The sequence below is a fragment of the Maylandia zebra genome, linkage group LG4 (genome assembly GCF_041146795.1).
Source record: "Maylandia zebra isolate NMK-2024a linkage group LG4, Mzebra_GT3a, whole genome shotgun sequence".
NCBI classification, from domain to species: domain Eukaryota; kingdom Metazoa; phylum Chordata; class Actinopteri; order Cichliformes; family Cichlidae; genus Maylandia; species Maylandia zebra.
The window spans coordinates 20,565,795-20,819,481 of NC_135170.1; the positions used below are offsets into that span (position 1 = coordinate 20,565,795).

The window sequence follows — 253,687 nt, forward strand, 5'->3', positions numbered from 1 at the left end:
GTGTTGTTCCTCCAGCAGCATTAAAAAAGTCTATCTGGCGCTAAATTCAAATTATGCTTTGCCTCTCTTTTTTTATGTAAGCTTCAATTAATCTGCAAATCATTGTTTTTCACAGCATCCTAACTTGTTAACCAAAATGTATATAGCTGTATATAACTCTGATGTAATAAAAAAAAAAATACTTCCGTTTATTTAAGTCAGACAAACCCTGAACATCACATAATTTGATGTCACGTGTAAATCTCGGCTCAGTCTTTCATTCCGTAGAGCCTGATTCTCGGCCTTTCACTTAAACCTTCAGTTAGAGAACGCTTTTAGTCCTTAAAGGCGAGAATATCGAGCTTTGCATTAGTCGTCCGAGCATACACACACATACATGCACATATCCCAGAGCGCTGATGGTGTTAAAAGGTACTAAATTAATGGTGCGCTTAATAATGGCGACCGAGGCGCTGTCCGTGGTGCTAAAATTACTGCCGGTGTAATCTCAGCAGTGCGGCGAACAGCACCGCGGACAGCGCCTGGTGTTTGTGGGGCAGCGGATGTGCAGCCACACTTTTAGGAGGTGTGACGACTGGAGCCTTCTAGTGGCTGTGAGCTTTATCTCTGGACTTTTCTTTTAGCTGTTGGTGTTTTTAAAAGTCGCAGTCAAAGGCAGATGATGGCTTCCGTGCCCGTTTTTTTCGATGGCTACTTTTGTGCGCCGCTTTCCTGCTTCTCATTAAATAAAAGTACACCGATTACTCCCCAGCAGATGGCGCCAGTGGGTAGTTTATCTAATCAGCTCTTCCCGGACACATTTCAATAGGTGGCGCTCGAACCTCGCGTTCACGTTTGAGTTGTTTACATCTGTGTCGTGGAGGTGACGTTATTTGTTGTCCTGGGTTGTGCACGCAGACGGTGATGCGTACACGCGTGCATGCGTGCTCGCTGCGCTTGATGAGCTTGGTTTGATTATAGCTTTCGTGACCTTCGCTGTCCCTCAAAGACACAGAGGCAACCAGCATGGGACAGCGTCAGTCGGTTTGAAGGTATAATGACACCCACACACACACACACGGTGTCGGCATGACGCCACTCGTTTGTTTGTGAAAAGGGTTAAAGGAACAGCTCCCCCCAAAATTAAATATATCCGTTTTCCCTCACTCTGTCCTGTAGTCCTGTTTAACCATCTAGACTGGATTGATGGCAGCAGCCCAGTTTCTCTGCCCTTTCTTGAACAAAATCACGTGATGCTACAAGTGTCAAAATTACATTTGAGGAGGGTCGGAAGCACATGCTTTAAAAAAAAAAAAAGCACTGCACGAGTGAACTATATAAATAATTAAATAATAAAATAAACATCAAAAGAAGACAGATGCAATTTGGGTGATGATGATGATGATGTGTGTGTGTGTGTGTGTTGGGGGGGGGGGGGGGGGGGGGGTGAAAAAGCTATTTTAGCCATGTTGTTGCAATTAATAGCACTGCCACTAGGCTGGGATTAGACTTTAGACTGACTCGTGTAACTGTAAATAGCTGTCTGTAAAAAAAAATTAAAAAAGAAAGAATATCGAGTCTGTGTTTGAAAAGGTCAAATTCTGGGATTTGTTTATTTATTCATGGATGTACGTATTTATTTAATGAAACATGGCACACACACACACTTCACCAGATTACCATTTGCAGTTTACTTGACCAGAGGGAAATGACCTAAACAGAAATATTTAATGTTCCCTCACTCTCGGCCCTGATGTTGTTTCCCCCTCCACAGCAGGTCACCCCGCTTTCAGAATGGCGGCCTCTCCTGCCTAGTAACAGTATCCAACACCACTGTCCTCCCGTCTCTATGGCAACAGAGAGCCACCCCTTTCCTGTCCTCCTTCCCATTGATCCAAGTTGAGCCAAGGTGTGTGCGTGTGTGTCTATGTGTGTGTGGTTGAGTCCTGGATGACCATGACCCTTGCATCACCCGTGCTTTTCCCCCATCAGTGAACTTGAAGTATGGCCGAGTTGGCATTTCTTGAAATCCAAACTTTTGAACTTCTGAAAGGAGACAAAAAACAATCACAAAACTAAACAAAACGATGATAAACACCATTTAAAAACGCCGATATCCACCCCTGAGATCCACGGCTCAGTGCCGCAGACTGACTTATTATTATAAGCAAAGAGAGCTGCTTCCTCCCAGATATATTTGACTGGTAAACAAACACACCGCTCTCCCTTCAAACTGTTCACACAACCCAGCTCGCAAGTGTGCGTCAGAGCGTATGGCGAGCTGAGATGAGAGGCGCTTTCAAACGCGGCTTCAGAGGCACTCGTTTCTAACCCCGGTCCATCTCCACTGATGTCAGCGCTGTAGGCAAAATCACGCTCCACTCAGATCCGCACTGATCAAAAAAAGAAAGAAAAAAGAAAAGAAAACAAATGCGTCCCCAGGAGGATAAGCTGCACCGAAATGATTCAGGGCCCTGCGTGGTTTGGTTTGGCTCTGCGCGTTCAGTGGCATCGCCTTAAAGGTGGACGAGGCCGAAATGTCACCTGCCTGTCAGATTGACATCTTTGTGTCCCATTTCACCTTATGGGAGGGAAGGAAGGGGGCATTGTTGCTCTGTGAGCAGCGGGGCCTGTCCACGTTGTTTTTCACTCGGCTGAACAACAGCCTGGCGGTAGCTTACGCGCTTGTGCCAGCAGCAGGAGGACGCTCTGTGTCTGAGCTCATGAATGATTAAAAGACGGCTATTTCGCGGCTGCAGCTAAAATTGGGAGTTAGCCCTGCCTTAGCTATAATTAGAAAGCAGATGGAAAGCGTTCATTTATAAAAGCGCATAGGACGGTTTAGACGTTTTCAGGTGACCATGCCCCGTGTGTGTGTGTGTGAGTGAGTGAGTGAGAGAGAGAGAGAGAGAGAGAGAGAGAGAGAGAGAGAGAGAGTAGAGGGGGTCTGCGTTGGGGAGGTAATGTAAGCGCGTGTCCCGAAACTTCCCCCACCCCCGCACCCCGTCTGCCGTCAAGGTCAGACGGAGGCGCATCCTTTTGCGTCAAGAACCCGGTGGGGAGAAATTAAACTCCAAATCAATCGCCCTTGAGCCGAAGGCGAGCACGCGGATACGCCCGCGTGCCACTGAGTCTCGTTTGTTTTGTGAACGTGTGAAAAAAAGAAAGAAAAAGCAGCCGAGCGTGGCTCTTCTCTGCTCTTCTGCTCATCTGTCCATCCTGGCGCGTGCGTGCCAGGAGCAGATCACGGGCCATTGCCGTAATTGCACAGCGAGCGATATACGGAAGAGAAGGGTGGGAGGAGCAGGAGGAGGGGGCATTCTGAACCCGATGAAGCGCCCTTGGCTGCACGGGAGAAATTCAAGAATGACCGAAATAGGCGAAGCTCGAGCAAAGCGGAAAGAAGAGGAGAAGACGCTGATTACTGACGCGCGCCCGGGCACGCTGCCGGCAGCGCCTCGTCTGTCACTCAAGAGGGAGAGGAAAGGAAAGAGAGGAGGAGATGGCTGAATGGGAGGAGAGTCACAGTCCCACTCCCTCCTCCCCCTCCCCTCCCTTCCTCCTTATTTTCATTCATGGCACAATCAGTGACACATGCCTACACATATCTCCCCCATGCAGTGCCTGGCTCGCTCTCTCTCCGTCAAAAGACCGCTCTGTCTCTCCCCTTTACACACAAGCACACACACGCACACCGCACACACCTTAGCATAGGAGAAAACACCCCTCCCCTTTTTTTTTCATTCGTTATCTAATTTTCTCATAAACACCAAAACACACTGCAGCCCCCCCCCTCATCTCTTCCTATCACAGTCTTTCACACTGGGATTTTGGTCATCTCTTTTCATACGTGAGTAAACACAGAGAGTATGTCTCTGTCCCCCATTCTCTCTCGCTCTCTCTTACACACACACGCACACACACACACATATTCCAGATAATAACAAACGACAACAAACACATCCAACCCAAACAGGATAAACAAAAAAAGAAGGACACAACAAAACAAACACAGACACGGGCAACTGCACACTGAAAATTGCATATTAAATTCTCTCCTTCCCTTCTGCACACACACACGCACACATACACCCATACACGCACGGTTGTCTTTCCAGACACACATGCAGCTTCCTCGCCACCCACTCAGAGAGAGAGAAAAGTGAGGAAGGGTGGGAGCGAAGGGAGGGAGGGAGGAGAGGAGAGGAGGAGGGTGAGCGAACCTGAGAGAGAAGGCTTTGAAGCTGCCGCTCACCCTTTCTCTCTCCTGCCGAGTACCTCAGAGTGCAAGAGAGAGAGAGAAGCAGGTGGTCCCACAGCTCAACCACTCCTCTCCTTCCTCCCATCAGCACATCAGCAATCTCTCTCTCCCTCTCTCTTTCGCTAGTCCTAACACACAAACACACACACAGGGCGATAGCAATCACCCCACACTCACACACACACACACGCACACACACACACACACACACACACACACACACACACACACACACACACACACACACACACACACACACCCATCTGCTCTCCCTTGCGCACACATTTCTGAGTGGTGACTGTCAGACAAGCTCCTGGACTCCCCAGCAGAGGCTGCAGGACCACGCACCCCAGTGTCCCTCCAACCTCCCTCCAATGCTCACCATTGACCCCCCCCCCCCAAAAAAAAGCTAATTCCATTATACATTCCCGACTGGTAGGAAGAGGGCCGTCTTCTAATTGCTTTCTTATCCCCCTGAGTCCCCTTCACTCTATCCTCCACCACCACCACCCCCCCCCTCTTCTCGGCCCGCCCCTCGCCCTACGTGCACTCGACATGGCAGCAGACAAGCAGAGGAGGGAGGCGAGCTAGAGAGCAGGAGAGAGGGAGAGCAGGAGAGAGAGAGAGAGAGAGGCAGGCAGGCTGCTGCTATCAGGGAATACTGGTGCCATTTTCAGCATCGCAGGCTAAAAGGATTGAGCCTCGCCGCTGTACGCTTGGCTCGGCTCAGCTCAGCTCACCTCAGCTCAGACCAGCTGAACAAGAGGGGGACTGGAAGGGCCAACAAAAGAAGGAAAGAACGGCTGACCCCTAACACAGGTACCACGCTTCTCCCTGACATTTGCATCTCTTCTAAGGCAGGACACAAGTTGGAGCGCAGCACAGTGCAGATGGAAGTGTGAGCAAGGTGTATTGGCCAAGGGGGTGTGTTTGTGTCTCTTTGCGTCTGTTTTGTCGATGTGTACATCTGTGTGTGCGTGTGTGTGCCTGTGCATGCTGAATAGAGGACAGCAGGGTCTCTCGTGGGACTGCGTTCTATTTTCATTTGCTGGGTGTTTTTTTTGGGGGGGGGGAAGAACATTTGCCTCCCACATAAACACACACTCCCAACACCTGCTTCAACCCTGTTTTCCACCAGCATCTGTCCAAACAACAGGCACCAAAAAAAAGATTAAAATTAAAGCCATATCTGCCTGCAAAACACATGGATAACAAGCAGCGGAGGCATGAGCTGCAACCTCTCTTTCTGTTTGTCTGGGGTTTGTTTGTTTTTTTTCCTCCCTTCCAAGCTCCGCTCAGCATCCTGCGCCTTAGGATGTGTTACGTAGTCTTCTAACAGGACGCTATGTCAGAGCAGCGATGTGTCATAGCACGCTGTTTACTCTGCCTATTGCATAAGGACAAATCTGAAATACACACATCGATATTAATCTTATGAAACCAGTGATGAGGTCAGATTGTAAAATGTGTTTAGTTTGGGATACAGATAAATTTTTCTAGATCTTTGTATTTTGTTTGTGTGTCTACATGGAGTTTAGGCACAGCGTGTTAAAGCTCATATGCTATTTTTAGTATGGCATTGCCTATTTCCTGGCTCTGGATGCATGCTGTACGGTACATATGCACACTGATCTATATGTGAGTGCCGCACGTCCAACATGCTGCATAGCTCATTTCTGAGGTGCCTTTACTACAGCGTGTCATTAAAAGATGCACCGAGACTGCAGTGTCACTGCCGACTGAAAGTGATGCTACCGACAGCTTCGTTCACCCCGAGGAGAGGGAGAGATGGGATGAGGTGGACAGAGAGTGTGCGAGGGAGGGAGGGAGGGAAGAGGGCTGAGGGAGAAGGTGTGACAGAGAGAGAGAGAGAGAGGGAGAGTAAATAAAGCGAGGGGGGAGGTGGAGAAAGATACGGCAATGTGTGTGTGTGTGTGTGTGTGTGTGTGTGTGTGTGTGTGTGTGTGTGTGTGTGTGTGTGTGTGTGTGTGTAGGTCCGTTTGTGTTTATGTGCTGGGATAGGACGAGAGGGAGGGAGAGAGTGCGCACAGCGGGGGAGGAGGGGTAACGACGCGATAACGCAGAGAGGGTGTAGAGAGGTGTCAGGGAGAGAAAACAGAGGTGAGATGGAAAACAGCAGTGGCGTGTGTGTTTGTGTGTGTCAGGAAATATAGTGACAATATGCACACAAGAGGAAGAATAAGAGAATGATAGAGCGGGAGAGGGGAAGTGATAAGAGAAGAAGTAAAATATATGAATGGAAGATGAGGCCGATCCCCTATAGCGATGCAGCGGCTTGATTGTCGTCAAGCGCGTAAACAGTGTGCGTGTGCAGAAATGAATTTTTTCCATGTAAAAAGAGTACAACAGCAATGAATGCACCACATATCTACAGTTACAAATCTGTTTTCCAGCAATACGTCCATAGGATTCTGAATGTGTGTGTAAAAGAAAAACTTGAGTCAAGAACTGCCCCACTGCTTTGCCAAAACATGGCAAGGCACTTTCCCTCAAACACACAATCGCTGCTAAAGAGACGGCAGGCTGTTGCACGCAATATGCAGAAACACACGCGAAAGCACACAAATCGTCTGCTCTCCTTCTCCTGTGACTCTTTCTCCTTCACACACAGACTATACACTGGCTTTCCTGCATGATGCAACACAATGAAAGGAAGCTGATTATCATGGAGATTGGGAGTCATGTGGAGAGCAGGTTTCTGTGTGTGTTTGTGTGTTTGCGCGTGTGCGTAGGTGTGTGCATGATGGCCTGTAAAGGGCATACTGAAATTGGCAACTCATTGTTGTGGTGAAATGAAAGGTGAAAGCTTCCCTCTGTTCTGTGTCCCTCTTGCTTTCTCCTCCTCAGCCCTCCACCCCCCTGCCTGTCTCTCAGTCTCAGACCAACACAAATATGTGAGGTCAAAGAGAGGAGAAGAGACAGAATGGGTAACAGAAGCACAGATTAAAGGTACATACCAAGGACGACAAGACACCATCCTTGTTAAAGACTTAAAATACCCAGCGGTTGTCTTTCTCTTCTCAAAGTTTCTTCTCCTTAACTTTTAATCTTTCTATCTCGGCATTGATCCGTCGCTTTGTTTACATCGGATGTCTCAATTACTCCATAACACCATTTTTAACTAGGCTGTTTCGGTGTGCACGTGTGTCTCTGTGAGTTTCCAAGCAACACACTATAAGCCCCAAGTGCCCGTCTAATTGCCCCGGAGGCTCATGGTTATTTACTGTGAGGGGTTATTAGGCAGACACAGAGAAAGAGAGAGTCGGGGAGAGAGAGAGTGTTTGTCCCTCATTAAAGAGAAGAGGCACAAACACAAGCAGGGCTGTAGCAAGCAGCCAGACCACAGCACCATCATCAGCTAACGAATGTGGACACTCCACCTATGATTCATAGCATGTCATTTGTATTCATACTGAGTGACAATTTCTGTTTTCTTGTCTGAAACAGCCGTAAATCTTCCCTTAACCTTCCCATTGCTGTCATGATTTCTGTCAATTATCGTCAATGATTTCTCAAACACGATGTCCTCTGTCAAGGTCTGCAGTAACTGTGTGCAGCACCTTGGCAGCTTGGCGTGAGCACACTGCACACAGATGTTATGCGCAGGGATGAAATTACTAAAGGGCACAAAAAATGAGCTGCAGGTCCCTACCCACTCTATCTCTCATATGCATGTTCCCCTACTTTGCCACTGTGTCACAAGCTATTCACCACACTGCAAGAACCGCAGGGTTCACTGTTCAACATTCAGGTTTCAGACCAGGTTTACTTATAATGTAGTCGCACATTAAATAACCGCACCACAAATCGCATGTTTATGAAAATTAATACACTACCTGGTGGCGAGTTGTTTGCTATTTTTTAATCTGAAACTTCATAGCAGGAAATCATGCTTGTCCTTTTGTACACCTGATTTGTACGGGCTCTCTAACACGTGAAGCACACACGCAGAAACACACATGTGCTCATGAAAGTGTAGACACACAGCGTGCAACACGACGCCGCTCTGAAATCCTAATACAAGTTCAAACCCAGGCGTACGCTTCCTCTCATCACGTCTGCTTCTGCACTTACACACAAGCCTGAAAAACTCTGCCTGCGTGGACATCATTAGACCTTACACAAACACACAAACACACACTGTGTATTTCCAGGAGCTCAGTGTGATGGGGTGGGTACATGCTGTTCCAGTGAACATTATACGACGGCTGCTAACCTAGATCTGATTACACACAGAAGCTTGCTATATTCACAAATGTGTGTGTGTGTGTCTGTATGTATGTATGTGTTACTTACACTTGGGCCTAATGGAGTTTGCAGGTAATATGTTTTTATTGGAGCAGCAGCTAGGACAGTGTCGGTGTAGTGTGTTTGTCGAGCGAGCGATGGCTGATGTATTTCTCTCCACGAGAGTGAGGAGCATCAAGAGATGAAGATGGAGAGGGAGGAAGTTGGGGGTGGGGGTGGTGGTGGAGGTGTGTGTGTGGGGGGGGGGGGGGTAGCAAGAGGTTACTGCAGGAAGAGAAGACAGGGGTTGTGATGAGAGAGAGGGAGAGAGATGGCAAGGAGGAGGGGGAAAGGAAAGGCTCATCTGTATGCTGCTTACTGTGAGCTGCTTGTTTGATCTGGAGGGAGTACTTAGTGCTGGATGGTGGGATGCTGCAGAGTAGGGAAGGCAAAAATAAGGTTCCTGCAAATGCGTGTGTGTGTGTGTGCATGAGAGAGCAATTGAGAGAGAGAGAGAGGAAGAGAGAGAGCGAGAGAGAGAGAGAGAGAGAGAGAGAGAGAGCGAGAGAGCGTGTAATTACGTGTGAGGTGTTGGGTGCAGCACTTTGCTCATTAAAAGGATCTGGCTGCTGTCCAGCTCCACGCAGTTTATCAACTGTCCTTCATGTCTCTCATCCTCCTCCTCCCCTTTCTCTCCTTTCCTCTCCTTCCTTCTCTATCCATTTCTTTCCTGCTCTTCTCTTGCCCCTTTAGCTTTCTTCCTCTCCCTTCTCTGCACTTCATCCTTCTCTTCCAGGATTACTGCAACAAAACGCTGCTTTGCAATGGTGCTGATAGCCTGGTTGGGGGGGGGGGGGGGGGGGGGGGGGTTGTCTTTCATCACTGATGGATGTTTGTGCCTCATTAGAGATGAATAAAAGTGTCGGTGGAGCATCAGAAATGAAGATATTTACACATATAGCGTGAGAAACATATATAAATGTAGGAAAAAGCGTTTCGTAACAAAGGTGAGACCGACAGCTTGTTAGCACAATACACCCGTGGGGCGACTGCTAAACATTCAAATTCACATTCAAGATAGAATCAGCCGTCTGCTGCAGTGAGAAATAAAACACTCTTGTGCATTGGTGAACACCACAGACCGGCGCCGCCTTCTGTATGTGCCCCACTAATGGTAAAGAAATGCATAATCAGGGCTTTCTCTCAGCATCAGTGAGGGTAGGGGTGATTCTGCTCGCGAATACAATGACTTCACTCACGCCTTCCTTTCTGCAAGCATATGGAGAATGATATATATGCTTGTTATTATTAAAGTTTTTGGGTGAGTTTGCAATTGTGGGACTAAGTTTTCTTTGCCTGCACAGCTGTTCAGCCCTGTGTGTCCAGCACGCAAGGCCTCCGTTTTGGCTGGAATGCATATTGTGTGTGTCTGTGTGTGCGTGCAGGTAAACGAGTGCTGCTGCTGTTCAGTTAGGACGCGAAATGAAAAATAGAGGAACCAAATCAGGCAAATAAAAGATGACAATAATGCTGGAAAGAGTTTAAAAAAAAGTGAAAGAGGCAGATTGAGAAAACAAGAAAAGAGGGAAACAATTGAAGAGTGATGCTAAAGCAGAGATCAGGGAGACGTAGGAACAGAGAAAGACAGATTAGGGAACGGTAAAATGAAATGATAACCAGAACGCAATATGGAACACTTGAGCAAAATGGAGAAACGGCTACAAGTCAGGCGGGGAGATCGGTCGCGTGTGTTATGCGAGAAGGAGGAAGAAAGCGCATGAGATGGGACCCGGCGATTGTCAAGCATTGTAGCGGAACCAGAAACTGTCACCCGTTTCTCTCCTGTGTTCTGATCAAGGAGCAAGAGACACACTTTGAAAAGTTTTCTACCCACCTACCCCCTTCCTGCGTCTTCAAACAGCTGCTGGAGTTACATAACAGTGAGGTGAGAAAGAACGAGAAGCGTGAGAGAGAGAAAAGGGAAGAAATGACTTACAACGCAAAACTCACACATAGCCTGAATTAGGATTTATTTGTCACATGAACACAATTCTTTTCCCTTTACTGTTTTGACAGTGATGTTTCTGAAGTATCTTTGCTAAATTTGTGACAATGACAATTAAGAAAGACAAGGATAGAGAAAGAAAAGGTATAGGAGAGAGGTGGATGTGTCTGTGAGCATGCTGCAACTTGACTATATGAACAGAGTGTATTTAGGTTAAGTTGAATGTATCAGTGATGCCTGTTGTTGTTGGTAAATGTGGGTTAGAACATAGAAGATTCTCTGGGGTGAGAACTTAAGATACAGCGCATCAGTCTGACGGAACTTCATTTCCCAACATTCAGTATTACAGACAGCAGGAATATGAACACATGCAGACACAGAACCTAAAACATTACTTTGGAGACATATTCCTGGATAGCTGTGAGATGGGTAACATGAGTAAAATTCTTCGTTATCTTAAAGAACAGAAATAAAAGCAGCACATTTAAAGTGTCTCAAAGTGAAAATAAACCAAACAGATAATTTTTTCTTGCAATTCCTGCCTCTATATGATGATAATGATAATGCATTATATGGTCATCTCACCTGTGTGTGCACAGTGGCCCAACCCACCTGCTGCTCCAATCCTTTTGTTTATGTGAGGCAGCCAATCAGAGGAAAGCTAGCTTAAATATGGGTTGGTCCTAAAGAGAGATGAGTGAAAATGGCTTAAATTGCACCGATTCGCCCATTAAAAGGTGAATAAGAATTATTTTGAGTTGTGAATCCTGCCGAGCTACTTTTGTAGAGTACTCATAGTCATAGCAATTCACACTTGTATTTTATTGCTAAACCTCTTCAGTTCACCACATGCCATCAAACAAATAACCATGTGTGGCTGAGGAATGCAAGCTGAAGTGCCTGCATTCATCTACTCAACAGGGTTAGGTTCAGCGGGCTACATCACTTAGGTGCAAAAGCATGCTTCCCACACATATAGTACATATACGTATGTTTCAGCGATGTTGGGCCTGTCTGACGGATTACAGCACAGCAAATTGCAAACGCAGGTAAAAAATAATGCTGCGGCTCCTCTCCAGCGCCCGTTGAGTACATCAGCCATGCCCCGCATTCAGTGCTGTTGCCAGGTTGCATGCTTGTTTGCTTACACGCAAGTGTGCGTGGCTGCATGTGCCTGTATGTTTTGCTTGACTGCCTCTGTACTATGAACACAAAGTGAGTTCTCTGCCTGTGAATTAGCCTCCATAGCAACCAGTGCCACACAGTCAGCCAGCCATCCAGCCAGCCAGGCGGTGCAGTGAATGAACGCCATTCTGCGATCAGAAAATGGGTACAGGCCTGTTGCCAGATCTGGGTAAAGCGGGCACGTCGGTATGCCGATGTGCAGAGACAATGGGCCGTTGCTGTGGTGATGGGAAGGGCTGGTCGGGTAACAATGAGCATTGGTATGTGGATGACAAACAATGTCAACAGCAACTTTCAGCCACTTTGTTTGTTTACCTGCTGTTTCTCTTTTTGTCCACCGCTATTTTTTGTTTGTTGCTCAGCATCTACCTACCTTTCATCCCCTGATCTCTCCCTGTTTGCTTTCCTCCTCTCTTCTTTCTCTTCTGTCTGTGTCTCTATGAGAAAGAGGTTGCGGCATTGCGGAGGTGGGTGTTGAGCGGGGGCACAGGAGAGTTTTTTGTTTGGTTTTGTTTTTTTATCAGTATGTTATTGTCAGAGCCGTCCCATCACCTTGGATACACACACACACATATATGCGCCCACAAATACAGACACGTGAACACACACACACACACACACATCTTAGACGTCAAACATACGTCAGATGCTAATAACTGACAGTCAAGCTCAGAAGCGAGCCCAACAGTACACAACTCACATGGCAAGCTGTGCTAAATTTACCAAACTGTTCTAGACAAAGATCTAAGTATAAACAAAACAATCATGGCACACACGTCACACATACGCTTTATGCTCGCTTCTGATCTAAATGGTAACCACGTCCCAAGGTGCGCTGTTCAACCACCAGGACAGGATGAGGGTGAGCAGGGGCATAGTTGGGACCTGGCTAATTGCTGATGTTCTCATGCAGAGAAAACATGAGGAAGATGCTAATGACCTCTCACTCAGATGTGTATCGACTGGCCCAGGCGTAGCCATGGTAGCCAGCCAGAACACATACACATATACACACACAAAACGCAAAATTACCTGAGGCTCAGATGAGGGATAAGTGTAAGCCAAATTTTTGAAATTAAATTATAATTTGATATCATCAATTATCTGACTTGTTAGGATGTCTTACTGCTACGTCGAGCTAAACATAATGAGTGCTGAGAATGGAGCGACTTCGCTGTACTGCACATTGATATTGCTTTTTATTATTCCTACCATTCTGGAGATTAAAAAAAAAACCTGTTTATTGAGCCCAAAAAAGGATATAAAGAGAGGGAAGAAGGGAAGGAGAGTGTGAGAGTGAAGGCTGCTGAAAAGCCGACGCACCTGGTACAGGATAAGAATAGTAATCAATCACGCACATGCACACGCAGAGGCAAACATGTACAGAGCACAGCTGGGCTGCAAAAAAGCCATCTGTATTACCACAATGTAACACTCAGTGTGTACGTACTGTGTGTGTCTCTGTGTGCATGTATACGTGTGCATGCGGGAAAAATCTAGATCAGCTTCCTATTCGCTCAACCATGTCTGTCTTTACGATGGAGAAACAGACTTGCACAAGCCGGGATTAACATGCATGCTCACTAATATATGCAGACACCCCACACACACACACCTTCACACAGAGACTCATGCGGAAGCACTGACTTTCACCTGCAGCCATAGGCTACATAGCAATGCATACTAAAAAGACCAGGATAGAAGAGGGGCAAAGTGCAAATAGAGAGATGGATGAGACAAGTAGGGGTGGGGAGGCTGAAGGATGGATGGGTAAAAGAGGGGAGGCTGGTGACGGGGGTTTGTAGAGCCGGGGAGATCTGTAATGAGATCTCGGTGAGTCAGACAGGATGCTAAACTCTTATTCTGACTGGATAACCAACAAAGCCAAAGCGGGAATGCATTAGAAAGCATTAGCCTAGCTGGCTAATAGCAAAATCTGTGTCAATGGCATTAGAATGAAGTAACATCCACGGAATCACTCTCAAAAGCATTGATCTTCTTCTTTTTTCTTAAAAAAAAACAAAAAAAACAACGAGCACAGGCATCCGGGCGGTGGATTCAGCTAAGGCTGGCAACAATTCACAGCTACCTAAGCAGTTTTCCCCTCAGCATTAAATTAGAATAGCTTAGCGTTGACCCACTGTTGCTTTTAGCGCGTTAGCTTGTATCAGAGTGTGAGTCATAAGCTTTGCTGGGAGAAGCCACAGCACAAATTTAAACATCAGAGCAGTCAACAAACCCTGGGCTATCTCCGTGGCCATATTTATTCATGCGGTGTGACACCCATGAACATGCACATGCACGCACGCACACATAAAAACGCACACATAATGAAGGCACATGCTGAGCTTGGGTACAAACTAGAGCAAAAATAAGCAAATGCATCAGATTTATGTAGGAGAAAGACGGCAGTATTAGACATTTTTCTCACTGTCAACAAATCCTGCATAAAAGGCCGACACAGAGCATAACTTGGTCCAAAAGGCGAGCGTTTTCTGTGCACCCAACACCAGAGAGCTACGGTGGTAAGAAACTATTAAAAGCGCATAAATGAGCCACTGTGTTGCATCGGGTGACACTTTACTTCATTATGACAAACTCCAGGCTAGTTTATTTTGAGCGAGTCTTTCATATACTGTCCTGCTGCAATGAATATTAATGCGTATTAATCCGCAGCGGAAAATAGACCCGTCATGAATGCAATCTTTACTTCCAACTGGGAGATATTGTCGAAAAGCTACACTGCCCGGCAGTTTCAGGAAATTATCTTTGCTTTTCTTAAAGAATAAAACATTATAATTGTGAGCAGCTTCAAAAATTTACATTAGCTGAAAAAAAAGTGCTGCCCTTTCTTATCCTTTAGGACAAGTTAGTAATTCAGAAGTGGCAGTAAGTTATTCTCTCTTTTTCCATGTTTTTCCTCTCTCTCTTCCTCCTTTGAAATTTCTCTCCATCCCTCTTTGTACCTCCATCTCTTCTCCGTAACTGCTCCATCTTTCAATAAAGCATTCTGCTTTGCAGCTTCCTCCCTTCTTTGAGTTATCCCCATCTCACTCTCTTTATCTTCTCTCAGAGCCTCCATCTTTCACTGTTTCCCCCTGCCTCTTCCGCTAGCCATCTTTCTCTCCCCGGCTCCCCTTTCTTTAACCTTTTATGCTCTCCTCTTACTCCTCTCCACCTCTTTTCACTCTCTTTCTCTCGCAGCGTGTGTGTCAGCTCCCTGTTTCAGTCTTTCCATCACCACCCCTCCAACCCCCCCGCGCCATCAACATCCTATACACCACACCTCCTCCCCTCTCACTCCTGCCTCTTTCTCTTTCCTCCTTCCGCCTTTTTCCATCTTCAGCACACATCTGCTAGTCTAACACCAATCGTCTCCCTTTTCAGCATGCTATCCTCACACCCATTACACTCTTCCCTTCTCCACCCCTCTATCTCACTTTCGGGTTATGACGTGTGATTGCATATTCCTGCCTCATTCAAGCAGCCACATGCTCACACATAGATGCACGCACCTTCATCCTCGTTAATATATTCAGTGTGTATAATGTCATCGTCAAGGTTAACAGCTGAGGTGCAGTGGTAAGAGGAGCCAAGGGTTACTGGCAATGTAAGAGCCACATTGTTGTTATGGGGTACTCTTACTGATTAATGAGTTTCACAGCTCAATAATCAGCAACATCTAAGTATTTTAGGGTAGAAATTATGTAATCCAACGACCTTTCATATACATCATCAAGGAATGCATTGAAGGATAATTGAAGATCCTCTAATCAAATGGTAATTATTGTCATAAATGTTTGGAACTGAAGGCAATCAGAGAATTTCATGCTGTTTTAGCCTCAGCCTCCATCCTCCATCCCCTCATTTATGTTCATTAATATGAAGGACTGCCATTGTTCCATGGATAATTCATTGACATGCATGGCGGCAGCGTCCCCGTGTTTGTTTGTGTGTGCGTGTGTGTGTACATTCACCGGGCGGGCGACCAGATGCAAAAGGCATGACAAGAAAATAACCTTCCCTCCTTCGTCTCTCGTATTGACGAGACGCCTCTATTGCGCTCTCACCACGCCACCCCACACCCCACGCCCCTCTATTTTTATCATCTTTGCACGGTCTCTCCGTCTCTCGCGCTCGCTCTTTTGCTGTCTGACTCTCACTCTTTCAGCCTCTCTGTCCTTGGGTGTCTGCAGCCAGCTGTGTTTTCAGGCCATTAGTGCCCCCCCCCCCCCATCCATTTTCCCCATCACCGATTCCTCCAGCAGACCTCACCCTCCTCCTGCCCCCCCTCCATCTCATTCTCTCTCTTCCTTTCTCCTCCTCCTCCTCTTCCTTTCGCACTCCTCTGTCCCCATGACCACTGGGGCTCCATTGTCAAAGCAACTGCTGATAACAGCCTCGTGTTTGGCCCAGCGTTCTGTTATGCCACTGCACCAAAATATCAGATGTCTGCACTCATCCTCATCTGTAAACATCCACAAGATACATATGAATGTGTGCTTGTAACAGGAAAAACATACAATAAACGTCTGCACCAGCAAACGCACGCATTATTTTTATACATGCATGGCTGTTGCAACATTCACACACCCGCATACAACAACAAATCTACCCAGTCAGCACCTTCCCCTTTATGTAAACATCTTGTTGTGCTGCTAGCCTCTTGCGGTTGTTTCCCGTTATGAAAAGTTATTACACTGCATAGTGCCATTTACTTTTCTACACCCACCCTAACTCACTCATCATAATAAAAACGTGATTAATCTACTTTCCTGGTGGCTTGCTGATGCTTAGAGAGTCTGGCCTTCGAACGCACAGCGGAACAGAGGGAGCGAGAGAGAGCAGGTTGTCTTTGAGAAAGTGGGCCACGGATATCGCGTCCCCGGTGGATCTGTGCGGTCAGCAGAAGAGGGCTGGCCCAAGTCACTCGTGATGCGGATGATGATTACTATTTCATCTTCTTTTCCAAGTGGCTAGAAATTAGTGCAGAATCCCAGTAGCTTCGATTCCTGGATCACCAAAGTAGGGCTGGGGTTAAAGAAGAAGTGCGTTTGTCTAGAATAGACATTACATGACACTATAACACATAATGCAGCTGACTCATGAGGCTTATATCACTACTTCCTATCTTTCTAACTTGAAGTCAGTTACAGATAAAGCTAGATCTATTTGCTCAGGTTGCTAATAATAGTCAATGCAATGAAAGTTCCAACCAAGTAAATATAGCCAGGTAGAGCACACATATAAAAAGATTTACAGCATCACATCAAAAATATCATGCATCAGTAAAAAAAAGAATAATCTCAAACCAGATTGGATCGTCCTTTTCTGACTGAAGACAATCAAGGCACTTCTTTTTTGGCCTATGATCATTATAAATGAATTTGTACTACCATGTTTCTGCTATGCCACTGTGTGTGTGTGTGTGTGTGTGAATGCTCGAAAATGGATTCCGTATGTGAGACACACACACACACGGAATCCATTTTCGAGCATTCACACACACACACACACACACACACACACACACACACACACACACACACACACACACACACACACGGAATCCATTTTCGGTTCCCTTTAACCACTAGAGGACAATAAAAATGGGTCGTCCTAAAAGAGGGGGACATGCACACACTCACACATATACACAAGATGATGGCCCGTTGCATCATCTGCATCTCGTCTTCCTGTCGGCTAACACTCCCTCCTCCTCCTCCACGTCCTGCTCCTTCTCCTCAGTCTGTCCTTCCTCCCATCCATTATGCGCACCCCCCCCCCCCCCCCCCCCCCCCCCCCCCACCACCACCACCACCACTCCTACTCTATTGATTGAGCCATTCAATTTCCGGCCGTAATTCAACTACACTGTTGCACTTGAATATGTAAATGAGCCCATGGGGGTTGCTGGTGCTGTTGTTGTCATGGAAACCTCTCATCAAACGCACATGAAAGACACGTGCGCACTCCCGCACGCACAACGGCATCCTTCGGGGGTTAGGAAGGAGAGACAAGGTGAAATGAGCGTGTGCGCACGCTGTGCTCCTGTGAAACCGAAACTTTGACAGAGGCTGAAATGACCTCACCGCACCCTTGCTTGTGTGTGTGTGTGTGTGTGTGTGTGTGTGTGTGTGTGTGTGTTGGTAGGAATCATGGATGTATCTGTAGCCTTGCGCTTTTTAAGACCACCCCCACACACACACACACACACATACACACACCCACCATCATCTCCTTCACCTCCCTTTAAATTCCCTGCCCTATCTCCCTCTCTCTCGCTCGCTCCCCCCCCTCCCACCATGTTAGTGCAGCCCTCTAATCGCACTGACAGGAGAACAGCGCTCTGTGTGGCTTCTGCCACCATGCATGCACTGAAACACACACAGGGAGCATAAACACATGCAGAATTAATACATCCTCCGTGTTTTCTCTTTCTAGCTCATGCACGCCACCGAAAACTTCCAGACACGAACAGCCGCGGTGCGCATCACTCACAGCCTCTCGTTTAGTCTCGTGTGTCATTAACGTGCTCCTCTCCCTCTGTGCTGCTTCCTGCTCCCGTGTGGTAGCTTTTGGGACGTTTTTGGGTCACGGGGATGCCACGCCAATCTCTCAGTGGGGGTTTTTTTTTATGTGTCTGTGTGTGAGGGGGGTCAGGGAGATTCAGGGGCAGTCTGTGATCATTGCAATATATCTTTGCATTGGTTATTCTGTGTTTGAGGCATATGTCTGTGATTTTGTGCATGCAAGACATGGGAGGAATTAATTTTAAAGCCCCTGAAAAACACCCACAAGTTTTTGTTTGACACAGAATGAAATATTCAGATTTAACCAGCAGTGCAGCCAAAGCTGAGCAAACAATACACTTCAAACACTTCTGTGGCTGCTGCACTAAAGTATGTGACATCACCTTTTTCTAGATTAGTTAAGCCCACTTTAAGCTGGCAAAAAAAGGAAAAACAAAACTTGTGTTTTGTTTTTTTGGTTGTTTTTTTCTGTAGGTTTGAAGTGTGTTTTTTTCTTCCTTCCAAATTAGTATAACAGAATGAAGGCAGCTGTTCAATTCATCACTGCAACGCTTCCTACAGATAAATTATTAATGCAAGTCACCCAAGCAAGGGCATTTATCCGAGCAATAATAAGGCATTTGATGATGTGGTCGGGGTTAAAGTGTTCAGCTGGCAGTTGAGCCGCATCCTTGTCATGAACAATGACACTTCAATTTGGCAATGAATCAAGAGGGAAGCATTTTCTTACTCCCGAAAAAAAAAATACAAATCCAACAAATGTCTCCCACAGTGGTTTTGTTTGAACTCAATTTTGGTGGAAAGTGGAAGACCTAGTGGGCATAAATGAGTGAGGGCTTGCTCGTGTGTTCTCAGGCATGTACATGTGTGCGTATGCATGTGTGTGCACACTGCTAGGCAAATGAGCTTGTCAGTATGCGGCGCAGGCCTCTCTCTGGTGGCAGGCAGATGACAGTGCAGTGATTGGGCTGATTTCACTGAGGACGTGAGGGGAAATCTGAAGGCTGCCTTAGGGCTCAGGTGCTTATCACCTCCCCGCACACTGACGCGCACATGCGCACACGCTCGTGCACGGATTCGGACGCGTGCGCATACACACAGAGATGTGCGTACAGCTACCTTTTACAGCCGTCTCTATAGACACACGCGCACATACAGATGCATGGACAGACGCATGAAACCAGAGACATGGACAAGTGCTCACCTGGGTGATACACACATGTATGTACTTACATGCACTCTGTCTCTTCTACTTTATTACAAAGTTAATTATCAAAATCTCTTGCGAGAGTGCTGCACCATACCGTCTGTGTGTCTGACCACCCAGTGCTAGCAACACATCACACACACACACACACACACACACACACACACACACACACACACACACATCTGCAGGATTCTGTGCAAGAGAGAGCAATAATTATAGCCCAGGGCAGGTGGGAAAGGGGAAATTAGAGTTTGTGTGAAGGTCTGCATGCACTTCCTAAGACAATAATTGACAATTTATTACTGCACACGTGGCGGTTGGCATTTTACAATAGATTTTTTCTTTTTTTTTTCTTTTTCAAAGGAATGGCTTTTTAGATTTCTTTGCATGTCTGTTGATAGCATTATCTGATAATTACCTTTCAAATGTTTTTTGTCATAGAAACAGATTGTGTTTTGACTGTGTTTTGAACACAGCATAATCCAGCTTGGTTAGCACTTTTGTCTCACAGCAAGAAGGTGCTGGGTTCAAATCCAGGCTCTCTGTGCAGAGTTTGTTCCCTCCTGCTAATATGGCTTCCTCCTACAGTCCAGAAACATGCATGTCGGTTAATATGTGGTTTTAAAATGGTCATAGGTTTGAACAGTTGTCCGTCACTGTGTGCTAGACCTCTGATAGATTGGTGGCCTGTCCAGGCTATAGCCTTCCTCTCACCCTATGACAGTTAGGATAGGCTCCTAACTGTTGTGGGATCTCAATGAATTGAGTAAGTGGAAGAAAATGGATGGTTGAACACAGCAATAAGATGAGGGTCTTGATCTTGTTACATATGAAATCTGCACCGGTTCATTTTATGATGTAATCTGCATGCTTGGAGCTCTTCTAGTCAAGCGTATTTTGCACACCGAGAAATAGATTAGCAAAATTAACAGCTGCCAGCAGCAAGCTGGAGAATGAATTGAGGTCTGACCTGGACAAGCAATGAAGTACGCTGCTTCCTCCATATGTTAGACCTTATTTGTGTGTTTATTCCTCTTCCCTCCCCCCCAGTCCCTAAGAGTGAACACCGCTGCGTGGCTTTAGGTGATGCATTATGGTGCGTTTGAAGTCATTTCTGGTGCAATGCAAAAACTACTGCTGAGAGTGCACTAGCAGCTGAAGTTATTATCTCTCAGATTAAATGTCGTGCCGCTCTAAACTGGGTATGCGCTATAATTCATGTAGCATTGCCGAGATAACGCGAGGACTTGCAAAGCTAGTAGCATTAAACATTACACAGTGTCCTCCTTCTCTGTCACCTGAGTGATTTTAGTGCTTTGGCGGATTATGTGCAACTATATCTGTTGACTGGGGGTTGTTTTTCATTCAGCTCCAAAAGCTATTCAGTAATGGTAACTTGTACAAACCAATGCCATTTTGCTTCAGTTCACAGAGGTGCAGCAATTTACAATGAATTACCTTTGATAGTTCACAAAAGATTGAAATGGGAAGTGTGAAAGAGGGTTAAGGGGAAAAAAGTACTCACAAATGACAAAAGATAAATTGAGGGTAAGGGACTCTGAGAGGTTCAAGTCTTTGGTCTCACTCCACTTGGTAAAAAAAAAAAAAGTGGCTCAATAGCTGCTGTCAAAGAGAAAGAGATGTTAGACAGCCTTTCTATTTTCAGTTTGTCTGTCTGTGTGTTCGGCTGTCCATGTGCATGTTTGTCTCTACGTCCGTCCTTCTGTGTGCTTCTCTCCGTATACTTGTCTTTCTCCAAACTCACAAATCTGTCTGCAGCAGGAAAGACTGTAAATTAAACATCTAAGATTTTCTCTCTCTCTGTCCTTGGCTGTTATCCCTTTGCTCTGTTCCTCTCACCCTCCTCCCCTGTCTTGTGCGCTCAATCGGCCCTCCCTGGCTCGCCCCCGACTGTATTTCTTCTCCTTCCTTTCATCTCTGTCCTTCCCTGCTCTTCTCTCTGGGCAAGATAGAGAGAGAGAGAGCGAAACAGAGAGCAAGTAAGGGATGGAGCATGGAGGCGGAGGACTGGGGTGGGTGGAGATCATAGAGGCGATGAGGCCGTGTGGAGCGGATGGATAGACAGATGCATTGATAAGGGCTGCCGACTCCACAGCGCACTTGCTGCATATCCAATCTCTCTCGCCCTGTCTCTCTCTCTCTCATCTCTCTTTTTCATTTCAGGACTAATGCTCCCCTAGCCTTCAAATGTCAGTTCAGTATGGCAACCTATTAGATGGTTAGCCAGAGTGGCTGACAGCTCTCTCCCTCCCTCCCATTCTCTCTTGGCTTCTCGCACACATTCAGGACAGAATTATTGTCTGAGGTTTTTGCAGTCTTTCAGAGCTGGCAAGAAAGACATGAGACAGACAGATACTGAGGGAGTATTTGCATCTCAGTCGCTACTCCACCTCCACGCTGCTGGAGTACTTTTCCTCATATAGGTCATTGTATTTAAAGCTATCATAATGAACATTAAATACCAGCCAGTGACGACATGACTACTTCCTTGTGAAAGAAAACGGTTGTCAACCCACAAGTTTCCTTCAGCTTTATGTTTGAAAGCTTATCACCGTAGTTTTAGAGCCTTGACTTTACTGTTTATGTCACTGCCATCGTTCTAGCTGCCAAAAATTTATTAGGAACGGTTCTGTTTGGCCAGAAGTGGGAAGAGCCATAGCAAGAATCCCCAAACACAGCGGGCATCAATGACCACAGACATGGCACTGATTAAGTCAGACACAGTATGACTTAGTCAGCCAGCCTACAGACCAACTCTAGGCTGGCTAAAGCAACGTAACGTAAACGTTACATGTGGAGAAGGGTGTCTGCTGTGCCATCAGCTGATGTGTGACGGCATTAAGATCAGTTTCCTGTCTCGAAATTGTGTTTCTTTTCTTTGTCCTTATAATTTGCTACATTTTAAAGAAAAAAAAGACATGTAATGGTAAACTTTTGCTTTGGATCATTTAAGTACACCCAGTTCATAAAATTACAAATGAATAAATGATAAGAGTAACTGATATTTTCACTTATGTAAAAATGTAGCATCTGAATACTCTTCTGAGCCATCGCAGCCTCACTGTGAAATCAAGTTTCAGCAAAAGAAAGGTAGAGTGAGCAAGAGAGAGAGAAAGAGAGCGTGCGCAAGAGAGAGAGAGAAATATATAAATAAACCAAAAAAGAGAGACAGAGGAGAGGCATGAAACAGAGGATTAGGGGCTTAGTTAGCCTGCATGAAATCCCCTTTTCCTCTCGCGCCCTACAAAGGGAAGAAGGCAATTGGCCACATTATACAAAAAGAGAAGGCGAGGGAGGCGTGTGTGGGGATTGAGGAGGGAGATGAAAGGGGGGGGGGGGGGGGGGGGGGCAAAAAAAAGCTTTCTGAATACTTTGCTGTTTTTCACATCTCCAGTCTTTCCACAGTGCCACTCAGCATGGCTGCCACCCCCACCTGTGACATCACATATAGCAATACAGGAGGTTTTTTTAGGTTTGCCGTTTTTTTGGCAAGGTGAGGAGGTGGGGGGTGTGACATTGGCCTTGAAACCTGCTATGGTCTTGCCTCCAGGACAGACAACCAGGCAACTCAGTAAGAGAAAGAGAGTGATCACAGTGAGAATGAGGGAGAGTTGGGAGAGCAGGGGGGGACACGGTTGCCATGGTGACTTGCTGAAAGATGTGAGCACGCTTGTTTATCTGTGGGCCGGGCGAGCGTGCACGGCGGGCCCTCTAACCGAGCAGATGTGTGTGCGCGCGCGTTTGTGTGTGCATGTGTTTATCAGCATGTGGGTGAGGACGCTCACGTGCAGACAGACTCCAAGACCCATAAACTGACCCTTCCACAGCTTTCTTTGTAAACAAACCTGCACGGACAAACACACAAACACAGCCTCACTTAATAGAAGCCCACCTTACCAGCTCGGTATTATTGAGCCAACAGGAGTGGGCTGATAGAAGCTAATTGGCCTGGTGTGAGTCGAGACTGCAGATAAGAGGAGGGACAGAAACAGACTGAGGGTATAATACACAGGGTGATAGACAGAGAAGGAAAGAAAATGAGAGACAAAACAAAAAAAAGGATGAGAGGATGTAATGGAGTGGGCAAAAAAAGAAGAGGAAAACAGCAGATGCGTAAGACACATTAGAGCAAAACTGAAGGAGTATAAAAAAGAGGTTTGGGAGTTTTCAGATAAATGGAAACAATGAAGATAATGAGGGAAAACAAATGAGAAGTGATTATGAGAATGAGAGAGAGTAAATGTGACGTGATGAGACGTCTTATGATGTGATGAGATTCAATGCGACGTGTGCAAGCGGGGGCATGCTTCCATGCTAGCAGAGAGCAGCCCCAGTCCCATGGGGCAGACACTGCAGGCGTCGTAGTACGTCAAATGTCACAGACCAGACATTAAGCTGCAAGGCTGCATGACCACTGGTTTTACACGCATACACACACACACACAAATGCACAAACATCGTCGTATGCAGATTCCCCCACAGAGATATGGAGACTGCTTAAATATTTCTGAAATCTAAGGTCATCACACAGAGGTAAAAGCTGCAGACTGTGAATAGGCATAGCTGCACACAGGGTCACATGCATTTGCACATAATGTTCTCATGGGCTCTGTGACACTATTTGTGTCATCTGGAGGTTGATGTGATGTCGTGAACAGTGTGTTGAGCTTGCCCCCATTACCTGCGACAGATAGACTTATAAGGCACTGTGTTAGCTGGTATGCCATGTGCTGGCAGCTTAATTTGCACAGAGGTATAAAAAATACTTGTGTAGGTGTGACTGTGTCCCTATTTATTCTTTGTGAGGTGAGTGCCAGAGTCACCCTCCTTAAAATAACAAGCTACCCCTTTCCCTTAGGACAGCAGACAGCCATCCATGCAAGCTGCCTGATCCCGAGCCGCCCTAGTTCACTGCTCGATCCATCTCCGGCTTTCTCTTCCTGCCTCTCTCCCCCTTCTCCCTTTGTCTCACTGTCCATGAATCACCCACACATAGTCAGTGATGGCCTCATAAGCTGAGTTTCTCTTGGTGACTTTTCTGTCTTTCTCTCGCCTTGTGCAACGTTGTGAGTGGAACAAACACATAAAAGTACGGCCGGTGTAACCCACAACTCTGGCTGAAATTATCAAACATGCAGAATAGGGGTGCAACGATACTCGTATCGATATTGAACCGTTCGATACAGTGCTTTCAGTTCGGTACGCATATGTATCAAACAATACAAAATTTTTTATTTATTTTATCAACTTTCCTTCTGACGATGCTGTCTGTGTTGAGCGCTCAGTGGATCTGCGCTCGACTACTCCGCCTAGTCTGCACTGTCGAGCGCAGAAGCTAAGCTCGTTGCAACACGGCAAATTGAACCTCCCACACCCTCATTCAGATCTGGCCTTTGGAACTATTTTGGTCTTCATGTGACGTATGACCCTGAAGGTAAGCGCGTCATGGACTAAAGTAAAACAGTATGTTGGATGTGCCACGCAATGCTCAATTACATGGGTGGGAGCTAGTGTGTTAGCACAGTTAGCTCGTTAACGTGTTGACACCGTCCAGCCCCATGCACGGGGCGATCCGCGGTAGCTCGTTAACGGAGATTTGCCGTGTTGTGGCGTTAACGTCATTTCAGACTAACGCTGACAGCACTAGTGGGAACACAACGAATATGACTGCACATTTACTCCGACATCATCCTAGTGCAAAGACAAGTGGAAGCAGACAAAAACAACAAGCATGCATGCTACAAACTTTACCCGAGTCATTTAGACAGCCGTTAGCACATAATTCTCCTTATGGGGACCTGATATGTTTAATATGCTGCTGAGAATATAGCCCAGAAGAAGCGTATAGTATAGCTTTTATTTTGGAAAGAGCCATTTCTCTGTAATAAACTCTCTTTTCCAAAGATGAGGGATTCCTCCATCAGATAGATTTATTATTTTATCCCTTTGTTGTTTCAGCAACATTAAATTTAAAAACTGTATTTTTGAGTTAAAATATATATTTATAATTTTAATAAATGACAAATTAAAAAGGCATGAACATTTTTTTATCGAAAAAATATCGAACCGTGACACCAAAGTATCGAACCGAACCATGAATTTTGTGTATCGTTGCACCCCTAATGCAGAAGGTGCACTGTTTTTAAGATAAGAGATACACACACACACACACACACACACATATCCTAACAAGGCAGACCACCTTCACCTCCAGCTACGCTTAATGAGCTCTCCCCCGGCTAACTGGCCAAGAAGAAGCAGCGGTCAGCTGCCCAAATCTATCCAGCTTGCTCTAATTTTTTATCAGACTCTGCACTTGAGTGGCTGAGCCCTCGGCTCTGTCTCACTAGCTGTGCGGGATAGGCTGGGACAGAATAGGCCTCGTTCACTCAATTAATAGCGCTCTGTGTGTATGAAATGAAGCTGAAATGCATGCAGTGCCAAAACTGGAAAGAGTAGATAAATAAAGCGGCAAATGGTTTTAAGGACTTAGCAGTGTCTAATTTGCCACTAAAATGTGTTTTTATTGCATTTAAATAATGATTATAAACACATTTGTGGAGATATTCCACAGAAGATGGCGGGGGAAAAAATACAGCAGGGGCAAAATCTCATTATACCCCAGATGAATGTGTGTCTGTTGCAGCGTGAGTATGCGAGAAAGCAAGCGTATAAATTCTTCATGCGCCTGTCTTCCTTGACCTGTATGTTACTAGATTGGGGAATGTATGTGAATGCCTGTGTTTGAAGGTGTGTATGCTTCCTAACCTGTGTTTGTGTGTGTAGATGCAGATATGAGGCAGTCTGCAGGCTGCAGGGCTGTATGGAAATTAGGAGATACACTGCTGCGAAGCAGGTGACGGAGGAGGGAGGGGGAGGACAGGGATGAGGGAGTGAAAGGAAGGAAGAAGAGGAGAGTGGTGCAAGGGGGTCGGATAATGAGGACTCTGATGAGAGGGAAGGAGAGCCCTGAATAGAGATGTCTCAGTGATGGAGAGAAGTTTTTTTAAAAAATGGGAGCGCGAGAGAGGGAGCGAAAGGATGCAGGGGTTATGAATGGACAGGAAAATGTGAAACAGCTGCCACTAGTGGTGGATTGTGGAAGTATATAATTGATGTAGGAGGGGGGGAGTAAAAAGGAGGGAGGAGATGAAAGGAGGATATGAAAGTGAACAACAGACAGAAAAGCGGTTTGGTCTGAGGTGGAAGGGAAAAAAGGAGCAGGTAGGTAAAATAATAAAAGAGACAGACTGTGATAAAATGTGGTCTCAATAAGACAAATGGACCACATGAGACAAAAGGGATATGAGAAATTAGAGGAGGAAGGCAGGTAGAGGCTCAGCTATTAAAAAGATGTGAGGATGAGAGGGCTGGGCAGAGTGGTCACAGGCATTAAATGAGAGGGAAAAAGAAAAAAAAGGGCTGCACGCTGGGGAGACAGAGCTAAAGACGAAGCAATTTATCCAAAACAGAGAAAACGAGAGATGGGGGAAAGAGCGTGAGCGGAGAGATAAAAAACTGAGAAAGGATGAAAGAGGAGGAGGAGGAGGAGGAAGGGGAGGCCAAGAGACTGATACAGAGAGAGGAGGGACGGAGACGCTGGCAGTAGGAGGACACGGGTGCAGGCGTGGAGACTGTGGCATGCAGCTCAAGTTGGCATGGACTCTATCACTCAGTCTCAGGCCTGGGCACGGGGCCCTCAGTGGCACAAACACACACACACAAACACACACAGACACGCACGCATAGATGTACACGCACAAGCAGATCAAACACAAGGACGTTCGCGTTTTCCTGAGTCTCTTCATTATACACACACACACGCGCGCTCACAGCAGACAGAGACACAGAGAAAAACACTGAGCTCAGACACAGCCTGATGCACACATGCACTCAATTAGTCTCAGCCACACACACACACACACACACACACACACACACACACATTTACACATGGAGGAAAAAGATGGATGGATGAGCGTGTGCATGAAGGTGTGTGTATGTGTGTGTGTGTCTAATTGTGCCACCGCTTGCAGAGCAGAATGAGGGATGGTGTCTCAGAGCTGCTGCTGCCGCTAATAGCCACTGACTAAAGGTGACAGGCTCTCTCTCGCCTTCTGCCTCACTTTTCCTCCGGTCTCTCTCTCACCCTCTCTCTCTCTCGCTTTCCTCCTGTTCTCCATCCAATCAGCAGTCAGCACATCTGTCCTTCCCGCTTTTCCTCAACCCAATTCGGCACATCCTCTCCCCTTTGTTTCTCCCTCATCCTCTATCTCATATGCCTTCTTTGCCCTTTTGCCTCAAGCCCACCCCCTCCTCACACACACACACCCTGCTTTCATCTCCACTCTTTACCCCCTGCCACCTTTCATCACTTTCTCTCGCCCCCTCCCCACCTCTGTCCTAACCACCCGGTCCTGATAATACACAGGAGATGGCTCACGCATGAATGATCGCATTGGGGTGCGTGCACCGCACAAACACAAACATTTAAAGACCGTTATCAGCGAGGCAAGGTTTGTGTATGCAGCGGGATGGGTGCTGTATTTTGTATGTGCGCATGTATTCGGTCTGATAATGTGCACTTGTGTCGTAGGAAAGTTATTATTCCTGGTGTGCTGCAGCATTTCAGGCCTGGGTGGAAAGATCAAACAAAGAGCAGAGGACGAACGCACACTAACATAGACACACACAAATACACACAAACATACATACACATCTACGCCTGTACCCCTCCTATCTCCTGCTGCCTTTTCATATCCCCGGCTTCTGCAGTTGCCTCACGTCTGGACTCTGTCTACAGAGAGACGAGAGACAAGAGAGAGCACTGTTCTGCTTTCTATCTCCACCAGGTTATTAGACGCATGCAATTAGCGAGCTCGATCAGGATAAATACGCCTGTTTGTGTGTGTGGGTGTGTTCGGAAGTGTGTGTGTGTGTGTGTGTGTGCGCACGTTTAGAGGGCAGCTGGAGTGTTTGTGTGCAATCAGGGACAGATTGTATGGGATGCATCTGGGTTGGCCTGATGTGGAGACAAGGAGGGGGAGGGATGGAGGTTGTTAATATGATAGTGGCTGCTGGGTGTCTGTGTGTGTGCACGTTTTGCGCCTGTTTGAACAGTTTTCTGTCGTCCCGAGTCGTACTTGTTTATCTGTTTTTAACGTCTGATTATAAAGAATTCTGTACACTTTTCTCTCAGTTTATCTCTCAGTTTATCTTTATTAAAGACACGAGGACGTCCTGCTGTATTTTTAGTGTCCCTGTACATATTTAACGTGTATGTGTGTGCACATTTGAAGGGGAGTGGCCTGTCATGGTATGTCCTTCCTAGAGGGAAAGAGCTGGCCCCGCAGGGCGTACAAAAAGGGGGGCTTTACTTCACAGCCAATCAGTTTATCTCTGCTGAGGGAACCAGCCATTGCCACCACAGCAACAACAACACCAAGCCAGGCTGCTGCAGGGGATGGATGGGCGATGTGTACAAGCTCCTCTGCTATATTTATCTATCAGTTATCGCTTGGTTGCTTTGTTTTTTTTTCTCCTTCTTTTTCGTCTTGCTTAGCCCACGTTTCATCCAATCTTTTACCAGTTATCTGCTCTGTTTTACCATCTTGAGTCTTTCTGTCTCTCGGCCTGATATTTCACATTAATGGGGTCTTTGCGGGAGCTCTCTAAGGTGTGACCTAAAGGGCGAGAACAGAATTGAAAGAAAGAGGGTAAAAAAAAATGAGGTAACGAGAGAGAGAGAGAGAGAGAGAGAGAGGGAGAGGTTGCGCTTGCAGTTTCCCACTGAAAGGGCTCTTTTTCATTTCTTTTAATCAGCGGCGGCCTGCCTGCATATCTCACCTCTCCTCCTCTTTTTTCTCTCGCGCACAAATCCCCTTTCTCTTTAGCTCATATGTATGCAAATAAGGCATCCTATGCAAATGAGACAGGTAGGGATGGGCAGCAAAGAGGGGAAAGAAATGGGCAGGGGATGAAAAGAGGAAGCAGTGAAGGATAGAGAAGGGGCGAAAAGAGGAAGCGATCGCTGCTGGCATGCTCCAATCAGGCACTGATAAATCTGGCTTTAACACACGAGGACAAACATTTCCGCACTTTACAAGTTCGTAGATTGAATGCAGAGGATCTCTAACAGCTTAAAGTTCTTACATTGTTTACAGCATAACTTTGAGGCTTAAAATGTAATTGATGCATTTATGATCAAGTCTTTAAAACATCACAAAACCTCAAGCAGCCTTGTTGTTAGATGCACTGCTTTTAAAAAAGATATGTCCCCACGTTTTCCACAAGCCCCGCTTATTCTGCTGACAAATAAGATGTGGCTGCTTATACCTCCTCCTCCTTTCCACCTCCTCCTCCTCCCTCCATATGCATTTGTTTTCTCTTTCGTTTTACTGAAAAGAATAAACATCTTGGAAGGGATTTTTCCATCAGCTCGTCTCTCTTTCCACCATCTGCCATTGCGAGAAACTCAGAATGCTTCAGTTCTCCGCTTCTTTTTTTTTTTTTTTGCTGGAAGAGGAGCAACTCTTTCTTGGAGTAAAGTGGGCCAGCACATTTTCTGTGAAATTCAACCCCGTTGCACACATTGGAAAATGCAGCCAATCTTCTCAGCAGTTTGTTTATCAGCGGTACACTAATGTCCCAGAATTAACATTTGTTAACGGTTTATTGATGTTGAAATGCTGCACAGAGTGAGACGCCTGACTGTCAAAACACACTGATACTAGATGGCAGAAGCAGTTTTGTCTTGGGTGTTTTCATGGGTCTACGTTAAGGCAACCAGATCTGTGTTGCAAGGAAGGAAAACTTGGCACTTACTGGCTGTAGATTAGTTGCTGGGTGGAGCAGATGATATGGATTTATTGATGTTGACATTTGGACCAGAATCTGGAGCCGGTAGGTTGAGGAGAAAGCTTTGAATGTGCATAAAGGTGTGAACAGAAGGTGTTGAAGGGAAATGTCTGGAAAGCCCAATAAAAGTCCAACAAAAAGGAAAACTGAAAGTCAAGGAAATAACAGTGAGCGAATGAAATCAACTGGGCAATGAGTGAGGACATGGCTGGAGAAGCGAACAGGTGGAGACACAAGACAAATAGACAAATGGGTGGCTAAATACTCGTGAGGACCTAAAAGGTAAACAAGGAGCAGGGCCCTATTCCAAGAAGCGTGTTCAACAAACTCATAGTTGTTAGCTCAACCTGCTTCCTGGAATAGGGCCCAGGTGAAACCAATGTGAGCGGGGAAGACAATCCCAAAGGAGGGGAAAAAGACAAAGACAGGAAGTGGCAGGGTGGAATTAACAAAAATAAAATAGGAAATTGCTAAAACAACAATCGTAAACACAAACAAAGAGGCACAGACAAGAAAACACAGGAGATGCAAATGGAAACTTTGACCAAATCCACGTAAACAGATTCACTTTGTCTCAATGTCAAACCACCACCTATCAAATTGCCTACATTCAGAGGTGATAAAGCAACCAGACACCACCCTCTGTGCAGATGTGCATGGGGGGGCCTTCTGCTGAGGGACTTGGGAAGATGCAATGGCCTCATTTGCTTTTCACGCTTTACTGGCGTGGTGAGTCTGCGTAGGTTCACTCGAATTTGCAAGTTTGCACATTCGCTGTCTGTGAATCCTCACGAGCCAAATGCAGGTTCCTAAAGGTTTCAAAATGTGCGTGTTTATAACTGACAGAGAGCGAGAGGCTGATGCTCAGCGTGTGTGTGTTCAAGTGTTTCCAAAGCAGTGCGCATAGCTGCCGCTGTATCCACTCACCAAACTGCTTTGTGGCAGAGTGTCAGCTCAGCTCCCAAACACACACACATACCACTAACACACTCATACTACTGTCTTGTGAGCTTAATGCAAAAAGATTTAAGCTACTTAACATATGCATTTTGATGGATCATTACTAAAGTTCATATTTGGAGTCCATGAGTCAAACAGAGGCTCTGGGAAAGGATGTAGTGCAAAGCAAGCAGGCAAAATGAGCATAGAGTGTGGATACATGCAGGTCGAGGAAACTAAGATGAGCAACACTGAAGTCTGCAGAGATTAATTTCTGTCATTCACTTGCTTTCAATGTTTTCCACCTCAGGCTTCATTCATTCTGTGTCTGCGGCTCTCTTTTTTTCCACGCTCTTCCTCCTTTCCACAGAGCAGCATCCCTTCACACCCTCTAAGTCAGTCAGCTACACTTAGTCCCAAATCCCCCTTCTTTCTGCAGGAGGGATGAAGTCATGCACCGCAGGCATAGTGCAGATCCCTCCTCGCTCGCTGTGCCCTCCCCATGCCTGCCACTCAGTCAAAAAGCATATGGGCACATTGTTGTGCCAATGCCCCTCCCAGAACACCTGACTCTGTCTAGTCACGCATGGTGGGCACTGCACACACACACACTTGCAAAGAGGACAGACACACCTGCTTGCGCACAAAAAACACACACACCACCATCCTTGCATGACGGGCATATCCTTGATTGTCCCCCGATGTTCCCCACTGCGAACCTCGCCACCAGCTGTGGGTAATACGCACAGTGAAGACACCCTTCAGCGTAGTGCTCCGAGACCTGACATAAACTGTGACATGTGTAGTTACTCTCTCTTTTGTTCCAGGCCCGGACTTAACTGCACAGATGACACCAACAAGCTCCGAGTTTAAGGGTTTTAATTCCCGCTGGCGAGAGCTAGGCTGAGGAATATATGCACTCTCTGGCATCGTTAGGTAGTTAAGATAAAAGCGTTCACCGCGTAGCGTATGCTCAGTTTCCTGGTCCTGCATTAGCGCTGCAGTATTTACTTAATAATTTCATCCTGGGATATTGCAGCAGCAGTAGCAGCAGTTAATCTACAAAATGGGGCCTCTATGATGGCTAATTTGGTTGAAGTCAGCCCCACTCACCACCTGCGTGTGGATTAAAGGAAAAGATCGGCCTTAAAACACCGTAACAGCACTAAGAATGATCAATGGCGCTGTCACAGTTTGATGTTTCATGCATGGCCGCGCTCTTTACTGTTTTCAATGAAAATGAAGCTCTTTCTGCATGTTCTGTCTTATCTAGGGTTGCCAACCGTCCCTTAAAATACGGAATCGTCCCGTATTTCGAAACAAAAGTACACGTCCCGTATTGAGCTAATAAGGGACGCACTTTGTCCCGTAATATAGTGAGAATCAAAAGTAGTCTATAAATGTTAATGGAATTAACGCTTTGTTTGAAAACATAATTCCCAGCCCCTCTCCTGCTTTGTGACCAATGAGCTGACAGCACACTTATGACAATTCGAGTATGACAATTCAGATTATCTCATTGGTCGAGGAAAGGTCGCTTACAGAGAAAATACCGGAAGACAACAGATGACCACAACAACAAGCATGGCCAACAGGGAAACAAACGCCGACACTGCGGTGCAAGTCTCGGATGACAGTACACCTAAAGCTGGGCAGACACTGTGCGATTTTCAAACTGCACGATTGACTCGCAGGGGTTAGAAGTTGGTAGGTCACGATGCAGGTCTCACACTATACCGCCCGATGCTCTGATGCGACCTGAGAGCTCACACTGTGCCTCCATAAAATGAAGGTTATAACAGACAATCTGTCGCTCGCTCTCTCTGTCTTTCACTCACACAGACACACACACCACCACCATCAACTTTGCTAAATTGCTAATGAAAAACACTCATCAGGCAGCTGTGATTGAGCAGCAGTGTAAATCCAACTGTTTTCACGGTTGTTGTGGTCGTGATAATTTTGTGATGCCACATCGAAAAGGCTCGGATGAGCTTTCTAAAGTTCTACAAGTTGTGCCTCCATGGCTTGTGTCCAGATCACACGCTGCACAGCTGTGCTGCTCCGTCTTTTTCACCGACGTTTACGTGTTTGCGCGTGCGCAGTGTGAGCGGCTGCGGTGACACCCTCACGAGCGATTGATGATCGGGAGCTGGTCGTGAGGTGTTAATCGCTTCTCGTTACCCCACGTATACTACACGACGCACGATGAAGGCCAAAATCGGTCTGATCACCAAATCGGTCGCACGACTCAGAAATCGTCTCAAAATGGGCCAAAAATCGCACAGTGTGAGCCCAGCATTAGAGCAGCAATGTTTGTTCGCTCAGAGAAAGAAAAATAGGCTGCAAAAGCACAGGGAGGAATGGGAAAAGGAAAACACCTGGCTGGAAAAAGTTAATATGGGCATGTGCAGTGAATATCAGCGCTATGTGGCCAGAAGTGTGATAATATAACTTATTTTGTGTAATAAACATCTGTAAGGATAGATGATTACAACAAATAGATGACTAATACATAAAAGTAATACATAGATGAATAATGATGATGAGTTATGATGCGTAATCATGGGAACAAGCGGGTTTACAAACAGGAGCAGCTGATTAGCATTAGAAAAGCTGAAATAATACCTCAACTGAAGCCAATTGTACTAAATGCACTATATGTGCACAGTTACAAGAATATTTTTCTTTCTATTGTTTTCTATTAATTTATATAATTTTAAGTTAAGCAGGACAGAGTTCTTTTAAAGAAAGATTTACTTATATTCTCAAAAGTTAAGCATGACAGGCTTCTGTTTAAGAAGGAGACCTGTTTTACTGTGTTAATGTTGTCATTTTGAGCTAAAAATAAATGGCTAAATGATCATTTGTTTCCCATGTGTTCATATCACAAAGAATATGCATCTGCTTAAATCAACTTCAAGTCAAATGGTTAAAAAAATAATTTCACACACAAAAAAAGAGCTACCACACTGGGAAGCATAGCTGGACTGGCCATCGGGCATACCGGGCATTTGCCCGGTGGGCCGCTGGCGATTTTTTGTTTTTATGGGCCGATGGATTTTTTTATTTTTTTTTTTATTTTTTTTTTAGGAAGGGTATATATAATGGAAGGTGTTGGATTGGCCAATTGGTCATGATCGACTCTGGGCTGGACCAATTACAGCCGAGGAGGCTGGATGCACCCGCCCCCTTGTTTAGCAATCACGTGATTTTCGCGCATTGCATGCCGGGAACTCGTGGCAAAACAATCCAAGTACCGCATCAAATGCAAACGTTTGCAGCACCGCAAAACGTTCATTCTCCGGTTCCAATACCTTCTTTTTTTTCTTTGCCGCACAAAAAAGGAATGTACAAAACAAAATGAGAACAATGCCGGTCCGTACAAAGACAGACTCGACGAAAAGACAAAGAAAAGATACGAGGAAAAAATCAAAGGAGTGAAAGAGTGGACAAAAGACGTCAACTTTCACCACGCTCAGATTTATAATTATACGCTTCTTGGAGTGAGTGCATACACTCATGAAGTTTAGTAACTTCAGGTCACTGCAACAAGCCCAGGTACAGTTTACCGACGGACAGGACCTTGAAACGCACCGTGTAGAACGAAAGACTATTGTACATATCATAAGTTTACCAGTCTCACAAATCGTCTTCATAAATACACATTCATTAACAGTTTATTAATAGGACCTTTGAGCTCAACGGTAATTAATTAGTAGTGGAAATAATTTCTGGTAGTGTAACAGTGTTTACGTGGTATTATTCCACTTGCCACAAATATCAGTGTAATGGGGAAACAGCGCCCCCCCTCTCGGTGTGGCTGGCTGCAGTAATCGCTGCCAGTCTGCCGTAGCCATACGAGAGGTGAGTTGTATTGTTCCGCACACAATATAGCTAAGTAGTACAGACACATAAAACATGTTTGATTAGCTGACGAGCACCGAGTGTAATAAGTGCTTAGTGGACACATGTCCAACACCAGTTTTATGTACTTTTCATTTGTTTATTAATGTGTGAAACTGCATGCTAAAGCGGAATGCTAATGAGATGTTCTGCCGTAGTGTGCTGTGCGGAGTGGTGTGTGGCGAGCCTGTGCACTGATAATACACCGTGGCAACGATCGATCAGAGACTCCTTGTCTTTTTAAAAACACTACACAACGCAGAGTCGAGGAGTCTGGGCCGAACTGTTGCAGCGGGATGAAGCAGAAACCGGTTACAGTAGCATTACAGAAATGTAGCAGTGACAATAATATTGTATGTTGTAATCGCAATGGACAATTAGTGATACAAAACAACTGTTTTATCTTGTGAATAAAAGTATATGGTTTTGTCAGTGTACCATGGTTATAACAGAAGCGAAACGCAATATTGTGTCAGGACAATTCACTATTTATGCACAATAAACAAAGGAGCATAGCGCGACAATTTCTGTTCAGCGCCAGACTTGCTTGTAACCTATATCACCAATTATGTTAAGAAAAATGACGCATTAACTACTACAAAACTCTGACCTTTGTGGGAATGCTTGGAGCAGACTAACATGTGAGCTGGAGTGTTCTGAGATGTTATATTTGGTATATCCAGACCATCCGTCGGCTCTTACTTCGGAAACATGGCTTAAAAATTTTCACTTCAACGACGTAATCCGATAAAAAAAAAAGATCTCTTTACCCATCGGCTTCCCGTGGCTGTCATGCGACCGGCTATTGCAGTTAATAATACAACAGCTTCTTGCCATTTTTTGGGTTTCTTTTTATCGCTGTGTAACTGAGTTCAATTGAAAGCCTGCGTGCGCTAGTACCTCTTGCCACAAGTTCCCAGAATCCTTTGCGGTTTTATCCCTGAATGACGTCACATTTCAATCTTTATCCTGGTGGGCCGGTCTCTAGTCAAAATGCCCGGGCCGATTTTTTGTCCCAGTCCAGCCTTGCTGGGAAGGGTGAAGACAACTGGGTTGCCCGGCCCTGGCCACGAGGTGTCCCTTATTTATTTTTCAGGGAGTTGGCAACCCTAGTCTTATCGCTTTAGCATTCTAAATTGGTTAGCGTTGCATATTTTTTAGCACATGTTCTACCTGACCGTCATGGTTCTTAGCTTATGAGGCATTCTTGGAAATGCATCTACAGAGCAAATTAGAAAGCACGCGAGACGTCAACCTCGCCAGTCATTAGTGAGTCATGTCTTCATTTCTCTGTCCTCTGTGACCTCAACTGTTGCTGCCGCTGTCCAGGCAGGCTGTATAGCTGCTGCTGCTGATAAGCGTATGTGAACTGTAAATGTGGCACGTTGGAGCTGTTTTAGGATTTCATGTCAGTATTTTTTGCTTGCCAGCGGATCAGTGATGCCATCCACAGAAAGACGGGCGCGCACATATATATATGCACACACAGACTCTTGTGCATGCATACAAACACAAGCTGAGAGTCAGGCTTGGAAAAGAGGCAGGTAGGAAAATGGTGGTAATTATCGTTAGTTCTTTGTGATTAACCAAGTGACACACACATACACACGCACGCACTGCTGTGCTGCCCTCTGCTGTGTGGCACAAAATGGCGGTGTGTGTGTGTGTCCTAGCAGAGGCTGCGTCTGTAAGAGAGAGATGGGAATGAGGCCAGGCAGAGGAGAATGCGAAGACTTGGCTCGCAACAACTTTGTGTGGCTGTGTGAGTGTGTGTGTGTGTGAGATAACATTCAGGTGTGAGAGGGAACATTAACTAGCTCAGAGAGAGAGGTCCCAGCTGACTGCTCCATTTACAGCCCTGGTGTCACGCACACACACACACATACACACATAAACAGCACAGGCATAGATGTGTGCTCATATAAATACACAAAATCTGATGACAGAGGCGATACAGGAGACAGAATCAGGGGGAGTGTAGGAGTTTTTTTCTCCTACAGGTAGTGTGACCTTCACTCCAACTCTCCTTGCCTTCATCTGTCCATCCCTCCCTCTCTCCACGTAGCCCCGTAATTCAGCGCTCAGTTGCGTGGCAGGTAATTTGTGCGCTATTGGAGATTAAAGTTTAATTAGTGAGCGAGGAGTCATTTGGGTCTAACTTGAGTGGAATAAGACAGCAGTGTGTGCGCGCGCATGTGTGTGTGTGTCTGTGTGTCCCTCCTCATTCGCTCACCCTAACACTTCAAGGCTCATCACCAAGAGAGAAAGCGTGAGTGGGAGTAGAGGATCCAATTCCTCCTTTCATCAACGAAGAACAAAGGAAGGAGTCTTCCCCTCTTCTCTTCATCTCCTCTTCCTCCTCCTCGTCTTCCTTTCTCTCTCTTTCTCTCTCTCTTTTCCTCCCTCCCCACTCCCATGCTCAGTTGGCAGAGTTCCACAGCCATATTCACACTTCCCTGGTCCCTGGCGAGACACTCTCGCACACACATCACCTCTACTGCCACCATCACACTGCGCCAAGGAAGGGAACGAGAAAGACGAGGGCCCAACTTTGTCTCTCTCCATCTATCTCCGAGAAATGACCGATAGATCTGTCACCTGGAGTGAGAGGCGTATCACCTGAGACGTCGTGGCCAGATCACTTCTTTTCTTTTCTTTTCCAGCCTCTCTCTCTTTTCCCATCATTCAGTCTGCCATAGTCTGCTGCTGGTCTCTCCCTCAATATGTTTTCCCATCCTGCAATCTGTTTTTGTCTGTCTCTCTCCCCCACAAAGTGCTTAAACTTTGTCATCTGTCTCTCTGTTTTGCTCTTTACTATTCCTGGCCCTAATCATATGGGCAGCGAAGATGCCATATGGTCACAGACTAACATGGATGCACGTGCGCGCCGCACACTCGGGTGTCTTAAGAGCTCTCTTTGCTAATGACGCAGGAGTCTGCCTCCTTGTACCGCTGTTATTCCACTATCCTAACGCAAATCAATAGGCAGCACGGCCCCGCGATAACAATCTCTCCTCCCTGCGTCTCTCCATCCCCCTCGTCACTCCACCCGTGCCCTCCTCCCTCACATCCTCCCTCACATCTGCCTTGATCTTGCAGCTTCAATCTATCTCTCCCTCCCACTCTTCCTCTCCCTTGTCTCTATGCCCTCAGTCTCACATCCTCTTCCCTCACCACTCCACTTCCTTCTTTACATCGCTCCTTCTGATTCTTCGCCATGCGCACCTTTTCCTCTCTCCCACTTTCACACTGTGTCGCTTCTCCTCAACTCTGCGCCTCCATTCACATCACCCCACTTTACCCCCTTCACGCCACACAGCTGTCTTTTTACTTCCCCCTCTTATACTCTCGTATCATATTCCCCCTTCTTTCACTGCCTTGCTCTCATTTTCCTCACCTTTCCCCCTGCTGCTCTTCCATTTCTTCCAATATCTCCTCATTTGTGCTTTGCTCTCCCATATATTTGGGCTGCAGTGCTTCCCTCATCTCACTCTCTCTCTCTCTCTCTCTCTAACGATCCCTTCTCCTCTACCTCAATGCTTCTTCTTTTCTCTGCCCTATTGGATCAAACTCTTCTCCTTGCTCTCTGCTTTGTATCCTCCTCTCATTTCACGTATCTGCAATCGCTTTATCGGTGGCTATCCTGCTTTTAGTGTCGGGCTGTCTGTGTCTGCAGATGGAGGGAAGTATTCCCCAGTCTGGCTCTCAGGTAACAGCTGAGAGAAGGGGAAAGCAGAAGGAAAAGGAGAGCCGGGAAACTTGAAGATGAGAGTAGATATAGATAGATATAGACAAACACACAGTCACATGCATGCACGCACATCTAGAACCCCTAGAAAGCCTGTGTCAGCCTTTAATTTCCTATTGAGCAGGCAGAGGGAGAGATGTGAGACAAAGATACTCTCTGAAAGCAACAAAACCTGGTTCATATGAGGTGGTTTGTCCCCTGTCACCAGCACTGTATTAGGTGAAGATGGAGCAGTAGATGTGACAAACCTCACCGATAAATTAAGCTTGCAAAGCAATAACGCAGCTTATTGATCATATTAAGGCAGTTCAAAGCCCTCAGTGTCACATAAATTCACTGACATTTTTTAATTGGAGCAAAATGAGAACCTCTTCTTTTTCAACCTTTCTTCAGTAACAAACTAATCTGGTAGTATTTGTCAGTACAAGCACAGAAACAGATATTACAAATGAAAATTGCACGTACCTAATTAGGCTCATTTTAAGCACAATTTGCCAAAATGAGATACAAACAGATGCATAACCTGAAGCTAAACAGGAAGGTAGACTGGCTTGCACAGCATAATATTGGTGGTTCACATCCCCCAAGTCATTATGAGGATTAAATCCTGATTTTAAGCCTGCTTGTATGGCATTTCTTCTGAAATTATGAATGCAGGAACGAGTCAAAGAATTGGCTCACCACTGAAAGCTCTCAAATATCATCCCCACATCACTCAAAAATAAAAACGAGTTACTGCTTAATACTTTGTATAAAATCGAGGCGACTGCACACAAAAAGACACTCACTCCTCTGCACTCAGTAACCCAAAGAGCAGTCTGCCCAAGTCTAACCTCAGACAAGGTCACGCACACACACTCACACACACACACACACAACACAGGCAGGCAAATGCACACAGACACGAAAAGCACCACCAGCAGCTGCACTGTAGCTAAAGGGCGAGAGCAGGGACAGATAGAGGACAATGGAGGACAGGGTACAACTTGGAGGTTACAGAGACAAGGAGAACAGAGAGGAAGCGTGTGCGTGTGTGTGTGTTTGCATGTGTGTGTGTGCTAGAGAGACAGCAGGAGTGACACAGCATCATCAATTAGATGAACCGAAGTGGCACAAAGAGGGAGCAGGTGCAAATCAGTGTGTGTGTCTGCATGTGTGAGACCAAGTGAATTTGCGTACATTTACACATGTGTGAGTGAGCGCATGTGTAAATGAGCGGAGGGACCAAAGACATGGGAGTGGAACGCATCACGAGCCCCAACCGGGATGTCACACCAGACCTGCTCCAACTCAGTTCCCTCTGCTTCAGTGGAGCACTCCACCCCATTACCTGGAAAGGACGGATGTGTGTGTGTGCGTACGTGTGTGTGTAAGTGTATGTGTGTCTGTGGCAGAAAGATGTGCTTTGATGGGCCAAACCAAAATGGGTCACTGCAAAATATGAGCCGTTTCACATCTGTTTTTCAACCTCAGAAAGCAGCACATTCGCTTGAAGCGAAGGTACGTTACCTCCCTGCGCCTGCTTTTTGGGCGAGCCGAAGTGGATTTCAGCTCTCGCATATGAGAACTTACCCAACGCGCTCGTTCTTGATTGCTTTGCTTTTGTCCTCTTCTCCCGTGTATCATCTTTCTCCTGCATCGTTTCTTTCCCCTGCTCCACAATCCTCCCTTGCTGGAGGATTCTGATGGAATACCAAGTAGCTCTGCGGCCCACTTTACAGGACCCTAACTCCCTTGTGTGTGTTGTGAGTGCGTGAGAGGGAAAGGGAGATGGAGAAAGAGAAACCTGGAGACAGAAAAGCAGAGAAGTGTGTGGGCATGGGTGAGGTTACCTGCACTGTGGGAGCATGAATCCACATAGTGCTTCTTTCTCTTTATTCCTTTTATTCTGTGGCTATATCTCTCACTCAATCTGCACCCAGCAAGGTCATTTAGAGTCCACCAGACACAGACGCATATGTGCACATACACACACACACACACACACACACACTGCAGGAATATTGCAGTCAATCAAGCCTGATCATTAAGCTCTATCCCTCTTTTACACACGAATATATTCATGCTAAGCGCTTGCACATATTAGTAAAGAGTTCCGCAAGCCAACATTGACTTTCGTTTGTTGTCGCCCACCTACACACTGACAATGACTCGCTCACACAAGAGCATAAAAACACCAGGACACGGGTAACGAGCAATCAGGTTTATTTGTCCTGATTCTTGTCACAGGGCCTCGTATCCAAGACAACCTTTGCACCAAAAACGCACAGCCTACAAATGCGTGCTTGATTGCATGTGTGTGAATGTCGCCCTCTTTCGCTCATCCCTCTCTCCTTCTCCACTCGGACTCGTCTCATCACTCCGTTACCATGTCAACAAAGCCAGGTTTAGTCCTTCAAAGGGCAACGCACGGCAGCTGCCCAACGGAGGTGACCGCGCTGAAAGACAGAGCGAAAGAAAAGATAGATGATAGGAAAAAGAGATAAAGGAGAGTTGTGCAGAGGAGCAGGAAAAGGGAGGGTTCGATGATTTTTGGGTCAAGGCTATAAAAAAAAGAAGAAGATATTAAAAGAAATAGGTGTCCAGGACTTATCCTTTCACAGCCTGCATGCTCATTTTCAGCCTATTGTTCAGCAGGGAAGTGAAGCAGTTTATTAATAATGAACAAAGTGATATAAGAAGAAGTAGCAAAGTCAAATCGGAGTTGATTTGCGAAAGAGCTCACAGAGCTGACTAAATGCTGCTGATTTGAGTCTGAATCGTGTCGAATTGTTTTTCCTCTCTGTGAGGGATAAAACAATCAATATGTAGTTATCAAAGATTCAGTGCAGAACAAGGAAATCTCTGCACAACTTGTCAAAGTATCACGTACAAACTGGGAGCCCTCTACTTTTCCAGGATGCGATTAAAAGCGAAAGGCCGTCAGGTTATGGCTGCAAATAGAAAATAAATGAAAACCCTGTAAAGATATCAGTGCACATGTGCCTATGGCGCGTGAATAAGGAGAAATGTCGGCGTCATAGTCTTTAATATCTGATCACATAATATTGTATTGTTTTTATTGAAAAAAATGCACAAAACTAACATGTGACTAATCTGTGTCTGAGTGTCCTGATTTTCACTGCTGTGTACGCACTCACAAGGATTGCCTGTGTGATTGCCTCATGCCACTCAAGGTTTTCACTTCTCTGATTGGCTCTGTGGTTACTATGGTGACTGCAATCCCTATTGTTGTTGTTTATGGCCTAACACGTCCCACTGTTTAGTTGTTCCTGTCGAAAAGGTCATTGGCAATCACCAGCTTTTCGGCCAAATAAGGGAAATAGATTGACACAGATGCACATTTGGGCACCGTCCAACTGCTAATGAGTAGAACGTCTTTGTTTTCATGCCACAGACAGAGAGACAGAGGAAGAGAGAAAGAATGATATTTTATAGGCTGGTGGGATAACCTCTGCACTCTGCCTTAAGAGCCAGATAGGGATTCTGAGCCTAAACCTCCCAGTAGATTGCTGTGGTGGCTGATGCATTTCTCTCTCGCTTGCAGACAGACACATCTGCCTCGCTTTGTCTCTCTGACCTTTATTTATTCTTTCCCGCTGAACCTGAAGCGGTGTGCGTGTGTGTGTCTGCGTTTCTGCAGTCAAGAGTTTCTGCTTCGATTCTTCCAGTTCCAGGCATTTAAGTAACTTCTGTGAAGAGTGCGTGCGCTTGCTGTTCACGAGTTCACGTGTGCATGCAGACATTTGTGTCTAGAGTCATGTCTGCGAATGCCGATGAGTCATCCCCAAACCCCAGAGACAAGACGACATCTCGCACACGCATGAACTCCAATTACATCAAATGTAGACCTCAGATTAGCTGGATTCCTACGTGGAATCAAAGTCATCTCCAAGATCAACCTAAACAAGACTCACATTTAGATGATATGGAGGCATTTCAGCCTTAAAATGTTGCTGGATATGAAATTGGTTAAACAGGGAATTTGGTGACAGACTAGTTAGGCAGAGCAGTCCAAGATGGGAAGAGCAGTTCCTGATCAGTCTGATACGTTTTCACAAGAACACTTAGATGACATCTAACAGTTTTTCTTTATTTAAATGATCTGTATTTCCATTTTTTTGACATAAAATGCCACAAAATTTCTGGATCTACATCTGGATCTGAACCAACCGTCAAATTTAATCACGTAAGTTTTGGTCAAACCAGATCCCTGGTAAAATTTCCATGCAAATTGTACTGTAATTTTTAAGTGATTCAATTTTAGGTTGTTTTTGTAAAAATACACAAGAAAAATTAACTATTCATTCATTTTCTTCTAATTATCATTGAACTTCATTGAACTTCTTCAATAGTAGCAGAGGCAAGCGTAACCTCGTATGTCTACATTTGGCTGCTTTCGAACACTTACATGTAGCACACGGTGAACGCTGCATTCATACATGTGTAAAACATGAATTTCAATAGGGTGGCGTTACACTTGCGGGAAATGATGACTCCAACATGTGCAACGACTTCTCAGTAGGTGCCACTGTGCCACAATTCGTCCTACAGCACATGTAATACTAGATTTTTCTACAGTGAATACTCCAGTTTCAATAAAGACCAAAAAAATGCCATAACACATGAAAGAACCACATCTGTAAAAAAAAACCCACAAATCTGCCTCTGTTGGCTGTGTTATCTCTGGCTCCCCCTCCTGGCTGAAACTTAAATTTGGGTTTGACGTGAACATAAACTCTACACTGTCAATTAGGAGCTTTCGCCTTGTTTCCTCTAAATCGGCCCTTCAAGTTAGTCTCAAACAGGCCTCAACCACTATCTATCCATCAGTCTGCCCGTCTGTCTATAAGTGTCAGTTGCAGGTCTCCGCCCCCTTCTATGTCTCCTCCAATAATCTATGTGACTGGCTGCGGGTGAACCCCTGTGACCTCCAGCTGTGTGTCATGACAGTGGGCCACAGACAAATGTCAGAGCAGATATTGGCTTCTTCCATCTTCTAAGCGTCTCCTTTGGGAAGGAACCCACCCACACTGTCTGGGCAGACACTGCGCAGGAGAGGAGGAGAGAGGCAGAGAAGCTGTCACTCAGACTGACCACCTGTCCAGTGTGTTGAACCTGAGGTGATCGAGTTAAAGGGCAGAGCATCCACAGAGAGAGGGGGAGGGCACGCACAGGAAATCTGAAGAGGCCAAGTGATAGTTTGAGGCATCCGAACGCTCTGCGTCGTACTGAAGTGTGTGTAATTAGGGAGGGGATTGCGGCGTACTGATTGGGAGCAGCAGCCGAGTGGTTTTGCTGTGTTATTTTGGAGCATGCTGTGTTAAGCAGGGTGTTAAAGGCAGATGTGTTAGACATGAGTGTGTGTGTGTGTGTGTGTGTGTGTGTGTGTGTGTGTGTGTGTGTGTGTGTGTGTGTGTGTGTGTGTAGTGCAGTGAAGAGAGGAAGGGGGTGCAGGGAGCATGGCATGTTTGGGTTATTTTCAAATGCGTTGTCAGGTTGTCGAGGAGCATGTGAGCCGAGCTTTGGCGTGCGTGGTGCTAGGTTGCGTTGTGATGATTCCGGTGGTGGTGGTGAAGTGTGACTTTTTGTGAATATCTGTGATGAGATGCGTGTATATGTTTGTCTGCGTGTGTGTGTGTGTGTGTGTGTGTGTGTGTGCGTTTCCTCCCAGGCCGCTCCACCTCCCGAGCAAACTGCCTCTGCATGCATAATTAACTGAGATGACTGGGGAGGTAAACACACAGGGAGACGTCCCATCCCTCCACTCTTTATGCCGCCATTTTTTTTGTATGCGTGTGTGTGTGTGCCTGTGTGTGTTTGTTTGTGTCAGACAGACAGAGTGCAAGGAAAAGATTTGAAGCAGAAGTGCTTCAGAGTCACAGTTGATGGAACGAGAGAGAGAGAGCTGTCTGTATCTCCCTTTGTGTGTTTGTGTGTGTGTGTAAGTGTGTATGTGTGTGCGTGCGTGCAATAGAGAAAGGAGATAAATCCCATCTCAAGCTGCCTCTGAAGATGATGCGATGAAAGCGAGGGAGAGAGAGGATAAAAAACGAATGAAGGCTGTAACCAGTCACAGCTCTGCACATTATGAACCATCCAGCGGAAAAATCCGATTCAGCCATCTCTCCCTCCCTCTCGCTCTTTCCCTTCTGTCTTTCCATCCTGAATGTGTTTTATTTGGAGACCGACGCATTCTAATACTCGCGATGGGACACTCCTGCTGTGTACGTCCTTTTAATGCATATGGAAAGTCATACACAAGGTGACTTCATGGTTTACAAATCTACAGTAACACACCAAAAAAAAAGAGAAGGCCTTGAGGGAAGCTTTCTCGATAAGAAGTGGAGAAGTGCTCCGCGGTAATCAATCACTTGTAGCAGCTCATGTTTGTGTGTGAAGCTGAAGCATTTGGCTAATTATGGACCTGCATAGTAAGTTTCCACACATCTACAATTTTGCATGCATTGGACCCCGGTGTGTATGTGCATCTATGTGTGTGTGTGTGTGTGTGTGTGTGTGTGTGTGTGTGTGTGTGTGTGTGTGTGTGTGTGATGTTTGCTGGAGCTCATATTTCCCAGGAGCCCAGGTTGTAAAGCCCACTCAGTCAATCATCGCTCCTCCTCTGTCCTCTGCATCCTCATCTTCCTCATCCTCAAACTTATCATTCTATCACTCTTTTCCTGCTTTTGCATCCCCCACACTCAATTCCCCCTCCCACACCCCGATTTTGCTCGGTCTCGTTGTCTTTCCCCTCTTGCTGCCATTCTCCTCTCTATTCAATGCGCGTGAGAGAAAAACAAAGAGAGAGAAAGAGAGAAAAGGAGAAGAAAGAAGGGAGAGATGATGGAATAATGGAGGAGATGAGCACCTTCCCAGCACAGATAACATTGTGTTGAGAAACGCAAGAAGACAGTCTATTTAATAAGAAGGAAGGACAGCGGGCAGTACGTGTGTTTGCTTCACCTTCATCCTCCTTTCTCTGCGCTCAAGCACCAGCAAAATCAATGTTAGCACTACCTCACTAAACAGACGCAGGTGGACTGATAGACAGCTAAACCAGGAAGATTTGGTGATCTCAGCATGCATCCTTCATTCGCTCTCCTCTCTGACCCCTACCGAGGCTGTGGCATAGCGCAACCATAAATGCAGCAGTCGGCCAACTCCACAGTGCCAGGGTTCTCTGTGGAAGATGGCTATGAAAGGAGGAGGCGCAGCACAGAGGTGGAGGAGAGACGTGCCTGGAATGTAGACACTGGCATATGCACGAGTGCATTTGGGTACAAGAGAAAAGACTGATGGAGGTGAAGTAAATTGATTGGGGAAGGCATTCCTTTGGTTTATTTGCTTCTTAGTGTGAGAGAGAGACATACACATACACACATTTGGTTAAAAGTCCAATTAATCCTTATTGAGAGTGGACTGTTGAGGAGACGAATAGAGACAGACAGACTCAAATGCAGTGTGTTTGAGGCCATCTTATTCACTGTGCTTGGTAGGCTTGGTCCTTGTCCTCTACAAGCATGTTATATAGGTCATTGTGTAAACAAGTGTCCTACTCACACACAAACACACATACACACCACCTCAACGGGAATCTGTATCTGTGTGCATTTGTGTTTGTGTATAATTAAGCAGTACCAACATCTGTACACCTACACTGTACAGCACAAACCTACGCCAATAAAATCACTCACAAACGTGCAAGAATGTACGCAACATTCGCACACAGCTTTCTCCTATCACACACGCACACACTCCGTGTTTCTGTGATGAATAATGCTACTGTGCATCTGGTGGGATGCACCACTGTCCCCGGGGTGGGTAGAATGCAGGGATATTGTGCTGAAGCTCCCCAACAAACACACATATACACTCAAACACATACACACACATTCACAGAGGCTCAGTGTTCTGTCTCCAGGTGACACTTTTCCTTTTTTAGATCAAGAGCAAGAACACTTTCCACCCCTCCTTCCTCTTTTATATGAATGTAGGAAAGCACCTCCCCTCCTCAAAAAAAACAAAACCACAAAACAATCACCCTCCTGCACCTCTCCATCACATGCACACATACACACATTACAGGCAAACATCCCCTCATTCGCTCAGATATACCATACATAAACACTATAAAACCCCTTCTGGTGTACTGAGAGCATGCACACCAACACAGAGTGTAGCACTTCCTGCTTCCCCTTGGAGAAAATTGGAGTTTGCATCTGTGCGAGAGAAAGCAGGGAGAGGAGAGGCAGGGAGAAAAAGAGGGCTTGGATGTACCTTTCATGAAATGCTGCATCAAAAACAAGCCAGAAAATATTGCTTCACAATGCTTGTTTATGTAAGAAACTGTAGTTTCTGGAAGAGCTTGAGGAAAATAAGGAGAACAAGAAGTTTGTGGGTCGTGTTTTGAGACCTGAAACGGTTACAAATAATCTCCTAAAAACGTTAAACACACATCATTGTTATTATCCCGCCTACCTGCAGTCTGTGAACATGTGCCTGGCTTCGCTTATGCACGCCTGCATCTTCACCCACACCCGTACAAACATTATTTATTTATATGATAAATAAATAGCTGATTTCAAAAGTTCAGTGCGACACCTTTCATCGTGAAAAGACTGAAAAAAAGATCCAGGAGACACACAGATATATGCACATTTCTTCACGTATGAACAACAGTTAGCAGCTGGTAGTATTCTAAGAAATCTACAACACAGTTATTGTTGTGTAATCATCAGTGATGGGAATAACGGCATTACAAATAACGGCGTTTCTTTTTTCAGTAATGAGTAATCTAACTAATTACTATTCCTATCGTTACAACGCCGTTACCGTTACTAACAAGAAAATGCGGTCCATTACTATTTTTCAACAAACAGACAGCTGAAGCTGTGTTCAGCTTACCGCACCTTATATATATATATATATATATATATATATATATATATATATATATATGCACGGAAGTAGCTGTACAGCTTTAAGCAGCTGCGCGCGCTCCCGCGGACCAATCACTTTCTGGTAGACAAATCACTTTTGGCCCCACTTTTGGCTAGGGGGGAAACAATCGCATGAGTGCTGCTGTTTGACTGAGGACGAATATAGTAGTCGTGGTAAGCCAATAACATGACCACTTCAAGATGACAAAGCAACAAGGTGATATATATCAGTTTTTAAATTGTGTTGATAGGCCACGTAAAACCAGAGTCATGATAAACAATATACGCGCGTTTTTTCCTCAATATTGTCATCATGTTTGCTGTCTAAGGACAGCGCTAGCAAGCACTCTCTGCTTATGACCAAAAAATAAAACAAAACAAAACAAAAAAACGCCCGTTCTGTTAAGTGACGGCTGTGTGCAGACAGGAATAGGACCCAAGGTGCAGACTCCAGAGACAAACTTAAACCGAAACAGCTTTAATGCTGAACTCAAATATAACATAACTGGAAAAAATCTAAATAAACTAACACCGGTGGACTGACAAAACACACAGCAACATAAACAGTAGATCACGATACGGACATAGAGAAACACAGGGCTTAAATACACAGAGGGAGCAATCAGGGAATGGGTAACAGGAGGGAAACACAGCTGGGGCAAATCAGGCCTAACGAGACAAAGGAAGCAAAACCAGACACATTAACATGAGACATGGACTTTCAAAGTAAAACAGGAAACATAACAGAGACTGAAAAAAAGACACAGACTCACATGCAGTCACTACAACAGAGGGAACAGAGACGTGGGACCAGGGCAGACAGGGGAGACAGCAACTAAGGATTACACAGACAGAAAACCAGAACACTAAAACTCTAACCAAACCCCACCCAGAGAACCTTAACTAAGAATAATCCTAAAACCCGTAAAGCAAAGCTAGAATATAATGAAATAACAAAATCAAAGAACCAAAAACACAAAACACTGGGTCAACGACCAAGGGACCCTAACACGTTCGTGTTGGTGGAAAAATGCACCATGTCGACCAATCAAAAAATGATATGGCGACATGACATTTGGTTGTTTAGGGAAGAGGGGGAAGTTTTAGGAGTGACGGCGAGAGAGAGAGAGAGAGAGAGAGAGAGAGCGAGAAAGAACAGAAAAAGAGAGAGAGCAAGTTTTGAGATGTGAGAGATTTGTGACGTTTAGCATGTTTGGAGTGTGTAGTTCATGTGTTGTCTTGTGTAGTTAGTGTGTAGTGTTGTGGATAATTTTGTGTTGTGTGTCAGAACAATGAGGTGACTGTTGTCTCCAGGTAGAAAACAGGAGTGATGCACCTGCTGCTGTCAGACCTGCAGGTATCAGGCTGTGATGTTCTCCTTTATAGTGGACAGAATTTTTTTTTTTTTTTGGAGTGGCACAAATAATTTGTGTGGCATCTTATAAAATGCAGAACAGCTGATTGTTCTGTAAATAGTTTGAAATGGTTATAAAAAAAAAGAGTAAAAGGTAAATGGCTGCAAATAACTTGCTATGTGCAAAACTTGTGCATATGATTTTAAAATTCACAATTTATATTTGCATTTAAGGTTATGAAATATGATTCAATGAACATGTTTGTGGTTGTTTCAGTGAAAATATCACTTTTTTTTATCGGATTTGATGTTTTTGTCTGATTTTAGATCAGTTGTGTTAATACAGTATATCAAAATGAAAACATAACTGTAAATTCAGACACGTGAGGTTGTGCTGAAAAGAATGATACCAAACAAGGCAAAGTAAATAGTTGTTAAAGGTTAAATGTCGAGGTAAAATCAAAAGTGGTTAAAATGGCCAATTATACCCTGGACCCCAGAGGCAAGTAACGCAATAGTTACTTTTCAACTAATTAATTACTTTTAGAATCTGGTAACTCAGTTACTAACTCAGTTACTTTTTTGAAGAAGTAACTAGTAACTATAATTATTTACTTTTTCAAAGTAACTTGCCCAACACTGGTAATCATGTTATGATGATGAAGTGAATATATTAAAGGAGTGAACGGTGCATGTACCTGTGTCTGTGTGTCTGAATGTTTGTGAGCCGGAGTACAAAAACTGTCATCATTAGTTTCTCATAGAAAGGGAGAACTTTCCTTTGACTCCAGGTGAAAGTAAAAATAGATTTAGACACTGAATATCAAAGGAGAAGATGCAGAATAGCTGAATTCCAAGCTCAGCAGCACTAACCCTCATCATTTCTTCTTTTTCTCACTTTTCCCTCTCTCCCTGCCTCCAGAACCCCCAACCCCCCCTTTCCCCTTTCCCGTCTCACCTCACCTCCCCCTCCCTGCTCTGGCTACAGACGGAGAACGTTATGCAGTCCTTCCGTGAGCGCAGCGGTGGTTACCACAGCAACCAACCCTGCTACCAGCAGGAGCCCCATGAATTATCCCGCCTTGAGACCTACCGGCAACACCCACATCATCCCCATCCACAACACCCGCACCCAGGACCCGGTCCACATCCAGGCCCAGGCCCGGGGCACACCAGGTCAGGCTACGAGGCACATTCCTTGGCAAACCCGACAAGCATGCCGACAACTGGAGGACCAGGAATTGGAGGCGGACCTAAGGACTGTTACAGCCAGCAAGCCTACGCTGGTTACCCAGGAAATGGCGGAGGAAATGGGAGTGGAAATGGGGGCTCAGCACCCTCACAAGCAAAGAAATCATTCAGAGGAAGCAAAGTGCCCCCACCGAATCCCAGTCAGCACCTGCAGGGTCCCGGGGGCTACAGTAATCACATGGGCCCAGGAACTTATTCAGCCCAATATATGAGCGAGGGCCACCTCCAGCAGAAGTGGGAGGACCCAGCGCAGTTAGCACAGTATGAGCAGGAAATGGTTGGACGTTTGGAGTCTAGTGGTACTCCTGCACCTAGTTCCTCCCAGTACATGGAGCAGAATATGCTGGGCCACTCCCAGACCCAGTGCCACCAGCCCTCTACCCCTGTCTATACTAGCCCCCACCACCAGCCCCATCCTCCCAACCCTTCCCCTTCACCTCTCATGTATCCCCAGAGTCACCTACACTACCCGCAGCACTCACCCTCTCCATCTACATACATGGAAAAGTGCAGCCCTATGCCCCACTGTTACAAAGGGTACAACTTGCCTCCAGGTTCTCAGTATGGCAGACAAATGAGCAGCCATGGCAATCTGAAGCAGGGGGCCTACAGGTCGAGCCAAAACAGTTACGGATATCAGCAGCCTCCCTCAAGAGGTTACGAGCAGCAGCCCATGACCAACCCCCAGGAACCCCATCCAAAATACCAACACTATAGCCAAGCCCAACAAAACTACTGTCTCTCAGAGTTGCCTGTCAGGTCCCCAGAACAGTATTATCAGACTTGTAGCCCCTCCTCGAGCCACTCCCCAGCCCGATCTGTGGGGCGTTCCCCTTCATACAGTTCCACCCCTTCACCGTTAATGACCAATCCAGAGTCATTCCAGTATAGCCAGCCACCTATGACCCCTGGAGCAGCCTCCTCCTCTTCATCATCTTCAGCTGGCATGCAGGAACAAGCCAGTGCCAACACTATGTTGATGCCCCCACGCTCACACCCCTCACCCAGCATACCGCACAGCTATTCCACAACACCGCAGGTCCCCACAATGAAAGAACGCTTCTCAGAGAAGCTATTGTCAAACCCCAGCTTGTGGAGTCTGAATGCTCTCACCTCTCAGGTGGAGAGCATCTCTAATAATGTACAGCAGCTCCTGCTTTCAGAGGCCCTGGTTGCAAACAAAAAAGGCAGTAAGCGCAGCAGTGGCGGGAGCAACAGCAGTGCTGGAAGTGCAGTATCATCCAAAAAGGGTGAGGAATACAAAAGTCCTCCATATCCAGACAGTGGTGGCAGTGTGGGTGGGGGACCTATACAGGATGCTTACTGTACCCCACAGCATCAACCGCTGCCCATGGAAATCCATGAGGGTGGCTACTCCAGCAGCAGCGATGAACCGCTGGACAGGGGCTACTACTACTTTGGCCAGGGCAGAAGTCCAGCCCAGGCCCATAACAACACACAGCTCAGCGTCGACACAGCCTCTTCATGCTCCATGGCATCTCCCGATGACATGTCTACCAGGTCTGGCGACTCAGGTCTGCACAACCTCACCCCTGACCCTGCTAGATGTCAATCAGGGCAGGGAGGAGATGGCATGAGCACTCCAGTGAAGAGCATTAGTGACGAGAGATCTCCAACAAGCATTACAATCCCCAGTCCCATGAAGCAAGAACAAGATTCTCCCTCTGATATGCAGCACATCAATGAGCCTGTCAAAGAGAATTTCGAAGAATCGGCCTGGACAGAGAAATCTTCTGATAAAGAAGAATTGACAACAGAGAAGACGCCTGACCACAAGAGTGAGAGAGATGTGGACACGACAAAATGTGGAAAGAAGCTAGAAAAATGGTCAGATGAAGAGAAATGTCCAGATGTTTACAGCAAAATAAACAAAGAGGGGACAGGAAAAGCCTACTGCTATGAGGAGACAGTGTACCAGACTAAATATGAACCTAATGCAGGAGACTCGGTTGAACAGTCACCGGCAGCTCTGTCTGATTCCAGCCACAAAGATCATTTTGGCCAGGAGATGAAATCAGAGACATACAAATCTGAGTCTCCAACTGCATCTGAGAGCTCAGTGAAAACATTGCCATTCATTTCCAGGGGTGACCTTGAGCAGGATCAATACTCCACAGGGAAGGAGGACAGCTCAGAAAACACGTCTCCAACTCCTCAAGTTGAGGCCTTGGAAGACCGTGTCTCAGACAAGAGAGACACAAGAGACCTGGACAATGAAGGAGAGGGTGAAGAGGAAGAGAGAGAAAAGGAGAAAACCAATGCAGAGGAACAAAAAGAAACAGAGAAACAAGAGAAATGTTCCCTTTCACCACCTCTGTCTGTAGAGGTGAGGGAGGAACTGGGGAAGGGTGGGGAATTGACCGAGTCATTGAAAGAGGAGCACATGAATAAAAGAGATGAATTAGAAAAGATGTCTGGGGATATTGGCAGCAAGACAGAAAGCCAGACTGCTGAGCTCCATTCTGACAAGGAGTTTGCAGGGGGACCTGCCCATCCAAACTCAGCAGCAGTAACGGCCGCAGCAGATGCCTCTGAAATGGAGTCAGCAATTGGTGACACTGCCCCTCAGCCTCAGTCTGCTATGCCAGTCTTCTCTGCTCTCAATGACAAGTCAACACCTCCATCTCAGGCCAGGGATCATATTGATCACAGTGATGCTAAAGTGCTGGAGCCAGACTCTCCTCAGCTACCAGGGAAGTCAATACTTCCCTCAGCCCCCTCCTGGGCAGACACTCCACCTTCCCCGAAAAAAGGTGACGAGGACATGGAACCAGGCATCAGCTGTTCCAGCGCTGTAACCCCTTTGGCCAAACCAGAACCTGTGGCTCCATCTGCTCAGCCGAGGGCATTTGGACGTAAGCATGCCAGGGGCAGAAGAAGAATCATGCATTCAGGTGTGGGAATCAGGCAACAGCTAAGCTTGGAGAGGGAGGGGGAAAAGGAAGAGGAAGGAGGCCACTCACACACACAGAAAACAAGCATGCCTCCAAGCAAAACCGAGCTATTCTCAGATCAAATGGATCTAGCCCATCAGGAATCTATTGTGAGTCAGACTCCCAAAATGCTAAGTGATGGTTTTCGTTCACGAATGTGCACACGCTCATTCAACGCACAAGATTTGCCACCTAAAGCCGAACCTCATGTAAAAAGAAAACCAGGCCCAAAGCCAGGTTCAAAGCCTGGGCCAAAACCAGGGCCAAAACCTGGTGTAAAGCCAGGGTCAAAACCAGGTGCAAAACAAGGGCCTAAACTAGCCCAAAAACCTGGCCCAAAACCAGGGCTAAAACCAGGACCAAAACAGGGACCAAAACCTCTGCCAAATGAACCAGAACTGCCACCGAAAATTGAGACTCCTATAAAACGAAAACCAGGACCCAAACCAGGTTCAAAGCCTGGACCAAAACCTGGGTCAAAACCTGGATTAAAACCAGGACCAAAACCTGGTCCAAAACCAGCTCTCAAGCCAGGTGCAAAACCAGGACCTAAGCCTGGACCCAAGTCTCCAGGCATTTTGTCCCACACTGACACTGCACCCATCAAGGCCCCAGTGGGCCGGCCCAAAGGTTCACTTGCTAAACCTAAATTGTTGCAGCAGGAAGAAACCACTCAGCCTTTCGTGGGGCCGCAAAGCAGGAGTAGGAAGAGCCTGAAATCTACAATATCACAAGTAAACCAGGGAGCAACACAAGAGGAGCAACAAGCACACCATGAGCTAAAGACGCCAGAGAACGAGAGCAAAAATATGGTTTTGAGATCCAGGAAGCCCTCCCAGGAAAAACTGTCAAAAGAAAAAGAAAAAAATATGGGTGAAGATATTCTCACAGAGACAGTCACAGAATTTAAAGCCAGCAATGTTTCTCTTAAAGAAGAAGAGCTCATAACTGTGGAGCAAATGCTCTCCCCCATTCAGACTGCAGTCACAAATAATGAAGTTACAGGAGACCCACCCACACCACACATGCCACCTGAGCAATCTGAGGAAAAGATCCCTCTTCCACTAAAACGGAAACCTACTTCAGAACTTTCTACACCATTAAAAAGAAAGAGGGGTCCAAAACCCAAACCAAAAACGTTACCGCCTCAGCCCGCCCTGGTGGAACAGGCCGTCCAAACACCTAAAGAGAAGGTCACACGTGGCCCACGAAGAAAGCGAGGGCCGCCTAAGAAAGAACCTGTGGTCACTCCCATAACCAAAGACATTCTGGCCAACACCAGTGGACCTGACATCACTAGTGACCCGCCTGTGGTGCCTCCTCAGTGCCCCACTAAAACAAAAGTTCTCCCACCACGCAAAGGCAGAGGACAGAAATATGAGGCCATGGTGCAGAAGATTACATCTCCTAGCTCAAAGAAACACCTCCCAATCCCCCAGCTAGACAGCAGTCTGACTGATGACATGACAACCAAGGCTTTGCCTGAGCGTATCTTAAAGGAAGGTGAGACGTCTATTGTGACGAACAGCACTGAGGTGATAGAGTCTCAACAAGATGGAGAGAAGCAACTTGAGGTGGGAGAGAGGAAAGTGGAGGTGACACAAGACAGAGAAAAGCAAGACATGAGTCCAGAGGCACCAACACTAGAGGGGGTGAGACAAGGGCTGGAAGAAGAGGTTGTAAATAAAAATGAAGCAACACAGGAAGATATTAAACCAGGGACAGAGCAGGATGTTCTAGCTGATAATGTCTGGAGTTCAGAGGCCGCAGTAGAAGACAGCGCTCCAGGTGAGTGGATACCGGAGGCCTCAGAAGGCGTATCTACAGCTGCCGCCAAGTCTGTGAGGACTAAAAGGAAGCGATGGGCCATGGTGGAGAGTACAGATGCCTCAGTGGTAGCCTTGGAAGCAGGGAGTCTAATAGTTACAACACCAAGACTAGCAAAGCAAAGGGCCATCAAAAACAACCATGAGATGCACCTGAAACAAAGGAGGAAGAAAAGAAAAGGCCAGTCCTCTTCAGAGGAAACAGATTTAGTTGAGGAGGCTAACACTGAAACAGACGAGCAACAGGAGAGTGTGGAGGACAAGGTCAACCCCACAGAGCCCACAGTACCTCTGCCAATCAGCACAGATGACATCATAGAAACTCCCCAGGTTACCAGTACAGACCTCATCCATAAACCTCGAAGAGGCAGAAAACCATCAGCAAGCCCAGCTAAAAGGAAAAGAAGCAAAGCCTCAACAGAGCCGATTCCTGGCAAGCCAATTAAGATCCACAAAAAGCCCGGGCCAAAACCCGGGATGAAAGATGCCATCGAGGTAATTGAGGCAGTAGTGAGGGCAGCAGGATGTGAACAGGAGGAAAAAGAGGAGAAAGAAAGACAAGAAAGGGAAAGAAGGGAAAAAGGAATCACAGAAAACAAGGAGACGTGTGTTATCGGTCCTGTAGTGACAGTATCAGAAAAACAGACCGAGACCATTTCTGTGAAGAGGATCAGGCGTAGATGGATCCATCAAAGGTCTAAACTGTCTTTCTATCCTTATGTACGGATTAACAACTCAAGAGACTTTTCTTCCTGGTGTGCCATAGTCAACAAGGCGGAGGATGCGGTCGTATTTCAGAGACGCAGAAAAAAGGGCATCCTCAGAATGAGGAATCCTTTCACAGTTGCAAAGGTAGTGCCACACACTGCTGCCATGCTGCAGGGACCCACAATAAATAAAGATCTCGTTGGGAGGTGTCTGACATGTTGCCTGTGTGGGAAACCGGCAAACTACAAAGACTTAGGTGATTTATGTGGACCTTACTACACAGAGGACGGGGTTCCACGGAAAATCTTGACGATTACACACACAGAAGCCTTCAGGGAAGAGTTGGACAAGACCAACGACGACAACAGCGGCAGCAGCGAAGAACCGGGCAACTCCTCAAAGAGTGAGACTGAGGGCACCCCAGAAACGGAAGGAAATACAGAAGCAACCGCTCAAGAGGGAAGTGTTAGCAGTAACAGCAGCAGGCATCACTGGCGTTTTCGACGGGCAGAAAGAATGGAAAGACCGGGTCGGGAAGGTGGCCTACGAAGGTTAACTCTCCGAGAGAGGTTCAAGAGGATGAAGCAGCTACAGGCCGTCAACACAGGAGCCCCCACGGGCCAAGAGGGCAATGAAAGCTTGTTCCAAAGGCTACAAATGGAGGCAGAGGCTAAGGAGCACTGGGCCCATGAAAACTGTGCCATCTGGACCAAGGGGATAATTATGGTAGCTGGAAGGCTATACGGACTGAAGGAGGCAGCCAACACCTCAGCCCAAACGGTACGACAGCAGTTATCATCAGTGAATCTTAGACCAATCTGACATGTGTTTGGATGCTAAGAAATATCTTTCAGAATTACTGAAAACTTTTAACATTTTCCCCTCTTTTCTCTCCCTTTCTGAATGTGCCTCTGTTGGTCAAACTGTTTGTTTCTTTACTGGTCTTGATCCATATGTCCATCTGTCTTACTAACCCCAGAGCTGCTACAAGTGCCAGATTGTGGGGGCGTCCCTCAGCTGCTGTTGGAGAGGCTGCTCTCATAAATACCACTATGTCTGCGCCAAAGAGATAGGTAAGAGACCACAGCGAGAGAGGGAGGGAGCAACAGGGGGATAAAAAGACAAGAAAAAGCTAAGAAGAGAAGGGAGAAATGAGGAGGGAAATTGGGAATGTGAATGATGAGAGGCCAATTGGGAGGGAACAATTGCAGAAAAATAGGTGGGAAAAATGAAAAGAGAGTGCAGGGGAAGTGGTTGTGGTTAAATGAGAGTGAGAGGGGGGGAAATGCATCAAGGAGTAGCATTATTGAGTGCGAGAAGAGATGTCTGAGAGTGTTAGGGCAGAGCAGAAGAGGAAAAGAGAGAGGGAATGAAGAAGGGAGCTTTGAATACAGGGAATGATGAGAGGAAAGTGGAACCCTGGAGTGTGCAAAAAGGAGAAAGCGAAGAGATAGAGGGAGGAGGCTGAGCTTGCATGTATGTGTGTGTGTATTATTGACCACAGCCCCTGTGGCTCCATCCATCCACGCTGCTGCTGTCTGGAGGCTGAGCGTGCATGTGTGTGTCTGCATGTTCGTGCCTTCCTTTCCAAATGCTTGCCAGAACACTGCCATGCACACCTTATAACAACTTGGCCAACGTGCATTTCCATCAGCGCTCGTGTGTGGTTGCTGTTAATACAAGAGAGTGTCCGTGTGCCAGCATATGTGTAACATGGTTTCCCCCTTATATTATCTCATGCCAAGGAAGTACAGTGCGAGGATTAAACGGTCTGCCACGTCTGCCGAGCCAGCACAGGGAGCAGAGCGAGGCCCTTTTTTAATCCCGCTGAGTGCACCAGCCATATCTGACTGCCTGCCTGCCTGTCTGCATTGCAACGTATCCACTCAGTCTTCCTCTTTCCTCTGATGCTCTCCCTCGCTTGCATCGCTCTTTTATTTAGCTCAGTTTTTTTTCCATTCATTTGTGCTTTTTGAGGAGAGCTGTGGGTTTGTTTTGTTGTTGTTGTTGTTGTTGTCAGGATTAGCCTCCTGGTATGTTTTTTATTCAAAGTAAAATGTGAATCTGAGATTTCACACCTCATTCTGTTGTTCTTTGCTTTTTCTCTTTCTGCACAGGCTGCACATTCCACGAGGATGACTTCTCCATCAAATGTCCTAAACACGAGGTAAGGAAAAAAAACCCACTAAACTAGTGAAAGCATGCTTTATTACTTCGTCCTGCTTTAACAGTTAGTTTAACAGTTCCCCAGCATTTCACAGGCAACATCAGATATCAGTGTTTACACATATGCCTAAGCACACAAGTTCAGTTTTTCTTTCTCCTCACCTGGCCTCCCTTTCCATTCCGATCCTAACACCAACGCCGCCAGCAACACCCCCCCACCATCCCCTGCCCCTCTCTTTATCCACCTCCTCAGCACAGGGATAAAAAAAATTGAATTCACACATTTCTATAACAAACAGCAGCACCTTGGCTGAACAGATGATATGGTGCTGAACAGGAAACACAACCGTCAGTTCCTGTAAAGCAGAGAAAAACAAAGAAAAAACACAGCTGATGTTCATTGTAGACTGGCATAAAGTACCTTTTTCTCTTTGCCACATGAAGACTCTTCCTACCGATTCAACGTGTACCCAGTGTACCTCGGCGAGTTAAAATCACCATATCAACGAGCGCCCTTCATTTTATTACCATCGCCTGCTACTGTGACTTCAAACTGCTGCATTTGCAGGGTCACTGTTCTCCGAGTTCATTCGAATGGTCTCCTCCACGTCCAGTTCTTCCTTGTAGGGCAGACGCCATCTGGTGGCGATGCGTTTGCATGGCAAAAGGAGGAAGGTCAAATGAGGGAGGGAGTGTGGAGGGGGAGGGGGTGCTAGAGATGCTGACATTCAGCAGGGAGCAGCGGTGCATTGAGGCAGCAGTGGCAGTAGCCTCCCATCCTCCCTCCCCGCTCTGCATCTCTCCCTCCCTCCCTCCTTTCCTCTTTTCCTCTTCCTTTCCTGTTCTCCTCTGTGCAGACTGACAGGGATGAAAAGCTGGCTGCTGATCAAAACACCCCACCCACCATCACTGCCTGCTATCTTCCCCACATGCTCTCTCCACCGTTTCCCTCTCTCTTGCTCTCCTTTCTCTCATTATTTCTCTCCCTTCCTCCTTTTTTCCCCCCTCCGCTCCCCTTATTTTGCTTCGCTGCTACCCTGCTGTTCCAGCTCTCTCCCCCCCCCTCCAGTCTCTCACTCTGTTCACCTCTCATCTCCTGCGAGCTCCCTTTTCCGTTTTCAGCCGTCCTCCCTTCATCTTTCCTCATCCCATTCTCCCTCGTTCTTTGTCATCTTCTCCACTCCTCTCTTCACCTCAACTCCCACGTCTAAGCAGCAGAAATAGCGTGTGAGAAACGGAGAGAAAAGGAGAGCGAGTCAGAGAGGGATAGATTGTTGTTAGCAGGCTGAGGCAGAGCTGTCATCAGCTGAGGGATCTGAAGGTCTGCATGTGTGTGTGGGGGGGGGGGGTCTGTGCCGTGCCAATTTACGCCGAGCGGCTTAATCAAAGGGAAGAGCAGAGACACACGTACGCACACATACAGACACAAGCACACAACCACCCCACCCATGGGTCCCCCTAAGAAATTCTCCCTTTCGCCTGCGTTCACTTGCTTTCAGGGCTGAGGGGGAAAAAATGCACACAAACACACTGCCTGCAGCTGTGGATTGTCCAGTGCTAACGGACACACACTGTGAGAGTCCACGCAGGTTCATTAACAGGTTGCCTGGAAGCTCGCACACATATACACATAGCGAACGCAAGACAGACAGACAGGCAGAGAGAAAAACAGAGCGTTTTGTGCTGCAACTGAGTGGGAACAAAAGACGAATGGGGGCAGTTACATCAGAGAGTGGCAGGCTGAAAGAGACGGAGATAGAAGGAGAAAAAGAGGGCAACAAGAGAGACGAGCAGCAAAGGGAGCGACACTCTGTGATAGAGAGGTGGGGAGAAAACAAGCGGGACTGAAGGTGTGAAGGAAAATGAGTTGTACCAGAGAGGAAAAAGCAAAAAAAGGAGTGAGAGGTAGGCTTTAAGGAGGGAGGAGAAGGGGGGAAGTAGAAGGATTGAAAGTAGAAAGATAAAACAGAGAGAGCAATGCTGCTGGTCTGAATCCAGGGCATAAGGATGGGCAGCTGGCAGTTCAGAGAGAGAGAAAGAGAGAGAGAGACAGTGGAAGAGATATCAGGGGATGCAGAAGAGTAGAAGGGGGAAAGAAAGTGCTCAACCACCACACCAGCACAATTTAGAGGTGTTCCTGCTGCGTCTTTCATAGGCGAGCTGGTTCACTGGTCAGCTGCATCCATCTCCCCACTCCAGCACACCAGAGCCAGCTTGCTTTAATGCCTTCACTCTGCAAATCTGCACAGAATCCCTTTCAGCATTGTATTATACCAACATCTGCACAGAAGACGCCTACGCTTGCAGTTTACCTGTCTGCACATTTACTGCAGCTTTTAAGAATTTAGGTGCTTAAATTCGAGCACAAAAAAGCCTCACAAGTCACAGGAAATGATGAGAAAAGAGCTCAAGAGTTCTGGGCGAGGAAGGAAAACTTCTGGCACACCTCACACATTTGTATCCCAATTGTGTTTTTGACTTTGTGTTTACATCTGTGCACTTCCTTCACAGGACCTGTAAGATATTCCTGTGTATCACTTTCATCGCCAACACCATCACCTCTCCGCCAGACAACACCAATCCAGCGAGGCAAAATCCACTCCCTATTCCTAAAGACACGGTGACGACTGATGACGAACAGGCACGCCAGCCAGCGCGGCTGGGCGAGGGTTAAAAGGCAGCGCTGAAGTGGAGCTAGGAGCAATACAAACAGTGGAAAAACAGCTCTGCAGAGAACAGCTGCTCCTTGAAGCCGCCCTAGAAATGTGCTTTCTCAACTGAGCCCCTGACTGCAAGGCAGAAGGCAGTGACACTGTTTAACAGGAGGGTAGGCTGCGCTTTAGAGACTGCGCGCCTAAGGCCAGTGCACATGGGGACCCGTTTGAAATGCAGAGCGAGGAACGCATGTGTGTGTTCTGCCTTCGGATGGGTTGCTATCATATTCAGACACTCGACGGACACTGATTGGACAGGTACATCCCTCTGGCCACCTTGTCTGTGGGCCAAGAGGTGCATATGTGCGTGTGTATGTGTGTGTGTGAGAGTGCGCGCATGTGTTTGTATGTGATAACCATAGAATTGTCATTCTCCAAGCACACCATCAGTGTGTTTGTGCATATGTGTCTGTGGGAGTATGAAGAATTGCTTCTCTAACTCAAGATGTCACGCGTCAAAAAAAAAAAAAAAAGAAAAAAACAGCAGCCAACCACTGGATGTATCTCAATGTGCGCGTTTGTGTTTAAAACAAGAGACAAAATAAAACAGGTGAGGATGAGGAAACCGTACAAGATGATGGTGATGATGATGATGATGATGATGATGTGCTTCACAGGCTCGAAATATTCTGATACTGAAGAGTTGAGGAAAAAAAATGGACGCAGTATTTTAATATACGGCTCTTATCTCGGGAGCTGTATTTTGATGTGCATTATGGCTAAACATCATTGCGTCACCCTTGGTATATGTCCGGCTTCGTGCTATTCAGAAATTAAAATATATATATATAAATATATGAAAATGAGAAAAAAAATATGAACTCTGTTTAAGAGTTTACTTCAACTGTGCGCACAGTCAGTATGTACAGCAGACACCACCATCATCACTCGACAAGCTGCAGACGAGGGCTCAGAGGACCCACCGGGAGTCAGTCCATCCACTTCATATCTATGTACAGTTCAAGAAGTATTACCTGTTAACAACATTTCGAGATTATTTCGCACACCACAGCCGCGAGGAAAGACGTGCATTCAATCCTGATGTCATGAAACACACACACACCCATCTGTTTGTGTATCGAAAAATGTAGCCTCTTTTCACTCCGCCATGCTATATAACAATGCCCCGTGCGGGGCGTCAGTTAAAGTACCGGTCATTTTCAAAAGGAGACATATTTAAGTATTAGGGCATAAAAGAAAGTGCAAAAATGCCACACCAAACTTTCTCTTTTATGAAGCTCATTATTTAATGGTGTATATAGGTATTTGATGCTGTTTAAATGTAAAATGTGATGTACTAATATAATTGTGTATAGTATTTCCTAGAGATGTTTATTTTCTATAAAATGGAATATGTTATTGCTTATAAAATGTTATTAAAAGAATCCATTGATGAAAAAAAAACAAAACCTTTTTTGGGAATGTCACTGGTCTTAAGTGGGAGCATGCCGTTTATTGATTTTCATGTCTATTTGTTTGGACTTGATGACACAGCATCACTCTGTTTGAAATGTTTTTTGTAACGCCAATGTTAAATATACCAGCACCTTTCAATGCTGCTATGACCAATGCCTGCTCTTTTTGTCTTCACTCAACACGCACTGACAGTAAGACATGTAAATTGTGGTTCTGTGCAGAGTGGCCACTCAAGGGCACAAATTAGAAAGAGGAATAATGACAATGCTTAAAAAGCCATATTTTAATACAGTTAATCCTTAACATGATAAGAAATCATACAGAAACATTCTGCTATTTATTATAATTAACAGGACCCATAATGCTCATCTTCAGCTCCATACGTTTGTTCTTGGACTCTGCTAGAGTAGCTTTGCATCAGTCACATTTCAAAACATCATCTCAACCTCTCACTGAAACAATAATTAAGTCAACTTTGTTCTGATTGGCTGCCTCTCACAAACAGAAGGTTTAAACACCAGAAAAGGTCTTCTTGACGCTGCGGGTCAGAGGAGTTATAGGATGGCAACACTAACTCAAATCACTCCTTCTTACAACTAAGTTATGCAGAAGAGCGTCTCTGACTGCACAACACGTCAAAACTTGAAGGAGATGGGCTACAGCAGCAGAAGACCACACTGGCTGCCACTCCTGTCAGCTAAGAACAGGAAACTGAGGCTACAGTTCTCACGGGTCACCTAAATTGGACGACAGATGCCTGGTCTGATGGATCTCAATTTCTGTCATGACATTTGGTTGGTAGGCAAAAACAGCATGAATTCACTCTACCTTATAATTATGATTAGGTGATGGTGTAATTGTGTGGGGGAGATTTTTGTGGCACACTTTGGGCTCCTTACCAGCAACCAAGCATTGTTTAAACACCAAAGCCTACCTGAGTGTTGTCGCTGACCATATCCAGCCCTTTATGACCACAGTGTACCAACTCTGATGGGTCCTTCCAGCAAGATAACATACTGTGTCACAAAGCTCAAATCATATGAACCTGGCTGCTTGAACATGACGAGTTCACTGTATCCGAATGTTTCGACAAATCTACAGCAGCTGCGTGATGCTATCGCACCAATATGTACCAAAATCTCAGAGGAACTTTGTTGAATTCGCCACAAAGTAATAAACGGGGTTCTAACCCAGTATTAGGAAGGTGCACCTAATGACGTGTTCCAACACATTTATTGGCAAGCTTAAGGTCACTGGTTCGATTCCAGCTGGAGACACAAGTCCCCTTTGGGGTTATGTCAGGAAGGGAATCCTGCGTGAAACTCAACCCGAAAAATGGAGCCTTTGCTGACATTAGTCCATATCTGAGTTAGAATTTCAGCCAGACACAATGCAGACATCATCTCAGGTTAGTGTAAGACTTTTAATTATTGATCATTTTTCAACCCGTATTACCCAGTTGTTTCAAATACCACAGGAAACGCTCATTTCTTCTTTACAAAATATTTTAATATTTACATGACGAAAAGGAATAGATGAAGAACATAGAAGAGATGAAAGCATGTCATTGAAAGGTCTACATCAACATTACCTTCAGACATGGTTGCATCACTGTCATCTTAATCCCATGTTTTTCAGTCTTTCACATTAGTCACATGCTATAAAAAAAATATACTGGTCCTGGGACATGTCAAAAAATTTGTTAAAAACCCCCCCCAAAACAATCCTCTTAAAAATTAAAACATGGTGCTTTCTCTAGGAAAGAAACCAATAATTGAAAGAAAAAGTAACATTACAGCTACAAATAAAGAAAAGATTTGTCACAGGTTTTCTTTGGAACAAAAGGAAAAAAAGTTAATTATTTCAAAACCTTCTGCATGACATACGCAACTTTTTGTAGTTGTACAAACTACAAAAAGTTGTACCAACAGCTCATGTTTAGCTTGAGCTGTTGATTTACAACTAGCCAGTGCCTACGACAGTCGCATGGGTATGCAACGCTAACCTGATACCGCACAAGATATGCGGCGCCTAGTTTAAAACTGCAAAATAAAGCAAGATTAAAAAAGGAAAAACAGGCATTAAATCACTCTTCTTATGCAAAATACTGCTTGATCAAAGATCATAAGATTATAAATACATATTAAAATATGTACACAGCAAAACAAGAAGGAAAAAACAAACAAAACGCGACCTCTATGAAAATAACCTCATAAAGCCATAATATTACTTATCTCACTGAAATCAGCCTCACAGGCTTAGTGCAGATAGAGAAACGGGGCTCAGCTTGTGAGGCATGATTTTTTTTGTTGTTGTTGTGTTTTTTTTTTTTTTTTTTTATTTACCTCGACAGTTACGGTTTAGTGCTTTCCCACCACACAAGCCCACGCGCTCAGACCAATACAAGTTCTCGTTTTTCTCCCACAAAAACACAGATGCCTCATTCTGCAACCAATCAGAGCAGCCCGCCACTCCAGCCCACTAAGCTCTCCGCTAATCGGGGAAAAAAAGAACGAAAGAAAAGTGGGGCGAGTGGGGATACGCCAGTAAACGCAGGGCAAAAACCTCTTTCATACTTCTCACCCTCTCCAGTTTCCATTAGGACACGACAGCTCCTCTTTGTGGGCAAACTGTGGCACTGCAACACATTCTCACCAAGGGATCCTTTTTATTTTTTTATTTTGACAAGAGGAAAATCTTTTTTTTAAATAATCCGCAGCAACAAGAGTGCGAACTCGACAAGTGTTTTGTTGTTTGACTGGGGTGATGGGAGGGACAACGCATGAAGAAAATCCAGTTTGATATGAATCTGTACAAATCTGTTTGATAGCTGCTCACCAAAGAGAGACTGTATGGTTTTGTCTTCTGTCTGTGTGACTTTATATGTTACAGATGTTTATATATATATATATATATGTACACAACGTCCATGCGTGTCTCTCAGCACCCACCCCCCCCTCTAGCTGTTGGTGACAGTGGTGCCGCTGCCCAGTTTTATGATCATTTGCTGGCAGTCGTGGAGGGTCCTCTTGTCTCCCAGCTTCTCCAGGGTGCGGGCAGCGTCGGCCAGCATGCCCACCCTTTGGCCCGGAGCCGAAAGAAAGGACGGAGGAAGGTAGCGGCACGCCAGCATCACAGCCTCCGCCTGCTCCCGCTGGCCAGGCCGCATCTCACACTCCTCTGCACACACACAACACACAAAAACAAAAACAGTTAGTTACTGTGGAATTTCGGGTGATCTTTTTGATGTCGTTAACCAGCAACAGCCAAACAGAGTTTAATCACTGATCTGATTTATAACGAAAACTGAAATGGCCTGCCCTTCTCCAAAAAGCCTCCCACCATCACTTATAAACACAATGACAAATCAACAGCATGTCCCAGCTTCTCTGTCTGCCACAAAACAAGCTAAATGAATGGTAAATAAAGCAAATACTAAAAAAAAAAAAAAACTAAAGTAATTGAGTCTAACAATCCATAGATTGCTTTTAGTGTAAAATATATTAAAATATATTGGATTTCACCTGTTTATCCATTTATCAAGTATTCTAAAGAACCTTAGAAAGTAATGTAAAGAAATTGTTTTCTAGCAATTCAGGAGGATCTCCGAATGTCTCAAACAGATATATACTTAGTTTAATAAAAAATAAGTCAAGAAAAAGCATCACATCCACAGAATGTAGAAGCTGCACTTATTAAATGCTGGCCCTTTTTTGACTAGACTTAATAAAGAAATACATTTTCAAAGCAGACGGATTAGATAAGGACTGAGTGACATAAATATTCAGAGCTTTCTCTGTTACTTCACCAAATTAAAAATATCAACAGGAGTTATTAAAACAGAATCACCAGTGCAGACTGAATGAAATATCAAATCCACAGTAATATTGTACACACACACACACACACACACACACACACACACCTGTCTTGGCTCCGGGTGTTGCTCTGCGCCGCAGTGAGCGATCCAGAAGCTGATGTGTGCGGGTGGGACTGGCCCCCGCCATCAGCCTGGCCGTAGCTTCATGGAGAAACAACTGGAAAGGGATGGAGTGCAAAGAGAGAGAGGTGAGAGAAGAGGAGGAGGAGGAGGGACGATAGCGAGTGATGATGACTCACACATAATGCTCGGCTCAACCTCTGAGAGACTTTGAAGTCTTGTGAACAATGCTGCTAAACGCTTGCCTCAGGGTATGTGTGTGTGTGTGTGTGCATGTGTGCTGTAACACCTCCCAACCTCACAGAGAACTATATATACCCTGCACTGCCTGCAAATACGTGCACTGGATTATATTTGTATCCATTTCCAATGTGCTGCTCTGTGCCTTTATTAAGTGAAGAAATTCTATTCTTTTTAATTCACTCATTCACGATACATATGCAGCAGATTTGTGTTTTACACTTTCATTAAAGAGCATCTTAAGATTCATCTTAGCATGTTTTGGTTTGGATAGCATGCTGCACTCAGATCCAGTGTCTTTGTATGCAACTACTGAAATAGTTTTCAGTTGAGACAAACTTCAGATTTAGCACAAACTCTTCCCTCATATTAGGCCCAGCACAGAGCTTTGATAAACCAAAAGAGAAAACTTAAAAGACAGAATGTGGTGACAAGGTTTTACATACTCTTCGCATCGCAGGTCTGAAACTCTGTGCCAATTTGCGTAGCGAGCTGAGGTCTTGCTGAAAGCCCACGAGCTCTGGTGGAGAGGCCTGCTGAATGCCCGCAGGGCCGCTGGTCCCCGCTGAGCCTTGTCCCGTGGGAGTGGCCCCTTGTTGCTGCAGACGCCAGACATTTGTCCTCATAACCAGCAGCAGATCGCACAACAGCAACTGGACAACCTAGCGAGAAATAATTAGCTTTAGTGCTCAAATATTCTCAACTTAAAAACAAAAATGAAAAGAAAAGGGAGAAAAAAAGCCCCAGTCTCCACTGACCTCAGAACTGGATACTGAAGTATGATGAATATGTCATGTTTTGAAAAACACCAAGAATTAGACTAAAAAAAATGTTTGCATGTTTGTCATACAACACCGCTTCCAGTTTATAAAAATAAGTAATATCCATCACATTTTGCTCAGGATGTTAATCTACAAATAGTTTCAGCTGCTATTATTAAAACAGTCACTTTTCGTTATGTTATGCATCTCTAATCGACGCTAAAGGACATTTTCCACCTCTCCTACGCGAGTGTGTGTTCTGCTGTGAGTGGCCCAGCTCTGTGTTGCACTGCAGGTACATTGCACTCAGCTGAGACACACATGCAATGCAACTACAATGCACTGCAGCTCTGGCCATGCACATACACCGCTGTGAGCTACCTATCCACCAGCATCACCATCTGCTGAGTGCCAGAGGGTAGGACACTGCAGCATCGCAGAGTGGAGATGCTGCGAGGGATTCGCTGTCTGGTGAAGTGTGTCGCTTTGTACTGTGACAAAGGTGCACGTGTCTGTGTGCGTGCATCGTTTAATCACTTTATAACTATGTAACTATTCCCGACACTTTAAGTATTCTTGTGCATTTTTTTTCCCCTCGTGCAGATGTTGCCACCTTAATGAAATGTCCCTCCTAGGTGTAATAAACATCACTTACGTGCACAAATCTGGAAGAGATTGTGCCTTTCTTTGTGCGTACCTTGTCTAAACTGGAGCTATGACAGTGTGGTCCCAGGTTGAGGCTGTCTCGGAGCAGGGCGCTGGCCTTGTCACTGTAGCTCAGACTCAATTGGCAGTTTTCTGGCTTGGACAGCAGAGCTCGCACTGCCCTGAATGTGTTCAGACAGGCTTTGGGCAGAAGACTCCTGATAGAAAGAGAGTGGTGGGCGGGCAACAGACAAAGGACACAGGTTAAAGTGGTGTAAGTGTTAGAGGGTGGGTGGGTGTGTGTCCTTAGCCTGGCATTTGCAGGGCAAAGTTCCAAATTCACATCTTTATACGTCTAACTTACTCTGCGTTCTGCAGACTGCGGGGCAGGTGCTCAACCGTCGGATACAGTCTCTCTGCTGCGGCATCATCTCCTTGGAGCCAGTTGATGATCACCACAGTGATTGAGGACCACCACTTAGAATGAGGGTCACAGCCTGGATATTAGAGGAAAAACAGTCAAAGCTGAGACACCCTCAGACAGAAACAAACATGCAGATATTTAAATCCCAGAGTGTCCACTTTCACATTTAGCATGCATGGCGGTGCACCCGTGCAGACAGCTGCTGTCTGCATTTTGACCTCTGAATCAATCTGTTTCTACCCTGGAGGATTTTGACGACTCCCTCACAAGGAAAAAGTACTCCATTTAACACAGGGCAACACACACAGACTTCTAAAACATGTAGCGAGTAACCTGAGGCTCTGCCAAGAAAAGTCTCCTATTAAAATCCCTGCACAGTCTCTCATCCCTCCCGCTCCCTCCTTCCTCTCAAGGTGATCACCAATTTGACAGTGCTGAAGATAGATGAAGCAATCTAGCGAATGCCTCCCTTTCACCTAGCCCTCTATCGCTCAGATCAGTGATCAGTAAGGACAAAGGAAAGCGGTGGGAGGATGGAAGTCAAAGGGAAATCAAGCTACTTGATCTCTGTAGTGTAAAAATGAACTTTGTCACACAGCTTCTTATTCTGCACACGCAGTAAAGAAAGAGCAGTGTGCAGAGAAGGCTAATGCAATTATTGCAAAAAAGATAAGTAGCAGTGAAGTAAGGAGTACGCATCTAGACAGTGTAACTGCTTGATGTACTTAAGCAACAGAAACATTTAGAGGCAAGTTCTGATTTTTCTAAAAGCAAATTTTAACCAGATTAAAAAGTCGGTACCATTAGTGATCGCTAATGTTTTTAGCGCTGAAGATACACTGTCAAAGATTACTTTTCAATACAAATGAGACCGCAAACAGAAACGACAGTTTCCATAGCCATACCTGTGACAGTTGCCATGTTGGACCCAATAGCAAAGGACTGTGAGGTGGCACCAGCCGCATCTGAAGCATTAATCAACAGCTGGAGATATTCCAGGGCATCGGCATACTCGCTGAGGACACACACACACGCACACACACTGAATGGTTATTTTGCCCCACAAATCGTTAAAATAAAACATACCTACAAAAGGGTTTTCTTTTTAAATGCCAAATTTAATTCTGAGTTTATTATCCTCATTCCTTTCTTTGTATGTTGGCGACTCTATGAGAAGTAAACCGTAACTTGTTGCCAAGAAAAGCAAACGAACCAAAAGTTACAAGAATCGATTATATGAAAGCCCGTCTTGATTTCTCACCCGTCTCCCGGACTTGTATTTTTCTCTCCGCGAGGCTGGGCCACACAGTACAGAGCCTTTTCCAGGAGGTGTTCTCTAAATGCCTGAGTCACCTGAGCCAGAGGATCCACTGCAAGGGAAACCAATAACAAATATAAACATCAGAATGTGCCTGCATATTGTAGGCAAGAGGATTCCAAATTAGGTATTGTAAAAACACAGTTATAGACTGAGTGCAAACTTTTGCTTTCACTGACCAGTGTTGCCAGCTTGGCTGTAGATGCTTTCTTTAGGGGTGCTGCGAATAGCCCAGTCCCCATCCACGAAGAAGCGGTGACCTAGTGGGTGACAAAGCCACTGCATGGCTGGGGGGACACTGCCGCTGGAAGATAGGCAAGCTTGACGAGCACTGCTCAGGAACACACGCTGTCAAAAGAAGGAAAAAAAAAAAAAAAGGTTTTGGTTTGGTGTAGTTTAAAATATTACACGTTAGGACAGATCGCAGGATCTTTAATCACCTCAGTGAATGTTTATTAACCATGAAAGATAAATTAAACAAAATGTCAACTCAAAACTGGTTGTTGTTACATCACGTGAGCACAAAAGAAACAGAGTCGGGGTAAAAACACTGCTTATAAATGACTGAGCAAGACGCGCATGCTTGTGCAAACAACAGGGACTCACAGAGGTGAAATGCAGAACCCTCGGCAAACTGGCTTTGACTCGTAGAGCCGCAGAAACATAGATCTCAGCCAGCGAGGCCACAGGCAGGCATGAGCCAGAACACTCTGCAAGGTTCACTGCACTTAAAGACATGTGCACTGCTGAGAGGTGGCTGCCATTCAGTTTACCTGCAGGCACAGATCGAAGACAAGAAAACAATTTTTTTTTTTTTTAAATATTCACAAAAATTATTTAAACTGGAATTTATCTTTAGACAGAATCTTTTTGCACAGCAAAGACTGCAATGCTTTTTAAACCTTACTTCAAATGTTGCTGAGTCGCTTTGAAATGAATGACAATTCACCTCCTAATGTCCAGCGTGTCACACTGATCTGATCTAAAAGCAGGACTCTTATGGTGACCAACCTGTCATGTGAAGCTGGTGCAAGCGGTGGTAAACCAGGGCGGCATCACGGCTGCTTTTGCAGGCATCCTCCTGCAGGGGGCGATCAGATCGCAGCCCTCCTGCCCTGGCAGCTAGCCAGCGGCCAACCCATAGACGCTGGAGGCAGAATCTTAGCAAAGACCAGAGCGCTGCGCAGGCCAAGTCCAACTGGGAGGTGGGTAAGGGGCGACCGAGAGCCTTCAGACAAGTCCACAGGTTGTGACTGGCTTGAGCAAAATCTCCCTGTGAAGTGTAAAAGATAAATAGTGAGAGAAAACAGACGAAGAGCCACTTTATAGATTCTGTGAGAGTTCAGAAGGATTTCTGATTTAAATATGGTCAAATTCCTCCTTGTGGATCAGTACACTTTGTCAATTGGGCACACGTTGAAAAGAAAAAAAGAAGCATACTCTTGCCAGGTCCAGGTCAGCCTGTTTGCGATGCCTCCAGAACAAGACGGATGATCCAGAATGTGGTCTGGTTACAGGTTCTCCATACACCAACAGCCGTATTAGAACTCCTGATACCAGAATACCGTTCAGTAACCACACCAGTATAGTCGGGAGCATCCAATCCATCCAGCCCCATGAGTCAGCTATAAACAACACAGAGTCATTTAACTGCAAAGAAAATCTATTTATTGAGAGCTAATTATGTGAAATTTGAATCACTGCCATCTGTCTCCCTCCCAGCATTTTCCCCACTCTGTACCTGCGACATCCACACCCAGGACGGTCCTGCCCGCGTGATGGGTGCTTACAGCTTCAGTATTTCCAGATGAGCTGCTACCCGATGAACAGAACAGAGCAGCCAAAGGGTTGAGGGAGAGGAAGAGAAAGGTAAAGGCGCACAACGCCATACGGGAACGGTCCAACATGCCAACGGCACTGCCACCTGCTGTCGACTGGTCCGGCGTGCCTATATTTGGCTGACACACGAGAGAATCCAGAAGGACACATTTGTGATTATTCAGTTTATTAATTCAGGCAGCAACATCAATCTGACAAAAAGTATGAGTAATTACATTTTTGAGGTGTTATAGTGGTTGATTAATAGTTGAGCGCTGTACACAAGCTGTCAAGCATCATGGGTGTTCATGGAGAATTTTTTCGCAGCCAAAAGAATCACGTTTGTATTTTTTTTTTGTGTCTATTAAGACTGACAGTTGCAGTGTGGTCAAGGTTTCTGTTGGCAACAGTTTCCTAGATTGTTCATGGGAGCGCCTGTGAAGGAAGTTTAGCAAGGTGAGGTGCTTTAAGCCGTCACCATGGCACCGACCAAACTCCAATTCACAAAAATCAGCTGATGCCAAATTTTATCACCAGAGCACATTTGGGTTAAAGGAAGAAATAGGCCGAGTTCGTGTGACGTCACTCCTGCCGTGACGTCACTCCGGCAAGCACACACGCAAGGCAATGGCGGTGTGACGAGCCAAAAACAGACTCAGGCGAGCTCACACTTTCAGAGCTCGGCACAGACAATGTTCTCTCCCACGTTTGTAGTGCAAAATGCAAAGCTGGAAACGGCAATGCATCTAATCTGAGGAAACACCTGGTCAAACACAAAACACAGCTCGAAGAATGCACCAGATCTGATAGCCCGAAAGCCAAATTCACAATCACTGCAGCTTAATTTAGCACATCTGTCACCAGTGTACAAGAGTGTGAACCAATGGATGATGACGATGATGAAAAATCTTCGTCAGGTAATTAATTAGTAAGTCGGACACGCTGCACGCAAAAAAAACAGGACTTTTTTCACTGTGTTGTTTGAAATTTTAACTCGCGTGCTGTTTACGGCAAACATACACGTCATGTGAGATTGTATATCCAAAGCATTGGTAGATAATCGCAACTAATTATAGCTTAGAATTAATATTAAATGTGTTATAATAATAATAATGATAATAATGGATTGCATTTATATAGCGCTTTTCGGGGCCCTTAAAGTGCTTTACAATACCACTATTCATTCACTCTCACATTCACACACTGGTGGAGGCAGCTACAGTTGTAGCCACAGCTGCCCTGGGGCAGACTGACAGAAGCGAGGCTGCCATGTCGCGCCATCGGCCCCTCTGGCCAACACCAGTAGGCGGTAGGTGAAGTGTCTTGCCCAAGGACACAACGACCGAGACTGTCCGAACCCGGTGTTCACTGCCAGACAGCGACCAAAGCATTAAATAACAAAATGTTTCAAGTGAGAAGTTTGGACTTATTTTTGTAAGAGAAATCTTGGATTTATTATGTCACAATGAGTAAAATACCAAAAAACAGTACCAAAGCCCAGGTACAGGTATCTGTATCTATTCAAATGTGAAAGGTAACCAAGGCTTGTTGTTCCAGTAAACAAAAGAAATCCCATACAGATGGCACCATATGCATAAAGGAATAAACAAAGCACAGCAAAAACAGGTTTTATCTAGTTTCAGTTAGCCATATCTCATTTTCTATTTTGAGAATATGCAAATCATTAAAGCAGTCTATGGAAAAAAAAACTGTTGGGGATTCATCACAGTGTGAAGAACTGTGTGGACAAATACTTCCAACAATTTAATGTATCTTAATTTTCATTCCCAACCCATCAATTCACCGCATGGGCTCAAATGAGTCCACTAACCAGTGCTGTGCTGGTGTCCCTGCATCCATAAAAAAACCTATTCTAAACATTTATTCACAGCTGCTGCCCATCTTATAAAAGGCACCATTAACACTAACATATGCTACTATCAAGACAATGTCTTTTTTTTTTTTAATGAAGGGCTTGGCCACTTTGCCAGCACACTACCAAATTGCATGCATCCATCTGCAGAGAGTCTGGCAGCTAAACTGACCTGCCTGCATTCTGACAGGGCTGTCACCCACAGAGCGTCCGTTGTTGTGTTTTTCCTTTCACAATGTGCCAAATGTTCAGACTGCTGAGCAGCTGAAATCCTATATCAAGCAAGCACAGAAAAAGATTGTGCTTTCAGAACTACAGCAACTGTTCTCCACGGTTCCCTCGCGCCTGCTTAAAGGTGACGCAAACCAGCGGGAAACATGCCGGTGTATCTACATTTGTCTTTAAACGCTTTGCTTTTGCTGGCCTCGAATTCAAAATAAGAAAGAAAACTTTCAAAATTTGAAATGTTTTCTTCGCATCATTTTCATGTCAATGCAGGATTTGAATGATTTGCAAATTCAGATTTTTTCAAATATATATTTTACAGAGTCCTAACTTTCATTCAAACGCAAACCTAATGGGAACAAACCATCTGTCCTTGCATCTCTATCCCCAACCCTCATCTCAAATGTTTAGTTTAAATGAGCTCTGCATACCTTTGTGTCCTCTCCCATTGGACTGTCAGGTTCTGAGTCACTGCCACAGTGAGAGAAGGAAGTTGGGGAACCCACGTCAGAGGCTGGCGGGGTGGGCAGCTCGCTCTTCACATCAGCCTGTCCATCCACCTCCATGGCAACCAGGTCCTTAAGAGACTCTGTAGAAAAGGGGTTTAAAAAAAAAAAAAAGATGATGAAGGGAGTAGTTAGAGGGTCAATCAAGGGTACAAAAGAAAAGAAAACCCTACAATACACTTCATTTCATTTTATATTTGTCTTTTCAGGATTAAAAAAAAAAAAAAAAAAAAAAAATCAGCAGTCATTGTTGTTAAAGGTTACCGGAATGATTGACTTTCGAGAAATTGAAATAAAATCCCAAGAGGCTGTTGACGAATAAAGAAAAGAGCATTTTAAGCACATACTGTTTTTCTGGGCTGCCATTTTAAGAGTCATGTTCTCTTGTTTGAGCTTCTGGTTAGTCTGCTGCAGGTAACGGATGTAGTCGATGGCTTTCCTCAGTACTGCAGATTTATTGAGCTAGAAATGAAAGAAAAAGACCAACCGAATTATTAGACCTCTGCTGTTCATGAAAAAGACAACTGGACAAAAAAAGAAAAAAAGAATATGGCATAAAAAGCGTGGGATGCTTGTAAATACGTGCTTCTTACTTTAGCATCAGTGCCAGCCACCAAGTCTTTCAGCTCCATGATTTTGTCATTGATGGAGGAGCGGTACCGCTTCTCAATAGCGTTGTGGGCCGTGCGCTTCTCCCCTTTGTGTGGCTGGCCAGCCGGCTTACCACTGATAGCGATGCGGTTGATGGGAAGCTTTTCAGCATCCACCATGACAGGCACTGTAGTCAGGAAAGTACCCCCACCCATGAATGCCTGAGAAAACAGGATGATGTAAGTGCCAGGGTTAACAGCGTGGGTGTAAACTCGACAGCGGTGCACTGTGTGACTTCAGTATTAGGTTTGAGTTCATATTGTGCATCTACCTGCAGCGAAGTGCTCTGTGCTGGGGTGGTGGTGGCCAGGGACGTGGGAGAAGCTACAGTAGTGACCATGCAGGGGTCAGGCTTCAAAGTGGTCAGCAGTAGACTCTCGGCCTTGATGAACTGGGGCTGAAGCAACACCTGAGGACACCAGGGCAGATAGATGCACCGAAAATTCATTTACGTAAACGAGGACTGCAGTGCATTCGTTTTTAAGTCCATCCAGGCTCGCTCAGAGAACACCTTCACACACTTACAGGTACTTGCTGTACGTGGGCTGCGACAGTTTGAACCGGAGGGCTTGTTGACGTGGTCAGGAGAGGAGATGCAGTTGTCAGCCCTTGGAGCTGAGCCTGAATGGCCACTGGCTGAATGCTCGGCGGTGAGGATGACAAACTGGTGGCAGGAGTGCTCACACTGCTGGGACTGCCAGCTAGAAAAAAAAAACAACATATTGATGCCAAAAAGACTTAAATCACACAGGTAAAATTTGAAGTAAAATCCGAGCAATTCCAACTTGAAAGTAACATTTTTATATGTTAAGTATTTGATGGTTTGTGTTAAAATTTCCGTGATCATTTAACGGTGTAGTAGCACACTACCCATTTCAACATTTAAGCTTCCAAAAGAACCGCCAGCTTTAAAAGTAAAAAACACCTGAACTCTTAATTTCATCAAAACTGCATTAGTTTTAAGACTTTGTAGGCAAAAGGTGAACTATGGACTCATTATAAATGCGATACTCTCCAAATGATATGGCCGCTACTTTCGCTTATCTCCACCAAGCTTTAAGAGATATGGATAAAGATATGCACATGCAGTGGACTGTCTACTGTGTACCCACCAATGTTCCACGTCTTGTCCACACACATAAATTTCATTTCACTTGCAAACTCTTACGCAGCTGACCAAAGTCTATGAGATTACGACATTAATTAGAAATCATGCGAGGTTAAATGACCTAGTGTCCTGATAAATGCGATGCACGTGAACAGCAAACTTGCAGGGCACTGGGCATCAGCTGCTAGATTCCATGGTTAACACAAATGTGCTTTATGTGAGCCACTAAAAACATCCTCAGCATTTAACAGAAATATAAATAAACACTTGGAGTTTTTTTCCTTCACAGATGACAATTTGTCATTCTCCCCTTTTTTTCCTTTAGAGAAAAATAACGCTGGTAAATGAGGTTATGTATCTCTATGAGATTCCATTTGTTTGTATTTGAAAAGTCGGTAAAACAGCAGTGCATGTATTGTTGAAAAGAAGTCTAACGACTGAAAGGTTAGCATCACATATTTTAATCAAATCACAATTGACAAAAATGAGACATTAACATTTTCCTTAATAACCCATTTTTTCCCCCTCACTGAATACCTGACACAAGAGGTTTGTCATTTTCACTGCGCAAAAAAAGGTTCAAAAACCTTGAACTTTAACTGTAAATTACAGAACAAAATAAACTGGTTAAGCCAGGTTAATGAAAGTTGTAAAAAGCTAAAGACAGCAGGAAGCTTGCTGGTCAACGATGCAGACAGAACTGGATTAGAAAGATCCAACATCAGACATGCAAAGTCAAGGAACTTGTCTCTATGTGAAGAAACACACTACAATAACATCACAGTTTTATTTTCATCCTTTCCCTTAAAGGTTTTATTTTTAAAGCACAGTTTGATACCCCCTACCATCTAACTCGCACATAATCTATGACTCAATCATCACCATCAGAGAGGGCTTACCTGTGTAGCTGTTTGGGCTGCTGTAGTTGGTCCGGGCCTGAGGCTGTGTCTGTGTCTGTGGTGGAGTCTGGGGTGCAGGAGAGGTGAAGAGTGCCTGAGGCGTTGAGCTGAATGCTGGGTTTGGTCCTGGGGAGCCATTAGGTGAAGCTGCCTGGGAAGGAGCAGACGGGCTGAGAACTGGTTGGGGTTGCTCCACTTGGGTCTGTCTGATGCTTTGAGCTTGTTGTGGGGAGGATGGCTGCTGCCTCTGGGTGGAGCTGGGTACCTGGGCCAGGGGAGACTGCTGGAAGGTGGGAGGCTGGAAGGCTTTGTCTGGGCTGGACGAGCTACGAGTAATAGGAGGGCCCAGCAGTGCATCCAGATGGGGGTTACTGCTTAGGATGGAAGATGAAGATGGAGGTGTGGTAGTGGTGGTTGGGGGGGAAGCTGAGGTGATGGTCTGAGTCAAACCATGAATCTCTTGTATGGGAGGAGCCGTGGTGTATGGAGGGACATCAAAGAGTCCTCCAAACTCCATGTCCTGGTTGCTGATGAGCTGGAGCATGTCTAAACAGGAAGACAAATCACAGCCACTGTGAATGTTATTGTTCAAGTAGAAAATTTATAGCAATTTGCCAGCTTTAAACAATTAAATATGGACCAAGATCAAATCTATAGGAACTGTAAATTTCTCGAGAAAACTTGTTTAGAGATTGAATTACCGTACTATCCATTTCAGTAGCAAACTGCACTTTAATTACCAATTAATCAACCCACATGTGCTGTGACTGTTTATGATCAAACATCACTGGCAACAATTTCAGTCATGCTAAAGAAAATAAAAACGCAAGTTATCATATATCTAAGTATTATTATTAATATATAATTGCAGTGTAGAGTGGGAATGCATAAAAATGGATAAGGCCAATGTGATGCTCAAATAGAAAGGAGCATCACCTTGAAGCGTGTTTTGGTATTGGGTTTAAAAAAAAAAAATTAAAAAAAAAAGCTAAATGGCAACAAACAAAGTTGCATTAAAAAGAAGGTTTTAAAGGGGCTTTATGCAGTCCTGTAAAAAAAGTTTCGTTCAGACCTTTGCAGGCATTCGTTCATGCACAGCTCGTTTAAAGTCTCCCCGCGGCATTTTCTTACCGCGTTGATGTCTGGACCTCAACTGGGTCACTGCAAGACCTTGACTGTTTCCTTTTTCAGCCACTATCTTGTACATTTGCTGCTGTGCTTGGGAGCATTGTCCTGTTGCATGACACAATTTCGGCCAAGCATCGGACAGATGGCCTCACACTTAACTCTAGAATACTTTGAAATACAGAGGAGTTTATGTCAACTCAATCAATGCAGGTTGTTCCAAACACAACCCCCAAGTCATCACCATTCCATCGCTATGCTTAACAGTTGATATTAGGTGTTTATACAGATATGCTGTGTGATGTTGTGCATTATGAATTATTGCTCTAAAACTGTTCTGGTTTGTTTAGCTGCAACTTTGCTCCTGCATGTGCTTTTTAAACTTCAACCCATATTTGTGTTCAGTCTCTTTCCAACTTTACTGTCATTAATGTTAAAATTTAATATGCTGTAGATTATGTAGCTCATGTGTTTTTTTGAGGTTTCTCTGACCGTGAGGTGAATTTGGGACTTCCACAAACCCATGTACTGCGAACCAGAAAAACTTCTGCTTTTATAGAGTCCATTCTTTTCACATAACTGTAAATGTAGTACATCACATGTACTTATGACTACAGCAGTTTAAAATTGCTAAAAACTAAATTTTGTTTTGTTTCATCACATTTTCCATTAACACTCAAAGAATTACTAGAAAACTACTTTAAAATATCCAAGCAGGAGATGGGGTGTCTTACGCAGTTTAAAAAAAACACACTTTACAAGAAAGACTGCCTCTTGTTGCGTTAGAAAACACAGCAAGAAATACCAGGTACAGGTATACAGTACATTTCACACTTTAAGTTTATCAAGCCATTCATCATGTGCGTGCAGCTGTAGGTCCAAGAATCCAAGTGGTATATTATTAATGAGTTATTAATCTTAATTTGTGCTCGTGCACATATGGACTTGTAGGTTTTCATTAGCATGATCTAAAAGATATAAAACATTTTAATATGTATCTTTTCCAGAAGATTTGCTAATTACAAAGATTTAAAACTGACAAAAAAAAAAACTTTACATGGAAAAAAGTGAGATGGCACGTGTTCACTAATCATTTTTTATTCTAGGAAGCAGTGTGCTCTTGAAAGACATAAGACACTGAAATAATTTTCACAGCATTTTTTACAAGGACAGTTGACCGCGTTTAATTTCTCTGTTAAGTGATTCTGAGTTCATGTTGTGACTGCAGTATAAAAAAAGAAAAAAAACGAGCAGCCTGGATTTGTGAAGCAGTGTTGTGTATGAGGTGATCGCTCTTGGCCAATCAGAGCGCATCTCGGAGACTTGCTATGCCGATCAGCCCAAGACAGGAAAAGAGAGGGAGAGCTGCCTGTGGCAATGAGTGTGAGGTTACCATCGAGCAGTGTCACAGAGGGTTACTGTCGGTCAAAGTCAGAGAGATGGAGAGCACGGCCGCAGGATATGAACACTGTTTACGCAGTGCGTGTTATCTTATTTACACTTCGCCCCCTATTACAAAACACATACTGGCCAATTTAAGAAGACTGACAGAAAACTCCAAATCTTAACAATGCTCGAAATACTCTTGTGATTTCGATTGAAGGCTTAAATTGTTGCACGAATTTTATATATGAATCATACTATATATGCTGTTTGTTTTTTGCAAAAACGGGCACGTGGATAGCACTATATTCGCAAGAAAACAAATAAAGTCGTCCACAGAGCATATGGCTAGATTAGTTTTCAACCGATTAATTTGGCATACATAAATACATAAATATTTGTCAAATCGGTCAAGTGAGGCTCTGTGAACCCAAAAAGAGAGGAATGAACGACAGTAACCCCGGTCTATGGAGCACGCTGGGGGCGGGGCGCACACGAAGCTAGCTGTACGTTAGTGTCACATATTCGCCTCATGAAATGCGCTTCTATTTTTCTATTGAACAGTAAGACACACAGACGACTTCTGATATTGCAAGAATCATCGTTATAAATTACTAACAAAACATCCCAAATATCACTTCCGGCTAGCCTCCATATACTTGCTCACTGATAGTTAGCATGTAGCTAACAGTGGATGATGAAAGCTAGCTCTCAGCTTTTAAAAGCTTTTATTTAAAAGATGTCTTTGTATCGAATGTCGTTGTAAGTGATGTTGTTAGTGTGATTATTACATGCAGAACACTTAAAGATACGAAAAGGAATGATAACACGTACGGTGTTACCGGTTTTAGCAACTGTTTTAAGCCAGCAGCAACCATTATATTTTCTTACCATCAATGTCGCTTAGGAGGGCCGTGTCAATATCACTGGGGTCGTTAAGCGACAGTGTTGGATCCAGATTATCCAACGAATGATCGTCAAAAGACAGGCTGTTCATCTTTACTGTCGTGTCTGGGCTTTCCAGTGTAGACTTGACTGACTGTCGGCGAAATCGGAAACTTCTGAGTCCTTACATTTGACAAAAGGACCAAGATCCCTGTCCTTTCGTCACATGCGCAACGCGAGCTGCAACTTTTCTTATTTTTGTAACTTTTGTGTCAACTAACTGCTCACAACTAGCCCCATCATCATCCTGGGAAACTTGTCAAACCAAGCCAAACACCGACGCTCATTCACTACTAACGTGCTTATAGCGGTAGCCAGAGAAACCCATCCAACCGATGATGATTGACAGTTGCCCCAGCCAATCACCCTCCTTTGAACTAGATTCCCACGTCCCTGTTTCTCAGGCTTGTTTTGATTGTTTGAGTAAATGAGTGAGGGCATGTGCAGTATACGGCCACGATCTAACACAATTTATACACAAAAATCAGATAATGTACAAAAAACAACAAATAATTACAGTAATCGAAGAAGTGATGCCGTGGCTAGAAAATATTTATATGGTTACATTTGATGGGTATGTAAAAAAAGCTAACTACAGCATAAACGAGTTAAGTTATGATTCCAGAGCAGCTTAATACAGTTCTGAATATCTTTTATAATATTGATTATAAATAAATATATTTTTTTCTCTTTGTATACAGCATGGACATGTTTATTGTGGGCTTGCCACCAATAGCCAATTATAATCGTGTGGGGCGTGCGCTTAGCGACAGCCAAGCTTGTTTGACTCGAATTAGCGACTCCTCCTGTAGAACCAGTAAAACCGTCCAATGAGAAGCTCAGAATCAGAGTGGGGTGATCTGACGTTGCATCTTTGGGTCTAGCGATTACATCATGTGTTTCGCTCCTGGAATGATGGAAGCAGGAACAGCAGGAGGAAAATAAACTGCACAACTACATGTAGCCAGAAGGGAAAAAAATGAGCACGTGTATTTTAACAAAAACAGTTCCTGCAACTCTTCGTAATGGTGGTTTACATTACATTTTTTCTCCCTCTCCTATAATAATTAGTAACGTACAAACAGGCAATGCGGGTGTTTTTGTTTGTTTGTTGTATCCCTAAGACTTCATTTGAAACACAATCTTTCACAATGTCTATGTTTAACGCACTGTTATAGTAACACAAAAGCAGAACCCCACAACGGTATTGTAGGAAAATAGGTCAGTGACCTAGAGTAGCACTGCTAAGTTGTCAGTAAAGTTTGGTAAGCTTATATAAAGTCCAGCATGGTTGGTGGTCAAGTGTGTAACAATAAGTCTCGTCCGTTTGTTTGCCGGAGTTTGTAAAGATGGCTAGTCTTGGTCCTCAGGTAAAGGAAGGAAAAAATGATTCTTTTAAGGATCTATGTTGTGCAAATGCCCATAAACAACCACATGTGAGAGGGTGAAAGGCTCATTTCACAATGAATGACCAGTACAGTACAAGATTGAGTCTGGGTTGCATCAGCATGTACATGAGAAAAGAGAGACTAGTCACAGATCCCCTAAGTGTAAAATAACCACAAACAGTTATGAGGTAGAGGTCACACACTGCTAGTGTTTTATTGGGCAGTTACATACGTGCATTAGGTCAAATACAAATCTGACCATTAGTAATGGCAGCAGACAGCACAGCCAGAGAGACATGGAGCACCCACCGATAGAAAACAAGCCTCAATTCCATGTCCACGAAACACAAGCTTAAATATCCCGCTTCGCGGGTATTAAAGACATTCAGTTACCACTTTAAAGATAGCCAGAATTTAGAGGAATACATGTTGCAACCAGGACTTAAGCTTCATAAGAGCAAGTTAACACAATACACTCTGTTACAGATGCAAAGTTACAGAACACACAAACACAGAAAACTGTCAAAGTTCCCTTTAAAGAATCTCCTGTTACAGTTTTAGTAACCGTCCTTGTTCAACTTGCATGGTAGATGTTTTTATATTTGTTATCTGGCAATGATAATAAACCCTCAAAACCAAGTGTAACCATACAGCATGAAAGAAAATTAAAGCTCATTATCATTATTATTTTTTTTAATCTAAAATACATTGATTACACAAATACATTTTTAATGTCACCTTTGCATCTATGTTAGCAAGAAGCTTTACAACTGAGGTGCAAATGGGCTGCCTCTGATTAACAAGGCTTTTGGTCTTAAATGGACTGAAAGGAGAAAAAGAAAATCTGTTTGAAGTGCAGTGTTAAAATGAACTGGAAAAAGAGCTGCAAATAAGACGGGTTTTCTATTTTGCCTCGGATCAAAGACAAAACCTTTCTCGACAGAGCAACTCTGCTGAAATCAGTCGGTCATAGAAATGCTTGGCAGCAGCTCCAATGAGAGCAGATGAATCATAGCAGGTTGAAAATGCACAGGAAATAAACTGTAATGTGTTTGACTGCACGAAATCAAAGAACGCAAAATCGTGCTTGCTTTCCGCACGGTTCAACCTCGGCCTCAAAAACATCAGTTGTTCGTTTCCCCTTTGTTGTTTTTTTAACCATGAATTATAAAAATACAGAAGGGGAAAACAAAATAATACTTTCAGTGATCCTGATATTATTATGACCCAATAGATTTTTTACAGAAACCACCATTTCTGTATTTTGAGGTATATTGATTAAATACTATGGAGTGTGTGAAGATTTGCCTGTGTGAATGCATCTGTTACCACAGCACACTTGTCTTGTAGATGATTATGATGCCAGTGCTAAGCTGACATTATCATTTAAATCTTTATTTCTGTGTTGCATCTTTATGGAATTTCCAACAGTCCAATGGTCCATCTATCCACTTGTTAGGCAAACAAGCGCACTAATTACATAGTTAGAAAAGTTATGTGCAAAATGAACTCATTCTTAAGATCATTTCCCATCCCCTAGAAAAATAGTAAGCATCTTGTAAACACAAAAGGACAAAATACAGATTTTTCTTTTTTTGCTTCAAAGTGCACAGACATTAACGCGGCGGGGGGAGGAAAATTTTGACAATCCAGCAACTTATTTTGAGCGTGTGAATGTCACTATTTTTCGATTGGTAAAATGAAGAACTAGTTTGTCATTAAAGCATCAATATTCTTTGGAATGGCTTAAAGTGTTTGCAGTTTGCGGCACTTTTCTACATTAACTTCTTGTAGCTTTTCAATGAGCATCTTCCTTCCCCTTAGCTATCTGAAATAGATACGAGATAAGAGTGAATCCTAACTAGTACATTTTTTGATTTTTATTATTCTTAATTCCCTTTGGTTAGAGGAATGCTGGCATACACATTTTAAAGAGATTAGCTAATATTATAATCTTAGTTTGCAAAATTAGCCTGCTAACATGAAACTGTTCATTACAGTGCCTTAAGCAAACTGGGTAATAAGAGGCGCTGCCCTGCCACGAATATCTCAGTATTAAGCATAACTAGAAATCCACAACTCTTAACAAATGCACTGATCGATCAGTATATAACACAAAAAAATAAAACAATTAATGCATAAATAAGCATTTAGCCGAAATGTAGTAAAATAACACAATATACTCCTAATAAAATGCTTCCATACTGACTCTGTGAGTAGACCTTCAGAGAGATTTCCCAGTAATCTCACAGTCAGGTGTCACATTTTTAAACCACATGTCAGTTAAGTGAAGTTGTTCTCCTTTGGTGGCGAGTTATGGAATGAGATGCGGGGCTGCGAGCAGTACATCCCACACTGACAGATTAATACATCCATATACAGTAAAACATAACGCAGTAATGTGCATTAAACTTGTTGGACCTCTGATGGTTAGAGCAACACTCTGGCAAGATAACAACAAGGAGGTGGAGATCAGTTGCTACACCAATGCCAGTCAGCAATGAAATGGGACTAGGAGGATTGTTTTGGAGGGTGGCGGGTGGGGTCATTTTGGGCCAAGACCTTTAGATGCCCTGGAGAGAAACCGAGGTCCTCTGAGAACAGTCTACAAGGCAAAGAGGGCATCTTCCGTCCGTTCAGTCTTCTTATGGGAGCCACTCGGGGCACGGGCGGGGTGGGAGAGGTTAGCAGGGTTAGATCCTGGGGGAGATGGCAGAGTGTCTGCAGCCTTAGCTCGCTCCTCCAGGAACTTATCAAATTCTGAAAGAAACAAATTGATTTGTCAGAAACATGGAAGCTGAGGGTCACAGTGTTAAGACTCTCAATCATTCCCACACACATTTGAGCGAACAGAACACACCCATAGGTGTGAATCAACTGACTATACCTTCACTAGTTACCCCTTCTTCAGCAGCATCACCTTTCTATTAAGAAGAAGAAGAAAAAACATGACATAAGACACAAATTTCTATAGAAAACTATCAAGAACGGAGTTAATTAATGTGAGTGTAAAATCGACAGCACAAGCGGCACAAGTCAGCTGCCTGTAAAGTTCCCACAAACTCCAAACCCAGTGGCTCATGAAGGATCCGTCTGTCATGCATCCTCCCCACATTTTCCATAATGAGAAACCTTCTAGAGCACCACCACAACCACCACATGCACAAGTTAAAGAAGACCATTGCAGCTGCTTTAGGTTAATTATCATTAGCACTGTTTCCACATATGTCTCACCTCATGGCAAACAGTTATGTAAGTGATTGCTGGAAATGATTAAGGTGAATGATTACGGTAAAGATTTTAAGGAAAAAGAAAACCAAGGTCAAATGTATGCAGTTATAAGAAATGGTTGGATGAAAAGTGCTTTAAGGGTGGAAAAGAGGGAGAAAGAGAGGGTAGAAAAACAAAAATGTTAATCAAGGTTAAAAAAAAAAAGAAAAATTAAAATCTCACCACGTCAGTACAGAGCCACTCCTCTATGTCATCCATGACAGAGGACTGCGATACTGGGATCTATGGAGCAAAGCCATGGACAACAACGAGGGGTAGCAACAAAGCCACACGACAACAAAAACAACGTAACACACGCACACACACAAAAACAAGAATCACCAGAGGCTCAGGAGAAAAGATAAAAAGAAAAACAATAATAATAATAAAAAAAATGCTTGAAAGACACTCAACCTCTCTTGATTCTGTGCCATTATTGTTTTATCATGTGCAACGACCTGCTGCCGAGCACTCCTCTGTATAAGAAGAGGACTTGCCGGCCTGTGTATTGTTCTCATTAACTCTGTACTGCTGACATGGCTTAACAGCTGCCGACTAATGTCACACACAGCCGTGCTAATTATTCCGCATCATTAGTTAATTAGCAAATCACTTGAACGTGATTAAGAGATTGATTGGTTGGAAAAGGCTGAAAGCACAGGGACTGTCGAGAGGCACGGGAACCCTGCACACCCACCCACACACACACACTCAAAAACACAGGGCGCACAGAGCATGAGCATCGCTGCATGGCATGTAGTGACACTGGTGATGGAAGCCATGTCAGACTGGATGGTGTCCATTTGTGTTCAAGATTGTGTGAGCACCAAATAATCAGAGTGATTAAGGAGTTTGAGGCATTACAGGAGAAGGCGAAGGTGAACTTTAACCGTGACTCAAGAAACCTCCTCTGAGGAGTAACTGGTAAATTTTTTAAAAGTTACTTGAACCCTTTAAAAATTAAAGTCTGCAACATTAATTTCATCTATTTTGACAAAGTTAAAGACCATCGCCCAGTCTCAAAGTTAACTAGAGAGAACAAAACCCATTTCCTAAGGCCTTTACAGACACTAGAAAAACACTGGTGGGGTTTCCTTGTGAGATCACAGGTTATGCATATCAAAAGATTGGCCAAGGCAGAGTGGCAGTGAAAAAATGCATGCAGCTGTGTGAAAAAAGGGAGGATAAAATAGAAAAGAGCACAAAAAGAAGTCTGTCCTCATTATGACTCACAACAATAACACTGATATAACTTCACAGTGTATAACATTGTGCTGAACATTTATAAAATCAACATATCATCTTCTTCTACATCTACTGCTTCATCTGTTAGTTGGTTTATGTGTTAGAATGTGAGGTAATAGTGAACTGTATAATATCTAAGATCCACAGACCATTAGAGGACAACTGACTAAATACTCACCACTACACAGCAAACCACAATCACTTTTAATAATTCTCTTATGCTTGGCTGATATTTCATGAGTACTTGGATTCGCTGATTGGATTTTGCTGTGTAGCAGGAGCATCTCTACTCCTCCGCTTTTTTAGTGAGTGACCGTTAAATGATGATGGAGCTTGGTCAAAGTTCCTAGCGACCCATCAGCCTCATTTTAACATCCATGGAGGGGTTAATGTGAGCACCAGTAATGAGTATAGTCTTTAACGCTTGGGTCAACAGAGTACAATAGAGGTGGGCAGTATGGATAAAAGAAATTCTGTATTAATATGCCAACCAATTTGGGAGCTACAGTCAGGGTAAAAAGAAAGTACCCCTTTGTCAATTTTACAGTTTTACATACAAAGTTATAATAAAAAACAAACAAAAAAAACCATCTGATTCTTAGCATCTTCTAAAATGATTAAATTTGATTTAAATTTAAATTTAACAACCGCCAGTGCTACTCCTCCCTCAGCCTCCTGGTGGAGATGCTATCAATTTCAAAATCCTACATTGCCTTCAGAAAGCTTACTCTGACTTTGAGGTCAAAGTCGCTGAAAATCAGTTTGAAAATTCTACGTCACCTTGTTCTTGAGTTACCGAATTCACAAACTTGGGTGCCCACGCCATTCTTTTTCAGTCATTTTTTGTAGATCTGCTGCTGTGTTTAGGATCACTGTGCAGTTGCATGACACAATTTGGGCCAAGCTTTTAGTTGTTGTCCTCATATTTGACTCTAGAAAAGTGACTGCAAGGTGTTTATATCCTGTGGCTGCAAAACAAGCCCAAATCCTCACCACTCCACCACTGTGCTTGACACTTTATTTGAGGCGTTTTTGTTGATATGCTGTTCGGCACTTTGAATTATAGCCAAATATCTCCACCTTGGTGTCATCAGTCCAAAGGACACTGTTGCAGAAGTCCTGTGGTTTATTCAAATGCAGTTTTACAAACACGCTGCTGCATGTTCTTTTTAGAAAGAAGACACTTTATACTATAAACCACACTTGTTCAGTCTTTTTCTAATGGATTTAACATGCTAACTGAGGCCTGTAGCTCGTGAGTTTTTTGCAATTTCCCTGAGCATTGCACAGTCTGACCAAGAGGTGAATTTCCTGGAAAGTGACACAGTGTAATATGCCATGTTTTGTACTTGAGGCTGTATTTACCTCATTTTAAGACTTGCTAGTTGTTTTTTTTTATGGCCTGTTATGTAAAAACTTCCAGCTGAAAGAGGGTGTGTTTTCTTTTTATCATGACTGTAAGTGTAACTCAGAAGAAGCAGATTCCAAAATAAGCCCTAGTTTAAATATCTGTAATGACATATTGCCCAAGACTACAGTACAATATCTAAACTAGGCATGGACATGGATGTTCTTAGAAGGAAAAGCCACTTGGAAGTAGGACTGTTGGGAAGATTTGGGAAAAAGGTGAGATGAGGCTGAAAATGAAGCGCAGCTCATGAGGATGATGGACAATGCTGGAGGAGGCTGACATGAGGTGGACATGAGGGAGGGGTAGGAGGACACACTGTGGATAGAGTCCTCACCATTCCTTGGGTAATAAGCCAGCTGTCTATGGGCAGCTCCTGATCTGCTGGGTTATCATCCCCTTTAACCCTCAGCTGAATCAACAACAGAATAACACCTTACACAAAAGAAGAAAGGCCCCACCACCACAGCATAGCACAAAGTGCAGAGAGAGAAAGACAGAGAAGAAGTCAAATGTGCAAAAGACGACTGAGAGAGGAGGGAATAAATGAGGCCAACATAAGAAAATGGCAAAGGATCACTGCATAAAGATGAAAATGAGGAAAATAAAGAAGGAAAAAAGAAGAGATTTAAAACTCAGTGAAGTATACGTTCTAAACAAGGAATAAATCACCTAAGGCAACTAAAGAATGGTGCCACCTTTTTGTGTATGTGTACCTAGAGATAGCCAAGCAAATATACTGCAATGTGTGCTCAGAGAGAATGACTAAAAATCTTGAAGCTAGTCAGTGATTTAGAGTTTCTGTGAGCACTGACTTTAGAGATGAGCAGATTAAAGGAAGAAGAAAGACATCTGCTTTGAAGAACGAGAAACCTAAATGCATGTTTTTTTAATAACTGGGAGAAGTGCTGACACTAATGGCTAAAAAGTACCAGTGGTTCAGATACAGTATAAAAACTCCCAGTTAGACTTTGCTCCCATCTTCTGTACATAAAACTCATTTATATGCTTATGACTGGCATAGACACTATAGACAACAGCACTATATTTGAGGTATTCAAAAATGAGAAAACCTCAAGCCTCTGTTTGGTCAAAGTTCAAGAAGCACTTCATCAGGACAAATGTCACTGTAAAGTATTCAGTGTTACAAGCCATCACATGCAGAGAGCTAAAAAAGCTCGTCAGCCATGCTTATTTGTACTCACCCCTCCTGTATTCTGTTGTCTAACACCCAAAGCAGAGGCCAGGCCACCCAGAGCCTGAGGGTCTTCATATTTTACACTGTGTACAAAACCAGAAACAGATTAAGAAGAATTAAGCTGTATATAAAAAGAATTAGGAGCAAAGATGATGTCTGACAGCTTTTTTTAATATCATCTCTGTCCAAAGAGAAGACAAGCAAGACATTTCTTCCTAAGAAAGAGAAGAATAAAGTGCAACAAAAGTCTTCAGTTCTGTCCAAACTAGGGATTTTGTTGATTCATGGCATAGACCCTTGAGCTAAAACACACCCCAGTGGACCCCTTTGTTCACAACTTGCATAAACAAAAAACACAGTAACATTCAGGTAGTGGAAAAAAAATGGGCAAACATACTTATTTATTCACAGTGAGTAGCCAAAAGTAACACAATAAACTAGCCGCAGGGAGAAAATACCAGATTAACATCCAGCCTGTCCCGATAGGAATTCAAAAGGCACTCCAGGAAATATAACCGGATATCAAGCATTTCAGAAATGTAGTGAGCACATTACAAAGAGCTATTTGTCAAAATAAATTACATTAAGGGAGCTAAATTAAATGTAGACCTACTTTTTGCGCTGTTCAGCCAGAGAGCTCCCCCTGGTCTGTGCGAACATGTCAAAGTCGTCCGGGTTCTGGGCCGATTGAGACGACGGGGTGCCGCTCGGGCTTTCTGAGCCTACATCTGGATCAAGAGGGTGGCAGGAGACAGCAGAACATGGAGAAGAGCAAAGATTAAAGTAAAATGAAAGAGGATGAAAGAAGTGGCACAGAGAAATTAATTTAAAATTAATGCAGCAAAGTTTAAGACGTCCTAATTATAGACCAGACTTACAACACTCCAGTTTGGCAATGTGTAATTACCATATATTACTGCACAAAATATAAGAGGTAATCCCTCTAAGGTTGAACCACAACACTTCAGTGAATTTTACTGCAATTAGTTAAAAACAATTAGCTACAAATTTAACTTTTGTCATGTAAGAACCAGCAAAGGTCTGCAGGGATTTGAGAGGACAGGAAGCTCCAACAATTTCTAAAAACATGCTTTTACTTTGTCTGTATGGATCTCGAATGGATTATTAGGAAAATTTTAATTTTACAACAATAAAAAGGTGCTTCTTGTGCACCTTTTATTATCCTAAAAAATAGATTTCATTATGTTTTATCCTTACCAAGTCCAGCTAGAGCACTGGATAGGGATGCTGCAGTGGGGTTGCGGGCAGGAGAAGCCATGGCTCCAACAGTGGAGCTAGGTGGAGGGCTGGATGTGATCCTGGGTGTTACCACAGCTGGGGATCCTGGGCCCAGGTCTATCAGGTTGTCCTCTGTGGCTTCAGTTAACATCTGAAAAGAGGAGAGCAAGTGAAATATACTCGTTAACTACAAATATAAAACAATGCAACTATGCAGCATTTGTGACACCAAGTAAAAGATTAAATTATTGCTTTTTCTCCTTTTTTTTAAATGAGAAGAAATGCTTCTAGCTGCAGAAATGCTACACAATTTCAGACAACACTCTAAACCAGCAGTCATGGATTGGCAGCTATGCAAAGGAGCAATAATGGAGCCGAATAAACAGCTGCAAGAGATTACAGATGTGTGAGAAGGAACACCATGATAGGTGGAGGGAAGGAAATAAAACATCTAGTTTCAAACAGTAGAACCAGTGTTCACACATCACAAGGCTCTAAACACGAGATTCATATAACAGACGTTTTGACAGTCATCACTCAGTTCATCCCAGCACACTGGCTTGGACTGAATGTGGTCGTGGTGTTATACTTGCCTCCATCAGCTAGCCACAACACAAACAGACAGAGCACACGGAAAGATCAACAAGCTGCAAACACAAACAGCTATGTGGGATGTAGTGAGAGATGGCCCAGTCCATTGGCAAATGTCTCAAACTGGCAAATGTGCACTTTTTAATGGAAGTTTGGCAGCGCTCAGCTCGTTCAGTTTTACAAAGCACTAAAATGCATTCCACTTGCATTACAAATGAATGCTGCTATGGTAAACAGTTGAGGGGGATTATTAGTTCAGATAATGTTTGAATCATCTCTCACAGCATCCATAATGTTAGGCAAAGGTATATGTAGTGAAATGTGAAAAAAAGAATAGAATAATGATACGTGCAAAAAGAAAACATGCAATTTCAGCCAGTAGGCCTCTGTTCTTTGTTTCTACTCTTTGTTGATGGTACTCACCCCATTGTTCTGTGCAGCTCTACCTGACCTGTACCTCTCATACCTGTGAGCAACATGAAAAAAAACAAAAAACAAAACAATTAACACTTTGCCACATGCTCTCTGAGCTTAAACGCTCTTTTAACACAAACACGATGAAAGAAAAGTTTTAGCATTAAGAGCCCACAGAGCACATAAACAATGCACAGTGCTTTACCGTGCAATATTTGGACAATCGCAAATCTCGATTCATAATGATTCAGTTATCTTAACTGATCTGACCCACTTATGTAACCTTATGAAGTACAGTGAGTCCGTTTGACCTGTTATATCGCGATCTGTGTCATGCAGGTTTTTCTTTTTCAAGAAAACCTGATAAGCTTAGGTCTAATGATATCTAGAGAGTCATCTTTTAAATTGTGCTCGAGATCTTGCCAAACCAGAAAAGCAAAAACTAACAAGCACTAGTGATCGAGGTAGTAACCAAAATACACAAACAAGTATTTCTTTTTGTGACACTAATGCAGTTTGATTGAATTCACCTCTCGTATCGGAGGAAAATGTTGTTGAGGTCATCATTTGCGTGTAGGAGCTCCTCGGTCACTTCCTCATTAGAGACGCGCGAAATCAGCTCGACCACTCTCTGCTGCATAGCTCGGCATGTTCTGTTCAGCTCCTTGACAGAGTGTCACATGAACAGATTGATCAATATATTAAGTTATAAATCAATTTGAGAAAAAGTGAGCTGTAAAGAAACGGACAAGCTGACACATACTCAGACAGTCAAGCGTGTGTTTGTCTGTCTACTGATGACTCAAAAAACCCTCTATAAACCACTCCATTTGCCAGTACATAAACTGTTATGCTGCTTATTTATGACTCACGAATGGGTGGAGAGCTTTCTATAAATATAATACAAAAGGCTTTTAGTTTTAAGCAAGTCAAAAATATTTGTTAAACTAAATTCTGTTACAGTTTTCTCTACATTACCTGAAATAAATAGCAAAGTGAGTCAGGTACTACATAACAATTACACTGGCACAGGCTCTTTAGCCCGGGGCCAGATACTTGGAGCTGATACAAATACCTGAGGGGTTTCTGGCCTTCAAAGATTAAAATCTGCATGAGCTTGCATGAGAAAATGTTGCGATTTGACCTGCTTAATTGCCAGTTTAAGGAATTTTACCACAGAAAAATGGCCCTTGGCAGGTTAGCATGAAACTTAGCCCATAACACCCCCTGGTGGCTGCACAAAATTACAACACTTGGCAGTTAAAAGCAGTGTTGGAAAGAATTTGGCTTTCTGAATGCACATCATGCATGGGGGTGTATATAAAGAAAAGAATTCACAGGAGCCTAAAATAAATCTTCTGATAAGAAAGAATGTGACAGAAAAATCTGTGATCTTTAAAGACTTGTTCTTCAGAATGGCAAATGTCTTCTGATATGCATTAAGAATTGAATTAAATTTATGCCAAGTTGGGTTTTATTTTGTTTGGATTTTTATTCTTTTTAACTACAATGAAGTTGTACACAACACAGGCAACTACTGAATGCATTATAGTGAAATTCATAGTGTATTAATCTAACCTGAAGCAGTTCTAGATCAGAAGCCTCTTCCTGACCTGGGACCATCTCAGTTAACATCTCCGACATGACTTTGACGTTTCCTCGCACTACGTCCAGCTCACTACGCAGCCGGGCAATCTGAAAGCACACAAGATCAAAGGTCAATGAAAAACATTTGGACTAATTTGGTATCAGCGGCACAGCAGCGTAAGTTGAAACTGTACTTAAGTTTTAAACTCACTAAACACTGAAAAAAGCTTTTTTTATTCAAAAATTATTTAAAAAAAAATGCTGTGTGAATTAATTTAGCTGAACAAAGGTTGGTGTCCCTCACCTGTTCAGGAGTTGCTGTGATGGGGTTGGGAATTTCAGGGGCCTGTGTGGCAGGGGGAACGGGTGAGGCAGGTTTAGGAGTCGTGGGATCAGGTGAGGTTGGGGCAAGGTACTTGACCATGGCTGGATCTACCTCTGGTGTCCCCTATGATAAAAATAAATACATAAATAAATAAAACAAAAACCCCAAAAAGCAAAACTCTAGGCCAGTTTATTAGGTGCACCTGTTCAATGGCTTATTAACACAAATAACAGATCGGTCAGGGGCAGGAACTCAACTCAGACATTAAATCCAAGAAGGGATGGTCGACCTGCTAAAGTTCAAACCGAGCATCAGAATGGGGAAGAAAAGTGATTTAATTGACCTTGAATTTGACACTTGTTGTTGGTACCAGACAAGATGGTCTGAGTATTTCAGAAACAGCTTATCTACTAAGTCCGGCATTTACAGAGAATGGTCTGAAAGAGAAAATATCCAGCAAGCGTCAGTTCTCTGGATAAAAATAGACGCCTCGCAGATGTTAGGGGTCAGAGGACAAGGACCACACTGCTTTGATCTGACAGGAAGGCAACACTAACTCAGATAACCATAAGCATCTCTGAACACAGACTACATTTAAACATGAAATTGATGGTCTAAAATAACAGAAGAGCAGTGATGCTACAGTTTGAATGGGCTCACCAAAATTAGACAACATAAGATTGGAAAAATGTTGCCCCTTCTGTTGGAACATTCAGATGGTAGGGTCAGCATTTGGGATAAACAACATGAAACAGGAGAGTCCCATCGTGGATGTGCAGCTGACAAATTTGCAGCAACTGTGTGATGCTGTTATGTTCACATGAACAAAGAGGAACGTTTCCAGCACCTTGTTGGATTTATGCTATGAAGAATTAAAGCAGCTCTGAAGGCAAACATTGGTACAACCCAGCACTAAAAAAAGTGTACCCAAAAAAGTGAATGAATGTATTTGTGTATTTCTTCCCTACCCTCTGTGGTGTGTGAATCGGAGACAGTGCATCCAGGTCTGCCATTGGGAACTCAACACCTTTCCTTTTCAGTTCCTCATAAATATGCACCACCCCAGTTAGATCAGGACTACTCCTGAAGGCATCTGCCCAGGCCTGTCAAAACACAGACAAATTATTTAGTATGCTCTCAATTCTTGGTATTAATAAAACCAACTAAAAAAAAACAACAACAACAACAACAACTGAATGAAAGCACGTAACATTACTAGTACGGACATTATTTTGCTCCAATGCTTAGGGAATTTCTTTTTTTTTTTTAAATTAGTCAAATATCTCTACAAGAAGGCTATCCACAGGATCTCCTTCAAAACGTTCCTATTAATATTTAAGGGAGCGCAAAAAAGAGAAATGGAGAACACCATCTGTTGGCTGAGGTGACCTCAGGTAACCAGATAAAATCACAAAAGGCTGAAGCTGTTGTGCAACACGTGTGAAGTGGCGCATGTTGTGCCCACCTGATTTAAAATTCTGCAATGGAGTGTGTTGGTAAAAGCAAAAAGAAAAAGAAAATATGTTGCAAAAGAATTTTATCATTTAAAAACAGCAAATACAGAGAGCGCTCCAATACCTGTATAAGAGACAGCACTTTGTCTTGTACGATCGTTGGGGGGTTGGCTTTGGGGGAGATGATCTTTACCAAAACACCATCAATAAAATCTCTGTTGGCCACCTGGACATGAAACCTGTGACCACAGTTCTTCACACATGTCTCCAATACCTACAGGAAGAGAGAGGATTAAACAAAGATGCTTTAAAAAAGTTTGTGTGTGTGGGGGGGAGCAGCAGAGAAAAGGCAGACTTAGTCAGTATTTTGCTGCACACAGGGCCTTCCAACTAGCAGAGCTATCAAAGATGTGGGAGGACATAAAGACAGCTCAAAGGGCATAGCCACTGTAAACAAATGGAAAGAAGAGGCAGAAAAACACAGGCCATGCAGTGGAAGGCAGAGGATGACAGAGCAAAATAAAATGACCAGGAGCACAAGATCAGTAGTGTTTTCCCTTTAATGTGACATTAAAAACCTACACACTGAAAAGCATCAACACCATGGGCATGGCCCAGTGAGTCATTTTTGTCTACCAGTGCCTTGCTCATATATTCAGCGACTTTATTCCTAGTTTTGCAATATAGTTCCAAGAAGAAGTATGAACTTACGGTTAGTGCGAGCATAACTTCTCTGTAGTTCTTGTTGCCGCTCAGTCTCTTCTTCAGTGCCCGCATGGCATCTTTTGGCCTAGACAGGAACAGCAGAAAGTTACAGCTGCACAAAGTACCCTCTGCTTATAGTGAGCGTAACGTCACCGACTTTGATGGAATAAACTCTCCTGTGTGCCACAATAACAGATGCGATTCAAGTCCGTCAGCATATCTATTTGACTAAAACAGAGAAGTACTGTCACACCATCTGTCTCACTCTTTTCTCTCTGTGTGACTATACTGTAAGTCTGTCCCACAGCAAGATCAAAAGCAGCCCATGCATGAAGAGTTCAGATTGGCTGTCGGCCTAACATTGTCCATCTTCATTGCAGATGAGACGGTACGCTTTTATGGACTACCTACTGAGCTACAGTACATTTAAAGAGTGAAGGAGCTGAAACAGAGAGAAATGGAGGGAAGCATATTGTCTTATATATATATGGTCCCAGACAGCCCTCTGCACATGACTGAGTTTATTGAATATAATCTACCCTGCATTTCTGATTCTCTCCACAGTTCCCTGTTGTTTCCTGTACATGTATTTTCGCTATATCTTGATTTAGTCCTTACCATCTGCTGTCAAACTTTCATAATTAAATGCACACATTAGCATGTGTTAAAATGTCGCACAAATGTTTGTGCTGCATTTCAAAGTCTGGAATTAAGGAGACTCGATCTATCTAGCTAAACATCTTGAAGACAATAAGTTCTGTGAAGCTGAACTCCCTCTCTCATGCCTTCTGTTTTGCAAGCGTGACCCAGAGAGCGCCTGTGTCGCATGTCAAGACAATGAGTGTGTGTAGGCATGAAGAATGTAAAAAATAAAGTAAAAGGGGAAGCAAAAAATACATTTAGCTATTTAACAGAAAATGGAAGTGTCTGATTATCATGCATCAATGTCTGTAACAGGTTAAGACTTTTTCCTGAGATAAGACGTGATCAAACTGTTCTGTTAAAAAAAAAAGTACAAAAAAGGTTTTCTATTTATATTAGACCAATAAACCCTTCAAAATGGTCTTTTCAACTGTTTCATAAAAGTACTGTCATCACCATTTTCTATGCCCTCCTTGAATTATTTTTTTTAACCACTAAATGGGGAAGAAAGGTGATTTACGCGACACTGAACGTGGCAATGTTGTTGGTGACAGACAGGCTGATCTGAGTATTACTACTGCGATTTTCCCACATAGCCATCTTTAGTGAATACAGAGAATGGTCTGAAACAGAGAAAATATCCAGTCAGTTTCAGTCTTCTGGGTAAAAATGCCTCGTTACAACTAAGGTACGTAAAACAGCATTTCTGAACACACGTGTCAAACCTCAAAGCAGATCAGCTTCTGCAGCAGAAGAGTACACCAGGTGCCACTCCTGTTGGCTAAGAACGGGCTCAGCAAAATTGGGACAGCAAAGGACTGGAAAAAACACCGCCTGGTCTGATGAGCCTCAATTTCTGCTATGACATTCAGATGGTAGGGTCAGAATTTGGCATAAACAACATGAAAGAGTGGATCCATCCTCCCTTGCATCAACCGTAATGTGTGTAATGGTGTGGGGGATATGTTTTCTTAGTCCCTTCCTTAGTACCATTTGAACTTCATTTAAATGCTACCCGACAATTGTACGCTACCGAGTTAACCATGTGTCCCTTTATGAACACAGCAAATAAAAGTGTAAAGCAGAAGTAGTAAACCTCAAATTATAACAAACCAGTTTCTTGAAAAGGAAAATGAGTTCTCTTTAGCTGAATGAGAGACAACCATGAGGGGAAGCTTGTCAAAAAAATGTCAATGCGGTTAGTAAGTACGGTTTCAGCTTTTTTGAGGAATCCTGGAACTTTCTGATCACACCTTGTACACTAACTACGAGCCAGTGTTTTGTGGTAATTAATTCTGATATTATGGGCTTTTCTGCATGGCAGTTATAATCACTATATTATGCAAAGTAGAACCCAATTAATAACAATATTATTAGTGCATTCTGATTAAAACAGTCATTCAGATTTACTTATTTGTGGCCAAAGGTCTAACTCAGGGGTCAGCAAAGTTTTTAACTTCTTTTTAAAAGAATCCACAGAGCAACTAAAGTGTGTTGCTTATGAAATCCATGAAGTGCTACAGAGAAAATTTTATTTTATTTATGTAATTAACACATTTTGAACTCTTAAAAAAATATAATAAAAAAAAAAGGAAAGACACTCAGCTTAACTAAAATCATCCATGTAGCAACAAAAACTGTTGTGAGCCGCCACCCTTATATCGCCTTTGGGCTTTTGGAGCGTTGACCTGACTTTTAAAAAGTAATTGGAAAAAAAGCACTATGCTGCTAAAAAATGAAAAATAGATATTTGCAAAATTCTGCCTAAATATGTATTTTACCTGGTTAATGTGTGTGGCGGGGCGTGGTCTGCAGCGCCGCTGCATGGGAGTCGGACGCACCTGAGCGGCACCCGCAATCACGCCTCGCCGCCTTAAAGTCTGTGCTCTTTCTGCTGTTGTGTTGTCGGGCTGTGAGCTGAACAGCTACAGCCAGCTGTATGTACAGCAACTGTGTGTGAAAAGTGGTCAATAAAGAGATGCTGAAAAGCAGCGGGTCTGCCGTGGTATGTTTTCAATGGAACTTCTGCTCCTGAACCTCTGCGCACAGCGTCTGCAAATCGGGGCTGTACGAAGTCACTTTCATCTTTACGCAGGACTGTAAGCTGTCATCTGTGAGGCGTGAGCAGTGTTTGTTTTTAACATACGGTAGTTCATGGTGGAGAACAGCTGCCAACATAATGTGGATCCGAAGATCAATAATTGGCCTACCTGGGTTTGAAAGTCTCGATAAATGCACGGCGTTTCGGCGGGTACACCGGCTTCCGCGAGTATGACGCTTATTTTGAGCGATGAAAAATAATAAAATTATTTTATTTTATATTTCAATATCACAATAATCTTCCAATTTAGAACTACAAGTTAAAAAAATAACTAAACACAAATAAAATACACTTCACCTAAATATTTCTAATTTATTTTCCCAAACCACCCGGAGCCGCAGAATTTCTCCATGCCCAGATAAAGCTTTCCATGTTAGTAATAATAAACAAAGATTTGTATAAGCTCAATAAAATAAATGCCAATCGTCTGGTTTTATGGCTGCAAATCTATATAATTTGGGAGACATGTTCACCAAGTGCAGGCTTGGTATTTTTCAGTGTGGGAGGCTGACATGAGAATCTATTCATTCATTCACTCATTCATTTATTCAGACAATAAGACAGTTGGTCAGTCATACCTAAAGAAACAAAAGGCCATGTGTAGTAGAGTGTCTGTCAGCAAAGAACAGTGGGCAGTGTATTATTTGCTCGAGCCTCTCAGTTAGCCACTGTGTGATAAAACAATGAATGTTTCATTACAAACCACAGCAGGAACTTGAGTCATTTTGGGTTAAATACCCTTGCTAATCCCACTTGATAAAGCAAATTATAACCTAATAATAATAATAATGAAGGCGCTTACCCTTCATCGGTTTCATTTATGATATCGCAGATCTCCATGTTGAGGGTCCAGTCCTCATTCTGTAGGCCTCCATCTGTTGCTCTCTCTGGAGGAAAACACAAAGAGTTCAACTGTTATGTTAATAAGCTAACTGCAGTGTACGGTCTATGCAAAAGGCAAAGTTTGAGTGACACAAATTATGATTGTTAGGATGTCAGTTAAAATCAGTTACCACTTATAACAAGAGACACATCAGTATATACAATAAGTTCAGACTCAGTTGTGCAACGACACAAAATGTGACTATTGCAGAATAATAAGTTGTGGACATTAACCAGCGCTGGGGCTGCACCCAACGAAATGTTACTTTTGATAGAAAAATTCATGGTTTGCACAATGCCAGCTGTCTCATGTGTTACCATGGTGCTGCATTTTAGCCAGGCTCAGTTGTTCTCAAGCTAAAGCACACTGATTAAAGCAACCCTCATTTACATAACATCACAAGCACACTTGTGTAAATAAGCCAGCATGTGGTCGCAGACTTGTCCATCCATCAATCTTCGATTGCTTATCTGGATCTGTCACAAGGCAGCAGTCTAGACATTCCTCCCCCAGGGAAACCTCCTCCAGTTCGTCTGAGGGTTTCCAAGCCAGCCGAGAGATATAATTTCTCCAACATGTCCTGGTTCTGCATTGGAGCCTCCTCTCATGCTTGAAAGACCTCACCCTCCACAAGGCATCCCAGTCAGATTGCCAAAGCACCTCAACTGGTTTCTTGCAATGAGGGGAAGTAGGCCATATCCTGAGCCCCTCCCGAATGACCATGCTGCTTAACCTAACCCCAGCCACCTCGCTTGTTTGCATTCAATTCAATTTCATTCATGTAGTGCTAAATTAGGGCTGTGCGATATGACCAAAATCTCATATCCCGATATAAGAATTCTATCGTCCCAATAACGATATAAATCACAAAAATGTAACATTTTCTGTAAATTCTGTGAATCTCGGGCAGCTCGACTTGCGGGAAGTGTTTCCAGCTGCGCGTCATGTACCTGGAGTCGAGTGTTTTAACCGATGCATGAAACAATACATTTTTAGACATAAGTTGTAACAGCCGCCGTTTTCTTTGTATTTATTACACAGGGTGCTGCGGGGAAAAGCCTGTTCTAACGTTTGAGTCTAAGGTCTATTTTTTTTAGCACCTGGCGGCTCTTTTTTACTTCTCATCCGTAAATAATCTGCTCTTTCGCGTGATTCAGTTTATTTTGAAAAGTCTCAACAGGATCTTGAGCTTTATTGTGAAAGGTTTATGTGGAACATAAACAAGCGGACACGCGATGGTGTTACCGTCGTTGTTGCTAACGACAACGCATAAAAACAGGCGCTTGTTTATCAGTAGTGTGGTTATATTCAATATAAGAGAAATAGAGAACTTTAAGAAATTAATATAGCCACTACAGTGACCATCAAAACGATGAAAAAATATTGCCGTAAACAGTTTATTTTGCAACACCACAAAACAAACACAGCTTAAAATGATATCGTTATATCGAACAGCCCTATGCTAAATCATTACTACAGTCACCTCAAGGCTGCAATCTCATTCTTTCATTCAGAGCTCATGGCTCATATCAGTAGAAATATAGATTACTGAAATAATAAATAGACCAATGGAAAATGTGACAAGATTTAACTCAGTACTACTTTTAACTGTTTGTTTTTGCAATTATAAATACAGATGAAAAAGCTATTAAGTTCCCTTTTTGAGATGTGAGCACTGTGTGCAAGCAAGCGCCATAAATATAGCCAAACGTAAGAGTAATCTTTGTAAGAAGAGGTTTGGATGAAGTCTTGGATCCGTAATCACCAGACTACCATTCTATTTCATTTTCACAACGCTGCAGTTTCCAGCTGTCACGGTAAACCCAAACATGCAATAAAATTTTGCCAAAAACATGCTCCTCCAAAGCCTCCAACGCCAGTAAATTAACTGAAAAGAGCCAAGAAGTCAGTTGGGAAGTGGAAAGCCGAGATCTCAGAGGGAAAGCCACACTGACTGACAGTGAGTGATCCAGCTGTGTACTCAGTTTTAACTATTACAACATGCAGAAAAACAGAAGTTCCAATGACCGGCTCTCGCCTTCACACTCCACCCTTTCATTTAATAGCATTTTGGCTACAAGGAGGAAATAAGGAAGCCAGACTGTGAAAGCTGACAAAGATGAACTGGCTCTGCATTCATCACTGTTCCCGCTCCATCTCCTTCTTCCTCAGCAGCCCTCCAAATCCATCCATCCTGTCTGTGGAAGCTGCCGTTTTATAGAAACACAGAGACTTAGAGCAAAATTTTTAAAAAGAAAAAAGATTTTCTACTGAAGCAAAATACGATACAGGTTCTGACTGCATAGATCGTCATTAGATGAGTCCTGAGTGTAGACAGGAGATGTTCCTCTGCGGGAAGCTCAGAGGCCCTTAGCAGGATGTCATGCCAGAGCCAGGGGTCTCACGGGGCCATGCAACCACTGGACATGCCTCAAAACCATGAATTATTCATGCTTTAACTCCCCTCTCAAATCAACTTTTCACAGGCTGGGCAGCTTCAACAAACCCACTTATCTACAAAAATAAAAAGGCATGCAGTGAATTCAAACATGAATAACACTTAAAAACACCTCTGAGTCCACCTTCTGAGTCTACAGCATCCAGAGCATGAGTTTGAAAGATTTAACCAGCTACTTCTTCTGGGATAACCCATGTAATCTCCTCAAGTGGATTGTCATGTTGTGGTAGGGCAAAGCACGGGCAGCAGAGGACAGAAGGAAGGGACGCCCCCCTAAAACTCCGATCTATTCGTGTGAGACACACTGTAAGGACACTGAACATGAGCCTACTAATGGAGTTAAATGCCTGCTAAGTGCATTAATTCACGGTGTTGTGTCAAAGCACCCACCCCAGCCCTGAGAACTGACACCACACAAGTGAAACCAGTCGATCACATGGCTTTAACAGAGGCAAGCTGTGCCATGCACTTGGCAACAAAGCCACAAAGTCCTTCTCTGGCTACAAAGTGAACTTTTAAGACTCTTCTTTAATTCCTGCCTTTCGTTGTCTCCACTCTCACATATATCCTATTTGTCCCATGCGTTTGTCTTGATATTATTCGATTCATTTCCTCTCATACATGTGCCATGGTCATAGTAAGAGCTGCCAAAGGTTGGTTGTCTTTATTAAATATGGACACAAATTGTGGTAATGCATCGGGCTCTTACAGCAATTAGATTTACCACACATCTCCACTGTCAGGCTTGAACTCTCACATTCCCTTTGTGTCTGGTAAGATGATACTTTGCCCCTCCACTGAGGTGTACAGATCACTACCGCTGCAAATGACAGCTGGGTGTCAAGCCCCAAACAGTGCAGCAGCTCAACCGGAGAGATCTGGCAGGAGACAAGGCCAATTCTGTGATGGAAGGGGGGATGGTGGTCCAAGACATGCTGCATGCAAAAACAAAAATGCATCTGGTTCTGCCCAGTCGAGAGCTTGATTAAAGCACTACATGGCTCTGCAGAAAGTAAAAACATGAGTAATTCTGACACTTAACCAAAAAAACAGCAGCTGTTGCACTTGGTCAAAGGCAAGCACAAACAAACAGTGGGAGAAATTAAAAGTCTCGCACACATCTGTTTTGCAGGAGTAGTTTGCCAAAACATTAACTCTTTTTCACAAAAACGGCGAAAAAAAGTAAAGTTCAATGTACCTACGGCACCTACAGTACACTCCTACTTTCACATTCTTCAAGTAAACATAAATTCTTATCTTTATACTTCATAAAACAGCTGTTGTCAGTAGCCGGCTCATTGTCAGTTATAAAGGCATGGTCAGGCCTTGGTACCAACTATTATGAATCTCAGCTTGCTTTGAAAAACAAAAAGGGAAATGCAAATATTGATGCAACTACACCAAAGGGATGCTGCAGCTCACGTATATGCCCCCCCTGGGGAGAAAAAGCACCACACCGTATCGAGACTGGAGGGAAAAAACCTCCAGGCTGACCGCACAGTTTGGTCAACTATTGTTCAGAAACTAAGGAAGTATGGAAGTTATCTGGGTCTCTCTTGAAGACACTTTAAGTCATGTCAATACAATAGCGTCAATTTCAGTTAACCTGATTTGATCTTCTTAAGCTGCAATCAGTGTCTACACATATGCATTGTTATTCAACTTAATGCATTTCTTGTGATTACACCGGACTAAGTTATGGGTTAGCTGGCTAACATTAGCTGAGAGCCCATTCCAGGCAGATGACGTTTGCTACGATGACACCCGTTAGCTCGCTATTTCCACCTTTGAGCCCAGTAGTAAACAATATATGATGGCCCACATTCAAAGTACGTTGGGGGAAGGAAGCAGCAAGCCTTTAAAAATAATTTCAGGTCTAACGTACCTATACACTGGCCCACGGGAGTACTGTACGGATTTCCAAGTAAGAACTCCATCTTGACAACAAACGATCCGCCCGGGAATGACAGGCTTCGGCCCAGAGGCAGTACTATCAAGTCCCGCCTACCAAGGAATTCTATTGGTTCAAAAAGTTGGACACGTACAGAGGTTTTTGGACACGTGTGGCTACAATCGATGTCAGTCACAGTCAGTAACTAAAGCTATGTTCAACAAACCTTTTCTACGTGCATGCATTTAATTATTACAGAGGGGAATAATAACTCTAAACAGCTAATAAAAACAATGCAGACAAGGATTAAATCCTTGGAATATAAAAAATTAACGTTCATTGTTGTTGACTATAAATAGCTCATATCTTGAAAAAGCTACCTACCCCCCAAAAAAATTCACAAAATGTGTGATCCCAACTAAACACAATTTCGACTTGTGGTGCTTTTATGAATATAAGACATACATGTACATTACAAGATAACCTCAGACTTAAAAGACAGAATTTATGGTTAAAGCAAAACTCTTACAGAGTCTTGTCTCAGGTTGATGCCTTTTTCAACGGGATCAAGTACTTGAATGCAGCTTAAAATGAACCTGTTGCTATGTAACTGAGCGTAAACAACAGGGGTAAGTAGCGGCATACTGAATTTATCGATAACACCAGCTGGTTTTCTGTATTTTTAAGCGTTTTACGGTGACAAAAACAGCAGTAGTTAGGTTTGGCTTTGGCTAAATTCATTTATTTATTTCTTAGAGAGCCAATGACGGTGTTTGGCAGTATATTCAGAGCAATATCCTCAAATTTGCATACAATGATGTGAAAAAGCATTTACCCCCTCCCTGGTTTCTTAAGTTTTGTTTGTTTTTAATGACATATTTTTCTTTTTTCTTTTTTTATCAGAGTGTAAAGTGATGCCAAGTCTGTCTCCGGTCACAAAACAGCAGCATGAGCTCGGAATATATTATCTCTGAGCCCACGTCGATGGACAAAGAGATCCTGCAGCATGCTGTGCATGAACAGTTTAAACCAGATCACATCCTGCGTTTTCCAGATGCGAGCCAAATCCACTTTAATGAAGTCCAGAAATTAAGACTGGAGTACAAAAGTAAGGGGAAATCATGAAGGTGATGAGGAATGTAGCAATGTTTAGCATGCTGATTTTGTTTGAGTGAGAGGATGCTTTTTTATACATTTTCAGACATCCTGAGGATTGATCACTTATGGGACTTCTCATCTTTGTCCAAACTTGAGTTAAATAACAATGCTATAGAAAAGATCCAGGGACTGGACCATCTGATTAATCTGACGTGGCTTAGTAAGATACAAAGTTTGTTCTTGTTGACCAAATGATGTGTAGGCACTGCCATCTTATATCAGCTCAGAATCTACTGGTAATGATGAGAGTCATTTCGAATGTGTCCCTCAGATCTGTCATTCAACCAGATTGAGAAAATAGAGGGTCTGGAGTGTGTGCAGAAGCTTGAAGTGCTGAATCTATCCAACAACAAAATCTCTGTCATTGAAAATATGGACACACTTGAGAACCTAACTCACTTCTTCATTTCAAACAACCTAATTGGGCAGTTGGATAATGTAAGAAACGTTTCTGCATTTGCCATGCAAGTATGGGGAAACATTCATGTGATACTGTTTAATTAACCTAATGCATTTCAAAGGTGCTCTACCTCAGGAAGTTCAAGAACCTGGCAGCGTTCAACCTGTTTGGAAATCCTTTCCTAAACGAGGGTGATTACAGATTTTTCATCGCTGCCTACTTTCCAAAGCTGATGTTCCTAGACTCCAGAATACTTGACCAGAAGACAGTAAGTGCAAACCCAATCTACATTTTGTTCTGCGCTTACCTTTAAAGTAGCATTTACATACACATTTACAGAGTATGAGTATACCCAAGCCTAGGACATGTATGAGGACAGTGAGACAGTGGTGAGGTGTGCAGAAGGAGTGACACATTAGTTCAAGATGGGGATAGGATTACACCTGAGCCCCTTTTTGTTTGCAGTGGTGATGGACAGGTTGACTACGATGTTTGCAGATGAAAATGGGATCCGTAGTGAGAGTAGCGAGCAGGTGGAAGAGAGTCTGGAGAAATGGAGGTGTGCTAGAGCGAAGAAGGAAGGTCAGCAGAAGCAAAACAGAGTATGTGTGTGAATGAGAGGGAGACAGATGTAACAGTAAAGCTGACTGTACCCAAGCTTGTTTGAAAGTCATCCTCATGTGCATTTATGAATTGCTGGTTGATGCAGAGTAACAAAATTTTATTTCTGTGTACATACAGAGAAAGGAAGCATCTATCAAATATCACTATGTCCTTGAGAAAATGAGACTTGAAGAGCTGGAGCTACACCAGGCTGATGAGGCTCGACAAAGACACGAAGCTGAGCTAAAATTACACCGAGTACTATCTTTTTTTGTGACTCATCTGTTGATTTGTATACATACAGTCTGACACTTATGTTTTCTTTTTTGTTGTTTTTTGTGAAGGATGCCTTTGTGGAGTTCCTTAATGGCTCTTCTCTGTTTAAGACCATGTTTAAAGATGATCCAAAAGCACAAACACTGCACTGTGCACCAGGAGTGGATTCTCTGATTCAAAGATATCTTTTATCATCCTGGTTTCCTGATCCATGCGTGCATTGTTATTATTGTCATAGTACAGGCTAAACCAATCATTCCTTTTGGTTCCTTGACCTTGCACTTACATTTGAGCACCAAATGGGGGAGCTGTGTACACAGTTATTTGAAAGGGGCTTGGCTGAGCACAAACGAAGGGAGACAGAGGTGAAGTCTTTCTTCAGTTGCCAAGAAAAGGCTGTGACAGACTGCCAGGAGAAGGCGTCGCAGATGTTAGCAAAGTTTAATCATGAACACAAAGAGGCAAGCAGGGAGCAATCGCCTTTTCCGTGTGCACAGTGATTTACATGAATGCAGTGACTCAGCATGAGATGATATTTTGTGTTTTCTCCTTTAAAGCGGACAGAAGAGTTGCAGCAGTTATCAGACCCAGAGGTACGCAAAGTCAAGATTGACCACTGCAATGGTGAAATTAACCGGCTCTGTAAAAACCTCATGACACTGGAGTTTCAGCTGGTCAGCGAGATGGAGGTTAGTGTATGCTAGAGTTTGTACACTTGTATAATTTGTAAAATATCTCAATGAAATCTCATGAAATTTCTTATTTTATAAATTATGTTAAAATACTTGATATGTCATGAGACTGTATGTCTGTGTTTCACATTTAATCAAAGTGATGCTGCTTGGTCATTTTAGGAGAAGATCAAAACTTTTGAGAGCAGAATCTCAGACATGGTTAGACACTTCAGTGAAATCGCACAGGGGATATATCCTTTTTTTTTTTTTACAGGAAAATAACAGAACTGCCTCAAAAACATTCTAAAAACACTCATTACTGTATGCTAGTAATTATATAGTCATGAGCACTCCAACTCACTGGTGACCTGTCCCTGCAACCTTAAACTGGATAAGCAGAAGAAAGTGGTTCATCAACTCACCAGAGTGTCGTAGCACAAATGAGGGTTTAATGGGGTTTAATCAAACAGATGTTTTCCTGTGTGAGTGATTTCTTTAACAAAACAATACGTTCTCCCACTGTCGAGATCTTGAAGATGACTATTATCAGAAGATGCAAATAGTTGCTGCTAAAATCTTGCAGACAGTGGCCAGAGACGCCCGGAAGGAGGACTTGCCAGATGATGTTATAATGGTCAGTGTCGTCCTTTATAAGCCAAACTGGTATTACAAAATATATGGTTACAAATATATGGCTGAAAAAAAAACCCCTGCAAGTTTCTGTCTCTGTTCTGGTCTTTGTTAATCTAACAGATAACTGTGCATGAATAGAGGGTGCAGATCATTGCGTGTAGTTTTCAAAGAGTGAAAAAAGAAAAAGAATCAAAGAAAATACAAAAACTGCATTATATTTTTTTCAATTCCAGATCAAGTATAATATATTTCTTCAGGTGAGTTTAAAACATGGTGCGCTAACAGTATCAAGGCCTCATTCTGTCACTCCTATGTTTTATATTTTAGCTGTTTGAAGACAGAGATGCAGTGATAGATGCACTGGCCACAGCCCACAATAACCACCTCCTGAAGATCAATGACCGAGAGACTCAGCTGACTACAGGCATCAGTGCCTGGAAGGAGGCCCTCATTAAGGGGGTAGAGAACTGAAATTACACTAAACAAACGGTCTAATGTAAAGTCGACATATAAATCTTGTACTTACCGTCATTTCTTTATATGTTGCTTCCAAGTAACCAAATCTTTTTGTATTTTTTAAGTGATCTTGAGCAGTAGTTCTGTAGGATTTCCAATAGTGTTTCTTGAGAGAACAGAATCCAAAGAAGAGATTTGAATGTCCTTCAACTATTCCTGAAAACTACGACTAAGAGAGTTCAAACTGTTGAAGAATAAAGGTGGACATAATAAATACTGATTTTCAGGCTCTGCTTTGTTTTCCAGTTGTTTTTTACGCCTTTCAATAAATCACTGCATGCATTTCCCATTTTCTTAGCAAAATATAAAGAAATGAGAGGGGGACTCAAGACCTTTGCACTCTATTTTAATATTTCTTTGATCAAAGACTATTTATTTGTTTGATGGCTTTGTTGCTTTTTACAGATACGAGATGAGGAACTGAAGCGGAACCGCATGAACATCTCAGACATCCACAGATATGTGGATAATTTGAGGGAGCAGCTGGAGGAGTTGATATAGTGGAAACCACTTGGTGGCCTCAAGAACACTTCAAAAACCACTGTCAGTGAATACAGTTGTATTCACAAATGAGGGTTCAAACACTACCGCTAAAAGAGAAAAAAAGATACAGAGCAAGAACCTATACTTGGGGCATGAGCTACTGTGCTGTGAAAAAGTATTTAACCCCTTTCTGATTTCTCTGTTTTGTGTGTGTGTATTTATCACAGTGGCTCTGTGATGTACTTGCACACTCGTTCTGCAAATGAAAGGTTGCTGGTTCAGTTCCAGGCAGAGACACAAATCCCCTTTGGGGGAAGGAAAGGCATCTATACAACCACCTCTGCTCACAACAAAGAAAACTGCAGTTCACTACAAACAAATTCAGATAAGACAACATCAATTGCCCTGAATTTCTCTGTAAAAGATTCATTTATTGGTGAAAAGGCCAAAACGACCAAGGAAAGATAAGCAAAACGGTGGAGAGTAAACAAGGAATCTTAAAATCCAAAAGCCCTTGAAGAAGTGAAAAGTGGAGGTCGTAGGTCAAAGAAATTTAATAGAAAATAAAGAGAAGAAAGTTATAAGTGCAAAGCGGGAAGTGCTGAATGTCAAGAAAGCACAGAAAGGGAAGAAAAGGAGAAAGCAGCAAGCAAAAATACAAAACAACTGTTGGAAGTGCAGAAAGTATTTGAAGAGGAGAAAAAAAAGAAATGATGGCAAAAAAGAAACTTCAAAACACAAAACGGGAAGCGGAAAATCCCAAGAAAGAATTACAGGAAGTCCTTAAAGCGCTTGAAGAGGAGAAAAGTAAAAGGCAGGAGGCAACAAACGAACTGGAGAATGCAAAGAAGGAAGCTGAACAGCTAAAGAAGGAGTTATTGAATGTCCAGAAAACACTTGAGGAAGAAAAGGGGGTAAACAGGAGGCAAGAAATGAGACTGAAAATGTAAAGAAGGCATTGTTAGAAGCTCAAAAAGCACTTAAGAAGGAGAAAAAAATGCAAGAGACAGCAAAGGCAATGCAAAATACAAAGAATGTTGAAAATATAGAGATCAAATTACAGGAAGCCTGGAAAGCATTGGAAGAGGAAAAATGTAAGATAAGATAAACCTTTATTAGTCCCACACGTAGAAAATTTTGGTCAGTGTGCAATGCAGTAATGTATTCACAAGTTTGTTTGTTGATGTTATTTTTTTGTCAGAGACTGTTTGCAAACATCTCTTGCTTTCATCCCCCTGACCCCCACCCCTACCCCTGCCCCATTTCTTTCCACCACCCTACATCATCCACTGATATTCCTGACTTAGGAAACACCCAAGTGGACATTTTTTTTACATAGAACCAAATGTACTGATGAAGACATCACGGCCACAAGCTGCCCCAGACCATCCACACTACCACCACCATGTTTGACTGTTGGCATGAATAAACTAATATATTGGTATAAATCAGAAAGGAGGAAAATAGTTTTTCACAGCACTGTAAATGAGCATTAGTCTAGAAAAGACGGTGGTGTATGTGAATAACGTGTCTTCTTTTTTCCATCATGGATGTTTAACCTGTATTTGTGGACGGTACAGCAAATTATGTTTTTTTGGGAAGCGTTCCTGAGTCCATGCACTGGAATAGCACCTGTGTGTAATGCAGTGATTTTGAGCCTTGTCTCTTAGGCAGAGATTTTCTCTGAATCTTTTGATGATTTTATGTGCTGTAGATGAAGAGATATTTAGTCTTTACAATTGCATGTTATGGAACTGAAATTGTTACACAATTTGTATACACTGTTTTTTTCCAGATTGGTGAGCCGTTGACCATTCTGCTCTTTTGTTTACCTAATTATGTAATTGAACTGCTGTGAATTAACCTTAATTGATCTCAACACTTTCTAAAATATTGTATGATTCTATGTGTGATTTCAGCACTTCAGCACTAAATCATGCAAACGTGAGTTGGTCGCTGTCTGTGTTAAAGTGTATAAATAAAGCTACTGTTAAAAGAAAAAAATCTTGAACTGCGTGAGATTTGAATACAATACCCAGAACAACTTTCGGTGCCTTTTCCAATAAGAATCCAGCTGAAGCAGCCGCGCGCCAGTTCCCAGCCAATCAAATTCAGGGAAGAGGCGTTTGGCAGAAGCGAGTTCTCGGACTAGGTTTTCATTTGAGCGAAGTTTTGGAGCTCTGAGAATTTACGTAGCTGACAGGCCCTCCTGTCTCAGCACCCACTTTTTCTCTCTGCAACTGCGGTGTTCCCGGTGACAAAGCTCATGACGGTTGCTGACGGTGGCACCTTATCGCTCGTCATGCCTGTCCGAGCAGAGTACCGCGGCACCATCCGATCGGCCTGCCCATCCTCGGCCTCTCTCGTCCCCCCTGCCCCGATCAACACCCACCAGCCGGGGGTGGCCACCTCGCTTCTGTACAGCGGCGCACAGTTTCGTGGATACCAGAAGAGTAAAGGCAACTCGTACGACGTTGAGGTGGTCTTGCAGGTAATTTTGTGGTCCTGTATAGTTATATACAAAGTCTGCATATGAGTAGACTCTGTGCATCCATAGTTGCTAACTTGCTATCTTTCCAGATGTTAGCTTCATTAGCTCATTTTTTGTTTTTTGTTGCTTTTCCTACATGTTGAGCAAATTTTGAGCTAGCTTAATGACCTTATGTCTTCTTTTGGAGTTTGAATTTGGGACAACTTGGCTTTAAAAACCGATGTTTCACAGACAAGTTGGCGTTTAACCCCCCCCCCCCCCCCCCCCCCCTCAAAGCTACCTAAATTGCAGTATTAATATAGCAGCTGGTGTTGACACAGCTAATATAATATTTCCCATCTCAGTGAGCTTTCCCACCAACTTACAGACAGTTTTCTTGTTACCATGAAGGATTTTGTGCTCGTCATGTGGAACCATCAGTAAAATATGTGTTCTGTCTTTCTCAGCATGTGACTGTAGAGGACTCGTATTTGTGTGGCTACCTGAAAATCAATGGCCTGACTGAGGTAAGTCTCCCAGCTACATCATGAGTAGTAAGACTGACCTTTATTCTTTTGAAGTCGTTCCACTGACTGGTTTCCACTCGCTTTAAGCAGACTGCAATGTGACAGAGTACATTAGACCAGTGGTTCACAACGTTTCCACTTCAAAAGCAAAAAATCTTAAAAATGTAATCAATCAACTTATGAGTAAAAGAAGAGCCAAGTTTAACTTTAGTTAAATAATGGCCAGCTTGGTTGCATCAACCAACTCCTTTTTTTTTTTTTAAACTTTCCCTAGAACAATCCCATTCATTCAACTTAAGCAAAGTAGATTTGGCTAGATGTGAGGCCTTTAGGGCTAACCACACATGCTTAAGCTCAAGTGTCAGCTGTATACCCATTACATTATGTAACATATGGAAGCAAAAAGGTCAGGGGGATCTTGGGTTAAAGTTCAGCTTTGGCAGAGCGAGTGAAAGATGAGAAGTCAGGTTGTGAGTGAAGGAGTTGTATTAAAGCTCACCTGGTATCCATGAGAAAATTAAAGCAAGGGAGCATTCCTCTTAATGCTGCTTTATTATTTTTATATGTTATACAGTACCATATTTTAAGAAATTGTGAAAGCAGCCAGATGAAAAGGAATAATGCACTACATCTATTCTGCTGATCCTGAAGCTTAAGCCCTGCCCATCAACATGTAAATCACAGGAAATCTGGACATTTGAATAGGCTATTTGCACAGTGCAGGATAAATGCAGTTTTAAAACGAGTACCAAATCACGTTGCGAACAGTCCCGTTTTATCTTTCCCTCCTAATTCATTCTGTGTCTGGCAGGAGTATCCGACTCTAACAACGTTCTTCGCTGGAGAAATGATCAGCCGGAAGAGGCCATTTTTAACTAGAAAGTGGGATGCGGATGAGGATGTGGATAAAAAACACTGGGTAAGTCGTGCTTTTAGTTTTCTTCATCATTGATTTTTAAGTTTTTGGACATGTGTCAGTTTTCTCTAGCTTGGAAAACTGGATACCATGACACAGCTTTTTCTCAAAAGGGCACAGTTAAAGTCGCCACAGCTCCTTATCTAACCAGTTTGAGGGCAGTTTGTGTCCTCATGTCTTTCAGGAAAGCCTTTCCTAATGTTGTGTGTGGAGGTCATTGCTTCGCCATTCCTGATTTTTCAGCTAACAATGGGTGTTAAATAACACCTATTGTGTTATTTAACACTTATACTACTTTATCCCCTACTTTATCTTCTACATGGCAGAAGATAAAGTAGGGGAATCAAACAAAGCCTATTTCACAACAGTTTTGTTTTTTTGTTTTTTGACCTGATATTAAGGAGTATGAGTAGCACAGGTGTTACTAATGATGCAGTGCTTTAATTAATGTGATTGCTGACACCTGTTTACCAACTCTTTTATATCCAAATGGTTACTGTCAGAAGATCTGTTGCAGATGTTGGTATTTATTTCCTGCTCTTCTGTTTTGTCACCAGAGCAAGTTTAAGGCTTTTTGCAAATATGCCAGGAACTTCAACTCTGATGACTTTGACTATGATGCACTGGAAAACAGTGACTATATCTTCATGAGGTGGAAGGTTGGCACTCTGTCATTCATTTTAGCTGTGAAATTAATTTGTGCATGTTCTCAGCTTGGGGTCAGACTTTAACCTCCGCTCTTGTTGTGCATTCAGGAGCAGTTTCTAGTTCCAGACCACACGATCAAAGATATCAGTGGTGCCTCCTTTGCAGGTTTCTACTACATCTGCTTCCAGAAGTCCACAGCCACTATTGAGGGTTACTATTATCATCGGAGCTCAGAGTGGTAATTACTAATCATTAAAACAGTTTTCACACATGCACCTCAGCCGCGTGACTTTGCATCCATGTGTTTGTTGGAATGTTGTGTAAAATTTTGCAAATCGTAAACTTTTATTCACAGTAGTACAAATAAAACGATCAAATGTACAATTTTAAGAAAAATATTAACTCATTTGTAATTTGACGCCAGAAACGCGTCTCAAAAGTTGAGAAAGGGCTGTGTTTACCAATGTGTAGCCTCCTATTTTCTTAATCTTCTATAAACTACCTGGAACAGACAAGTTCAGCTGCTGGGCTTTCGTCTTCATAGAATTGTAGCTGCCCGAGTTGGCTTTGTTGTACGTTTTGTTTCACTATGTGCCAAATGTTTTTAGTTGGTGAAAGGTCTGGACTGCAGGCAGGCAGTTCAGCACCTGGACTCTTCAACTATGAAGCCATGCTGCTGTAATTGATGCAGTATATGGTTTAGCATTGTCTTGCTGAAATATTGAAGGCCTCCTGTGGGGAGAAAAGACTTATGGATGAGAGGATATGTTCTAAAACCCGCATATACCTTTTAGCACTGATCGTTAGGGATGGGTATCGTTTAGGTTTTAGCCGATACCGGTGCCAAATCGGTACTTTTGAAACGGTGCCGGTGCTCAAACCGGTGCTTAAAGAATGGAGAACACAAAATTGGTCCAAAAACCTCTCATGTTCAGCTGTTTTTTGTAAAAAGATAACAATGTTAGCCTTTTCTGCAGCTATGGGGCATATATGGTATCACTCTTGGCTGGAAGCAGTGCTTAAACAATGGAAAAAACACAAACTTTGTCCTAAACCTCTCATGTTTAACTGTTTTCCACTTTTTCTTTGGTCATTTTAGCCTTTTTAGCCAGGGTGAAGGGAGTATCTGCCATCAAACAAGAGGACAGCCGCATGTAGCTATGATGATGTTTGCTAGTTCACCTTACATGCATTAATGTAATAACGTGGTTAGCCTACTCAACGTAAATTAGCTACTCACGCAGAGAAGAACGGCTGCTGCCACCATCATCCGTCATCATTTCTGCTACACTGGCAGGGCTAGGGGCCAGGACTCTCCTCTTCGTGTTTTTGGGGGATGTTGCATAACAGGCAACCCGCCTGCAGTAGATGTGCTCGGTGTGAGGTCTCGCAGCAAGCTATCAAATACGGCGCATTTCTGGGCTTTTAAAAAAAACGCTATGCGTCGCCAGGTGTTTCATCAGATTTGAGGTGTTACCTCCTTTGACAGTATCACAGTATCAGCTTAAAGCACTTGTTGCAGGCTGCTGAGTTTGCATATTTTGCTATGAAGTACAGCCAGACTTTTGACCGCTTCGCCTTGGACATTTTTAATCTGTAGCTCTGCTCTAACAGAACGTACGTACCTGGCCCCGCCTACTATCCTCGGAAACGTAAAATGATTGGCTAGAATCTAAAGTGTATCACAGCTCAGGAAAAAAAAGCACCGAAATAAAGCACCGAAATGTGCGCTGCTTTTCGGTCTGGTTACTACCGTTTATGTCAGAAATGGCACCGGACACCGGTACCCATCCCTACTGATCGTGCTTGTTCCAGATGTACAAGCTGCCAATTATAGGCACTAATGCACTCATATACCAGAGAGATGCTGGCTTGTTAGAGTATTGCCAACAACAAGGTGGTCAATCTCCTTTTTTGTCATAAGGACCAGCTTTCTTATTTTTCAAAAGGTATTTCAATTTCCTTGACCTTCAACACAATCTGAATCTGAATTAGAGAAGCAGAAACAAATGAATTGATGATTTTTAGTCTTGTGTGCTGATTTCTTCAGATTCTCAGTCTTTGATATGATACTGTAAATCAGATATTCAGTCTTCACAATTCTGTGTTATGAAACGTTTTTCTGAATTTGTTCAATAGTTTCTAGATGCGGTTTCCTGTCGATTGCTAAGCTCCAACCATCCTTGCTTCTGGGAAACTTTGCCTCTCTTAGATGAACTTTTCAGACATGTTGTTACATCAACTTCAAAATGAGTTAAAGTATTTAAGTGTTACACTTGTGCAGTTCAAACATTTTGTTCTGAAATTTACAAATCACTGTTTTTATTCATTTGTACAAGTTTTTTGGTATTGGGATTGTAAAGGGGAAGAGTAGCAGTGGTAATAAATGCTTTGCTACTGAAAATAAGCCAGGACTATATGGTGGCTATAATAGCAGAAAAATATAAATTGGGAGGTGGTGCAAAGTGGGAATAAATTGGAACAGTATCAGGGTTATTATGTATCACTAGAGGGAGTCATCCCAATTTGAATAGGTGTACTCACACAACATTGATATAATTCCTGAAGGTAATAATATTTCCTCATGTTTCCTTAAGTTTTAAATTGCTTTCAACAGTCCTTTGTATTCTTTTCTATAACTTGTTATGGCCTCATATTGCTGTCATTTCACTCATGTTACTGCCTGAAAGCATTGTAAAACCTGCACAAGTTGTAATGTTTCTAATCTCTCTGTGTGAAGCACATTTACTGTACTTAGAATTAAATGTGCTATATAAATAAAAATTGCCATTTGTACTATTAACTCAGTCAGCCGAAGGACTGATGGGCTTATTCCATCCCAAGGCATCAGTCACCCACAATTGACAAAAATGACTCCTCCTCCTACAGGTTTAGAAAGAATTTAGTCAAACATGCAGACAATGATCACTGCATGATTCTTTACCCAAACCATGCTTGATGTTTAGGGCATAGCTGCCATTTTACAGGCGAAATTCTTAAACGCTGATACATTGTGGTATAATGTGCACAATGTTTGGCTTAATTATTGCAGCAGATGAGATCCTATCAGGAATGTTTCCAGAAGTGTCTCTCTCTTTGCCAGTTTACTTTTTCAAATTAAAACTGAATCTGCGCCATTTGCAAAAACTTTGTTTTCTGAGTCTTAAAGTACCCAAGTAGCGCCGGTTACTTTAAGTTTGCAGTTTTTCACATGAACACATGTCTCATGATTGGTTTTGTTTTTCCAACTTATTTCCTGCAGGTACCAGTCTTTAAGCCTGAACCATATTCGAGAGCACAGTATGCCTATTTATGAATTTCGGTGACGTGGCTGCGCAGGGATGTGGAGTGACAAAAGAAGGTTCATGCTGCCCTGTGCTTAAACGGGATGGAGAATCCTTTAATGCCAAGAATGGAGGTGACCCATTTTCCTCACTGGCAAGGAAAAACACAGCTGGTCAGACACTCTTCTGCTGGACTGCTAGAAAGAAGGCACAGATGAAGAACCATAAGGAAGATCTGTGAGACGTGGAATTTTCTCACAGTTGCTGCGGCAGATTGAAATTTGTTTTCTGGTTTTGTTTGTTTTTCCTGCACTTGTAAAAAAAAAAAAAAAAAAAAATTCCTCAGTAGTTCAAAACAGATTTCCTCCATTTGTTTCTGTTAAGACAAAGTGTTGCTTTTAAGAGTTGGGGAAAAAAAGAGTAAAGCTTAATATATTTATCTTATTTGAAAGATACAAAATCTTTGAGGACCTGTGATGATTAACGAGTTAGACGCGCAACAAGCAGAGATGCATGAGAGCTTTTATGCAGGTTCTATATGATCAGGGATGGTATGCTGCTGTAATGTTCAGGCAATATGTATTTTAGTAATCCTGATATGGATGAGCTGGAAATGAGTGAAAACCTTGTTTGTAAAAAGCTGCAGCTTTTTGAAAAATCATCTCAACTTTGTAAAGTGTTTATCTATGCAAGCCAAAGATTAATAATGGGTCGAATTTCTTACACCACTTAATTTTAGTTTTTATTTTAATTTTCAGATCACTTCTGTTTAAGGGAGATTTATTTATTTTAAATCAGGAGTAAAATGTAGGGGGGGGGGGTTAATTATACTAACCATCAACCTGAAGCACAGCAACTGTAACCAGTGACTCATAATCTAGTTGAGATTGAAAGTTTTTTGGGGGGTTTGTGCCAAGTAAAATATTTCTGGGAAGAGTTTGGAAAACTTCAGATTGAACACAAGAAAATGAACGCAGAGCTCTGACTGCAGTGTAACAAATTGGAGAATCAAATAATGTGTTGCTGTAATGTTTAAAAGCACCTGTGTGTGGTTGTGAAAGCTTGATGGAAAAAGAATAAAACCACCTTTGATGCTTTAGGAAAAACCTGCTGCCTTACAATTTTAACTGTAAAGCTCCTGTTGTTTTTAAGATGGGTGACTAGTTTAATGTTGCTTTATTTGAAATCATGAACATTTAATAATATGAGAGAAACTGTGTGTTATCTGGCTAAGCTAAAGGTCAGACCTCGGGTATAAGTTGATGTGCGAATGCTATTCACACTACAGTCTTTTAACTCAAGCGAGGAGATCGCAGATATTACTATCCTAATGACTCTTGTTACATGATTAACAAAAAACTGTAAAATGTGCAATGTAGAAGAAATGTTTATTTTGGAGTCTGTAATTAAGTTTTATGAAAGATGGTGTATTCTAACTCTGCTGTGAGGAGAAATAAATAACTTTGATACATGTTTGTATGGTTGGCTGCTCTTTAAAGAGTGTTTTATAATAACAGCAATTACTTGGTACATTCTGAATCACATGTAACAGCAGCTAGCAGTAGCTGACCACACAAACCAAACTGCTTTTCTCTTGTGACCATCTCAGCCGATATCAATACTGTTGTTTAGCTGTTTGGGCAATAGTCCCACTTTGTAGTCCCTCTAACATGCTGGAAGTGCTGAAAAGTCAAAGTTAGCCATTGTTTGAGTCTCACCTCTGTTTCAGCCTGAACTGAATGAGGAAGTAGTCACTAATGCTAACTCTGTATCACAGTGACCATGAGAAAGCTATTTATCAAGACTTGGTCAAATAAAAGAGTTTTGCATTGTTAAACATTTCACTGGTTTGATCTTCCTTTAGTGTTAAATGCTAAGAGAAAATAAAATATATCTATGTTGAGCTGCTTCAGCTTTTATTTTATTTAATTTTTTTTAAACAACATTTAACCGAATGAAATGGGCAGAGACTAAATGAATATTTTTGCTTTGGGGGTTATCCGCAGGCTGCTGATGACAGTCAAAGAACATAAAAGTCTAGAAAGAAAACAAAAATTGTCACCACGTTGGCCTACGTGCCACAGATCAAAATTCCTCAGAAGACAGGAAGAAATATTTACGGCCCACAGAAGGAAAGAGATGCCATTTCCCCCCCCACTAACTTCCTCATCTGGCTTTAACAATGGTGGTTTCTTTCTTAAGAAATTAGTTATGAGTAGTTGTTTGCAGCAATACTTTATGGTCTTTGGTTTTAGACCAACAGCAGGAAATCCAATAATTACTCACACAAAAAAAAACACTTTCATAGGCGTGCATAATAAATCCATATTTATATATCAGAATCAAAGCTGTATGGATTTAAAAGAAGTGGTGCTCTATATTGTCAGGTATTTTTGTAAATTAATAAAATAAACTAGCAACGCTACCATTACAAACACTAGTTGTTCTTTTCATTACACCACATGTGTCATTTGTGCTACTTCATTATCTTCATGATCATGCAAATTGATCCTCTAATATATAAAAAATATTTTTGATCATTTCTGTGTTTAATTTATTCTACTTTTTTTCTTCTTGTAAAAGAAAAGTGCTACACAGAACGAAACATCACACAACATATTATCAAACAAAATTAACATTAAGCTTTACATTTGGATTAGACAAAGTCTCCAGGAAATGAATGTAAATCACTGTCATGGAAATACAACTGTGTGTGTGTGTGTGTGTGTGTGTGTGTGTGTGTGTGTGTGTGTGTGTGTGTGTGTGTGTGTGTGTGTGTGTGTGTGTGCTCTTGCTGATCTCACACACAGCAGCACTGGATGTTTATGGAAACTCGTTGAGGACTTGGGAAACTGGACCCTCAGTGCATTATACATCAACCTTCTTCTATTACACACACACACACGTATACTGACATAACCACACACTTGCAGTCCCATCTGTTTGTTACACACACACACATGCACACACACCTTTTATACACTTAAATGGTTTTGGGATGACTGCTCTGGTTGTTTGCACGTGCCAGCGGTTCCTGTGAGGGAATGGTGGCAATATTAATCGAATGAAATCAATCAACATGTGAGATTTTTAGCGTTTACTTCAACTTCCATGTGCCCGCAATACTATGCAGTAAAACCTGCCTTTGACATAGTTTTCTGCTGCTATTATCGATGGATGGTTCTGGTTGAGTCAGCAACATAGAGGAAGGTTTAAAATGCACTTCCAGCATAAAGTTCAGATTTTTGGTTTGGCAAATAAGGAAGTGAGAAGTAGTAGGATTTCAGGAATATACGTTGCACGAGTGTGCAATTTAGCATCGAGGGAATTTCTAGTAGTAGCCTAGTATAGATCAAAAGTCACGCTGCTAAGTGCTGTCATTTGCCAGATTTACATTGCATCAGAAAATGGTGACATAAAGTTTCATAAAGCCACTTCTATTTGTGTCAACATGTGGCTTCAAGAGCTGACCATTTCTCATCCTGCTTCCGATAACTGCTGCAGTGTGTTATTTTAGTTTAGTTTTTGCAGATTATAAGAAGCTGCTTACTTAAGAAGAGCCAGGCTTAAACCCCATGGGTCTGATCGTGCATTTGTTTGCTTTGGATGAAACTGGAACTGTTTTCCTTGGCAAAGCGCTCCAAAGACATGCTGCAGGCTTGGATCAGGAATTCTATGGAGCAAGTATTCACGCGCACATCCTCAAATACCATCACACTAAGCGCACAATGGTTTGACAGGTGTTCAGAGTGTGTGCGCGATCATATTTGACTCCACATTATAAACACAGGTGGATTCTTCTATTACATAAGCTTGAAAAAGCACTGTAATAACATGGATGAATGCCGTCTCAGGCTTAAAGAGAAAGACTCGAAAATCGGAGTCAAAAGGCAGCCTTCTTTCAGATTTGATTTGATTTGATCTCTGAATGTCGTTGAACCTCTGTTAACTGTGCTTATTCTTTCCTTCATCTGAAAGGTCCTAATTTGCATTGGAGTCTTTTTTTTGTGCCTGCAGCTCAACAGATACCTTGCGGTAATGACATTTTTATCTTCTGAAATTAGCTGGTGCCTCTAAAAGGTGTAGTGTGATTTAGACACACACGCATGCAGCAGAGAGAAAAGAGAAGGAGTTCTAACTATATTTGGATGTGTGACAAGACACAAAGTGGTTGTGTGCTCTCTTGATTGTTGACTTTATAGTGAGTGGTTCTCACTTGTGGCACTATTCTGGCTGTCAGCTCTCAGTGAGTGAGAATAACTCGCCTTATCTACACGGTGTTAAAGAGAGGGGACCTCTTCACCTTTCTTGTCTGCTTGTACTTTTTTCGTTTTGTTTTGGGGTTGTTTTTTTTTCTTTCCAGTGTTCCTCAGTTTTATTGCAGCGGCTTTTTCTCTCTCGCCCCATTTTCCACTCCACAAGATGGTTTTGAGGAAGAAAGGGAGAGAGGAAAATACCAAGCGAGGGAGAGAACGAGAGAGAGGCCTTTGCATATCCTTGTCTTACCTGTAAAACCAGTCCAGACTGAGCTGTACACCAGTACAGAATAAAAGAATAGAAGAAGGGAGGACTCAGATGTAAGGGATTACCCAAAATCACTTGCTGTGGGAAGGACTCCTTGTCTCTCTCTATCAGTCACACACATCTGGACGCACCCATTTGAATTTCATGTTGTCTTCATTGAGGACATGCACCTAATCTACATAATCTGCCTGATAATTCAGCACATTCCCAACGGTTTCTGCAACTAGGCGAGCAGTATCGTACTGCACCCTTGGTAATTTTCATAATGACACACTGACACTCCCACACGTTCTCACTCGCACAAACACACTCACTGAATGTAAACCTCTCAGTTGAATTTGTCTGTCTTTGTTTCACAAAGAGCTTAGCTGTGTGTCACCGTTAAATCCAAATTTCAAAATAAAACGTAACCTATTACAGTGTTAGGTATGTTGAAGTTTTAATCTTGGCAACAAGAAGTCTTGGAGTTCTGTGCACATTTAAACACACAGAGTAGTTACTTTGTTACCCTTGACTGGAAGATGTGGGCACCGTTTTGTTTTAGTATAAAAGTCTGCCGATGCTGAATGCACGACCACGTTGTTTTCTGAATGTTGGTCTCAGATTTAGTGTAAGGCTAAAAAAAACACATTAACAAGAAGCACAGCTCACTCTCTGGGCAGTATTTACTGTTAAGGAAACAGTACTATCGTTTATATATATATATGTGTGTGTGTGTGTGTGTGTGTGTGTGTGTGTGTGTGTGTGTGTGTGTGTGTGTGTGTGTGTGTGTGTGTGTGTGTGTGTGTGTAACAAAGAAAGAAAGAGAGAGAAAATCAGGAGTAAATTCTGTTCTTTTTTCAAAAATGAACACTAAAAAAAACAAAAACTGCAGTTTTATATAAATATCAATATAAATTCAACTTTTTTGTGAAAATATATTTTGTGTGATATGCACCAAAGCTAATTTGCAAGAATTTCCAGCATGTACACAACTGCAGATTTTCCCCCTCTGGTTGCCTACGTAAACCAGAGCCACACCTGCTCCGGTGGAGGAAGCATAAATTCACCTGCAGAGCCTCACTGCTTCAGTCACATACCTGGGAAAGGCTGAGCTAGTTTGACTGCAGCTCCCAAGCACCCATCTGTGCTGTCATTATGGAGGCTAAGCAGTATCCCATAAGCATCCATCTAGTTGGAGTACTGCAGAAGGAAAAGACCAAAGTAAGCAGCAAAGGATTTTTCACTTTCCTGGTTCTATGTGTGGGTATTTTTATTAAATAAAATGCGTGCCTCTCCTGAGAAAAGCTGCCTTTTCTTTTCCAGTTTTACAAGACTTCTGTGCTTTGGTCCGACGAGAGCAGTGTTGTGATTTACAGACGTTTTCGAGAATTCATGAAAATGCACGTGAGTATAAAACACCTTCTTTCTTTTGTTTTTTCCAAGTTGCACATATCCAGGTAACTTTTGTTTTGTTACTCAAATTATTTCTCACAGAAACAACTGAAGAAAGCATTCCCACCTGCAAACAAGCTGAGAAAATCTGACAGAATTGTCCCCAGATTTCGAGGTATGTTCGGGTCATGTAGACCACACTTGCTGCTTTACAAGAATCGCATGGTTCACTTACAGACCGATGGGATTGTAACTAAAATCGTTCTCTGGGATTTCAGAGGGGAGGGTGAAGCAAAAAAGTCGAGGGAAAGCCCCAACCAAGTCACTGGTGCGCTTGAAATATTTGCAGAAATATTGCAATGCAGTCCTGTCCTGTGACCAGCGAGTGACTCAGTCTGCAGAGCTCATCCAGTTCTTGAACCCTAAAGACCAGGACCTGCAGCCGGACTTTGCCAAAAACGGGTACGGCTAAACATTTATTACACAATAAATGTTTTATAATAGCTTTTAGTTAAAGTTACCCACACAGATCTAATTTAGGGACCGTAACATTTGCAAAATCTTGTATCTGCAGGTTCAATCTTCTGAGTGCACGAGTACATAAATAAATATGTATAATGCAAGATGAATGCATGACTCTGACATTGTGCACGTCTGTGTTGCTCTTCCTCCTCAGCATCATCATCATGCCCCCGGAGGATGAACTCAGAAGCGAAGGACTTCACGCAAACGCCGGTGAAGTGACCCAGCCGTTTATCACAGAAGCATACACGTGTGTCGCCCCGTATGACACCAAAGACTCCAAGAACAAACCTTTGAAAGTAGCCAAGGGTGACAAACTCGATGTGGTCATCAAAGACAAAGGAGGTGAGCCGACAGCTTTCAGTTAACACGGATAACTCAATGTGAGCAGTAAAATGCATGTTTCTGGTGATTCAGGATGGTGGCTGGTGGAGACTGAAGACAGGCGGATGGCCTGGTTTCCTGCACCCTATCTGGAGAGGACAAATGATGATAATGAAGATCATGAGGAGATTCCTGAAAAAGGTACACATAGCTACAGTTTTTCTTGTACCCTTTCTCACGACATTGCACTCTCATTATGTATTTCCTTATTCAGTGAATATCATTCATATTGCAAAGCATTATGTCTAATCCTTCATTCTCTCTCCAGGAGCACTCTACACTGCAGTCAAGAGCTACAAGGCCACCAAAACTGACGAGGTGACCGTAACCATAGGTGCTGTGGTGGAAGTCCTGCAGAAGTCTGAAAATGGCTGGTGGCTCGTCAGGTATTCTAGCCTGGGCTGAAACTTTTATTTCAAGTTATTTTGTTACAGATTCTTGCAAGCCATGAGAGTTGCAGCCACCCAGATCTTTCTCTGTGACTGCCAAAAAGCCAGAAACACAGGTTGGGTCGCATGAACATTAGTACGCAACGATGAACAGCTGATAAAAGAAAAGACAGGCTCAGTGAGTGTCACTGCCCTGTCAACCAATCAGCAGAGGCAACTCAAATGAGATGAATAATCTATTTTAAGCACAGACAGTTAATGACCGATTATGTTTTCATGGTAATTTCCTTTGAAAAAGAAATTTAAATCTCTTCCGAATTTAAAAAAGAATAAATAGAAGAATTTTGTACCATAGCGCAGCCTGATTTAACTGGATTTCTTTCATAACATCGGTTGTCATGGCTTAAAGTTTCACAAAAGGCCTGACACTTGTTATGTAGCCATGTATGTGGAAATAAAAGAACGATGCATGATTTCCAATTTTAAATTACTTTGATTTCTTCATTCTTGTCATCTAACAGATCCAGTGGGAAAATGGGTTACATTCCCACCATGATACTGCAGCCCCACCGCTACCCTCATATTCATAACACTTCCCATCACCTGGATCAGCGCCGCCACACTTCCCTTCTCGTTCCATCCTCGAATCTGGAACAGCACTCCCAACTGAGCCTCTCCCAAGGAAGCCTGCTGCAACATCCCCCCGTAAGGTCTTCGTCACCTCTCCTGATCCTGCCGGAGAGTAGGCAGAGGTCTGCGTCTCTTGAGGTTTTGTCTGAACAACCTCATGCACAGCCTGCTGCAAACAGTACCAGTGCTGCTACCGATATCTCCACTTCACCCACCTCTCCCTCTCACCCTCCTCCGCCCGTGATCACGGTGAAGATGGATGGAGAGGACGAAGAACGCGTCCTCTCCAGGAGTCAGACGGAGGATAGTGAGGATAGCTTTATGAGCGACAGCACCGACTTCAGCTTCAGTGACGACTCCAGCTTTAACTCGTCCCTGAACCTGAGCCCCACTGCCAATGATGAATGGCTGCGTCTCAGCCGCACGCCTCCACCGGGGACGAGCAACACCCTCAGCCCAACGAGCGGCCCAGGGGGGAGGCTGATCTCGAGTGTCTCTGATCCCACGCTCTACAAATCACCCAAAATACCCAAGGTGCCACCCAGACCGAGCGCCCAGGAGATCCTCTCCCGGTGTACTTCTGTCACCCGCAAGAATGCAGCAAAAGGTGCTCTGTCACCCAAGCTGAGATCATCAGCCGATAAAGTTCCTGTTTGAAAAGTAAAGCTTTATTTTTGTCACTGTTGAAGTGATAAAAGTACAGAAGAACAACTGTTCTTTTGTTTTAGATGATTAGATGAATATGTGATGGCTCCTGTATCATCACCACTTTGACCAATCGATCATTTAACATGCCTCGTTTTATTTTCCATACTGGAAGCCTTGTGTTGTGCCTTATATGCATATAGTCTGTGTAGATTCCACAAACGATGGCTCTTCTGCTCATTTTGACTGCAGGAAAAGTAAATGTTTGTCTGCATACCAGTGTGTGGAAGTTGTTTAAATTCCTGTTGAAAAACCTTCGCAGCCTATCCCGCCGCCTGCGCGTGCGGATAGTCAACAAACACACACTTCATTATCTGATCTGGGTGCACTCGTGTTACTGAGTAGCTGAGAGCAAATAAAAGCATTTTGGGGAACTCAACCTGTTTGTTTTGGCATGTTTCACATCTAAACCTTGTTTCAAACACATGAAGTTAGAAGGAAAATGTTGCAGTTCGGTTTTGAATGTCATAAAATCAGAGGCTTAGAGGACAATCTCGCCCTTGCTTGGGTTTCCTCCAAGAGCGCCGGCTTCACCTGTCATTTAAAAGCATGATAGGTTTACTTCTTGATTCCAAGAGTCAACTAGGGTTAAAACTCTAGTTGAGCTGGTTTATTCAATACTGACATTTCCCATAATGGAACTAATAATACACCTTTAGACATCCTGCTTTTGCTTTCATACCTTCAGCTTGTTTTACACTTTCAGGGGCCTGTGCTGCAAAAACCTGGATGAACCAGGAAGATAAAGCTGTATCTAAACTAAAGGACATTTTTCAGCCGTTTTCCATGCTGAGCATGAATCCTCAAGAACTGCAGTCCTTATCTAAAGCCTGCCAGGAAACCACAACTCGTGCTGGCGCTCACTCACATAGCAGATGGTCTGGTTCTTGTGCATTTTAGGCACTTTATAAAACATGCCTCATTCACCTATTGACACACATTTGTATGAATGTGTGTCAATGGGTGAATTGACACTTTTTTCTACGCCTGTGCATCAAGTGAATGCCATGGGTTCAAATTTAATTTACTCCCTTTGTAGCTATTTTATTTTAATAAAAATGTGACTCCTTTTAAATCAAACATTGTTTATTTTATTAACATTTGCAGAGAAGACAAAATACTCCACGGTTATATGAGGAAACTGCTGTCTGGGTTACATAAAAGTGTGTTCATTTAGTTGAGCTGGTAGATCAGGACATTGCACTACTGCAGAACAACACAATGGCATGTGGTGAGTGTGAAGATGGTCCAGGTTTCCTCCTCCTGCGCGTCCCCTTTTCCTCTTTTTTGTCTGAAGAAGTCAGGGTCATTAAAATCTGCATGGAGGAGCTGATGCTTTGGCACATGACTTAAAGTCTGTAGAGAAGCCGTCCTAACAAATGTTATCATTTCACATCTGAACTGTCTCCAGCTGCCAATAATCTGAGATAAGAAAACCTATTGTTTCCAAACTGATTCCTGTCAGCTGGCAAAAGTCTGGCACTGTTGAGCCGAAGAAACCGGGAGACCTTTTGTCTTTTTAACTGTCGTTTCCTCCTCCTGGTCTTCCTCTTCAGAGCTCTCCTCGCTCTCAGAGTGGTGCTTGCCGTTAGTTTTGTGGCTTGCTCCGTTTTCCACTCGCCCGTTGTCGGTGGAGGCTTTGTTGGTGGCACTGACATCCTCGAGCTCCTCTTCATCTTCAACACAGGAATCTGGATCTTCGTCTTGTTCACCGTCGCTGTCGTTGCCTTCGTCTCGTCTCTCGTCGCTGCCGCTCTTTTTCTCCTTGTCAATCACAAAGAAAGGCTGAGCCTGTGCCAGAGGTGTCGTATCCATGTCTTCATCTTGGCCCGTACTGGAGAAGATATAACAGCATAAATTAGGCTGACAAACTAAAAATATTTTCATTTAATAACCTCACATAGCTAATTACACATAGCATGTTTCCAGCTTTGGTTTAAGGCTGCTCCTGCACTACATTTGGAGAGCCAAACGGTCAAATATGCTGTTAAAAGTTGACACCTCATTCATGTCAGCGGGTCTTCATTCTAATTAGATTGGAAAACAAAACAAACACAAACTTAAATCTGATTTTGTGGTGAAATTTTCCTTTAATATAACAATTTGCTTTGAAACCACAAACAAGCAGCACGAGAGTCAATATTAGAAAGGTGCCAGTGTTGTTTCGGAAACACCGGGATTCAGTCAACATTCAGCGTGGTGATTTGTCAAAGCGTTCAGAGCAGAGTCTCACCTGGACGGCGCTCCGGCCACTCTCATTTTCTGCCACATGTAGTTCAAGAACATGGAGGCCTGCAGCAGACGCCCAATCCTCTGCATGTGTCTCTCTGTGGGGAAAATGACCATAAATAAATAAAAAAGAAAGTAAAAAGTCTGTTAATTTACAACAGTTATTTTTTCCATGTAGGAAAATTGATTGTACTCATGTATATCATGTTTAATAAACATGGCATAAAGACCAAAACATCCTTTTTTCTATTGTCTATCCAGTTTCTCTAATTAACCACATACTACAATCAAACCCCTGCAGTCTGAACTCTTTACATAACATTGCACACACCTAATTTTCACAGAACGCTACAAGGAAAGGGTCACACTTTCAGTTTTCATTCCTTTAACTCTAGTGTTCTATTCCGTATATGAGACACTTATTTGTACGTTTCTGAGTGTTTCTAAAGTTTAGATCAATCTGTGGCCACTTTGAGTAAATAATCAGAGTAAAAGCTTTTTCTTCTTTTTTGTCTGATGCAGTTTTGGTCTCTGTTCGTCAAAGCACTCGTTCCCCCTCCTAACCTGTGTATGGAATGAGGCCCTCAAGGTGTGATCGGGCTCCCTGGTACTGCAGCAGCTCTTCGGGGGGCAGGTGTGTGAGGAGCACCTGTAGGACAGCCTGGGCATTCAGGCAGTTCCTGGCGTTGGTGTTCCACACCACACAATAGCGCAGAACTGACTCTGAGTGGATCCAAGAAAACAGAGGAAAGAAATAAGGAAACTTCTGTATCACTGTCTGAAATGACAGGTATTAGTATTGTGTAAAAACACAGTCATTCTCTTTTTAACAGGCTACCTTTTTGATCCTGTCGAAGCTTCAGCAGCGTCTTTTCCAACAGCTCGGAGCTATTCTCTCCTTCACGGATCGCTGGAAGCAACATGGGACAACTAGTCAGAGTCAGCAGACAGTCTGTTCATATAGGGTCTGACACATGGACTCAGCAAACTCTCTCCAGAGTCCATCCATTCAGCTGTGTCGATAGCTCAATGTTTGTCTCACTTACGGCTGTTCTTGGCAATGGCACAGTTTTGTCTGGTGCCATCTGAATGTCATGATTTCTCAAAAAAACAAACTTGCAGCCAGTGACATGAAGACACCTCCAAAGCAAACTGTGAAACACCAACTATGAACCATTTTATTTTTGTCCAACTATCCTGGTGTGTTCAAATTATACTATAAACAGTGGAAGGATTAAACTACCAAACAAACCAAAAAACTCCTTCTGTGGAAGCCAATCAAACATGGTGTGAAAAATGAGCATTGCTGTTACAAAACAGGACATTTTCTTCCATTTCGATGAAATTGCTTTGTACTAACACAAATAAGTAGTGCAGCAAATCCAAAATACTGAGACGTTACAGCTTCAGATTAACAATATGTCACTGCAGTTTTAACTACATGTCACTGAACAAAAGAGAGTGAGCGCAGAAACGAGGTGTGTGTTATTATATGTTCACAGACCCACTGTTTGCCAGAGCTGCATGTGTCAGTGCTCGAGTGACTCAACGTTTAAAACAAAGCAGCCGTACAGAAGAAAAATAACAACATTCCAGGTAACCACAGGTGAAAAGCTAAAGGACAGGCGTAGATGAGCATCTAATTTGGACTTTACATGCACACAGCTAATCAAAGTCAGACACTAAAGACCAAAGTGTGATAGATCCGTGTGACAGAGTCGGTACCTTTGATAACAGTGAGCACGGTGTGAGGCTGGTCCAGTGAGATGGCGAGACCCAAGGCCTTCAGATATTTCTTCCCGTGGAGCAGATTGGACAGCTCTTGCTGCCTTCAGACACAACAAACATACAGGTGTGGGTTCGTAGGCAGAGACACAAACACACACGCACACACCTGTACATACTGCAGGGAATTTGTATCATGATCACTTACTGACAGCCTGTAGGCCTCTTTTTCCCCATCATAACAGAAAAAGTTATTATAGCTCATTGCACAGACTATCCATTTACCGTGGACTCACTAATGGTGGAAACATAGAAACTTTCCTGTCATTTATTTATTTTTCTGTCAATTACTTTGGAGTAATATGAATGGAAATGAGGGTGGGCAGTCTGTATCAATAGGGAACGCTGTAAAACGTAATAAAGAAAGAAAATATAGTTAAAAATGATTGTTTCAGATAGTTGATGAACTGTGGGCCGGAATTTGTGGGAATCATGCAAAGCTACTTTAGCAAGAATAAAAACATGGAGCTGAAATGTACTCTTTAAAAGTGCAAATTAACATTTAATACAGAAATAAATTCTTTATTGTTTCACATACTGCAAACCTAAAGTTTTTTGTGCTTATCAGAACAGCAAAGCACGCACTCCCACACTCATACTTTACTGACAGCTTTGACCTGCGAACCTCCACAGCCAAGCAAATCACAAAAACCATCTGAGGGACTTGCTGACAGGCAGGATGTCAAAACAGATGGAAAAACAAAAGCAGATCATGTCTGAGTGATGTTGAGTGATCCTTTCCACACGCCTAAAAGCAAAACAAAGAGTGTGTCCACCCCTGCAGACGGAGTGGAGAGGAGGATGGATGGTGCAGGTGTGCCTGTTCTACGATAGTAAATCCCTCTTCTTGCTGTCAGAGATGTCGTGTGCAACTTACTTGAGTATCTGATCTTCCTGTTTCGCCTGCTCCTCTGCCAGCTCTATTTCAGTCACATCCTAGATGTGCACAACAGAGAAAACTGTAGATCTACTGAACACACATTTTTTTTTAAAACACAGAAAGGGAAAATAAATTTTAAAAAAGCAAACATTACCACCTAGATAAGATGTGCACTGAATCCCTCTTAAGGGATACTTCAGAAGGTAAACTCCCTACTGTCACAACAACACAGCTACCTGACTGTAGGGCTGCACGATTAATCGTTAGAAAATCGCGATCTCGATTCATACTTATGTGCGATCTCATTTCCAAATGACAACGATTTAATAAAAAAGAAAAAAAAGAAAAAAAGACGACGACGATTGTACCGCATTTTGATCCGGGACGTAATCTGCATGAAAACAAGCGCTCACTCTTCCTGCTCAACAAATGACAAGGGCGGAGCCTTATACCACGTGATACAGAAGCTGTGCCGTGTGACGCTAAAATTAGCAGGGAAAAAACAACGGAGAGCACGTCAGGGATGACGAGAAAGTGACAGGAGAAAATCCGTCCCGGTCAACCACCCAAACATCAATAATGGGAACCTTATACAGCGCTTCCCTATACACGTCGGACTTCCGCAGGCACAAAGAAATTACGGAGGCTATCACTTATCACCTGACCAAAGATATGGCTCCCATCAACACTGTGCAAAACGAGGGATTTAGGAAAATGATCAACACCCTAGACAAACGCTACACAGTGCCGTCCCGCAACTATTTTTCTATTGTTGCACTACCTGCTCTATACACGCAGCGTCGAGCAACGGTGGAGACGGAATTTCAAGCAGTACAACATTTTGCAGCAACAACAAAACGTGAGACATTTATTGTTTTTATGTTTATTTATTGTTTTTATGTTCAGTCTCAACTGTTACGAAGTTGATGTGCAGTTAATAAGTGCAATAAATGTTTATATTGGAAAAGAAAATCGTGAGAGAATCGTGATCTCAATTCTAAGCCAAAAAATCGTCGTGATTCTCATTTTATGCAAAATCGTGCAGCCCTACCTGACTGATCACTTTGTGCAAATGGTGATTAAAAAAAAACAACCAAGGAGTGAAGTTAAGTGCCTGCTGAACATGGAAAGTATTTATTAACTGTTAAAAAACCCCAAAACAATTCTTCAAGTTACGGTAAAACTTCCTCTCATTGTCCATTTCAATCTTTATTTAACTTTGTGGATTACACCATGAAATCCATTGTATAATTGTGACGCAGTTTTTAGGTTAAGTCATAGAGAAAATAGCAACACTAATGGAAAAACAAGTGAAACTCTTCGTTTTGGTGGTCAGTATTTGTTTAGAAGACTGACTGCTAAGTGTTTAAGGCCAAAGTTACCTTCCCTTCTTATTCCCTATCCAGCTGGAGGCTAGCAGCCGAATGCTACTTACCGACCACACGGTGATGTTAGAGTCTGCTGAGCCAGTAACCATCTTGTCATCCTTGCGACTGGCGTGGAGACCCCACACTTTGTCCTGGTGGGCATCCAGTGTCTTCACACACTCATTGGTCTTGATGGTCCACAGCTTCACTAAACCATCGGAGCCACTATGGAAAACAATTATTAATTACTGTGTGGAAACCAGACACAGCATGAAAAACTGGCATAGCTACCATTATGTCATTTGTTGGGTTTCCACAGTCATGCTTTGAAGCCTTGAAATGAGCATATCCGCTGTTGCCACAATCAGACCACGGATCAGGATACGTCTGACTGTGAAACCACTGTCTAATGATTTGTTGATTACAAGTCATTCACCAATGTATTTATAATATGTGATCCTCCTTTATGAAACAATGTGATCCTCCTTTATGAAACATAGTATGACCAAGATTTAAGAGACAAGCTAGATTTTTTTTTTTGTCATTTTCTCCCCGTTTCCCTTCCTTAAAAACAGCTTCTTGACACTCTACCCTTCCACTGACCATTTCTGATGAGACTTCAGTGAACAGTAGTTGGATCAACAGAAAGGCCAGTGCATCTCACAGATCCCGTCTCCCATATTTGCTGAATTTTTCCCTCCCCTCATCGACCTGACTTTCAGATACTGCAAACCTGCTGTAGATAGATTCTTCTGTCCTCCACTTATTTCCTCACTTTTTTAAGGACTCACTGCAAATCACAGCAACTTTTTTAGCTCATAGCACTTTGGAAATAAACTTGTTGGTGCAAAAGCACTTTTCTTTTTTTTTTTTTTTTTTAAACGTGGTATTATATTGGTTCTCTATTATCTATTGGATATAATTATGAGTTAGGTGTCATTTTATGCTTGAATTATTCATTAGGTCAGTGTACCTGTACTCTATTCTGATTTCTTGTACTCTTGCAAACAACAGGGAACAATAAAGATGGAAACAAAGATACAATTAATGGTTCCCATAATTTTCTCAATCTCTGCCATCTATAAACACCAAACCTCTGAAAGATATTTCTCACTGAGACACAGACAAGCCTCTTGACCTTTCAGCTTTGGTTTTAAATTACAGGGTTTGTTTCATTGTCTTACTATAAATGAGGAAGCTTTGCAAACTACGACAGATTCATATCTGAAATAAGATGAGAAACAAAGCCATGATTTTTAAAGTCTGGATTGGGCATTCACATCGATCCGCAGCGTGGGCGTGTATTTGGTTTCGTGTTCGGTGCGTTTACCTGGTGAGCAGCTGAGTGCCTCGGCTCACAAAGATGACCTTAAGAACCGATGCATCGTGGCCCTCAAATGTCTTTAAAAAAGTAGTAAGAACAGGGGGAGAAACAATGAAGCAATATAGCTACAAATTAGACCTCACTAATGTCTGAACATGATTACTTTTATGCAACACCATAAGACTGCTGTGATTCTGACACGTGGACAGTAAATGTCCCACCTTGAGGCAGCTGAAGTCTTGCAGGCTCCACAGCTTGGCTGTGCCGTCTGCAGAGGTGGTGGCCAGCACTTGGTCCACAGGAGAGAAGCAAACGGCCCAGACGCCACGGCGGTGGCCCCGAAACACCCCCAGCAGGCTCACTGTTCCCTCCCCCGTCAAGGACCACAGCTTGGCTGTGCGATCCTGGGAACCTGAAGCCAGCAGCTTGTCATTGGGTGATACGGCAACACTGTTTACATCCTGGAGACATGACGTGGAAGGTAGAGGAGAAAAGGACCAGACGTTTTAACAAAACTGATGCGCTTCCTATAAATGAAGGTTTGAATGAGTACATGTATTTTTTTTTTAAAAGACTGAAGTAATAACTGAATTGGGATCAACTAATGTGATAAAGTTTCCAAAGAAATTCATGATCTCCACTCCTGTTGCCACACTGCCTGCAGTTCCACCTTACTCTTGAGTAACCAATATCCTACTTCGGTTTAACCGACTATTAACTGACTTTTAATTGCTCTATTATGCTGCCAAGTAAGATGAGGGCAGGTGTAGCAGGAAAGATTACTTTCCAGCATCGTCCTGGAAATCAGATCCACGATCAGATTTTTCTGCATTTCCTTATCAGAAGAGGCCAACTAGCTTAAAGCTGTTTACATAACTGGTGGCTGACTCACACATCTGTGTGTCTTATTATACACAACATCTGTGGAGTTATTTAAAAAAGAAGCATCATAATCTAAATTCTTCTTGTTTTAAATTATATTTAAATAACAGTTACTGACTCGCAGTCATATGGCTCCTCTAACCTTCCTGAGTCAGGTGTTTTGCAGAATATGAAGATGCCACAGTGAAGCCTTTAAACAAAAAGAATTCAAGGGATGAGTGGGTAAGTGGGTAAATAAGACATATTTACCCATTAGTCTAATACAGAGAGATGGCCAGTCTTTACTCATGTTTTCTTGGCTTCCTGCAACTATGAATGCTTGTTATAAGTCACAGTAATTGACCAAGTCAAAATGTTGAGTGACTAAAGTTAAAATTGTACTTCTCAGGGAACCAGACAAATGAAATTTTATTTTGGGCAGTCAGCAAACCCTTCAAGCATTTTTTTATAAATCAGATTTGACTGGTGATTCTTTACATGTGGTTTTTATATCCTAGAGACCACTGATTATGACTCTCTCCTTAATTTATTTAGACCTAAGCTGTTCCCAAGATGGCAGCTACACGGTGACCGTGAACCTGTCCTGCAACTTTAATGTGCTGGACAAAATGGACAAGATCTTCTTGGACTGTGACCAGAACGTTCTGCCTTGTACCTTATCATGTGCTTTCTCTGTGGCGCGGGCAGTTAGCTGATGGATGCCTCCTTCTGCAGAGCAGTCTGCAGGTAGATCCCACACCTTCACGGTACAGTCCTGACTACCAGTCGCAACGAATGATGCCTTCATCCTAGGCACAAGCACAAAGACAAGGGCAGATGCACATACAGTCATTTCCCCCTTCAATTTGTATCTGTGTTGTCACGTGTGTAAAGAAAACCAGCTTATTAGACGGCTTGCAGGCAGAGTGTTACCTGGAGCAGGAGATGGAGCCCACAGCGTTGGTGTGGCCGGAGCCCTGGGCCACACATCGCACCTGACCACTGTCACTGTCCATATGCCACACACGCACTGACCTGTCCTACAGATGCAATATACAAATGTTACTGCTGACCTAATAAAGGGGGGATAGCAGCTTTTGGTCACATATAATATATAATTCTTCGTTCTTTCTTTTAACCGTACCTTTGCACAACTTGCAAAGAGAGATCCTTTTTTGAACACATCCAGTGTGAGGACCGTATCTGAAAAAGATAAGCAGATAAAAAAAATAAGCAGAGATAAAAATCTACCAACCTGCTCAGCAAGTCCCAAAGCTGAGACAACCACATTGTGTCACCTCTGAATTCTTGCGCAAAAACTTGGCAGGAACTTCATTTCTGTTCTTCCAACCTTACTTTAAAAACAGCTGTCCTTAGACTTTTACTTTCTTTTTATTATTAGATTTTGTGCTATACTACATTACGTACATTGTAAGTCTGTTGCAGTTACATCCCCTACAAATAACTATGATGACTTGTTGGCATATGGCAGAGATGTTAAACATAACTGAGTCCTACAGTTGAAATTACAATTATTTATCCTATAATAAGATACCTCAGGAATTAAATGTTTAGTTAAACTTAATTTACATTGAGAGAAAGAGCCGTTTCACTACTCAGGCCCACTCATTGTGGGCTATATGTGGCCCATCATGTAAAATGAGTTTGACATCCCTGCTTTAGTGCTTCTCTAATTCCATGTGGTTGCTGCAGCCTATCACAGGCTGCATCCTAAGCAGGTCATCAGCCAATCAAAGGCTCAACACAGAGACCGACAGCTGCACACTCACAATCAAACCTACAGCCAATTTAGAAACCCCATTTAAACTGACATGCATGTCTCTGGACTGTAGTTTGCTGTACATGAACACACATACTGTAGGTGTTTCCACATGTAAGCATACACACACACTGCCCTCTGCTGGCGACTCACCTGTGTGTCCATAGAGGATCTGGCAGCTGTTGGTGAGCAGCTCAAAAACCTTCAGCTGGCAGCTGTTGGTGGCCACCACGATGTGACTGTCACCTTTTCCCAGAAACTTCACGTCCAGCACCTCGTCACTGTAGCCCACAAACTGAAGCGGGAGGGTGAATAGAGCAACCGAGGAGAGAGTGACCGTTAATTCTAATACGCAGATACACAGAACAGCAAAAAATAGAAACATAGTGAACCTTCTGAGATGATACCAATGTTTAAAATAACAATTACATAGCTGGTGATGATATATTTTATTATTTTTGTAAGATTTTTTTTTACTTCTCTCTTTCTGTGTACCAGGGAAACAAACAATTCCATAAAAAATGATTTATTTTTAATGTGTATGTAAAAGTAAGAAAAAGAAACAACTAACAGATGTTTGAAGCTGTAGTGTGATGTCATGTAAGTATTGGACCTAAGCAGTCCACTAAGACGTGACCCCAGTACCCACTTGCTGCTGTGTGGTGAGAGCAGGCAGCTGATACAGCAGTATGTTGTGCTCTGCAGTGACTGTGGCCAGTCTAGCTGAGGCGGGCAGGTGAAACAGGTATGTCAGACTGCGGGGGTTGTCGTTCTCATCCTCCTCAGAGGCAGAGGGGAGGGTGGAGGGAAGGGTCTGCGTGTAGACACAACGTGCCGTGCTGGCCTCCCACACCCTTAATACACCTAGGAGAAAGAAAGGAGAGAAGATGAGTGACACAGAGGAGATAAAGGACATTTATATAAATATTTGAGGTACCGTATTTTCACGACCATAAGGCGCACTTAAAAGTCTTAGATTTTCTTCAAAAAGTGCGGCGCGCCCTATAGCGCGGTGCGCCCTATGTGTTGTAAGGAGGACGTAGTAGAGAACACCATGAGAACGTTAAAGGGTGAAGTGTGGGCGTTGATCGTATATACCGGGACAATCACACATACCTGTATAAAAGGACAGGTATGTGCATTATGTGGAACATCGTTGTTTTAACAACCCTGAAAATGGCAAAGAGACACGCTTACGAAGCACAGTTTAAACTGAAGGCCATCAGCTACGCGGAGGAACATGGAAATCGAGCAGCGGCGAGAGAATTTAAGATAAACGAATCGATGGTTCGCAAATGGAGGAAGCTGGAAAACAAGCTCCGGCAGGTCAAGAAAACGCAGCTGAGTTTCCGCGGACATAAGGCGAGGTGGCTCGAGTTGGAGGAAAGACTCGAGCGGTGGATCATCGAGCAAAGAGCGAGCGGGAGAAGCGTTTCGACGGTCACCATTCGGCTAAAAGCAGTTTCACTAGCTGAAGAGATGAACATTGAACATTTCCAAGGAGGTCCGTCTTGGTGCTTTCGTTTTATGAAACGGTGCCATTTTTCCATCCGGACCAGGACTACGGTAGCGCAGCAACTTCCAGCGGATTATAAGGAAAAGCTGGCCATCTTCCGCTCCTACTGCAGCAAACACATCGGCGACAAAAACATCCAGCCCAGCCACATCACTAACATGGACGAGGTGCCGCTCACTTTCGACATCCCGGTGAGTCACACTGTGGAGAAGAAGGGGACCAGCACGGTAGCGATACGCACAACGGGGTATGAAAAGTCTTCTTTTACTGTTGTGCTTGGCTGCCATGCTAATGGACAGAAACTGCCACCTATGGTGATTTTTAAGCGAAAGACTTTGCCTAAAGAGAAGTTTCCAGCAGGAATCATCATTAAGGCAAATGAAAAGGGCTGGATGGATGAGGAAATGATGAAAGAGTGGCTGAGGGAGGTGTATGTAAGGAGACCAGGTGGTTTTTTCCACGCATCACCATCGCTCTTAATCTGTGACTCTATGCGTGCCCATCTCACAGCCGATGTGAAAAAACTTGTGAAGCAAATGAACTGTGAGCTTGCTGTCATTCCGGGAGGCCTGACAAAGGAACTCCAACCGCTGGACATCGGTGTGAACCGCCCGTTCAAAGTAAGGCTGCGAGCGGCCTGGGAGCGATGGATGACCGGTGGAGACCACAGTTTCACTAAGAGTGGAAGGCAGCGCCGGGCGAGTTACGCCACAATTTGCCAATGGATTGTAGATGCTTGGGCTAACATGTCTGCTGGCACTGTTGTTCGAGCTTTCGCAAAAGCCGGCATCATTTCCGAGGAGCCGCACGGCACGGAAAGTGACTCTGACGGTGAAGAAAGTGAACCTGGCATGTTTGATGGAGATTTAGCGCAGCTGTTCAATTCAGACACAGAGGATGAGGACTTCCATGGGTTTGATTGATGATAAAAATGTGAGTACCAAACTTTGTTTTGCTCCTGCTTTATTTTTAAATACGCACACTTGTATGCTTGTGTGTTGTTGATGATGACGATTACCGGCAATAGAAATGTGAGTAAGGTACCGAATTCAGGTTTGCTCCCGCTTTATTTTTAAATACGCATACGGTACTTGTATGCGCCCTATGGTCCAGTGCGCCTTATGTGTGTGTTAAATACAGTAAGGGCACACATAACTGAGACTGCGCCTTTTAGCACAGTGCGCCTTATGGTCGTGAAAATACGGTATTTAGCAGCCAGACCTTTGCTTCCAGCTGTGATGAAATGCAAGTCCTTGCTCTTTACTCTGATCTCAGCCAAGTCTGTACTTCCAGGAAGAATTACAACACCCTCCACAGCCTGTAAGATCACATACACACAAATAAAGCTCCAGTTTTCTCCCCAAATGAAGAGCACAAAATGTATTTAAGTTAAAATGAATCTAAATTGACGAGCTTACCTCATAGACTGGAACAGTTCTCTTGGCTTTGCGAGTTTTCAGGTCCCAAACTGTGCAGATCTTGTCTCTGCCAGAACTGAAAGAGCACAGGACTTTAACACACAGCGCTACACAAACAAAAAGGAGTCTGAGGTTGATTTAAAATATCACAGTACCTGACCATGGCGTTACCATCGGGACTGAAGCTGAGAGATGTCACAGCACTGTAGTGGCTCTGCAGGACACACACACACTGGCTGGAGCGCAGGTCCCATATCCGGATGCCACAGTCCAAAGAGGAGGAGAAAAGCTGCAGCAGGTCGGTATTTGGGTGGAACTGGACCAAACTGCACAAAGACACAAAATATTTCCTTTGTTTCTAGTTTCTTCATATTATTGTTAAATCCTGCTACATATGAGCATTTGTAAAAAATACTGGCAGCCACCAGTGCTACCTCTCAACCTCCTGGTAGATAAACCCATTGGTATCAATTTGAAACTTCCACATTGCCTCTTTTAAGTTATCACATTAAAATAATTGTGAGTCCAGTTCATGAGAGAAGGAAGAGCTGAGTGGAAGACTGACAGATGGACTGGTGCGGCAATAGTGTCCATCACAGACACTGTACCAATCTGCTGTGTAAAAGAGTGCACTGAGTATAAAAGCCAGTTGAGGTGGTTTGGGCAACTGATCAGGATGGCATTTCCAATCCAGATGAGAAATGTCATCTCTCCAGCATGTCCTGGGCATGTCCTACTGGGAAGAAGGAGGCCCTGAGACAGGCCCAGGACATGCTGGCTTGGAAGCGCCTTTGTACCTGTTTAGTTTCCTGCCCCTGCAGCCCAGACCCAGATAAGCAGCAGAAAAATGGTATGATATACGAATATACATCATTTTAAGATGAGAGCCTGAGACTTACTGTACAACACCAGATGACCCTTTCAGGTTATGAGTGCAATACTGCTTCACCACATCCCAAAGTTTTATTGTGCCATCACAGCCACCTGCAGGTAAATAAATAGAAACATAATATATATATATATATATATATATATATACACACACACGTAGCAGATATCAGGGAGAAGCTTTTCTTTTTAATAAATCATGTGGTAGCTGACCTGTGGCTAGGAGAGTAGAGGTGGAGTCAAAGGTCATACTAGCTACGGGAACAGTGTGAATAGCCCTCCAGGACCGAGTGCAGTTAGCCTGCCTCCAATCCCACTGCTTAAGCAGCAGCGCCCGGCTGGCTGTTACCAGCATCTGTGGAGAGACACGAAGCAAAGACCAACTGAGTCCTGTTGTACAGGGTGACAGCTGAAAATACTGAAAACACAAATGTGACTGATCTAATGAGAAGTGACTCAGGCATTTCTGTACCTCATCATCACAGCTGAGAGCAAATGACGTGATGTCCTCTTGATCATCCTACCGGAGAAAAAACAACAACAAAATATTCAGACAGGAAACATGGAAGTACATTTTATTCACAAAAAGAAAGAAGACTGATAAATCACCAATGGCAATAGTTAGAATGAGGTTGTTGATATAAAGACAGTAAAGATGCAGTAGCCAAGGTTTCTGTGAGACAAAGGCTCATCACAGCAGGCAGTGCTGTTTAATTTGGCAGATCATTTGGGCTAGATGCCCTTCATGATGTAACCCCAAAGCAATTTGGATCTCTTTCCAAGATGAAACTAGAGATTTTTCAATTGTTAGATGTGCATGAGAATGCAGATTCACTGTAAACATACTAGAGCAGATGTTTATGAAGGTTTATGAGATGTTTTACACGTCCAGCAGGGATGGAGCAATGAGGATCCGCTTTGTGGTTTCTCACAAAATCGCAAAAAAAACAAAACAAAAAAACCCCCAAAACACAGTATCTCATTCTCTGACTGGGAGTTTATGAAAGAGTGTTTGGTGCACTGCTGTGCTAATATGCGCTGAGATAAAAAGAAGCATTTGAGATCCCTCTTGTTACAGTTTACCTGGAGAGGTAAACTGTAACAAGAGGGATTGAGGACACTGAGGAAAATCTTAATTTTTCGGTTAAAAAGGTAAGCGGACAATTTGGACTTTATCTCTTTGGCTCTGATCGAGAGCTGGGATGTCTGCGACACAACCTGGTTAGTCTTCTTTGTATATTACAGAGCAGCAAGGCACTAAGACAGGGAGTGATTTCTTCATGGAGGTAACTGCACACATAGGGTGTTTCTGCCATGGGACAAACTGGCAGGCATTACAACCGATGGCTATCTAAATGTGACAGGAACAATGACAGGTGAAGGAAAAGAGTGACTGAAATTGGTATTTTCCCACTGAATCAGACACCAGGAGGTGTTGTATAAGTCACAGCTACAAATTAACCATGTTGTAGATATAACTAAAATAGTTAACTTCCCCAAAGCAAAAGAGCTGAATCACACTGTGAACAAAAACTCTGAATGATGGAAGTTTAACAAATCCAGATGATGTTCTGTCTGCTGAGATCACCTGTCTGCTGCTCTTCACATTTCAACCTTGGACACAGAACTTGACTGTAATGCACTTGTTCAAGTCCAAAACAGAACTAGATTTCCATCACTCAACAAGAAATCAACAAATGCAGATGAAGTTATTAAACTACAGCTGCAAGTTTAAAGTCTTTTAAATGTTGAACAAACATGCACATTTTGTTCACAGCCATCTCTGGGGATGTTGAATAAACAGTGAAAAAATGTCTGTGCTTTTAGTTAACCTAATTCTCATCATTATTGCCCCGTTGTAACATCTACTTTTACTGGGAGCAGTTTATACAAAATGAAAGAAATGCCAAGCTGAAGTCAGTTCAACTTTTTTGGCGCAGCCCTCCACAAGAGACACAGGTTCTCATGTGGCCCTCTGGTAAAAATAAACTGCCCACCCCTGATGTTAGATGCTGAACTCACATGCTCAACACAGTGAATGATCTTCCCAGTGCTGATCTCCAAAACATTGACTCGAGAGCCACAGGTGCAAAAGATGTATTTCTCATCTTTGCTGATCTGGAAAAAAAGGGGAGAGGTCAGATTTAAGGTAATCTTGGTTATTGTCATACAGACTTAAAACAGATGTGTGAGACTCTGAAAACATCTGTTTGTCATGATTATCAAGAAACAAAGTCAGGACTTTCTTGATTTTGCTGCACTTCCTGTATACCTTGTGCAATTCGCTCAACTTTATACCAGCGCATTGTTACAAAAGTGTCTAAAGTGTCACAAAAGACATTAATAGAAGCTTCACACACAGAGACACACACACACACACACACATCAAAGCCGAGCACCCACCTGCACTTTCCCCCCTTTGTAAAATGGCTCGATCTTGCTGGAAACAGCATAACTGTAAAGGAACAAGAAAACGGCAACAGTGGATTCAACAACTTCATATAACACCTTAGCCTAGCTCGTGTTAGCTTGCTACATGATCTCCAGCTCACACGTGCAGAAAGTAAAACTCACTTGGTTTTGAACTGAAGGTTGGTATTTGCCATCTTGCCCGTGAGAAATGGCCCAAAAAAGAAGTGATGTAGAGAGTACAGGCGGCGTATACTACTTATTTCTCATGTCACACGTTGGCTACAGTCAACACCGCCATCCATCCCGCATGTTGACGGCAGGGTCGCACACGTTGCACGTCATCTGAGCGCACGTCGCGGTGATTGGTCAGACTTCTGTTGTCAACAAATGAACGCACAAACACCAAACTGGTGGTTTTTAAACTTTTAATTTTGACAGTAAACTTTATATAAAGCAAGGGAAAATAATCAGATCTATATGCTTATAGTTTATTTATTTATTTATTTATTTATTTATTTATAAATAATGTAGTTCCTGAGTATCACAACAATAGCAGCCGTGTGAACCATGAGTTTGGTGCTAGAACAGCAGGGAAACGACGCTCTCCCATTATGGCTTCGATTCTACAGTTTAGCCCACTGTTTTCATCTGTCGAGCGCGCGCGCACACACGCGGTCCCTCCGTTGTTTAGTCAGGAATGTTCACGCGTGTTGTATTGATAACGCGGGTGTGTGTTACTTATGTGACATATGAGAGGATCGATATGCAGTAAAACCAGCCCCCCGGGTTATGGAAACACGCTGAGAAAAATAAAACAGGAGCTTGCCATGGTGAGTAGAGGGCAGCTTTTTGTTTTGGCGTGTGTTTTATATTTATTTATTTGTATGATTTTTTGTATTTTAATCTAGATTTAGAATCTCAGATTTATGGACTGATGCTCAGTAGGTCAAAAACAGATTGTGTATATAGCCAGAATCAACTCTATTATTTGCTTGGTATTTGAATTGTATACTAATACATGAGTATTGTGGCATTTTTATTATATGTTGTACTTTAACAAAGTAAAAATACCATTGAGGACAATTTCAGATCTTTTTTTGTCATTGTTTAATGTTTTGTGTGTTAGAAAAAAAGATTTTTGGAAAGGGAGCAGACTTGTGATCATGTGATCAGTCATATGGCTTTCCAGAACAGCTCTGTTTTGTTGTCTCTCTTTTTTTTTATTTTGAGAACACTGTGGAGAGGTTATAGACAGTCACAGAGGCATGGTTTTCAGTCTCAGGTATATCTGAAATATAAGATACTGTTTTTTCTACACACTGTGGCCACATCTAGGCAGACCCAGAGGTGTCAACACAGAGCGGGGGTTATGATGTGGAGCTGTTTGTGGACACTCCAGACTATGATCTGATCTGCACCATATGCCAAGGGGTCCTCAGATGTCCAGTAAGAGCTGCGTGCCACCACATTTTCTGCAAGAAATGCATCTTGCAGTGGCTAAAAAGGTACTGAATGTATCTTATCAGTATCCTTGGACAAAAGTTTTACCTGGCTTTTTTATTTGGTCAGAGACTCATTCCTAGTTGTCCTCTGCAGACAGGAGACCTGCCCCTGCTGCAGGAAGCCGGTGAACCCAAGCTTGATCTTTGTCATGTTCAAGCTAAGCAAATCTATTGGACGCCTCAAGATCAAGGTGGGAAAGGGAATTTGAACACATTTTTACATGATTTTCTATGAGCCCAAACAGAGTGGATACATTTGTATTTGCCTGATGCTGCCTGGCATTTTCATGTGTGAACCACTTCATGGGACATATTTATTTGTGACTGTTTTTATTAAGTTATTAATAATAAGGACATCATCAAGACAAATTCTCTGAGCCCAAGATGACTTATTTGAGATGGAGGAAAGCAAAAAATATAATTCCAAGCTGACATTTTTGCTTGATAAATGACTGAAATGATTAGGTTGTGCATCAGAATTGTTTTGTTTTCAGTCGTCTATGGCTTGGATTAGCTTCTATCTCAATTCCTGCAGACCGATTTATAGCACATTTATAACACAAGTCATTTTATTAACTATATGATTTTTTCTGTGTGTCTCACAGTGCAAGAATGAGATCCGCGGCTGTGCAGAGACCTTTCCCCTCTCAGAGCAGTACTGCCACAGCATGAGCTGTTTGTATGAGCTAATCCCCTGCCCCTACCAGGGCTGCAGGGTACAGCTCCTCCGCAGGGACCTCGAGACCCATGCGCACCACTGTGAGCACTGGCGCCAGCCTTGCCACATGGGTTGTGGGACGATACTCTCCCACCGAACCCAGGCTCAACACAACTGCTACAAGCAGTTGAGGCAGGAGTACGAAGCTAGGCAGAGGAATCACAGGGCCATTGCCACCGCCCTACAGCGGAAGATGAGGAGGATGCAGAGCACCATGGCCCACATGAAAAGGCAGATAGGGCTTATCTGTGAGAGTCTGGAGGTGATGGATGATCTGCATGAGGTGGAAGAGGAGGACCTTGGGGAGAGTAGTGGCAGCTCCAGTGGGACTCCAAGTAGCAGCAGCAGCTGCTGAGGAAGGGAGTTAGTTGCTGGTGCTGGTTGAGCTACTGCTGTGTATAAATTCAGTATGTGTTTAATTCTTTGAAGGTGTGTGTTTTTGAGTATATGCAGTACTGTGAAAAAGTATTTGCCCTCTTCCTGATTTTAATAGTTTTTGCATATTTTGTTTCCAATAAAAAACACGTTTTTAATATTAGAAAAAGATAACCTGAGTGAATACAAAATGCAGTTTTTAAATGATGATTTCATTTTCTGAGGTAAAAAAAAAAAGCCAAACCTACCTGACCTGTATGAAAAAGTCATTCTTCTCTTGTTAATTTATGAATTCACTGTGATTAACCACATTTTTGTGAAGCTGAGGTCAATTTCAGCATTCACACAAATAAAGGCTCTAATCTAAAAAAAACAAACAAAACTGCAAGAACAGAAACAAAGTCACTAACATCCATCAGTCTGGAAAGGGTTACAAAGCCATGTCTGAGGCTTTGGGACTCCAGTGAACCACGGTGAGAAGCATTTTAGACAAACAGAGAAAACTCAAAACAGTGGTGAATTCCAAGAGATGATTGACGACTCATTCAAGAGGTTATAAAAAGGACCGAGAACAACATCTAAAGAACTGCAGGCCCCACTTGCTTCAGCTAAGGTCAATGAAAAAAGTTTTTTGGAAGGTTTGTGTCCTGATACATCTGGCGTGAGCCTACCACAGCATTTCATAAAAAGATCATACTGACCGTCAAATACGGTGGTGTTAGTATGATGGTCTGTGACCCTTTTGCTGCTTCAGGACCTGGACGACTTGCTATAACTGATGTAACCAAGAAGTCTGCTCTCTGCCGGAAAATCCTGAATGTCTTGCCATTATTTCATGAAATGAAGCCTAAGCGTACTTGGGTTATGGTTATTGTTATATCGTTTATATAACCTATTGTCATATAAACGATAACCTGGGTCAGGTTATTGTTTATATAGAAATTAATGTTAAAATTTGTTTGATGAGCCGGAACATGTAAGCGTGACAAATATCAAAAAAGAAAAAAAAGAGTGAGAGAAATATAGGAATGAAGGAAAATACTTTTCATGGTACTGTAGGCATCTGATTAGTGTTTTTGTTTTGTTTTTTGCCAGGTTGCAATGTAACCTGTTTAACCTATTTTGTAAATAAAGCTTTTACATTGTTATTATTACCTGTGCTGGTCTTATTTAAATAGATCAACTGATAAAGGTATTTCATTGAAATCTCACAGATGAACTAAGGCCAGGCTTGTATTTCTAAATTTGACTACATAAGTCCCGGTGCAGGTCTACCTCCTGCACCGAGCTCTGGCTCACCTGGAGAAGCCTGGAAGCACTGTGAGGATCATGTTCTTTGATTTCTCCAGTGCTTTCAACACCATCCAGCCACGACTTCTGAGGAACAAGCTGGAGCTATCGGGAGTGGACCAACACATGTCCCAGTGGAGACTGGACTACCTCACAGAACGCCCACAGTATGTAAGGACACAGGGCTGTGTCTCTGATATGCTGGTCTGCAGTACGGGGGCCCCACAGGGAACTTTGCTGGCACCGTTCCTCTTCACCTTCTACACTGCAGACTTCTCCATCAACTCCCCACGCTGCCACCTACAGAAGTTCTCTGACGACTCTGCCATAGTTGGCTTCATCACAGGTGAGGATGACTCAGAGTACAGACAGTGGACTCTGGACTTTGAGGACTGGTGTCAGCAGAACCACCTGCTGATCAACGCTGGGAAAACCAAGGAGTTGGTGGTAGACTTCCAGAGACGCAGACCCACCACACTGACACCTTTGAACATCCAGGGAGTGGACATTGAGATAGTGGGCTCGTGTAGGTACCTGGTTGTTCACCTGAATAATAAACTGGACTGGAGCCACAACACTGATGCTCTGTACAGAAAGGGTCAGACCAGCCTCTACCTGCTGAGGCGGCTGAGGTCATTTGGAGTTCAGGTAGCGCTTTTAAAGACTTTCTATGACTCTGTGGTGGCATCCGTCAATTTTTACAGTGTGGTATGTTGGAGCAGCAGTTTATCGACAGCTGAGAGGAAGAGGTTGGATAAACTCTTTAGGAAGGCCAGCTCTGTTCTGGGGTGCACTCTGGACCCAGTGCAGGTGGTAGGAGACAGAAGGACTCTGGCCAAAATAACATCTCTGACGGACAGAGTCTCCCACCCCATGCATGTAAATGTTGCTGAACTGCAGAGCTCCTTCAGTGACAGACTGCTGCATCCTAGATGCATGAAGGAGCGTTTCTGTAGGTTCTTCCTCCCTGCAGCTGTCAGACTGTACAATCAAAACTGTTCGCAACAAACATAGATGTTTACATCAGTGCTGTAACAACTTCAACTGTTATAATCGCACATTACTTTTCTCAGCTTATACATACACTAACTTATTGGAAGTTACATGTCTACTTTTTAATGCACAGGTACAATACACAATCTGCACTTTTCTAACTTTTCTAATTATTCTAAATATTCTTAACTATTTAAACATCTTTCAGTATCCTGCTCTGTTTGCACACTATCTGTACTCTAATTTTAACAACTGTACTGTACTCTGCTCTGGTAACTTTTGTCTATGATGTAAATATGTAAAAATTGTTTTCTGTTCTGTGTCCTGTTCTTTTTTGTATATGTGTGTTTTTTGCTGCTGATACAACCAAATTTCCCCTTGTGGGACAATTAAAGGATTATTCTATTCTATTCTATTCTATTCTATTCTATTCTAATGTGTTATTATTACATTTCACTAGATAATTAAAAACCAATTAAAGTATGTTTACAGAATAAACAGATTAATTAAATGAACACTTAAAATGGATTTTAAAAGAGTGCGTTTTGATTTTATTATAATTGATTTTTTAAGAACTGTGTTTTTAGTAAGCAAATATAAAATCTGTCTCAGTTATTCGGTAGAGGCGGTAGAGAGTAGGTTTTCTCGTGGAGTAAATCTCGCGATAAAACTTTAGCATATAACCCGGCGGAACCTTTCACAGGCCTTCTTCCTGTTTTGTCGATCACGTAAGTGTGCTGTTGAGTTTCTCTTCCTAGTTTATATCCTTAAAAATCTCACGCATCGTTCAGTCAGACACTTCAGAGCTGATTATAAGATCATATATGAACATATTAAATTAAAATCCCAGACCTATTTAACAGCGAATTTGAATACAGATGGAAATATTTGTAGTTTGCTTGTATGAATATGGCGGCGATACTCGTGTCCCGTAAGACTGAATTTCGGTAAGCATGTCCGTATTTTGGGGGATAAATAACTAAACGTCTTTGTTGTTTTCTTGTCGTGTAGCAAATGGCGGACGACGCCGGTGGTAGAGGAGGTTTTCGCGGAGGTTTTGGCGCCGGTGGCCGCGGTCGGGGCCGTGGACGCGGCAGAGGCCGTGGCAGGGGCCGCGGTGCACGGGGCGGCAAGTCCGAGGACAAGGAGGTAGGTTTTTGGATTAATAAGTGTTTTGAACATAAGCACTTAGTATTTTGGCTTTTTGTAGTTTACTTGAGTTTCTTTCCTGTCATAGTGGGTGCCGGTCACCAAGCTGGGCCGCCTGGTTAAGGACATGAAGATCAAGTCCCTGGAGGAGATCTATCTGTACTCTCTGCCCATCAAGGTAACTACAGTTCACATACATAAACAATCATATTTTATTTTATTTTACTTGTCTTGTGGAAATGTCTGAATGAACTGCAGTTTCTGTTGTGATGTAAACCCCTCAATGCTTACTCCTTTTCCTGTAGGAGTCTGAGATCATCGACTTCTTCCTGGGTTCTGGTCTTAAAGACGAGGTGCTGAAGATCATGCCCGTCCAGAAGCAGACCAGGGCTGGTCAGCGCACCAGGTTCAAGGTGAGTGTGGATTCCTTTGCAAAGGAGAAAGGTGTTTTGTTTTTTTTTCTCCTGTTAATCAGCGTTGTCTAAGCCTAACACTGTGTGCCTTTTGCTTTTTGTCTACAGGCCTTTGTTGCCATTGGTGACTACAACGGCCACGTGGGCCTGGGGGTGAAGTGCTCCAAGGAGGTGGCCACAGCCATCCGTGGGGCCATCATCCTGGCCAAGCTGTCTATCGTCCCTGTCAGAAGGGGTTACTGGGGTAACAAAATCGGCAAACCCCACACTGTGCCCTGCAAGGTGACTGGCCGCTGCGGCTCTGTCCTGGTGCGTCTCATTCCAGCCCCCCGTGGTACCGGCATCGTGTCTGCCCCAGTGCCCAAGAAGCTGCTCATGATGGCTGGAATCGATGATTGCTACACCTCTGCCAGGGGCTGCACCGCCACCCTCGGCAACTTTGGTAAGCTTCTCCCAGGGTCATGATCTGCATACTGTATTTGGGTGGGGGGGGGGTTGTTTCTCCTCGCTCTGCCCAGCTTCACCTCGGCAGTGGTGTAGTTGTCGTTAAAAGGAGAGAAAGAATTGAGTATTGCACGGCAGGGAGACGTTTTAGTGGTCTTCCCTGTTACCCTTTTACAATGCTCAACATTTTTTTACCCCCAACAAGACTGTTGTACTTTGTTACTGGAGCGCCATGCTACACACACTTACTCTTTATAATTCCTTCCTCAGCCAAGGCCACCTTTGACGCCATCTCCAAGACTTACAGCTACCTGACCCCTGATCTGTGGAAGGAGACAGTCTTCACAAAGTCTCCCTACCAGGTCTGTACAGAGCCAACATGAGCTGTTATGGTTATGTCAGGATTTTGTGTAACCAGGCTTTCTGCTTTTTGTTCCAGGAGTTCACTGACCATCTGGCCAAGACTCACACCAGGGTGTCTGTGCAGAGGGGCCAGGCTGTGCAGGCCGCTGCCTCCTAAACATTTTGTATAGGGAATCGTTGAATAAACGTTCTGGAACACCACTTCTGTGTCTCGTGTGCTTAACTCACAAAACTATGTATGCTGCAAAAATGTGCAGACTTCGGTAACTGAACAAGACACAAGTGATATGTTGGGCAATAGGAGAAACTGCATCAGTTAATGCAGTCACCTCTACAGTAATACAGAGTAAAATTAACTTTATCTAGCCAATCAAAATACTTTAAAGATACTGAAACCTTTAAAATGATTATTTGGAGCAGCAGATCCCGTATTGTGTGCTATCATGAAATAAAACTAGTTTTCAGCTTCTGGTCAAAATGGTTTTGGAGCATTGTCCATCACTTGGATACTTTCACAGTATTGGGGTGACTTGTAGGAAGCAGGTGAAAGGGGGGAGGTATAATCAAGAAAAGGGAATGAAAATTAGAAATGGGATGATACGTGAGTCACTGAGGAGGATGAGATTTGGAAATTTAAATACTTTCAAATCAGACTGAGACAAATGTTGGGTGGATTACCATAGGATATCAGCGTGAGAGAAAGGGAATATAGGTGATATGCCTAACTCACCTCCACATAATCCTATTCTATGGTAGTTGTTTTGTTATGCTTTTAGTTTGAAATTACTCTGATACACATCTGAAAATGTAAGTGTGATAGTACTGAAGGTTTGTGAGACAGTTATTATTGGGTAATCGTGACAAAATGCTGTCTATTATTTAGGGAGTTAAGTTAGAGCATATCACTTTTATTTATTTGTACATCTTTATGGCTTGCATGGTACTTGTGTCGTAACATATGTAAAATTACATACTTCACAAAAATGTTTCTCTCAGATACTGTTTTTCCTAATTTGTCTATTAATTACATATCTGTTGGCCACCCCGTCCTGAGGCTGTTTCTATTTCTTCCTGTTAAAAGCAATTTTTACCTTACCAGTGTTGCCAAGTGCTTGCTAATGGGGGGTCACCCAGGGGCAGATCTAGAGAAATTTTGTGAGGGTGGCAAAATCAAAGCCTTTTTTTCCAAACACATATGCAGGTGGTTACAAATGGTTAAAATGAATCAAATGCAGTAAGTATACACATTTTTCATATAAATAGTCTATAACTTAATTGTTTTCTGTAGCCCACATAATTAAAAACTTCAGTTACAGAAAACATGTGATGTTATGTACTGTATAGCCTGTATAATAAGTAAATATAGGCCAGTAAGTATAAAATCCAGAAAGCTACACAACATGGGGCAGCTCATTGACAAATAAAATTCTAACTTAAGTTTCACACTGTTTTTTTTGTTAGAAAAAAATTAAAATTGTTACATGCTTAACAAAATGTCAGAAATCTGCACTTGCATGAACACAAATTTAAACCTAATTTTTCATGATTTGTTGGATTAACCCTCTGAGGTCCAAAATATAACGAGCCATTTTTGACTCCTTTTGATTTTACATTTGTATTTCACCTTCAAATTGTTTCTTTTTATTTTTCCCCCTTGCCTTGCTTGGTATCGGCCCGGCTATACGCTTAAATCAACCTTTTAGAAGTTGAGAAAGAAAATAATAGATTACCCACAAACTGAATATGGACAAGATTTACTACAGCCGCTAAAAAAATCCACTGGAAAGGCAGAAAGGTTTCGCATCTTGTTCGCTCTTTCCCTGCAGCCTCACACAGCACTCGGCAGAGAATCCCCACTCATCCTCGTCCCAGCTAAACATCCAATCACTGTTAATTCAATTCAATTCAATTTTTTCAAGTCAATTTTATTTATATAGCACCAAATCACAACAGTCGCCTCAAGGCGCTTTAGATTTAAGGTAGAATACAATAATAGATAAAGAGAAAAACCCAACAATCATATGACCCCCTATGAGCAAGCACTTTGGCGACAGTGGGAAGGAAAAACTCCCTTTTAACAGGAAGAAACCTCCGGCAGAACCAGGCTCAGGGAGGGGCGGCCATCTGCTTCGACCGGTTGGGGTGAGAGAAGGAAGACAGGATAAAAGACATGCTGTGGAAGAGAGACAGAGGTTAATAACAAATATGATTCAATGCAGAGAGGTCTGTTAATACATAGAGAGTGAGAAAGGTGACTGGAAAGGAAAAACTCAATGCATCATGGGAATCCCCCGGCAGCCTACGTCTATTGCAGCATAACTAAGGGAGGATTCAGGGTCACCTGGTCCAGCCCTAACTATATGCTTTGGCAAAAAGGAAAGTTTTAAGCCTAATCTTAAAAGTAGAGATAGTGTCTGCCTCCCGAATCCAAACTGGAAGCTGATTTCACAGAAAAGGGGCTTACAAATCATACAAGCTTCCAGGCCAAAAGCTCTTTCAGGAACAAGCCCAGAATAAACGGGACAAGGGGTCAATATCAGCCAGGATATATCCAATTTTGTTATTTTAAAAGAAAAGAATAAAAGGTTTGTAATAAAACTGTGTAGTAAAATATCACAATAAAAGCCCACTAACGAACAACAATGTACCTTTAATGGTGCAACCTGCCAGCAATGTAACAATTACCTGATAACTTGCTCACACCTGAAGAAAACAGGTGCCCGTTGTTTTAAAATACAAAATCCACCCCAGCTAAATACAACCCATAGAAACACTTATCACATGCACTAAGTGTTTCAATAAGAAAGTGATTGGTACCACTGCAATAAAGTAATCTTAAATATATCACTTCACCATCAGCACCTATGTAAGGTCTAGTTTCTAAGAGCTCCACCTCAGGGACTACACTCAAATACAAAAATAAAAGTTTTAAAATGCGCAGGGGAAGGGGCGGGGAGTGAGAAGAGAAACGCAGGAAAGGGGCGGGGAGTGGGAAGAGAAACGCTGGGGGCCTCTGGATGTCTGGAGTTTTGATCTCCTCCATACCCGCTTCACACCCTGGAGGACGGGGCTGTGGCCCCCCCACACTCCCTAGCAGATCATTACATGGAGAAACTTTGGAATGCAAGCATGCTGATCCACACAGGTATGCACACATGGGTATTCACAGACGCGGACTAAAGCTTTCTTGGCTGCTACCTCAAAGCACACTGTGTGCTGTCTATCTTGCGTGCTGCACAATATCGTTTATTATTTAGTAAATATTGATATCTATGACTAGCTAGTTTATTGTGATGGTGCTTTGTTTTCTCTATTATTATGTTGCTCTTTGTTGTTTGCTGTCTCCTCTGTTTGTTTTTTTTTGTTTGTTTTTTTTTTTTTTTTTCTCCATACAGGTGACCCAGGAGTTCTTTTTTTTTTTTTTCTCTCTCTCTCTTCCCCCCCCTTCTCACCGTCTCTTCTCCCCTTTGGTTTTCTTTCTTTCTCTCCCCCTCTTTCTCTCATTCATTCCCCCTGTCCTATTTATTAAAAAAAAAAAAAAAATGACAAAGGATGAACTGAAGCTCTGCCATCACGTAATGTCGCATACTGCTGTTTCTGATGTCATTTAGAAAAAAAAAAAAAAAAAAAAAAAAAGCAAAGACATTATTAAAAAAAAAAAAAAAAAAAAAAAAAGAGAAACGCAGGAAAGGGGCGGGGAGTGGGAAGAGAAACACAGGGAAGGGGCAGGAAGTGGGAAGAGAAACGCAGGAAAGGGGCGGGGAGTGGGAAGAGAAAAGCAGGGGAAGGGGCAGGGAGTGGGAAGAGAAACGCAGGAAAGGGGCGGGGAGTGGGAAGAGAAACGCAGGAAAGGGGCGGGGAGTGGGAAGAGAAACGCAGGGAAGGGGCAGGAAGTGGGAAGAGAAACGCAGGAAAGGGGCGGGGAGTGGGAAGAGAAAAGCAGGGGATGGGAAATAGAGGGGCAGGGAAGGGGCGGAGAGTGGGAAGAGAGACGCAATTCATCTCATGTAAACAATAACGTGGCGCACAGCGTGACGTGAAAAAAGTCACATACCTTTGACGTTGCCTGACGAACTCTGTATTCCTCGTCCACACGTAAACGCAAAAAAGGAGTTTTAAAAAAATCTCAGTTTTCAGTGATTCCAAACGCCGTTTACGTGTGGACGAAACAGCTGCGATTTCAAAAGTAGGTGCGAACGTAGCGTAAAAGAGTTAGTAGTTTATTTTCTTACTACCTGTAATTTATTGCAGATTACTTGTATTTGCTTAATTGTTTACTAAATGTTTGAGGTGTGAAATAAACCGCAATGGAGCAAAATATGGGTGTGTGTGGTTGCAGGATGTGTTTGAGTGTGCGCTTGCAAAAAAAGTTTGGGAACCACTGAGTTAGGGCAACAAAAGATGCCTGGGACAGTTCAGCCATAACTTAAATCTTTTCCTGCTCATACATGCTTGGAACGATCTTGCCACTAAAGTGGGCGCGAATGGCAGGGCCCTAGAGTGCGACCAATTTGCTCGCAAATGCGACCAAATTTTTCAGTGGTGCGACTAAAAAAAAAAAATTTGGTTCAGGTAACAAAACAAATAAAAAATCTCTGCAACTCTCCGTGTGGTGAACAACAGACACACATTTTGCCCCTATCGTGGACTAAACCAATCAGAGATAGTCAGGGGCGGGACCTCTCTGATTGGCCGTGGTCCAGTTGAAAGTGCAGGTGGAAGAGAGAGGTGAGTAGTTTGAATAAAGCGATATCGATTCATTAACGGATTCCACACAAAGACGTAAACACAGAGCGGACCCGACGCATCAGAATCAGCTTTGTCTTTCTCGGCTTTCTCACCCAACGGCCCATAGACGGATACACTGTCGGAGCTTAGCGATTCTGATGACACCACGATAAAAATTACACTTCATACACTCTCTGTGTGTACTTCAAGAACAGTTTCCCATCTCAAAGCTGTTTTCTCCTTCATGTTTTTCTGTGTTTTATTCTCAGTTACTTTCACTCAAAGGCATCTGCTGTGATGTTCACAATTCTGATGAAGTCTCATGTGTATCAGTACTGATAAATGATCAGAGTTATAATATTTCTGACTGTCTGAGGCTAAAGTGAATCAAATCAGGACTTTGAGAACCGGAATCGAATGGATTATAGAAATCAGTGATGATACCCAGCCCCAGTGAGCAGCCTACGCCCGACAGAAGTGGATGTAGCTGTGGGTAATAAGAAAAGATGAAAAGAACGATTGATAACTTTTTTGTTAAGGCCTGAACCGTCTGAAATGCACTGCCCAAGTGTCCCCTCTCCCCAATGCCTTTCAGCAACAGACAGCAGCAAACAGGTTGTCAGAGGAGGCCAAGATGATGATTAAGTTTAACATTTTCTACAATATTGACAAAGCACTTTAAGCACAAGTTTGTTAGTTAATAATTTAGAAATGAATATTGTCTGTATGGACTTACCCCCCAAAGAAAGTGCACATGTAAAACTGCAGTGATAAGCGATGTGGTTGAAAAATTTGAGTGCGCCTAACTTTTGTGCCGGTACGCCTAAATTTTTTAAGTTAGGTGTACCGGTGCGCCCATGTCAAAAAGTTAGTCTAGAGCCCTGAATGGGATATCATAGCGTGGCTCAAGCACGTTCATCATAGTTTAAACCCCTTGTTTTGCACAACGGAATACGGCCTCCCGTCTGCAGCTAAACACACCAATAGCTTTTGTAATAGCTTTAGCCCGGTCGGATTGGGCAGCAAAGGGCTGCTTAAATTCCGCAAACTCCTCTGCTCCTCCACTTGGACCGCTAGCGCTGGCCATAACTATCGCTGGCCATAACTATCGCTTGACAGACCCACCACGTGCACCATACACATACTTTTTTTTCTTCTTTTTCGAATCTTCGGATCACGTGTGCGCTGAACCGTGGAGTGGGATCAGTTCGGATTACGAATAAACCGTGATCCAGTGCACCACTACTCTCTTGCTCTCTGTCCTGCCAGGCCCTCTTATTGGCCTCTGTGACCTCCTTAGTGATCAGGAGGGGGTGTAGTCTCCCCAGGACACAATAAAACATGCAATAAAATATAAGAACAAAACACTGTACATTATTAAAATATTGAAACTAAAAAAACACATGCACATGCAACACATGCAAAATAAAAACACTTAGGTGAACTTGTCCATTTCACCCCGTGACATAAACAAAGAAATTGTCTGTGTGGTGGCTGACGGGAGTAAAAGTGACTCGTGAGATAATTAACCAAGAGTTTTTGAATTGCCTTTTTTATAACGTGGCCTACCCTTTTTAGTTTTGTCAATATTGTAAATACTGAAAAGTGTTATTGTAGGTGTTGGGTCTGCACTTCAGCAGGCCCGCTAGTTCAGACTTATTCCTGTGAACAAAGCAAGACAGCTCAACCAGTTTTACTCGCTAGCAAGGGGAGGATCTCAGAGCAGCACCTCTGCCTTCAGTCTCAGACCACTCCAAAAACCCAGCTTCCCCTGCAGCCTTTTATTCTGTGACACACAGTTTATGCAAACACACATTATAAACCCCCCCCCCCCCCCCTATGGTGCATCATAAAACTAGGGCACTGAGTGTGTGTGTGTGTGTGTGTATGCATATGCAATCGTGTGTGCGTATATGCATGTGCACGTGAGTGAGTGTTGTGTGGATGTGGGTGTTTTTGTGTGACTTCCTGCTGATCACAAAGGGTCATCTCCCCTCACCCTTTATATGGCACAGGTGCAAGCACAGGTGAGGACATAAAGGGCAAGAAGTAAAACATCCTCACTAAATAAGGACATCCAGAACCTTACATGCAATGTCTGCAGTTAAACACTATAACTAATTACCTCCCCCACCATTGAGCCCGGGGAGGAGGACAGAAACAGAAGAATGTCTTTGATCATACAGTTTAAGGCAAGGCTTACAAATTTAAGTACAATATTGGCAACATGTAACAATTTCAACCTAACAGTTGGGTTTGAATATATTTGATATAGGCCACCCAATTAAGGTAAATATTATGTTTTTAGTTGTTAGAAGAATCTGATGAGCGATATTTAATTTTTTGTTGTTTTGTTTTTCTGGTTTCCCCCTGAGGGATTGCCACCTTAACGTTGTCAGGGGCTTGCATCCCTCAGTGACTCTAAAAGCTAAACTAGCAGAAGCTTAGCCTTCAGGTGGGACACCCAAGTTGATCATGTCTTAGGATAGTGGCCTAACAAAGTGTAATCAGCTGAGACTGAAGAAGTCACTTGGATGAGAGACAAAACGTTTCTCCCACAAAACGCTACGTCCAGATGAACAGAATCAACTTTTGGAGATAGAGTTATGAACCTTTCACATGCCATGCTAGATTAGCAACATTTGTCTGCTCAAATATAAATATGCATAATAATAATTAAATTTTAAATAGACAAAAAAACCCAACAATGTAACAATGAAATTAATATTTTACCTACATCCTCAACTTGTATAACACATCTATGTCCACATGACAATTATGACCCAAGAATGTGTTTATAGTTTAAGTATCCATGTGGACTGTCTTTTATAATAGATGATGAACTCTCCACCTAAACTAACTCAGTCAGTGCCTTGTGTCTCAGATATTTCTCCAAGCAGTAGATAGCAATGGGATCTCTGTCTGCATCAAACTTATTTGCAAAAAGGTGATGCTGTTCAATCAACCACTGCAGGTCTCCAGCACCATACACACATACTGATTTGACATGGTGGCCTTTACATTCTGGGTATACTGCTTGCAGGGAACCCTCTGACCCCTCGTGCCACTGCCACTTGACCATCCGGGCAATTGCATTCATGTCCGTCATGTCGAATTTACGGTTGGGCCATGTTGAGCCAGGAACACCAGGTATTCGTTGTATTGTTGCCCACAGAAACTCATCAGGACTGTAGGTGTCTTTGGCCCACTCAATGAGGGCCTGTATTCGCTTGTCTTCGAACACACTGCGAACGTAACCTCGGTTGACCACAATATAGGCATTTCCTGATAGTATGGGCAGATTGAAGGGAGCTGGATCCTTTGTTTTTCCTATTGGCTGGGACAATTGAAAAGTTAATATGATGGTGAAGTTTTTTACAATAGCAAGGTGAATTGATTAATAGCTACATGATACAATGTAAAAAATCTCCAAATGAAGTACCTGGACTTTTCCATCAACTACTCGGTGAGCATTAGACACTCTTCCCTTCTTTCCTTGAGGCATTTCCTCTGACTCAAAACTGTTACCTCCTTTTAGTGCACGCAAAGCTTGCACAATTTCCAAGTTAGTTTTTAGAGGGAAATCCTGACCACAGAGGTTGATGAAGTATTTCCATGTTGTACTGGTATTATAGAGATCAGCCATGCAGTTAAGATCAGCCTGGACACGTGTCCAGCCAGTGTAGACCACATTCATAGCTTCGCTGACCATGAACACATTTGAGAAACAGGAAGTAATGGCTTTGATGGCAGCAAAGACTGAGGCCTGTGCTTTTTTGTCCACATGGACACAATAAATATTTTGACGTGCGTAAGTAGTAGTCGCTCAAAGTTCTGCACCTATGGATAAAAATAATTTAGTTTTCTTTGTGAAATGTTTTTGCTGGAACTGTACTGTACTAATGACTTAATGGACAACAATGTTTGATATATATATATATATATATATATATATATATATATATATATATATATATATATATGCGTTGTTATGGGTTAACTGTCCGTTGTTATGGGTTACCGGTCCGTTGCCATGGGTTACCGGTCCGTTGCCATGGTAACCGGTCCGTTGCCATGGTAACCGGTCCGTTGCCATGGGTTACCTGACCGTTACCATGGGCTAACTGTCCGTTGCCATGCGTTAACTGTCCGTTGCCATGCGTTTACATGTGTTGTTATGGGTTAACTGTCCGTTGCCATGCGTTTACATGCGTTGTTATGGGTTAACTGTCCGTTGCCATGCGTTTACATGCGTTGTTATGGGTTAACTGTCCGTTGCCATGGGTTATATGACCGTTGCCATGGGTTAACTGTCCGTTGCCATGCGTTAACTGTCCGTTGCCATGCGTTTACATGCGTTGTTATGGGTTAACTGTCCTTTGCCATGGGTTACCAGTCCGTTGCCATGGTAACCGGTCCGTTGCCATGGGTTACCGGTCCGTTGCCATGGGTTACCGGTCCGTTGCCATGGTAACCGGTCCGTTGCCATGGTAACCGGTCCGTTGCCATGGGTTACCTGACCGTTGCCATGCGTTAACTGTCCGTTGCCATGCGTTTACATGCGTTGTTATGGGTTAACTGTCCGTTGCCATGCGTTTACATGCGTTGTTATGGGTTAACTGTCCGTTGCCATGGGTTACCGGTCCGTTGCCATGGTAACCGGTCCGTTGCCATGGGTTACCGGTCCGTTGCCATGGTAACCGGTCCGTTGCCATGGGTTACCTGACCGTTGCCATGGGTTAACTGTCCGTTGCCATGCGTTAACTGTCCGTTGCCATGGGTTATATGACCGTTGCCATGGGTTAACTGTCCGTTGCCATGCGTTAACTGTCCGTTGCCATGCGTTTACATGTGTTGTTATGGGTTAACTGTCCGTTGCCATGCGTTTACATGCGTTGTTATGGGTTAACTGTCCGTTGCCATGCGTTTACATGCGTTGTTATGGGTTAACTGTCCGTTGCCATGGGTTATATGACCGTTGCCATGGGTTAACTGTCCGTTGCCATGCGTTAACTGTCCGTTGCCATGCGTTTACATGCGTTGTTATGGGTTAACTGTCCGTTGCCATGCGTTTACATGCGTTGTTATGGGTTAACTGTCCGTTGCCATGCGTTTACATGCGTTGTTATGGGTTAACTGTCCGTTGCCATGCGTTTACATGCGTTGTTATGGGTTAACTGTCCGTTGCCATGGGTTACCGGTCCGTTGCCATGGTAACCGGTCCGTTGCCATGGGTTACCGGTCCGTTGCCATGGTAACCGGTCCGTTGCCATGGGTTACCTGACCGTTGCCATGGGTTAACTGTCCGTTGCCATGCGTTTACATGTGTTGTTATGGGTTAACTGTCCGTTGCCATGCGTTTACATGCGTTGTTATGGGTTAACTGTCCGTTGCCATGCGTTTACATGCGTTGTTATGGGTTAACTGTCCGTTGCCATGCGTTTACATGCGTTGTTATGGGTTAACTGTCCGTTGCCATGGGTTACCGGTCCGTTGCCATGGTAACCGGTCCGTTGCCATGGGTTACCGGTCCGTTGCCATGGTAACCGGTCCGTTGCCATGGGTTACCTGACCGTTGCCATGGGTTAACTGTCCGTTGCCATGCGTTAACTGTCCGTTGCCATGCGTTTACATGCGTTGTTATGGGTTAACTGTCCGTTGCCATGCGTTTACATGCGTTGTTATGGGTTAACTGTCCGTTGCCATGCGTTTACATGCGTTGTTATGGGTTAACTGTCCGTTGTTATGGGTTAACTGTCCGTTGCCATGGGTTACCGGTCCGTTGCCATGGTAACCGGTCCGTTGCCATGGGTTACCGGTCCGTTGCCATGCGTTAACTGTCCGTTGCCATGCGTTTACATGCGTTGTTATGGGTTAACTGTCCGTTGCCATGCGTTTACATGCGTTGTTATGGGTTAACTGTCCGTTGCCATGCGTTTACATGCGTTGTTATGGGTTAACTGTCCGTTGTTATGGGTTAACTGTCCGTTGCCATGGGTTACCGGTCCGTTGCCATGGGTTACCGGTCCGTTGCCATGGTAACGGTCCGTTGCCATGGGTTACCTGACCGTTACCATGGGTTAACTGTCCGTTGCCATGCGTTAACTGTCCGTTGCCATGCGTTTACATGCGTTGTTATGGGTTAACTGTCCGTTGCCATGCGTTTACATGCGTTGTTATGGGTTAACTGTCCGTTGCCATGCGTTTACATGCGTTGTTATGGGTTAACTGTCCGTTGCCATGCGTTTACATGCGTTGTTATGGGTTAACTGTCCGTTGCCATGGGTTATATGACCGTTGCCATGGGTTAACTGTCCGTTGCCATGCGTTAACTGTCCGTTGCCATGCGTTTACATGCGTTGTTATGGGTTAACTGTCCGTTGCCATGCGTTAACTGTCCGTTGCCATGCGTTTACATGCGTTGTTATGGGTTAACTGTCCGTTGCCATGCGTTTACATGCGTTGTTATGGGTTAACTGTCCGTTGTTATGGGTTAACTGTCCGTTGCCATGGGTTACCGGTCCGTTGCCATGGTAACCGGTCCGTTGCCATGGGTTACCGGTCCGTTGCCATGCGTTAACTGTCCGTTGCCATGCGTTTACATGCGTTGTTATGGGTTAACTGTCCGTTGCCATGCGTTTACATGCGTTGTTATGGGTTAACTGTCCGTTGCCATGCGTTTACATGCGTTGTTATGGGTTAACTGTCCGTTGTTATGGGTTAACTGTCCGTTGCCATGGGTTACCGGTCCGTTGCCATGGTAACCGGTCCGTTGCCATGGGTTACCGGTCCGTTGCCATGGTAACGGTCCGTTGCCATGGGTTACCTGACCGTTGCCATGGGTTAACTGTCCGTTGCCATGCGTTAACTGTCCGTTGCCATGCGTTTACATGCGTTGTTATGGGTTAACTGTCCGTTGCCATGCGTTTACATGCGTTGTTATGGGTTAACTGTCCGTTGTTATGGGTTAACTGTCCGTTGCCATGGGTTACCGGTCCGTTGCCATGGTAACCGGTCCGTTGCCATGGGTTACCGGTCCGTTGCCATGGTAACCGGTCCGTTGCCATGGTAACCGGTCCGTTGCCATGGGTTACCTGACCGTTGCCATGGGTTAACTGTCCGTTGCCATGCGTTAACTGTCCGTTGCCATGCGTTTACATGTGTTGTTATGGGTTAACTGTCCGTTGCCATGCGTTTACATGCGTTGTTATGGGTTAACTGTCCGTTGCCATGGGTTATATGACCGTTGCCATGGGTTAACTGTCCGTTGCCATGCGTTAACTGTCCGTTGCCATGCGTTTACATGCGTTGTTATGGGTTAACTGTCCGTTGCCATGCGTTTACATGCGTTGTTATGGGTTAACTGTCCGTTGCCATGCGTTTACATGCGTTGTTATGGGTTAACTGTCCGTTGCCATGCGTTTACATGCGTTGTTATGGGTTAACTGTCCGTTGCCATGGGTTACCGGTCCGTTGCCATGGTAACCGGTCCGTTGCCATGGGTTACCTGACCGTTGCCATGCGTTAACTGTCCGTTGCCATGCGTTAACTGTCCGTTGCCATGCGTTTACATGCGTTGTTATGGGTTAACTGTCCGTTGCCATGCGTTTACATGCGTTGTTATGGGTTAACTGTCCGTTGCCATGCGTTTACATGCGTTGTTATGGGTTAACTGTCCGTTGCCATGCGTTTACATGCGTTGTTATGGGTTAACTGTCCGTTGCCATGGGTTATATGACCGTTGCCATGGGTTAACTGTCCGTTGCCATGCGTTAACTGTCCGTTGCCATGCGTTTACATGCGTTGTTATGGGTTAACTGTCCGTTGCCATGCGTTTACATGCGTTGTTATGGGTTAACTGTCCGTTGCCATGCGTTTACATGCGTTGTTATGGGTTAACTGTCCGTTGCCATGGGTTACCGGTCCGTTGCCATGGTAACCGGTCCGTTGCCATGGGTTACCGGTCCGTTGCCATGGTAACCGGTCCGTTGCCATGGGTTATATGACCGTTGCCATGGGTTAACTGTCCGTTGCCATGCGTTAACTGTCCGTTGCCATGCGTTTACATGCGTTGTTATGGGTTAACTGTCCGTTGCCATGCGTTTACATGCGTTGTTATGGGTTAACTGTCCGTTGCCATGCGTTTACATGCGTTGTTATGGGTTAACTGTCCGTTGCCATGCGTTTACATGCGTTGTTATGGGTTAACTGTCCGTTGCCATGCGTTTACATGCGTTGTTATGGGTTAACTGTCCGTTGTTATGGGTTAACTGTCTGTTGCCATGGGTTACCGGTCCGTTGCCATGGTAACCGGTCCGTTGCCATGGGTTACCAGACCGTTGCCATGGGTTAACTGTCCGTTGCCATGCGTTAACTGTCCGTTGCCATGCGTTTACATGTGTTGTTATGGGTTAACTGTCCGTTGCCATGCGTTTACATGCGTTGTTATGGGTTAACTGTCCGTTGCCATGCGTTTACATGCGTTGTTATGGGTTAACTGTCCGTTGCCATGCGTTTACATGCGTTGTTATGGGTTAACTGTCCGTTGCCATGGGTTATATGACCGTTGCCATGGGTTAACTGTCCGTTGCCATGCGTTAACTGTCCGTTGCCATGCGTTTACATGCGTTGTTATGGGTTAACTGTCCGTTGCCATGCGTTTACATGCGTTGTTATGGGTTAACTGTCCGTTGCCATGGGTTACCGGTCCGTTGCCATGGTAACCGGTCCGTTGCCATGGGTTACCGGTCCGTTGCCATGGTAACCGGTCCGTTGCCATGGGTTACCTGACCGTTGCCATGGGTTAACTGTCCGTTGCCATGCGTTAACTGTCCGTTGCCATGCGTTTACATGTGTTGTTATGGGTTAACTGTCCGTTGCCATGCGTTTACATGCGTTGTTATGGGTTAACTGTCCGTTGCCATGCGTTTACATGCGTTGTTATGGGTTAACTGTCCGTTGCCATGCGTTTACATGCGTTGTTATGGGTTAACTGTCCGTTGCCATGGGTTATATGACCGTTGCCATGGGTTAACTGTCCGTTGCCATGCGTTAACTGTCCGTTGCCATGCGTTTACATGCGTTGTTATGGGTTAACTGTCCGTTGCCATGCGTTTACATGCGTTGTTATGGGTTAACTGTCCGTTGCCATGCGTTTACATGCGTTGTTATGGGTTAACTGTCCGTTGCCATGCGTTTACATGCGTTGTTATGGGTTAACTGTCCGTTGCCATGGGTTACCGGTCCGTTGCCATGGTAACCGGTCCGTTGCCATGGGTTACCGGTCCGTTGCCATGGTAACCGGTCCGTTGCCATGGGTTACCTGACCGTTGCCATGGGTTAACTGTCCGTTGCCATGCGTTAACTGTCCGTTGCCATGCGTTTACATGTGTTGTTATGGGTTAACTGTCCGTTGCCATGCGTTTACATGCGTTGTTATGGGTTAACTGTCCGTTGCCATGGGTTATATGACCGTTGCCATGGGTTAACTGTCCGTTGCCATGCGTTAACTGTCCGTTGCCATGCGTTTACATGCGTTGTTATGGGTTAACTGTCCGTTGCCATGCGTTTACATGCGTTGTTATGGGTTAACTGTCCGTTGCCATGCGTTTACATGCGTTGTTATGGGTTAACTGTCCGTTGCCATGCGTTTACATGCGTTGTTATGGGTTAACTGTCCGTTGCCATGCGTTTACATGCGTTGTTATGGGTTAACTGTCCGTTGCCATGGGTTATATGACCGTTGCCATGGGTTAACTGTCCGTTGCCATGCGTTAACTGTCCGTTGCCATGCGTTTACATGCGTTGTTATGGGTTAACTGTCCGTTGCCATGCGTTTACATGCGTTGTTATGGGTTAACTGTCCGTTGCCATGCGTTTACATGCGTTGTTATGGGTTAACTGTCCGTTGTTATGGGTTAACTGTCCGTTGCCATGGTTACCGGTCCGTTGGCATGGTAACCGGTCCGTTGTCATGGGTTACCGGTCCGTTGCCATGGTAACCGGTCCGTTGCCATGGGTTACCTGACCGTTGCCATGGGTTAACTGTCCGTTGCCATGCGTTAACTGTCCGTTGCCATGCGTTTACATGTGTTGTTATGGGTTAACTGTCCGTTGCCATGCGTTTACATGCGTTGTTATGGGTTAACTGTCCGTTGCCATGGGTTATATGACCGTTGCCATGGGTTAACTGTCCGTTGCCATGCGTTAACTGTCCGTTGCCATGCGTTTACATGCGTTGTTATGGGTTAACTGTCCGTTGCCATGCGTTTACATGCGTTGTTATGGGTTAACTGTCCGTTGCCATGCGTTTACATGCGTTGTTATGGGTTAACTGTCCGTTGCCATGCGTTTACATGCGTTGTTATGGGTTAACTGTCCGTTGCCATGGGTTACCGGTCCGTTGCCATGGTAACCGGTCCGTTGCCATGGGTTACCGGTCCGTTGCCATGGTAACCGGTCCGTTGCCATGGGTTACCTGACCGTTGCCATGGGTTAACTGTCCGTTGCCATGCGTTAACTGTCCGTTGCCATGCGTTTACATGTGTTGTTATGGGTTAACTGTCCGTTGCCATGCGTTTACATGCGTTGTTATGGGTTAACTGTCCGTTGCCATGGGTTATATGACCGTTGCCATGGGTTAACTGTCCGTTGCCATGCGTTAACTGTCCGTTGCCATGCGTTTACATGCGTTGTTATGGGTTAACTGTCCGTTGCCATGCGTTTACATGCGTTGTTATGGGTTAACTGTCCGTTGCCATGCGTTTACATGCGTTGTTATGGGTTAACTGTCCGTTGCCATGCGTTTACATGCGTTGTTATGGGTTAACTGTCCGTTGCCATGCGTTTACATGCGTTGTTATGGGTTAACTGTCCGTTGCCATGGGTTATATGACCGTTGCCATGGGTTAACTGTCCGTTGCCATGCGTTAACTGTCCGTTGCCATGCGTTTACATGCGTTGTTATGGGTTAACTGTCCGTTGCCATGCGTTTACATGCGTTGTTATGGGTTAACTGTCCGTTGCCATGCGTTTACATGCGTTGTTATGGGTTAACTGTCCGTTGCCATGGGTTACCGGTCCGTTGCCATGGTAACCGGTCCGTTGCCATGGTAACCGGTCCGTTGCCATGGGTTACCTGACCGTTGCCATGGGTTAACTGTCCGTTGCCATGCGTTAACTGTCCGTTGCCATGCGTTTACATGCGTTGTTATGGGTTAACTGTCTGTTGCCATGCGTTTACATGTGTTGTTATGGGTTAACTGTCCGTTGCCATGGGTTAACTGTCCGTTGCCATGCGTTAACTGTCCGTTGCCATGCGTTTACATGCGTTGTTATGGGTTAACTGTCCGTTGCCATGCGTTTACATGCGTTGTTATGGGTTAACTGTCCGTTGCCATGCGTTTACATGCGTTGTTATGGGTTACCTGACCGTTGCCATGGGCTAACTGTCCGTTGCCATGCGTTAACTGTCCGTTGCCATGCGTTTACATGTGTTGTTATGGGTTAACTGTCCGTTGCCATGCGTTTACATGCGTTGTTATGGGTTAACTGTCCGTTGCCATGCGTTTACATGCGTTGTTATGGGTTAACTGTCCGTTGCCATGGGTTATATGACCGTTGCCATGGGTTAACTGTCCGTTGCCATGCGTTAACTGTCCGTTGCCATGCGTTTACATGCGTTGTTATGGGTTAACTGTCCGTTGCCATGCGTTTACATGCGTTGTTATGGGTTACCTGACCGTTGCCATGGGCTAACTGTCCGTTGCCATGCGTTAACTGTCCGTTGCCATGCGTTTACATGTGTTGTTATGGGTTAACTGTCCGTTGCCATGCGTTTACATGCGTTGTTATGGGTTAACTGTCCGTTGCCATGCGTTTACATGCGTTGTTATGGGTTAACTGTCCGTTGCCATGGGTTATATGACCGTTGCCATGGGTTAACTGTCCGTTGCCATGCGTTAACTGTCCGTTGCCATGCGTTTACATGCGTTGTTATGGGTTAACTGTCCGTTGCCATGGGTTACCGGTCCGTTGCCATGGTAACCGGTCCGTTGCCATGGGTTACCGGTCCGTTGCCATGGTAACCGGTCCGTTGCCATGGGTTACCTGACCGTTGCCATGGGTTAACTGTCCGTTGCCATGCGTTAACTGTCCGTTGCCATGCGTTTACATGTGTTGTTATGGGTTAACTGTCCGTTGCCATGCGTTTACATGCGTTGTTATGGGTTAACTGTCCGTTGTTATGGGTTAACTGTCCGTTGCCATGGTTACCGGTCCGTTGGCATGGTAACCGGTCCGTTGTCATGGGTTACCGGTCCGTTGCCATGGTAACCGGTCCGTTGCCATGGGTTACCTGACCGTTGCCATGGGTTAACTGTCCGTTGCCATGCGTTAACTGTCCGTTGCCATGCGTTTACATGTGTTGTTATGGGTTAACTGTCCGTTGCCATGCGTTTACATGCGTTGTTATGGGTTAACTGTCCGTTGCCATGGGTTATATGACCGTTGCCATGGGTTAACTGTCCGTTGCCATGCGTTAACTGTCCGTTGCCATGCGTTTACATGCGTTGTTATGGGTTAACTGTCCGTTGCCATGCGTTTACATGCGTTGTTATGGGTTAACTGTCCGTTGCCATGCGTTTACATGCGTTGTTATGGGTTAACTGTCCGTTGCCATGCGTTTACATGCGTTGTTATGGGTTAACTGTCCGTTGCCATGGGTTACCGGTCCGTTGCCATGGTAACCGGTCCGTTGCCATGGGTTACCGGTCCGTTGCCATGGTAACCGGTCCGTTGCCATGGGTTACCTGACCGTTGCCATGGGTTAACTGTCCGTTGCCATGCGTTAACTGTCCGTTGCCATGCGTTTACATGTGTTGTTATGGGTTAACTGTCCGTTGCCATGCGTTTACATGCGTTGTTATGGGTTAACTGTCCGTTGCCATGGGTTATATGACCGTTGCCATGGGTTAACTGTCCGTTGCCATGCGTTAACTGTCCGTTGCCATGCGTTTACATGCGTTGTTATGGGTTAACTGTCCGTTGCCATGCGTTTACATGCGTTGTTATGGGTTAACTGTCCGTTGCCATGCGTTTACATGCGTTGTTATGGGTTAACTGTCCGTTGCCATGCGTTTACATGCGTTGTTATGGGTTAACTGTCCGTTGCCATGGGTTATATGACCGTTGCCATGGGTTAACTGTCCGTTGCCATGCGTTAACTGTCCGTTGCCATGCGTTTACATGCGTTGTTATGGGTTAACTGTCCGTTGCCATGCGTTTACATGCGTTGTTATGGGTTAACTGTCCGTTGCCATGCGTTTACATGCGTTGTTATGGGTTAACTGTCCGTTGTTATGGGTTAACTGTCCGTTGCCATGGTTACCGGTCCGTTGGCATGGTAACCGGTCCGTTGTCATGGGTTACCGGTCCGTTGCCATGGTAACCGGTCCGTTGCCATGGGTTACCTGACCGTTGCCATGGGTTAACTGTCCGTTGCCATGCGTTAACTGTCCGTTGCCATGCGTTTACATGTGTTGTTATGGGTTAACTGTCCGTTGCCATGCGTTTACATGCGTTGTTATGGGTTAACTGTCCGTTGCCATGGGTTATATGACCGTTGCCATGGGTTAACTGTCCGTTGCCATGCGTTAACTGTCCGTTGCCATGCGTTTACATGCGTTGTTATGGGTTAACTGTCCGTTGCCATGCGTTTACATGCGTTGTTATGGGTTAACTGTCCGTTGCCATGCGTTTACATGCGTTGTTATGGGTTAACTGTCCGTTGCCATGCGTTTACATGCGTTGTTATGGGTTAACTGTCCGTTGCCATGGGTTACCGGTCCGTTGCCATGGTAACCGGTCCGTTGCCATGGGTTACCGGTCCGTTGCCATGGTAACCGGTCCGTTGCCATGGGTTACCTGACCGTTGCCATGGGTTAACTGTCCGTTGCCATGCGTTAACTGTCCGTTGCCATGCGTTTACATGTGTTGTTATGGGTTAACTGTCCGTTGCCATGCGTTTACATGCGTTGTTATGGGTTAACTGTCCGTTGCCATGGGTTATATGACCGTTGCCATGGGTTAACTGTCCGTTGCCATGCGTTAACTGTCCGTTGCCATGCGTTTACATGCGTTGTTATGGGTTAACTGTCCGTTGCCATGCGTTTACATGCGTTGTTATGGGTTAACTGTCCGTTGCCATGCGTTTACATGCGTTGTTATGGGTTAACTGTCCGTTGCCATGCGTTTACATGCGTTGTTATGGGTTAACTGTCCGTTGCCATGCGTTTACATGCGTTGTTATGGGTTAACTGTCCGTTGCCATGGGTTATATGACCGTTGCCATGGGTTAACTGTCCGTTGCCATGCGTTAACTGTCCGTTGCCATGCGTTTACATGCGTTGTTATGGGTTAACTGTCCGTTGCCATGCGTTTACATGCGTTGTTATGGGTTAACTGTCCGTTGCCATGCGTTTACATGCGTTGTTATGGGTTAACTGTCCGTTGCCATGGGTTACCGGTCCGTTGCCATGGTAACCGGTCCGTTGCCATGGTAACCGGTCCGTTGCCATGGGTTACCTGACCGTTGCCATGGGTTAACTGTCCGTTGCCATGCGTTAACTGTCCGTTGCCATGCGTTTACATGCGTTGTTATGGGTTAACTGTCTGTTGCCATGCGTTTACATGTGTTGTTATGGGTTAACTGTCCGTTGCCATGGGTTAACTGTCCGTTGCCATGCGTTAACTGTCCGTTGCCATGCGTTTACATGCGTTGTTATGGGTTAACTGTCCGTTGCCATGCGTTTACATGCGTTGTTATGGGTTAACTGTCCGTTGCCATGCGTTTACATGCGTTGTTATGGGTTACCTGACCGTTGCCATGGGCTAACTGTCCGTTGCCATGCGTTAACTGTCCGTTGCCATGCGTTTACATGTGTTGTTATGGGTTAACTGTCCGTTGCCATGCGTTTACATGCGTTGTTATGGGTTAACTGTCCGTTGCCATGCGTTTACATGCGTTGTTATGGGTTAACTGTCCGTTGCCATGGGTTATATGACCGTTGCCATGGGTTAACTGTCCGTTGCCATGCGTTAACTGTCCGTTGCCATGCGTTTACATGCGTTGTTATGGGTTAACTGTCCGTTGCCATGGGTTACCGGTCCGTTGCCATGGTAACCGGTCCGTTGCCATGGGTTACCGGTCCGTTGCCATGGTAACCGGTCCGTTGCCATGGGTTACCTGACCGTTGCCATGGGTTAACTGTCCGTTGCCATGCGTTAACTGTCCGTTGCCATGCGTTTACATGTGTTGTTATGGGTTAACTGTCCGTTGCCATGCGTTTACATGCGTTGTTATGGGTTAACTGTCCGTTGCCATGCGTTTACATGCGTTGTTATGGGTTAACTGTCCGTTGCCATGCGTTTACATGCGTTGTTATGGGTTAACTGTCCGTTGCCATGCGTTTACATGCGTTGTTATGGGTTAACTGTCCGTTGCCATGCGTTTACATGCGTTGTTATGGGTTAACTGTCCGTTGCCATGGGTTACCGGTCCGTTGCCATGGTAACCGGTCCGTTGCCATGGGTTACCAGACCGTTGCCATGGGTTAACTGTCCGTTGCCATGCATTTACATGCGTTGTTATGGGTTAACTGTCCGTTGCCATGCGTTTACATGCGTTGTTATGGGTTAACTGTCCGTTGCCATGCGTTTACATGCGTTGTTATGGGTTAACTGTCCGTTGTTATGGGTTAACTGTCCGTTGCCATGGGTTACCGGTCCGTTGCCATGGTAACCGGTCCGTTGCCATGGGTTACCGGTCCGTTGCCATGGTAACGGTCCGTTGCCATGGGTTACCTGACCGTTACCATGGGTTAACTGTCCGTTGCCATGCGTTAACTGTCCGTTGCCATGCATTTACATGCGTTGTTATGGGTTAACTGTCCGTTGCCATGCGTTTACATGCGTTGTTATGGGTTAACTGTCCGTTGCCATGCGTTTACATGCGTTGTTATGGGTTAACTGTCCGTTGCCATGCGTTTACATGCGTTGTTATGGGTTAACTGTCCGTTGCCATGGGTTATATGACCGTTGCCATGGGTTAACTGTCCGTTGCCATGCGTTAACTGTCCGTTGCCATGCGTTTACATGCGTTGTTATGGGTTAACTGTCCGTTGCCATGCGTTAACTGTCCGTTGCCATGCGTTTACATGCGTTGTTATGGGTTAACTGTCCGTTGCCATGCGTTTACATGCGTTGTTATGGGTTAACTGTCCGTTGCCATGCGTTTACATGCGTTGTTATGGGTTAACTGTCCGTTGTTATGGGTTAACTGTCCGTTGCCATGGGTTACCGGTCCGTTGCCATGGTAACCGGTCCGTTGCCATGGGTTACCGGTCCGTTGCCATGCGTTAACTGTCCGTTGCCATGCGTTTACATGCGTTGTTATGGGTTAACTGTCCGTTGCCATGCGTTTACATGCGTTGTTATGGGTTAACTGTCCGTTGTTATGGGTTAACTGTCCGTTGCCATGGGTTACCGGTCCGTTGCCATGGTAACCGGTCCGTTGCCATGGGTTACCGGTCCGTTGCCATGGTAACGGTCCGTTGCCATGGGTTACCTGACCGTTGCCATGGGTTAAATGTCCGTTGCCATGCGTTAACTGTCCGTTGCCATGCGTTTACATGCGTTGTTATGGGTTAACTGTCCGTTGCCATGCGTTTACATGCGTTGTTATGGGTTAACTGTCCGTTGCCATGCGTTTACATGCGTTGTTATGGGTTAACTGTCCGTTGCCATGCGTTTACATGCGTTGTTATGGGTTAACTGTCCGTTGCCATGGGTTATATGACCGTTGCCATGGGTTAACTGTCTGTTGCCATGCGTTAACTGTCCGTTGCCATGCGTTTACATGCGTTGTTATGGGTTAACTGTCCGCTGCCATGCGTTTACATGCGTTGTTATGGGTTAACTGTCCGTTGCCATGCGTTTACATGCGTTGTTATGGGTTAACTGTCCGTTGCCATGCGTTTACATGCGTTGTTATGGGTTAACTGTCCGTTGCCATGGGTTATATGACCGTTGCCATGGGTTAACTGTCTGTTGCCATGCGTTAACTGTCCGTTGCCATGCGTTTACATGCGTTGTTATGGGTTAACTGTCCGCTGCCATGCGTTTACATGCGTTGTTATGGGTTAACTGTCCGTTGCCATGCGTTTACATGCGTTGTTATGGGTTAACTGTCCGTTGCCATGCGTTTACATGCGTTGTTATGGGTTAACTGTCCGTTGCCATGCGTTTACATGCGTTGTTATGGGTTAACTGTCCGTTGTTATGGGTTACCGGTCCGTTGCCATGGTAACCGGTCCGTTGCCATGGGTTACCGGTCCGTTGCCATGGGTTAACTGTCCGTTGCCATGCGTTAACTGTCCGTTGCCATGCGTTTACATGTGTTGTTATGGGTTAACTGTCCGTTGCCATGCGTTTACATGCGTTGTTATGGGTTAACTGTCCGTTGCCATGGGTTATATGACCGTTGCCATGGGTTAACTGTCCGTTGCCATGCGTTAACTGTCCGTTGCCATGCGTTTACATGCGTTGTTATGGGTTAACTGTCCGTTGCCATGCGTTTACATGCGTTGTTATGGGTTAACTGTCCGTTGCCATGCGTTTACATGCGTTGTTATGGGTTAACTGTCCGTTGCCATGGGTTACCGGTCCGTTGCCATGGTAACCGGTCCGTTGCCATGGGTTACCGGTCCGTTGCCATGGTAACCGGTCCATTGCCATGGGTTACCTGACCGTTGCCATGGGTTAACTGTCCGTTGCCATGCGTTAACTGTCCGTTGCCATGCGTTTACATGTGTTGTTATGGGTTAACTGTCCGTTGCCATGCGTTTACATGCGTTGTTATGGGTTAACTGTCCGTTGCCATGGGTTATATGACCGTTGCCATGGGTTAACTGTCCGTTGCCATGCGTTAACTGTCCGTTGCCATGCGTTTACATGCGTTGTTATGGGTTAACTGTCCGTTGCCATGCGTTTACATGCGTTGTTATGGGTTAACTGTCCGTTGCCATGGGTTACCGGTCCGTTGCCATGGTAACCGGTCCGTTGCCATGGGTTACCGGTCCGTTGCCATGGTAACCGGTCCGTTGCCATGGGTTACCTGACCGTTGCCATGGGTTAACTGTCCGTTGCCATGCGTTAACTGTCCGTTGCCATGCGTTTACATGTGTTGTTATGGGTTAACTGTCCGTTGCCATGCGTTTACATGCGTTGTTATGGGTTAACTGTCCGTTGCCATGCGTTTACATGCGTTGTTATGGGTTAACTGTCCGTTGCCATGCGTTTACATGCGTTGTTATGGGTTAACTGTCCGTTGTTATGGGTTAACTGTCCGTTGTTATGGGTTAACTGTCCGTTGCCATGGTTACCGGTCCGTTGCCATGGTAACCGGTCCGTTGTCATGGGTTACCGGTCCGTTGCCATGGTAACCGGTCCGTTGCCATGGGTTACCTGACCGTTGCCATGGGTTAACTGTCCGTTGCCATGCGTTAACTGTCCGTTGCCATGCGTTTACATGTGTTGTTATGGGTTAACTGTCCGTTGCCATGCGTTTACATGCGTTGTTATGGGTTAACTGTCCGTTGTTATGGGTTAAATGTCTGTTGCCATGGGTTACCGGTCCGTTGCCATGGTAACCGGTCCGTTGCCATGGGTTACCGGTCCGTTGCCATGGTAACCGGTCCGTTGCCATGGGTTACCAGACCGTTGCCATGGGTTAACTGTCCGTTGCCATGCGTTAACTGTCCGTTGCCATGCGTTTACATGCGTTGTTATGGGTTAACTGTCCGTTGTTATGGGTTAACTGTCTGTTGCCATGGGTTACCGGTCCGTTGCCATGGTAACCGGTCCGTTGCCATGGGTTACCGGTCCGTTGCCATGGTAACCGGTCCGTTGCCATGGGTTACCAGACCGTTGCCATGGGTTAACTGTCCGTTGCCATGCGTTAACTGTCCGTTGCCATGCGTTTACATGTGTTGTTATGGGTTAACTGTCCGTTGCCATGCGTTTACATGCGTTGTTATGGGTTAACTGTCCGTTGCCATGCGTTTACATGCGTTGTTATGGGTTAACTGTCCGTTGCCATGCGTTTACATGCGTTGTTATGGGTTAACTGTCCGTTGTTATGGGTTAACTGTCCGTTGCCATGGGTTACCGGTCCGTTGCCATGGTAACCGGTCCGTTGCCATGGGTTACCGGTCCGTTGCCATGGTAACCGGTCCGTTGCCATGGTAACCGGTCCGTTGCCATGGGTTACCTGACCGTTGCCATGGGTTAACTGTCCGTTGCCATGCGTTAACTGTCCGTTGCCATGCGTTTACATGTGTTGTTATGGGTTAACTGTCCGTTGCCATGCGTTTACATGCGTTGTTATGGGTTAACTGTCCGTTGCCATGGGTTATATGACCGTTGCCATGGGTTAACTGTCCGTTGCCATGCGTTAACTGTCCGTTGCCATGCGTTTACATGCGTTGTTATGGGTTAACTGTCCGTTGCCATGCGTTTACATGGTTTGTTATGGGTTAACTGTCCGTTGCCATGCGTTTACATGCGTTGTTATGGGTTAACTGTCCGTTGTTATGGGTTAAATGTCTGTTGCCATGGGTTACCGGTCCGTTGCCATGGTAACCGGTCCGTTGCCATGGGTTACTGGTCCGTTGCCATGGTAACCGGTCCGTTGCCATGGGTTACCAGACCGTTGCCATGGGTTAACTGTCCGTTGCCATGCGTTAACTGTCCGTTGCCATGCGTTTACATGTGTTGTTATGGGTTAACTGTCCGTTGCCATGCGTTTACATGCGTTGTTATGGGTTAACTGTCCGTTGCCATGTGTTTACATGCGTTGTTATGGGTTAACTGTCCGTTGCCATGCGTTTACATGCGTTGTTATGGGTTAACTGTCCGTTGCCATGGGTTATATGACCGTTGCCATGGGTTAACTGTCCGTTGCCATGCGTTTACATGCGTTGTTATGGGTTAACTGTCCGTTGCCATGCGTTTACATGCGTTGTTATGGGTTAACTGTCCGTTGTTATGGGTTAAATGTCTGTTGCCATGGGTTACCGGTCCGTTGCCATGGTAACCGGTCCGTTGCCATGGGTTACCGGTCCGTTGCCATGGTAACCGGTCCGTTGCCATGGGTTACCAGACCGTTGCCATGGGTTAACTGTCCGTTGCCATGCGTTAACTGTCCGTTGCCATGCGTTTACATGTGTTGTTATGGGTTAACTGTCCGTTGCCATGCGTTTACATGCGTTGTTATGGGTTAACTGTCCGTTGCCATGCGTTTACATGCGTTGTTATGGGTTAACTGTCCGTTGTTATGGGTTAACTGTCCGTTGCCATGGGTTACCGGTCCGTTGCCATGGTAACCGGTCCATTGCCATGGGTTACCGGTCCGTTGCCATGGTAACCGGTCCGTTGCCATGGTAACCGGTCCGTTGCCATGGGTTACCTGACCGTTGCCATGGGTTAACTGTCCGTTGCCATGCGTTAACTGTCCGTTGCCATGCGTTTACATGTGTTGTTATGGGTTAACTGTCCGTTGCCATGCGTTTACATGCGTTGTTATGGGTTAACTGTCCGTTGCCATGGGTTATATGACCGTTGCCATGGGTTAACTGTCTGTTGCCATGCGTTAACTGTCCGTTGCCATGCGTTTACATGCGTTGTTATGGGTTAACTGTCCGTTGCCATGCGTTTACATGCGTTGTTATGGGTTAACTGTCCGTTGCCATGCGTTTACATGCGTTGTTATGGGTTAACTGTCCGTTGTTATGGGTTAACTGTCTGTTGCCATGGGTTACCGGTCCGTTGCCATGGTAACCGGTCCGTTGCCATGGGTTACCGGTCCGTTGCCATGGTAACCGTTTGCCAGTTTGCCAGAGAGCACATGGATGATACAGCAGAGGATTGGGAGAATGTCATGTGGTCAGATGAAACCAAAGTAGAACTTTTTGGTATAAACTCAACTCGTCGTGTTTGGAGGAAGAAGAATACTGAGTTGCATCCCAAGAACACCATACCTACTGTGAAGCATGGGGGTGGAAACATCATGCTATGGGGCTGTTTTTCTGCCAAGGGGACAGGACGACTGATCCGTGTTAAGGACAGAATGAATGGGGCCATGTATCGTGAGATTTTGAGCCAAAACCTCCTTCCATCAGTGAGAACTTTGAAGATGAAACGAGGCTGGGTCTTCCAACATGACAATGATCCAAAACACACTGCCCGGGCAACAAAGGAGTGGCTCCGTAAGAAGCATTTGAAAGTCCTGGAGTGGCCTAGCCAGTCTCCAGACCTCAACCCCATAGAAAATCTGTGGCGGGAGTTGAAAGTCCGTGTTGCTCGGCGACAGCCCCAAAACATCACTGTTCTCGAGAAGATCTGCATGGAGGAATGGGCCAAAATACCAGCTACTGTGTGTGCAAACCTGGTAAAGACCTATAGTAAACGTTTGACCTCTGTTATTGCCAACAAAGGTTATGTTACAAAGTATTGAGTGAGGCAAATCTGAACACATCCTGTCAGCATTTTTCAGATGAATACATTTAAGTAAACAACTTAGTTTCACACTTTAGGATCTGTAGCCATTACAAGAGTTATAGAGCATTTTGGGGATTGCACAGGCATCGGTTTTCTATTGCCCATTTGCGAGGAGTAAGCGCGCCCCCCATTTGCGAGGTGTGCCCACTGCTTGCTCCACAGGGTGGAGACCAACAGAGAAGGGCGGGGGATTCTCTGGCTTCTGGATTCATCTGATAACCAGCTCGCAAAAAAAAACGAAATAAAAACAAACCAACAAACACAAAAACAGAAGATATTATGACACAGCCTTTCAATTTGCACCGATGTGTTTTCCAAATTCTATCATACACATATATGCAAAAAGTGAGCGCGAGGGTCCTCGGTGCACCTGCTTGCTGCTGTGTTGAAGTCTCTCACACGCACGCACGCACGCACGCACGCACGCACACACACACACACACACACACACACACATTGTTTTAATCACTTTCTGTCCTGTGCTTGAAGTTTGATTTAGGCTTCTGCAGGAAATCTATGTCCTTTTAACCCTATGTTCCAACCTTCCACGCCATTCAAGTGTAATTATATTTCATGGGAGGTGCACATCAGGTCACGTGGAAGGTTATGGTGTAGATTTCAGGGATTTTTCTCATCATGAATGTATTAATGCAGTTTAAAATGCTCTGCACAAACACCTTTAGACTCTTTTAGGCCACAGTAACGTGATGCCAGCCAGAAAACAAGTGTTCCAGTATGTGTTTCTTGTGTTTTTGTGGGGTTTTTTTCTCTTCTTTGGTTCTTCAGTTGTATTTTAAAGATTCAAGGACAGGGGCAGGTTAGCTGAGAGTAAATGCTGTGCTACATTCATATCGCCCTACACATTAATGTCAAATAAATTAGATTAAGATTTGCAAGCTTAGCAAAATTAAGGCTATAAATGATCCATAATGCAGCTCTGCATTTCAAACCTGTCAGAGAACAATCGGGGTACATTTAATACATGTAATTAATCGTCTTTTCCTTTCTTTTTTTTAGGCTTGCTTTATATATTATACTTCATATTAAAGATTGACAATCCAAAATATATTACTTTTAATTAAGCCTTTCTTCTCTGCGGGCTCTTTTGAAACACACAGAGTTGGTGTTTAGTTTGGTGTTTACTTTAACACAATCTGCCGCATGCGTGTGTTTGTGTGTGTGTGTGAGACCCTTAACATTAATTTCCTGTTTAAATTAAACGGATCAGAGTCATGAGCTTAATGGGCACGCTCTCTTTACGTTTCTGTCTCGTTGTCATCTTATCTTTAATGCTGTTGTGTACACGTTCTGTTATTTTTACAGCCTTTGCCCTTTATTTTCGCCCTCGTGACCCCCCTGCTGTGAGTTTTATAGTAATGCACAAAGCTGACAGGTGAATGGATAGTTCTATAGAATAAAACACAAAAGCGGCTAAATAATCACCTACCATGGAAAATGCAGACAAAAGACGGCCAAGCGTCATTTCTCCAAATAACATGTTGTGTTTGTCTAAGCGAGACAGTCACTGGGTGTCACGTACGTTCACACAAATACACAAACGCATGACCTGCTGTCATCTATAACATAATCTGAAGATCCCACTTCCTCTTCCTCACATTTAATCTGATGACTGCTGGTGTCTCGTTTTTGTTGCAGTGATGATCGATTGATTAGTAAGAATGTGCAACTTTATGATTGGATCCCAAAAAACTAGTCATCACACACAGTACTGTGTAAAAGTCTTGAGCCACCCATTATTCTTTATGTCTTGGCAGGTGGATGATTTATTGAAACATACATGGATATACATATACAGCATATACAGTAAAAACAGAGCTTGTACTATTCTAACGAGCTTCAGAGTGAATATTAAGTATGAGTGCCTTTATTCTTCAGCTCTATGTCAGCTCTGTGAGGATCTTCAGGATCAGTTCTCCAGGGTTCATGAAGGATGTTCAAAGCTCTTCTTTGGATGTTTCTGCCTTTTGTTCTGTTCTCTGTCAGGATGATCTCACAGAGATCTGGCTCTGGGGAGGCCCATCCATCACTGATAGTGTTCCTCTATATGTTCTTCTATCCAGGTATGATTTAATTATTAGCAGATGGGTTCCAGAAGGTGGATCAAACTGATTGTATTTTTCTTCCTTCATAATTCATCTGTTTATCAAAGATCTCCAACATCACAGACTGACCTGCAGCTGAGACCATGACAGAGCAATCTGTCTGAGAGACTGCAGTCAGTCCAAATTGGGCTGCAACTGTTTGGAGATGGGTTGCCTCCCACCAGACAATCTGTGCAGTTACTCTGCAGTCAAAAGACGCTGAGGGTGTTACACGATCAACATCTGGGCCTTTAGTTGGTTTAGTTGGTTGCTGGAACTACTTGCAGTTCGTCATCAAACAAAAAAGAAAATTCAGTGTAATCACGGGACAACCACAGATTTATCTTTCCCTTGTCACAAGGAGGTTGTCATCCTATTTTTACTCTAATCCAGGGGTGGGGGACTCTAAATTGCGTCCTCAACATGTCTTGAAGTTCTCCAGAGGCCTGGTAATGAACTGATCATTTGATTCCGGTGTGTTGACCCAGGGTGATATCTAAAACCTGCAGGAGACGGGGCCTTGACCCCTGCTCTAGTCCAATATGATAAAAGCTAGCTTGGCTCGTACTAACTGCTAAATGGAAGGAATCCGGTCTTTGGGTGATGACGTGATGAATCCTGCTTCCGGGCCCAAACTACTCTGTGTTTAATAAGGCTTTTGTGTTTTTTACATGTTTTAATGCTTTGTATCTTGTTCTATTTAATCTCAACAAGCCCTAAAAACAGTCAGTGATCACTGTCGGCCTCTCTCGGGTTTTATTACCACTAATCATTTTAAAGCTTAGTTTTCAAAACTTTATGATGTAACTACAGCCCAGCCCATGCAGCAGTATATTAATAACTAATCTGGTATTGTGGATGGATTATCTCAGCTGTTCTCCCGACTGAAGTTCGGTCCGTTTACAGCATCCTGCCATGCGATTGCATTTGTCCCGAACCTTCGGGAACACTCACGTTAACTTTGAGTGGAAAAAAGTTAGCGTTCATCGTCTAGCTTCAGTTTATATTATGCTAACATATCTGTGTCGCTAGCGATCAAGTAGCACATCATTATATACCAGCTAACCCAATTTCAGTAACCCTACAAACGTCACTGCTGTTTAGTTTCCTGTCTTCATTTATGTTGGAAGTGATAGCAGAGCTGTACGTTTTAATTTGTTTTGCAAATCTCTCATTCAGAACATGGTATATTTTATTAACAGATAAGTTACAGAATAGAGTAATCTCAAGAAACATCCTTCAGCTACTTTTTTACTTTTACTTGAGTAAATGAGTTGAGTCAGTACTTCAACTTTTAGTGGAATATTTTTTAACAGTAGTTTATGAACTTTTACTTAACTAATGTCTGTACTTTTGCCAGCTCTGATACTCAAATGGGAATGTCTGACTAGTTGATGGTATAAATTTCTGGCTTCAGACTAGTTTTTGCACCTTTACTGACAGTATAGTTTCTCGGTTAACATCTCTCACTTACTTTTGCTCTCTGCCTTTCAACCTGCATTAAAGAGAACACCTCAAAGGCAAAGTATGGTTTAATGCCACTCAAGCAGATCAATACTAAAACTCCATCCCTTTTAATTACATTAATTAAATTTCATGCAGCAGTTCATTCACTTTAGTTAATTTGTGTGAAAAAAAGCAAAGTAGAAAGTTGTGATTTAACATAAACTTTATTTTACAGTTATTACATAGGAGAGAGAGAGAGATTCTTAAGCATTCTGGGCCTGAGCTGCCATCATTCGCTCTTTTTGCTTCATTAGACATTTCCTTGCACTGGCATAAGCTCCCAGGTCTCCATCTACAAAGAGGAAAGATGACAATTTAATACATGAAGCGACTGTGCAGCAAAACAGAAAAAGCTCTCCAAAAATCAGGAAATCACAATATGCAAAAACCCAAATCTCCTTTACATAGGAAAAGAAAAGCAAACTCACAAACTCAAAAGCTGGAAATAATGACACTTAATGATAAATGTTGTGTGCCATGACTGAACACTTATTGCTTATAAACTGCACACATCAAAGCTCTGGAACAGCTCAGTACTTACAGCGTGACTGGAAGTTCTTTGTCACCTCATTGAACTGCTGAATTTCCTTAGCACAGTTCTGCTGGTAGCTGTGTCCTTCTCTCTGCTGGCAGGCCCTCAAACGCTCCTGGATCACCTTCACGATCTCCTGATCCACTTTGCTGAGGGACAAGACAGAAACACAAGGGGATTTTCATTTTCTGTCAAAGTCTGTCAGACAGACTTGCCATCTTCTGATCTCTCCCAAATTGTTATGTGTCTTTCAGTCTGGCTGACTGGAATGCTCTAATGCTGTTTGAGACCGTTTCTGAAGCCAGCAAGCACCATACTGGCAGTTTGCTTTGTGTCATTGTGCTACAAGGTGAACTGCTGCCCCCTATTCATGTTACTGCACTCTGGTGAACACAGTTTCTTTAATGTTCTCCTATATTTGGCTACACTCATGCAATCCCTGCAAAAAAATCTCCAAAGCATGCAGAAGGTGTGTTGGCCAGGTGATGAGCTGTAGGTATTGCTCTGCCAGAATGCTGGGACTTCTGGCCAGTTACATCTTTTGCTTCATGCTCTGAGTCATTTAGAAGCATCAACACAAATGCAAAGAAGTCTGTCAGTATCCTGTCACATAAAGAAAAAAGCCCAGAGCCTCATGAAAGATCCACCCCACCCCAGACACTGTTTTAACTTTTCAGAACAGTAGAAACAGTGAGAAAAAAACAAAAACAAAAACTTTTTTTTTTAACCAAAAGCTATTTTGTAAAGTGAAAAACAAATCGTGCAATAAATGGCTGTAGAACATGACATGTCCTGTTTTGGCATGATCTATGTTTTACTTAGACATTTTATAAATTCTATGTTTACTTTTACAGGCTTGTACATATATTATAGGCTTTATACAGTTGTTTGTTTTTTAAATAGACATATTGTAAGCCTCTTGTCCCCCAGAGCTTTGTATTGAGAGGACATTGCATGCAATTTCACTATATATTCATTCATCTATAATATGAACCAAAGCCTAACCTTATTTTTTATTTATTAAATACAGTACACATTTTCTTTATAAAATGAATTTGAGCTTTGTAAATATTAACTCGGTTACTTTCCACCCTACTGATTAAAAAAACAAAAAACAAAACAAAACAGTGTATGAGACTTTTTTGATGTCAGAGGGGCATGCTAACAAAACTTGTACTTCCTGACCTGCACCATGTTATTTATTCAAAATGCCCACAAACCTTTTGACAAAGATGAAGCCCAAAAGATGAGGTTGTGATGTGAGTATTTTGCGTTTTTGTAGACGATTTTACCTAGGCATAATGCAATATGTGTTTGATTCATTAACAGTGTGTGTGTTACACTTGTGCCTCCACTCAAGTTGAAACATCTTTAGGACTTTTAATGCACAATAAATGATGTCTGTATATATTTGCAAAACGCATTTCAGTTGCTTAAATTTAATTAGTTTACAAAACAACTCTAAAACTATGTTTTCCTTTGTCATTAACATTACAAAGTGCAGACTGGTGGACAAAAAATGCATTCATGTGAAAAGTTTTCATCCCTCTGAATCTCACTCGTATGTTACTTACTAGTCTCTCCTCCACTGCATCTCTGCCTCGTAGTAGCAGGGGTAATCTCCCTCTTTGCACTCCGTCAGGTCAGGAACACGACGGAACTTCTGGTGGTAGTACACGATCTTGTTTTTAGCCCGAATACTGTCAACAGCATCTGGGCGAAGGAAGGAAAGGGTTCAAAGCTCATATAAACTCAGTCCAGGCTGAGTAGGTTGTACATTGCTAGCATAAACATCTAACTAACCGCGGACTTCTACCGCAAAACCTGACATCTACTCGCACAAAACAAAGCTTGTAACTTATCTAGATTTAAACAATTCAGTGGAAGAAAAAGCACCACTTTAAATAAACCAGAATGCGTATACAGCGTCCTCAGTTCTTGTGCTATGTTGTAGAGCTACCCTGTTAGCCGAGTTAGCTTCCAGTTACCTCTAAATGTGGTGACAGGCAGGTCCACGGAATAATAGAAGAGCTTAGACAAAATCAGAGCTGGGTTTGGCAGTGCTGTTTGTTTGTCCACAACCGGAGTCTGCCGAGGAGGCTCTGGGTATGCCCCTTTATCGTAGTCTGCAGGCATTTTTGTACCCTGTTTTGAACAAAACTGAAAAACCCCTACAATTCGACCTCGACAGGTCTCCTTTGGACGGAGCGCATGCGCAGGAAAAGCAAAATAATGGCGAATTAGAGGTCAGCAAATAAAAGCGTTCGAACGTCCTTATGCCAGTCTTTATTACTGAATTAGAATTATTACAAATAAAAAACAACTTAAAAGAAAACTTGGAACGAGCTCACTTCAGTTTTCGTAAAATATGAAGGTCGAAGGGTAAAGGTTGCAGGTTGGACTGTTGTACTAGTTAGCTACAGTAGGGGGCGGCAGGGAGCCGACTATGATAACTTAAGTTGGAATGCAAAAGTCTTGAACCGCCCTTTTTTTCCTCAATATTTTGCTAGGAAAATGGGAAATTGTGCTTGAAAGTACTTGTACTCATCAGTACTTGGCATGACAACTTTTATTCTTTAATATAGTCTGAACTTTTTTAGGTAAGCTTTCTATCCAGTCTATTGTGATGAACCAAGATTTGAACCTGACTTGAACAAGAATTTCAAATTTGGATTCTATGCTATTCCAGACCTGTTGCCACAGATTTTTAGTGCAGTTCTCGTGTATTTCAGCATACCTCAACCTTTTTTACCTTCACTAAAAATAGCCTCTTGACAGTCACCCCTTCCACTGAGACCATTTCAGCAAAAAGTAGATGGGTCAGCTGAAGGGCCAGATGCATCTCTCAGGTCCTGTGTCAGCTCTTTACTGGATCCCCTTGCCCCCTCAATTTCTTAAGGACATGAGTTTCTGAATTCATCGGTGTGGAGTGGTCCTGGGCTGAAAAAACTAAATCAGGTCAACATTGGTCACATGATCACATGGCAGCGAAGACTTTCTTCCTCCTCCTCTCCTTTCTTGGTTGTACGGTTCCTGTCCACTAGGCCTCCCCACCACCTCAGACCTCTGACATTACCATCTTCCCTCCTCCTATCTGGTCAGGACTTGGCAGAGATCGTCTTGTTTGAAAGCGAATACGTCCCCTCATCTGGGCCAAACACCAAATTAGAGCCCTGTGTGTCATCTTATGTATGACTCTAGCATCTGCACTGGTTTCTGTCTCTTTCTATCTGTCGCTGGGACAATCCGCAGACATGGTCAGTGCTCCTTGTGTTTTTGGTTGTTTTCTTCTTTAGAGGATAGTTAAAGCTGCACTTTTTGGACTGTCTTTGCCTCCTACATGTGTGCATGTGTGTGTGTGTGAGATGATTTATCACTTTCTTTGACCTTTTGAATTTATAAGAGTGTATGAAGCACACTGAAATCTAGTAATGGCTACGCTTAGGAGAGCACGTGGAACACTGCGCTGGTGACCTTTTTTTTCCTATAACAAGACACCATCGTTTCAAGTTTTCTTAATTATTTTATTTGGATTTCTGAATTACAGATATGAAACAGAAACAGAGTGAAGCAGAAGCACATGGCCTGAATACAAAGGCAACAGATTGGAAGATCATGACAGATGACTCTTTTTGTGTTCCGCTAACTTAACACTGTTAAAGATTTGGAGGACGTTAAAGAAAATGAGGAAATGATCACAAACAGTTGCTCAAAAACATGACTGATGTCACCATATAATACAGTAACTAAAATGAATAATTTGTTTTGCTATGTAAATGTGTGCTACACTTTTAGTATAAAGTGATGTGGGTGTCTCCCACCACTGATGTGTACATTCGAATGTACACATCTGGACACGTGTGGACATCAGCTTATGTTGTACACTGGCAATGTGTTTATGACCTGACAAATAATCAAAAGGAGATGGTAACTGTAAAAATGAAAGTAACACTAAACACCCATGGGTTATCTAAATGTCATCAATTTGGGCGTGCACCAACTCCATTGTGGCTTTTCAGTCTCATCGCAAATTCCATGCTCCTCGCCACGGGCACATGGGGTTCCTGCCTTGCAAGCGAAGCAAGAAGCACAGGGGGAGGGTGCGTTCATGGCCCAAAGATAACCCCAGCCATCCCGTCCACCTCACTGCCTTCCTGGGATATAAGGCGGGCATGACCCACACGCTGAGAGAGGTGCACCGCACTGCCCTCAGTATGTAAACATTGATGGATGCAAGACTTTAGACAATCTGTTATCTATTTAGTATATAGCATGCATTATTTTAGAGATGTAAATAGAAATTGAAAGTTGAATAAAATCAAATGATACAGAAAGAATAAACTGGGCATTGCTCAGGCTGCATTCAAGCTGTTAGTGTTAAAAACTGAAAGCTGCTTTGATTTTGTGCTGAGGCTAAACTTAAAATGCATTCCTTCACGTCTCTTTTGTTTTGCATATTTTTACCTTTTTATCACCTTCTGTTTACTTGCTGCATGTTTCACTGACTTGAATCTGTCAGTTTTCCTAGCAGGATCTGCCTCCTTCTGTCTTCCACAGAGCAATCAAAGCGAGAAGAAGTTGAGGCGGTGACCATCATCGAGACTCCGCCTGTCATTGTGGTGGGTGTTGTGGGATACATCAAAACGATCCGTGGTTTGCGCTCCCTGAAAACCATCTTTGCTGAGCACCTGAGTGACGAGTGCAAGCGCAGATTTTATAAAAACTGGTACGCGTGTGTGATCATTTAAAGCTCTCCTGTGCATAGAAGTAATTGACCCGCACATACGGTCTTGTCACACTGTTGTTCCTTCAATATGTGCTGAGCTTTTCTGTGTTTCAGGTATAAGAGCAAGAAGAAGGCCTTCACTAAGTATGCTAAGAAGTGGCAGGACGAGACAGGCAAGAAGCAGCTTAACAAAGACTTCAATGCCATGAAGAAGTACTGTTCAGTCATCAGGGTTATTGTTCACTCACAGGTAGGTTCTAAAATCACCATCCTGCATCACATTAGCTCCGTTTTTAGTTTTCCATCTGATTTCATCGGCTAGTATAATCACTGATATTTATTTACTTGATCTCCTTCTGTTAAATCTCTCCCATGGAGGGGGCAGAGGTGTCAGAGTTATCCAACTGCCCACATGCAACAGAGACAAAAGCCTCCAAATCCCCAAACTCTTGGCTGTCGGTAGCTGGATGGCTTTGACTACAACGATCACCTGTGGGGAGCACTGGAGGGCAGTTTCAAATAGCAGTTTATAAATAATTTTCACGGGGGATGAAGGCCACTCACAGAGTCTTTGCCTTTATGTTGGCAGCATGAAGCCAAAGATCAGCCAAGATTTCAGTTCTTAAAATCCTGCTAAGATCAAGCCTCCTCAGCTCATGAAAAAAAACATCAACATGCACATTTAAATATCAGAGTTGTTCCAAGTGACTGGTGTTACATCTGAGAGTTCAAACATGGCCACATGCTGAATAATAAATCTAATTATAGTAACTTGAAAGCAAGATGCTTTTCAGTATGCTTCTCAAGCTCTGCACTTAACAACATAGTTGTTTTAGACTTGGGAGCTGCTTCTGTTTGCAGCTTGCAGGCTTCCCTAATTACTTTCCATCTGCCTCCAGATGCGACTGTTGCCCTTAAGGCAGAAAAAAGCTCACGTCGTGGAGGTGCAGCTAAATGGGGGTACCATCTCGGACAAGGTGGACTGGGCGAAGGAGCACCTGGAGCAGGCTGTGCCCGTATCTGCCGTCTTCTACCAGGATGAGATGATTGATGTCATCGGTGTCACGAAAGGTCACGGCTTCAAAGGTAGGAAATGTGCTGTGGCAGCCCCAGGCGTTGAAAAGTTTAATGAGTAATAAACCGGAAGGTCCAACCATGACTTTTACGTCTTTGGGCTGATAGGCGTGACAAGCCGCTGGCACACAAAGAAACTCCCACGGAAGACTCACAAGGGTTTGAGGAAGGTAGCTTGTATTGGAGCCTGGCATCCTGCCCGTGTGGGCTACACTGAAGCTCGCGCTGGTCAGAAAGGCTATCATCACCGCACTGAGATCAACAAAAAGGTTTATAGCTTTAACAACTTACTATATTATATTTGCACACACCTAGTCAATGTTTGTTGGTTGCCTAAACATCTCTTTAAATAAGGAGTATTATGAATTATTATTATTAGTATGAGGGGTTTTCCATAATTGAAATCTTGATGTCCTCTTTTGTTTTTTCAGATCTACCGTATTGGTAGGGGTCTTCACATCCAGGATGGAAAAGTGATCCGGAACAATGCGTCTACTAACTATGACATCAGCCAGAAAACCATTACCCCCATAGTACTCCCAGCTTTGTGTTACAGTATCATATTGTGCATGAAAGTTTTCTCGTATCCAAAGTCTATATTTATAATGTATCAACAGTAATATAAAATGAAGAGTTTGCATTAGGTGAGATATTTTAACCTTTATTACTACATTTATGTCATAGGGAGGCTTTCCTCGCTATGGTGAAGTGAATAATGACTTTGTCATGGTGAAAGGCTGCATTATCGGGGCTAAAAAACGTGTCCTCACCCTTCGAAAGGTAGGGTGAGGAATTTAAAGTCTTCAGCTCTTACAGGTATCATTCGTGTAAGTGTAGTTTAACGTTTTTGGCTGCTCCTCCTCACAGTCTTTACTCACGCACACATCGCGCAAGTCCAAGGAAGGCATCGAGCTCAAGTTCATTGACACCACTTCCAAATTTGGCCATGGGCGCTTCCAGACAGCCCAGGAGAAGAGAGCATTTATGGTGAGTGTGAAAAAACAACCATAAAGAAAAAAACAACAACCAAAAAAACCCAACTGAATACCAGGAAGCAAAGATTTTGATCGAGTGAGGCAAAATAACAGCACAATATGATTCAAATGTTCAAACTATCCACTGATGACATAATAAAATCTGTAATTATCCTGCTGTGTTTTAACTCCCGACCTCTTGTTTACCTGCAGGGGCCTCTGAAGAAAGACACCCAAAAAACAATGCCAGGTCCTCTGCCAGAGGAGGCCTGAAAGTGTGGATTATAAACCCTACAAAACAATAAAATGTGTAAGTTATACTTGAATTTTGTGTTTTAACTGCATTTGTGTTTCTAATCAATAAGGAACACATGAGGAAAGTTTTCATCAAATTTTATTCTTTCCTGGATGGATGGACGGATGGATGATAGTTGGCTCAAACAGCATTCCCTTTTAAAAATACATCAATAACCCTTTAATTTTGTGCAGTTAGCAGTTGTCAGCATTGTAAAAAACATTTCTCTTGTCAGTAATGAACTTCACAGTAGGGGGCACTGCAGCATCATTCTCACAGTCAGGAGGTCACTGCTGAGCTCAGCGAGGCTTCAGGAGACGTTTGTCCTGCACTGGTAACAGAGAACCCACTCAAGCTGGGACCCAGCTGCAGCAGCCTCTGAATCCATTAGAGATTCAGGATAATAGCTGAACATCAGCAATTTTGCCTCAACATCTGAGGCATCAGCCGCGCCTACTCTGACAGGTACTCCTGAGACTCCATGGACGATTGCTGGGATGAGGAATGGATTGAGGAATGGTGGGATGCGGGTGGGTTGTCCAGTCCAGATGTCATGAGGGGCAGATAAAGATCATCCATGTTGGGCATGACAAACACTTTCTGTTCAGAGACAAAGGACAACACAACCATATTTAATTACTAATGCAATCATTAAACGTTACTGTCACAGACGCAGGAAATTTCTGCTCATGCTGATATCAATCTGTCAGAACATAAATGCATGAATTATTAATCGGAATCATCCCCGTGGGCAAACGGAAACACTGATGGACTGACCTGGAACTCACACTGCAGTTTTTTCTCAATCCACTCAGTTACATGAGTGAAGGTGACCTCCCTCTCCCCCAGCATGGGACGCACATGAAGGTCCAACCTGGGAGGCACCCGGAAACTGTACCTGAAAGAGAGCGGCTATCACCATGGTGTATAATGAGTAAAGAAACAAAACCTGCAGTTTGCACTGAATTTCTCGATGGTAATTAAATTCAGTGAAGTGGTAAGACAGCCAAGAGAATCAGCACCATATCCTATCAGTAGGAGGAGGAGGGATGTTGATGGCCAGCGTCCCAGAAAGCTCCAGGACCTCAACGCTCAGCATCAGGGGCATGTTGGAAACCTCAGATATCTTCTTTCTTATGTATTCATTCTCTGTGGCTTTCTGGAAGTATTTGGACTTTGCTATCTTGTCCACGAATCTCAAGATTTTCCTGCTTGTCCTGCCACCTGCGTGCCTGTAAAGGATAAAGACCAAGAACAGTCAATAGGGACTACCTCATAGTGATGAAATGTCATCACCATGCCTTCATATTTCTAGGTGGAAAAATTCTAAATAAGTTTTTAAGTTACCCGTCAGCCGCCATTACAGGACTCTTGTCTCCCACGCATCCGTGTAGCTCAGATGGAGGGACCTCCTCTTCATCAGATGACCCTGCGCTGGATGACTCTTCATCACTATCAGCCAGTATACACAGCTTCATCTTAGAGCTGAAAAAAACATAACAGTTCTAGTCATCATATCAACCTGCTCAGGTTAAAAACACATTTCTTCGCAAACACTGAAATGCTAAAGTGGGTCTCACCCCACTTTCTGGGTCTCTGGTACACTGTGAGCCTCATCCTCTCCCTCTTTACCCAGCTTACACAGGTTCATCTTTGTCTCTAGGGTCATCTGAAGGCAGCCGGTGTACACCAACTCCAGCTGTAGCCACAGACCTTGGGGATAAAGGTGTGGGGGGAAAAAGGAAGGGCTTAAAGCTTACAGCAGCTGAATTCTTAATTAGTTCAAAACCCTGAGTTTGGTTTGGTCTCTCTTCCTAATCCGTTTTGGCACGGTGTTGTGCAGAAGGGACATTAGACTGGCGGATGATAGCTTTGGCTAGTTATTGTTGGTCGACGATAGCTCGGGCTAAGAGGATTGCTAATCGCTTCAGCGGGAGACAATGGAAAGCTTTTAGGACAGCCATGACAAACCAAACTCAGTAATGAAACAATTGAGATCTTGGCCTGTACTCACAGCAGGAATGCGACTGAGAAAGAGATCTGGGTATACGCTGTTAAGTAACCAGTAAAGTCTGGCTACTCCTCGCATGCAGTTAAAATGCGTGCGTTAGAAAGTATTTGACAAAGGAAGCATATGAACACAACCATGGTGTACCTCTGGAGTCCAGCGTAGGTTTAGATGTGCTAAGGATGTGAGGTAGGCAGGTGCCCATGTCCAGATCAGCTAGAGTCAGCTCATTCATGAAGTACGGCAGCTACAATGAGACAAAGGGAGTCTTGGTGCATTCACGTCAGTAAAAGAAAGCTCTTAAAATATAGTCAGGCAAAAGCACAGCAGAAGTATTACAAGGCTGGCTAATTACCTCCATGAAATGAGCGAGCAGGGGAAACTATACTGTGTGAATATGTGTGTGACTGTGTAAGAGAAAAAAAACACAGAAGGTCTGTGTCACAGAGGAGTGTATGCAATGAGCAATGGGATGCTGCAGGACCATCAGTGCTCCTCTAAGCACTCCCCACCCATTGCCCTGGGAGCCAGAGGGAGTGCATTATCAGCAGACTCACTCTCTCTCTCTCTCTCTCTCTCTCCCTCTCTCTCTCTCTCTCTCTCTCACACACACATACACACACACAACCCCATTCAGCTATCTTAGTGAGGACCTTCATTGACAGGTTTTCCTAGCCCCTTCCCCTAATCCTAACCATTAAAAATGAATGCCTAACCCTAACCCTTACCCTAAACCTAACCATAACCATAACCCAACTGTAACTCTGACACTAAAACCACATTTTGAGCCTCAAAAAGGCCTTCAAACATGTGAGGACCGGTGAGTGTGTCCTCACAAGTGACTGTTGGTTCTCACAAGTATAGTAGAATGCAGATTTTGGTCCTCACAAAGATAGCTAGACAGGAACACACCACACACACACACACACACACACACAGAAAAGGAGAAAGGCAGCGTTTGTGCCTTTCTCCTTTTCTCCTCCATTAGTAATGTCATGTATTTTGACCTCTGACCTGATGTTCAGGCTGTCCTACAGTTTATTTAGTTTCCATCTCTTTAAGAAGCCACATCATTAGTCACAGGGACACTGCTGATGTTGTGGTATCTGACTAAGCTCGAAAAATAAATAACATTTTCAGCTCCCCTATGCCAACTGCTAACTTTTTGTGATCCATGAAAGGCAGCATAGAATGAGCAACACCCAACCTATGGTTAGTGTATCTGGCACCTTTGTTTGCTAGTATGATTGGGGTGCACTTGTCCCCTTATAGAGCAGTAAACCACAGGCGTAATGCATCACAGCAGTTCTGGTAGCATGCAGGGGCCAAATGTGATTTTTATGTTTCTCTTTCCTTTAGTTTGCTAAAAAACAAACAAAAAAACCCCACACCTAACCTACACACATTCTCATACACCATCACCTTGATCTTGCTGAGTTTCTTCTGGATTTTGTGCGCCACCTGATCGGCCCAGTATTTCTCCCAGAGAAAGTCCCAGAAGATTCTTCCCACCAGACAGTTAACCCAGGTGGGCTCACTCTCTGCAGAGCATTCCCCCGGCCCAGTACCTGCATCAGCCTCAGCTCCACCCTGACCTCCAGAACCATGCTCTTTGGCGTCAATCTGCAGGAAATATTTTTTAAAAAAAATGAGACATATATATTTCCACAAACATTTTTCAGGAGTAAAATGACCAAATAGGACTGAGAAACAAAATACGCACTTGCACTGTCATCTAAAATAAACACCACTCTCATTTTCTGTGGCACCTCCTCTAAACATCTGAACAGACTGTCCCTCTGTGGGGGTTCCAATCCCAAACCACCTAATTCAGCATTAGAAGCACAGACAAGTATGTTCCAGTCCCAATGAGTTACTATTTATAGTTTTCCAGCCAGATGATATCTGATATTGCTGAATACAAAAATTTGGTCCAGTCAGCAGGTGTATTTAGCTGAGCCAGCATTCTGGACAAGGCTCATGTGAGCACAGAGAACACTATAAAAGAAAAGTGGATATAAAGCAGCTCTGATCAGTGTGGGTTATTGTGACATGAGTTAAACAGGGCTAAGAAACACTGCTATATCTCCCCCCGATGGAAAAAAAAACTATTTAAATGGAACCTGAAAAACAGTGACGGGAAGTTTAAAGTTTACATCACTTCGAGAGATGCTTGATAGTCAATCTAAAGCTTGTTCACTGACCTTTTTGCAAGTCGAGGGGCTTCCCTTGTCACTGTGGCAGGGGCTGGGGGTGGGATTGCAACTTTCTGAGCCCATTAGCTGAGTCATGTAGGAGCTGTAGTCCAATAGGGTTTTTGCTTTCATTGCTCCTGGGAAATCAGGCAGCTCCTCTGTGCTTTCTTTAATGGTCTCTCCACTGCTTAGTGTTTCTGTGTGACACATTTGAAAGTAAAGAGTTGGTGAATCTAAAAATATTGCTGAAAGAATGATCGAATAAGGCAAATTTGGCATTGAGTAACTTGTAGTACATGTATTTTAAATGAAAGAGGTGACTTTTCCGGGCTACATATAGTATCGCAACCAGCTGAATTTCTCCATATCACTCAACCAAGTCGTCTTCTTACCTGTGTTTCCTTCATCTCTTACACTGGTCTGGGCTAAGGCTCTAGAGGCTGACACAAAATGCTGGAACCACTCCTCCTTCTCTCTTCCAGTGCGACCAAACAGGTAGAGGGTGACGGGAAACTGCTGGTGGGGATCTGTGTTTTTCTCTTCCCTTTCTTCTTCGGTTTCCTGCCCTTCAACCACGCTTTCCTCCCCTACCTCCCCCTCAGCCAGAGTGATGCAGATTGGGTACTTCCTGTTCCACACCCTCTTACGAGCCAAACCAGGAGGCACCAGAGACACCTGAAGTAAAAATGTTGAAAAGAAGGACCAACTATTCATTTCATTTCTGTTCCATCTGCATTTATACAACATGCTCTGAAAGCACTGCCAGTGAATGTGTGTTAACTTTACTCTGTTATCATACAGGGAGAGCTACTTTAGTTTGCCTCAGTGGGCAGGTGAGATAGCGGAGAGGTCCGGTTTATTAGTTTTGGTCATAACTGTTTCAGTGGGCGCAGAGAAATAAGAGCAAGGGGTTCAGGTGGTTCTAATGTCCCTCTGAAAGGCAGGCTTGCTTTCTCACAAATGAACTGACCTTACAGTTAGCCAGCTGGTAAGTGCGTGAACGCAGAAAAACGGCTTTGTGGGGTGTCTCGTCGAAAGAAGCCCACCGGGCGATGTTGGCACGTGGGTATGCTAGTTGCAGCCGGCTGCCTTCCAGTGTAACATAGACAGAGTGTGTGATGGAGGGGTGGAAAGTCTCAGGGTCATAGCTGTGGGTCTCATTCATCCAGCCCTGAAAGTGAGTAATAAGAACATTTAATCCAAAAGGACAGGATTCAAGCAGAAACCTCTGCAGCCACAAACCATTTTATGTTTTCTTGGTAAAACTAAAGTACATCTACAAATACAAATATTGAGGCTGCATTTAACCAAGAGTTAACATTTAAGCATTAAATACGGCTAGGGAGGCAAAGATTGTACTGTGGCAAATTAGATCCACAGCAAATGGTGCAAACTGTGACAAACAGCTCAGCAGGAGGGGAAACACGAGCCCGGGCACAATACAACTCTCACTTAACACCGCAGATGAGTCTAGACTATTGTGTGCTGTTAGTAGGCCCTCTATCCTGATACAATTTGTCTTTTTTAAAATCTTTTTAAGTATCACTGTTCTAGTCAGACTGACACAGAAGTACTTTGAGAAAGCTATTATCAGACTGCACCTCTCTTTCATGGATAATAATCGGTCCTCAGGGGCTACTTTTAAAACAGCAATTACCTAAAAACGATTCCATTAAGCACCATTCAAAGCACTATCTTTCTTTGATGCTATCTAATGCCCGCTGATCTTTGATATTTTGATCTCTCATCCTGCAAAACAAACATTTGAGCATTTCCATGTAGCCAAATTAGCAAAAGAGGAAACAGAAAAGGAGTGGCTGCAGAGGTTATTTTGCATACAGAGGCAGATCGGAGTGTGCGTAATCACAACAATGGCTCTTTAAACGGCAACATGTTTGTGATGGAAATGCTGTAATAATCTTTATCATATTAATGGTTGCAAATGAACACAAAGCAGAATTAAAGCAGGTGGAAAGCTATTAAAACAGATTCATTGTGGCGATACAAACTTTGACCTGCACAATTTCATTTAGAGGGAAAACAACAGTCCTCCTGGGTATCTGTCGTCTTGATCTGCCACAGTTTGACTGCATACGGATTTAGAGGTAACATTTAGATTAGTCTTCTTCTATGCTCATGTATAGAGTAATTTTTAAAACTAATTTATTACCTGTAGGTTGTGTAGATTTGCGAGCTCTCCGTCCAGTGGATTGTCATTCACGGCACTGAGTTTGCTATGTAAGACCCAGTTCCTTTTGGCGGCTGAGCGCTGTGGGGCAAACATGAACACCAGTACCAAGCCCAGCATAAAGCCACATGCAACCCCCACTGACAGACCTGTCACGTAGGGAGGAAGAGGCAGGACAAAGAAACCATAAGCTAGAAGGCCCACAGGAAAGAGCCAGTAAAGAGGCAAAGATGAACCCGGCACTGTCACTTGACACTGAGGGTAAGTTCTAGGATGTGTCTCTCTGGAGCTGTTCTGGCGCTCCACCACCTGAATCATATCCCCATAGGTGCAGATTTCCAAATGTTTGTCTCTGCTGAGGGTGTGCCGTTCTGGGGAGATGGAGGATTTTGTTAATGAATCCTTTTGGAGTCGTCTGACAGCAGTGTCACACACCCCTTTGTGCTCACCGTCAGTCCTCCTCCGACACCTGAGGCCTGCTTCGTCGCTGCTTCCATCTCTTCCACCAGTGCTGTGGGGGGCTGGTGATTCTCCTGCACCAGAAGTCCTCCCCTGCTTGGGGCTTCCAGAGCTTTCATCCCCCATAATCTTACTCAGCATGCTCAGTGGGTCCTGCATGGCCTCCGAGAACTTCCGCCGCGTGTCCTCCAGCTCGGCGATAAGGGAACTGCCCCGTGGCTCCGTGGGAGACATGCTGCCCGTGGAGGGAGGTGAAACCCAGGCGTCGTTCTCATCCATTCCTCCTGTTTCAGGTCTGGCCTCCAGTATCTTTGGATATGTAAGCTGCTTAAAAGGATGCAAATGTAGCTTGGAGTCAGACTTGGAGAGGTTGACCTCGGGCTCTACACGGCGGGAGATCTCTGTGCTGAGAGACTTGACCAGACTGAGGAGAGGCTTGCTTCTTAAAGAGCTGCTTTCCCTTGGCTCCAGATCCGTGGAGGAAGATTTCACTAGGTTGGTGGTGACAGGCAGACCTGCTGATGATTCTGATAGATCAGCTAACGAGCCTGGGGAAGAGGGGGAGTGAGGCAGGAAGAGAGGCTGGGAGCGTTGCCCTTGGCTAAGGTCCAGATTGATCCACAAATTGGGTTCAGGCCGGCTCTCCCTGCTTTCTGGTTTGTCTTTGGAAAAGGTCACAGAAGGACCCTCCTCATGGCGGTCCAGACTGAAGATCAGCTTGCTGTCCTCCATGATGGTTGTTAATGAGGAGCTAAGATGAGGATGTGGTCAAAAAGATGGAGTTGTAGCCCTCCGAGACACGAATGCATGAGAGACTGTAACTGCATGGACAACTGGAAAATCCTTCTCAGGGTGGGTGCAGTCCATTGTGTTGGACCCTGAAAAAAACAGTGAAAATATAGTTTTAAATCCACTACTTTGACCTGCCCTTTATTTCCTTTCTCTCTGTTCCACTCTTCCAAACCTTTGAAAGTTTCTTTCCCCTTTCTCTTGTCACTTGTTTTTTCTCTCAGTCCTTTCTGCACCTTCTCCTTCGTCTTTTAAATGAATATCCTCAGATGTGGCTCTTATTTTCTTAAAAACAAAAGTAAGGTAAAAAAAAAAAAAATCTGGTAATTCTTTGTTTTTACATTCATCGGGCCCCAATATGCCCAAATATCAAAGAGAAATTAAAAATGCATGTCGTGGAAGAGTTCGGGTCTTAGGAGGTTAAAAACCCTTTAAATCAATCACGAGCATATATCATTGCCAGGCAGACTGTACAGTTTAATTCACTGAGAGTCAACACATCAAACGGCTGTAATCTTCCTGATTAAAGAAGCTTTTGTAACAGAGAACTAAATCACTCAGGGCACAAGTTGCATTTGATGAATCAGTCAGTTTCAAGTGCATTTATCCATAAACTAGCTCACACACACAACACAGTGTGATCTGCAGTATCAGTCAAGCTTTATGAGCAATGTAATGTGACCCTGCTCATCTGCATCATAATAAACTAAGAAATGCGGCTATTAGTGAGCAAATACAGTCATGCAAGGAAATAAGAAGCAAAATTTGAACAACATGATTAGTAATTGGTTCTGTGTGTTATAAATGATCTTGATGAAACCAATTTTCAGGGCCTGAAAAAGAAACCGGTTAACTTGCTTTGGGTGCCACCAAATCTCTCTGTGTCTCTGCATGACGCTCATACGGCGAGATATTAATTTTAGCACCAAGCTGCTGGGCTGCTTGTCAAATCTAATTAACCAAAAGTGCTGCTCTTTGAGTGCTTAAGCTGCCCTAGACAGTACTGCATTACCCTAATCAATTTCCACTTGCAAGTCAATTTGGATCAGTTCGTGCTGACAGGGGGAGGAAAACCTCCGCTGCTCAGTGGAATATAGAGTCAGCAGGGAGTTGGCAGCTTTCCAGGCAGGACTGTGGATGCAATTTTGCACAAGTAAGAGTGAGGAGGTGTAACCCTCAGAGGACTGGAGACAAAGATACAGGCAAGCCTAGACCTCGTGTTCTTGGTTTGTCGTTTGGGAGTGGAAAGTGGAGCAGATATTCCTCTGGAAAAAAATATGAAGGATTAGAAGCTAAAATTAGAATCTACACACCAACATTTTTTCTGTCACAGGAAAGAAATAATGAGCAGAAAAAAAGAACTAAAAACACGGTTCAAAGGAAACAAGCTCATTTTGTAAGAGAAAGTAAAATGCAAAGAAACCGAGACAGCAATAAATCCTTTGTTATAACAGTTTAGTAGCTTGTTAAGAAAATAATAGAGAAATGATAACTGAAAATGCAGTTCTTGGCATTAAAAAGCTGTCAACAGCTGAGCGACTCCCAGCCTTTCAGTGTGAAGGCTTAACCGTGACAAACTATCAGACCTGAAAACTTTCTATAAATGTGGGTTTTTTTTTAAATGTCACAAGCTAAAAGATCTTATACTCACGCACAAGGACACTGATGGAAAAAGTCACACACTGAACTCTAAGAATGCACATGTCGTATTTCATAGGTCTGTAAGTTCAGACTCTGTCTTCAGGTTAAGCTTCTGTATTGCACACGTCATTTATACCTGCCCATACACTCAGAACATTGGTCGTTTGGTCAATTCAACCATCGTCCTATATTCTCTGTAAATATTAACCACATCATTTAGTTTAAATTTAGGAGCATATTGCCTACTTGTGCGTATTTAGTATTTGCACTGTTCTTCATGTTGAAGCAAAATGTTTTGTTTTATTTGCACTATGTGTTCACTGGGGTCTCCGAGATTTGCAGTTCCATCTCTCTGCACACTTGCATACAGCTGAGATGACAAAGTTCATGTTTGACACTGAAAGCGATATCAAATGATGTGCATTTGATATATTCTTCCAGCATATTCTTCCAATCAGCAGACAGCAACATATGAGTCAGAATGGATTAATGAGGGAATAATGATGGCACCAGCAGAGAGTCCCACTTTTATCCCTGACGTCAACACGGTTTTGAATTCTGCCAAAGTGTCATGTCTCCCCTGCTCTGTCCTCCTCTTGGCCTTTTTATCCTGGATTAAGTGGGGGGAATCGGATAAAGAGGAGACAAAATAATATTTCAAATGTTATTTTTTTCTGAGAAAGATTTAATTCATTAAAATAAATAGATTTAACTGTTACCTGGGATCATTTGAGGACTGGCCCTAGAGGCTGGCATCACGCACCTTTATTTCCATGCCATCCCTGTGCCTCTTAATCTTGCCCTCAAACAACCATTTGACCACGGTGACACATTTGGCACTGGGTGGTGTTTGTTTGGGTATCACAAGGTAAGTATCAGTGGACTTGAACTGAAGCAGGTTATTAAGATAATACTTCAGGGGCTTAAAGAGTCTGTTGGAGCACATCCTCCCTCAAAACTTTTTTGTTTTTTAGCTTTTAAACCGTTCCCCGCTGATAAGTAGAGCTATTTCAAAACACACCAAATTCACCAGAGCATGATGAGGACGAGAAAATCAGTGTCTCAAGACAAAATCCTACAACTCTGATTTTTTGGTAGTAAAAGAATCTATTCTATTGCACTGACAGAGATTTTTCCCAAACAAAAGAAAAACAGCAATGCGTTAGTACTTACCTAAACGTGCCATGACTGACCATCTGCCCCTCTAATATATCAGTGGCAGAGGTTGGGTGAGGTCCAGAGTAATTTATTGCGCTTCCAGCGCAGGCTGCAGTGATCGGTCTGGATGTGCTGCAGAGTGCGTGCTCTGCACACGGGGATTCACGCCACCCAGCCAACCACCTACCGCAGGAACGCTCACCCAACTTCATTCACATCACCTTCGCTGGGGAAACCATCCAAACTCCCGAGAACAAATGACTGGCGTTTAAACGCGCAGTTCAGCTTTGAGAGACAAGCAAGCCAGCGGCGGTGCCACGACTTGACATCGCCACTTCCGCCCGCTTCGGGAGGCGTCAGGCCGAAACAGAATAATGTGATTATTGGTGTCCTGGCTGCAGAGTGGACCAAACTGTAATCCAGATTAGATCTCAGAGGCCAACAGTTGGCGGAGTGACGACTCCTCTCTGCTCTGCCCCACAGCGTGAAAACAGAGCCTGAGCTCAACCCTCCTCTCCGCTCCACACCGCAGTCCCCGCTGTACGCAGACTTATGTAATTGCGCGACCTGGAAAATTCACGCCGGGATTAATGTTCAAAAGACTGTTTTTATGGCAATCCAGCTAACATTGAAGCCCCGCTTTCATCTGTGCGTGCAAACAGGAAACTTTTCATGACTCCCTTCTAATTAATTTACTAATTACTTAATTGACTTAAATCATTAACATTGTTTTTTTAAAGCTCCATATTAATGATTTGCATCATTGGGTTTGTGCTTGTGTGACTTAAAGGAATATACATTTAGAAAGAGAAGGATTAAACGGGAGGCAATAACCTGATTTCCCGCGACTGCTTTTAGGTTGCCAGCTGTATTTGTGCTCGACGGTTGTATTGTTTTTATTATTATTATTATTACTATTATTATTATTTGTGCTTCAGATATCAGTTATTGCATAAACCTTTGGGTCCTGTGCTGAAACATGCAAACAAACAAAGGGTGGGTGCTAGCTTAATATAGTTTTTCGGGTAATCCACTGACAATCATTAATTATAAGTAACTGGGGTCTTAAAGGCTTGAAGTGTTGAGGCACGGACCGCCTATAAAACAACAGTGTTGCGACATGGTGCATCAGTCCTAAATTTAGTGTCTGCTGCCACCTGTTGGGAAAACAGCAGAACTCATTATTTGCTCACTTAACCTCCTACGACCCAAACGTTTTCATGGCATGCATTTTTCATTTCTATTTGGGCTGATTGGGACCTGATGAATGTCAAAAGAAAGAATTAATTTATTTTATTTTATTTTTTTTTTTACCTGATTTTTGTTTCTGAGAAAAATGAGATCCACATATGAGGACATTTGCTTTAAATTTTGATAGGACAGTGGCAGAACAATGTCCTCACGAGTGGAGATCAGGCCCCTGTAGAGCAAAATTTAGTATTTTGCTCTGGATAACCCAAAATCTGATGTCCACATATGTGGACGCCAGGTCCCAGGAGGTTAAAGCAGCGTTGTTGAATGAACATTGTGTCTAAGAAAATTCTTGTGCCCTGAGTGATTTACTTCTCTGTTACAATTCAGCTACAACTGAGCAAGTATGATCAAATGTCAAATTCACTTTAGGAACATAACCAGGGCTCTAGACTAACTTTTTGACATGGGCGCACCGGTACGCCTAACTTTAAAAATTTAGGCGTACCGGCACAAAAGTTAGGCGCACTCAAATTTTTCAACCGCATCGCTTAACACCGCAGTTTTACATGTGCACTTTCTTTGGGGGGGGAAGTCCATACAGACAATATTAATTTCTAAATTATTAACTAACAAACTTGTGCTTAAAGTGCTTTGTCAATATTGTAGAAAATGTTAAAAACTTAATCATCATCTTGGCCTCCTCTGACGACCTGTTTGCTGCTGTCTGCTGCTGAAAGGCAGTGGGGAGAGGGGACACTTGGGCAGTGCATTTATCGCAGCATATAATGTGTTTCCTGGATACACTGTGCTTTTTCAGCATTCAAATATTGATGGCACCGTGTCAGAGCACTGGCTATGAATTTCAGACAGATCAGGCCTTAACTTAACAAAAAAGTTATCAATAGTTCTTTTCATCTTTTCTTATTACCCACAGCTACAGTACATCCACTTCTCTCAGGCCTAGACTGCTCACTAGGGCTGAGTATCATCACTGATTTCTATAATCCATTCAATTCCGGTTCTCAAAGTCCTGATTTGATTCAATTTAGCCTCAGACAGTCAGAAATATTATAATTCTGATCATTTATCAGTACTGATACACATGAGACTTCATCAGAATTGTGAAAATCACAGCAGATGCCTTTGTGTGAAAGTAACTGAGAATAAAACACAGGAAAACATGAAGGAGATTTTCCTGGTCTGGCTTTTTATAGCAGATAACCTTAAAAATATTCTGCAATTTTGCATAATTTTAAGAAATTTAAATTTCTTCAGTATTGAACAGCAGAAATTAGGCTTTCTTGTCCGAGGTCATTTAAGTGAAAAAAGAAAAAGCGCTGTAAACAACGCTAGACTGGTGGGTAATAAGCGAATGAATAATGCAGAAAACAGATTTGAGACGGGAAACTGTTCCTGAAGTACAGAGAGAGAGAGAGCTGTGCAGGAAGTGTGATTTTTATCGTGGTGGAAGCAAAACAGCAAAAGTCAGAGGGAATTCATGACGACATTGATCAAATGTGAAGCGCAGTTTGCTGCTTCTTTTGCTGCTGGCTCGGTGAATTTTGGTTGGAGAGAGGCAAAACCTGCAGCTCAGAATCAGCGCAAAAAGACGTAAACACAGCGCGGACCCGAAGAATCGCTAAGCTCCGACAGCGTGTCCGTGTTCAGGCCGTCGGGTGAGAAAGCCGAGAAAGACGAAGCTGATTCTGATGTGTTGGGTCCGCTCCGTGTTTAGGTCTTTGTGTGGAATCCGTTAATGAATTGATATCGCTTTATTCAAGCTACTCACCTCTCTCTTCCACCTGCACTTTCAACTGGACCACGGCCAATCAGAGAGGTCCCGCCCCTGACTATCTCTGATTGGTTTAGTCCACGATAGGTGCATAATGTGTGTCTGTTGTTGACCACACGGAGAGTTACAGAGATTTTTTTTTTGTTACCGGAACAGTTGGTCGCACCTGTGCGACCAAATATTTATTTTTAGTCGCACCACTGAAAAATTTGGTCGCATTTGCGACCAAATTGGTCGCACTCTAGAGCCCTGATAACATCATCTGGTTCGATAGGATAAAGTAAAATGGGAGGCAGAGCCTTCAGCTTTCAGGTTCCTCTTTTATGGAGCAACTCCCAGTTCGTATTTGGGAGAGAGACACTCTCTTTACTTTAAAAATTAGGATTAAAACTTTCCATTTTGATAAAGCTTATAGTTATGGCTGGATTAGATGACCTTGAATCTTCCCTCAGTTATGCTGCAATAGGCCTCTGGGAGCTTCCAGTGATGCACTTTTCATTTCTTCTTCAGTCACTTTCTCTGAGTTGGTGTTAACACACCATTCTGCATTTAATCATTAGTTATTATAATTTTTCTGGCTCTCTTCCACGTTGTGACTTTTGTCCTCCCTTATCTGACCCTCAACCAGTCTCAGTAAATGGCTGACCCTCCCTGTGCCTGGTTCTGCTGGAGTTTTCTTTCCATAAAAAACGTGTTTGTCCTTCCCACTGTAACCAAACACTTGCTCACAGAGGGCCATAGGGTCTTTTAAGTATAAAGCACCTTGAGGCGATTGTTGTTGTGATTTGGGGTTATATAAATAAAACTAAACCGAATCTTCATCAGCTCTATCTTCTTACTTCCCCCCTTAAGGGATAGCTGCATGCACTCTCACCTTTACTTATTATCTTATGAATTCTGATGCTTTTCATGTCAAAGTCTGACAGCTCAGAGTACTGGACAGATATCTGACTGATATTTCAATATTGTATTTTGAACGTCTGACAGAAGAAGAAAAACAAAGTACATGATGATTTGTGGTGGTGCAGAGCTAAATGGTTGTCTGCATGCATCTTGTATGCAGACCTCCCCTGCAGGGTCTGAAGGGAAATCTAAATACAGTGTGTCCACGGCTCAGAAAAAGCCTCTTTTATCATCAAAAAGCCACTGTTGGATTTAGTAACGAGGTGCAGCATCAGCTCTGGGTCTGAAAAGCATGGATGCAGCATGCTGGCTGGCCTTACTGCATATGTATTTGTAGCGATGTACTTCACAGCACATATATATTTGGCAAGGGAATGTTTAAATGAACATAAAACGGGGTGTAGTAAGGTTTGCAGCAAACTTTGCTGAACCGACTCTCTGTGAGAATCTCTGTGGGTCTTTTCTCAGCAGTGTGCACTCACAGCAGTTTTCATGTAGTTCATTTTTTAAAACTCCTCTGTATCAGATCCATACACCTGATATTGAAATGTCTATCAAAATGCAGCTGTTAACATGACTGTGTTTGTGTGTCAGACTTTATTAAGTGTCAGCAGCCTCAGTCTGGAGAAGAAAAAGACAAAAATGCACAAATTTACACACAAATTCAAATTTCGTTGTTTTTTTTCTACCATTGCACAGCTCAGCTCTTCCACAGATTTCAGGTTCATATGGTGGAATAGTTTGTAATACTATTGTATTACCACTCCTCTAGTTAAATCTAGTTCATTCACACAGAAAACCATACTGATTATTCTGCAGCTACTTAACATATTTGCTTAGTTCAAATTAAAATTACAGCTAGAGGCAAAGAGAGTACTGTAGTTACAAAAATTGCAGGTGTAAGGCTTTTCTTCCACATGTGTGGTCTGCAAACATCACAAGGGTCCATTTGTTTTCCTGAATGGTACCTCATTTGTATTTTCAGGCGACTGCTTTGCAGAAAAAAGTCTGCCACACTCTCCACAGTGGTACGTTTCTCCCCAGATTGGGTCCTCACACGAACAGTGAGATTATCTCTGCGGTGAAGTGTTTTGCCACTTTCTTGGCACACTAATGTGTGTGTGCGTGTTTTTTTATGAATCTGGAGTCCATGCATCCGGTAAGAAGTCTTACCACCAACATCGCAAAAATGCTTTGTGAGTATTTTACTTGTATGTTTTTATTTGTTTCGTTATAGCAGCGGTGTAGCTTTCTGGTACTATGTACGTCGACTGTGTGTGCATGTGTGTAGCACCATCCATAGTTAGTTATAAAGCTTCCACTTGATACGCCTAGAAAAACAATTTAAAGAACTGAACCAGATTTCTGGTGTCGCAGACTTTCCCCCTCATCATTAGAGTTGATTAACTTCTGCTTCATGCAGTACTTCTGTGATTGTTTTCTCCTGCTGTTCGAGGATCTCCTTTGCTGCGTACAGCTGCTGGTGAACAAATGACCACGGCTGAAACGTCATGCCGTCCTTGTCTCAGGTGGGAGATAAGATGCAAAAACACAGACAACAACAACTGAACTGTCATTTGGTGTATAGGCACCATCGATAGTCAGGACCTGTTTCCCGACTTGAAGGCACAGGTAAGCAATTCTCTAATCCACTGGGGTAAATCCTAATATACAGCCAGTGAATTCCAGAGTGGAACAGAGTCTAACCCCTCTCCTGAACACTGGTTCCAGAGCCTGAGCTATGCATTGAGATGAGCCAGACTATATATATATTTGCTAACTCCCAACCTCACACACCAGGCTTGGGCTCCTTCCGCACCAGTGAGGTGACATCCCATGCACCACAAGCCAATTTTGGAGGCCAGAGATTGGGGGGCCAAGACCTCTGCCTCTGACTGCCACCCAATCCACTAAGCGCCAAACCCCTACGGCCCCTCCTGTGATCTCATAGGACAGGGGTAGGGAACTCCAGGCTCGAGAGCAGATGTCCTGTAGGTTTTAGATCTCACCCTGGGTCAGCACACCTGAATCAAATGATTAGTTCAATACCAGGCCTTTGGAGAACTTCAAGACATGTTGAGGAGGTAATTAAGCCATTGAAACCAGCTGTGTTGGATCAAGGACACTTCTAAAACCTGTAGGACACTCGGTCTCGAGGCCTGGAGTTCCCTACCCCTGTCATAGGAGAACAGACCCACGTGGCTTTTTGGGGCTCACGGTGTAACATAAAAACAACATTCAGTGATTCAGAAGTAATCTAAATGCTACATTTAACAAAGGTGCAAAGACAGCATAGTCCGTGCACTGTCAGAAGTGGCTCCAGTTGAGAGGTCAGGTTTGTTTCGTCATAACCCTTCTGATCTTTCACCTTCACTGGAGATGACCAAGTAATTGCAGACAGAGTGCAGGTGTTTCATTCTTCCAACTGAAAATTAATAATCAGGGTGTTTAATCCAGTTCAAACTGCAACATGAGTTTCTAAATGAGCATCAGAAAGGTGATTTAAGAGACTTTGAGCAGCTCTAAAGGCAAACAGGGTTTTAAGCAGGTGCACTTAATAAGAAGCATGAGTCAGGGCAAAAAACAACACTCAGTTAACACTGTGAATGGGTTTAGGCTGTCGTGTGCTTTTAGTAGCTCCTCTACTCTTATAAAGTGTTCGTACTTTTTTGATCTTGCTAAGTCTCATTGTTGCAGTCAAGAACCGCTTTGAAAGAACTATTATCAAAATGACCCTCTCTTTCATGTGTAATCTTCTGAGCCCAGGGGCCAGTTTTAAACAGCAATTCCCCCAAAACTACTCCATTAAGCACCACTGAGAGCGCTCTCCTTGATGCTATCCACAGCCTCACATAACTGCTCCTCTTTATTTTGATCTCTCATCCTGCAAAGAAAACATTCAAGCATTTAAATGCAAGAATATCACAATCTCACTTCAGCATGTCAGCATGCTGCCAGTTGCAAAATAGCACAAAATTAAATTTGCTAAAGTAGATAAAAATGTAAAGAAAAGTTATTTATTATTAGGATACACCCCATGCACAATATCATTTGAAGGGTGGTGATCTAGTTCCCAACACACCAAAAAAGAAACTGCAACAACCTAAATGACTTTTAATGCTTTTTTTAAAGCCATGATGGCAGGAGTTTAATTAAGTTACTGCATGTGTGTTGACATTCCGAGTCTCTGATTGTTGTCTTTTTCATAACACTTAAAAAATGTATATATTTACAAAGGTCTTTTCATTATGAGATCATCAAATATTGCGATTAGATCATGACTTTCAGTCAAAGAAGTATTGTAGTTGATAAATACAAAAAACAAATGAAGTTTCTTTATCCTGATTTAGGCATTTTCTCAGAAGTTTTACTGGAATTCAAAATAACAGGAAAACTGTTGAAAATTGACACAAAGAAACAAATAAGCTCCTATGAAATCTACTGAACTTCCTAATTTTGTGGCATCATAAAGACATCGTTTAAAAATAAATAATCAAAAGCTTCTTTCCCTTCATTCAAAGGACTCCCAGACTCTAATCCATCAAAATGCAGAGTTTTATGAAGTAATAACATATTGAAAAAAATCCACATACATTATCTACATTATCCACAGATCTGAGACAATACACATACCAATATTACATTTAACACCATTTACCATCTAAATGTATGCACGTCATGGCTGCAGCCAGAGACAAGTGGATCACCGTAATGTTAAACCTTAGTGTCAACTGTGGAAATTAAACTCACAACACCAGAGCATCACAGAGGGCAACAAGAGCTGCAGATGTGTTGTTCTACACTCGTACTCATGCAGTCAAAGTTGAACTAATCTTGCATCAAAGCCCACTAGGGAAAACAGCAAAATCGTGTTAACCAACAGCAGCATATAGCTGTAGAAATGATGCAATGGTCTTTAAAGCAAACCAAACATTATGAATTACAGTTATTTGACACCACATCAGGCACAGTCGTGTTAAGTGGATGATATTAAAAGCTATCCAATTTCAACTAGACGGGAAAAAAAGGGATCACTCTGCTTTGATACATGTTTGCAAATGCAACTTGAGATTAGGTGCAAACAACACATATAGCAAGGCTAAGGCTTCTCGCCCATATGGGTGGTCTTGTGTCATGTCATGTATGAATTTTGACTAAAGCGCATACCACAAATATCGCAAGGGTATGGTTACTCCCCAGAATGGCTCTTCATGTGCGTAATCAAACAGTGTTTATACCGGTACGTTTTGCCACATTCCTGACACACAAACTCTTTCGTCAGTGTGTGTTTTCTTTCGTGAGTCTGGAGGCTGCGGACTTTGAAAAAAGTTTTACCGCAAACATCACAAAAATATGCATCTCTGTGTTTCTTTTTCAAATGGAAAACAAGTTCTTTTGGACACCCGTATTTCATCCCACAAATAATGCAACTGGTACACTTCTCATGCGTTTTGATGTGCTTCATTAAAGAGGCGGTGTAGTGAAAACGCTTCCCGCACAAATGGCAAAACTTGCGACCTTTTTTCCTTTTAACCGAGCAGTTCTTATAAGACAAAGCTGCTTGGGCTTTCTTGCCGTCACTGATGCCGTCACCTTGCATCATCTTTGCTCTCTGTTTCACAGTTATGGCCTGTTCTCCTCTCTCCGTCTCCTCACTAACTGCTGCAGACAAGTTTGAAGAAAGCATCTGCATTTCATGTATTTGCGTGTCCGACTGTTCTTCCTCACTTTTCACAGTTCCTGGAGGAGAGAAAAAACTCTCATTCCTATGCTCCTCCTGCTCCATCTTCACCTCAGGCCTCTCCACCAGGCAGTAGTTCCCACTGTTACTGCTTAGATCTGCAGTGGGCTCAGGGGTTCCTGGATTCTCAGGGCTTGGTGTCAAGTCAAACTCTTCTGTGTTTGTGGGTCCCTCGCACTCCTGCAGCAGCGGGGAGTCACATTCATCTCCATGTTGGACGGCACTGTTGGTCATTGGAAGTTCTTCAGCTACAAAGGAAAATATCCACAAATGTTACCCAATCACCTGTAGGGTTTCCTCTTTGCTTTTAAATGGAAATAAATGTAAGTGCTAGAAAATGCTGTCCTGAGAGTTTCTGGAAAAGTGCTCTTCACACCTCTAAATAGAGTTAAGAGAGACCAACATGTGAGATTTTGGTTTTATTTTAGTTGTTTTTAGTGGATTCTATGCTGTTTTATCTTGTTTTTTAATATAGGGCTGTTTTAATTTTTCATGTATTATGTGTTTATTTATTTATTTTTGCTATTTTCTGTTATTCTATTGTTTTTAACTTATTTTCTGTACAGCACTTTGGTCCTGTGCTTTGTATTTTAAAGTGCTTTATAAATAAAATTGGATTGGATTGGATTAAAGCAGTCAAGCCTTAAAGTCAAGAGTAACGCGGCCCCCTCAAAAACCAAAAATCCAATGGAGTTCACCCGACCTTAAATCTTCATTCTAATCAAAATAAAAGAAAAAATAATATATTTGCTTGAAAATGGTATTAAAAAAACAAACAAAAACAAAACATAAATAAGACAGGCTGCTGGCTATAAATTGCTATTGCTATCCAGGCCAATGTCTTTAATATGATATCAGTAAATTTAGGTAAGTGTAATGAATAATATCACGAACTAACTATCTCCTGTTTAAGCATTTGCTTAATGTGAATACATTCACATTATTGTTACCCTCCTGCACATTTTTTGGCACTTAACTTCTTCTGCATACTTTGTGCTTACAGAAACTGTTCTGGTATCAAATGTTTAGCGTTTTGTGTCTTTTAAAAACACATATCCTGCTTTAGTAAAATCTCCTTGTGCTCGTAGTGTCAAAAGTTTGTCAGTGGGACCTAAGGTTTTCGTGTGGCAACCGTTTGTTTCTGGGTATCTCAGCAGTGATTTCTTCTGAGTTTCAGTAGGAAAAATAAGGAAAGAGACACAAGCTGCTCCTGATTGGTGGATACAAATTCAGCACCTTCAGATCAATGACTGTATAAAAGACAGTCATAGACTCAGACTGCTTGGTTGGAAGAGAAACACAGAGGCAGGTGTGTATCAATGTGTGTGTGCATATATTTTTAAATAGTGTTAGGTAATAACGATGCACAACTCACTTGTGAGAGTAAACGTGTGCACGTCCACATTTTTAAATACTGTTAGGTGAAGACGTCCTATGGAGTATCTTTAAAAAAAATCTTTTTTTAATATTTGAGGCAAAATCTTCAAATTTTCAACATTCACATTGCATTTTTGCCAAGAAATGCTTTATCTAACATATATATAATTTATATAACTATGTAACTGAGCATACTTGTGAATGTCAGTTATTACCTGGAGCACCTGGAGCTAGGGAACACTTGATTATCAGAATATACCACAAAGTCAGACCTAAGGGATATCAATCTGCCCAGTTAGGAAGCAGGAACCATTGCAAATTAAATTCAGCTCTTTTGTTACAAACGAAAGTGATGGCAGGTACACTGGAGAGAGAACAATAAGACAAAAAGGTGTTGGTTTTGCAGGTGGTGGCTGCAGATCATTGCCATCTCCTTATACTTTCCGACCACCCTTCTCCAGTTATGTTTCTTGCTAGAGTCCTTGTCACTTCTGGCAGCATGAAACTATACTTGCGGGTTTTCTTGTCGTTCCCTCACCAGTGCAACTTTTGTCACTTTCATTCACCAAAGCAGATGAAATGCATTTACGATGGTTTGTACTTCACAGCTGAACAAATTGATATCATTGGAGTAACTACCTTTATCTTATTCTGTGATGATTAAGTGCTACCTTACTATTTGTTAGCTTTGTATTTCTGGTATTCCGCGCGTGAATTATTTGCGCATGCGTGAACATCATTCATAGCCACAAAGCTGTTTATAAAGATACGACTACAAAAAACATGACAAAAAAAATGTAAAGAATCGTCCTAAACCTGATTTCAGCTGGTGTCGCAGACTTTCCGCCTCCTCTTTAGCTCGAACGTCTGCCTCGTGCAAAACTAACGTGATGGTGTTCTCCATCTGCCCGAGGATCTCTTCAGCTGCAGCGTACAGGCGCTGGTGAACAAACAACCTGAGCTGAAACATCGTGGCGTCCGTGCCTCAGGTGGGCGATAAGAAACAAAAACAGCAACGGTTACCAAAAAAAAGAGAAAGAAAGTTGGGGGTTTTTTTTGTTTGTTTAAAAAAAGACAAACTCCAACGTACTCAGAGCATCAGCCCAACAGCCTATGGACAGTTAAGAAGCCACTATGTTACCTCCGGTTTAGGCCTTTCAAAATTGGAGCGTACACGGAATGTGCAAGTAGAAGTCACATTTTTGGGAGTTACAACAGCAAAATACAAATTACATCGAGGCTAAAACAATCCAGAAAAAAATCTAATATAAAAGCTGAACTTAATTCGTGCTCTAAATACTCTAGGTTTCACATTGATGAAGCCTTTCAATATGCGGAACATTGAGGGTTCATATATAGAAATAATTAAAAAAGTTTTGCTGTATTTTCATATTTGCAGGTTCACAAAAGGAATCACTGGATGACGGTGAAATGTACCATACAGTCATTGATCATTACCCACAAAAAAAGAAAAAAGAAACAAAAGAAAAAAGTAGCAGGATGCTTTTAGTTTGAAGGTCAAAAACTTGGACCGGAAGTTGTTTTGTTTTCAACCGGTTCTTTCTGTGGACTTCAGTGTAGGTTCACGTTGAACATACGGAAAGAAAAAGCGATGTCTTTTTGCTCTTTCTTCGGTGGAGAGGTCTTCAAAGACCATTTTAAGTCAGGTACCGCTATGACCTTTTTTGTTTAAACTTATTGTATTTTATTTAATGTTTCTATATAACTTAATCGGTTTTGGAGACAGGTGAACTATCCAATACAGCACAAATAACTTTTCAAACTGCTGGTTAGCTCGTTCTAACTCGTACTCATTGTCCTATAAAACCTATTAGGAAGTACTGTTTTTATATCCATGGTCGCAGGTGATTGTGATGTAAATAGCGAAAAACGTTCAACCTGTTGTGTAACCATGTTCAAGTTACATAACAACCAGATTACCAAACTAGATTAAGCTTCACATACAAGGATGTCATTAATTTTTTTTTTACATACCCTTAACCACAGCTAAAAAGGTAACGATATCTTTAAAGAATTAGTGTTTCAAACGATGTAAAAAAAAACTTTATATATATATATATATATGTGTGTGTGTGTGTGTGTGTGTGTGTGTGTGTTTGTGTGTATATATAATAACTGTATATATTATATAAATGTACATATTATTTTAAAACTGCAGTAGAGACACTATCGCTTCATGTTACATAACAGTCTCCTGCCTATTATTCCTCAGGGATTTATGTGTGCACCAAGTGTGATAACCAGTTGTTCTCCAGCCGCTCCAAGTACGAACACTCTTCACCCTGGCCAGCTTTCACAGAGACCATCCATGAAAACAGTGTGTCCAAACATGAGGAGAGGCCTGGGGCATACAAGGTACCATAATTAAAATAGTTTTAAGTTTTTAATTGACTAGGTTCTTTTTCAACTGCCCATGCGCAGTTTCACATGTGTATGATCAGTTTGAACCAGTTTGAATAGGATTTATATCACTTCATTCACCTGCTTGCTTTATACATGCTACTAATGCACATTCACCTAATGTATATATTATGTATAATGTTCTTCCTCCCCCCCACCCCCCTCTTTTTGCACAAGTCGAGAGGCGTGTCATGTTACATTTCACTGTGTGTTATACTTGTATAACTATGCATGTGACGAATAAGGAATCTTGAACCTACTCTCAAGCACTAGCTGGCTGTAAGTCAGAGGACTCCTGTGATGGACTTTCTTGGCTGCTCTAAATGCTGGTTAATTAATTTCTATCACTTTTTTCTCTTCTATCTGTCACTTTTGTCTTGTTCAAGGTGCGGTGTGGGAAGTGTGGGAATGGACTTGGTCATGAATTTGTGAATGATGGGCCGTCCAAAGGAGTCTCTCGCTTCTGAATATTCAGCAGCTCACTGAAGTTCATCCCTAAAGGTATAAACAGCCAGGCTATTTCTCCACACGAGGTTGAGACTAGTGTACCTGTCAAGTTATAATTTGTGATATGAGCCTAGGAATCGCGATTTGCAGTGAGCTCAAAGTTCTAGTGTTGTTAACCAGCTCCCATGTTATTTTTTCATCTTTAAATTTGCTTTAAAACCAGAATGTTATGTCCTCGTTCATGTGTGTAGTGTAGAGGAGCCTAAGGATGTGTTACTGTTGTGACACAGTCCTCAAAGGTATTAGTTAAAATCAAACCAGAGTTTAAACATTTCTTCAGAGGAGTTTCACAGTTAACTGTGCTCATCAAGGTTTACATATTCCATCTCCTTTTCTTTGTCCCTTGTCCACAGATAAAGTTGATGGACTGTAAGGTGAGATTTCAGGAGTAAGTGCTGCTGGATGGATGTCTCTTTGCATTGCTAAAGGTGTGAACAGTCAATGAAGTACTCTGGGACAAAGCCCAGCGTGGGAGCACCAGAGCTCTGATGGACGGTGGTCTCACTAGACAGCAAGAACAGAGGACAGCTTTCAACACATCTGCTATGCAATCATCACAGACTTTGCAACTTATTGATCACAACCTCAATGTCTCCATGTCTCCTTGGTTTTTATTTCGATTGACAGTGCAGTACTTATCACAGTCGTCCCATGAATCTTTTCCAAAGATTGCTCATTTAAAAAAAAAAAAAAAATGTCCTAAACTCTTGTTTAAGGCGCTTGGTGTTGAAAATTAGGGGCCACGCAAACCTTTTTTCATTGAATGAAATGATTCCTGTGCAATATACCTCTCTCTCTAGAGAGGCTTTATGTAATAGGTCACAATAACCTGAATACACAGCAATAAAAAAATATATTTTAAATTATAAATAGACTATTTGTTAATGATTATATTTTTATATTCATTTGGTTGATGAATTTTTTGTTCCAGTATTTGTGAATGAAGGTAAGTAGGTATGCATTTTAGTTTTTCAGAAAATTGCCACCAGGTGGAAGCAATGAGAGAAGGATCGGGCATTACACAAGAGTCACGGAGCTGCTGACACTTGATCTGTGCACGAAGGTTTTTCAGGCCTAAGCTGGGCAACTGTAGAGATAAACTGCTTTGGCTCTGATGACTTTTGACTGAAATGGATGAAATGTCTCACTGCTCTTTTTCTGGTGGTGAAGAATATAAAAATCACTTCCAGCCTGGTGAGTGAAAGAAAGTGTGAGGCTGCATGTGACTGTGTAACAAGACACTGCTGTAAAAATATAGAAGACTGTGCCTCTTTCCTCATTCTCAGGTATATATGTGTGCTCCGAATGTGGCCACGAGTTATTTTCAAGCATGTCGAAGTTCGAGCACTCTTCTCCGTGGCCGGCGTTTTCACAGACTATCCGTGAAGACAGTGTCTCAAAACACCCTGAAGCTTGGGGACCGATAAAGGTAGTAAACAACATTTGTTAGGAAGCTTCAAATAATAAGCTGGACTAGATGTGATTTAACACTGTTACCAATCAGGTATAAGGTTTGACTTGCACAATCTGGATTAAAATACTTAGGTCTGTTGTGGGAAGTGTGGCAATGGACTGGGTCACGAGTTCTTGTATGATGGACCAAGAGAAGGGCTGTCACGCTTCTGAATCTTCAGCAGCTCACTTATGTTTATCCCTAAAGGTGACTATCAAGGGTTTCCTACATTGCACAGCTGGTTTCATACATTACACCCCCACTGTCCACCTGCAACCAGCTGTTGTTTCTTCTTTTCTCTAAACAGAAAAGGCTGATGGACAGAAAAGTGAGCAGTGAAAGACAAGAATTTTCCCTCCTGCTGATGTGTTCACAGCAAATGAAGTACTCAGGATAAAGTTTAATGGATCTCCTGGGCACTGATGAGAAAGTGGACACTAGGAAGAAAGGACTGGTCTAAACAAATCGTTCAACTGTGAGCATACAACACAAAAAATAGCTACAGCTACAGGAAATAGCTCAAATTCAGCCACATTGTTTGAACTTTGCACTTTTTTTTTAACTTGTCCCCTGGGCAAAGAGTGTCAGATGTTTATCAGCCACAGTCTCAGTTTAAATTAACCCATGTCTGGGAAAATGTGTTAATGACTGTGTGCCAATGTCTAATTTGTGATTCCACCAGCTGATGGTGCTATATAGCCTAAATAAGCTTTGTTTTTCTGCATTATTAGTCACTCTATGATGTTACTGTATAAAAAAACAAACAAAAAACCCTTTTGGTTTGATTGGTCCCAACCTCTAAAGCTCTCAGAGTTTCATGACTGGACTCATACAGTTAGAATCATAAGGAACTATCTTCATTCACACTGCGCTCAAGGAGTGAGCCCTACATGTGCTATAGTACCTGCCAAGTACCTCAAACACTGCACCAATTTGGCTTAGAGCATTGATACTGATTTAAAGTCATTTTAGTTGTTAATTTACCTTACGGTTGTATGAAAGTATCACATTGTACATCAGTTCAATATACATTTATTGGCTACTTTCTTAGGTAAACAGTGCTAATACTGTGTAGGATCTTCTTTTTCCTTCAGAACTCTTAATAAAGTGCTGGAAATATTCCTCAGAGATTTTAGTCCATTTTGACATGATAGGATCACACGGTTGCTCCAGGTTTGTTGGCTGCACATCCATGATGAGAATCCCGTTCCACCAGATCCCAAAGATGCTCTATTGGACTGAGATCAGCTGACTGTAGAGGCCAATGAGAACAATGAACTCACTGTCATGTCACGGCCTGAACTGTTGGTGCATGGAAGAATGGATCTGTGCTTTCATGGTATTTTTTTCCCCAGTCTTCTATTATCCAGTTTTGATGAGTCTGTGGGAACTGTAGCCTTTCTTTCCTGTTCTTAGCAGATTTCTCAGCTGCACATCATTTATGAGAATCCTGTTCCACCAGATCCCAATGATGGTCTATTGGACTGAGATCAGCTGACTGCGGAGGTCATCTGCGTAAAGTGTCCTATCCAAAAAAAACTGTTTGGGATGATTTGAGCTTTGTGGCATTGTTTGTTATCCTGCTGGAAGCAACGATTAGAAGGTTGTTCCACTGTGGTCATAAAGGGATGGACATAGTCAGCAACGATAGTTGGGTAACTGGTGTTTAAAAGGTTCTCATTTGGTGCTAAAGGTCCCAAAGTGTGCCAAGAAAATATACCCCATCCTATTACACCCCATCACAAGCTTGAAGCGGTGACACAAGAAGGGATGGATCAATGCTTTCATGTTGTTTACATTAAATTCTGACTAAATGTTGAGACTGATCAGACCAGGCGACGTTTTTCCCGTCTTCTATTGTGGAGTTTTGTTGAAAGCCTCAGTTTCCTGTTCTTACCTGAGAGGAGTAAGAAGTCTTCTGCTGCCTTCTGCTGCTGTAGCCCATCTGAGCCAAAGTTTAAGATGTTGCATATTCAGAGATGCTTTTCTGCATACCTTGGTTGTAATGGGCACTTATCTGACTCACTGTTGCAACTGTTATCAGCTTCATGCAGTCTGACCATTCTCCTGTACTGTCTGACATTAACAAGGCATTTTCACCCAGAGACCTGCTGCTCGCTTGACATTTTTTCTATGTGTGTGGGAAAATCCCATCAACAGTTTCTGAAATACTCAGGCCTGTCTGGCACCAACGACCATACCACATTGAAAATCTCTTAAACGACCTTTCTTCCTCATTCAGAAGCTCAGTTTGAACTTGAACAGATCCTCTTCACCACGTCTACATGCCTAAACTGATTGGGTGGTGAGATATTTGTTTTAACAAGAGGTTGAACTGATGTACCTAACAAAGTGTCCAGTGACCTTGACCTTGATTAGTGTGAACTGAATGACTGGAGTAAATAGAGAAGAAAGTCTCTATCAGCTCTCTGTACTCAAATTATCCTCATTCTCTGTAGCCAGCAACAACAAAGCAATGCTGAACTTATCAGCAACTTTTCACAGATGTTGTTCATTCACTTTAAGTAATTGTAGTAAAAGTAAGACGCTTCTGCACAAATAAGGCCTGATTTTCTTTTTCTAATGGAATTTAGGTGAGTTTTTTCTAAGATCCACTGATTGAGAGTGCTGCATATATCTGTACATCATGTCTCCACCGCACCGTGCTGTCTGCCTTTCAAGCCGGCAGCTTGTTTCCCAATCTAGATCCTGCAGTTATGGGGCGCTGAGCAGTAATACTCTGGTACAGACGTTAGGGGGTCGTGTGTGGGGGTTTTTTTCTCCACTTGGTAAAGTTTTCTAAATATCTCAGTAAGCAGCAGTTCTTGGCTGGTGGAGTGGTGGAATTTTAAACAAAGTGAGCATGTGGGTGTATATTCAACAGCTCTCATGCTGTTTAAGTGTCTAGGATGAGCAGGTGTGAAGCTGCTGATTTTCAAAGGCTGGTAGATCTAAGGGGGAGATGAAAGCTTCGCTGTCAGACAGAGGATTAATAACGGAAGTGCAAACATTCATAGATTGTGATGTTAAAGTATTTAAAGCATAGACTTCTTTGCTCGTTTTAGCGGTGCTGATGTTTTCTGCAGCTGCATTTCCCAAAAAAACGAAAACAAAACACTAGTGGAACATCTCACCTGGTCAAACATCTCCCATACAACCTGTAAGTAACATATACAGAAATGTTACTGGATAGAAAAAGAGCATCAGTCTTTCACTTGGAAAGACTGGGAGACGCTAATTTCTCAGCGTATTTTTCTGTGTGGAAGACGCAAGGCTGAATGTAGGGTCGTGATCTCCAATCCTTCAAGCAGCGCTACATTAAAAATGTATACAATTCCATAAAAGAAATCCCTGAATGGGAACACTGAAACCACAGTCGGTAAATAAAGTTGTCACTGCATCCACAGTCCAAGGTAAAAGTCTAGCACGCTTCTAATTGCCTTCTCTAAGCAAAAGCTAATTTTAGGTTTTAGATTTTTTAATGGTTCAAAACCACAAAGCAGTCTTTTTGTAAATCCTGGATTTTGATGCTTACCAGCGCATAGTTTAAAAGTTAGTATCTCTCATGGTGTTGTGGTACGTTAGTGCATCTGGATTTGGAGCAAGAGATGCTGCCATCTCTTGATAAATGATGTGTTTTTCATAGCAGGCCTTGATTATTTTAGCAGGAATTACATCCTAGATATATTAACAGCATAGTAAAGCAGTCTGGTTGCTAATGTGGCTTGCCTGCAGTTGAGACCTGTCACCTACGGAAAATACATTTGGCAAACTATGAAACAAAAAACAGCAGCAGCTGGTCATTGTAGTTTCTCGTGGCCTTGTTAAAAGAAAATGTGATATGTATCACACAGCAGTAAATGTTCTCTGCAAGCCAGCTGCTGGCATCAAAAACTTGTTTAAACTAGTTTTTTTTAAAACCCAAAAAACCATAAACTAACATTTTAGGAAAGCACGATCAAAACAGCAGCTACAAATGTGCAGATATGATGTGATTTTGTCGGGTGTTTCTTGCTGTCAGAGCTTTGTCTAAAGTACTGCTCAGTTTTTCCACAGACTTTAAATCATCAGGCAGACTACACCGGGCCCAATCCCTCAAACTGTCAGCTCTAACCCTAATGTTGGCTCCAGTGTTTACCTCAAACTCTCATTAATTAACTAATACCTTCCATGTGACTGATTAGATGTTGCTCATTCTCTGTAATGTCAACATACGAGTGCACAGACTAAACTGTCCTCTGGGATGAGACAAAAATGCAGAGATAAACCAGATGTGACAACGAGAGATGGAGAGGAAAAGAAAATTGCTCCAACCCCACCTCCAACAAAAAAACAAAACAAAAACAGGAGTACAATTAGCATTTGCTATCTGTGAGAACAGCCTTTCTGGCTGGCATCTGAGCACAGCTGTATGGCCAAAAGGAAGCAAACAGGAAGGAGGAAGTGGCAATTCTCCGATAGAATCACAAGACAGACTTTATTTCCACTGACCTCTGTCTCATCCTGCTCGTAAACAAATGGGATCCTTAATTACATTAAACCACCACTGCTCCAAAGTCTTCCTCAGTTCCAAAGGCCAAGCCTCGAGGTTGGGCTAACCATATGTGTGTGTGCGCCAGTGACTCATTCACAGGACATCTTGCTTTAATTGTACCCTATATGAGGCTGTTGCTTAGATGTGGATGTTTACGGGCACTACACCTGCTTCTGTTTTGAGCCAAGCCAGACAAAAAAAGAAAAAAAGGGGAAAAAAGAGCTTATTTTGCTTCCACACGCCATGGCATTAGATTCAAGTTCATCAAGGTAGCAAAGCTCACTAAAACATCTGTCACCCAGTGGCTGCGCGTCTGCACACACCGCAAGCTGTGATCATTTTGCTGGAGGAATAAAGTGCCTGAATGCGTGACTGCAACTTAAATAAAGAGATATCCTTTCATCAGGGGGTAATATTTGCAGTATGTGAGCTAACCCACTATATGTCTCCATCCATACATACGTTGAGGGCCTGCCCTCCACATGTTTTAGGCATACATATGTTGGCCAAAACTCCATCTCCCTGCATAACGAATGAAAGAATAAACAAAGCTTTTATACGAGACACTGGTGGATGATTTCCGCTCTGGATCAAAGAAAGATGGAAACTCGAGGCGATCCAGGTTGGGCATAGTTATCAGGTCAGCATGTGTTCGAAGGAGACAGGGCTTAAACCGAAATGAAAATCCTCTTTGCAAGGTAAACCGCACCTCAATGATGTGTGGTTTACTGGAACTCATGTTATGTGCTGTGGGTATACAAAAAAGCATATCTTGATGACTTATAAACATAGTAAAAGCAGGAAGAAGAGTTATAAAACTACAGTTACTTTAAGGAGGAAACAATAGGCCACCTCACATTTCTGTTCTTTCCAGCAAAATGTCAAAGGTTTCAAAATGCAGGAGACAAAAGCAGACAGAAGAGCCAAAGCAGCGCACTGCACAGCTTACAGCATGAGGGCTCTCAATGAAAACAAAATAAACAACACGTGAAATCTCAGTGGCTTCTGCCACTTTATTGTCATCTCTATCACATTCCTGTCTGCGAAAGCCGCCGACTTCAAAAACACGGCGAGGGTTTTTGAACATATACATGTTTGCAAACATCACTCAGCTGCTATCTGATCTGCTTTAGAGAGATAGCACCCTGAGAGAGCAGCGCAGGTTGGTCCTAAAAGCTTCAAAGGAATACTTGAGGTGTGTGGCACAGGTATTGTTTGCACAGATCAGGCTAGGGTGGTGGTGGGTGGGGGTCGTTATTTTCGGGGATGCTGGACCGACTGAGGGATAAAAGCGGAGGTTTAAGAGGAGAACAAGACTGGCTGATTGTGTGCCCACATGACAACTTTTATCCGGCCTTGATCAGAGACTATACGGGGTTTGAAAGGCCTCAAAGGTGGGCACTGTAATCCAGGAAGGAACTTTGGGAAGGTTCTGCCCTCATGTCATGCAAATCTTTTTACTTTTCCTGTTATTTTTCTATATGAGTTCAGCCTCACAGATCACCAAAATGGTCAAATGGAGTCAGGGAAACCTTTATCAAAGCGCTATCTTCAGGCTATGGAAATACGAGCAAGGTTTAGGATTTCAGTTGAAAAGCTCGCAGATATTCAGAACAGTGACAGACTGGGAAAATGCAGTGTTTTTGTCAGCGCATGCCGAGAAATGTCACAAGTCTTTGACGTCTAAGTAAATGACTGCACACTACAAACATCTTTTTAGACATTTAAATTGTGCTGCAGAGAAGAAAGCAATTACTTCAGCCTTTCTCTGGGTATCGTGCCACAGAGTCATTTTTTTTATTCACATCCCACCCCCTTACCCAGACTACACCCACCCAGTCAGTTAACCCGAACTCCCTGCAATTTGTAGCTGCTCATCCTCTATCATCTTCATTAACAATCTAAGCATGCTTCATGTGCCATCCAGATCATACTGTGCGACTTAAAGAAGACTGCGAGCATGTCGATGCACACCCCTTCCTTGTTTGAGCCTGCATTTTTCTCTTACCGGCTGTCTGTATTTGCATTGTATATACACTGTGTACTGTACATATGGGGTTGCATAGAAATTGTAAACCCTTTACTCCCCACAGACCCCAGATGGGTGGTCGTAATAGTCAAAATTGCTCCTTTGGTCATGCTAATTGCTAACTTCTGTGCAGAAAATGTTCAGAGGTGCCTAAGCTCTTCATTCCACTCGACTCAATCAGAAACCTATAATCTACAGCATACATCATTCTCGGCCTCAGTCACTTGTATAGTATTTGACATTTTTCAGATGACTTTTTCACCAAAGATCAACAAGTAGAGACAGTGAGAGGCAAAAGAGGTATTTTTGTGAGCTTGTGTGCAGTGATAGCTACATCAACAGTTTGACAGTTTTTTAAAAGTGTGCTATGTTAGATGGGTACAGTGATGATACACAGATCAGGCATAACATTCTGACCACTGACAGGTGACGGGAATAACGCTGATTATCTCTTCATCGTGGCACCCGTTAGTGAGTGGGATATATCAGGGAGCAAATGAACATTTTGTCTTCAAAGTTGACGTGTTAGAAGCAGGAAAAATTGCCAAGTGTGAGGATTTGAGCAAATTGACAAAGGCCAGAATGTCAAACTCACAAAAGTGGTTCAAGAAATCCAGAACTAGACAATGGAGCAATGAAAGAAGGTGGCCTGGTCTGATGACTCAAATTGTCTTTTACATCATTTGGATGGCATTCAGGTGCGTCACTTAACCTGGGGAACACCTTGCACCTGAATGCACTATGGGGAGAAGGGTAGCCAGTGGAAGCAGTATGAGGCTTTGGGTAATATTCTGCTGGAAAACCTTGGTTCCTGCCATCCACATAATCAGATTTTGACACATACCACCTACCTAAGCAAACCATGTTCCCCCTTTCATTGAAACAGTACTCTCTGATGGCTGTGGACTCTTTCAGCATGATATTGCACGCTGCCACAAAACAAAAATGGTCCAGGAATGGTTTGAGGAGCACAACATTGAGTTTGAGGTGTTGACTTGGCCTGTAAATTTGCCAGATCTCAATCCAATCGGACATCTGTGGGATGCATGTTGGCCCCACCTCGCGACTTAAAGGACTTAAAGGATCTGTTGCTAACATCTTGGTCCCAGATACCACAGCACACCTTCAGGGGTCTGGTGGAGTCCATGCCTCCATGGAACAGGGATGTTTTAGCAGCAAAAAGGGGACCGACACAATCTTAGGCAGGTGGTCATAATGTTATGCCTGATTGGTGTAAATCATTAAGGGGCAGTTTACGGCCTGTAAGTTTAGCTTAACATAAAGCCATAAAGCAAACATGAGGATGTTTCTGATTAGCACAGAGAAAATCAAGCAAATCATGTTTTTCAAATCTATATGAAAACCAGAATGCAAAAGTACAGTTTTCCTAAGGGTTCATGCACCAGATAGGTACTTACTGCCAGGGAGGAGCAACGTCTGACAAAGAAGTAACTCAGCACATAAACCGTAGGAAAATAGCAAATTATTGTTTTTACATCGCACTGCTTCAATAGGGCACAAGCGGGATGTAATGCGTGAGCTTTGGAGCTTAAGTTTGGAGAAAAAGAGCCGTCTTCCAAGTTAGCTTCATCTTAAGTGTACAAACAGGAGAATTATATGGATCTTCTTATTTAACTCACCATCAGGAAACAAAGGACATTCCTCAAAATACTGTTTCTTTAAAGCACATGTGAATTCTGTGACACTCTACCCAAAAGAAGAATAATGATTGTATTGTGTATTATATCTGTGAGATTATATCTGTGTGTATTGTATTTATATGTGTGTGTGTGGATGTGTGTGTTTATTTGTATGATCATATCTGTCCCCATGTATGGGGGGGAATTCCATACCTCCATCATAAACCCTTCAGCACATATTGTGAAACACACACACACACACACACACACACACACACACACACACACACCTGGTTCCTTAATTACTCTTAGATTAATATGTCTTCACCTTCAGCACCCACACCCGCAAACCTTCATTTACTTCCATTTACTTCTGTGCCAGAAGAGCACACATCCCCATCAACTCCTGTGAGCTATTCTGCAGTAATTGCTCCTCTTAGTCCTTCAGCCTCTCCCTATTGGCTTGTCAGTGCCCTGGATTTTTGCAGAGAACACCGTGTTATGCCAATATTAACGACACTGACGACAGAGAGCAGTCTGCGTTTTTTTCCCCCTTGTGTATCTTTAACAATGATTGGAGGAAGCGAATGATTGCTCGGTCAAGAGAACAGAATCCAAATTCTTTTAAAAATTTATTTTGGGGGAGTTCACAGAAATAAAAAAACTTCTTTTGGACCAGCAAGCTCTGTTGTGTCCCCAAAAATCACAGCCCTCAAAACCTAAAGTGAGTCCAGATGAGAGCTGAAGGCAGAAGAAGAAGAAGGAGAAGGTCTGCGTGTGCGTGACTTTATGTGTGTTGGTGTAGAGGGGGTTTAAAAAGAAGAGGTCAGAGTCTCAGAATACATTCCCACAGGAATGAGGCTAACAGACAACCCGATGTGATTATCAGCTTTAGAACAAAGTGAGGGTGTGGCGGTGTCGGTTTGACTAAAGAGAGCAGATATGCAGATTTTTTCATGACTCCACTGCAAAATGATAAATGTGTTGATGTGCAAAAGTTGAATTTACAACTAAGATTAAAGACATAACTTTTTTAATATAACCTTTAAAAAAACCCCACTCAGATAGCCAAAGTATAAAACTGAAAATTCACTTCGTTTGTACAAGAAAGTGAAAATTTGGGGCTGCAACATAGATTTTGGTGACTTTGGACACACCCAAGCTGTATCCCCTCCATTTTTTTTATCCTTTTGCTTTAAAATATGCGAGTTGAATGCATGCATTAGCACAAGATAACTGAAAAGATAATGCAGACACGTGTATGTTAAAGCAATATTAACACTGTCAAATGCTGGATTCAGATGAGCCAAACAAGTCAATCTTTAAAGTGAAAAATCCAATTTTTCACACCTCATCTATCTCCCACAAGGTCTGATATGTCACGTCTTTGGTACACTCTTGTCGCCCTTGGCCAGAACAACCATCAGCACCTTAGCTGATGGTTTGCTTGTTTGAGTCACACACAATTTCACATTCCAGTGAAACGCAGACAGGGCCCACGGGGGTGGAAGCCTATCTCCTGTTTCTGCAGCATAAAAACAGTTTGGCACACGTGCTCGCTCTCCCTCTGGCCTGCAGGATCGCACAGGACAGGTGAGACCTGACTCAACTGTGAGGCAATGGACAGAAGACTTCTTTTTTCTCCCCCCTCCCTTTTCATTTTGAGGCTGACAGTTCTCGTTTTCTCACAGCCGCGGTGACAGATTGGAATTTGGAAAACATGGGAAACTCCAGAAAAAGGGGGAAGACAAACTGCTTTGGTTTTTACAGCAGTAATTACAGTCAGTTAACACCCGCCTGATGACTGTTTGTGTTTTTATTTACAGACACACATTTACAGACTTGTTACACATGGGGCATTCGCTTCAGTTGATCAATTCGCATCTTTTTCCCCACCCTTTTAATTGTTTTGGACCAGCCGAGCGATTGTGAAAATGGACGAGCGCCTCCATTTGGGTGGCGGTTCTGGCCCGGTAACAGTAGCACAGTGTTCAACCCAAGTGTCCGTGTCAGTGAACTGCACTGATGGAAAGAAAGTTGTTTTTCACGCAGTGGGCGGAAATAGATGGTGACAGTGACACATAAAAGGCAGGGCTGAGGTTTAGAGCTGACGTCATGGCAATCAACATTTAGGAGGACTGGGCCTTTCAGTGAAAGGAAGCCACACAGAGCAGCCCACAAGCATTTCACTAACAGTCTGAGACCGGGTACCGCAAGCTGTACATGAGCGTGCAGACAGGGAACAATAGGGCTCCACAGGCGCGTGGTTATATGTAGTATAAAAGCGTGAAGTTATAAAAGTCTTCGTGCATGCCAGTGCACTGCTTCACCTTTGCAGCTCTGTCAGATTTGGAGCCACATGACTTACTGAATCCCCCAAACTGAGCTCGAAGGCATGAAACTCTATACTCCGTCTCTTTTTTAACATCTCTTTTTAAACTTTCTCTCTCTCACACACACACACAGCTCCTGTCACACAGGCAAAAACACATATAGGCACCCTTCACATCCCCGTCTCCCTGCTCCTCCGCCCTTCCTCACACACCCAATATCACTTAAGAGCCAACCACCAGATCCCATTTTTCACCACAGAGCTGCGGATTAGAAAAGAAGGCATTTCCCAAACGGTCTGCGGCTTATGTGATGACATGATTGTCATTCAGTTTAATTCCCTCCGTTCTCTTTAGATTCCTGCTCCCCTGATTCTGGTGCTACAATAAAGCACAGAAAGTAAATAAGAGTTAAAAAAAAAAGAAGAAGAAGAAAACACGAGGCTCCTGTAGGGACATGCTTCCTCGAAAGGCATTTTAGATTAAATTGTCAAGATGAAAGACGTATAGAAAATTGTTATGTGCAGCTGGTTTCCAGTCGGGGAAGGCTTTTGTGCATTTTTGTTTATGCAAAACATATCCATAGGCTTATACGTGCATAACTGCTACGTAATTGAAGCTCCTGGTTTTGGGGTATTGCCCAGATTTAACTCCAGTGAAGTCAGAATGAACGCCAGCGAACTCTCCCTCAGCTATAAATTATTCCCATGTTGAACTTGAGGAATGATGTGAGCCTAGCACTGTCTAATGCTTCCAAGGCCGTTCAAAGTCTTGCATAATCTCCGAACATCTCTCCTCTCAGATCTTTACTACATTGATCCATTTAGTGATGTCTCTATAAAGTTGCAGAGCAAGTCTGGGACTCCGAAGGTCCCGCTGGAGGCAAAACAAAGAAGAAAAGTTTGATACACCTGCGTGAAGGTGGCGGGACACGAGGGATGGTGGGTAGGAGGAGAAGAGGAAGCTGTGGGGGCAGAAAAAAGTGCGCGGCTGGAGAGATCAGAGTGATTTTGTTCAGTCCTCCATCTCCTCCTTCACGCTGTCCATCAGTCATTCTCACTGAGGTTGCTTACATTTGCAGATAAAAGTTAGGAAGGTGGGGCCTCGCAGCTGCTTTGTTGTGGGCCTTTGAATTCATCCTCACTGCCTGAGGGATCCACCACTGAGCATATTGCATGTAGGAAATAGTGTGCATGGCATCTGTTGTTGCTTCAAAGAGAGATTCAGGCACAACGTGCACATTACGAGCATAAAACTTTCTTTTTGACAAGAAATCTAGGCGAAAAGCGAACATTGTATTGTATTTTTTTTTTTTGTATTTTTGTATTTATTTATTTATTGTCATTGTCAGAGAACAATGAAATTGCATTTGGGGCTTCCGTACAACCCGTAAATAAAATAATGAAGAAAATAATAAATACCCCTTAAAACCCAAGTGTAAATATTTAACCCAGTGTGACTCCAGTGCAATAAGACAATCCTTAGCAACAACATGAGAACATGACAAGTAAACATGAGAACCTGACAAGAACATTCATCAGAATCAGAGGGGGACGCTCTTTTGTCCGTATATACTACTTTGCAGTTAACTACTACGAAATGTCTTGCTGATATTCATTCCACACACACACACACACGGTTCAGGCTCCATTTAAAGGAAAATACAGCCTTGCCTCTGCACTGCTTGATGAGTATCTCCTGGTTTCAAACATCTGTCATGATGGTTTTAAGGCGGGGACTCCAAACTCATTTTATATTGTGGGCCACATGCAGCCCACTTTGATCTTAAGTGACCAGTCAAACTCTTCTTTTTGATACTGTAAAATTTAATCACACATTTAATCCCTGGGATATTTTAACATAAAAAAGCGCAATTTTAACAAAACACCTCAATTTTCTTCATGATAAAGAAATGCTGCTTTGGGCCTAAAATGTAAAAAGAAACATGGGAAATTACAGAAACAGTTCACTTAGCTTATTGCACAAACTTTTTGTCTTTTGTTTTGGAAGGGGGCGATTTATGGTGAACCCACTGTAAATATCATACATTTCTATAGTACATAGTGAAAAAACTGGAACTTTCTTTCATTTAACGGTTAATCTTTTAATTATTTACTTTGGTGTAGTATGAATGAACATGGAGGAAGTCTTTATCAATGCGAAAAGCTGACAAACTTGTGAAAATAAAGTTAAAAATCTCAAATGTATGCCCTTCTTCACATTTCCAAAGCCATCCATTGGGCAGGATTGGAGTCTTTGGCAGGCCACTCTGGCCTCAGGGCCTAATGTTTGACACCCCTGCTTTAAGAGTTCTGCTGGGTTTTGCAAATGGGCGACAGCTTCTTCCTCACACTGGAAATTACACAACGAGAGTGGAACATTCAGCTTTTTGCTGTGCAGGATTTGTAATTTGCTGTAATGGCTGACACATGTACGCGCCATCGGCAGGCTTCCGGCTATGGAAATCTCTATCTGTGGTGCACACAGGGATGCGGCGCCAGCACGCACCTGCAGGCACAGCGGTGGGAAATATAGTCTGGACTGCACACATGCATACATAAAAACGTGAGCACACAGAGATAGAGAGGAGCATACAGGCAAACACACCCACAGATTGATATACTGTATTATCCGACCTCAATCCTATATACACAGATGCAGCTCACGACTTGTATATCACATTTGTTTCTTCAACACTGCTGCTGCCTGTTTGTTTCTTTAATCTCACTGTTTATATTTCTGCGTCCAAACCTGCCAGTATAACTCCAGCTAGGGCAATTAGCATGAGGGAAAAGCAAATAAAACGTCTGATGAAAGCAAAGCCCGGATCCTGACCTCACTCTGACTGAATGTGGCACTACAGCCAGCGGACGGTCATTTCCAAAAGCTGTGAATTCCTCGATGCCAAGCTGGCCTCTTTTGCAGTGGATTTACAATGGCTGTTTGTGTGTCAAAACATATCATTATTCTATATTTGCCTGGGTCATGTACGAATCCACAGAGACCTTTGTTTCAGCAGACGGCGGAAACTGCAATCACGGGCTCTGCAATTCTTAACTTTGAAAGCTTTTCCTTAAAGGAAAAGTTAGACACTGCGGGACAGAGCTATTAAGAGACTGTCAAGACTTAGATGAAAAGATTGATACCACTCTCCTATCAGGATGCTAAGAATACTAATAGCAATCAGCTAACTTGGCGCAAAGACTGAAAATGGGAGGGAAATCTGAAAAGTCACAAACTTCACCCAGGATCTACAGAGATCACGTTATGTGTCACTTCTGTAGTTTGCACAGAAACTGTAGAAGTAAAAAGTGTAAAAACACATTTTTTTTGCACTTTGGAGCAAAACATAGAGCGTCTGCTGTTTTTAGCCTCGCACTTCACACCCTACAACCGCTGACACTCTCTTGCCATTTTTGATTTTCTATACACACCAAATACAATATGTTAATAAGCCAGCTCCTTCTGTTACCTTTAAACACAACTGGCAAGATGTTTCACTCGTACAGAAATCAAAAGAGCGCATTTTCAAAAATGCCGAACTCTGTTTTCTCTGAGGATGTTAATGAACAAAGGTGAATGATAATAAAAAGCATAAAATTCTCAATTAGTCGGTGCAGTGCCAAGTGGATTTACTATATCTGTCTGCTCCAGGGCTGAGCGTGTCACAGACAGATTATCTACCCTTTAACCCCCCCCCCCCCCCCCCCCCCCCCCCCCCATCCTCTCATCCGTTCAAACAGCCGGTGTGTTAATCAGGTTCAAAGTCTGAATTCATCTCGTTGCCTGAAGAAACTCTATATCTGCTCCAGCTCGGAGTCAGGGGAATGTCCCAGAGCCAATCCTTCCTGCTCACCCCCAAAGATGACACACTCAGTCTCAGATACTGTATTTATGGGAAGAGGGTACAAGAGAGATATGGGTTGCAGGTATCCCCTCCTTATGTTAGGCCTATTATTTTTGGGGGGGAGGTTTGTGCCAAGAGACCATGTGTTGAGCTTCAGAGTGCAAGAAGAGTACAAGAGGTTTTAGATAGACGTCCTCGGGGCTCGTGTTATTCACAAAGCTGACTGGGATGTCTATCATGAGTTCAAAGGGGCGAGGAAGATTTTCTTTGGTGGGGAGTCATCTTACATTTGTAAAACACTGACGTGGGCTCTTTAGAATAAAGTGCTCATCATTTTTTCCCACATTGCTGAGCTAAAGAAGCTAAATCATGTGCCTTACACTTGACTTGACATAAAATGACTAAATTCTTTATTAACTTATTAAAAAAATCATTTTCCTAATGGTGCTTTAATACGCTACAGTTGTTTTCTTATGATGATACATACTGTAATGATTTATTAAGAATGTTATGCCTCATAAATTTTTAATTATACAGGATAAAAAACCCTTCATCCTATCTGTGCTGGAACGATCTATCTGTAAGATGTCACAGCAGGAAAAGGGTGGGGACATGTAAAAGGAAAAAGGGAGGGGTGTAGGGGGTGTAGAAGAAGCAAAGAAACCTTGAATGAGAGCTTCCAGGACCCTAGAGCGCACAGACACAACAAGCTGGAAAGTCTCAGCTAACTGAGTTTTAAAGGACAAACGATTCAAAATGATCAGAGGACATCTTTAGTAGCTCTTTTCTGAATTATGAATGTAACTTCTGACAAGTCCACTGTGCCACTCCACTGCTGAGAGAAGCTCCCCGTGTGATGGATCAGCTTTGCGCAACAGGTTCTCCAAAGAACATTTAAGCTCGAACTCTGATCCATGTAGGGAACAAAAAGAAGCATGCTGTCACCGCTTTGGCCCTTTGGCATCGAGCAGGAGATCAACTCATGGGATGTAGTGGATGCAGATTCAGGGTCAACTTTGGGAAGGCGCTGTCCAAAGTCTCGGTCTTTTTCACCATGGTCCTAATCTTCACCTACTTCTTCTACTGCCTCACCGGATTTTGTGATTCGGCTCCAAGAGCTGCATACAGACAAGAAACTTCAGACTTGGACTATGACATTTTGGACGATCTGCGGCCACCCCGGCGTCTCTTCCCCGATGCGCCGTTTCAGCGGAACCGCACAGGCTCCGAGGACGCTCCGGCTGAGCCGTTACAGAATACGCTGGACAGCGAAAAGGAGACTGTCCAGAGCAACGGCATCCCCGTGTCCAACACTTTCGGGACCAAAAGGTTTCCGCAGGCGATTATAATCGGCGTGAAGAAGGGAGGGACACGCGCCCTGCTGGAGTTTCTCCGCATCCACCCGGACGTGAGAGCGTTCGGCGCGGAGCCGCACTTCTTCGACAGGTTTTACGATAAAGGGCTGGAGTGGTACAGGTAAGGATGAACGCACGAATCCACTCATACAGAATGTGGCTGGCTTTTAGCCCAGGTTTGACCGCAAATCATAAAATGTAAAAACTGTAAATCGTGGACCATCGTAGGCAGTCCAAAACTTTAAAACGACACAGGGTGTCTGCTGTAAAAACCGATGTGCTCTTTATAAGTGAATCTGACGGGTTTATTTGGAAAAAGTTTGAACACGATTGCATATTTGGATGTCATGCGGGCCAATGCAGGATTGTATATGCTGTAAGGGTAAAGGGTCAGCTGAGCAGCACTGATGTTTTTGCTGACATCTTATCACCTGTGCAGATGTGCTGATTTCCTCCGTCAATAGAAGAGACAGCAATGCATTGGCTGGTTGATATATTCGGATCAGCTTTAGACAATGCTCCCTCTCTTGTGCTGCTCTAGATCAAAAGGGCTAGTGAGGTCCCAGAGGAGCGTTTCATCATCTTGACAGTCATCTAAACACCATTTATTCACTTCAGCATGACATCCTGTATAGTGTTCCCCTTTTTGCTCTGCAACAGAGCCACAAAGAACCCATGCAAACATCACATCGATTACTCTAACATGTAAAATCTACAGCAAATACCTCATCATATACCATATAAAGCACCTTGGGGTGATTTGGAGCTATATAAATAACATGAAATTGAATTGAATTAGAGAATTTTAAAAAAGCAAAAACACAAAAATCTGATTGACAAGGAGAGCAAACACTGAGTGATGATCTTAGTTAATGTGATCGCACAGTTCCTTTACAAAAGGCACATAAAATGCTACTGTCATACTGACAGCACATGATTTGGGGTGGCCAGGCTGACCAGAGCCCTCATTTGGGTGTAGTTAAGGCCCTAAAGAAGGATTTATTTGTCCGTGAAGCTGGTCCTGATCATCTCCATATGTTCTACGAGCTTCTGGACATGATCCCAGCTGAGCAGCGTGTGAGAACACAGTGCCATTTGGGGACCTTTAAGCAAGAAAGGTGTCATAACTACACAGAGGTTTGACAGGGTAAGGATCATGAATAACAGGCACTTTGATAGCAAGATGGTGTAATTTAATCTTCCTTTGCCTTATTTTCTAAACCCCCCTTTGCTGCCTTTTAATAGGGAACATAAGGACACATGGAAACGGTTTCACCACTGATAATTTTAGCATGCCGTTAAATTTCCTCTCTCTCACTTTTTCTCTGTGCACACACAAACACTCATATATACCGTATGTATGTTAGCAATCTTAAGCACTATGTTACCTATCCTCTGTCTCTCCATGCCACATTTACAACTCATCCTTCTCCCCAGATTCTTCCTTGTGACTTTCTCCTTCTCTCCTTGCTTCTCTTCTCCTCACTCTCCCTTCAGAATAGCAGAATGTGAAAATACCTGTGACCAAACTGGTGTTTCCGGGGCATTTTTTTTATGTGTGTTTTAATTAGGCTGACTTGTGCTGTAAAGCTGTTAGGCCTTAACCCGTTTGTGCCCAGATTTTTTTCAGAGTTGTAAGGCATATCATTTTATCAGTTGAGTCCCTCTGAATCATGTTATGTATTTATTTTTTCCATTTTGTACTTTTTTTTGAAGAAAATAGCATTTTTATGACTGGCAACAATTGTTGCCAGTAGTCACACAGCTTGTCACTAGGTCAAATGTCACCTAATAATAATAATAGAGAAGTAATAATAATAATATAATAAGAACAAAATAATAATATAGTCATAATAAATAATAACAAAAAGGTGGAGCCTCAGGTTCCCCCTGTATAAAATTCAAAACATCAAACAATTTGAACTGATTTCTTTATTCTCAATTTTTTTATACTCAAAAACTCAACAAACATTTTTTTCTTAGAACCTCTAAAAACATATATACATATATAACATATTTCTTCCCATACATTCCATCATCTTTCATGCATGTTCTACTCAGTGTGGTACTTCTTGAAGCACTCCACATGTAGTGGCACATCACACTTTCCACACGCAAATGATGTGCGTCCGCCGCAGTTCTTGCATCGCTTGTACCTGCTACCAGTGTTGCAGGGCCAGTGGTTCAAATTATCAAACCTGGTGGCATCAGTTATCGCCACCGCCATTGAAGATCTTCTGCCCTGCCTACTTGGCTTTGTTCCATGGCGCAGGAGGAGGGTCTGGGCTACCAGCCTCTGGAAGGAGAGGAGATCCTTCTCCCCGCTTTTCCAGGACCTAAATGAATGACAAAACAAGCATGATAGATGCATGAATGTGCATCGTTTCATCCTTTCTACAACGTCATGCCCCATATGTAGAATGTTCTGTAAAAGCAATATCACACTTGAGTTTGTGATGTTGGTCTGGATATCATCACTGTTGCTCTTGTCGTCCGAAGAGCACTAGCGATGACCTCGAGTCAAACATCACCAACTCGATTGTGATATCACTAAATAACATACAGCCTTGTGTACCTGTAATAGCACCAGCTGTTCACCATGGCACTGTTCAGGATGAGCACCCAGGATCATCATCGGGGCAGCTGCATGTCCGAATTAGGTAGAAAGCCTTCACCTTTGAGTATTCTTGATGGGAGGCGGTTATGGTCACCAGTGGCCTCATCATCAGATTGGTCACTGTCACAGTCTGTGTCATGTGCGTGCATTTCTGACTCAGGCACAACTGTGATGTCCGCCACAGTTTCAGAGTCCTGCAGCATGGCCAGGATCTCTGCTACGGTGTACCTAAGGAAAGGACAACATACATGTTAGCTAGCAAGCGAATTTTAGCTAGCAAGAAAATGATGTATGGTAATGTATAAAAATCCTATACACAGAGGCCTTGAATACCTGTGAATTTATTTAGCTAGGAATTATTCTAAAAGGACTAAAATGAGCCATTGTACATCATTCTACAATTTTAAATAAGTAAATTAGGAGCAATCCTGCAGACAGTGTTTTCCTTTAGTTAGCGACATGCTATGTGCCCACTGGCAACTTTTGTTGCCACTCACAGAAATAAGCCCATGAACAAAAAAATATTTATCCTAGGTACAATTTTTTGGGGGAGGGTTACTCTAGAGACTTGAATGATTAAATAATTATAAATATGTTTGGGGGGAAAGTCATAAGAAATTTATGAAAATTACCTCTTTCCAGGATGATTTGCATCCGCCATGTCTTCAGCCAGAAAGAGCGGGAAGCAGATGATGTCATGCGATAGGAAGCACTTGGAAACGATTTTTTAAAAATCAAAACCTTTGTCTAAGTTGTCTACTAGCATATAAGTGGAAAAAGTTGCATTAGTACCTTTGAGATTTTTTATTGTGAGTCGAAAATGACAGTGATAAACTTTGGCAACAATTGTTGCCAGTGGGGCTAAACGGGTTAACGGTGTAACACACCACTGCCACTAACACGGCCTGTAAAAACACGGCCTGTAAAAGGTAGATCAGTCGTGCAGTAATATCGCCTAAACCCAACGACAAATCTAAGTCACCACATGCAACATGAACATTTTTCAAAGTGTAGCCAAGTTAAGAGGTGTAATTACAGTAAAGTGATCACCTGTAAGTGTTTAAGAGATTAAATGGGAGTTCTGCATGGATATAACTGATAATACCTGCATTTGTTCACATTCACAGTATCAGAACGTGAATGTGAATTATGGTTTTGTCTTTTGCTGTGATTTTTTTTTAAAGAAGTGAACTTCACTGAAAGTTGAGGCGGAGAAAAGTTAGAAGGATTAATGCAACAATGGAGAGCGACAGCAGCAACATGATACCGGATGAAATCACTGAAAGATGATTCCGCTGTTGTCACTGAATCGCAAAAATTGAGCAAATCTGTTTGCTGTCATCTGCAGTGACCCACAAAGAAGCCGCTGGAAGTTGTAGACAGCAGCATTTTGTGTGTGTGTGTGTGTGTGTGTGTGTGTGTGTGTGTGTGTGTGTGTGTGTGTGTGAGAGAGAGTCAGTGACAGAAAGAACTTATCCATGTGGAACAAGCAAGTCCTCCTCATCTGACTGTCAGTCACAGGGTCAACTCTCTGTCACATCTGGATGTGACACACACACACACGCACACACTCAATGCAGTGTAAAGCAGGAGTTTAAGACAGGCTCTGAAAACGCAACCCCTGCTTTGACATTTAATCTTTCTGAAGTTCTCTGTCTCATCTCATCTCATAAGATAGAGAACCGATTGCTGTAGATATTCCTCCGGATCATCCATTTAATATTACCACAGCACTTATTTATCCATATCATAGGTGATAAAGTGATGATAAACCGCTTTAATCCTGAATCTTTTCCTTCAGACAAATATGACGTTTGCGTGCTTATATATCTGCCATAATCCCCATGAAAAAAAAATGATGCGTTGGAACTGCTGTTGATCATTTTTACAGACGAGTCACGATTTTATAAGTAACAAACAGCCGCTTGCCAAGATACATGGTCACACACTTGCATATCTGAAAGCAATTTGTGCACTGTCATAGTCTGCTCTCTTTCCTGGATGGAGAAATAAGCACAAACCGAAGGCGACTGTAGCAGATGGATGAGGGTTGTAATCTGTCATATTTGAGTCATTGCTGTCAGATGTTGGATGAAACCAGGGGCGATCTGCATGCTGGAGACACTTCATAGATTCAGCAGACAGAAGTACCCTGCGTGTTGTTCCAACAGCACTGTCTTCTCGAAGACAAGCTCAGACCTCATGCATGTGTGTTTTCCATTGCTTTTATCTGAGCGATCAAGTCAGTCTCCGCTCTCTTTCCCTCTCCACCCTGTCTGTCTCTTCATGCCGTTCTCTCGTTTGCATGTGTGCATACGAGCCCATTACGGGAATGGAAAAGCCACAAATAGTGCATTGAAAATAAGGCAAAGATTTAACGGTTTTCTGTGTTGTTTTACGGCTTTAAAGAGACTTCACAGAGTGATGGGTTTCATATGGGACTTAAGAGCCACCGCAGAAAGCTGAAAAACCTCAGCTTTCCATGGCACAATAGTTGTAATTGTCACGGCTTTGTCACAGTGATGAGGCCTGGAGTGAGTAATGATTAAATTCTGTCTGATGACGTCAAAGTGAGCGCATTTATTTCTCATCTTGTAGAAGAACAAACTCTTTTTAGAAAGATTACTTCTTCATTTCTGTTTGAGGAAAAACTCAAGTTCTCATGGCTCATCAATATTTTACAAGGTTATCAATTAGCTGACCTGTAGTCTTGACACCGCAGGCCATGCCTGATTGGATTGCAATTAAAACATGGTATAAATCCATTAAGGGTAACAGCACAAGGGCAAGCAAAAATGCCAGCTCTGCTAAAAATTACATCAGAAATGGATTTATGCAAACAAGACTGGAAATAGATGACAACAGATCAAAATAAGAGGAGGACATGCCGATCTTTAGGGGGTCAGACTGATATACACATTTGATTTTATTACTTTAAAACGTATAATCAGCATTTACACCAGCACCAAAATTTAATTTTATCCCTTGATTTTTCTAGCATAACCATTAAAATATACATATCTGCACATTTTAAATGTCTCTTTTTATTTATTTATTTTAGATTACTGTTATATTTCAGCTTTAGTTACTCTGGAAATCCTGACGATGAGAGTCCTAGCCAAAAAAGACAGCAGTGCAATCAACTAAGTTGCATAAACTAGACCACATGCACAAATATAAACAGAATAATACACAAATTAACTATACAAAAATACAGCTGGTGAAAATAAAGTACGACGACAACCAAAAATTTATAAACGTCAGCAGCAATGAAGCCTAAAACATCAATATTGTCTCACGCCAGAAACAAGGGTAATATTCAGGCAAAACATTTGCAGGATGAACGAACTGCATCCAAGTCATTTAAAATCGCCTTAGATTCATTTTAGTGTGACCACTTCCTTAAATTTTAGCTGATTGTATATAAAAAATGGACGCAACCACAGTGCGGTCACCCATTGGTTAGTGAAATGCTGGCTTGAAGCCTTAAGCTGGGCGCTCTCACTGCCACCATCAGACTTCACTTGTGCGTGGTGAGGATGGCAGCTCCAAACCGTACCCTGCTTTATCCTCCTTTTGGACTCTCATGGAGACTTTAAATTACAAAGTGAATGTCACGTTCTATTAGGTAAGACTTGAAATTTGCATCTGAGCCCACAAACTCATCAGAAAAGTGTTTAATGAGGTCATAGATCAAAGGAGCCAAAGGCGTGTTTTCCCACAGGCTGAGGTTTTGGAGAGACATGGCTGCTCACAATGTCACATCAACATGTGTTGCTGTAGGGTCAAGTGAATAAGACCCCGTTCACACCGGCCTTTTAAGAGGGGGAAAATGTGTATTCTCCAACCAGTTGCTGCAGGCTGATGGCAGGCACGATGGAATCTAGCGCTAAACTCTACATAGGCCTAGAGCTCTGGTTGGTGACCCATAGCAACCACCAGCAACCCCAACCAGTTGGCACAGACCTCCTTGCAGTTGCTTTGGTTGCCAGCAGAACGCCACAACTGCTGGTAATTTGCATGGAAAACGCCAAGTGGTCTGCAAACACTCATCAACAATCCTCAGAGCTGTAGCGAAGCTGTGAAAACAGCAACACAAACTAGAAGTTGCCTTCAAAGTAAAAGTTGCACCTTTTCAAATGTATTGGCTGCAGCACCGGAGTCAATCCTTTCTTCGAATGTGAACATTCTCTGTTTACGGTTTGCATCGCAGTTCTTTCAGTTTTCATTACGTGTTTGCAGACATGTTAGCGTCTTCTATGCACAATAATGTAACTGCTGTCACTGAAGGTTTGCAAACCTATATGTCAAGTATAATCCGTTCAGCTGAAAAAAAAATAAGATATTTTCAGGCACTTTAGTCAGCTGGGACAGATTTGTGTGCACATCATTTAACAACTTATATCTTTAATATTATTTGAAGTATAAATAAGACAAGATATAGCCACAGTTAAGTCCATAAGTATCTGGACAATGACACACTATAATTTTGTGGTTTAACAAAATCATTGCTTTTTAGGATTTACAACCATTTCTATGCATAGCCCCCCTTTTGCATGTGCTAGCCCTGAGTCCAAATAACAAAAGTTATGTCGCTGTCTAAATACTTAAGGAACTAATGGTACAGTTTGGATTGTTCCAAAGTCATCCTGTGCTTTGTGCATGCTTTATCTCAGTATTATCCGAGAGGGGAGATTCAGGCACTTACCCTGTCAGTTTGGATTTTTGACAGCTGAAATGGTGAAAGTGGAGCCTAATGCACGTCCACGGGGGAACGTTTTCCAGAGTGAGGGTGATTTTCTCAACACCTCATTCTGTGCACAGCCCTCAGGCCATTAGCCTTAGACACTGAACATGGCTGATTGGTGTAACAGGCCAGGAAGTGGTCTCTGTAGTGTTGGGTTGTAGTGTGTTTTAATGGTGCCAGGTTTTGGCTGGACTTAAGTCTAGGTGGTATTATAAGGTTTGAAAATAGCCACATTCACACTTCATATGGTGAGAATTATAATAATTTGGGGTGCTTTGTAATCCATTATGGGGCGCCTGTAAAATCTTGGGGAGGTTTCTGTCTTGTCTTTTTTTCCCCCCTCAGCTCTATGCTGCAGTTAGCTGGTGAGAAAAGTACTTTTTGAAGAAATAATAGTTTGGGCCAAAATTAAATGTTTCAAATGCTTGGTAGTCATGTTCAGTCAGGCAACCATTTCCAGAAAAGAATAGCGTGAGCCTGAAAAAACACGAGAGTATCCAATGGAAACACAATAATATGGCTCCTGGGAAATTTGAAAAGACTATGTTTTACCACATAGCTTCGATGTTTAAAGGGTTTGAATGAATCCAGATCTATAAAAGAAAAGTATGTATCTGATTCTCATAAGAGATGAACAACAACAGAGACACACTCACAATTTTCTCTTTTAGCTCCCGGGTTCATCAAACTTCAGCAAAATCTGTCTTGATTATTAAAAATCCCTGTTTACATATTTATGACAATGTTAACATGCTGATTTAATAATTATAGAGTTTTCACCGCCTTAGCGCAGGGTGTTAGCATGCTAACATTTGCTAATTTAGAAGATCACAGCAACTCTCTGCATGTCCTCCTTCACTGCATTTATGAATCTTTCTTCTGGTCTTCCTCCTGTCTGGCGGCTCCATATTAAGCATCCTTTGTCCAGTATATCCACTATCCCTACTCTGCCTGTGTCCAATCAATCTAAGCCTTGCCTCTACTCAACTTTGTCTCCAAAGTCCTCAACCTGGGCTGTCCTTCTGATATACTCATTTCTAATACTGTAAGGATGCCCAAAGAAAATCAGAGCATGCTCTTCAGCTCTGCCAACTCGAGCTCAGCCCTTTTTTGGCAGCCCCATCATGTCCAAATAAAACATCATATCAGGTCTCACTACCAACTTGTGGACCTTCTGTAACAAATCACCCCGACACTCATCGCCACCCACTCCACCCTCCTGCCTGCATTCTGTTCTTCAGCTCTCTTGCGCAATGACCTTTAATTTGGATGATTGACCTCAAGTGTTTAAACTCATCCACCTTAATTCCATCCATCCATTTGCTTCCGCTTATCCTTTTCAGGGTCGCTGGAGCCTATCCCAGCTGTCATAGGGCGACAGGCAGGGTACACCCTGGACAGGTTGCCAGTCTGTCGCAGGGCCAACACACAGGGACAGACAACCATTCGCACTCTCATTCACTCGCACATTCACACCTAGTGACAATTTGGATTATCCGATTAACCTATCCCCACAAGCTGCATGTCTTCGTACTGTGGGAGGAAGCTGGATACCCCCATGCAGGCACGCTGAGAACATGCGAAGACCTTCGCTTGCTGATAGATTCAAACCCAGATTCTCCCCCCAGTGAGAATTCTGCCCTTGTGGGCGCCAACTTCCCAGCAAAGCATCACGGACTTCACATCCTGTCAGGACTCCTAATTATAACTGGACATTCAGTCTTTAATTGGGCATCGACCTGCATAAAGTAATTCCTTTATAGATGGACTCCCCCCTTCCCATGTATGTGTGTGATTTTAACTCCTTTCCACCCACACACTCACACTCTGGTCTCTGTGGAAGTGTTGCACTTCAGCCAACCTCATGCAGAGAAAACCATTTACTAACTCCATTACTTTGTAGAGGAAAACATCATCCAATGCAATTAAAACTAGAGGGTGGCAACAGTTTTTTCTCGCAGCTGGGTTCCAATTGTGATCAAACCATCCAGTGGTCCTGTGACTGACACTTGCAGAGGTGTTTAGTGTGTTTGTGTCTGGTTGAAAGTCACTTCAGTGGTAACACACACACATACGCAATACTATTTGTAAAGTTTCTGCTCCACACTTTCTCATTCAATGTTTCACTTTCTACACATCAGCTTATGTTCTTTTCCAACTTTGATGTGTGACACTTTTAGGTCTCAAACATGGCGATAGCAGGGGAAAAACTGCACTTTGTATCCTAGAGACAATAATGCCTCCTGCTGTATGTGTTCACTTCCTTGTAGCTAGATGAGATTTTCCCCACACTCTTGTTTGTACTGGTTTAGCCCACCTTAGCTTGGTCAGAGGGGAATAGCAACATATGTTTCATCCAGACATGATGCTGTAAATCAAGGTTCCCACACTTATCCTGTCAGACTGTCAGACTGACAGACTTTCCGTTGCCTCCAGGTTGCTTCTGTCACCCTTCGAGCATAGCGACACAGTTGGGAAATGTTTCCCTCAGTTTGACATTTATGCTCTCTCTCGTTTTTATAGCCTTGATTTTTCACCACCTGTTTAATTAGATCTCAGCTGAAAAGGCCTTTTGGTGTGGATGCCTGCCAAAGCAGAAGCCTCCTTCAGGAAGACCGTGTGTAGCGTATCTGTGATAACTGATGGAATTTCAGATCGACAAACCGACGTGATAATTGGATTTTCCGGCTCCACTTCTGTGCAGAATACCTTTTGTTTCTGCGCCGCAGGAGTATGTGGCTCCCGCTTCAGCGGGAGAGCCCATAATCTTGGGGGGCAGGAAGTCTCTTGGCCACATCCTTGTTGCCAGGGTTGTTATTTAATCTTATGATCCAGGCTCCCTCGAACATATCAGTAGAGTAATCAGCTCTGGAGCACTTCAGGGAGGAAAAGCACTACATCCTTTTAACAGCAGGGAGTTCCAGACTAGAGTGGCGAGTCAGCAAGTCTTTCCGATACAACGCTAAATAGAAAACATGTTTGAGTTCTTCTCTTTGCACATTTAAATGTTAACAATAGTAGGCTAAAAGGCATTTCCCTTAAGCTAAATCAAAGAGGTGTATGTAAAGCATATATTATTGCAGATTAATTGTCCCTGATCTGTTTACAGTATACTGACACCACATACAGACAGATTTATGACAGAAAATGGCCTCTATCGATTCTCCGATAATGAGACTGATTGTGATGAGGGAGATAGGGACCTGAGCAGAGTGGGGGTAAAGTCACAATTCATTAACTATTCATGAATATGGAAAGACAACTTATGGTCAATTACAGAAGTGTCATTTATGTGAAGAAGTGAAGGAGAAATCCAAAACTATGAATGAGAAAGCAGAAGACGGACACTGTGGGTGTAAAGATGTTCATTTTCTCATCAGTATTCACTGACACCTCCGTGCTCAAATATGCACATGTGCAAAAAAGCAGTCATACACACAGCGACACACACTGAGCACAATCTGTCATATAGAGACAGACGTATTGATCAGACACAGATAAACAGGGGACGGGCAGGCAGTGATAGGCCATTTGCAGCTCTTGAAATTGGATAGTAATCAATTAATGGTCTTTTATTATGGGGATCATTTAATGGGGATGGATTGAAACGGCTTAACTTTAAATGCAGAGGAAAGACTCAAATCTCTAAAAGTTTCCTTCTCACTCAAAGTCATGTACTTTATTGTGCACTTTTAACCTTTGTTTCCTCTTAAAACTTCTACAGAGAACATTTTACATAAATAAGAGACCAAACTAAACACTGAACCACAGAATAGAGTTTCCATCAGGAGTTAAATGAGCAGGAACACCTTGTTAGTACCACATCTTTTTACTTTAGAGCTGACTTAATTCTTTGTGGCATAGATTTACTAAGTTTCTGGAAAACCTTCTCAGAGATTTAGGTCCACGTTGACATGGCAGTATCAAACAGTTGCCCAAGATTTGTCGGCTCTGTACATCCATGATGGGAATCTCTTGTTCCACCACATTCCAAAAATGTTCTATTGGGTTGGGAGCTGGTGACCTGAGAGGCTGTTTGAGTACTGTGAATCCAGTGTCATGTCCAAGAAACCAGTTTGACATGATTAGAGTTTTGTGACATTTCACGTGATCCTGCTAGAAGGAACCATCAGAAGATGAGTACAGTGTGGTCATAAAGGGATGGACTTGTCTGTGACATTTTTAATTAATTAGTAATAAGGGTCCCAACAATCTACCGCCAGCAACCCTAACTGTTGATACAGGCAGGATGAATCAGTGCTATCATGTTGCTTATGTCAAATTCTGACCCTACTATCTGAGTGTTACAGCACAAATTCAGACTCATTAGACTAGGTAACTTTTTTTTCTCCAATCTTTTATTGTCCAGTTTTGGCGAGCTTGTGCAAACTGCAGCATCGGGTTCCTGTTCTCAACTGACAGGAAAGGAATCGGTGTGGTCTTCTGCTGCTTTAGCCCATCTCCTTCAAGGTTCAACACGTTGTTTGTTCAGAAATGCTCTTTTGCATGCCTTGGTTGTAGTGAGTGGTTATTTGAGTTGCTGTTCCCTCCTGATCAGCTCAAAGCAGTCTGCCACATCAACGAGGCATTTTCAGCCAGAGAACTGCCACTCACTTTTTTTTCAACCCTAGAGATGATTGTGTGGGAGAATCCCAGTAGATGAGCAGTTTCTGAAATGCCAGCCAGTCTGGCACCAACAACCATATTTTATTCAAAGTCATTTAAATCAACTTTTTTCTCTGTTCTGATGCTCAGTTTGAAATTCTGCAAGTCTTGACCATGTGTGCATGCTTAAACGCATTGAGTCGCAGCCAATTATATGTTTGCGTTAATGAGCAGTTGAGGTTAATGACGCTTAATGAAGCGTGTGTGAGCACTGTTTTTACGAAGAAGGTTAATGCAATTGCACAAAACCTATCTAGGTGGTCAAAAGTTCTTATAATGAGATTTTACTGTGTTTGGTTGACTTTGTTGAAGCGTTAAGATCTTCATTTTGAGTGAAATATCAACAGCCTATTTCTTGTTCTTCATTTGATGTACATTTTCTCATATTTCCCTGGTATATTGTATTAGATATGTTTTTAAAGAGCAAAAGTAAAGTCAGTGAACTTGCATGGACTACAGTCATCTGCTGCTTTGTTTCCGTGAAAGGGAAGTCATGAAACTTTGCTGAACCTTAATTCCCTCAGATCAAAGAGGAAACACTTTAAATAATGTGGGCATGCAACTGTCATTACTCAAGTAAACCCATTTGAAAGTGTTTATTTTCCTAATTGATTAAAAGCATTTTTACTACATTGCACTAATACACGGTTACTTTACAAATACTCATTAAAATAATCAGGAAAATGAAAAACAAATCCCCCCTCGGATGTCATCTACACTTCTGAATGGCCTTTTGTCATTGACATTTGGAGTTAATGCAAACTTGCAATCTGAAACAAATAAAGCACATATGCTCCATTACTTGTTTATTTTATGGGAAACCACATGAACGCTCTCTGTTTCCAGTAACACAGTAAAGGATGTGTTGGGTAAATGAACTGCAGGCGATTCATTTGCTGCTTTAAACATTGCTCATCATCCATTTGTCGTGCAAACAATTTGTTTCCGAAATCCAAATCCACCACAATGCTGGCTCAGGCAGTTTGTCAATGTTAAATGTAAACACATGAATAAATGCTGGACCTGTTGAACGCCATGTTTTCCCTCACTGTCTGTTGGCCAGATATTGCTGAAATAAGAGGAGTCCGCATCAGTCAAGGGTGTTTCATGCAGCTGTGACTCGATGGTTTTAAATCAAATCAGTAGAAGAAGAAAAACTTGCTTAATCATCTCAGGAGAGCAGGTGCCATGAAAGATAAATCAGCAGATTAGATGTCACAGCGCTGGTTAAAGCTTAAGGTACATTTTGCATCATAATGCAAAATCTATCACCCCAACACGGTAACACCTAATTTAGCACAAGTCTTTCCACTGGTATATTCTACCCAGCATCTCTCCTCATTACTGCCATGTGTTTAACACACTAGCTGAGCTCAGCAGCTCGCCATCCCGGTCGCACTTCCTGCAGACTTTGGCCTGCTTGAGTCCTTGTTGGAACCTATTGGGGAGGTGATGGTGACGGGGTGGGCATTTTGCTCTTGCAGGAAGAAGAGGGGGTGGAAATCTGTAGGAAATTGCTGTTAAGTGGTTCTCGAGGCTTTGTGGTTTTGACTCACTGGGCCCGTGGTGAGTGGATGGTCCTGTTCTGCAGACCTTGCAGTGAGACCCGGAGGGGCTGTCTGGGGCCCTCGAACATTAACAGAGTAGTGTCTGAAGCTTTGATCACACAGATTTTGAGATGCTTTAATAGCAACAGTGTGTGATGTTCTTACATTATCTCTTAGTGGTCTTTTTGCTGAATGTAGCATGGGATTAAAACAGCAAGTGGTGCTGGTTTTGAGTTATAAACATTGAAACTTTATTGTGGTAGCTCAGAAACCAGTGGTGTAGCCGGATCAAGAGTGTTTTGTTGAGTTAAATACATGTAACATAGCAGGTTCACACAACTTGGCTCGACATATAACGTAAGCAGAATATGGACATAATGTCTTCAAGTGGCCAAATTTAAAAAAAAAAAAAAAAACACTTCAAGAAATCAAAACAAGTGAAGTTAAGCTCCAGACCTGCTGGATGTACTGAAGTGAAATAGACTGTGTCAATATTTATCTGACAGTTTCTTCTTTTTTAATTTAGGAACCTGATGCCTCGGACACTCGATGGGCAGATCACTATGGAGAAGACACCCAGCTACTTTGTCACCAAAGAAGCTCCAAGTCGCATCTGCACTATGAATTGTCAAACCAAGCTTATTGTCGTCGTCAGGGACCCGGTGACGAGGGCTGTGTCTGACTACACCCAGACGCTGTCCAAGAACCCAGGGCTTCCATCCTTCCAGAGCCTCGCTTTGAAAAACTCCTCCACAGGTTTGATTGATACCACGTGGAGTGCTGTGCGCATCGGCCTCTATGCCAAGCACCTGGAGAACTGGCTCCAGTACTTCCCTTTGTCTCAGTTTCTGTTTGTTAGCGGCGAACGACTGGTGTCTGATCCAGCTGGGGAGATGGGCCGAGTTCAGGACTTCCTGGGTTTGAAAAGGGTTGTTTCAGACAAGCACTTCTACTTCAACCAGACAAAAGGTTTTCCCTGCTTGAAGAAGCCAGAGGGGAGCAGCAGACCCCGCTGCCTCGGAAAGTCTAAAGGCAGACCTCATCCCCAGATCCCCTCTGAGGTACTGCAGAGACTCAGAGATTTCTACAGGCCCTTCAACCACCGTTTCTACCAGATGAGTGGACAGGACTTTGGCTGGGACTAAGCAAGAGTCTTCTTTGTGGAGAGATGCTCATTTACTGTTTCCACAGGGCTAATGTTCTCAGGGTACTGGGAGAGACAAAGTCCATTCTGCCTCAGTGGAGTCAACACGACATGCAGCACTCATGAACTGTCACTGTTTTGTTGTATTTTGAGGCTCAGACGGACATAGTGCTGCTAATATGAAAACGACAAATTTAGTTAATGGCTTAAATATATAACCGTTAAACTGTTTTTGACATTCTTTATGTACAGATTAGAAGAAAAGGTGATATTTATAGTTTCTGTTGAATACAACAGGTATTTTTTTATTATTATTATTAAAGAAGTGTATTTATTGCGTGACAAAGCCGGACATAATACCAACATCTGACAGGACATTGGGAGTAATGTAATAATCTTTGCCTGCATTTACATATTTTCCAGTCTTTTGAATGCTACATACAGTTTGATGTTGCAGGACATTCCTCAGTGCATTGCAGTTGATATACCAATGATACCTCATTTGTAAATATTAAGTCGAAACCATGCGTAGACACATTCCATTTGTAAGTATTTTCCAATAAAAGCCGCATCATATTTTATATTGTAATTCCTGGATGGGATCAATTGTATCAGCTGTTACTCACAATAAATTGCTACTTTTGATCTGTGATTATTCTGAACCACTGTAACTGTAAAAAAAAAAGTGTTCAAATTACAGTGTATAAAAAATGTGCCTCTGATTCTCTGTGTTGTGAAGTAAACTTTTATCTGATGTGACAAACGAATTTGTTTTCATTTCATGTGTTAGCGTTAAGGTCAGATTTTGTATGGTTACATCAGGCTGCAAAATTGTCACCAGAGGTTGAAGACTGTACTGTACTGCCCATTCTCTATGTAATACAGTTTACACAGCTGGATCTTTTCATATCAAGAAAACAAAGTCCTGTGAAAACAAAGGAATGTGTAAGTACCATCCGTGAAAGTTTTTAGACTGTTTAAACGTTTTAAAAAATATGGTTTCTTAGAGAAAAAGTGTCTCTGTGGCTCAGTTTGCATCAGCTTAAGGGATAAGTGGACCATCTGGGGGTAAGCTGACCATTTAAATGAATGAGTAAACCAATCAAATGAAGTTTAAATTTCAATATCTTTTGATTGCATTTAAAGAATAGAATAGAATAGAATAGAATAGAATAGAATAGAATAGAATAGAATATATCTATTGTCACTACCATACATATATTGTACAGTGCAACAAAATCTGATTTTCAGCTGTACAGGTGTTCAAAGAAAGATTATATTAATTAATGTTAATGAAAAATGCAAGACACAAGAAAACCTCCCCCCTAAAAAAATAAAATAACAAGTAAAACAGAGACATTATTGAGCAAAATTAAATAAAAACATAAATTAAAATGATTAAATAAATTGAATACTGTTACCAAAACTATCGGAGATTGAAACAAAGTAATGCCACTCAAATGAATAAAAAGAAAAAAAAGTTACCACCAGAATTTAACTGCCCCAAAAGTGAGATGTGTAGCATCAATATATGTTTATAATCAGGTGCAAAGTATATTCTGGTTGTCATCAGCGATGGGTTCTCTAGCAGTTCAGATTTAATTTAACTTCAGTGGCTTTTGAAGGGCTGAGTGGCTCAACTTAGCCCACACATTTGACTCACTTTGACCCAAAGGTGCCATTTTGGAGAAAACTAGTTAGCTCATTAATTCAGGCTAATATTTAACTAAATTATTTGCACACATCATAAATACAAAGACAGCAGGCATTACATCTGATATGCTTTTTTTTTTTTTTTTTACATTTCTTTGACAAGCCAAATATGATATATAGCACTAAGATGCCAAAGGCAGTTTTTAAAGTAAATTGGTGTTGTGCACTCGTCTCAGGTGCATCACAGTCTGGCAGAAATGAGTTTCAAAATTAACAGTCACATATCAATAAAAGTGCCTCTCTGACTTCTTGGGCTGTAATCTGTCAACCATCCATCTCATGAACGATGTCACAAGGCTAAAGATACGTTCAGTTTTTGGCAAAATCATTTTTGTATATGCTTTATTTATCCAGATAAAAGTGTTTTTGATATTAAAATGCCATTTTCAAGAGGGCAGCAGAAATGTCATCACAGTTGTGAGTACAAGCTTGTGTCCACCTGCAGCTGGGCTTGTGACTCCTCCTAGTCTTGAATATAGGATTTTCAGCAAATTAGGTGAAAGTGAATGTGTCTGAAACACGATTCAGTTCCCCCCTTTTTTATATCAGTAATTTATTTCAAATATATGTTCTTTTGCCTCCGTTAATAACATGCTTCCCCATAGAAAAGAAAAGTTAACCAAAAGATAACTTCTTGCTGTCTGCCTACCACTTTTTCCCTATTGACTATAATTCTGATTGATAAAAGTTGTTTATTCAACTTTTGACAAAGTATTGTGCTGTTATCCTGGCACTAAGATGCTTTTATTCTTTCCTCCCTCTCTTTCTCTCTCACTTTGCCCTTGTTCACCCCTCCTCCCATCACTAAACTCACTCTCTCTGCCCTCTAGTCCCCAGTCTCTCGCGCTGCTTGTCCTTACCACTTCCATGCAGTGCGACCACATTACAGTCTGAGGTCTCCATGTGTTGTGGCCTTTAATTATGAAATATGTCAGATCACACAGAAAAAAACCCTCCTTTCACTCGGGGCTTACAATTAACAGCAGAGATCTTCTCTTTCATGGTGTATATTCCTGTGTGGAAGAAAATAAAAGGTTCCTGTGAAGCAACTAACAAAAGAGCTTGTGAAGTGAAATATACACATAGTGGCGTCATGCGTTTTTTAAAAACTAATTTACTGAAATATGTCTAACTGTTAAAATAACTGTTAAAACAGAATTTAAATTAAGAGTGAGCTTTGTTTGTGGAAACGTCAGTGGCTTGTGAATGAAATGGCCGGCTGCTTGCATGAGCATGCTGATGTGTGTATATGTGCAAGTTTAACATCACAGCACGCACACTCCTTACGTCTTCTCTCCTTTAGCTCCAGTCAGTATTTCTCTCACATTCCCCTTCTGTTTTATTTGTCTGGCATTAACGTTTAGTGGGTCTCACTAAAATTTTTAACATACTTGGCTCATTTCATTTGTGCCAACTTTTATTACTCTGTATTACCAGGCACGCTGATAGGGCACTGCCATTTTGCCGTGCCAGCCCAGCAGCAGGCATTAAAAGATAACTGATATCCCATTCTGCCATCTGGGAAAGATGTTTGTATCAGTCTTCACAGGACTAGCCCAGTCATTAAGGGTGATTAAATCAGCAAGACATTCTGCATAATCTACAGCTGTCACTAAACATTGGTAATGATGTGAGAAATCTAATTGAGGTGAATGAAGAATTGGCAAGTGATTGAGAGCCAGGAACAAAATGATCTACTGCGCATTTATAAAAGTAGAACTTCATCCAACTTTTTAATAGAAGCAAATAAGTCTTAAAGTGTTGTCTCTGAATATGACCTCACGAGAAGCCGCCCTCTCCTTGCGGCTGCCGCAGCAGTCTGTCGACATCACCAGCATTTTGTCATATTTTATGACCGCCATCAATCCAGCAATTCACAAAAGTCTTGGTTTCATTTAAAGTGTCAGACTTCACCAGACATTTAAATAACAATCAAAATGTATATGGATGCAGGGCTTGCAAAATCGCTAGCCCGACGTCCCGGGGCTAGCGATTTTTCCAGTCGGGCTACCAAAATCTATCTCTGCCCTGCCCGTCGGGCTATTGTAGGAAGAAAATATATGTCAATGCTTTTGCATTCTTTAGGAAATGTAGCTGGGTAATTATGTCATTGGCATCAAATGTCCAGGTCACGACCGGAGGGGGAAAAGTCACTCGGGTCAGAACATGGGGTGCCACCATCATCCCACTTCTGACACCAATGTGGCGAGCTCAGACAACGAGGAGACGGAGTTGTCGTTTGGTCTTGCTTCCCGTGAGCTAGCCAGGGAGCACAGCCGTTTATTGACATCTGCAGAAGAACACTGCCGCTAGCTAACTGCTCAGCGCAGCAACCGCACAGCAACAACAACAACAACACACAGGGCGCCCTCTGACCCCGGAAGGACACACCGTCGCAGCGAGAGGGCGTCACCCGTCACTATGGCAACATAAACAAAACATAACTGTACAAACAGAACCCTGAACAGCCCTGACCCGCTACAATATGCTGCTGAGAATATAGCCCAGAAGAAGCGGATAGTATAGCTTTTATTTTGGAAAGAGCCATTTCTCTGTCATAAACTCTCTTTTCCAAAGATGAGTGATTCCTCAATCAGATACAGGGCTCGCAAAATCGCTAGCCCCGGGACGTCGGGCTACCAAAATCTATCTCTGCCCTGCCCGTTGGGCTATTGTAGGAAGGAAAAATATATGTCAATGCTTTTGCATTCTTTCGGAAATGTAGCTGGGTAATTATGTCATTGGCATCGATGAGCCACTGTCAATATGTGACATATTGAAATCGCGTTTGAATTTGCGCTTGTTTTTTGCTTTCACTTTGCAATCGCGCGAACTGTGTATAGAGAGCGACAGCACTGATTGGTGAGTGATGATAATTTGCGCACCAATTCCTCTGACATCGTCTTATCAATCGTTAGCTTACTATGCAAACATGACAAGTGAAATCTCCCACAGCAAGCTTAAACATGTGAGAGGTTGATCGCGCAGAGAATCGCTGAGCGTTATGTGTGTGTGTGTGTGTGTGTGTGTGTGTGTGTGTGTGTGTGTGTGTGTGTGTGTGTGTGTGTGTGTGTGTGTGTGTGTGTGTGTGTGTGTGTAAAAGCAGCAGGATATATATTTTAGTTCTGCTGAGCCAAATAAGACAGGTCAGGGTGAAGAAGTGACAGCCAAAGAAAAGCTTACCACAAAACGGAAAAGTTATGACAAATCAGACTATAAGGCAAAAAGAAAGTGCAGCTTTATGGTTTCATGGACAAAAGAATTTCTGTGGCTGCAATATGAGAGCTAAATAACCAGGGCTGCACATAAGTGGTCCGCAGGTGCGCATTCGCTGTGAAGAAGAAAAAAAAAAACCGCGCACAAGATAAGAAGTTGCAACACGTGTTTGCATACATAAGATTTTCTGGAGGAGGACAGACATTTGTTTAGAACTCTTAAAGATGTTGAAGAAGCTCCTTTAAGCAATTACTTTGGTGTTCCTCCACCTCCAAAGAAATGTCACAAAAGAAGCGCGTATTCTCGGAAAAGTGGTTGCAGGTGGTGAGCTGGCTTCAAACAAATGATGAACGCACAGAGATGTGGTGCGGAATGTGCCGTGAAAATCCCACTCTAGCGGACAAAAACAGTGCTTTTTATATGGATGCAAACTTGCGTTGCAACTTCTTGTCTTGTGCGCGTCTTTTATTTTGACAGCGAATGCGGACCACTTATGTGCACCCGTGTAAATAACATAATGTTCTGCCGGGTGTGTTGTTGGTTTTCTCTCGATTTCTGAGTCGACAAGCGCCTTTGTTACTGGGACCAGTCATTTTAAGAAAGGCCCCCATTAGAACCCATGAGAAATGCAAGAAATGCATTATTGCTCAGTCTGCAATATCTTTCCCAGAACAAACACCAATTGCAAATAACATACTAAAAATAAACCTGAAAAATCTGTTTAGAACAGCGTACTATGTTGCAAAGAGTGAACTACCACTGGCAAAATTTAGCAGTCTTTGCAAACTTCAAAAAGCAAATGGCCTAGATCTTGGTTCCACTTGTCTCTTACCTGTGACTTCAGCGGAAATTTCAAATTCAGGATCTGACACAGACTGATTCAAGTCCTACACAGTTCTTACAAGTTCATAGAAATTTCTGTTCAATTAGAACCAAGTATTTGAGTTGATGATTGTAATTTTTATACAACGTTGTAATTTGTTTTTCAACAATTTTTTGATTAATGTTTTGTTTCCTTTACAATATTATACTTTAATGTATAATGTTGTAAAGGAAACAAAACATCAATCAAAAAATTGCTCTCTTTTTTATTCGGGCTACTTAAATTTACTTTGGGCTACCAAAAACTGAAGAGTCCCTGCCCGAAGGGCTACCAGGGATTTTGAAATTTTGAGAGCCCTGGGATGTATTTTACAATTCCAAACCAGTTTGTTCTCAGAAAACAACTCATTTTCATTCTAAAGAAAGAAATTGTCTCTGTGTTCACTAAAATATGAAATATCAAAGCGTGTATTTGCAGTTCGTTGGTTTTTAACCAGTCGTGATCCACAATGCAACTTTAAATTGCCCAGGTCTGTGTAGGCCTGTAAAAAACTAAGTAAACCCATAGGAATTAATAATCCAAGTAGCAGCCAGGTGCTTCTAATTAAATTAACTGATCATCAGCAACCACCTGTGAAAATGACAGGGTTTGGAAGTTTGCTGGCACATTCCGCTGTGTGAACGCAATGCCATCACAGTAAGAGTCCCAGCAAACTCACCTCAAGGTCAGACCGTGCCATTCTCAGAGAAACTGCAGAAAAGCCAGCTCATACTAACTGTTAAAACACGGTGGAGGAGGGGTCATGTTTTGGACCCCTTGCTACAGGACCTGAGCGCTCTGCAGTCAGTGATTCAACCATCAACTTCTCTGTATACCAAAGTACTCTAGAGTCAAATATGAGGCCATCTGTCTGACAACAATTGCTTGGCTTAAATTGTCTCATGCAACAGGACAATGATCCGAAGCACAGCAGCAAACAGCTGCTGAAAAAAGCCAGGTCAAAGTCTAGACCTCAAACTGTTTAAATTGCTGTGCCTTTCACATACAACAGAACAACAGCAGCGCTGTGCTAGGAAAACAGTTCTTTTCTATGGCTTGTGTTGAAGCAATAAAGGATTCCTGCTGCATCAAGCAAACTGCAGCACAAGCGTTTGGGCTTTGAAGACCTGCACATTTTGCAGTCAGGCAACACAAATTTTGGGCCGTTTGTTCAACATAGTAGTCAGTCACATCCAGATGAACAGAATGAAACTTTTAAAATAAAATTAAAATAATACTGTAAATTAATTAATTAAAAAACTGCAGTAATAAATGGTAATAAACCATTGTTACTCTGCAGTATAATCGAACCTCTTCTACACCTGCTCTTAAATGACAGATAACATAATGTGCTTTTTAAAAGTCAGAAAAGTGCTGTCAGGAGTGTCGTGTGTGGATGAGAGGACGGGAGGAAGGGACCCAAACGCTGGACTCACGGTGTCGGATAATGGTATTTATTGAAACGGCTGGCTGAACTGAAGTGACTGAACAGAACTGAACACACGGGAACGGCAGTGACAACATCAATGACACCACGGTGAACAGAAGGAAACTGAAGACTTAAATACTCTGACTGATGATGACGATTGGAGACCGGTGAGTACACAGCTGAACATAATCTGACTAATGACACATGCAGTGGAACTAGAACATAATGCACAGAGACAGAAGGTTGGCACAGTGAAACACAAGCATGTAGGAAACTGAACACGAACAAACTGAAATCGCTGGGTCAACGACCCAGGAACCCTGACAAGTGCTAACGTATACACAACATTTCCTCTAAGATTGCTTGAAATATAGATAATCTATAATACCATAACTGGTCAAAACAACTAAAATGCAAAAGATACATTTATAAATTGCACGTTTGTAATCCTCCCCTTGTCATGGGAACAGTAATTTGTTTAGCTTTCACCAGCATGCAGCTTCCAGTGATTTCAGTCTGCAGTTGCACGCCATCAATACAGAACATGAGGGATTTGTTTTTATGAGAGAAAAACTACCCAATGTGGATTGAGTTACAGGCCACGGTGACTATTTGAAATTAGGCATGATGGTGGATGTCTATTTCCTTCTTTTTTTTTTGATGACTCTCATTTTTGAATAATGGGCACCCAGCTAACTAATCAGAAACACTCGGGAGGGGGGGCTATGAACTGAAGACCACGCTGAGGGGAAGAGCGCTGATTTCTACACACCAGATTAAAAGTAGGATTAGCGTGTAAAAGTGGTTTCCCCTTTGAGCAGCCACAAATGAAGATAGTTCATACTGAGCACTCCACACATTTTCCACCCTTACCGCAGACTCCGTGGATTCAGGGAAGAAATGCTTGGGGATTTTCTCCCTTTTCGTTGTGGTTAGGCCTCACACTATCTTGTTAAATTTTGACTCCGCTTTTAATTGATGAGAAAGAAATTTGGGCTGGGGAGATTTTCAAATGCTCGTGGCAGTTCAGTGCAAATTAGGAAAACTTTTGAGGGACGCCGGATTAAGAACTTTTACAATAGGATTTTATAGCATTGTTTTTCTGGACACATTTCAGCACATGTTTCCATTTCTATTTTAGACTACAGAATACCAGCTCCAGTTTGCTTATTGAGCTTTGATTGGAAACCTTTACAGAGAAGCTTGCACTTAGTTGATGAGGTACAGCGTGTTGCCAAATGAATGGAAAGCTTTCACACTAAAAATAAAACTGTATTCAACTCTTCTGGAAACACTCTTTGGAGGAGCTTTTATTTTTATTTTGCTGCGTCCACATCTGTATGGAAGCAACGTGTTTCGCAGTTTAGCTGTTAAATCTGCTCCGGTTTGCCTTCCGCCAGCAGCTTCAAACAAAGTGTTAACAAACTGTGTGCAGTCAATCACTTTGAATGAAAGAGGTCTGCACCTGGGCGTCATGCATGGTTCTTTTTAATTTGTCAAAGACCCCATTCATTAGTCGGTGAGAATGAATTATGGCTCCGCAGTTTGGCCCGTGAAGATATAACACATCCGTTTTTAATTTCCTCCATTGTGTTAGTAATAACTAATGATTAATGCAACTGTTGTGTGCACACGCACAGGAGAGTCCATCAAACACGGGATAAAGACACATATTCACCGAAAAACCTCAGTTGATGTATAAGTATGCACATAGAGTCCTGTCACACGGAGCTGCTTTTATGCCTTTCCAAAAATGACATCAAATCAATTTCTTGGCCGTATGAGAGCATGTCTCTTTGATGCAATATGTCATATGCATTCCCTCTGACTCAGTCCTTCCTATGGTTGGTATTTTTTTCCCTAAGAATAGCCACACCACAGCCCCATCTGGTGACTTGCAGTGCAGCACGCAAATCTAGGCCTAACGAATGGTCAATTGCTCAACACACAGACAGACACGAGCTGGTAATCAAGGGATAACGCTTTATTCTCTCAGAGAATGGACAGTCCAACGTCTTATTTAAAAATTTATAGTTGTTTTTCAGTTAGACTCAACGCTGCAGCATTCTTGCCTTACACTGTATATTCAAAAAAACAAAGGCTGGATGCTGATTTAAACTGATATTACACACTATTATAAAACAAACTGAAAACAGTTCAGTTTCCCTTCAGTGAATCATTAAAGAATAGGTACATGTTCAAGCCTGTATTCACATGCACATTGTTTTTCATCTGAACCTGCGATATTTGACGCAATTACCTCAAGCAAGATGATACCTCGGCACTAAGTCTCGCGATGAGCTGATGGCTATTAACAAATGTTGAAACAAGTCTGCCAGAATATGCCATAAATGTCATTTTACAATAGATTTAACAGGTCTCAGATTCAACCAGCCACATCCTGCCAAATTATTCTACCCTGTAGTCTTTTTGTGAACCTCTGTCTTCAGACACAATATGTGGTTGTTTATTCTTGCATTGTGATAATCTGTAGATGAGGAAGTGTTCATAAATGTTGCCACTTTCCGCGTTTAGATTTTTATACATAGCACATCGCTGGTCCCAAATTCTACAAAAGCCCTAAACTCATCAACATTGAGTCAGTCTGGGATTACATGAAGTTACAAAATGTGTTAAATCCACAGGCTGAGGACAGTTTGCTCTGTCTATGATGTTCACTGTTACCATTCAAGGGACTGTGCATAACATTTCTGTCAATCCATTTTTTTTTTTACCCATTTCGGGGTCATGTTTGGGCTGGAGCCTATCCCAGCTGTCATAGGGCGAGAGGCAGGGTACACCTGCACAGGTCACTAACCTATCACAGGGCTGTCACAGAGAGACAGCCATTCACAGTCACACCTATTGCCAATTTGAACCATCACTTGACCTAATGTGCACATCTTTGGACTCCCGGAGGAAGCTGGAGTATCTGGAAAAAACCCACACAGGCACAGGGAGAACATGCAAACTCCACACAGAAAATCCGAGCAGGCCAGTAGCCTCAGCCTGTAGTGCTAATCACCACACGACCACATAACAATTCTCAGATACTAAATGCACACCAGCAGCTCTCTGACAATGTACTCTGATCGACTCTGTTTATAAGACTCAGTTACCACCTGGGCTGACATCTTGAGTGATGTCACCGTTATTGTTGCTGAACCGAAAGACTGTGGTCCTCAAGTAATCCCTGCTCAAAGCGTCAAAAAAACCTTCTCAGGCTCGTTGACACGGTGCTGGTTTATGTGCTGAATGTTAAACCAGAGCTGAGCTCCAGCTTTGAAGCCGTTGTTAAAAACCTGTGAGGCTTTAATACCTGCAGTCACACGGGTACAATGAATAGTATGATTCATACCTCATAAAAGACGACACCTGTGAGCACATAGCATACTAACCCTGTGATGAGGAAAAAAATGGGCCATGGAAACATTTCCCAGCTCCTGAATCTAATTGAATCTGTCATAACTGTTCTAATGACAGACATACATAACCCCAGAGTTCCCTGCAGGCCAGGGCTTGGCACTAAGAGTGTTGCAGACAACATGCCCTACAGGTGTAGGAAGATGATGTATATAGACTCAGGTTACGGCAGATTGGCCTGGGACAGGCTGATGGAGGCTCTGATTGATCCTGAAAACAGAGAAGCCTGTGGGAGAATTGTCTCTGAACCTGGAAGAGAAGTTTAAAAGTCTAAGAACTATCAGGGTACGGTGAAGGTTGACATCCTAGAAGTCAAAATTACACTGGATGTGCAGAAACACCACAGCTGATAATCTGGGTTAATGGAGGCCCTCTTTTATGTGTCTCAGATTGTTTCAAGCAAATCAAAGAAAGTATCAAATGCAGTATTTAGGTGTGACGCAATTAAACATTCGGAAGGAAATACATCTCGGCTGGTTCAATGAGCAGCAAAATACACCCGGTTTAACAAACGCTTTGTTAGTTATACCTGTTAGGCTGCTTGTTAATGCAAATATCTAATCAATTACATGAGATGAGATGAGATAGCCTTTATTTGGCAGTTGCAGGTCTTTTGCCCACAACCGAGATGACAGACCTTGCCGACCGTACATACAATACAAACATCACATTGGGGAGACAGGTCAGGCTAGGTAGCGAGGAAAAAACATTGAAATGTGTAACACAAAAGGATAATACAGGAATGCACAGGTATCAACACACCATAACACAATAAACACAGACAAGCAACATGGGAAAGTGTTCCAGTGTGTACATCTCATCTGGGACCGCTGCAATCTTTCGACTGCGCCTCCAGCTGACCCGATGTCCACATCATGGGGGAGGTAAGCGTTGGAGGTGGCGTTGGATAGGGAGGGTGATGCGTCAGTGAGTGCTTATCAGTATCAGTATATGTATGTGTGTGCGTGTCCATAGTTGAGCTGAGACAGTGTCCTTCGCCCCGCCAGGCTAAGTAAACAATCTTCCAGCCAACCCAGGTGGCCTTGTAGGGAATGGGAAGGAACAGTTGTTCGGCTCCAGCCTTGAGCCCACAGCTGGCGCCGAAGGGGTAGCCGCATTATGATGGTAATTTTTCTTTTGCAAACAACTCATGAGAATTTCAAGCTGTTTTTAACACTCCGATACTGGTCTCTCAATCTCCCGTTAATAGCTGCGAGTTTCTCCGTGACGTTATTAGCCGTCGATTCTGTGGTCTTGTCACTCTTTTTTGCTCACATAGCAGATTCTGAGACCTCACAACCGCATCCAACTGATCCGAGATGTTGCTTCCGCCCAGAGATGTTGTTCTGAGTTGATGGTGACAGCACCTTGGTGCGTTTAGGGTTGTTGACATGGACAAGAAAGCTGCTGAAGTTCAAACTGAGCATGAAAATGGAGAAGAAAAGTGACTTTTAGTGACTTTGACTGCGACGTGGTTGCCAAAGTATTTCAAAAACTGCTGATCTACTGGGATTTTCCCCCATAACCATCTCTACGGTTTACAGAGAAAGACCCGAAAAAGAGAAAATATCCAGTGAGCGTCAGTGCTCTGGGTAAAAACTTGTTACTTTGTTAATGCCAGAGGTCAGAGAAGAATGAAGGCAACAGCAAATCAAATAACCACTTGTTACAACAAAGGTATGCAAAAGAGCGTCTCTGAACACCCAAAGCGGATTCATCCTGTCTTGTACTAACAGTTCAGGTTGTGACATGACAGTGAGTTCAAATGCTCAAATGGCCTCCACAGTCAGCTGATCTCAGTCCAATAGAGCCTCTTTAGGATGTGCTGAGAAAGGAGATCCTCATCATAGATGTGCAGCCAACAAATCTGCAGCAGCTGTGTGATGCTAACATGTCAATATGGGCCAAAATCTCTGAGGATGTTTCCTGCACCTTGTTGAGTCTGTGCCGTGAAGAATTAAAGCACTTCTAAAGGCAAAAGCAGGTAGCTACAGTATGTACTGAACTGGCTGGTAAGTGTAGCCATGTTCCTAAATTAAGAACAGCTGGGTAGTGAAACCTGTATTTCAAACTCCCGCAGTGACAAATCTGATGTTACTTTCAGCTGCTCCCTTATTCACAGGGGGCGCCACAGTGGGTAGCTCCACATGTTTGATTTGGCAGATGTACTTTTTTTTTTTTAAACTCCGGATGCTTTTCCTGATGCAACCCCAAAGGGATTTGTCTCTTCTCCTGGGATTGTAGAAGGACTTTTCACTCATTGGGTAAATGTGTAAACTGCTACACTATGGAACTGATCCCGTGCTAATCAAACAGGTTTTTTCAAACTGAATTCTTCTGAGGACAACAAACATTTTCAACCCATAAGCTTCTCTAAATTGTAATAATTCCTTAGATATATTAAAACTTTAATACTTAAATGAACCATACGTTTTGTTTTGTTTTTTGTAAAACTCATGGTCTTTCATGCAATTTACATCTACACTATAATGTAAGGAATGCTTT

The 253,687-nt window shown here is 43.1% G+C and overlaps 15 protein-coding genes, 2 long non-coding RNA genes and 2 pseudogenes across 21 annotated transcripts; 10 read left to right on the forward strand and 9 right to left on the reverse strand.

The window, feature by feature from the left end:
• The first annotated feature begins 4,835 nt into the window (after positions 1–4,835).
• rai1 (retinoic acid induced 1) lies at positions 4,836–62,376 on the forward strand. Its single transcript, XM_004558371.5, has 5 exons — positions 4,836–5,059; positions 50,111–56,707; positions 56,907–57,000; positions 58,045–58,094; positions 60,605–62,376. Exons 2-5 carry the CDS (start codon positions 50,189–50,191, stop codon positions 60,611–60,613), a joined length of 6,672 nt encoding a protein of 2,223 aa, XP_004558428.2. The 5' UTR covers positions 4,836–5,059; positions 50,111–50,188; the 3' UTR covers positions 60,614–62,376.
• Positions 62,377–63,710: 1,334 nt separating this feature from the next.
• srebf1 (sterol regulatory element binding transcription factor 1) lies at positions 63,711–80,392 on the reverse strand. Its single transcript, XM_004558369.4, has 19 exons — positions 80,031–80,392; positions 76,632–77,177; positions 75,150–75,325; positions 74,896–75,033; positions 74,567–74,785; positions 74,321–74,435; positions 73,899–74,056; positions 71,293–71,509; positions 70,992–71,176; positions 70,563–70,824; positions 70,158–70,324; positions 69,731–69,899; positions 69,495–69,603; positions 69,139–69,248; positions 68,174–68,306; positions 67,862–68,027; positions 66,850–67,065; positions 66,149–66,260; positions 63,711–65,403 (listed from the first exon to the last, which is right to left on the reverse strand). Exons 1-19 carry the CDS (start codon positions 80,134–80,136, stop codon positions 65,183–65,185), a joined length of 3,525 nt encoding a protein of 1,174 aa, XP_004558426.3. The 5' UTR covers positions 80,137–80,392; the 3' UTR covers positions 63,711–65,182.
• Positions 80,393–81,661: 1,269 nt separating this feature from the next.
• tom1l2a (target of myb1 like 2 membrane trafficking protein a) lies at positions 81,662–102,979 on the reverse strand. Of its 3 annotated transcripts, XM_004558364.5 has the most exons (16): positions 102,878–102,979; positions 98,454–98,538; positions 94,915–94,993; positions 94,328–94,477; positions 93,718–93,852; positions 92,729–92,872; positions 92,416–92,532; positions 91,368–91,501; positions 90,847–90,889; positions 89,812–89,983; positions 89,207–89,321; positions 88,601–88,676; positions 87,733–87,807; positions 84,926–84,985; positions 84,360–84,396; positions 81,662–84,232 (listed from the first exon to the last, which is right to left on the reverse strand). In XM_004558364.5, the coding sequence occupies exons 1-16, from the start codon at positions 102,927–102,929 to the stop codon at positions 84,078–84,080; spliced, it is 1,629 nt and encodes a 542-aa protein (XP_004558421.1). In that variant the 5' UTR covers positions 102,930–102,979; the 3' UTR covers positions 81,662–84,077. The 3 variants fall into 3 exon arrangements, with proteins under 3 accessions (XP_004558421.1, XP_004558423.1, XP_004558424.1); XM_004558366.5 differs by lacking the exon at positions 87,733–87,807; XM_004558367.5 differs by lacking the exons at positions 84,926–84,985; positions 87,733–87,807.
• On the reverse strand, positions 100,574–101,028 carry LOC143418511 (uncharacterized). Its single transcript, XR_013098502.1, has 2 exons — positions 100,824–101,028; positions 100,574–100,741 (listed from the first exon to the last, which is right to left on the reverse strand). It is a non-coding gene; the product is annotated as an uncharacterized LOC143418511 (long non-coding RNA).
• A 518-nt stretch (positions 102,980–103,497) lies between the features above and the next one.
• Positions 103,498–108,396, forward strand: drc3 (dynein regulatory complex subunit 3). Its single transcript, XM_076883133.1, has 13 exons — positions 103,498–103,512; positions 103,787–103,991; positions 104,085–104,201; positions 104,313–104,479; positions 104,563–104,709; positions 105,183–105,302; positions 105,389–105,501; positions 105,607–105,781; positions 105,878–106,009; positions 106,175–106,245; positions 106,505–106,628; positions 106,955–107,086; positions 107,549–108,396. Exons 2-13 carry the CDS (start codon positions 103,832–103,834, stop codon positions 107,642–107,644), a joined length of 1,554 nt encoding a protein of 517 aa, XP_076739248.1. The 5' UTR covers positions 103,498–103,512; positions 103,787–103,831; the 3' UTR covers positions 107,645–108,396.
• A 1,311-nt stretch (positions 108,397–109,707) lies between these two features.
• Positions 109,708–117,313, forward strand: gid4 (GID complex subunit 4 homolog). Its single transcript, XM_014410467.3, has 6 exons — positions 109,708–110,117; positions 110,564–110,623; positions 111,435–111,542; positions 112,097–112,198; positions 112,295–112,425; positions 115,450–117,313. Exons 1-6 carry the CDS (start codon positions 109,893–109,895, stop codon positions 115,511–115,513), a joined length of 690 nt encoding a protein of 229 aa, XP_014265953.1. The 5' UTR covers positions 109,708–109,892; the 3' UTR covers positions 115,514–117,313.
• Positions 117,314–121,054: 3,741 nt separating this feature from the next.
• noxo1a (NADPH oxidase organizer 1a) lies at positions 121,055–124,378 on the forward strand. The gene is made up of 8 exons (XM_004558360.3): positions 121,055–121,198; positions 121,301–121,381; positions 121,472–121,544; positions 121,648–121,831; positions 122,046–122,236; positions 122,309–122,416; positions 122,544–122,661; positions 123,186–124,378. The coding sequence occupies exons 1-8, from the start codon at positions 121,133–121,135 to the stop codon at positions 123,949–123,951; spliced, it is 1,587 nt and encodes a 528-aa protein (XP_004558417.1). The 5' UTR covers positions 121,055–121,132; the 3' UTR covers positions 123,952–124,378.
• Positions 124,379–125,073: 695 nt separating this feature from the next.
• tbl3 (transducin beta like 3) lies at positions 125,074–140,810 on the reverse strand. Its single transcript, XM_004558361.3, has 23 exons — positions 140,622–140,810; positions 140,451–140,502; positions 140,070–140,165; positions 138,520–138,567; positions 138,261–138,402; positions 138,059–138,143; positions 137,315–137,485; positions 137,160–137,235; positions 136,963–137,059; positions 134,875–135,089; positions 134,379–134,520; positions 133,590–133,648; positions 133,379–133,485; positions 133,122–133,254; positions 131,806–132,045; positions 131,591–131,661; positions 130,329–130,485; positions 128,891–128,949; positions 127,954–128,057; positions 127,067–127,138; positions 126,793–126,951; positions 126,233–126,326; positions 125,074–125,833 (listed from the first exon to the last, which is right to left on the reverse strand). The coding sequence occupies exons 1-23, from the start codon at positions 140,651–140,653 to the stop codon at positions 125,461–125,463; spliced, it is 2,784 nt and encodes a 927-aa protein (XP_004558418.3). The 5' UTR covers positions 140,654–140,810; the 3' UTR covers positions 125,074–125,460.
• Positions 140,811–141,108: 298 nt separating this feature from the next.
• Positions 141,109–144,152, forward strand: rnf151 (ring finger protein 151). Its single transcript, XM_012921063.2, has 4 exons — positions 141,109–141,289; positions 141,795–141,964; positions 142,056–142,152; positions 142,567–144,152. The coding sequence occupies exons 1-4, from the start codon at positions 141,209–141,211 to the stop codon at positions 143,032–143,034; spliced, it is 816 nt and encodes a 271-aa protein (XP_012776517.2). The 5' UTR covers positions 141,109–141,208; the 3' UTR covers positions 143,035–144,152.
• A 2,168-nt stretch (positions 144,153–146,320) lies between these two features.
• On the forward strand, positions 146,321–147,907 carry rps2 (ribosomal protein S2). Its single transcript, XM_004558359.5, has 6 exons — positions 146,321–146,486; positions 146,575–146,664; positions 146,792–146,899; positions 147,008–147,341; positions 147,614–147,705; positions 147,783–147,907. Exons 1-6 carry the CDS (start codon positions 146,352–146,354, stop codon positions 147,861–147,863), a joined length of 840 nt encoding a protein of 279 aa, XP_004558416.1. The 5' UTR covers positions 146,321–146,351; the 3' UTR covers positions 147,864–147,907.
• Positions 147,908–155,285: 7,378 nt separating this feature from the next.
• LOC101485293 (beta-1,3-galactosyl-O-glycosyl-glycoprotein beta-1,6-N-acetylglucosaminyltransferase-like) lies at positions 155,286–156,551 on the reverse strand (annotated as a pseudogene).
• Positions 156,552–177,802: 21,251 nt separating this feature from the next.
• On the reverse strand, positions 177,803–180,412 carry ndufb10 (NADH:ubiquinone oxidoreductase subunit B10). The gene is made up of 4 exons (XM_004558358.6): positions 180,178–180,412; positions 179,764–179,902; positions 178,199–178,338; positions 177,803–177,949 (listed from the first exon to the last, which is right to left on the reverse strand). Exons 1-4 carry the CDS (start codon positions 180,323–180,325, stop codon positions 177,861–177,863), a joined length of 516 nt encoding a protein of 171 aa, XP_004558415.1. The 5' UTR covers positions 180,326–180,412; the 3' UTR covers positions 177,803–177,860.
• Positions 180,413–181,336: 924 nt separating this feature from the next.
• LOC101473049 (large ribosomal subunit protein uL3-like) lies at positions 181,337–185,289 on the forward strand. Of its 2 annotated transcripts, XM_004558356.2 has the most exons (10): positions 181,337–181,446; positions 182,209–182,401; positions 182,747–182,915; positions 183,030–183,165; positions 183,815–184,001; positions 184,098–184,258; positions 184,421–184,522; positions 184,674–184,769; positions 184,857–184,976; positions 185,177–185,289. In XM_004558356.2, exons 1-10 carry the CDS (start codon positions 181,381–181,383, stop codon positions 185,234–185,236), a joined length of 1,290 nt encoding a protein of 429 aa, XP_004558413.1. In that variant the 5' UTR covers positions 181,337–181,380; the 3' UTR covers positions 185,237–185,289. The 2 variants fall into 2 exon arrangements, with proteins under 2 accessions (XP_004558413.1, XP_004558414.1); XM_004558357.2 differs by lacking the exon at positions 182,209–182,401 and having other exon boundaries at positions 181,362–181,446.
• Positions 185,290–185,341: 52 nt separating this feature from the next.
• On the reverse strand, positions 185,342–196,237 carry LOC101472758 (testis-expressed protein 2). The gene is made up of 12 exons (XM_076883134.1): positions 195,712–196,237; positions 191,632–192,986; positions 190,432–190,632; positions 189,854–190,136; positions 189,471–189,658; positions 188,689–188,889; positions 187,414–187,513; positions 186,839–186,971; positions 186,606–186,743; positions 186,281–186,490; positions 186,036–186,156; positions 185,342–185,858 (listed from the first exon to the last, which is right to left on the reverse strand). Exons 2-12 carry the CDS (start codon positions 192,838–192,840, stop codon positions 185,712–185,714), a joined length of 2,931 nt encoding a protein of 976 aa, XP_076739249.1. The 5' UTR covers positions 192,841–192,986; positions 195,712–196,237; the 3' UTR covers positions 185,342–185,711.
• Positions 196,238–202,588: 6,351 nt separating this feature from the next.
• On the reverse strand, positions 202,589–206,861 carry zgc:173575 (uncharacterized). Its single transcript, XM_004558354.5, has 2 exons — positions 206,520–206,861; positions 202,589–204,574 (listed from the first exon to the last, which is right to left on the reverse strand). The coding sequence occupies exons 1-2, from the start codon at positions 206,671–206,673 to the stop codon at positions 203,775–203,777; spliced, it is 954 nt and encodes a 317-aa protein (XP_004558411.1). The 5' UTR covers positions 206,674–206,861; the 3' UTR covers positions 202,589–203,774.
• Positions 206,862–207,218: 357 nt separating this feature from the next.
• Positions 207,219–209,501, forward strand: LOC101472161 (methionine-R-sulfoxide reductase B1-A-like). Its single transcript, XM_012921072.3, has 4 exons — positions 207,219–207,370; positions 207,937–208,079; positions 208,511–208,625; positions 208,985–209,501. Exons 1-4 carry the CDS (start codon positions 207,316–207,318, stop codon positions 209,002–209,004), a joined length of 333 nt encoding a protein of 110 aa, XP_012776526.1. The 5' UTR covers positions 207,219–207,315; the 3' UTR covers positions 209,005–209,501.
• Positions 209,502–209,633: 132 nt separating this feature from the next.
• On the forward strand, positions 209,634–212,475 carry LOC101484999 (methionine-R-sulfoxide reductase B1-A-like; annotated as a pseudogene). Its single transcript, XR_013098337.1, has 4 exons — positions 209,634–209,825; positions 209,918–210,060; positions 210,177–210,291; positions 210,392–212,475. The product of XR_013098337.1 is annotated as a methionine-R-sulfoxide reductase B1-A-like (transcript).
• A 12,803-nt stretch (positions 212,476–225,278) lies between these two features.
• On the forward strand, positions 225,279–241,289 carry LOC101471887 (heparan sulfate glucosamine 3-O-sulfotransferase 6). The gene is made up of 2 exons (XM_004558353.3): positions 225,279–225,940; positions 239,922–241,289. The coding sequence occupies exons 1-2, from the start codon at positions 225,447–225,449 to the stop codon at positions 240,538–240,540; spliced, it is 1,113 nt and encodes a 370-aa protein (XP_004558410.2). The 5' UTR covers positions 225,279–225,446; the 3' UTR covers positions 240,541–241,289.
• On the reverse strand, positions 227,430–229,293 carry LOC106675741 (uncharacterized). Its single transcript, XR_013098338.1, has 3 exons — positions 229,069–229,293; positions 228,395–228,664; positions 227,430–228,155 (listed from the first exon to the last, which is right to left on the reverse strand). It is a non-coding gene; the product is annotated as an uncharacterized LOC106675741 (long non-coding RNA).
• Positions 241,290–253,687: the final 12,398 nt, after the last annotated feature.

Excerpts from the sequence above, each read along its gene's own strand:
- rnf151 (XM_012921063.2), top strand. The coding sequence starts at position 141,209 with ATGAGAGGATCGATATGCAGTAAAACCAGCCCCCCGGGTTATGGAAAC. Across the intron at positions 141,290-141,794 it reads TAAAACAGGAGCTTGCCATG|GCAGACCCAGAGGTGTCAAC; the intron begins GTGAGTAGAGGG and ends GGCCACATCTAG. Across the intron at positions 142,153-142,566 it reads TTGGACGCCTCAAGATCAAG|TGCAAGAATGAGATCCGCGG; the intron begins GTGGGAAAGGGA and ends TGTGTCTCACAG.
- srebf1 (XM_004558369.4), bottom strand. The coding sequence starts at position 80,136 with ATGAACAGCCTGTCTTTTGACGATCATTCGTTGGATAATCTGGATCCA. Across the intron at positions 75,034-75,149 it reads CCCACGTACAGCAAGTACCT|GTGTTGCTTCAGCCCCAGTT; the intron begins GTAAGTGTGTGA and ends TGGTGTCCTCAG. Across the intron at positions 66,261-66,849 it reads TCAGACCTGCGATGCGAAGA|TTGTTTCTCCATGAAGCTAC; the intron begins GTATGTAAAACC and ends ATCCCTTTCCAG.
- rai1 (XM_004558371.5), top strand. The coding sequence starts at position 50,189 with ATGCAGTCCTTCCGTGAGCGCAGCGGTGGTTACCACAGCAACCAACCC. Across the intron at positions 56,708-56,906 it reads CCAACACCTCAGCCCAAACG|AGCTGCTACAAGTGCCAGAT; the intron begins GTACGACAGCAG and ends TACTAACCCCAG. Across the intron at positions 57,001-58,044 it reads TGTCTGCGCCAAAGAGATAG|GCTGCACATTCCACGAGGAT; the intron begins GTAAGAGACCAC and ends CTTTCTGCACAG.
- rps2 (XM_004558359.5), top strand. The coding sequence starts at position 146,352 with ATGGCGGACGACGCCGGTGGTAGAGGAGGTTTTCGCGGAGGTTTTGGC. Across the intron at positions 146,665-146,791 it reads TGTACTCTCTGCCCATCAAG|GAGTCTGAGATCATCGACTT; the intron begins GTAACTACAGTT and ends CTTTTCCTGTAG. Across the intron at positions 147,342-147,613 it reads CGCCACCCTCGGCAACTTTG|CCAAGGCCACCTTTGACGCC; the intron begins GTAAGCTTCTCC and ends TTCCTTCCTCAG.
- gid4 (XM_014410467.3), top strand. The coding sequence starts at position 109,893 with ATGACGGTTGCTGACGGTGGCACCTTATCGCTCGTCATGCCTGTCCGA. Across the intron at positions 110,624-111,434 it reads AAATCAATGGCCTGACTGAG|GAGTATCCGACTCTAACAAC; the intron begins GTAAGTCTCCCA and ends TGTGTCTGGCAG. Across the intron at positions 112,199-112,294 it reads ATATCTTCATGAGGTGGAAG|GAGCAGTTTCTAGTTCCAGA; the intron begins GTTGGCACTCTG and ends TTGTGCATTCAG.
- LOC101473049 (XM_004558356.2), top strand. The coding sequence starts at position 181,381 with ATGACTCTAGCATCTGCACTGGTTTCTGTCTCTTTCTATCTGTCGCTG. Across the intron at positions 184,523-184,673 it reads AGAAAACCATTACCCCCATA|GGAGGCTTTCCTCGCTATGG; the intron begins GTACTCCCAGCT and ends TTTATGTCATAG. Across the intron at positions 184,770-184,856 it reads GTGTCCTCACCCTTCGAAAG|TCTTTACTCACGCACACATC; the intron begins GTAGGGTGAGGA and ends TCCTCCTCACAG.
- drc3 (XM_076883133.1), top strand. The coding sequence starts at position 103,832 with ATGAGCTCGGAATATATTATCTCTGAGCCCACGTCGATGGACAAAGAG. Across the intron at positions 104,480-104,562 it reads TAATTGGGCAGTTGGATAAT|GTGCTCTACCTCAGGAAGTT; the intron begins GTAAGAAACGTT and ends TGCATTTCAAAG. Across the intron at positions 106,629-106,954 it reads TGCCAGATGATGTTATAATG|CTGTTTGAAGACAGAGATGC; the intron begins GTCAGTGTCGTC and ends TTTATATTTTAG.
- ndufb10 (XM_004558358.6), bottom strand. The coding sequence starts at position 180,325 with ATGCCTGCAGACTACGATAAAGGGGCATACCCAGAGCCTCCTCGGCAG. Across the intron at positions 179,903-180,177 it reads GCCTGTCACCACATTTAGAG|ATGCTGTTGACAGTATTCGG; the intron begins GTAACTGGAAGC and ends TCCTTCGCCCAG. Across the intron at positions 177,950-178,198 it reads AAAGAACTTCCAGTCACGCT|ATGGAGACCTGGGAGCTTAT; the intron begins GTAAGTACTGAG and ends TCCTCTTTGTAG.
- noxo1a (XM_004558360.3), top strand. The coding sequence starts at position 121,133 with ATGGAGGCTAAGCAGTATCCCATAAGCATCCATCTAGTTGGAGTACTG. Across the intron at positions 121,199-121,300 it reads TGCAGAAGGAAAAGACCAAA|TTTTACAAGACTTCTGTGCT; the intron begins GTAAGCAGCAAA and ends TTTCTTTTCCAG. Across the intron at positions 122,417-122,543 it reads TGAGGAGATTCCTGAAAAAG|GAGCACTCTACACTGCAGTC; the intron begins GTACACATAGCT and ends TTCTCTCTCCAG.
- tom1l2a (XM_004558364.5), bottom strand. The coding sequence starts at position 102,929 with ATGGAGTTCTTACTTGGAAATCCGTACAGTACTCCCGTGGGCCAGTGT. Across the intron at positions 92,533-92,728 it reads TCACAGCAACTCCTGAACAG|ATTGCCCGGCTGCGTAGTGA; the intron begins GTGAGGGACACC and ends GTGTGCTTTCAG. Across the intron at positions 84,397-84,925 it reads AGTGGCTCTGTACTGACGTG|AAAGGTGATGCTGCTGAAGA; the intron begins GTGAGATTTTAA and ends TCTTCTTAATAG.
- zgc:173575 (XM_004558354.5), bottom strand. The coding sequence starts at position 206,673 with ATGTTTCAGCTCAGGTTGTTTGTTCACCAGCGCCTGTACGCTGCAGCT. Across the intron at positions 204,575-206,519 it reads GCGACACCAGCTGAAATCAG|CTGAAGAACTTCCAATGACC; the intron begins GTTTAGGACGAT and ends TTTCCTTTGTAG.
- LOC101471887 (XM_004558353.3), top strand. The coding sequence starts at position 225,447 with ATGGGATGTAGTGGATGCAGATTCAGGGTCAACTTTGGGAAGGCGCTG. Across the intron at positions 225,941-239,921 it reads AAAGGGCTGGAGTGGTACAG|GAACCTGATGCCTCGGACAC; the intron begins GTAAGGATGAAC and ends TTTTTAATTTAG.
- LOC101472758 (XM_076883134.1), bottom strand. The coding sequence starts at position 192,840 with ATGGAGGACAGCAAGCTGATCTTCAGTCTGGACCGCCATGAGGAGGGT. Across the intron at positions 189,659-189,853 it reads AAGAGATGAAGGAAACACAG|AAACACTAAGCAGTGGAGAG; the intron begins GTAAGAAGACGA and ends TGTGTCACACAG. Across the intron at positions 185,859-186,035 it reads AACTGCAGTGTGAGTTCCAG|AAAGTGTTTGTCATGCCCAA; the intron begins GTCAGTCCATCA and ends GTCTCTGAACAG.
- tbl3 (XM_004558361.3), bottom strand. The coding sequence starts at position 140,653 with ATGGCAAATACCAACCTTCAGTTCAAAACCAA. Across the intron at positions 138,568-140,069 it reads TCATTCACTGTGTTGAGCAT|GATGATCAAGAGGACATCAC; the intron begins GTGAGTTCAGCA and ends TTTCTCCGGTAG. Across the intron at positions 138,403-138,519 it reads CTCTCAGCTGTGATGATGAG|ATGCTGGTAACAGCCAGCCG; the intron begins GTACAGAAATGC and ends GTCTCTCCACAG.